This window comes from Dendrobates tinctorius, unplaced genomic scaffold, assembly GCF_039654945.1.
Source record: "Dendrobates tinctorius isolate UK_male_01 unplaced genomic scaffold, ASM3965494v1 ptg000422l, whole genome shotgun sequence".
Lineage (NCBI taxonomy): Eukaryota > Metazoa > Chordata > Amphibia > Anura > Dendrobatidae > Dendrobates > Dendrobates tinctorius.
In genome coordinates, this window is record NW_027362086.1 from 575,462 (window position 1) to 863,819 (window position 288,358).

Consider the following 288,358-nt stretch of genomic DNA (forward strand, 5'->3'; position numbering starts at 1 on the left):
CGCTGGATCCAGGACAGTTGGGAGCCCTGCTGTGTTATCTGCAGTGTTAAAAAAAAATTAAGAGGGGGTTGGGGGACAACTCTTTGTCTTGGGGCCTGGCCCTCCAATCTTTTCTGATCCTAGCCACGCTCCTGTGTAATGCTAATAGTGGCAGACCCATTGACCGATATAAGGCCCCTGAATATGGGGGCCACAGTGCCAGCACTGGCTCCAGGCCCCTCTGCCACCTGTATCCACTTCCTGCTCATGTAATGTAACCTAAATGTGTGGTTTTACAATGTTAACATTTGGGGCCCCACTTTAAACTTTTGCCTAGGGCCCCACTTTGTCTAAAACCCGCCCTGCAGCCACATAATGCCCCATTACCGTCAGTCAGTGTCCCCATAACTGTGCCAGCCACACAGTGCCCCCACATCTGTCAGTCGCACAGTGTCCACATATCTGTGCCAGCCACTCAGTGCCTCAATATTTGTGCCAGCCACTTAGTGCTCCCACATCTGAGCCAGTTACCGTGTTCCCATAACTGCGCCCTCATAACTGTGCCAGCCGCACAGTGCCCCCATAACCATGCCAGCCACATAATGCCCCATTACCGTCAGTCAGTGTCCCCATAACTGTGCCAGCCACACAGTGCCGCCACATCTGTCAGTCGCACAGTGTCCCCATAACTGTGCCAGCCGCACAGTGCCCCCATAACCATGCCAGCCACATAATGCCCCATTACCGTCAGTCAGTGTCCCCATAACTGTGCCAGCCACACAGTGCCCCCACATGTCAGTCGCACAGTGTCCCCATAGCTGTGCCAGCCGCACAGTGCCCCCATAACCATGCCAGCCACATAATGCCCCATTACCGTCAGTCAGTGTCCCCATAACTGTGCCAGCCACACAGTGCCCCCACATCTGTCAGTCGCAGTGTCCACATATCTGTGCCATCCACTCAGTGCCTCAATATTTGTGCCAGCCACTTAGTGCTCCCACATCTGAGCCAGTTACCGTGTCCCCATAACTGCGCCCTCATAACTGCCAGTCACACAGTGGCCCCAAGACTGTGCCTTGGAACTTTACTAATGCTGTGTCCTCGCTCTGCATTTTTTAAAGCTGAGGATGGGGGATGGAAATTAAAAGTAAAATGAGACATTTTAAATAAAACATAAGTTTATTATTCCAATCTTCCGAGGACTGAATGAATGATCTATGCCTTCCTTCTGCTCCCATATGTGCTGCCGCTGCGCAGGAATGCGGCAGGACCGTACTAGTCCCACAACAGAAAATAGTCCCGGCTCCAGGCAGAGCGAAGGGGCGTGGTCACCGCCTCCACCTCACCTGCGTGACGTCACCAGGGTGGTCCTCCAGGAAGTGCGGGAGGTAGTATGGAACTCATTTCTTCATGGTCCCCGGACACCGTCAGTGGCTACTTGGAGGGTGAGTGCATCAGGTGGCGGCGCCCTGCACGAGCTGTGCAAGGCGTCCTAGGTGGGGAGGGTATGGCTTGTATAGCCCTGGTGGGCGGGAGGTGACTGGTCACTGCACTATGTGTCTTCTCCGCAGGTCTGGAGCCCTCAGTCCAGCATTACCCCTTCCAGGGCTGGAGTATCTCTGGGCAGAACCTGCTGGACCTGTCCCCTCAGCACCTGGATGCCCTCGGAGTCCGGAGCATTGGACACCAGGAGATATTTCTGGAAGCTGTGGAGCAGCTGTGTGCTCTGGTAAGAATGCTGGAGGGTCCGCGGACATATCTGCTCCGCAGGGGTGCCCGGCTCACCCTGGTGTCCATCTGTGGGGTGCGACCTGTCTGCTACAGGAGACCCAGGATTGTGGGGCAGGGCGCGGTTCTGTATGGAGGGGGTGTAGGGCCTAATATGTAGCGCCATTAGTCTCCAGCTAAAACTCGAAGCCCACCATTCCCTAAGTCATTCAGCCCCCGGGACCCCCAGGATCACAGCACAGGGAGCTTCTGACATTCACAGGCAGCTCTTTTTCCTTGCCCTATGGAAATAAAGGGGATTGTCGCGCTCTGCCCTTAAATAACAAAGCGGGTGCTCCCCCATCCCCGGGTCCTGCGGATGCAGCTGGGAGATGCTGAGCTCAGTGATTGGCTGCAGCGGCGATGTGGGCTGTCGATGTGATGTCACTGCTGCAGCCAATCACAGCAGTGGGAGGTGGAAACTAGCTGAAGAGCCCGGCGCTGCCCGGGCATAGTAACTAACTACGGTTAGTTATAACAAATTATAATGAATATACAGTGGGGCAAAAAAGTATTTAGTCAGCAATAGTGCAAGTTCCACCACTTAAAAAGATGAGAGGCGTCTGTAATTTACATCATAGGTAGACCTCAACTATGGGAGACAAACTGAGGAAAAAAAAATCCAGAAAATCACATTGTCTGTTATTTTTTCATTTTATTTGCATATTATGGTGGAAAATAAGTATTTGGTCAGAAACAAGCAATCAAGATTTCTGGCTCTCACAGACCTGTAACTTCTTCTTTAAGAGTCTCCTCTTTCCTCCACTCATTACCTGTAGTAATGGCACCTGTTTAAACTTGTTATCAGTATAAAAAGACACCTGTGCACACCCTCAAACAGTCTGACTCCAAACTCCACTATGGTGAAGACCAAAGAGCTGTCAAAGGACACCAGAAACAAAATTGTAGCCCTGCACCAGGCTGGGAAGACTGAATCTGCAATAGCCAACCAGCTTGGAGTGAAGAAATCAACTGTGGGAGCAATAATTAGAAAATGGAAGACATACAAGACCACTGATAATCTCCCTCGATCTGGTGCTCCACGCAAAATCCCACCCCGTGGGGTCAGAATGATCACAAGAACGGTGAGCAAAAATCCCAGAACCACGCGGGGGGACCTAGTGAATGAACTGCAGAGAGCTGGGACCAATGTAACAAGGCCTACCATAAGTAACACACTACGCCACCATGGACTCAGATCCTGCAGTGCCAGACGTGTCCCACTGCTTAAGCCTGTACATGTCCGGGCCCGTCTGAAGTTTGCTAGAGAGCATTTGGATGATCCAGAGGAGTTTTGGGAGAATGTCCTATGGTCTGATGAAACCAAACTGGAACTGTTTGGTAGAAACACAACTTGTCGTGTTTGGAGGAAAAAGAATACTGAGTTGCATCCATCAAACACCATACCTACTGTAAAGCATGGTGGTGGAAACATCATGCTTTGGGGCTGTTTCTCTGCAAAGGGGCCAGGACGACTGATCCGGGTACATGAAAGAATGAATGGGGCCATGTATCGTGAGATTTTGAGTGCAAACCTCCTTCCATCAGCAAGGGCATTGAAGATGAAACGTGGCTGGGTCTTTCAACATGACAATGATCCAAAGCACACCGCCAGGGCAACGAAGGAGTGGCTTCGTAAGAAGCATTTCAAGGTGCTGGAGTGGCCTAGCCAGTCTCCAGATCTCAACCCTATAGAAAACCTTTGGAGGGAGTTGAAAGTCCGTGTTGCCAAGCGAAAAGCCAAAAACATCACTGCTCTAGAGGAGATCTGCATGGAGGAATGGGCCAACATACCAACAACAGTGTGTGGCAACCTTGTGAAGACTTACAGAAAACGTTTGACCTCTGTCATTGCCAACAAAGGATATATCACAAAGTATTGAGATGAAATTTTTGTTTCTGACCAAATACTTATTTTCCACCATAATATGCAAATAAAATGAAAAAAAACCAGACAATGTGATTTTCTGGATTTTTTTTTTTTCTCAGTTTGTCTCCCATAGTTGAGGTCTACCTATGATGTAAATTACAGACGCCTCTCATCTTTTTAAGTGGTGGAACTTGCACTATTGCTGACTGACTAAATACTTTTTTGCCCCACTGTGTGTGTATATGTATATATATGTATGTGTGTGTGTATATGTATGTGTATATATATATATATATATATATCTGAGTGTAGAGCCCGCCCACTCCGCATAGCCACATTCACTATAGTATCCCACATCATCCCATCAGCCAGAGCCACCGGACTACTACCCCTAATATCCCACATCATCCTATCAGCCAGAGCCACCGGACTACTACCCCTAATATCCCACATCATCCTGTCAGCCAGAGCTACCGGACTACTACCCCTAATATCCCACATCATCCCGTCAGCCAGAGCTACCGGACTACTACCCCTAATATCCCACATCATCCCATCAGCCAGAGCCTCCGGACTACTACCCCTAATATCCCACATCATCCCATCAGCCAGAGCCACCGGACTACTACCACTAATATCCCACATCATCCCATCAGCCAGAGCCACCGGACTACTACCCCTAATATCCCACATCATCCCGTCACAGCCGCCAGAGTACTACCCCTAATATCCCACATCGTCCCGTCAGCCAGAGCCACCGGACTACTACCCCTAATATCCCACATCGTCCCATCAGCCAGAGCCACCGGACTACTACCACTAATATCCCACATCATCCCATCAGCCAGAGCCACCGGACTACTACCCCTAATATCCCACATCATCCCGTCACAGCCGCCAGAGTACTACCCCTAATATCCCACATCGTCCCGTCAGCCAGAGCCACCGGACTACTACCCCTAATATCCCACATCGTCCCATCAGTCAGAGCCACCGGACTACTACCCCTAATATCCCACATCATCCCGTCAGAGCCAGTAAAAGTAGAATAGTGGAATTGCACAGAAACATGGTTCACTAAGATCCCAGGTTTTCTACTGATCAGGCTGATAATCTCACTTATCTGCCACCATAAATATCAGTCACGCTTTTCACCAATGGACAGGCACAAACCTTATACATTAGTACAGTAGCGAAACCTTCACACATTTTCATGCACCGTCAACTTGTAATTTGCCCAGCTGAGTTGCTCATGGATGTACAGAATCTGTATCCAGTATAGTATCATATTTAATGGGTTGTTATGGGAAAAACATTACGTGTTATATAGGTATATTCAGGTGAATTATGGGGAAAGTAGCACTTTAAAAAACCTCACAGCATCAGAGCACAGTAACACATCAATAATGCATAAAAGTGTCTGGGAGAAAATATTAAATCCACATGACATTTAATATGTGCACTTTCTTACATTCATGTGTGTCACTTAATGATACCACACGGGAGGGGGGGATTCATTTCCGTCATGTACTCACTGCTCCTTTCTGGGGGACAGACGATGGCTGGAGCTTATGTTCCCGGGGATGCTAGATTTCTCCCACCATGTCAGTGTCTGCTGAGGTGTTGTCAAGTAGGAAAACTTGCGCATAGCAACCAATCACAGCTCAGCTACTTTTAACCAGCCCTGGTGAATTGAGAGATTCTTACTGATTGGTTGCAAGGAAAACTGTTGATTGTAAAAAAATAAAATAAACCAAAGCAGATGCAGATATCAGCCTGGAGAACACTGTAACAAACCCACTGCTCTGGGACACATCTGTAGGTTTTCAGCCTCTTGATAAGAGAATATTCCTGTACATATGAGTCGGCTGTAGCATCACAATATTATCTCATTATTAGGGTGATCATCGTCCTGACATTAAATGCGGATTGTTTTCCTTTCAGCATATTCATAATGACCGACACTAGTGCAGCCTGGGATTGTTATTTTTTCTTTTGTTTCTTGCAATGGTTGAAACTTTCATATTGCGCTCGCTTAGACTTGCATTGGTTGTACACGTGGATCGAAGCTCTGTCCATTTGAACTCCTAAAACAGACGACTGCAGTCACATTTAAAGGGGTTTTTAACTTTCATAAATCCCCTTTTCAAAACCCGTTTTTCTGTTTAAAAAAAAAAAAAAAAAAGGTGCTTTACTCATTGTCCCCGGGTCCGACACTGAGTCTCCATTACTTCCAGTGTTGTCGACGGCATGAGACGCCCAAAGCTGCTGAACTGAGCAGAGCCAATCTGCAGTGCTGGTCAGTAACAGACCCTAGGAGCAGTGGCTTTGGAAAGGTGTGTGGTTTTTTATTTTTTGTTTTTTCTTTTAAAGCAAAAAGGCCACTTTAACGTTCTTGTGTAATATATGTATATATTCTATATATCACTAGTGTATTTTATTTCTTGCTGTTGCCTATGATTTTTATTTTTTTAGTCCTGCCTTTTTTTCTTTCTCCTGTAGCACTATGAGTTACACAGTGAAACCCTGAGGTCCCTCACAGATAAACTGTATCGCGTCTCCCAGTCGCTGTGCTCGCACATCCTGAGCCTCAGGAAGGCCTCCTCAGTCTCCCAGTCCCTGGTGCTGTCTCCCACCCAGAAGCAGCTGGCCTGCATCATAGACATTGTATCTGCAGCGCGAGGCCTCTTCTCCTGGCTTAACAGGTATTTGGGATCTAAGGAATCCTAGGAATGATCGGCGGCGGCTGCATCACTGCTTAGCCGGGAGTCTAGTCTGCCACCTGTTAAAAAGCGGTGTAACGTTCTGACATAGAAATATAGAATGTTTTGAGATTTACTTGCCATGTATCATAACTTTAGAGGTCACAATCATTGGTTCGGGCACATTCAGTAATATTTTGTAAAATAATTGTAAAGCGCTGCGGAATATGTTGGCGCTATAGAAATAAAATCATTAATAACATTCCTGTCCTAAAAACATAAATACTTGACACATTCAACAGCAGAAATGCTCCTAAAATCCTAACCTGCTTTCTCATACTGCAATGTTAGTTTCTTGTGAAACTGACCTTTTAGCTCTGGGAAGGATTTATTAGATCATCTATTCCTACGTTAATATTAAAGGGGTTGTCTTCTACTCCGACATCTCTTTCTGTCGTCTCCAGTGTAAAATAAAACCCCCATATACTTGCCTCGTCCATCGGTGCCTGGTGTCCCAGTGCTCGCGTGATATTGTCATATGACCGCTGCTACAAATCAGCGTCTGCTAATGGACTGTAGCACTCACACTTTCTTCATGTCTGAGTTTTTTCCTAGGCAAGTATTAGTAGCCGCGGATAGGTTGCAGCGCTCATGGGGCATAACAATAGCACATGACCCCTGGGAGACATGGCATTGGTGCGGGAGATGAGTATACAGTGTATACACTATTGCAGTTAAGAAGAGGTAATGGAATAAGACACCCAGTATTAAGTGTCCACTATTTAATAATTTGTCACTTTTAGCTGCCTTTGCACTACAAGCTAATATCTATACTAGCTCCAGTATAACTTCACCAGTTTCTGGTGTAACTTATATTAAGTCTGAGACTTTGGTTAACATCACTGCACTTTTCTAGGATTCATTTATTTTTGGATTAACAGTGAAAGTGGCATAAAATGGGGAAAAAAACGAGTGCAGGACTGACATACCAAAATCTGAAACTTTTTCTCACCATTGATAACCCCCTTTATTGTGTTAATGTTCTGTCATACTGAAAGGTATGTTACTGTTTTAGGGAGAGTGCACACAGTGCGGATTCACCTGCGGATTTTTCTGCGCGGATTTGCAGGTAAAACCGCAGGTAAAGCGGTTTTCCTCTGCGGTAGACAATGTTAACAGGTGTCAAACCGCTGCAGAATCCGCAGAAAGAATTGACATGGTGCGGATTTAAAACCACAGCAAATCCATGCGGAAAAATCCTCAGCATGTGCACTGTGGTTTTGAAATCCCATTGGCTAACATGGTACTGTACACTGCAGATCCGCAGGGCCAAATCCGCTGTGGATCCGCAGCAGAATCCGCAACGTGTGCACATACCCTTAGAGTAACGAGAAATGTTACTTTTATTGCAGAATTTTATTTACTGTAATTTCTTTAAATATATCTACAAATTGAAAATATTTTATTGTAACTCCAGCTAATTTGTCAAACCGATGGAGGCCGGCAGGTCTTGCATCCTGGAGGTCACTGAGATGACGTGCCAGGCTGTAATACTCCGGCTGCATTCTTTCCGGGATTTACTAGGCCTCTCCTCTAGATTTATAGCACAGCTTGATTTTGACAACCAGGGCAAATGTAAGGTAGTAAAACACTTCCCAGTGCCTACTGGGTCCTGAGCGATTCCAAATGGAGTTAAATGCCTAGTAAAGACCGCTTCTATTATACAGAAAACCTCAAAGAGAACAGAAGGAAGCTATGTCTAAAATGTTCACATTTTATTGGAATTCAATTAAAATCCATTATGTAAAACAATGATTTAAAGTGAGACAGAGGGGATACTATGTCCAAATAAAAAACCACAGCAGGACGGTAAAGTACCAACAGATTCACAAATTTACGCTAAAAAAAATACAAGATGTTTAAATATGATGTAAAGTCTATGTAAATAAATATAAATAAGTAGAGGGCATAAAGATATATCAGGGGTTAAAAAACCTCCTATAAAAGTTAAGATAGCCCAACAATTACTAAAGTGCAGAAGTCAAAAACATCGACTCTTAAAGTGCATTGCTTCAGTCATGTGTGCAAAATTATGTAAGGTAGTACACACGAAGTGCTTGCATCTTATAATGGGGTATAGAATAGAAAATGAAAGTGAAAGCTTAAGGTAAGCATAAGGGTGAAAAATCACAGGCACATTACCTGAGTGGTGCGGGCAGGGAGCCCTGACGCGCGTTTCGTGTGCGGCTTTCTCAAGGGGCACTGGTGATGGTGTGGTGGTTACCATGCTTGTGTATATATAGGGAAAATATATATAGGGAAAATTATGAGCAGCTGTGCGGTGCTTCCACTGGCACTTCCCGCCTAACGTCACTGGTCGCGCCTCTTCCCAGCCCGACGCATCTGAGCAGAGAGGCGGCGCCAGCCGCATAGAGTGGCGTCGCCTCGGCAACGCTTGTGCGAGACGCTAAGTGGAGCGCACACCGCTGCATAACAGTGAGGACTGTGTACAAGGCTTGGGAAATGAAGGCGAAGAGGGAGTTAAGAGGAGGGTGACAAAAGGAAATATTGGAGATGTGGAGAAAGGGGGACAATGAGTAATAAGTTGCAGCAAAGCTATAGGCACTATATTATAAAGTGCTAAGTGCAAAAGCATTGTATTATAATACAATAGAATAATTGTGTATGAAATGCATACAGTAATAATAATTACTCTATCATATGAATAAAACAAAATATATAATTATTCCATATCATATGAAAGGAAGGGATGATGAAAGGTGATGAAGATAATTAGTGAATTAAAATAATATAATAAACACCGAGTGGGAGTGAAATATTAGTGTTGAATAAAAATATATATAGCAAAGTCCAAAAAATGTCCATGTGATGGTCCATGAAAAGCTTGACAGTGGGCAACGGGTTAATGACAAACTTGTAAGGCGCCAGAGGTCCATAACAAAGGATAGTGAGACCACACCAATATGACCAGATTAATTCAGAAATATCTATAGAAATAAAATAAATGTTAAAAACCATTTAAAAACATAAAATAAAACAGAGCTAGAGAAATGAGGCGAAACTTAAGGCTTCATTGAGGCCAGCAGGATGTACTGAACCAATTTTAGAAATCCAATGTGCCTCTAACTGAGCAAGTGTCTCACTTTAAATCATTGTTTTACATAACGGATTTTAATTGAATTCCAATAAAATTTGAACATTTTAGACATAGCTTCTTTCTGTTCTCTTTTATTTTTTTTTTTTTTTTGGGTCCTGAGCAAGTTTGTTTCTATTGGTTGCACATGTAGACCAAAACTCCATTCATCTGAACTTATATATACTTGTGTGTGTATATATATATATATATATATATATATATATATACACACTTATTAATTGATACAGACTTTTTTTAATTTAATCTAAAACCCTAGTGCCTTGGTCATAGTTATTTTTTTTTGTGCACATAGAAGACAAGTATACAGTCTGTTGCTTTTTATTCTTTATTGTTGCTTGTGAAGCTTTTTTATTTTTGAAATAATTTTTCCTTTTGCGGTGGTAGTGTTCGAGTAAACCGCTCCATTCTAACTACACACTAATATTATGGGCACAGGAGCTATTAATTGTTATGGCTGTATTATACAGCCAATGGCTAGTTCAGGGCCTAGTCAATTGTCTGTTGGAGTTGGCTTGGGCAGGAGTGGGTTAAAAATAATCTCCTTCAACAGATTTAAGGGGGCATTCCTGCCCAGGCCAATTTTCACTTTTACAGTTTCTTTTACTCTCTTCCTTCTTCCAAGATCTTTAACCTTTATCTGTTGACATAGACAGGTGTGTGTTTTTTTTTTTTTTTTCTTTTTGTGGGCTGTTATAATTTTTAATTACACTATATTACCATTTAATATATTGAAAAACGGGATAAAAAATGAAGGTGATGTGACATGGTGGAAAAACAATGCAGTTCCACCATTGTTTGTGTTTGATTTTAGGGCTCGCTCTCATCTGCGTAAAAAAAAAAAAAAAAATATTTTGACGTTGACCCTGAAAAGTAGGGCGAGTGTCTGTCTATTTTTCACCACTAGCTTAAAGGGAATCTGTCACCGGAAGTTGCAGGCCTATGTAGGTAGCCTGGGTCCGGTCCGATCCGATGGGCGGTGTTTCTTCTTTTTTCTCCACCCCATCCGTGGCCCCCATTTGCGCTCTTCTCTGGTATTCTTCTCCATCGTTCGCACATGCGCAAAGCAATCTTGCATCGCGCACGCACAGTATGCTTTGCCCAACTGCGGGCAAAGTTGAAAATCATTACTGTGCATGCGCTGGTACACTATGTCCCGGAAGTATTTTGTTGTGTTCCGGGACACAGTTTACCGGCGCATGCGCAGTAATGATTCCCTTTTTTAACATCAGCTGTGACATACAGTAATCTGTGTCACACCGCTGCCTACCCCGCTGCTGCGCGCACCATCGCTGCCCGCGCCCCGTCATACTCACCGGCTCCGGTGCGTCTCCATCCTCTCTTCTCCTCCTGCAGCCGTGTCTGCTTCCTCTCAGGTGCGTGCGTGCGGCCGGTCCTTCTGCGTACGCGCACGTTGCACTCGATGAGACCGGCCGTCTGCCTCTAGTCTCCTCTATCCTCCTCGGGTACCGGCTGCCGCGGTAACAGTTTCCCCTGGGCCTGTCCCTAACGCTCCCTGTATAGGGGGTGGTCCACCTGGCCCGCTCGCCCAGGGGAGGTTCGTTGCCGCGGTCCAGTGGGTTCACCCTTGGGAATCATTACAGCACGATCAGGCCATGGACCTCGCCGGTACCTCTTCCGCCGCCCAAAAGGAACTAGCGTTTCTGCGGGAAAACCAGTCCCGGATCATGGTCTTTTTGAAGTCCATGGAGTCCTGTCTCTCGGCTTTACAGCCCTCCGATCCGGGGAGTGCGTCCCAGCTGTCCAGTCTCCAGCAGGAGCTTGCCCAGCAGCGAGACACCCAAGCCCACATTCTTAACTATATGGCTTCGGTGGATAACCTGCTACTCTCACTCCAAACTGCTGCCTCGGCCCCGGCTCCAGTCCCACATCCGTCACCCCCGTTTGGCCAAACCTCCGCGGTATAGCGGGGATCCCAAGTTGTGTCGCGGGTTCCTTAACCAATGCCAGTTGCATTTTGAATTATTGCCACAACAGTACCCCACCGACCGAGCCAAAGTGGCCTTTGTGGTATCCCACTTGGAGGGTGAAGCGGTAGCCTGGGTGAACCCCCTGTGGGAACGATACGATCCTCTGGTCTCTCAGCTCTCAACTTTTCTGGAGACTTTTCGTAAAGTCTTTGAGCCTGGTCGCCTGGCCTCTACCACCGAGTCCCTATTTAATCTCCGCCAGGGTACTCTCTCCGTAGGTCAGTACGCCATCCAGTTCCGTACGTTGTCCTCCGAGCTGGGATGGAACAACGAGGCACCGGTAGGAGCTTTTTGGCGAGGTCTGTCCGCTCGAATCAAGGACGAGCTGACAGGGCGAGACACGCCACCGTCTCTCGAGGATCTCATTTCCCTGGCTACGCGTATCGATCTACGCTTCCAGGAGCGTTCCCGCGAGGTTGCAAGGGAGAGAAGGCCTCCTCGGTCATTCCCAGCTACACGCAGCCCTCCCCGCTCGCGATTTTCCTCTGCAGCTTCAACACCAGAGCCCATGCCGGTGGACCGCCTCCAGCCAGCTGAGCTGTGTCATCAAGAGAGGCTTGATCAGGGTCGCTGTCTCTACTGTGGCAGTTCCTCTCACCTTCTGCGCTCTTGTCCAGTGAAGCCAGGAAACGCCTAGGCCAGGTGAGAGAGGCCTCCCTAGCTGTTTGCAATACCTCTCTACCCTTGACCCTCTCCTTCTTACTGAATTTGGGTTCCAGCCACTTCTGAGGTGGCCTATATTGATTCTGGAGCAGCCCGGAACTTCATCCAGCTCGAGGCGGTCAAAAGATTGCGGATACCAGTCAGATCCTTGGAGACTCCTCAGCAGTTAGCTTCGGTCGACGGTGCTCCCCTGCGGGAGACCGTTACTTTGGTCACCGAAGAAGTGGAGCTACAGATCGGAGCTCTGCATCGGGAGAAGATCGCCTTCCTCGTACTGCCGTCATTATCCCATACGCTCCTCTTAGGTCTTCCTTGGTTAAGGACTCGCGAACCCGTACTCGATTGGCGAGCTGGTGACATTTTACGATGGGGCCAATCCTGCCACTCTACATGCCTGCTTCCCATTCAGCCAGTCAAATCTCTGTCTCCTGCAGTGCCCGCTAGCTTGCCTTCGGCCTACTGGTCCTTCGCGGACGTTTTTAGCAAGAAAGAAGCTGAGAGCCTGCCTCTGCATCATCCCTACAATTAAAAGCAAATGTGACATGCACAAATGTGAACAAGTCGGTGGGACAATGTTCACACCACCCACTGACTGAAACACAAACAAAGCACAGAATGAAATATGTGTAAAAATACCTTGCAGTAAGACATAATAGTAGTCAGCAAGTGCTGATGAAAAGATGACAACAAATACAGGGTATTTAGTCGATACCTTTTTTGCAAAAAAAAAGTATGCCAAGCTGCTTCACCACGTCAAGGTAACCCCTATTGAAGCAGTCCCTATCTACTATATTTAAAACCTGAACATGTGAAAAGTGTCTAAATATAGGGACTGCTTCAATAGGGGTTACCTTGACGTGGTGGAGCAGCTTGGCATACATTGTTTTGCAAAAAAACTATCAACTAAATACCCTGTATTTGCTGTCATATTTTTATCAGCACTTGCTGACTACTATTATGTCTTACTGCAAGGTATTTTTGCACATATTTCATTCTGTGCTTTGTTTATCATACCTACGATTGCCGAGTCGACCTCCTTCCCAGCTCTACTCCACCCCGGGGTCGAATCTACCCTCTGAATCCGCTCGAATCGCAAGCCATGACTGAGTACGTCCAGGAAAATTTGGCCAAAGGTTTTATTCGGAAATCTTCTTCGCCCGCAGGTGCGGGCTTCTTCTTCGTCAAGAAGGACGGCTCGCTTCGTCCCTGCATCGACTACAGGGGTCTCAATGATATCAGTCAAGAATAAGTACCCACTCCCTCTCATTCCGGAGTTGTTTGATCGGCTGCGAGGAGCACGAATCTTTACCAAACTGGAACTCCGTGGGGCCTACAACCTCATCCGAATTCGCTCCGGAGATGAGTGGAAGACCGCTTTTAACACCAGGGACGGTCACTACGAATATCTGGTTATGCCATTCGGTCTGTGCAATGCTCCCGCAGTATTCCAGGAATTCGTGAACGACGTTTTCCGAGACCTTCTGTACTCCTGTGTGGTAGTATATCTGGACGATATCCTTGTCTTTTCCCCGGACTTGTCTACCCACAGAAGGAACGTCCGTCAAGTTTTGTTGCGCCTGCGAGAGAATCGCCTGTATGCTAAGCTCAAGAAGTGCGCCTTTGAGCAGACGTCTCTTCCGTTCCTGGGCTACATAATTTCTGATTCCAGCTTGAGTATGGACCCTGAGAAGGTGTCCGCCGTGCTTAACTGGCCACAACCTCATGGAGTCAAAGCAATTCAGAGATTTCTTGGTTTTGCAAATTATTACCGGCAGTTCATCCCGCACTTTTCTTCTTTGACTGCCCCAATCTCCTCTCTGATTCGTAAGGGGCCAACCCTCACGTCTGGTCCTCTGAGGCCGAGAAAGCTTTTCTTACCGTGAAACAAACCTTTGCCTCAGCTCCCGTCCTCTATTGTCCAGAGACTAACAAACCTTTTTATTTTGGAGTTGGATGCCTTTGCCATCGGGGCCGGAGCTGTGCTCTCGCAGAGGTCTCCCTCTGGGCGACTGGTCACCTGTGGCTTCTTCTCAGACGTTTTCCATCTCGGAGCGAAATTATGCCATTGGAGACAGGGAGCTGTTGGCCATCAAGCTGGCATTGGAGGAGTAGCGGTACCTATTGTAGGGAGCTGTGCATCCATTTAAGATATACACGGACCATAAAAACTTGGCATACATTCGAACGGCACAGAGGCTGAATCCCCGGCAAGCTAGATGGTCCTTATTTTTTGCCTGATTCGATTTTGAACTTTACTACCATCCGGGTAATAAGAACCTCAAGGCTGATGCGTTGTCCAGATCCTTTCTTGTTGGTGATACAGAGGAAGAGCCCACGCACATCATGGACCCTTCTAAGATCATCACAGTGGCACCCCTCAGTCTGTCTACTCTACCTCCTGGTAAGACCTTCGTCCCTGAGAACAACAGGAGGCGAGTCTTGCGCTGGGGCCATGCATCCAAAATTGCAGGTCATGTTGGGTTCAAAAAGACTCTCCTCCTCGTGTCTCGTCACTACTGGTGGCCCACTCTTGTTCAAGATGTGCAAAGTTTTTTAGCTTCCTGCCCCTCGTGTGCCCACAACAAAGTTCACAGGCAATTACCTTCTGGTCTCTTGCATCCACTTCCGGTCCCTTCGGCTCCCTGGCAGCACGTTGCTATGGACTTCATTACGGATCTGCCTCGCTCTTCGGGCTGCACCGTCATCCTCGTTGTAGTGGATAGATTTTCCAAGATGGCCCATTTCATCCCTCTTCCTGGCCTACCTTTGGCTCCCGAATTGGCGAAGATTTTCATCCAGCATATTTTCCGTCTTCATGGTCTCACCCCAACATATCGTCTCGGACAGGGGAGTTCAGTTCACGTCCTGGTTTTGGAGGGCACTCTGCAGGTCCATGAACGTCATGCTGGACTTTTCCTCCTCCTATCACCCACAGACCAACGGTCAAGCAGAGCGTACCAACCAAATTTTGGTAAGTTACCTCCGTCACTTCTCCAACGCTCATCAGAACAACTGGTCAGACTTACTCCCTTGGGCTGTATTCGTGTTTAACAATCACGCCAGCGAATCTTCTTCCAAGAATCCCTTCTTTATCGTATACGGACAACATCCAGGCATACCCCTACCGGTTCCTCCTGTCTCGGGTGTGCCGGCGGCCGATCTTCTCTCTGGGGAGTTCTTCAGGATCTGGCTGGAGACCAAGACTGCTCTTGACCAAGCACGTGTAAGGATGAAAAAGCACGCAGACAAAAGGCGCTTGGACACACCTCCCTATCAATCTGGCGATTAAAGTGTGGTTATCTTCCAAATTCATCCGCCTGAAGATTCCTTCGAACAAATTGGGTCCTCGGTACTTCGAACCCTTCGACGTCTTGTCTCGCATTAACGACGTCTCTTACAAGTTAAAGCTCCCAGCCTCGCTCCGTATTCCCAATTCATTCTATGTTTCTCTTCTGAAACCAGTGGTTCTCAATCAATTCCATGCCTCTACTACTCGTTCCCCACAGCCTATTTCTGCTGATGATGTCTTTTAGGTTAATGACATTCTCGCCACGAAAAGGCTCAGAGGGAGAACCTATTTCTTGGTGGATTGAAAGGGTTTTGGTCCGGAGGAGAGATCTTGGGAGCCTCGGGAGAACATCCAGGCTCCTCGGATTTTGGTACGATTTCTTTCCAGTCTGGGTAGGGGGGTGCGTAAGGAGGGGGGTACTGTCACGCCGCTGCCTACCCCGCTGCTGCGCGCACCATCGCTGCCCGCGCCCCGTCATACTCACTCCGGCGCATCTCCGTCCTCTCTCCTCCTCCTGCAGCCGTGTCTGCTTCCTCTCAGGTGCGTGTGCGGCCGGTCCTTCTGCGCACGTTGCACTCGGTGAGACCGGCCGCCCTCCCAGCTCAGTACAGGTTATGACCCGGAAGTACTCCCGCACTTGTCCTTATCAGGCCGCCTCTTCCCCTTAGGCGTTGCCTGATCGTCACTTGTGTTTTGCAAGTGATCTTGGCCTCGCCTGCCTGCCTTCTCCGTCCCCTCTGCCACGCTACCCTGCTACCTATCTCGTCCGTCCTGTCTAACCTGCCTCGCCTCCTCCTGTCCACGTCCAGCCTTGCCTGCCTGTGTCCTCCAGCCTGAGTCTCCTCGTGCCAGCCTGTGTCTCCGTCCCCTCCGTCTGCCGTGGTTCCTGCCCTGCACGTCCGGCCGTCTGCCTCTCTAGTCTCCTGCTGTGTCTCCTCTATCCTCCTCGGGTACCGGCTGCCGCGGTAATAGTTTCCCCTGGGCCTGTCCTTAACGCTCCCTGTATAGGGGGTGGTCCACCTGGCCCGCTCGCCCAGGGGAGGTTCGTTGCCGCGGTCCAGTGGGTTCACCCTTGGGAATCATTACAATCTGTATGTAATTTAAAGCTAGTTTTCGACATAATAAAGCGATCTCGATTAGAAGTATACAGTCATGGCCAAAAGTTTAGAGAATGACACAAATATTATATTTTCACATGATCTGCTGCCCTCTGGTTTTTATGTGTGTTTGTCAGATGTTTTTATCACATACAGAAATATAATTGCAATCATATTATGAGTAACAAAAGGTTATTTTGACAGGATGAGTTAATGCAGCAAGTCAATATTTGCAGTGTTGACCCTTCTTCTTCAGGACCTCAGCAGTTCTCCCTGGCATGCTCTCAATCAACTTCTGGATCAAATCCTGACTGATAGCAGTCCATCCTTGCAAAATCAATGCTTTTATTTTGTCTGAATTTGAAGGTTTTTGTTTGTCCACCCGTCTCTTGATGATTGACCACAAGTTCTCAATGGGATTAAAATCTGGGGAGTTTCCAGGCCATCGTCCCAAAATCTGTTTTGTTCCCTGAGCCATTTAGTTATCACCTTTGCTTTATGGCAAGGTGCTCCATCATGTTGAAAAAGGCATTGTTGATCGCCAAACTGCTCTTGGACGGTTGGGAGAAGTTGCTCTTGGAGGACATTCTGGTACCATTCTTTATTCATGGCTGTGTTTTTAGGCAAGACTGAGAGAGAGCCCATTCCCTTGGCTGAGAAGCAACCCCACACATGAATGGTTTCAGGATGCTTGACAGTTGGCATGAGACAAGACTGGTGGTAGCGCTCACCTGGTCTTCTCTGAATAAGCCGTTTTCCAGATGTCCCAAACAATCGAAAAGGGGATTCATCAGAGAAAATGACTTTACCCCAGTCCTCAGCAGTCCACTCCCTGTACCTCTTGCAGAATATCAGTCTGTCCATGATGTTTTTTCTGGAGAGAAGTGGCTTCTTTGCTGCCCTCCTTGAGACCAGGCCTTGCTCCAAGAGTCTCCGCCTCACAGTGCGTGCAGATGCACTCACACCTGACTGCTGCCATTCCTGAACAAGCTCTGCACTGCTGGTAGCCCGATCCCGCAGCTGAAACACTTTTAAGAGACGGTCCTGGCGCTTGCTGGTCTTTCTTGGGCGCCCTGGAGCCTTTTTGGCAACAAGGGAACCTCTCTCCTTGAAGTTCTTGATGATGAGATAGATTGTTGACTGAGGTGCAATCTTTCTAGCTGCGATACTCTTCCCTGTTAGGCCATTTTTGTGCAGTGCAATGATGACTGCACGTGTTTCTTTAGAGATAACCATGGTTAATAGAAGAGAAACAATGATGCCAAGCACCAGCCTCCTTTTAAAGTGTCCAGTGGTGTCATTCTTACTTAATCGTGACAGATTGATCTCCAGCCCTGTCCTCATCAACACCTGTGTTAATGGAGCAATCACTGAAACGATGTTAGCTGGTCCTTTTAAGGCAGGGCTGCAATGATGTTGAAATGTGTTTTGGGGGATAAAGTTCATTTTCTAGGCAAATATTGACTTTGCAAGTAATTGCTGTTAAGCTGATCACTCTTTATAACATTCTGGAGTATACGCAAATTGCCATTAGAAAAAATGAAGCAGTAGACTTTGTAAAAATTAATATTTGTGTCATTCTCAAAACTTTTGGACATGACTGTAGATAGATCGATAGATAACCGTCAGATATTTATTATACTTCTGAGAATTGCTGGGAGGTTGCTGTTCTGGAATATGACAGCACTGGAGGATAATGGGTTCCTGTTGCTTCAGATTTGATTCTTCTCTTATCTTTAGCAGTTAATGTGCGTCTTTTTTTTTTTTTTCCCCTCAACATGTATTTTGTGACCCTGTTGACTATTTGCAACAAAACTTTTGATGGTTCTGTAATCACACTCCAATATCTTAGCAGTTTAAGCAGTGCTGCTTCCCTCTATAAAACTTGTCCTTATTTTTGAGTTTTTTTTCAATTACATTTCTTATTTGAGCCATTTTGCCTGAGGAAAAGCTGCCTAATAGTTCTGTACACCTTGACAAAGGGTGGTAATATCCTTTGGCCTCATCTTCCTTCATTACACAAATACATATCAGCTGATCTACTTCATCCAATAAGTATTCTGGTTTATACAGCATGGCTTTGGAAAATATAAAAATGATGTTATGGTCAGTTGCCCAATAATTGTGCACACAGTGTATCATTGTATAATTGCATTGTATAAATTACATCTCCAGGTATCTCTTCACACGCCTGAATGATTACTCCGCTAGTCGGGATGTTATTGCGCTTTGTGTAGAGCTGGCAGAGCTGCTACATAAGGTAAGTTTCTGTATATTTTACCTTTCAGTCAATGTTTGATTGCCTATTAAGGAGACATGAATAGATCACTCTTACAGTCCAGTTAGAAGCCTGAAGATGTGACCTTTGCAGGAGCCAATTCTTTCACCAGGGTCTTTCCACATTAAGAACAGTAGTATATAATACTATTTAACAAGAAAAACATATTTTGCTTTGCATAATGGGAAAGAATATTAAACTAGATTTCATGTTCTAGTAATTGTTAATAGGAATTTTTGTACACCTTTATGTTGGTCAGCATGCATCTGAGGCAGACATTGATTTCTGCGGTGTCTGTTAGGCTGTATTCATACATAGCCAAATCCTGCAGTAAATGCTGCATTCAAAACTCCCGTTTTGTTGCTATTATTTGGGTTGCCCATTACGTATGTGCTTTGTCTACAGTAGATGTTTAAAAACAGTTGGGCTTTATTCACCGAAAACTCTTGTAAAATGTGTTGACTTACCCTTTGCAATTGTAAGGGTGAAATCAGAGACTATTATTCAATCGTCCATGACAGCACCACCTGAGAGAGGGGATCCACCCTTCAGGAACAGGAAATCCTACAGATACATAAGGGTGGCACCTCTCCCATGCATCAGTTGTTTTCCTGTTCCTAGAGGAGAGGATTCCCTACAGATCGTACCATCCTGGACAAGGAATCCCCAGGCCGGCTGACCGACTCAGGTAGCGGGTGGGTCTCCTACATCTGTCAGTGCGGGGTCCCTGGAAGAGCCACCGTGGGCCCGAGCAGGGCTCCACGACAATGTGCGGAGCAGGTGGGAGCGGGGTCCAGAGGATGCCAGACTCCAGGGCCAGCGCCGGCATGTGAGTATTTTTTCTCCCAAACCCGTGGGTCCGTCCTGGTGCAGTCGTCCTGTGGTCCGGGCCGTCATCTGGGGCCGGCTGGCGTGGCGGGCACGGAGCGGGTCGTGCCGGGTCGAACCATGGCACCGCTGTCATTCTGCATGTCCTCACGCGTTCACTGAAGCCCCGGAAGTGACGCGGTCGGGGGCGTGGCCAGCAGCGCCGGGCCGGAAGTCTGATGCCGGCCGGCTTTTCTCTGTTGTGCTCCACCGGGTCGCGGCGGCGCGGGTGCCAGCATAGCGGCGGGGGCACCGTGGGGAGGATGTGGGCATCCTGAAGGGGGGGGAGGGGGAAAGCAACCCCTGGCCACATCGCCTGCTGACCCGGATTTCCGGGGGAGGATCATAAAAGGCCACAGAAATGCTGCAGGGCTGCTTTTGGCCCATTGCAGCAATGGATGAGCCGGAAGCTCCCGTGGCCCAGCTGGAACAAGAGCAGGAGCATGCCTCAGAGAAACTCCATGCAAGCTCCCATCTGAAAAACCGAGGACGAAGTGGGCAATCCAGCCGCAGAAGTTCCCCCAGGATGAAGGATCCAGCTTACCCCTCCCGTGATCCGGTACCTGCTCCTACTGCTCGGGTAAGAGATCTTGGTGAATGTGCCCTGATGCAGTGTTCCCCTTATATTTTCTCTCCTATAGGGGATGAAGTGCTCTGGTAAAACGAAAAACAGGGAGTGCGCCCTTTGCAGTTGTCCCTTGCCAGACGCCTACCCTAAAAAGCTGTGTCAGTCATGTATACGGCAGACGGTAGGGGATTTGAGGGAAAAAAAAAGCTAAGGGGTGGTAGTCCCTAATTAACATGCATAGTTCCTTACACTTTCCCGGCTTCTGCAGGTGGCGGAAGAGACCCCTGACTTCATTACAAGTCTAAGGGAAATTATCAGGATGGAAATTAAGGATTCTCTAAAGTTTCTGTCCCAAAGGGAATCCTCTAAGAGGAGAAAGGCAGCAAGTTTCTCATGTTCGGATTCCTCAGCTGCCCCTAGGGGAAATGAGATTCCTCAGAGCCCTCAACCTCTTCTTCTAAATCCTCTTCAGAAGAAGACTCCAATTGTTTCTGCTTAAGTCTAGAACAGGTGGACAAGGTAGTCAAGACAGTAAGGGCCACAATGGGGGTAACAGATGCAAAACCTGAACGGTCAGCACAAGACCTGATCTGCAGCTTAGACCCCAGGAAACGTAAATCTTTCCCATTTAAACGACAAGGTCCAGAACCTGATCAATAGGGAATGGAAGAAACCAGAAAAAAAGGGCTCCCTGCCACCAGCCTTTAAGCGACGCTATCCCTTTGAGGACCCCTTGGTGAACAGGTGGGATAAAGCCCCAAAATTGGACGCAGTGGTGGCTAAAGCATCCAAAAAATCTGCTATTCTTTTTGACGACATGGCCTTCTTGAAAGATCCACTAGACAAAAAGGCATATTTCTTTCTGAAAGGGACATAGGAAATATCAGCTGGCACCCTAAGGCCGGTGGTAGTGGCTTCTTGCACAGCCAGATCTATGATGGTCAGGCTGGACCAGCTTGAGTCACAGTTAGAAGACAGAGCATCGAGAGAGTCCATCCTGAAGACCCTTCCTACAATCCAAAATGCTGCAGCCTTTTTAGCCGATGCTTCAGCAGATTCGGCAAGGATGGTGGCCAAAGCCGCAGGTCTATCAAATGCAGCCCAAAAGGCTATATGGCTGAAGTACTGGCCCGGAGATATCCAGGCCAGATCCCGTCTTTGCTCCATCCCATGTGAGGGGGAATATCTCTTCGGTCCAGTTCTAGATGAGCTTTTGGAGAAAGCCGGGGATGATAAAAAGAAATTCCCTAGCCTGCCAACCCCTTCCTATAGACGTCCCTTCACTAGGAAGAGATATTTCTGTAGAAGGTTGCCCAGAAATTGAGGCAGATGGGAAGATAAGAGAAAGAAAGGTATCAGGTTTATGATTGGAGGGCGTCGTCAGGAAGGATCATCCTGTGAGACCAAGAAGCCTCCCCAATGACTAGCGGCTCCGGTGGGAGGTAGACTATCTGCCTTCTACCTGGCCTGGTCACTGATTTCAAACAGTAACTGGATCCTGGGGTTGGTAGCCTCAGGTCTGCGGCTAGAATTTTCCTGTATCCCCGGAACAGTTTTAAGATCACCCCTCTCAGGTTTTCCCTATCGGAACAAGCTGCCCTTGAAAACGAAATCCGTGACCTATGCTATAAAAAGGTCCTGACGAAGGTACAGGAGGCAGAAAAAGGCAAAGGCTTCTACTACCCTCTATTCCTGGTCTGTAAGCCAGATGGCTCTTACAGGACCATAATCAATCTGAAGGCACTCGATAAATTCCTGGTCATTCACCCATTTAAAATGGAAACAATCAATTCTACAATAAAATTACTGTTTGAAAACTGCTTTATGGTGGTGTTTGATTTAAAGGACGCCTACTACCATATTTCCATCCATGCGTCTCATCAGCGTTTCTTTAGAGTGGCGGTTCATTTAGAGGGGTCGGTACACCATTTCCAATATGTTGCCCTTCTCTTTGGTATTGCGGTCGCCTCCCCGAGTGTTTACTAAGGTTATAGCGGAGGTTATGGCCCATCTGCGCTAATCAGATATCCTGGTAATCCCCTACCTGGATGACTTCCTTATTGTAGGCAAAACAGCAGACCATTGTCTGGATCAATTGCAAAAAGCAAAGTCGGCCCTGGAACAGTTAGGGTGGCTACTAAACATTAAAAAGTCCCGTCTACAGCCCATGAGAATTCAGCAGTTCTTGGGCCTAATCCTAGATTCGCAGGATCAGGAGTGTCGTCTGCCACTCGAAAAATTGATTCGCCTACGTTATCAGGTCTTGAACGCCTCCAATAACCCCACCATGTCCCTCAGGAAAGCCATGTTTCTCCTAGTTTCCCTCCTGTCCATCATCTCCGCGGTCTGGTGGACTGAGTTCCATACAAGGGTACTACAGGGCAAGGTTTTACTTCATCAAAAAATCCTGGGGGGTTACCTAGAAGGCCAGTTGACTTTGTCCCAAAATACTATAAAATCCTTTGGTTGGTGGCTAGAGGAAATCAATCTAGCCAGAGGGGTGCCCTGGGAATATAACATCACCACGGACGCAAGCCCTACCGGTTGGGGGGCCTTAGTCCAGGACCTATGGGAGCACCATCAGGTAGAAATGTCCTCCAACCTGAAAGAGCTAACAGCAGTAGAGCAGGCTGTTAAAAGCCTCCTTGTGTATCTACAGGGTCCCCATGTTTGAATATTTCCTGACAATCAGGTCACAGTGGCTTACATCAATCACCAAGGTGGGACTCGTTCCAGACACCTGATGAATGTAGCAGAGCTGCTGTTCCAACTGGCAGAGCAGCATCTTCTGTCTTTAACAGCTCTGCATATAAAAGGAAGAGAAAACACCATGGTGGACTTCATAAGCCGCAACCTTCTAAAACAAGGGGAATGGTCCTTAAATACCTCCATCTTCGACCTGATCGTACAAAAATTGGGGCAGCCAGAAGTGGACCTTTTCGCCACCAGGGAGAATAGGAAAGTGTCTCAGTTTTGCTCTCTAAATCCCAGAGAAGACCCTCTGGCATTAGATGCTCTTCTAATAAAGTGGGACTTCAGGCTAGCATGCGCCTTTCCTCCCCTATCTCTACAACCCCTGGTGATGAGAAGTCAGGAAGGACAAGGTGAAGATTATAGTGATTGCCCCATTTTGGTCCAGGAGGGCATGCCTCAGAACCATGTCTGTGTCTGACCCATGGGTCCTACCGGACATCCCGGATCTCCTATCCCAGGGCCTAGTTTACCATCCTCAGGTGACTGGCCTACTTGTGACGGCGTGGATTTTGAATAGTCACTGCTAAAAGAGAGAGGTTTCTCCCCAGCCTTGATTAACACCTTGCTTAAGAGCAGAAAGCCGATCACAACAAAAATCTACGTTAGGATCTGGAAAAGATTCCTTCAGAACTCAGGGGTAGTACCTGGACAGTCCACACAGCGCAGATCCTATAGTTCTTACAAAGAGGTCTGGACATGGGGCTTTCCACCAGTACCGTTAAAGTACAAGTGTCAGCCTTAGGGGCCCTTTTTAACCGCTAGATTGCCAGTAACTATTGGATCAGTAGATTTATTAAAGCAGGCAGGTCCAGATCGGTAGTAAAAGATAGGTTTATGCCATGGGATCTAAACCTAGTCCTCACGGCCATGACAGAGGCCCTGTTTGAACTTATTTCATCAGCCTCTACAAAAAAATCTGTCCCTTTTAAAGCGACCTTTCTGGTGCTCTGTAAACCAACTGATGCGTGGGAGAGATGCCGCCCTTATGTATCTGTATGATTTCCTGTTCCTGAAGGGCGGATCCTCTCTCAGGTGGTGCTGTCATGAAAAATACTGTTAACCGGTGAGTAACTAAGACTTTCTTAAGCAAAATCTGCATGTAACACGTATGGATCATGATGTGGAAAAATCTGCATTAAGTATAGGTGTTAACTTACCCTCAGTCTTCATATTTGCAAATTCCCCCGTATACCTCTTTTCTTCAAATATTGTACCCAGAGGCGTAGCTAGAGTTCTGGTTGGGGGGACTTCTGAATGGGTCCCTAGCCAGGTAACCTTGATTATAACTGGGTGACGCTTTCTCATAGTGGATGTAGTAGAATCTCATCAGATGACTGCGCTGTTGTTGAAAATAATCTCTATACAAAGACCAACATTGATATAACCGCCATATGGTCAATGGTAGATGCCAATCCTTTGGAACTTGTAAGAGATTACAGCACAGTTATAGATGGTGGCTTACTGCTGACCTTCTTTCTGATGGAATTGTTCACTTTTCCCATCTTTTCCATCCGGCCCAGACCAACATAACTTCTTCAGCCAGGACTCTGCTGCAGATATTACAACAGACACGTTTCACTTCTTATATTTGCAGCTCCATCACCATCTATTCCCAACCTGCACAAACTCCTTATCCTGCTGATACCCCAATGCTGAGCTGCTGCCGTATGTGTCGACATTACTGCACCTACTGTGTGGTACTGTATGCCCTTTAGATGGTAAAACAAACCTGTAGAATATAGTAATGTCATGTGCAAGTGCCTTAGAAAACAGTGCCCACATTTTGCCCCCGAGAAACCTACAAAGTAATAATGCCCTGTGTGCCCCTTTGATAGTCAAAGTAATCTGAGTTCCCCTATAACAATAAGTGCCCACTTTACATTAATAATGTCCTGAGTTTCCCCCCTTTACAGCTCCCTCCTACACAGCATAATGACCCCTTGCTGTATAGTACCACCCACACTGTATACTGACCGCTTAGTAGCCTCCATATAGTATAATGCACCAGATAGTTCTCATTATAGTATAATGCACTCCCCAAAGGCCTGTATAGTATAACAAACTCCTCATAGGCATCTGCAGTATAATGCATTCCCCATGGGCGCACACTATATAGAATAATGCACTCCCCAAAGGCAGACTTTATAGTATAATGCACTCGCCATAGGAAGACTATAGTATAATGCACCGCCCCCACACAGGCAGATTGTATAGTGCAATGCACCCCCCCATAGGCAGTTAATAGTACAATGCACTCCCCGTAGTCACTCTATATTGTATAATACAACCCCTCTCCCCCATAGGCAGACTCTATAGCAGAGGTCTCAAACACGTGGCCCCTGAGGCAGGCATCTGCGGCCTGCGGTGCACCACATGTCTGTTCTGTGTGCACAGGACCTGGGATGAGGTCACAGGAGGGGGAGGAGTCAGGAGTCACATGATCAGGGGCCTCAGTGTATGCAGGACGCTGTTTTCTGTACTGGTTGCATGGTGCTGGATGAAGTTAAGTTTATCTGTGGGATCAGGAGGGGTTTACAGGGTAGATGTAGCAGAGCCGCCTGTGTAGGGGGTGTATTAAGTTTGAAAGGAATGCAGCCTGCCAGCTCAAATTTTTTTGTGTGCGGCCCATTTACTCTGCCGAGTTTGAGACCCCCGCTCTATAGCATAATGCACCCTCCCATAGGCAGGCTCTATATTGTAAAATGCATTCCCCATAGGCAGATTCTATATTATTTAATGCACCCTCCCATAGGCAGACTCTATATTGTATAATGCACCCTCCCATAGGCAGACTCTATATTGTATAATGCACCCTCCCATAGGCAGACTCTATATTGTATAATGCACCCTCCCATAGGCAGACTCTATATTGTATAATGCACTCCCCATAGGCAGACTATAGTATAATTGACCCCCCATAAGCAGACTCTGCATTGTATAATGCACCCTCCATTGGCACACTTTAGTATAATGCACCCCCCACAGGCAGACTCTATATTGTATAATGTACCCCCCATAGGCAGACTCTATAGTATAATGCAGCCCCCCCCCATAGGCAGACTCTATAGCATAATGCACCCCCAATTGGCAGAGTCTGTAGTATAATGCACCCCCCATTGGCAGATTCTATAGTATAATTCACCCCCGTAGTCAGACTATAGCATATAGCACCCTCCCATAGGCAGACTCTATAGCATATTGCACCCTACCATAGGCAGACTTTATATTGAATAATGCACCCCCCATAGGCAGACTCTATTGTATAATGCACCCTCCCATAGGCAGACTCTATAGTATAATGCACTCCCCATAGGCAAAGTCAACATTGTATAATACACTCCCCATAGGCAGACTATAGTATAATGCACCCCCCACAGGCAGATTCTATAGTACAATGCACCCCCCATAGGCAGAGTCTGTAGTACAATGCACTCCCCATAGGCAGACTCTATATAGTATAATGCACTCCCCATAGGCAGACTATAGTATAATGCACCCCCCCATAGGCAGACTCTGTATTGTATAATGCACCCTCCATTGGCACACTTTAGTATAATGCACAAGCAGAATCTATAGTATAATGCACTCCCCATAAGTAGACTCTATATTGTATAATGCACTCCCCATTGGTACACTTTAGTATAATGCACCCCCCACAGGCAGATTCTATAGTACAATGCACCCCCCATAGGCAGAGTCTGTAGTACAATGCACTCCCCATAGGCAGACTCTATATAGTATAATGCACTCCCCATAGGCAGTCTATATTGTATAATGCAGAATCTGTAGTATAATGCACTCCCCATAGGCAGAATCTGTAGTATAATGCACTCCCCATAGGCAGAATCTATAGTATAATGCATCCCCCATAGGCAGACTCTATAGCATAATGCACCCCCCCATAGGCAGAGTCTATAGTATAGTGCACTCCCCATAGGCAGACTCTATATTGTATAATGCACCTCCCCACGCAGGCAGATTATATAGTATAATGCACCCTCCCGTAGGCAGACTCTATAGCATATTGCATCCTCCCATAGGCAGACTCTAATGCTTATTGCATCCTCCCATAGGCAGTGTCTGTAGTATAATGCACCCCCCCATAGGCAGAGTCTATAGCAGACCTGGGCAAGGGGCGGCCCCCGGGCCGCATCAGGCCCGCCCACTACCTGTGACCGGCCTGCGGAGGGGTCCGGGACTTCTCTGGTTCCTGCTTTCCTCATGAATCATTCATGAGGAAAGCAGGAAGCAGAGGAGTCCCGGCAGACGCGGCGGTGAGCGGAGCGGACCCCGACCTCCTGAGAGCGGCACTGAAACATTGCCTCCAGCACACACACACCAGACCTGCGGCGCTGACTGGTCGAGGCTGGAGGAGGGCGTGGTCTGAGAGAGGGCTGCGTAGATGCCGTTGGTGGTGTCTGCTTGCAGCAGTATACATCACACCGCGCCTCCAACTCTGTGCTAAAACGTGGAGGCGTGGTGTGATCTATACTGCTGCAAGCAGACCAGTGACACTGTGGTGCAAAGTAAAGCTAGCATCAATTACTTTCGACTGGGTCTGGACTGGGTGTTTGGGTCTGGACTGGGTGTTTACGTCAGGCCAGGGTCCATATTTTCATTGTATTGTAAATCTTTGCATTGTTTAACATACTGTTTTGTTTATGAAAAGATAGCATATGTATACTATATATTATATACATATATAGTATTGGGTACAACTGAGTTAATTATATTAGTCCGGCCCTCTGACACCATCCCAATTTCTAATGCGGCCCCATGGCAAAATAAATTGCTCACCCCTGGTCTATAGTATAGTGCACTCCCCATAGGCAGAATCTGTAGTATAATGCACTCCCCATAGGCAGACTCTATAGCATATTGCACCCTCCCGTAGGCAGACTCTATAGCATATTGCACCCTCCCGTAGGCAGACTCTATAGCATATTGCACCCTCCCGTAGGCAGACTCTATAGCATATTGCACCCTCCCGTAGGCAGACTCTATAGCATATTGCACCCTCCCGTAGGCAGACTCTATAGCATATTGCACCCTCCCGTAGGCAGACTCTATAGCATATTGCACCCTCCCGTAGGCAGACTCTATAGCATATTGCACCCTCCCGTAGGCAGACTCTATAGCATATTGCACCCTCCCGTAGGCAGACTCTATAGCATATTGCACCCTCCCGTAGGCAGACTCTATAGCATATTGCACCCTCCCGTAGGCAGACTCTATAGCATATTGCACCCTCCCGTAGGCAGACTCTATAGCATATTGCACCCTCCCGTAGGCAGACTCTATAGCATATTGCACCCTCCCGTAGGCAGACTCTATAGCATATTGCACCCTCCCGTAGGCAGACTCTATAGCATATTGCACCCTCCCGTAGGCAGACTCTATAGCATATTGCACCCTCCCGTAGGCAGACTCTATAGCATATTGCACCCTCCCGTAGGCAGACTCTATAGCATATTGCACCCTCCCGTAGGCAGACTCTATAGCATATTGCACCCTCCCGTAGGCAGACTCTATAGCATATTGCACCCTCCCGTAGGCAGACTCTATAGCATATTGCACCCTCCCGTAGGCAGACTCTATAGCATATTGCACCCTCCCGTAGGCAGACTCTATAGCATATTGCACCCTCCCGTAGGCAGACTCTATAGCATATTGCACCCTCCCGTAGGCAGACTCTATAGCATATTGCACCCTCCCGTAGGCAGACTCTATAGCATATTGCACCCTCCCGTAGGCAGACTCTATAGCATATTGCACCCTCCCGTAGGCAGACTCTATAGCATATTGCACCCTCCCGTAGGCAGACTCTATAGCATATTGCACCCTCCCGTAGGCAGACTCTATAGCATATTGCACCCTCCCGTAGGCAGACTCTATAGCATATTGCACCCTCCCGTAGGCAGACTCTATAGCATATTGCACCCTCCCGTAGGCAGACTCTATAGCATATTGCACCCTCCCGTAGGCAGACTCTATAGCATATTGCACCCTCCCGTAGGCAGACTCTATAGCATATTGCACCCTCCCGTAGGCAGACTCTATAGCATATTGCACCCTCCCGTAGGCAGACTCTATAGCATATTGCACCCTCCCGTAGGCAGACTCTATAGCATATTGCACCCTCCCGTAGGCAGACTCTAGCAGGGCTGTGGAGTCGGTAATCCACAGTTGCAGCTCCAACTCCTGGATTTTATCAGGCTCCGACTCCGGCTCCGACTCCTTCATAAGTGGCCAATTCATAACAAATTTACTGTTGTAAAATATTAAACATCGTGCTTATTCAGTTTCTCACCATCATATAAGTAATCAGACCACTTAGAGCAAAAACTACATTTATTAGAATACAATTAGAATATAGCAAATAACTTTTATAAACTTTTCTAAACTGTAAGTAAATATGCAATAAACACTTTTATGCAGTTAATAAGAAGAAATCTATAAATTTGTCCTCAGAAAAAGTATTGCCTCTGTCAGATCCTCCTTCATGGATGCCCTCAAATCTGATCTAATTATTTTGAGAGCAGAGAACAACCTCTCTACACTAACTTGTGTTGGTGGCAAAGCAGTAACCACTCGGGCAACATCTCTGACAATGTCAGGATACAGAGGAATCGCTTGTTGCACTGTTATTTTTGATGAACGGTCAAATTTCTCAATTTCTTTTAGTGCACATGAAAAATTCTGCTGAAATGTACTGGCTGTGTTCCTTGATGGGGATGACTCTTCTTCTATGCGGGAACGCTTTGCACGGTCCTTGTGATCCAAATATTTTTCGAAATTAAATTCTTCATCAGTTGATGATGAGGGTGAAGATGTGGCAGGACGACCAAATTCTTCTTGTTCCTCCTGACTGTTCTGCAACCCTTTCATCCTTACTGCTATTTCAAACAGAGCTTCTTTTCCTTTACTTAGCTGTTGATCATCTAGAAGAATCCGATGCATTGGGTCTACATAAACAGCTGCCAAAAGAATGTTATTTTGTAATAGTAGCTCCTCTCTCCGTTTCATTGATGTAGCAATGCCACTTGCAATTAACCCTCCTCTTTGGGACAGGCGAATCATCAGGTTCTTCCACTCCTTTAAGAAAATACCTGGAGTTAAGTCCTCTGCTTGTAATTTTTTAGTCACTGTAAATGGGTGCTCTAGCAATTTTTCCAGCTCAGTCACTTGATTCCACTGACTTTCATTTAGCGTCAGTTGAGGGTTAGCCATGTCTACAAGAAAGGTTTTCATTTCAACCAAGCGCTGAATCATTAAGTACTGCCCCATCGTGTGGCTTGATCAATAATTGCCCCTTTTCCAGCACGTCTCTTCAAAATTGAGTCAACTTTAGGGGTTCTGGCAACAGTAGCCAATTTTCTCACCTTGCCAATCAGTGCAGCAGCATATCCTTCTAGCAGACTGTCTCTTATAGCCAGCTGTAGCGTATGCACAACACAGCGCATGTGATGAATGAAAGAACATATTGACACAGTTTCAACAAGATCATCTAAACTATCATGTTGCTGTTCATCTGAAGCAACTTCAGTTTGCTCCTCAGTTACAATACTGTGTTCCTCTATTTCAAACATTTCTGTGTCTGTGGACCCAGAATGTTCTTCTAGCTGCTGGTCACCATCATTACTCTCATTCATTAGCTTAATAGTACTTATCATATTTGAAGCATTGTCAGTTACGACAGAAAGAACTTGCTCTTTTTTAAGTTCATAGTCTTGCAGAACCTTTTCCACCAAGACCTGGAGAAACTCACTGGTGTGATGAGCTTTGGTGTCTTTTACTGCCAATGTCTTGGTAACTATTTCATTTTTGTCACAAACAAATCGGACATTGATGGCAAAATAGTTCACTCTGTGACGTGTGCAGGCATCCATTTTAAGAAACAGAAAGTGTCCCTTGAGAGTTTTTTTTAAGTTCTAACTTTTGTTTAAAAGCTTCTTCGATTACTAATTTTCTAATACTCTCTCTCTCCAGAGAAACACCAAGCTTGCGGGCCATTTCCCCATTCAGACACACAAAAGCTGGTCGTGAAAATAATGAAATAGGCACAATATCCTTTACAACAAGCTCTATGATCTGTTTTTTAAATATATCTACTGTCATTGTCACAGTAACTTTGTCACTGACAAAATATCTTGCAACTGATGGCTGCAAAGTTCTCTGCTCCTTTGTTTGGCTGGAAGAGCTGGGCACTGGTTCATTGGTTTGGATGCAGTCTCTCATCCACTGCTTTCAGTACTTCTGGATGAAAGCGCTGTAAATGTCTCTTTAGATTAGAATCTCTGGTAGGAGCATTTTTATCTTTGCCTGAATATGCACTCATCTTGGCTTCACAGCATTTGTTTTCGTCTGGATCATTTGTCATACACTGACAGACATAATGTTTTCTATCTTGAGTGATGGTGAAATGTTCAAATACAGCTGATTTAATGTGATGCTTCTTTGACATTCTCAGGTTTTTAATTCTGCATTCACAATCCAAATGACAATTGTTTTTCCTAAAAACAATTGTACAAAATTGCCAGGTCGTACAACTGATATAGTGGTTAGTAATACTGTTATTATTCCTCATGTACTCACAGTTAACTGATGCAAAGTTTGTTGAAAGGATAATACTTCTTACAGTCTTCCTCTTCTGAGTAGCAGGCAGCTGTGAGATGCTTGGAAGACGCACACCTAGTATGATCTAGTCTAGAGGAGGAGCTTTACTACTAAGAATTTGCAACACATTTTCACTTTCAGTTTCATACATTGTAAGTAGGGGGGTTGGGGCAGCATGAGGTTAACCAAGTATAAGATTAGATAAGGGCAGTGGAGAACAGTGACACACAAGAAGTAAGAAATGTCTCTATCTCCAGCAGAACTGCTTATCACTGTTGTTCATAGTTTGATAGAACATATATATTTGAGTAACATTTATAAAATTCATATGAAAGTTCAATTATGAAATATTAATACATTTTTTTTAAAGCTGGAGTCGGTACATTTCTACCGACTCCGACTCCAACCAAAACTAACTCCGACTCCACGGCTCCGACTCCACAGCGCTGGTCTCTATAGCATATTGCACCCTCCCGTAGTCAGACTCTATAGCATATTGCACCCTCCCGTAGGCAGACTCTATAGCATATTGCACCCTCCCGTAGGCAGACTCTATAGCATATTGCACCCTCCCGTAGGCAGACTCTATAGCATATTGCACCCTCTCGTAGGCAGACTCTATAGCATATTGCACCCTCCCGTAGGCAGACTCTATAGCATATTGCACCCTCCCGTAGGCAGACTCTATAGCATATTGCACCCTCCCGTAGGCAGACTCTATAGCATATTGCACCCTCCCGTAGGCAGACTCTATAGCATATTGCACCCTCCCGTAGGCAGACTCTATAGCATATTGCACCCTCCCGTAGGCAGACTCTATAGCATATTGCACCCTCCCGTAGGCAGACTCTATAGCATATTGCACCCTCCCGTAGGCAGACTCTATAGCATATTGCACCCTCCCGTAGGCAGACTCTATAGCATATTGCACCCTCCCGTAGGCAGACTCGATAGCATATTGCACCCTCCCGTAGGCAGACTCGATAGCATATTGCACCCTCCCGTAGGCAGACTCGATAGCATATTGCACCCTCCCGTAGGCAGACTCGATAGCATATTGCACCCTCCCGTAGGCAGACTCGATAGCATATTGCACCCTCCCGTAGGCAGACTCGATAGCATATTGCACCCTCCCGTAGGCAGACTCGATAGCATATTGCACCCTCCCCTAGGCAGACTCGATAGCATATTGCACCCTCCCCTAGGCAGACTCGATAGCATATTGCACCCTCCCCTAGGCAGACTCGATAGCATATTGCACCCTCCCCTAGGCAGACTCGATAGCATATTGCACCCTCCCCTAGGCAGACTCGATAGCATATTGCACCCTCCCCTAGGCAGACTCGATAGCATATTGCACCCTCCCCTAGGCAGACTCGATAGCATATTGCACCCTCCCCTAGGCAGACTCGATAGCATATTGCACCCTCCCCTAGGCAGACTCGATAGCATATTGCACCCTCCCCTAGGCAGACTCGATAGCATATTGCACCCTCCCGTAGGCAGTCTCTATATTGTATAATGAACCCCCCATTGGGGCACTCTTTAGTACAATGCACCCACCACAGGCAGAATCAATAGTACAATGCACCCCCCCATAGGCAGACTCTATATAGTATAATGCACCGCCCCGCTCACACAAGCAGACTCTCCAGTATAATGCCCTCCCCATAGGTAGACTCTAGCCCCCAAACTGTTTAATGGCTCCAATACTTTGATGGCCCCCTAGATAGCCTCCATATAGTATAATGCACCAGATAGTTCTCATTATAGTATAATGCACTCCCCGTAGGCCTGTATAGTATATCGAACTCCTCATAGGCATCTACAGTATAATGCATTCCCCATGGGCATACTCTATATAGTATAATGCACTCCCTATAGGTACACTCTATATAGCATAATTCACCCCCCATAGGCACATTCTATATAGTATAATGCACCACCCATAGGCACACTCTATATAGAATAATGCACCACCCATAGGCACACTCTATATAGAATAATGCACTCCCCATAGGCAGACTTTATAGTATAATGCACTCGCCATAGAATGACTCTATAGTATAATGCACCGCCTCCACACAGGCAGACTGTATAGTTAGATGCACCCCCCCATAGGCAGACTCTATATTGTATAATGCACCTCCCTATAGGCAGACTCTATAGCATAATGCGCTTTCCTATAGGCAGACTCTATAGCATAATGCACCATCCTATAGGCAACTCTATAGCATAATGCACCCTCCCATAGGCAAACTCTTTATTATGCACCCTCCCATAGGCAGACTCTATTGTATAATGCGCGCACACACACACACACACACACACGTACTATAGCATAATGCACCGCCCCCACACAGGCAGAATCTCTAGTGTATAATGCCCTCTCCATGGGCAGAATCTCTAGTGTAATGCCATTCCCCATGGGCAGACTCTATAGTGTAATGCCATTCCCCATGGGCAGACTCTATAGTGTAATGCCCTCCCCATGGGCAGACTCTATAGTGTAATGCCCTCCCCATGGGCAGACTCTATAGTGTAATGCCCTCCCCATGGGCAGACTCTATAGTGTAATGCCCTCCCCATGGGCAGACTCTATAGTGTAATGCCCTCCCCATGGGCAGACTCTATAGTGGAATGCCCTCCCCATGGGCAGACTCTATAGTGGAATGCCCTCCCCATGGGCAGACTCTATAGTGGAATGCCCTCCCCATGGGCAGACTCTATAGTGGAATGCCCTCCCCATAGGCAGACTCTATAGTGGAATGCCCTCCCCATAGGCAGACTCTATAGTGGAATGCCCTCCCCATAGGCAGACTCTATAGTGGAATGCCCTCCCCATAGGCAGACTCTATAGTGGAATGCCCTCCCCATAGGCAGACTCTATAGTGGAATGCCCTCCCCACAGGCAAAGTCAATATTGTATAATGCACTCCCCATTGGGACACTCTTTAGTACAATGCACCCCCCCCCCATAGGCAAAGTCAACATTGTATATTGCACCCTCCATTGGCACACTTTAGTATAGTGCACAGGCAGAATCTATAGTCTAATCATGAACTCCCCATAAGTAGACTCTATATTGTATAATGCACTCCCCATTGGTACACTTTAGTATAATGCACCCCCCATAGGCAGACTCTATATAGTATAATGCACTCCCCATAGGCAGTCTATATTGTATAATGCAGCCCCTCCATAGGCAGAATCTGTAGTATAATGCACTCCCCATAGGCAGACTCTATAGTATAATGCAGCCCCCACATAGGCAGAATCTATAGTATAATGCACCCCCCCATAGGCAGACTATAGCATAATGCACCCCCCCCCCCATAGGCAGAGTCTGTAGTATAATGCAGAGTCTATAGTATAGTGCACTCCCTGTAGGCGGACTCTATATTGTATAATGCACCTCCCCATGCAGGCAGATTTTATAGTATAATGCACCCTCCCGTAGGCAGACTCTATAGCATATTGCAACCTTCGGTAGGCAGACTCTATAGCATATTGCGGACTCTATAGCATATTGCACCCTTCCATAAGCAGACTATATTGTTTAATGCACTCCCCATAGGCTAATTCTATAGTATAATGCACCCCCCATAGGCAGACTCTATAGTATAATGCACCCCCAGTCGGCAGTCTGTAGTATAATGCACCCCCCCATAGGCAGTGTCTAGTATAATGCACTCCCCATAGGCAGACTCTATATAGTATAATGCACCCCCATCACACACACACACACACACACACACACACACACACACACTCACTCACTCACTCACTCACTCACTCACTCACTCTATGGTATAATTCACTTCCCATAGGCAGACTGTATAGTATAATGCACCCCCCTCCTATAGGCAGAGTCTAGTATAATGCACCCCCCATAGGCACACCATAAGAACAATAAATACTTTGCTGCTCTTACCGCCCACACATCTACTGACCGCTGGTGCCGAGAATTGACGACATTGCGATCCCTGCCATTGTCTGCGTCAGGGACGTCAGATGCTGACAGGGGTAATGATGGGAGAAGGAGCATAATGTCCTCTCTCATCAATGTTGGTCAGCTGTATCGGCATCCATGACGGGGGAGGAATGGGGAGCACAGCTGGCACCCAGCCCCCCTCCTGCTTAGGTACTCCATAGCGGGCAGGCAGCAGTGCAGGGAGGTCGTATGTTCCTGCATTGTCACAGTGTAACTCTATGGGCGCGCTCTGCATGCCGATGCAGTTACAGTAGTGTAGCTCCAGGTAGGCCCCTCAGAGCATGGGGCCCGGGCCCACCGCCCCTTCTGCATCGCCCCCACGTTAGCTATGCTACTGTCTGTACCCCCAGAAGTTTCCACAGTATGGCATTTTTTCATGATCATGTGGGCATTTATCTGCCCGTGTGACGTTTTTGTATATACCGCGGTCATGTCTCACAGCAGCTATTGCCTCCATAGCCATTTCACTTGATGTGAGTAAAAGCGGCAAATGAGCAAAGCAAAATATTCCCATAAGTGTTATTGAAAGGTGTTTTTTACCCAGAGAACTTTTATTTTCCAGTTTAGATGTATCACATGTGCCTTCTGACACCAGATTTCCATACAAGACTATCACATTATGAAGGTGCAATTACACTGCAAGATTATCGTGAACGAATTCTCCTAGAAACGTTCGTTTCACGATAATCTTTCAGTGTCAACAGGCTGCCGCTCACTCGAATGCTCATTCATCGGGTGAAATGATTTTTATGCAATCTTTAAAATAATTGTTCTTGGCAGCACATTGTTTTTTGTAGTGCGAATCCTTCTTACACAAGACTGTCTATTGGAAATAGTTCAGTGCACATTGTTTAGAGCGGTCTCTCTGTGTAAACTGTTAAAGGGAATCTGTCACCCCGTTTTTCGACTATGAACTGCCGGCACTGACATCAGGGGCTTATCTACAGCATTCTGTAATGCTGTAGATAAGCCTCCGATGCAGCCTGAAAGATAAGAAAAAAAGAGTTGGATTATACTCACCCCGGTGTCCGGTCCGATGGGTGTCGCGGTCTTGTCTGGCGCCTCCCATCTTCTAACGGTGACGTCCTCTTCTTTGCTGCCTGTCGTGGTTCCGGTGCAGGCGCACTTGTCTGCCCTGTTGAGGGCAGAACAGAATACTGCAGTGCGCAGGTGCCGGACCTCTCCCGACGCCTGCACACTGCAGTATCCTGCTCTGCCCTCAACAGGGCAGAGCAGTGCGCCTGCGCTGGAGCCACGACAGGCAGCAAAGAAGAGGACGTCACCGTTAGAAGATGGGAGGCGCTGGACTGCAACACCCATCGGATCAAGACCGCCCCCGGTGAGTATAATATAACTCCTTTTTCTTCTCTCAGGTTAAATCGGGGGCTTATCTACAGCATTACAGAATGCTGTAGATAAGCCCCTGATGGCGGTGCCAGCAGCTCATAGTCGAGAAATTGGGTGACAGATTCCCTTTAAACGAATGCTGATCTTTACATCTTTACCCATCGGGGGACATTTACTACCACCCATCAGTCCATTTAAATGGACCCTTAGTGTAGGGTCATATTATTTGAATGGGTAATGGGAATACTGAGCTGTAGCATTCCTGGAAATCTGATGACCTCTGCAGTGGGGGAGGTTTATCGGAGCAAAAGTGCAATGAGATGTCGCTCAGTGACCAATCGGATCCCAGCTCTCGTCTTTTTGCAAGCAGCCTAATTGGTTGTTATGGTTCCTGCACTGGTCCTCTATGACAAAACAAAAGGTTAGCATAATGGTTAACCAGTGATCAATTACTGTACCTGAGACACTTTCGTTTTCACTATTGAATGTAACCATGTTTGCACAATGAAAAGACAAACCTATTTTACAGTCACCTTAATTTATAAACCTATAACAATCACTACATATGCCATATATCAAGTCAAAAAAAGTATAGCTTTATTAGCTACATTATCTATAATAATAAATGCCCTAACCAGCTTCCGGTTGTAACAACTTCCGTCCAGTTGTAACCGGTGACGTCACCACACACACACGCACGTTAACCCTCAACACACCACACCGCCTCAACACACACTCCTCTCACCTTTCACCTCCACTCATGTCCACTCACTCTTTCACTCCACATACGTTCCTTTCTCTCACTCCGTTTCTCATACTCACACCGTCATCGTCGCTGCCCCGACATCTTCCTCCGCCGCCGCGATCCAGGATCCAGACGTTCTCCAGGCCGCCGACATGTTCTTGCGGGACGCCATCTTGGATTTCGTGAAATCCCGCGATATTTAAGATGGCGTCGCCGCAACAACATGTCGCTGGCGTGGACGACATCGGGATCCAAAAAGATGGTGTCGGCGAAATCTTGCGAGATTACGCCGACGCCATTTTGGATCCCGATGTCGCCCATGCCAGCGACATGTTGTTGCGGCGACGCCATCTTGAATATCGCGGGCCTTCACGAAATCCAAGATGGCGTCCCGCAAGAACATGTCGGCGGCCTGGAGAACGTCTGGATCGCGGCGGCGGAGGAAGATGTCGGGGCAGCGACGATGACGGTGTGAGTATGAGAAACGGAGTGAGAGAAAGGAACGTATGTGGAGTGAAAGAGTGAGTGGAGGTGAGAGGAGTGTGTGTTGAGGCGGTGTGGTGTGTTGAGGGTTAACATGGCAAGAGGTGTGAGGCTGTGTGCACACGCTGCGGATTTTGCTGCGGTGTACAGTACCATGATTCCCTATGGGAATCAAAAACCGCAGTGCAGACGGTGCGGAATTTTCCGCGCGGATTATCTGCGGTTTTCAATCCGCAGAAAGAATTGACATGTCAATTCTTTCTGCGGATTCTCCTGCGGTTTGCCATCTCCTCTATTGAGGAGATGAAAAACCGCAGAGCAATCCGCAGGTAAAACCGCAGGTCTTTTGACCTGCGGTTTCACCTGCGGATTTTACAAAATCCGCGCGGATGAATCCGCACCTAATCCGCAGCGTGTGCACACAGCCTTAACGACGTCGGCTAAATCTCGCGAGATTTCGCCGACGCCATCTTGCATTCGTGAAATTGCGTCATTTACCTCACGCCGACTTGCTGTGCGGACGCTTGGCATTGCCTGTACAACCATAACTACTGCTGCCTTGGTCCTATGCCTGTTTACTGCCGGTGTCTAATTACAGGGCCAATTTGCCTATACTGCCATAACTATTGCTACCTTGCTACTCTGCCGGTGTCTAATTACAGGGCTAATTTGCCTCTACCGCCATAACTACTGCTGCCTTGCTCCTCTGCCGTTGTCTAATTACAGGGCTAATTTGCCTCTACCGCCATAACTACTGCTGCCTTGCTCCTCTGCCGGTGTCTAATTACAGGGCCAATTTGCCTATACCGCCATAACTACTGCTGCATTGCTCCTCTGCCGGTGTCTAATTGCAGGGCTAATTTGCCTATACCGCCATAACTACTGCTGCCTTGCTCCTCTGCCGGTGTCTAATTACAGGGCTAATTTGCCTCTACCGCCATAACTACTGCTGCATTGCTCCTCTGCTGGTGTCTAATTACAGGGCCAATTTGCCAATACCGCCATAACTACTGCTGCCTTGCTCCTCTGCCGGTGTCTAATTACAGGGCCAATTAGCCTCTACCGCCATAAGTACTGCTGCCTTGCTCCTCTGACTGTTCACTGCCTGTGTCTAATTACGGGTCCAATTTGCCTCTACCGCCATAACTACTGCTGCCTTGCTCCTCTGCCGGTGTCTAATTACAGGGCCAATTTGCCTCTACCGCCATAACTACTGCTGCCTTGCTCCTCTGCCGGTGTCTAACTACAGGGCCAATTTGCCACTACCACTTCATAACTACTGCTGGGCAATTACAGGGTCAATTAGTATCTGTTTACTCTACAATACTCCAGAACGCCTTCTTCACTGCCAGATAACTGCCAAATAGACTCCTTTACCTGTGCCAACATGAGTCATAACAAAAAGTATGCCAATGCCAGTGAAAGGAAAGCAGCTTTAGCACTACGACAAAAACAACGCCGTGCTAATGAGACTCCTGAGGAAAAACACCATCGCCTTGAGAAGATTAAGGCTTATAAACGCCGTCGCATCACACACGAATCCCCTAACTCTAAATCCATAAGATTGGCTGAAGAAGCCTCTGCACGCCGTCACCGCCGACAACAGACGGCCTCTTCCTCATCATTATTATTAGACTCACAACAGGATGCTTCCACATCAGCATGTGGAACAATTTACTGCTACACTTCATCCCATATGCCGTTCACTGACATAACTAATCAGCAATCTGTTTCTGCCCTATCAATACCACCATTCAATACCGATGCACAGTATGCCAATGCCAGTGAAAGGAAAGCAGCTTTAGCACTACGACAAAAACAACGCCGTGCTAATGAGACTCCTGAGGAAAAACAGCATCGACTTGACAAGATTAAGGCTTATAAACGCCGTCGTCTCACACACGAATCCCCTAACTCTAAATCTATTACATTGGCTGAAGAAGCCTCTACACGCCATCACCGCCAACAACAGACGGCTTCTTCCTCATCATCTATAATAATAAATGCCCTAAGCAGCTTCCGGTTGTAACAACTTCCGTCCAGTTGTAACCGGTGACGTCACCACACACACGCACATGTTAACCCTCAACACACCACACCGCCTCAACACACACTCCTCTCACCTTTCACCTCCACTCACGTCCACTCACTCTTTCACTCCACATACGTTCCTTTCTCTCACTCCGTTTCTCATACTCACACCGTCATCGTCGCTGCCCCGACATCTTCCTCCGCCGCCGCGATCCTGGATCCAGACGTTCTCCAGGCCGCCATGTTCTTGCGGCGACGCCATCTTGGATTTCGTGAAATCCCGCGAGATTCAAGATGGCGTCGCCGCAAGAACATGTCGCTGGCGTGGACGACTCGGGATCCAAAAAGATGGCGTTGGCGAAATCTCGCGAGATTACGCCGACGCCATTTTGGATCCCGATGTCGTCCACGCCGGCGACATGTTCTTGCGCGACGCCATTTTGGATCGGCGAAATCCCGCGATAGTCAAGATGGCGTCGCCGCAAGAACATGTTGCCGGTGTGGACGACGTCGGGATCCAAAATGGCGTCGGCGAAAACTCGCGAGATTTCGCCGACGCCATTTTGGATCCCGACGTCGTCCACGCGGCGACATGTTCTTCCGGCGACGCTATCTTGACTATCGCGGGATTTCACGATACCCAAGATGGCAAGATGGCGTCGCCGCAAGAACATGTCGCCGGCGTGGCAACGTCTATGATGGCGCCGGCGGAAGAAGATGTCGGGGATCGTGGAGCAGCGGCGATGACGGCGTGAGTATGAGAGACGGAGTGAGAGAAGGGGTCGTATGTGGAGTGAAAGAGTGAGTGGAGATGGTGAAAGGTGAGAGGAGTGTGTGTTGAGGAGTGTGTGTGTTGAGGGTTAACATGGCAAGAGGTGTGATGCTATCGCATCCTCCCGATGCGATAGCATCGGGCCATAATCTAGTGCACACTATAACATATAATTAAAAAGCAGAGCAGATCGTATAAATACCAGTAAATATGGAATGGCATCAGTCTAGACGTGATATCCGAAATCATGTGTATATACAGGATAATGTTCAAAAAATGCTAAAGTGTACTTGGGTCTCCAAAATGGCTAGCAACATCAAAAAAAGATGCAGGAGATGAATCAGTACCTAAAATGTGGGTGTAAAGTGCATAGGTTACCTCTCAAAATGGATTAGATGTTAAGATAAATATTAGAGACATGAATCTCTGCAGAAATATAATGCAGGTAAATGCGATCAGGTGTGCATCTCTCAAAAGTATAGAATGAAAGCTTATATAATCAAGACATAAAGGTGCTTAGTGTATGAATAATTAGTTTGAAAACCTTTATAATGCATGTCTATAAGCAGAAAAGGTAAAGGGTAAATGAGACCCCTTCACACTAGTCCTATGGCTAAGATTGTCTTAAGTATATGCATTAGGTGTACAAGTGAATAAACGTACGGTACGTAGGCAAGAACAGGTTGTTGGCCACGTGTTTCGCCGTCGCTTTGTCAAGTGCCTTGTACATTTGTATACTTTATAAATTTTGAATTTCACATCCAAACTATAATTCCACCCCCTCTTTAATGGTATTTAGCTTTATTAAATGGCGGAGCAAAATAATATAAACTTCCTGTGCTTGCTGTATGGAGATGTGATGTGTAATTTTTTGTAAGGTTAGTAGTTTTGAGTTATGACCACCTCCCTACAGTCAATCCACACAAGTCTCTTGGGCTTTGTCCAATATTGTAGGTGTTTAGTCACCATAATTTACTAAGTAGAACAGTATCCATAGGCGAGGTGTAAACAATGACAGTATGGTGGGTAGAGTAATCTCTAATGGATGGGATTACATATGCCTTACTGAACATTGTAACGTGTCATTTGGGAGCGCTATAAGAATTTCCTCCCACTCCTTCCTGCGTGATCCAGCAGTGCGTGTGTGTTCTCTCCTGAGTGCCATGAGAGGGCAGTTTATTTTTATAACTGTGTCCAATTTCACAAAACAACATGAGCAAAAATAATCTTAGAGCTGGAGCAGCCTGCTGGAACCAGAAGTACAGGCCGTACTCCCCGTGCTTTACATTCAGGTGCTTGCTCTCCACTGGGTATTGAGGGTCTTTTAGCTCTTCATATCACCACCAAGTCATTCAAGCTGTGCTGGTAATGTTTTGCTCATCATTCATTTCATGTAACATACAAATATTCACGGTTCATTTATACAATTGAATCTAAAAGTTTGGTTAGGGTTGGCCACCTTTATGGCTTGTGTTTTAAGAAATAGGTTTTTAAGATGCTGTACAGTTTGTCATTTTGTCCCTTTTCATTTGTGAGGCTGTTTCTTTGTTCTTCCAGCCTTTGGACTTTTCCTGAAGGCGCTCCTGTCCATGAGAAGGCTGCAGATGGGGGAACATGGGACTATACAAGACTGGTAGGATTCTGGTACCACCGCAGGTTAAAGGGCTTAATGATGAGTCTGGTCACATACCCACCCACCTGTGACCCTTATGGACAGGCGTGCCGGAAGGAAAGGATGACTGATTTCATAAAACCCACTTCTAAACACCACCTTTTAAAGTAAAGAAGCTACAAATAACGTAGTATCTAATATTTCAGTAATACCAGTGATTTTTTTAATGCTAGATGTCGCCTTATGTGTGATAATAGGTGGAAGACAGGGGAAGAGCTTTATTATAACCCAGCTTATTACTTTTATTTTAGGACTGGTCAGATCTGCCCGTGGAGAACAGAATTCTAGCAATTGTAAGTTACTACTATGAGCTCCTTGCTGTTGAATATTCGAGCGGACACCTGATGTCTGCTTATATTGGACATTGGGTATAGCTTACTTTCCTGGATGTCTAGATGAAAGCTTTGTTGCACGAGGTCACGCTTCTTTAGTATGTGATGTCTCTTACCATTGCATAATGTGCTGTCATCACAAGCTGTTCCTGTCCGTTTCAGAGTAATGTTTACCAGTGATCTCACTCTCCATTAATAGTCTGTTTTTTAAACTGTCAAGTATGTAAACTTTTGCTCTCTGGTACTTATACCTTACTCTTTGCCTACTTACCGGCTGTGTGTTATTCCTTATGACCTCTTTCTATCTGTCAACCTTTCACACTTTCTGCAAAACTCCTCATCCCATCTCCAAAGGGGAGAGCAAACCATTGGTGCAACCGCATCAGAACCCAAGAGGTAAGGGGCCCATCTTTACCTCCAAAGCAGCACCTAAAAGGGGGCAATAAGATGAATTATTTGCCCACATGCTGTTCTTGCCCAGCAAGGGTCCCTCTTCGGTCTGTCCTCCCCTGCATCTCCTGCTGCTATCCATCTCCCATCGCCTTTTTGTTTTGTTATTTCTAATAGAGCTATTATCTTTCAGTGTGACAATATCTGTGGAATATGTAGGAGTATTCTGCACTGCAGCCCAGAGAGCCTCCTTGGTCAGACCGCAACGCTAGAGCTGGTGCAGATTTATCCCGAGTCTTCTAGCAGTCTGGTGAGAGGCGTGATTTATAACGTGTTGAATCGAGATTCGTACTCTCCTTTTTCTCCACTGTATAACTAATGGTTACATGTATCTGTCCCTTTCGGCTCACTCTACACTCATGATAGAGACCTTAATGCCTGGAGATCTTAGGCTGAGTTCACATGTCCAATAATCATCCATTTGAAATGGATCCAGCGGCAATCCGTTAGCAGGACAAAAAAGTTGTGCATACATACATGTTAAACGGATTCTGTTGTAATAGGTAAAAAAAAGATGTAAAAGAAATATCATGAATTCCAAAAATTATTTTAATTTGAAAATGACAATGGTTTTGTCTTAGGAGGCAATAACTATAGAATTCAAATGGTTGCCATCTTGTTAGTACTATAATGTTGGTACAGGTGCCTGTGAGCATGTGCAGTGGTAGGCATGTCCACTGCTATAACCTGGAGATAACTATACCTTGTATCCAGAAGGCAGGGTGTACAATTGTATAGGTGCCACTTCTTACCAAAGCACCTCTCCTATCTTTAGTATTACATCAGGTGGACAGCAGTGAAAGGCTAGTTTCATATTTGCGAGGTTTTGCGCAGCGTTTCGAAAACGCATGCAAAAATCGCTTGTAAACGCTGCAATATTTTGTCGCATCAGCGTGCACATGACAAAAAAACACAGCGTTTGTATGCGATTTCAAGCGTTTTTCCATGCGTTTGCGTTTTTATGCACATGGGTTGTCTAGGTGTCACATTTCACAGGAGTAAAATCCTTGCAAAATTCTTGCAACAGACTCCACCAATGGGACATCAGTGGGCGTGTGTCATGGGAATTCTTTATATAGACCCTGTTTACAGCCGAATTCTTAACATTTGCTTGCTTTTTCTCTTGTCAACATGGATCTGCGCTGGAAGAGTTTTCACTTCAACTTGGATCTGGACATCGCGATGGCTGAGTCTTTTGCAGTTGCTTGCCATCAACAAAGGGAGAGAGAGAGACAGTGAAGACTGCAGCGGCGGCGTTTGTGGATACATCTGATTATTTAACTCCGGGAGAGCCGTGGAGCGTACCACACACTCTACGGCGAGCTCCAGGCAAGCCCGGAGAAATTTACTGACTTTCCCTGGATGTCCCAGCAAAGCTTCAGGGATTTGCTTGCTCGTGTTCAACAATCCATCCGGAGACAGGACACACAGCTCCGTCGTGCGATTCCAGCTCCTGGTCACATTATAGTACGTAATATTTAAAAACCAATGCCTGCATAATTGTTTTTGTTCTGCCATGTACTATTCCAAAGCCTGCAGAATTAGTTCTGCCATGTAGTAAACAAAAGCCTGCAGAATTATTTTTATGCCATGTACTAATTTTTTTTTTCTTTTATTGTTTTAAAAAAACCTTACACATAAATATTAATTTTTGTTCTTTCTCTGTTTCACAGATTCCTGGCTACTGGAGAGAGCCTCTCTTCACTCCACTTCCAGTACTGGATTGGAATATCCACCTTGTTGGGAATTGTTGCGGACACCTGCCGGGCTTTGTGGAACGTTCTCTGTCCAGAATTTATGCCCCTGCCTACCGCCGAAAAGTGGATTGAAATAGCAGAAAAATTCTGGACAGTCTGCAATTTCCCTAACTGTTTGGGAGCGGTTGATGGGAAACACATCCGGATAATCAAACCCAAAAGAACAGAGTACTATACCTACAAAAAGAACTTTTCTACAGTACTCTTGGCCATTGTGGATGCAGACTGTATGTTTGTTGCAGTGGACATTGGGGCATTTGGCCGTGGGAATGACTCCCAGGCTTTTAAGAACTCCGGTATGGGCCGGAGATTGTATGGCAATCATTTCAATTTCCCCCATTCCTTGGCCTCTTCCCCACACCGAAGGACCACCACAGCCATTTGTAATGGTTGGGGATGAGGCCTTTCAGATGTGCGCCAACCTGCTGAAACCCTACTCCAGCCGGGACTTGGACCACACAAAAAATCTTTAATTACAGACTGACCAGGGCCAGAAGAACTGTAGAATTTGCCTTTGGTACACTTGTCTCCAGATGGCGCATTCTCGGCACAGCCATTAATCTGAAACTGGAAACCGTGGATGAGGTGGTGAAGGCGTGTGTGGTTCTTCATAATTTTGTGATGGCTAAAGAGCACCTGACCTTTGAACTCGATGATGCAGCTCCTAACCCATTGCCTGAATTCAATCAGCACCCTCTCCGGTCATCCATTGAAGTTGGCCAAATGAGGGACCAATTTGCGGCCTACTTCATCTCATATGTAGGACGGGTGAAATGGCAAGATCAAATGTTGTAAAAATTTTTCCTTGTGTGTATGTTAATAAAAAAACCTGTTTTGATAACTGTACCGAGTGCACGCTGTCATTTTACACTCCAATACAATAATCAACTGGACAGGTGTACCAGTGAATTCATGATGCTGTGTTTTGTGCATCATGAATTTACTAGTATTCCTGACCAGGTGACACTATATATATATATATATATATATATATATATATATATATATATATATATATATATATATATATATATATATATATATATATATATATATATACACACTCACTGGCCACTTTATTAGGTACACCTGTCCAACTGTGTGTTAAGACTTAATTTCTAATCAGCCAATCACATGGCGGCAACTCAGTGCATTTAGGCATGTAGACATGGTCAAGACAATCTCTTGCAGTTCAAACCGAGCATCAGTATGGGGAAGAAAGGTGATTTGAGTGCCTTTGAATGTGGCATGATTGTTGGTGCCAGAAGGGCTGGTCTGAGAATTTCAGAAACTGCTGATCTACTGGGATTTTCACGCACAACCATCTCTAGGGTTTACAGAGAATGGTCCGAAAAAGAAAAAAAATCCAGTGAGCGGCAGTTCTGTGGCCGGAAATGCCATGTTGATGCCAGAGGTCAGAGGAGAATGGGCAGACTGGTTCGAGCTGATAGAAAGGCAACAGTGACTCAAATTGCCACCCGTTACAACCAAGGTAGGCAGAAGAGCATCTCTGAACGCACAGTGCGTCGAACTTTGAGGCAGATGGGCTACAGCAGCAGAAGACCACACTGGGTACCACTCCTCTCAGCTAAGAACAGGAAACTGAGGCTACAATTTGCACAAGCTCATCGAAATTGGACAGTAGAAGATTGGAAAAACGTTGCCTGGTCTGATGAGTCTCGATTTCTGCTGCGACATTCGGATGGTAGGGTCAGAATTTGGCGTAAACAACATGAAAGCATGGATCCATCCTGCCTTGTATCAACGGTTCAGGCTGGTGGTGGTGGTGTCATGGTGTGGGGAATTTTTTCTGGGCACTCTTTGGGCCCCTTGGTACCAATTGAGCATCGTTGCAACGCCACAGCCTACCTGAGTATTGTTGCTGACCATGTCCATCCCTTTATGACCACAATGTACCCAACATCTGATGGCTACTTTCAGCAGGATAATGCGCCATGTCATAAAGCTCGAATCATCTCAGATTGGTTTCTTGAACATGACAATGAGTTTACTGTACTCAAATGGCCTCCTCAGTCACCAGATCTCAATCCAATAGAGCATCTTTGGGATGTGGTGGAACGGGAGATTCGCATCAGGGATGTGCAGCCGACAAATCTGCGCCAACTGTGTGATGCCATCATGTCAATATGGTCCAAAATCTCTGAGGAATGCTTCCAGCACCTTGTTGAATCTCTGCCACGAAGAATTGAGGCAGTTCTGAAGGCAAAAGGGGGTCCAACCCCTTACTAGCATGGTGTACCTAATAAAGTGGCCAGTGAGTGTGTATATATATATATATATATATATATATATATATATATATATATACACACATTGTATGACCTTTATCATCTCTACAGTTTGTGTTCAATTTGCAGCGACCGTGGAGATAGTACAACTAATATTTGTGTCACCTGGCCTGATGATACAAATAGTGATTTGGGGATGCACTAGCATCCGTCACTATTTATGACACCTGACCATGTGACTATAAATATTATTTGTAGGATCACCACTGTGGCTTGATTTTGAACGCAGACTGGGGAGATAATAAAGGTTATACAACTTCTACAATCCCCAGGCCTGGTGTCATGCTGAAGTGAGGACGCCCAAAATAACGCATCCTGAATTCAGAATGTTATCACACAAGGGCAGGTGAATACACATATGAGTTAAACTGCAGCATCGCTACAGTCTGCGTGAAATAGATATGCAAACTGAAGCGACGCTGCAGGTTAAAACTCATGTGTATTCACCTGCCCAGGTGTGCTAAATAGTTATGATTTAAGGCCAGGGTATTGTACATATGACGTGTATTTTTCCCATCATCTCCTCAGTTTATTCACCACACACTGAATAGAGGATGTGGTTAATTACAAGGTATATCTAGAATCCCCTGCCCTTGTGTCACAATAAGTGAATTGATGATTTTAAAAACACCATCCTCAATTAACTTTTTATAATACCTGGCAAGGTAACAATAGATATGCCTTGCAATCAACACCACCCTCTATTCAGTCTGTGCAATATTGGCAGACTGAAGACAATAATGTTGGTGAAAATACAAGTAATATATTTGTGTTTTTGTCTACACATATCTCCAGGAATGACACAAGAAACATGTGTCAGTAATGGAGCTTTGTGTGGGCAAAAAAGCAAAGTGTACGGCGCAGTGTGTGTAGGCGGCGAAAGACACATTAAACCGTATTAGGGGAAACCAGAATTTCACATTTATTTAAAAAAAAAAAAAAACAAAAACAAAAAAAAAAACACTTTTATTGGGAAGGACGTTTGGGGGAAGATTGTGCTACTTTGGGGGTGTGGAGAGACGAGGAACGTCTGTAAGGCGAGGAAGGTGTTCTAGGGGAAGGGAGCTCAGGGATGGAACTGGAGGCAGTGTGAGACATTAGGAGGACAGGGGGGAGGGACAGACAAAGTCTTTTGCCTTTTTTTTTCTTTGGTCCTTGAGTCTCCTGCCTGGACCGTTTTGCACTGTGTGACCGCCTTACAGTGCTTGACCGCTTGGAGCTGGTGGACCTTGGCCTTGGATCAAAAAGAGGGAATGCGGGTCACCCCTCTGATGCTCCGTGGTGGTGCTTCTCGAATGAGGAGTGGTGGCGGTGCTACTAGGAGGAGCACTGGCGGTGCTCCTAGGAGGATGAGGGGTGGTGGCAATGCTCCTAGGCGGAGGAGTGGTGGCGGTGCTCCTACCATGATGAGGAGTGGTGGCGGTGCTCCTACCATGATGAGGAGTGGTGGCGGTGCTCCTACCATGATGAGGAGTGGTGGCGGTGCTCCTACCATGATGAGGAGTGGTGGCGGTGCTCCTACCATGATGAGGAGTGGTGGCGGTGCTCCTACCATGATGAGGAGTGGTGGCGGTGCTCCTACCATGATGAGGAGTGGTGGTGGCGGTGCTCCTACCATGATGAGTGGTGGTGGTGGTGGTGCTCCTACCATGATGAGTGGTGGCGGTGCACCTAGCATGATGAGGAGTTGTGGCGGTGCTCCTAGAAGTATGAGGAGTGATGGCGGTGCTCCTAGACGGAGAAGTGGTGTCGGTGCTCCTAACAGGAGAATAGGTGGCGGTGCACCTAATAGGAGAATAGGTGGCGGTGCTCCAAGAAGGTGGTGCAGTGGAGGTTGCAGCGGTGGTGCTCCAGACAGGAGCAGCGCTTGCCATGGTGGCGGCGGTGGATTGTCCAGCAGCACTCTGCATTGGTGTGGTGTCCGGCTTGGCTTGGAATTCAGGTAGCCGTGCAGTGGTATGCAGCAGAAGTTGGTAGTGAGGTGTAGCGAGTCAGTGGTGGCACAGTTGGAAATGACACCACTGACTGCCTGTACTGATTCTGCTGCATAGCCTGCAAGTAAGCAGTGTTGCAGGCCTGTATCACATTCAGCTGTTGCTCAGGAATAAGGTGTTCTGCCATGCCCCGTTCAATTTTACTGAAAAAATGGTGCGCTGGTCTGTTGAGGTCGGACTTCAGATGGTCAAGGTGACTGTTGACACAGTGGAATCGGTGGTCCATGTGGGTAAAACCGCGTTTCTATGAGGACAAAACCGCTTTCCACTCTGTCTCACATCGCCTTGAGGCTGGCATGAAAGGCCTCGCTCAACTGCATGAACTTGGGCATGACATTCCTGTCCGAGGCCCTCTGCCGCTGGCGGGAAGTACCCAAATAACCAGTGGCAGAGACCTGGGACAGGGGAACACCGATTGACCAGCTTCCTGGTCACCAGCTGTCTGTGTTGCTGACCTGCAAGCTGCTTCCTGGCTGTCAGATGGCTGGGACGGGTCCGAGGTCGTTCGATGAAGGACCGCTCCAGGGACAGGTTGCAGGGTGCTGCTCTAGGTGCTGTGGAAAGAAAAGAAAAACATTAGTATCATGCATTTACAAGAGCCAACTGCTGAGGAAGAGAAAAGCACAGATAAAAAAAACAAAAACAAAATACTTACGCTCTGGTGGCAAGGACCGGTCTTAGGAACATCAACTCACGATAATGGTATTTTCTTCTTGTCCTTGCCGCTGGACCACTGCGAAGCTGTCCCTCAGCACGGATATCACTGTTGAAGCGGTCCTTCATTGAGCGCCAGCGTGTTCGGACTTTGTTCACTGTTAGGAAAAAAAAAACATTATACAATGTATTGTTGGAAAAATCTGTATCATCACACACACCTGAGTGAACATGGCAAACATTCAATGCGGCATCACAAAACAATTCAATGGACAATGCACTGATTGTTAGCCATGATAACACAATTGTGTTTCATGCTAGATATATTCTAGCAGGAAACACAACAGATTCATCAAGGACAATAGTCAATACGGCACAATACAGCAATACAATACACAATGCAGTCACTGTTGACCGTGATAACACTGTTGTTTCATGCTAGAATATATCTAGCAGGAAACACAAGTGTCATCAAGAACAATAGTCACTATGGCATCACAGAACACGGAAATACTTACTAAATGCCTTTTTGACACTTGGAGAGGCGCGGTCCCAGCCATCCATCATCGCTGCGGCCGCCTCATTCCAGAGCTGCTGGGTCATCACATTGTCCGTGTGCTGCTGGTCACGGCTGTCCCACAACGGGACACGTTCCTGGACCAGGTGGATCAGGGCCTCGTTGTCCAGATAGATGTCTTCATCCCCTTGTGGAACCTAGAAAAAAAAATACATTATAATCTTGGAAATATTTGTGAATGAAAAAGATAGAAAAAGCTACAGAAAAGTGGAAAGATAGAAGATGAAAAAAGGAAGAGAAAAAATAAGTTTAAAAAAAAACAAAAAAAGCGACATTCAAAGTAGAGTCTGTACTTACATTACGTCTCCGCGCCGGGACTTGGCTTGGCTGCTCCCGCTGTTCGGCCTCTGACACCGTGTCCGATGATGTCTGAAAAAGAACAAAAATTATTACACATTTGTAGATGCAGCAGCTATGCTTACCCAAAGGCAGGAAGATACTCACATCACACTCTGCTTGGGCCAGTTCTTGCCAGGATGGTGTGTATTCCGATCCAGAAGACATGCTGCAATTAAAAAAAGCAAAAAGTATTAGTACATAATACATTTGAAAGGACAGGCAGACATTAGAATACTCACATTCTTGCTGATGCAGCTTTTATCCAAATGGCTCTGTTCTTTTGCAGGCTGTCTGGTCTCTTCCAGGATGGCTGTAGAGTAGTGAGTGGTCTGACAGTGCAGACACCTTCTTTTATCTACACTCCTCCCAAACAATGTTTCTTGTGTAGGGGGTGGTTTAAACAAGTGTCTAGACATTGTTTACTGAAAAATCACATGCACTCAAAAGCGCAGACGTGCGCACGTCCATCCGCACACCAGCGACCCCATAGACTGTAATGTGATTTTTTTTTTTTTTTTTTTTTTTTTTTTTTGCAAATTCCGTGCGCATGCGTTTTTTTGACGAGGTTGGGTGGAACAAAAAATGCAACATGTAGCGTCTAGCGCATCTGGGCGCACACCTGGAAAAAAGCGCAGTGCAAGAAAACGTTGATGAACGCATGCAAGCGCTAGACCATGCGCCCGCCATGTTAAAGATAGGGGAGCATTGCGCATGCGTACGATGCGCTGCGCGATAAAACGCTAATGTGAAACCAGCTTGAGCGGCCTCTTTTGTGTTGGTTTGTTTTGTTTTTTATTGTTATGGTATGTTGCATGTTTTACACCTTTTCTACTGCACCAAGTTCTCCTTTTTCAGTTGAATTATTAAATTGTGACATGTAATGTTTATTTTTTTAGGGTATTGAATTTAAGTCTACTTCTTCTGGACAGCATTTTGTCTGCCGGATTGCACCTGAGGTCAGTATGTTGTACTCTGTTGTATCCTCTGCCTCAATTTATGCATGCTTATTATTTACACTGCGTATTAATAGATTCTTAAGTTTTTAAAATCTTTTTACTAATACAGGATGAGAATGGAAGTGACAGTCTGCTGCCAACTTGTTTCAGTATTTGCTTTTTCTTTCTATTTTCTCGCCATATATTTTTCAGTATTTTTTAGCATACAGTAATGTAATGGTTTATAACAAAATATCTTTAACGACAGAAACTTCCCGAGCTGAGTACTAGCTTTTATTCTTTTACTTCTAAAAAGTTACATGTAATACCCCATACAAGATACGTTTTTAATCGCAACAGGATGTGTAAAAAAATAAGGGGGATCAAAAATATTTCCACAGCAGTTAGATTGCATTGCACTCCGACCACTATACATTATGTGCGTGTTTGTGTGTACAGTGTAAGTATAATGTATGTGTGTGTATAATATGTACACTACTCACAAAAAGTTAGGAATTTTTTGCTTTCGGGTGTAATTTATGGTAAAGATAAAAAGCTCACGCTATAGTGAGCTACAGTGATATTTTCCAATGAAATTGGGGCATTTAAGTAGAGGTATACAATGGTAGATTTCCTTATCTCAAACAATTTATTGAAACAAAAGTCAACAGTGGTGCAAATACCCTAAGAAAAAATGTCAATGTCTTAATAACTTGTCATGCGACCTAGAACATCACTTACAGCTTGACAATGACACCCCATGCTGATCATAAGTGTAGTTATTGTCGCTGAGGCATCCCACTCTTCTTGAAGGGCAGCCCTTGGGTCATTGAGGTTCTGGGGTACAGTTATGAACCTCTACACAGGGACTCAGCTGATCCCACAGGTTTTCATTCAGGTTTGGAGAAAGTGCAGGCCACTCCGTTTGAGGTACCCCAGTCCTCAAGCAGCCGTTCCCTAATTATGCGACCTTGATGAGCTTGAGCATTGTTGACTATGAAGATGAAATTAGGCCACTTTTGTTCGTGAAGAGACACAATAACTGGAATAATGATGTTTGTAAGTAGTAGAGGTTTGTCTTTAGCTGCTATTGTTTCTCTGCTCAGCGTAAATCGACTTTCATCAGAGAACGGCACTGAGGCCCACGGGTCCCTTGCCCGGGGTACATGCTCCCTTTGATGACGCCTTTGCCTGGTGGTGTGGTCAGGCACCCTTGCTGGTCGTCTAGCACGCAGACCACGCTGATGGTAAACTGTTTTGAATGGTCTGACGTGACACTTGCGCGCTTCTCCCCTCCCTTAAATGTGCCTGAATTTTTGTGGCATTAATCATCCGGTTCCGAAGGGCATTGTTCACAATGAAGTGGTAATCAGTGTGGGATGTGGCGAAAGTACATTCACTTCTCTGACTTTTTGGAACTCTTCCAGTCTCCGTGTCTCTGTTGCAACCTGTTGATGACACACTATGTCATTTTAAGCTCTGTGGCCACTTTCATCTGATTACATCCTGCTTGAATCCTCTCAATGGCACAATGGAACAATCTGTACTCCAAAACGAAATTGTGCTCCTTCTCAGCCTTGACTTGTGTCCTAACAGTAGTTTCCAACGACGTATGTGGCATCACCACGTTCTGGAGACATTGCCCAGTAAATTGTGGGGTCCAGTTTCGCTTATTGACCCTTGTGAAATTAACAAATTTGCAGAAAATAAAAATAATTACATTTCTATCACTAAAGTGTTATATTCATTCCCACATCCAATGTTATAAAATTCTGTGAGGCACTTGTGGATTCAAGATACTTTCTTACTGCACCCCCTAGATGAATTCATTAAAGGTAATCTGTCACCCATTTTTAGTGGTATCATGTAAAGATATCACCCAGTTGTGCGTCCCATAAGGATTCTATTAGGACTTTTGATTCCCCCCAACCCCACACCTTTGATGCATAAATACCTTTTTTATCTTGGTGGAGATGTATGGAAATCGCTGTGGTCCGTTCTGATGGGCGGGGCATATTTGCCTTCTCCCCCCCCCCCCGCCCCCGCCCTCGGCTTGCTGAACGTAATCTTCATCTGTGAATATCACAGATGCCGTAGCTTGCGCAATATGCTTTGCCCAACTGTGGGCAAAGCATATAATCGGTACTGCGCATGCGCCAGTATTTTTAAGCGCGGTCTATGCCCCGGAAGTGTCCTGCATGTTGGGCAAAGCATATTGTGCAAGCGCCGGAGGCCTTTTCAGTGCCCAAGCGTGGAAAACTATGGCATCTGTGATATTCACAGATGAAGATTACGTTCAGCAAGCCGAGGAGGGGGGGAGAAGGCGAATAAGCCCTGCCCATCGGACCGGACCGTGGCAATTTCCATACATCTCCACCAAGATAAAAAAAAAGCTATTTATGTATTAGGTGCAGGGTCAGGGGGAATCAAAAGTCCTAATTGAATCCTTATGGGACGCACAATTGGGTGATATCTTTACATGATCTCACTAAAAATGGGTGACAGATTCCCTAAGTTGAGAAGTTTCCAGTATGAAGTCACCTGGAGAGATTTTGTAACAAATTACAGGGCTGTTTTCTCCTATTATCCATTGTAAAAATGGCAAGTTTTGGGCTAAACCATCATTTTAGTGGAAAATGATCGTAATTTTTGTTTTCATATCCACATTTTAGAAAGTTCTGTAAACTCCTACGGGTTCAACAAGCTTAACACACCCCTACATGAATTCCTTGATGGGTCTAGTTTCCAAAATGGGGACACTTGTGTGGGGTTTCTGCTCTTTTGATTAGAGATGGGTGGACACCTGGATGTTTGGGTCCGGCGGGTTCGGCGAAACAGTTACAAAAAGTTTGGGTACCAGAACAATACCCGAACTCGGACACACCATTCACTTGAATGGAGGCCCGAGCACCCAGTGTTTGCCACGCTGTCATGTGTATGACTTCGGCAAACACCGCAAAATCATCTACGCCGGTCAGACAGCTGCAGTCCCCAAAAGACAGCGTGAGTGCTCGTCTGTGATCGGAGGTATAAAATTTACCTCCGGTCACTGGTGTCAGCTGATGGGATTACTACTTCCATCAGACAATGCCTGCTGCTGCTGCTGCTAATAACAGTGAGAGCAGGAGCATTCATGAGTATTAATCAGCTGGCTCCTGTGCTGTAAATAAGTAATGATAAAAAAAAGCATGGATTCTCCTGTATTTTTGATAACCATCCAGGCAAAATTCACAGCTGAATGCTTCAACAAGGCTGGCTATCAAGAATAGAGGCCCCCATGCCGCATTTCTTAAATATATGTATGTATGTGTGTGCGTGCGTGCGTGTGTGTGTGTGTGTATGTATGTATATATATAGATATAGATATATAGATATAGATCTTAAAGCCACTGCTACAGAGGAAGTGGAAAGAGCCGGGCAAAGCGCCAGAATTGGCGCATTAAATATATGACAGTGCGACAAACCCAAACTGTAGCATGGACTTCCTGGTCAAGTCCATGTTCGGTGTCCGTGCCTGAACAAACAGTAGGTGTTCGGTACTGCCAATGAACTTGATAATGAGACATGGTGTCTGCAACCTATTCCAGACAAATTTACATTTAGAATGACAAATATCACTACTTTAGTCCTGAGCCCTGCTGTGTGTTCAAACAGAATTTGACTACATGTGGGGTATCGCCATGCTCAGAAGAAAGTGGATAAAAAACTGGATGATCCGTTTTTTTCTTGTTGCCTCTTAAAAAAGTGAAAAATCTGTTGCTTAACCTACATTTTCATGAAAAAATATTTTTTTTCTCAATATGATGACCTAATGTTTTCAAATTCTGTGTAATACCTGCAAGTTCAAAATGCTTGCTCTACCCCTGGATAAAATCCTTGCGGTGTGTAGATTCCAACATGGGGTCACGTGGGTGGGGGAGTGTTCTGCTGTTTAGGCACTTATGGGACCCTGCACATACGACATGGTACGTACCATCTACTTCAGCCAAATTTGTATTCCAAAATTTAAATGGTACTCCTTCCCTTTCTGAACCCTGCCGTTTATCCAAACAAAGGTTTCTGACCACATGGGGGGTATCTGAGTGCTCTGAAGAAGTTGGGTAACAAATTGTGGGGTCCATTTTTTTGTGTTGTTCCTTGTAAAAGGGAAAAAAATGTGGCTAAAGCAACATTTTAGAGGAATAATTAGTTTTTCTTTTTCATTCTACTTTGTATTGTTTCCTGTGTAGCACCTGTAGTGTTAAAAAGAAAATGTTCCTGACAGCAGTTTTGAAGTATTTGACCAGTGCGGTTTTTAAAATAGTATCACTTCTGGGGAGTTTCCAGTATATAGGCACCTCAAAGTCAGTTTAAATTTGTTTAGTTCCCTAAAGAAACAGGTTTTGTATAGGTCTTGAAAAAATGAGAAATTGGTGCTCAACTTTTATCTTTTCTAACATCCTAACAAAATTAAATGAAGTTTGAAAAATGATGCAAATGCAAAGTAGACCTATGGGAATGTTATTTATTAATGACTAGAAATAGGCCCGATGCTATTGCATCGGGAGTACCGTGAAATGAACATCTGTGTATCCTTAGTGGCGGGGGATTCAAATCCCGCGCGGCACCGCTCATTGGCTCAGCCGGCGGGGCGGAGGATTTGAATCCCACGCCGCTCATTGGCTCAGCCGGTGGCAGCTCAGCCGATGAGCTGTGCCACGTGTCTCTGAGCGGCGCGGAATTCAAATCCCCCGCCAAAGCCGTGCGGCACAGCTCATTGGCTGAGCGCCCCGGGATTCAAATCCCCCGGCATGCCCCTGGCATGGCCCCGTCATCCCTATAATGGTATGCATGGCCCTCTCATCCCTATTCTGGTATGTATGGTCCCCTCACCCCCTGCCCAATCCTGGTATGCATGGCACCCCATTCCTCATACTGGAAAAAATGGTACTCCTCACCTCCCAATCCTGGTGTGCTTGGTCCCCTCACCTCCCAATCCTGGTATGCATGGTCCCCTCACCTCCCAATCCTGGTATGCATGGCCCCCTCACCTCCCAATCCTGGTATGCATGGCCTCCTCACCTCCCAATCCTGGTATGCATGGCCCCCTCACCCCCCAATCCTGGTATGCATGGCCCCCTCACCCCCCAATCCTGATATGCATGGTCCTCTCACCCCCCAATCCTGGTATACATGGTCCCCTTCACCTCCCTTTCCTGGTATGCATGCCACCTCTCACCCCCCTATCCTGGTATGCATGGTCCCCCTCACCCATATTAAACTGCACACATACAAAAAAAATATTTATACTCACCCTTCTTTCCTGTGTTCCAGCGCTGTCCCATTCTGTCGGAGGCCGCGGGAGGAGTGTGGCGCTGGAGTACACGCATGCCCATACCGCGCTGTCCAGTGCCATATTGCTGAAGACAAACTGCAAATGTGTCTTCAGTAATATGGCACTATGCGCATGCGTGATTCTCACGCGCACTCTTGCTCTGGTCTCCGGAAGAAGAGAAACGCCGCGGCAACGCTCCTCCCGGTGAGGTAAGTATGTAAGGGACGCTCAGCCAATGAGAATCCCGCGCTGCTCATTGGCTGAGCGCCCCTGGTGCCGCGCGGCTTGGCGGGGGATATGAATCCCGGCCGCCATATCGGAATACCCATAACTTGGGTGTTCCAATATGTCGGTCGGCGTCGCCGCTGACCTCCCTGCGGTGGAAGATTAGCCGCGGCTACTGTCGGGACATCAGCGGCTAGCTGATTGTGGGATAGCGACACATTCGCCGGAAGCTGTGACAGCCGATTGTCAATTATATATTAGATTTTGCACAGCATGACTGGTTTAAGGGTATAAAAAACTGAAAGTTTGAAAATTGGGAATTTTTCCAAATTTTTGCCCAAATGTTGATATTTTCGCAAAATATATTGACCTAAATTTACCGCTAACATATAAAGTACAATGCGTCAAGAAAGAAACAGTCTCAGAATTGCTGAGATACGTTGAAGCATTCTTGAGTTAACACACAAAGTGATGCTGGTCAGATTAAAAAAAAAAAAAGGTCAAGTTTGACTTGGTCACTAATGGTGTGTGCACACGTTGCAGATTCTGCTGCGGAATTTTCCGGGCGGATTTGTCTAAATCAGCAGGAAATCCGCAGGTCAAAAGACCTGCGGATTTTCCTGCGGTTTGACACCTGTCATGGAGCAGGGCCAAACCGCTGCTAAATCCGCACAATGAAGTGACATGCTGCGGATTTAAAACCATAGCAAATCCACGTGGAAAATTCCGCACCGTGGGCACTGCAGTTTTCATTTTACATTGCTTTTAATGGTACTGTACACCGCAGCAGAAACCGCAGCGTGTGCACACACCCTTAGGGATTAAACTTTTCCTGGTCAGTAGAAACTGGGTAATATAATGTATTTACCAATATGAGGTGATCCTTTTCTTTGTTTCTGCACTGCTTTAGTTTTTCTTTCCCTCTGTTCACTTTAGTTAATACTAGCTGAAGAGCTCGGTGCTGCCCGGGCATAGTAACTAACTACAGTTAGTTATAACAAATTTATAATGTGTGTGTGTATATATATATATATATATATATATATATATATAATATGTATATATAATATGTATATGTGTGTGTACGTAGCGCCCTGCCCCTTCCGCATAGCCACATTCACTATAATATCCCACATTATCCCGTCAGCTAGAGCTACCGAACTACTACCCATAATATCCCACATCGTCCCATCAGCCAGAGCCACCGGACTACTACCACTAATATCCCACATCATCTCGTCAGCCTGGAGTCAGAACCAGAGCGCTGAGTGGAACGGTCCTAACTTCCATACTGGGGATCCCTTTAAGAGAGGCTTGGCGTCAGAACCAGAGCGCTGAGTGGATTTGCCCTGACTTCCAAACCCATGATCCCTTTAATAGACGCCCGGGGTGAGAATCAGCGCTGAGGGATTTACCCTAACTTTCTTATCGGAGATCCCTTTAAGAGAGGCCTGGGGTCAGTACCAAAGTGTAGAGTGGATTTTCCCTCACTTCCGTACCGAGGATCCCTTTAAGAGGGGACTTGGGTCAGAACCAGAGCGCTGAGTGGATTTGTCCTATCTTCCATACCGGGGATCCCTTTAAGAGAGCCTGGGATCAGAACCAGAGCGCTGAGTGGATTTGCATACCAATGATCCCTTTAATAGAAACATGGGGTCAGAATCAGAGCGCCGAGGGATTTGCCCTAACTTTCATACAGGAGATCCCTTTAAGAGAGCCTGGGGTCAGTACCAAAGCATTTCAAGGCAATTGCCCTGACTTCCATACCGGGGATCCCTTTAAGAAGGGCCTGGGGTCAGTACCAAAGCGCAGAGTGGATTTGCCCTAAATTCTATACCAATGATCCCTTTAAGAGACCCTGGGGTCAGAACCACAGAGCTGAGTGGAACTGACCTAACTTCCATACCGGGGATCCCTTTAACAGAGGCCTGGGGTCAAAACCAAAGCCCTGGATGGATTTGATCTGACTTCTATACCAATGATCCCTTTAAGAGGGAAGATGTGCCTACGGGATGGAGGATGTGATGGGTATATGGGCACGGGAGGGGGGATTCATTTCTGTCATGCGCTCTCTGCTCCTTTCAGGGGGCAGACAATGGCTGGGAGCTTATGTTCCCAGGGATGCTATATTTCTCCCACCATGTCAGTGTCTGCTGAGGTGTTGTCAAGTGGGAAAACTGTTGGTCATAGCAACCTATCACAGCTCAGCTTCTTTTAACCAGCTCTGGTGAAATGAAAGATGCTTCATAATTGGTTGGTGACACACACACACACACACACACACACACACACACACACACACACATTCATTTTTACATATAGAGATTTTATTCCTTTTTTGCAAGTTGACCATTTTGAAATGAAATCTTTAAATATGTTTTAATATAAAATTATAAACAGCTTGCTATTATACCTTTTTAGAAAGGGGAAATCTGGGGAGCCTTTCTTGACACCTTCATTTCTGATTTGAGATTGATGTAGAGAGCTTTTTGTTATGTGTATTAAGAGGCCTGGGTAACTGGCTCATTTCAAAAGGAAGGTTAGCGCTCCAGTCAAGTCAGTGCATAAACTGGGCTAATGTACGTATTGAAATGAGACATTTGTCCAGCCCCCTTCATATACTTAACTGGTAACTTGCTAACACAGTAAGTTCTTTCAAATGTCGAACCCAAACTATAATTGTCTGTGTTCTGGAGCTGGAGATCGTCAAAACCGTTCTTCATTCACATATTTTGTATACACGTGTTTTTTTTTTTTTTTCTTTTTAATTTTTTTTTTTTTATTAAACAATTTGTAGATGTTTTTAAAGTTAGACAACCCATTTTAATTTGATCTTTTGAAATAATGAAGTCTGTTTGGTATTCAGACTCCAGCACAGCGTTGTGGCCAGATCTTTCCAGGAGATGAGATTATTAAAGTGAATGACCAGGTGGTGGTAAGTAGGAACCTTTCCAAATTTCTTTTGAAAATGCAGACAGGACTACTGATAAAATTTAACTTGTAGTTCTTGCCTAGGTTGGATGGACGCAGAAGAACATCGTGCTGAAACTACAGGAAAGACCAAACTATGTGGCGATTGTCTTAAAGAAAGTCACAATCTTCCAGTCTGAATCTCTCATATCACCAAGCAAAAAGAAAGTACATAAAACGCTCACTTCATCAACACGTTCTACTTCACTTTTGACTGATACACCTACCTCTCCAACTCAACGACATGCAGCCTCATTGATAGCACACAAAAGCCTTCTGCCAGCATACAGTGTGCCCACTATACATTCAAGGAATCCATTACCTTTTTTACAATCTGAGGTTAAACTTTCTTCGTCTCTGGAACACTTTGAAACGACCTCCCCCTCCACTATACACTTTTCTGAAGCAAACCAACAACTGTCTACTAGTGAGTCTTTCTCACCGACCCATAATACCTGGCCAAGTTCTGGGACTTCATCACATGGCAAACTTCCAGTGAACATTATTTTCCATTCAGTGCCTTCTCAACCTTCTTCTGAAGAACTAAGCCTCCAGAATACAATGGCTTCAACTATATATGCCAAGACTCTGACTCCAATTTCACAAATTTCTCAAGAGCTCAATCCTCAAGATTTAAAGGTTGGTATATTCAGAACTTTAATAGGCTATATTTTGTCCTAACCCGATGTTCTCAAAACCCCTCACTATTGTGATGACTTAATTGTTCGCAGTAGCTAGAGTTTCTCAGTTTCTATGGTTTTCATCATGTTACATGTTAATTACTTGTATCCGAGAAAATGGTTATTGGAATTATAACCATTTTAACTTCTGAAACTCACCGTATGATGCAGTTTTTTTGAATTTGATAAATCTGTTTCTTACTACCACTATAGAGATGGTCATAGATACGATGACTTGTTTTAGCAGCCATGTTCTCCGGGTCTCTCGTTATTATTCCTGTTTGTGTCAACTAAACAGAAAAATATTCACATACACTTTTTTCCATTTATTGCCTGGTTCTAGGCACACAAATTGCATTTATGTTTAAACATTTTTAAGGTTGGATCACTTGTTTCACCATCAGCAGACCTATTTTGGACCAAAGCTGTGCAGTAGGATTGTAAAGGTTATATATTACTAAGCGCCACAAGTCATGTCCCCACCATGACATGACTTGCCATGATAAAATAATCATAAATGTCCTGTTTCAATAAGACTGGTATTTTGAATTCCAGTCTTAATAAAGGCACTGCTGTACTAAATTATTTAAAGTGCTGACCTAAATTTCTGCTGTAATTTCTGCCACTTGTGTTGCATTTAATTACTCTCCTCAACATTTTGGCAAGGTTCACTAAAGGGTCCAAATTGACTTTAGGGATTGTTAGGGGGCGCAAGAGTTCTAGTCCTCTTCTCTCTGAAGAGACGATTTACATACGCATCAACATTGATATCGCAATACCGAGAAGCAAATATGTAATTATGGAACTCGCACGACTGTTAGATATGTTAATGATGTGTAAATGGAGAAAAAATGGAAACCTTTTCAAACCATTTCGATTTAATGAGAATTGAGTATGACCCACCAATGCACAGAAATGTATGCACTTGCATGCCACGGTTTGAAAGGAGGTTATTAATGGCTTACTAATGTTCTGCCACACTGAATGTACTTCGGCACCTAACTCATCAAGATCCATGGTGGCAGCTCTCTTTGCAATTACCGACCTATGACATCCAAGATGTGCTCTGTGATAGACAAGTCCAGATACACTACAGGCCATTGTAGCACATCTAGGCCTTTATTAAGCTGCTCACACTAGCATGAGCAATATGCAGCCTGACAGTGTTGAAAAACTTCGTTGAAATGGCCTTACCACTGATTCCCCACCAAATCCATGTAACACTAAGCTGTTGGTGCATTTGGAATGAAGACTAGAGGGGACCTTCTGCCACACATTATGGCATCCTGCACCATAATCTTAGGAAGCTGCCCAATGTGGCATTCTCTCGTGAATGCCTTTTCTGGTGTTGCCAATGTGATCTCCGGCCAAATTTATGCCTATCATTGCATCCAAGTCAAAGGCAGGACTCCTCACTGAATAGGATAGACCTCCATTGCAGTCTTATTTCAACATGATGGTCTCTTCAGAGTGGTGCCGAGAGGTCAATGAGGCACCTTTACGTGAACATATGGCTTGTAGCCCATTGTCATGTCAATGCCTTCTCGTGGTTTGTGTAGACACTGACCCCTTAGGTTTCATATGTGATGTTTGGTTTCACTTGCAGTACAAAATGAATCAATTGTGGAACCAGTGGTATTACCATTTCTCCAAAATATCCGAGGACCCGTTTTTCAATTCAGCACCAGGCTGCAACTTGCTGTTACTGTGAGCAGTCTGCATGGACAAAACATAGGCTAGTTTCACACTAGCGTTTTGAGGTGCAGCGCACGCTAGCCATGAACCTCCGCCCCCTGCCGCGCCTCCTCCGGTCAGCTTCGCCTATGGGTGCATGACTCTGCACGCGACCTGCGTACCCTATCTTTAGCATTGGGTACGCAGGCTGTGCGCAGGTATGCTTTTCCCGGCGCATACGTCCTTTTGACGGTGCGCCGACCTGCGCCAAACACATCGTGCTGCATTTTGGTGTGGCCGGCGCACCCTCAAAAGGATGCATGCGCAGGCAAAAGCATACCTGCGCACGGCCTGCGTACCCAATGCTAAAGATAGAGTATGCAGGTTGCATGCAGCGTCATTCGCCCATCAGCGGAACTGACCGGAGGAGGCGTGGCAGGGGGCAGAGCTTCACGGCGAGCATGCGCTGCGCCTTAAAACGCTAGTGTGAAACTAGCCTTACTACAGTGGCATGTAGCGTCTGCGGACTTGTCTCCGGTCAAGCACATCTGGAACGGCATTAGTCAGTAATAACTTCATTGTTATCATACCAAGCATGAATGTGAGTATTTCTGCGCTCCGATACTGAATAAGTTGAGGTGATAGAAAATTTAGTTCCCACTTTTCCATTATTTGCATATTAACATGTCAGAATTCCAGCGAAAACTCCCTTGAGGAACCCGACCTATAAGTGAATAACGCATTTAACACTGGGAGTTTTGTTGGTATGAGAACATACAGCAGAACGGCAAAATAAATCCCCATAACAAGGCGTTCTGAGATCACCAATACCAGTTGCATGTTTTTGGCATGGGGAAGATTATTAGATATTTCTATTGCTGTTTGAACACATGCAAGTTTTGTTTAGGCTCTGAGGAAGCTAAAAATGTGCAGAAGAGAGAGTCCTCAGTGGCTGATACCTTTTAATGGCTAACTGAAAAGATGGTAACAAACTGCAAGCTTTCAAAACTACTCTGGTCTCCATCAGGCACTGACTAATACAAAATCTGAAGAATCAAATATTTATGTACAACACAGCACAGAAATAATGCAGTAGATAAAACAAGTGACATGAAACAGAACTATCATTATGGGAGAGTGATGGACAGTTATGGCCATAATTATTGGAACAGTTCATAGATGAGGAGTATGAAAGTTTTATAGTCCTCTGATTGGGGTCTGGTTCTGTGTTGTGATGCCCCCACAAGATCTTAAGAGCAAATTCCTTAAAGGGAACCTGTCACCCCCCCCAGGCGGTTTTAAGTAAGAGCCACCTTGTGCAGCACTAATGCTGCATTCTGTCAAGGTGGCTCTGTTACTTAGGTTCCCTTCCACCGCCGAAATAATCGTTTTTAAAATTGTTCAAAAATACCTGAAATTTGACAGGGGGGCAGGTCTTTCCCCCTCTGACAGACTCGCATCCATCACTCATTTCGTAATTGGCGCCGCCTCCTCAGTTATCTTTTGAAATGCGCCGCCTGCGCTGTACTATATCTTCTTGGGCATGCGGAGTCAGCGCTGCCTGTGCTTTCAGATCACATCCCGGCCTTCATATCGCGCGGCCACAGATCCCGCCCCGCAGTCTCTTATGATTTATTCACACTACGGGGCTGGGAATCTCTGGCATGCGCAGTAGTTATCTGCGGCTGCACAAGGTGGCTCTTTTACTTAAAAACACCTGAGGAGGGGGTGACCGGTTCCCTTTAATTGATGTAAAAAGACAAATCCATGCAACACATTGATTCCTGCTCTGAGTGTGTCAAAGGTTGTCATGAGTTTATACTCCCAGACACTTCTGTCTCTGAGATTTCAAATTAGTTTTCAATACAAGTAATTTCATGTCTATGGTGCTGTGATCGCCTGTTTTGCCACAGGTAGATCAATTTGGTTAGTTGACTACTCCAGCACTGAAATTAACTTTTTGGACACAATCATTAAGCTAAAGAACAATGAAATGGAGACATCCCTGTATCAGAAGCCAATTGACCATCCAACATACCTTAAATGGGACAGTTTCCATTCAAAACACATAAAAAAAATACAATCGTATATGTTCCAACCCCATGGATAGAGATGAACACCTTAGTACCTGAGAAAGACCTTTTTGAATCATATACTGTAAAGTTTTTAACCCCTTACCTTGTAATGCTTTTGCAAAGGATGAAATGGAGGCTTACCTCATATCCATTTATTTTAAGTTTGGGTTGTTGACTATAATGGTACTAACCAGGAACATGGGTCCGCTGGATTTCTTGGGAGGTCCCACTCTGATTTTTACAAATTAGAAGTTTCTTTTATGATTTGTGCTTTTAAAATTTTCACAGTGGAGTTTTTTTTCTTCTTCCAGAATGTTTCCCGTCCAAGAAGTGGGTCAGACTCTAGTTCAAAATCCGCAGTCAGGTAACGTGAATGAACATAAAGAAGAAAACTTACCAGATGTTAATTTCCTTCTGATTCTCTTTACTGTGTGCAACACCTAAAGAGGCACTCTCACTAAATATTATTCTCTAAACCTGTGTTATTGTGTATGTAATGTAAGTGTGATTGTATGTTTATCAATCAGTCTTCCCTGGTTTCCAGTGCCGCTCAGTTCATCTTCTCACTCTGTGACATTATTACCATACACATAATAATTACAGTTACATAGGTTTAGGGAATAAAACTTTTTGTGCGGCTTTAACTCCTTCATGAACCATAGCTTTATTTTCCCGTCAGCATATCCGTCTGAGGGTTTCTTTTCAGTGGAACAAGTTGTGCATTTGAATGACACTATTCATTTTTCCAGAGTGTACTGTAAAATGGGTAAAAAATGCACGTGCATTGAAATTGCAAAAAAGTGTAATTTCACAATATTTTTTCATTTATCATGTTCACTATATGATAAAACTGGTGTGGCAATATGATTCTCCAGGTCAGTACGAGCATGCAGATTCCAAATATGTATAGTTGTTTTTTTCACCACTTAAAAGAAAAAAAAAAAACTTTTTTTTTTTGTCACCATTTTCCAAGATTCCTAACGTTGGGGCAGGTAATATGTCTGGATTGCCTCCTATTGCATTTTATAGCAATGTTGCGGTTGCCCAAAAAATGTAACTGGCATTTTTGATTTTTTTTTTTTTCGTTACGCAGTTTGCCGATCTGTTAATTTCTTGCTATAATGTACATGTTTGTAGGATTTTATATTTTTGTATCAACTCACACTTCAGTATGTTTAATGACATTTTAAAGAAATTTTACATATAATTTTATGATATTTATAGTGTTTTCAGAAAAGAAAAAATCTTTTAGTGTGAAAAATTTGTTTGAAATATTTTTATATATATTTTTTCATTCTTTTTTTTTTTTTTTTTTTTTTTTTTTTTTTTAGTAAAAAACTTTTTGTATAAGGCCTCTTTCACACATCAGTATTTTTGATCAGTATTTCATCAGTATTTGTATGCCAAAACCAGGAATGTCTCCAAAATAAGGAACAGGAGTCAGTCTTTCAATTATATTTTTTTCTCGGTAAGTTCCATTCCTGGCTTTGGCATACAAACACTGATGCAAAATACTGACGTGTGAATGAGCCTTAACATTCATTTGGTATATTGGTTTTGTTGGATTCCTCAGAGTGCAAAATCCTGCATATGAGTATCAGGGTGTGTCTGAAAAACAGACCTTTCAGCCCCCCACCCAAAACCACACACTGGGGAGATCTGCTATAAAATGTGTTCAGACAGATCCGTTTATATGCTTGACATTATACCTGAGGAAGACTCTTAGACTGCGTTCACACGTCGCGTTTTTTTCGCGGCAGTATTTAACGCACGTTTTTAACGCAAAAAAACAGCATCCCATGCAATCCTATGGGATTCCGCAATGCTGTGCTAATGCTGCTGATTTTCCCGCGGCGGAATCGCATTGCGGAAAAATACACAGCATGCTCATTAATTTTGCTGAATCGCGGGGATTCCGCCCACATAGGAATGCATTGTTCTGCTTATTTTCCGCATGTGGCTGTGCCCACCATGCTAAAAGTAAGCAGAACATTTGCAGATGGTACCCACGGTCCGGTGGAGAGGAGACTGTCCTCCGGGCGCTGGGTACCATATCCCTGTAAAAAAAAAAAAAAAAAAAATTGGGTTATTTTCACCTTCCGGCGTCCCACGCAGCCTTCCCAGGCCTCAGTGATGCTCCCGTTCGCAGTAATACCCAGTATCGCGAGACCGCGGAGTTAAGTAATGTGATAGACAGGCCTCTATTCCTTATATTTAAAGACTCTATAGAAACCGGGTCTGTTCCTCTTGATTGGCGGCAAGCAAATGTGGTACCAATATTCAAAAAGGGGTGTAAAAGGGAACCTGGAAACTATAGGCCGGTAAGCTTAACATCTGTTGTGGGTAAAATTTTTGAAGGGTTTCTAAGGGATACCATTATGGAATATCTCAATGTTAATAAATGTTTAACTCCATATCAACATGGATTTATGAAGGATCGCTCCTGTCAAACTAACCTGATCAGCTTCTATGAGGATGTAAGCTCTCAAATGGACCAAGGAGAATCATTGGATGTCATTTATCTCGACTTCTCTAAAGCATTTGACACTGTCCCACATAAAAGATTGGTAAGTAAGATGAGAAAGCTTGGGCTATGGGAAAATGTCTGTAGATGGGTAGGTAGCTTGCTTAGTGATAGAAAACAAAGAGTGGTTATTAATGGTGCATACTCAGATTGGGCCAGGGTTACTAGTGGGGTAACACAGGGTTCTGTATTGGGCCCTCTACTATTTAATATATTTATTAATGATCTAGTGGATGGCTTACACAGTAAAATATCAGTATTTGCAGATGATACAAAACTATGTAAGGTAGTTAACACACAGGAGGACAGTTTGCAACTACAGACAGATTTGAGTAAATTGGAAAATTGGGCTGAAAAATGGCAAATGAGGTTTAACACAGATAAGTGTAGGGTTTTGCACATGGGAAGGAGAAACAGCTGCTACAATTACTTACTAAATGGGAAACTGCTGGGGAAATCAGACATGGAAAAAGACTTAGGCATCTTAGTCAATAAGAAGCTAAATTGGAGTGCCCAGTGTCAGGCAGCTGCCACCAAAGCAAATCAGGGTGGATTGATTTAAATCACGCCGATTTAAATCACGATTTAAATCAAAAGATTTTTTTCTATTTAAATCGGATCGATTTAAATCATGATTTTAATCATGATTTAAATCACTGATTTAAATCAAAAGGTTTTTTTTTTATATAAATCACGATTAAAATGAGAAGTGAGAGCAGTGTGCATGTGCGCCCATAGTTACACGGACGAAACTAGGGGCAAAGATCTAACGCCAGGGTGAGGGGGGGACCCCAAAGTAAGTAAAAATCTTTTTTGTTTTACTATATGGCAATAGGTAGGTGTTTAAAAGCAGCATGTCTTAATTGTATAAACTATTAATAGCCTCCACATTTTGTTCATACTGCCCCTTTAATTCCACACTTCTAGCTTGGTTTCAGTTTTGGTTTAGTTTCTTTTTCCCTGCATTCAGTTGACATGCCCAAACTTGTTGGATAGTCAGCAGTACTTGGCTCAGGCTGTAGTAACATCAGCAGTGCTTGGCTCAGGCTGTAGTAACAATCAAACTTCATAAGTGATCTGTGTGAGCCATGGCAGCAGGTCGTAAGAGAGACCCTATTTGGGTTCATTTTGTTGAAATGCCAGCAGCAGATCTTGGAAAGAAAGGTGCAAGAGCAAAGTGCAAATACTGTCAAAAGGATATCCAAGGACTTGTTTGCCGTTTGAAATCACATTATGAAAACTGCAACCAGAAGGGAAATGAAGATGTTGATAGTGATACAACTAATGTCAATGAACCCCCACAGCTTCTTATGCACCAGGAGCCTAGTACTAGTGGTAAGTCTGGCAATTAATTTACAACCTATTTTTTTAACAGACATTTTACTGGGATGGTTAAAGTCTATGAAAAGAAAAATTTCTAGCACTGGTAGTTCTGGAGTATAGAATTTAAATTTATGTTAAGGCAATATTTCACAGAAAATTAACGCTAAAGGACATGTGCACCTTTATTTTTTTAAGGTGCACATGTCCTCCCCCCCGCAGCGCTCTTACCTCCGATCCCCGCAGCGCTGAGATCCGTGGCTTCGTTTTGACCGTCCGCCTCCCGTCCTCCGGTTGCGGCCTACTCGCAGTGATCCAGCGGCGTGACGTCAGCGGGCCGCACGCTCCATTGAAATGAATGGAGGCGCGCTCGCGGACGGGCAGAACGAAGCCACGGATCCCCGCAGCGCTGACATCGGAGGTAAGAGAGCTGCGGGGGGAGGACATGTGCACACTGTGACTGGCTGCACCTTAAAAAATAAAGGTGCACATGTCCTTTAAGTAAAAATAAAGTGTGTATACGCTTATTTTTTTTTTTATTGTAGGCTGCAATTCACTTTTGAAGTCTGCCAAATTGACCATTTTAAAAAAAAAACATTTTTAAAACTTTTGTGACATAATTTTTTTCAGTTGCTGAGGCTCTGATATTAGTTACCAGTATTACAGCAACCTCACCGGAAAACTTGAGTAGCATAACTTTTGAGACAGCCCTTATAGGACGAGGACCATTACATTGTTCAAAAAGTTTGTTTCAATATTTTCGTTATATTTCTTCAAATACGCAGTCGATTTATATTTTTAATTTCTGTGCTTTCAGGGTCAAATATGGCTTGTGCTGCACGTGACAATCAATATCTGGGTACAACTTCAACAAAGCAGCCCAAAAAAAAACTTTGCGTGCAAAGTGTAGAAAAATTCATCTTAAAGACTACGACGAGCCAGAAAGAACGTTTTGATGAATTAATTGCTAAATTCATATTTGCAACCAATTCTTCTTTCCGACTAGTTGAGCACCCATTGTTTGTACAAATGATCGAAGGAATTAGACCAGGCTACAAACCACCAAGTAGATTTGATATCTCAGGAAAACATCTTCAGGCTGTATACGACATAGAAAGAGCGGCTTGTACAAAATATTTGAAAGACAAGGTTGTTAACATGAGCTTGGATGGTTGGAGCAACATCCACAACGACCCCATAATTTGCACTTGTGTCACAACAGAAGATGGTGAAACTTGCCTTACAGACACAATCGACACATCTGGAAATTCACATACTGCTGAATATTTACTTGAAATTGCTAAGAACTCAATTCACCAATGCCAAGAACAGTTTGGATGTAAAGTAAGGAGCTTAGTTACTGATAACGCAAGCAATGTGGCAAAAATGCGAGCGGAACTGGCACAGGATGACACAAATGTCATTACATACGGTTGTTCTGCCCATTTGTTGCATCTTTTGGCAAAAGACCTGCATATTTTGGGTGTCAAGGAACATGTTGTAGAAATTGTTAAATATTTCCGCAATAATCATTTTGCACATGCAACCTACAAGGAAATGGGAGGACTGAAGTTGGTTCTAACACAAGATGTTAGATGGAATACCTTGGCTGACTGCTTGGAACTGTTTATTAACAACTGGTCAAAATTACTGTCCATTTGCGAAACACATCGGGATAAAATTGATGCTAATATACGAAGCAAAGTATTAAATCTTGGTGTGAAGAGAAATGCCGAGGACCTTTTGGAAAGGTTAAAGCCAATATCGATTGCGTTGGATAAAATGCAGAAAGATACTGCAACCATAGCTGATGCCACAGAAGTTTGGAAAGATTTAGAAGGTTCTCTAGATCTCTTGAACCTCTCAAACAATGTAAAGGTTGCAATACAGCACCGCAAGGACCAAGCATTAAAAGAAGAACACTATTTAGCCAATATCTTGCATCCCATCTACAGAGGGAAAAAATTATCTGAGGCGGAAATCAACTCTGCAATGGAGTGGCTCGCCAATACTAACCATGACATTGTGGCAACTGTGCTGAAATTGAAGTGTGAATCTGCACCATTTCAAAAATACATGTTTGCAGATAACGTCGTTAATGAACTAAAACCACTGGACTGGTGGAAGTCGCAATCACTTGTTCTTCCAGCAAAGATAATAAATCTAGCTACTCAGCTACTGACTGCATCGGCTTCATCTGCAGGAGTAGAGAGATTGTTTTCTTCATTTGGTTTTGTGCACACAACAGACACAGTCCGAAACCGCTTAGGAACTGCTAAAGCAGGACAACTGGTTTTCCTATTAAAAGTCCTAAATAAACAGTAGGCTTAAAGGACTGATGTATTCACTGAAGATGTTTGCTTACTTCAAACGTTAGAGATAGGCTATTGTTAAAAAGTACTTACTCTCTGTAGTTCAATTCTGAGTGTTTAATAGTGCAAATAAAAATTATTAGGTTTCATAATCAACTGTTTTAATATTTTTATTTGTGTAAAACAATTAGATTTGCAAAAAGACAAAGTTTTGCTTGTGTACAACTTGATTAAAAAATCTGATTTAAATCAAATGATTTAAATCAAAAAAATCTGATTTAAATCAAAAAAATCTGATTTTTTTTGATTTTTTTTAAAAAAATCAAGATTTTTATCCGCCCTGAAGCAAATAGGGTCATGGGATGCATTAGAAGAGGTCTGGGGACACGAGATGAAAACATAATTCTCCCTCTGTACAAATCACTCGTCAGACCACACTTGGAGTATTGTGTGCAATTTTGGACGCCGGTGCTCAAGAAAGACATTACTGAACTTGAAAGGCGGGCTACTAAAATGATAAATGGAGTTGGATCACTACAATACCCAGAAAGGTTATCAAAATTAGGTCTATTTACTCTAGAAAAGAGAAGACTTAGGGGAGACTTAATAATATATATGTACAAGTATATCAGAGGGCAATACAGAGATCTCTCCAATGAACTGTTTGTACCAAGGACTGTGACGAGAACAAGGGGGCATTCTCTTCGTTTGGAGGAAAGACAATTTCTGCACCAGCATAGAAGAGGGTTCTTCACGGTAAGAGCAGTGAGGCTCTGGAATTCTCTTCCTGAGGAAGTGGTGATGGCCAACTCACTGAATGAATTTAAGAAAGGAATGGATGCTTTTCTTGTGAGTAACAGTATAGAAGGTTACGAATAGCATAATATTATAGGTAGATGGTTGACCCAGCTTAGGGGAAGGAATTTTTTTCCCTATTTAGAAAATTGGCTTCTACTCTGTGGGTTTTCTGCCTTCCCCAGGATCAACAATGCAGAACAGCTGCACTAAAAATAGGCTGAACTAGATGGACATAAGGTCTTCCTTCAGCCTTCAAAACTATGTTACTATGTTACCGCAACGTCAACAAAGGTCTCGCAAAGTATTACTGGGAACGGGAGCATCGCTGAGTCCCGGGAAGGCTGTGTGGGACGCCAGAAGGTGAATATAACCCGATTTTTTTATTTTTGTTCATTATTTTTAACATTAGATCTTTTTACTACTGATGATGCATAGGCAGCCTCAATAGTAAAGAGTTGGTCACACTAGTCAAACACTATTTTTGACGAGTGTGACCAACCTGTCAATCAGTTCTCCAAGCGATGCTACAGATCGCTTGGAAAACGCTAGCATTCTGCAAGCTAATTACGCTTGCAAATCGCTTGTTTTTCCGCGGGAATATCGTGGGAATTTAAAATGCGATTTTCCTGCGGAATGGAATTCCCACGGAAGTTATCGCGGGAATTCCGCAACGTGTGCACATAGCCTTAGAAGTAGAAACCGGTTGTGTTCCAGTTTGAATTAAAAATAAGTCATCCTTGAATCTAAAGATCAAGTTCCATCATCATCCTTCAGGGGCGCATATTGCTGGGAAAAACATTCACCAAGAACTATTCATTTGTCCACAGAGTGTACTGTAAAATGGGTAAAAAAATACATGTGCATTGAAATTGCAAAAAAAAGTGTAATTTCACACTTTTTTTATTTACCATTTTCACTATATGATAAAACTGGTGTGGTAATATGATTCTCCAGGTCAGTACGAGCATGCAGATTCCAAATACCGTATATACTCGTGTATAAGCCGAGATTTTCAGCCCATTTTTTGGGGCTGAAAGTCCCCCTCACGGCTTATACACGAGTCATATACCGGGGGGATCGGCGGGGGAGCGGGGGTGTCAGATCATACTCACCCTTCTCTGCAGCTCCCCTGCTTGTTCCATGTTTTCGTAAAAATGAAAGACAGCAAAATGTGCTGGAGTGGGTTATCAAAATCATAGTGATTTAGATGTGTTGGTAATCACAACCAAGATTCCAGCACATGAATGGATAGTGCAGAACACACTGCATATAACCATAGCAACTGACGAAAAGCAGTGAAAAAGTCCTCATATCACAAGGTAAAGTGCAAAGTAGGTTTTTATTGAAAGGTGAAACAAACAGAACATGGCTAAAAAGTGACATTGGTGGGAAAAGAAAGGCCGGGTAGCAATGGCAGCTCCAAATAAATAGTCATGAGAAATGCATGAACATTGTGAAGTGTCTAAATGTCTAAACATAAAAAGTGTTTGCCCATGAACGTGACCATAGCTACAGGGAGAGAAATCCCTAAATGAATGATGACAGGCAAAAACATACAATATGGTAATCAAGGGGACACTTACACAAGAAGGAGCAGCAAGGGAGACCACAGCCGTACCCCAACGCGTGTTTCGGCGATAATGCCTTCCTCAGGGGGCATGTGTTACTGCTGACAAAGGCCCATTATATAGGGGAAGTGAAAGTGAAAGTACAAATCGTGCCCAGGATCAAGACACACCCACCCATCGATCACAGCTAATGCAGACAAATCACAAGGGATGGTTGAAAGTGGAAGCACCAATCACGTCCAAGCACTGGACACACCCACCATCCCAGCAAATGACCACCGCTGACGTAGACAAACCACGGGGCCCCGTGCAGTCAAACGTCAGACGGTGGGCAGGAGGGAGGAGGGTAATGTCACGTGGTCCGTGACGCAATCGGCACATGCGCAGTACAGACAGAGTCGACAGCGGCCATTTTGGAAAGGGGAAAAATGTAAGGGCAAAGCTGGAATCAGCGCCAGCATATAATTAAAGTAGTATATAGCGGCCAATATAGAGATAGACATAGGGGAGGCCAAAGCAGGATAGATATCATACAGAGTAAAGGCAACCAATGGATAGATGAATATGTATATATCTGTATCTCTCTCTCTTATGGTACTATAATGTATACATGAGACAAGTAAATGTGAGAGAGTGATACCAATAATAATACAAAAAAGTTAAATTAAAAGGAGTCCATACAAGAACATAACTACACATGAACCAAATCTGACTAGAAGAGGACATATATACACAACATATGGTTGGCCCAAATGCAGAACCAAAAAAGGAATGTCCAGTGCAAAGATCAGGAAACCAAAGGATGGGTGTGTAGTGAGGATCCGTTAGGCATCACATCCCCATGGAACAGGACTGAAATGTTCATCCACATGAGGGGCCGAGGGGCAGCAGAAACACGAAGTCACTATAATAAGAATAAAATAAATTAAAAACATGCTAAAAAACATACAAACCAATATCACGTAATTGGATTATAGGAAAGGAGCAAAAGAGAGGCTCTCATTAAGGCCATGTGGGTGAACAGTCTTGAGTCGCCAGATCCACCGGGCTTCGAGCTGGCTGAGTCTTTTGGATAAACCCCCGCCTCGGACATCAATTTTGAGCGCATCAATACCTTTAACCTTCAATAGGGCAGCGTCACAGTCATGAAAATCAAAAAAATGACGTGGTATGGTTCTGAGGGTAGCGGGGTCATCATGTGTGCGTGCCGCTAGGATGCCCAGCACATGTTCCCTCACTCTTACTTTAAGTTGGCGTGTTGTGAGGCCGATGTAGATCAGGCCACAAGGGCAGGTGGCATAATATATGACATATCTAGTGGTACAAGTTATTCTCTGACGAATGTCATATATAGTAGTACCACTAGAGTCACAAAAAGAGTTATCACGTATTATATTGGGACATGCCACACAACCACCACACGGGACACAGCCACCCCCAGGACTAAGTTTATCCAAGAAAGTCTGTGGTTTACGAGCAATGTAATGACTGGAGACCAAATGGTCTCTAAGATTCTTAGAGCGCCTAAAGGACATAGATGGTCTATGGGATAGAAATTGATTGATAATCGGGTCAACCCGAAGGATCGGCCAGGCTCTCTGTAAGGCCATACGTACCTGGTTGGACCTAGAGCTAAATGTAGTAACGAACCTAATGGTCCCATCTTTATTTGGGTGTTGGACAGATTCAGAGCGATATAAAAGATCATGGCGGGAAGCATACTTGGCCCTATTGAGGGCCCGCTTAATGGACCTGTGGCTATAGCCAAGTACCAGAAAACGTTGGCGCAGAATTTCAGCCTGCCTAAAAAAATCATCGTCCGTGGAGCAGATCCTACGGAGACGTAGGAACTGCCCCACGGGAACGGCACGAATAATGTGCTTCGGATGGCTAGAACTAGCATGTAACAAGGAGTTAGTGGCGGTTGCCTTCCTGAAGATGTCCGTCTGCAGGACCCCAGCGCGGTCCCTCTTAATAGTAACATCTAAAAAATCAAGGGACTCCCCACTATATGAAAACGTTAAATGGATATTCAGATCGTTGCCATTTAAGAGAGTAATAAGTTGTTCAAGGTCGGCGGGTGTGCCATGCCAGACGAAGAAAATATCATCAATGTACCGCGTCCACAAAGGGACACGGCACATTGAGAGACCTTTGTCTGACATGAAGAGGTCCCTCTCCCACAGCCCCAGGAAAAGACCCGCATAGGAGGGCGCATAGGCCGCACCCATCGCGGTCCCCTGGAGCTGTAGGTAGAAGGACCCCTTAAAGACAAAGAAATTGTGAGTGAGGGTGAACTCAAGTAGTCTCAGCAGGAGGTCCCTTAAACCTGGACTAAGGTTGGAAGTACTTAAAAAGTATTTGACCGCCTTAAGGCCATCAGTGTGTTTGATATTGGTATATAGGGATTCTACATCCGCCGAGACTAAAAGAGTATCACCCCCAAGGCACAACCCGTCGACCCTGCGCAATAGATCACCTGTATCACGAAGAAAGGAGGGATTCGTGCCGTTCCCGTGGGGCAGTTCCTACGTCTCCGTAGGATCTGCTCCACGGACGATGATTTTTTTAGGCAGGCTGAAATTCTGCGCCAACGTTTTCTGGTACGTGGCTATAGCCACAGGTCCATTAAGCGGGCCCTCAATAGGGCCAAGTATGCTTCCCGCCATGATCTTTTATATCGCTCTGAATCTGTCCAACACCCAAATAAAGATGGGACCATTAGGTTCGTTACTACATTTAGCTCTAGGTCCAACCAGGTACGTATGGCCTTACAGAGAGCCTGGCCGATCCTTCGGGTTGACCCGATTATCAATCAATTTCTATCCCATAGACCATCTATGTCCTTTAGGCACTCTAAGAATCTTAGAGACCATTTGGTCTCCAGTCATTACATTGCTCGTAAACCACAGACTTTCTTGGATAAACTTAGTCCTGGGGGTGGCTGTGTCCCGTGTGGTGGTTGTGTGGCATGTCCCAATATAATACGTGATAACTCTTTTTGTGACTCTAGTGGTACTACTATATATGACATTCGTCAGAGAATAACTTGTACCACTAGATATGTCATATATTATGCCACCTGCCCTTGTGGCCTGATCTACATCGGCCTCACAACACGCCAACTTAAAGTAAGAGTGAGGGAACATGTGCTGGGCATCCTAGCGGCACGCACACATGATGACCCCGCTACCCTCAGAACCATACCACGTCATTTTTTTGATTTTCATGACTGTGACGCTGCCCTATTGAAGGTTAAAGGTATTGATGCGCTCAAAATTGATGTCCGAGGCGGGGGTTTATCCAAAAGACTCAGCCAGCTCGAAGCCCGGTGGATCTGGCGACTCAAGACTGTTCACCCACATGGCCTTAATGAGAGCCTCTCTTTTGCTCCTTTCCTATAATCCAATTACGTGATATTGGTTTGTATGTTTTTTAGCATGTTTTTAATTTATTTTATTCTTATTATAGTGACTTCGTGTTTCTGCTGCCCCTCGGCCCCTCATGTGGATGAACATTTCAGTCCTGTTCCATGGGGATGTGATGCCTAACGGATCCTCACTACACACCCATCCTTTGGTTTCCTGATCTTTGCACTGGACATTCCTTTTTTGGTTCTGCATTTGGGCCAACCATATGTTGTGTATATATGTCCTCTTCTAGTCAGATTTGGTTCATGTGTAGTTATGTTCTTGTATGGACTCCTTTTAATTTAACTTTTTTGTATTATTATTGGTATCACTCTCTCACATTTACTTGTCTCATGTATACATTATAGTACCATAAGAGAGAGAGAGATACAGATATATACATATTCATCTATCCATTGGTTGCCTTTACTCTGTATGATATCTATCCTGCTTTGGCCTCCCCTATGTCTATCTCTATATTGGCCGCTATATACTACTTTAATTATATGCTGGTGCTGATTCCAGCTTTGCCCTTACATTTTTCCCCTTTCCAAAATGGCCGCTGTCGACTCTGTCTGTACTGCGCATGCGCCGATTGCGTCACGGACCACGTGACATTACCCTCCTCCCTCCTGCCCACCGTCTGACGTTTGACTGCACGGGGCCCCGTGGTTTGTCTACGTCAGCGGTGGTCATTTGCTGGGATGGTGGGTGTGTCCAGTGCTTGGACGTGATTGGTGCTTCCACTTTCAACCATCCCTTGTGATTTGTCTGCATTAGCTGTGATCGATGGGTGGGTGTGTCTTGATCCTGGGCACGATTTGTACTTTCACTTTCACTTCCCCTATATAATGGGCCTTTGTCAGCAGTAACACATGCCCCCTGAGGAAGGCATTATCGCCGAAACGCGCGTTGGGGTACGGCTGTGGTCTCACTTGCTGCTCCTTCTTGTGTAAGTGTCCCCTTGATTACCATATTGTATGTTTTTGCCTGTCATCATTCATTTAGGGATTTCTCTCCCTGTAGCTATGGTCACGTTCATGGGCAAACACTTTTTATGTTTAGACATTTAGACACTTCACAATGTTCATGCATTTCTCATGACTATTTATTTGGAGCTGCCATTGCTACCCGGCCTTTCTTTTCCCACCAATGTCACTTTTTAGCCATGTTCTGTTTGTTTCACCTTTCAATAAAAACCTACTTTGCACTTTACCTTGTGATATGAGGACTTTTTCACTGCTTTTCGTCAGTTGCTATTGTTCCATGTTTGTCGGCGCTGCTCTCTTCCTGCTTCAGCTGTCAAATGGCACCCGCTCATGAAATATGCGCATATTTAATGAGCGGGTACCACGTGACCGCTGAACCAGGAAGAGAGCAGCGCCGACAACATGGAACAAGCTGGGGAGCTGCAGAGACAAGCGCCAGGACCCGGTGAGTATGAACGGGGGGTGGGGAGGCATATTCACCTGTCCCTGCGCTCTGCTGTCTTGCGTCCTCTGCAGTGACATTCAGGTCAGAGAGCGCTGTCGCTCTCTGCCTGCACAGTCACTGCAGAGCGCAACGCTGATGAGCAGGGGGCAGTGATGGAGGTGAGTATGCAGTTTTTTTGTTTTTTTTTTGTAAGGGAGTCAGGGGCAGCAGCAGCATAACAGGGGCCACTCACTGTGCAGCATAACAGGGGCCACTCACTGTGCAGCATAACAGGGGCCACTCACTGTGCACCCTCGGCTTATACACAAGTCAATAAGTTTTCCCAGTTTTTTGTGGCAAAATTAGGGGAGTCGGCTTATACTCGAGTATATACGGTATGTATAGTTTTTTTTATTTTTCTTTTTTTAAATGGTGAAAAAAACAATTTTTATTTTTGTCACTATTTTCCAAGATTCATAACGTTGGGGTAGGTAATATGTCTGGATTGCCTCCTATTGCATTTTAGAGCAATGTTGCGGTTGCCCAAAAAATGTAACTCTGGCGTTTTTGATTTTTTTTTTTTTACGCAGTTTGCCGATCTGATTAATTTCTTTTATATTTTGATAGATTGGACTTTTATGAATGCAATGCCAATTGTTTTTTTTTTTTTTTTGTTTTTTTATGTGGCAAAAGGGATAGGGTGACTTCAAAACCATATTTAAAAGATAAACTGTTTCACTCTTTTTATTGTATTTAATAGTCCCCTATGGCACTTGAAGCTGAAATCATCTGATTTCTTGTGCTATGCATAGCAGTGCATCAGCACTGCTATGTATAGAGAAAAATTACAATCTCCATGGGAGGATCTTGATAACCGGTTCAGGGGTCATCAACAGACTCCTGGCTGTCTGGCAACTCATCAGCGCTTCGCTATCATGTGGAGAGTGGAATGATGAAACCTTGCTCCATTCGTGGCTGTTAAAGGCACATGTTGGCTGATAAAATGAGCCATCATTTGCTGGTTAATACTCTGACTTGGCGTGTGAGCCTTCATCAATAGGCAAGGACCTAACGTTACATCGTATGTTGTGAAGGGAATCTTTCAGCATAAAATAACTGTTCAAACCAGGTACAGGTGCTCGGTTCACCCTTGGCATGGCCAAACATTTAAGTGCACCTACCAACTTGTGCAAAAATTATATCTGCTTATATTCCCAGTTGACCATCAAACCACATAGGCCAACTTCAGTCAGAGCAGTATAAATCTGAAGTTAGTTCTCTTTAGTGTCGATTTCACGCAACTAAAATTTTACTGCATTAAATTGAAGTAGAGGATTTGGATCTGTAAGAGAAATTATAACCCTGGACTAATTTTTAAAAGGTTTAGCCCACCAATAACTATCACATAGTCACAAGGTCCACTTTACTCCAGAGCACTGTTCTGGGCATAGATGTGGGTCCCAGCAGTCGGACCATACAAATCAGACACTTATCACATATCCCATAGTTGTTATGGTGTGCCACCCATATCCATATATATTTAATAAATAATTTATTTTATCATATATTATAGCCATTCTGTTAGGACAGAAAGCTCCTGCTTACCACTCACATTGCGCATAGTGTGATTGAAATAGACAACAAGTACATTTCTGCGTTCAATTGTTTCCATTGTTAAGACAAGTGAGGGATTGAGGCATCTCTATTTGTGGTTATATTGGGTGTACAGGACCCCATACATGTTCAATGAACGTCCGCTAAAGCTACTGATATTTACTGGCTCGGTAGACAGTCTAATTTATCCAGGGGACCTCTGAACTCCCCAGACAGGTGAGGTTAGCGGAGATAAGGCCCTGCTTGTCCTTTTCTGACTACTGATGCTTTTTTTCCTCAATCAGATAAACCGCCACCAGAGGAGTCTGATAGTGAGTTTCTGATATAGAGAACACTAGTTCGGGTTTCAGAGCATGCGCTTCTGTATATGAGACTGTCAGGCGAGATACCTGGCAGCCCATTGATTGGCCAAACCATCATTTGGCCGCCAACTATCGAAATATATGGGAGGTTTAATGTGTGCCCAAATTGTGCTATACTAGAGCCGGATAAAATAATCCACCTAGGCCTCTATGCTTTTATGTTGACAGGTTCCCATATTTTTTTCAAGTAAATGTCTGTTATTTGTTTGCTTCTCTCAGATCATGTTTTATAGAACATATTTGTTGTGTGGGTGTTGATTGTATATTGTGTGTGGAAATGATCTGCTTTACCATTTGTTTATTTTAGTCTTTTGTCCATTCCTTTATCTACTGGAGTCCTGAGGTCTTCTGTGTCTGAAAGTAATCTCTCCAATACAGCAAATGTAGCGGTTTCTAATAAAGACAAAATCCAAGGACAAGATGGTGAGAGATCTGACATTTGTAACGGAGCATTGTCCTGCATAAAATGATGGTTTCTTGAAAGATGCAGACTTTTTCCTGTACCGCTGCTTGATGAAAGTGTCTTCTAAAAACTGTCAGTAAGAAAATTACAAAACTACGATTTCTCGTTCGTCTTATTGGGGGACACAGAGACCATGGGTGTATGCTGCTGCCACTAGGAGGCTGACACTATGCACAAAAAAAGGTTAGCTCCTCCTCCGCAGTGTACACCCCACCGACCTGCAGGAAGTTCCTCAGTTTAGCTTAGTGTCAGTAGGAGGTGGACACGGGTCTTTTATTAGACCCATATCTACCTCGTCGTGCGTCGTTCCTTTACAGGTTTCGGAGGGATACGGAGTGAACAGTCACATCCGTACTCCCACAAAGAGACTATGAGTACGGCGTGTACTGCCACCCCGTATCCTCATAGGTCTCCGCGGCAGGACCAGGAGCCTCGCACAGGTGCGTGCCAGCTATACGGACGGTCCTTGCCCCCCGCCTCCCACCATCTCGCCTACCAGAGCCTGACGGTTGGACGAGGCGTGGATTCCATAAAGACAACAGACAGCGTGGGATTCTCAGGTACCTTTATTGTGGCCCCCGGCCTGGGTGAGTATGCGGTCTAGCGGTCCCCCGGCGTTTTCATCCTAAGGCGGTCGCCAGGGGACCACGGTAGGGCCTGCGCGCCCGCTTCTCCCCACGGTCGCCGCATCCATGAAGGCCCTTGTTCTTTCGGGCCTTGTTCTGCGCCCCCCCCCCCCCCCGTTTTTTCTTCATCCCGGCAGGGGTATACAGGGGTCGGGCTGTGGGAAGCAGGGACACGGCCCGGGGTTGCGGCCCGGTGTTGCGGCGCGTCTTTCGCGCCGACCCCCTGCTGACAGGCGGCCGGCGCTATTAATTTAGGCCCCGGCTTCATCTCGGGCCTACCGCTGCGTCGCGGCCACGCCCCCTGCCCCTTTCTTCTAAGCGGGCTTCTCTCCCGCCCGTCCTAGGCCTTCCCAGCCCCCTTGCCTCACACCAGCCTGCTATTGGACAGCGGGCGGTGCTAAGGGGATCTCTGCGGCGAGCTCCGCCCTTCTTCTCCCTCTGGCAGTGCGCCCTTTTCCTGGTGGTCGCCATCTTCTCAGCCTGCCAGCCGGACCTCATTCCCTGCCGGATTTCGGTCGCTGGGCCATTTTTTCAGCCGGATTGGCCTGGCCTCATCCTGCAGCCAGATCAGAGAGCGTCGCCCTTGGGGACACCGGACCGTGAGTAGCTCTGCACCTGCAGACTGACGCCCTTCTCTGCCTTCTGTCCCCCAACCGTCCCGCACTGCCTCTCTTTTCACTATGTCCAACGCTAAGTCTGATCGTACCCGCTCTGCGTCCAGCCCGACGCCGCTCAGGAGCCATCCATAGCCCCAGGGGCGAGTGAGCCCCCCCCATGCCGGGTTGGGCCTCCTCTCAATCACAGTCAGTGGCAGACCTCATCAAGGTGTCTCAGTCCCTAGTAGCCGCTCTGGACAAGTTGCCCTTGGGAGCTTCGGCGGGACCCAGCACGTCTCAGGACGTCTCATCTGAGCCAGCCAGCGGCAGTCGCAAGAGGCCCAGGCAGGACCTCCAGGCGGAGTCCTCCCCTCGTCCTACTTCACCCCATAGTCCCCAGCAGTCTCCCTCTCGGGCCTCCTCCCCCGAGTCAGGCGAAGCGCTTTCGGAATCGGAAGGGGTCTTAGAGCTGGATTCGGACCAGGATGCGAACATGAAGGTTACGGTGCAAAACCTCATTGCCGCGATTCACCATACCTTTGACATCGCTGACGCCCCTGCGAAATCCTCAGATCAGGAGGTTTCGTCCAGACGGGCGGAAACACCATCCAGGGTGTTTCCCTTCCATTCTGAGTTTGGAAAGATTTTTACAAAGGAGAGAGAAGATCTGACCAGACGCTTTCAAAGAGGAAAGCGTCTCGGCGTGCTGTACCTGTTTGCTAAAGAGCTCACGGACAACTGGGCCGCTTCTCCCTCGGTGGACCCTCCCGTGTCCAGACTTTCTAATAATACGGTCCTTCCGCTGTCAGGTGTGGCGTCGCTAAAAGATTCTAATGATAGGATCATAGAATCTCTAGCAAAATCTGCCTTCGAAGCGGCATCAGCAGCGGTATGTCCAGTCTTTGTTTCTTCTTGGGCAGCAAAGGCCATATCCACTTGGGCAGATGACCTTCGGCAGGGCATTCTGGATAAGGCACGACCAGAGCATTTGGCCGATCTCGCCAATCAGATTTCCCATGCGGGGGATTATCTGCTTTCTGCCTCCTTGGATGCCGCATCTTGCGCAGTTCAGGCGTCAAGTAACATCGTGGCAATCCGACGTACAATTTGGCTCAAGGCCTGGCAGGCGGACTTGTCCTCTAAAAAGTCTCTGACCAATCTGCCTTTTCAGGGAGTGCGTCTCTTCGGATCACAATTGGATCAGATTATTAAGGACGCTACCGGAGGTACGAGTTCTCTTCTCCCCTCCAAGCCTCGCAGACCTCCTCCAAGGCGTCAGTTTCGTCCCTTTCGGACTTTCCGCCGTTTCAATACGGCGGAAAACCCTTCCAACCAGCAAAGGCCACAGGCACGTCAGGAAAGAAAGAAGGTTTCCTTCAGGCCCACTCTGTCCTGGCGGTCCCACTCTTCCCAGGGAAGACCGTCCAGATCTAGATCTGGACGGTCTACGTCCGCATGACTACCATCGGTCTCCCGTGGGTCCCTTCCAATTGGGAGGTCGACTTCTCTTCTTCAGCGACGTCTGGCTCGCATCAGTAGAGGACGCTTGGGTCAGAGAGGTTGTATCAACAGGATACAAAAGAGAGTTCATTTCTCTTCCACGGGATCGTTTCTTACAATCCCGTCCGCCGAGGGATCCGGCCTTGGTCCCGGGGTTCGGTTCGGCCATCGCCTCTCTTCTCAGTTCCGGAGTGATTGTGCCCGTTCCCGAATCGGAACGCTTCACAGGGTTTTATTCAAACCTGTTTGTGGTGCCGAAAAAGGACGGGACAGTTCGACCCATCTTGGATCTCAAGTTACTCAACAAGAGAGTTCGCCTTCGCCACTTCCGGATGGAGTCAGTTCGCTCGGTAATTGCTTCCATGGAGGAGCAGGAATTCGTGGGTTCCATAGACATCCAAGATGCCTATCTACATGTGCCCATATTTCCCGGACATCAGAAGTTCCTGCGGTTTGCGATTCTTCACGAACATTACCAGTTCGTTGCGCTTCCTTTCGGGCTCGCCACCGCTCCCAGAGTCTTCACGAAGATTATGGCGGCGTTGATGGCCTTGTTGAGGATCAGAGGTCTCGTTCTTTTTCCGTACCTCGACGATATCCTGATCAAGGCCCCCTCCTTTCAACAGGCCCGCCTAAGTGTGGCGATCGTTCTAGACTCCCTGTCCAGTTTTGGGTGGATCGTCAACCGGGAAAAGTCCTGTCTGGTCCCTACTCAATGCCTTGTGTTTCTGGGCCTTCTGTTCGACACTCGTCGGTCAAGGGTATTTCTCCCACAAGACAAGATTCTTTCCCTGCAGCAGGGCGTGCGATCATTACAGATCACACGATTTCCATCCCTCAGGACAGCCATGAGGGTCCTAGGGAAGATGGTGGCGGCGATAGAGGCAGTTCCCTTTGCCCAATTTCACGCCAGGCCACTCCTGCAGGCCATTTTGTCCAGGTGGAACAGGTCGGCTCTGTCTCTGGATCGTCCGGTTCGCCTTTCCTGCCGGATCAGGCGGTCTCTCAACTGGTGGTTGACGTCTCCCCTCATTCTCTTGGGGCGGTCTTTTCTTCACGTTCTCTGGCAGATTGTCACTACGGACGCCAGCCTCATCGGCTGGGATGCAGTGTTCCGCAATCACACTGTTCAGGGTCGATGGTCGACTCAGGAATCAGCTCTGCAGATCAATGTCCTAGAGATCCATCTAGCTCTCGTCCACTGGGAAAAGCGCCTCAAGGGCCTGCCTGTCAGGATTCAGACAGACAATGCCACAGCGGTGGCGTATATCAACCGCCAAGGGGGGACACGGAGTGTCTCAGCCCTGGCGGAAGTGTCCAGAATTCTTCAATGGGCAGAGACCTTTGTTCCAACGATTTCCGCGGTTCACATTCCCGGCGTGGACAACTCGGCCGCCGATTTCCTCAGCCGCGAGGGTCTCCCGGCAGGGGAATGGTCCCTACATCCGGAGGTGTTTCATCTGCTCTGCCGTCGGTGGGGAACCCCGGATGTACACCTCATGGCATCTCGCCTCAACAGGAAAGTCCCACAATTCGTGTCCAGGTCTCGGGACCCTCTGGCAGTGGGCGCCGACGCTCTGGCCGTCCCTTGGTCACAGTTCGTGCTCCCCTACCTGTTCCCTCCTCTGCCTCTTCTTCCCAAGTTGTTGAAGAAAATCAAAGCAGAGGGGATTCCAGTCATCCTCATCGCCCCGAATTGGTCCAGAAGGTCTTGATTCGCAGACATTGTCAACCTTCTCGAGGACGCCCCTGGAAGCTTCCCGACGGGCAGATCTGCTGTCTCAAGGCCCAATTTGCCACCCCAATTCTCGGTCGCTCAATTTAACGGCGTGGCTGTTGAGACCGAGGTTTTGAGACGGGCAGGATTCTCTGATCGGGTAATTCATACCATGATCCGCGCCAGAAAGCCGCCTTCTTCGAAGATCTATTACCGTACTTGGAAAGCCTATTTCTCCTGGTGTGAGGCCAATGACATCGCGCCCTTGGTTTTTTCGCTCCCTTCTATTCTGGCGTTTCTTCAGGCAGGGCTGGATGCGGGGCTTGCTCTCAGTTCCTTGAAGGGTCAAGTTTCGGCACTGTCCATTTTATTTCAGAAAACGCTGGCCTCCCGGCCCCAGGTCAAAACCTTCCTCCAGGGTGTGGCTCACACGGTTCCTCCGTACCGAGCTCCTGTGGATCCTTGGGATCTTAATTTGGTTCTTCAGGTTCCGCAGGGTCCTCCTTTTGAACCTCTCAGGGACGTTTCTCTTTCCCTCCTTTCTTGGAAAGTGGCCTTTCTGGTGGCCATTACCTCCATCCGGCGCGTGTCGGAATTAGCGGTACTTTCTTGCCGCTCTCCTTTTTTGGTCCTTCATCAGGACAAGGTAGTTCTGCGGCCTCTGCCCTCTTTTGTTCCGAAGGTGGAATCTTCGTTTCACCTCAATGAGGACATTGTTCTGCCATTCTTCTGCCCGAGCCCAGCTCACCCTCGGGAGCGGTCTTTGAACAAGCTGGACCTAGTCAGGGCATTGAGAGTCTATCTAGCCCGGACGACTTCCTTGCGGAAGTCAGACTCTCTGTTCATCTCCCAGCCTCAAAGGCCACTATTGCGCGCTGGATCAGATCGGCAATTTTGGAGGCATACCGGGTCAAGCATCGAGTGGCCCCTCCAGGGATCAGAGCGCACTCTACCCGGGCGGTGGGTGCCTCCTGGGCGGTGCGCCACAGAGCTTCCGCGCTGCAGCTTTGCAAGGCTGCAACGTGGTCATCGGTTCACACCTTTGTGAAATTCTACAGGGTCCACACCTACGCTTCGGCGGACGCCAGCCTAGGTAGAAGGATTCTGCAGGCTGCGGTGGCGAGTCCACTGGCCTGATGGAAGTTTGTTTCCCACCCCAGGGACTGCTTTGGGACGTCCCATGGTCTCTGTGTCCCCCAATAAGGCGAACGAGAAAACAGGATTTTTTGGGTTGCTTACCGTAAAATCTGTTTCTCGGAGCCTTGATTGGGGGACACAGCACCCTCCCATGTTCTACAACTCCTGTTCTTATGTTTGTCGGTTTGTTACAGTTGAGTTGTTTGTTCTGTTTTCAATCTATTCTGTTACTTCTCCTACTGCTTTCTCACTAACTGAGGAACTTCCTGCAGGTCGGTGGGGTGTACACTGCGGAGGAGGAGCTAACCTTTTTTTGTGCATAGTGTCAGCCTCCTAGTGGCAGCAGCATACACCCATGGTCTCTGTGTCCCCCAATGAAGGCTCCGAGAAACAGATTTTACGGTAAGCAACCCAAAAAATCCTGTTTTCTCTTTTTAATAGATATTGTTATAAGGAAAAAGTGGCCAAAATGAAAGGTGCTGTCCTACTAGGACAACCCTTTCTTGATCTGAAAGTTTTCTCCCATGCCGGCGCTGTTCCTGTGGTGTCGACACTCGCAGTTCTGAGGTTATCATGTGGTTATGACACGTGAGTCCTGCACCCAATCAGCGCTGGCGTTGTTGTCCCCTGCTTCTGACGTATACGTAATAAAGAGGAAGTGAGCGCCAGCTCTGATTGGGTGCAGAGGACAATGACGCCAGCACTGATTGGGCTCAAGACTCGTGTCATAAAAACCACACATGAGCCAAAGGAACGCCAGCACCAGAGGGGAGTATAAGAGGTTTTTATTTTTACGAAGGCAAACATTCAGGTCGAGAAGGGGTGGTTCAAGTAGTGGACAACCCCTTTGAAAAAAAAATTTAAAATTAAAAAAAATTGTAACACAAAATCTGATTTAAACATTGTCATTTTCTGGAGGCACATTTCCTTTAAGTGACTGCCAATAATTAGTCTTTTAACGGCCACGGTAGCAAACTTTAAATCATTTTTTTTTTCTTTTTTTAAGGCCCTAAAAGTCAACAAGAAGATAAGAAGCAGCAGAAATCGCCAAACATTGCTAAAAGGGTAACAAGCCATGCAAAACGTTTGATGTATTAGGGTTTGCTCACACAGCCGTATACTCTTTCATGCAAGAGAATCGGACCTATTATGCTAGTGACACTTGGATCATGCTGACAGAGTTTGAACCGGGTGTCATATTGGTGTGATCCAGTTGTCTCACATGAGAAAATCACCGCACAGGTGCGAAGGCAAAGAACTTAATTTGTCCAAGATGTCTGTGCACATACATCGGACTGCACTTGATATCTTGTGTGCAGTCTGATGTTTCACACGCATCCATAGACTTGTATGGCTTCGTGTGATCCGCTCATCCAAGGTACGCACAGTATGCTTAGATTGTTTGTTTGGTTTTCTCATGCCGAATCTGCATGAGAAAATAATCGCAGATCTGCACTGCCTCATTGTATAACAATGGGCCAAGTGCTATTAAAACATTGGATAGCACTCGGCCGTGTTAAAAGCCAGTGTGAACGTACCTTTAAATTGCATGTCATTTGCATTTTTTTTCTCAATTTCTTAAAGTTCAGGGAATTCTTAAATTTTTTTTCTTCACCTTTTTCAAAAAGCCAGCATTTCTTTTAATTTTTCTGTCTACAGAGACTTATGAGGACTTGCTTTGTACAGGCCGTTTTTGAATGACCTCATCACAGAGGGAAGGAGCTCCCCCTGTTCTCCCATCGGTACGATGCGATCGCATTGTCGATGGTCTCCATGGTGACCCCAGGCCCAAAGATGACTGTGGGGTCACCCAGGGACAGTGACCTGTCAGCTCTCGCTCAGAGGAGTAGCTGACACGCCTCCTCCCTGCATGTCAGATGCTGCTCTAATGTTCTGCAGTGCAAAAGCATTGCAGAGTATCAGATCAGCGATCTGTCAAGATACAGTTGATGTGCCATCCTGGGACAATGGAAATAAAAATTGTAAAAATATTTAAAAAGAACCCATAAAATAAAGAACAAAAAATAAAAAAGTATTAATCCACTAAATAAATAAAATGTATGTATAAATAAAAAAAAAATAGTACACATTTAGTGTCGAAAGGTCCGGAATGACCCAGCCTATAGAACTGTCTCACTAGTTAACACCTTCAGTGAACACTGTTAAAAAAATAAACAAGGCAAAAATCTTTGCTTAATAATCATACCGCCAAACAAAAAGTGGAATAAAACGCAATAAAAAAGACCAATGTAAGCAAAAATTTTTCTCCCACAAAAATCAAGCTGCCAAGTGGAAAAGTAAGAAAAATAATTGCAAAGAGAGGCGCAATGAGTGTACCTGTGTTAAAATTACATTCCTAACTGAATCGACAGGGTGCTCACCTTTCAGGGTTGGGCCACCCTTGCACAGCCACGGTGTGAACATGAATGGTAGTTGGGGAGCGTGTCCTCGCAGCCCAGAAGGACACTGCACGTAGCTGTCAGCAACCTCCGCTCTCCTGGTCAGTCCATCTCTCATTGGCTTCCGGACGTGGTGTTGAAACCGATTCGAGCCGTAACTGGACACCAAGGGTCCCAGAGCTTCCCAGCACCGCCCAGCAAACGCAGTTTCTCCCACAAACAGCTGCCCTCCAAGCTGCTACTGCCGCTGATCCTCAGAGGAAAATTCAGTATGAAGCAACAAAAAAAGCGGTCTATAGGAGCGCTAAAGGAGAGGCAGAAACCAGAAAAAAGGGTATAAAACTCAGCTTTTATTCTTCCTCCAATACCCACTAGTGGTTATTGGAGGAAGAATAAAAGCTGAGTTTTATACCCTTTTTTTCTGGTTTCTGCCTCTCCTTTAGCGCTCCTATAGACCACTTTTTTTGTTGCTTCAAGTGGAAAAGTAAGTTATAGCTCTCAGAATAAAGCAAAGCAAAACTAATTATTTTTTCTATAAAAGTTTTTGTGCAAAAAGCGCCAAAACATAAAAAAATATAAATGTGGTATCGCTATAATCGTACTGACATGAAGAATAAAGTTGCCTTATTGATTTTACCACACGCGGAATGGCATAAAAAACACCCCAAAAATAATTCCTGAATTGCTGGTTTTTGTTCATTCTGCCTTCCAAAAATCGGAATAGAAAGCGATTAAGAAATATCATGAGCCCAAAAATGGTACCAATAAAAACTTGTCCCATAAGAAAACAAACCATCCTATGACTGTCAGCTATAATTTTTCCATATTTTGTCCATCAAAATATGGCAATGCAAAAACTAGTTTTTGCATTAAAAAGCATCCTTTAGTCGAACAGCAGCCAAACATGAAAAATGCTATAAATCTGGTATCGCTGTAATCGCATCGGCCTGAAGAATAAAGCTTATAATCGCTTATACTGTGTGAGGAACAGCTTAGAAAATACATAAAACCAGTTCTTCGTTGGCTGTTGATTTGCTCATTCTGCCTCCCAGATTGCAGTGAGGCTCGGCGCATATTTATCCTGCGCTCTACAAAGCAGGACATCGCTGAACAGAGGCCAGACGGAGTTCAGAGTAACTCTGCTGCCGTATTAGTGAACGGATCCCTGGGGGAGGGGGGTGGGTCTCATCTGAATCACTTCATTCGGAGATTTAGGTGTAAACCCTGATGCAAGTCCTTGCTCGGGTACATAATCTGTTAATGGAAATATAGGGGGCTTCCTTGTTACTGGTAGTACAAAGCCTCTGGAAAAGCGCTATAGCTCCTTTCCCCCAAAACAAATTCAGGAAGTTCTGTGCTCCCAAATTCAAATGCCCCTCTCCCTTCTGAGCCCCACAGTCTGCCTAAACCACAGTTAGCGTCTACATGATTGGTATTTCTGTAGCGATGACAGCCCACCTAATGCCGTCAACCACGTACTGGACACCGCAGTGGCAGTTCTCAATTTTCACTCAGCAACATCAACTGCTGCTTGCTTCTGGAAAACACCCATGGAGTCAAAATAGTCACTACAAATGTAGTTAAATTACAAAATTTCCAAAATGTCACTTAGGGGGAATTCTGCTCTCCTAGCTCTGTATATGGAGTCCGCACCTATTCTAGCAAAACACTCTACTAGGAAAATAGCTCTCCATACCTCCTGAGTCTCACCGTATCGATAAGCAATACTATGCAGCCACATATGGGGTGCACATTCAACAGAAACTGTGGGACAAATTTTGGTGTCATTTTCACCCATTTTTCAGTGTGAAAATGTAAAATCTGGGGCTAAAAAAAATTTTGCTGCTAAAAATCTAATTATTTTTTCTTAACTGCGCAATAGTCTAAAATTCTGTGATACACATGTGGTGCCAATGTGATCAATGCTCCCAGAGATTAATTCTTTGAGTGATACAGTTTGTAAAATTAGGTCTCTTTTTGGGGGGGGTTCTCCTATTTTGGCACCTCACGGGCTCTACTAGAGTGACATGGCACCCTCGAACCAGTTAAGGTTACGCAAAGTCTGAACTCCAGTATAGTTGTTCTTCATTTGTGAGCTTTGCACTGTGCCTCAAAAGTAGTTTTTGGCCACATATGAGGTATTGCTGTACACAGGAGAAATTGCACAACACATTTTAGGGGCCATTTTGCCCTGTTAACCTTGTGAAATTAAAAAGTTTGAGGCTAAAAACTTTGAGGAATTTTTTTTTTTACTTTATATTAATGGCTCAAACTTCTGTGAAGCACCTGGGGGATTAATGGTGCTCACTACACATATAGATAAGTTCCCTGAGGGGTCTACTTTCCAAAGTGGTCACTTGTGAGTGATTTCCACTGTTTAGGCACATCAGGGGCTCTCCAAATGCGACATGGCATCCACTAGTTATTCCAGCAAATTTTACATTCAAAAAGTCAAATGGCGCTCCTTCCCTTCCGAGCCCTGCCTTGCACCCAAGCAGTGGTTTTCTTCTTTCCCCACACATTGGTTATAAGCGTACTGAGGAGAAATTGGACAACAAATTTTGGGGTTCATTTTTTCACGTTACCCTTGTGAAAATAAAAAAAAAATGGGTCTAAAGTAAAAATTTTATTGAAATAAAAGAAAGTTCACTTTTTTTTCCTTAACACTAGGACTACTGGACTCGTGACCCCGCCTAGAACTACTGAAAGGAGTCATTTTGACTCCTTGCTTGTTTTCGTTTATTTTTAGAGTTTCATTTGTGGTTATTTATTAATAATTATATTTTTTGTAATGTATTATTATTGTGAGATCCAACAGTAATGCTTTTGTTTGTTTTTTTTCTGCTTTTCTTATTTTTCTACAGAAAATAACAATAATTATAATAGACGTTTTTCAAACATTTTTTTTTATTCAAGTGCACACATATAAACAACAACTGAAGAACAAAAAGCAGAGAAAATGTAGGTGGAGGAGCATAAAAATGAAAATATGGCGCAGAATTCACCTTCTAAACATTTGGTGTTTCGCATTTTAGGCATTGCCTTTGATTTATGGCAGTACATTGCCCACACAAAGACTTACCACAAGTCTTACAATTGCCGACAGATCTATTTTTCTTGCACTTTTCTTTGATCTGGCAAAATTTTGTTTGAACCATCACTTCTGAGCATGTAGAAACTTGGGACGTGGAACCCTTTTCCCTATCTGTGACATAAGGACCACTCAACTCTCTCACAAGCATTTGCAAAAATGCCTTGCGTGACATTTTTTGGTACAGGTACAGAGCGGAGTTTCATACCTGAAGCTCCGCTCCGAACCCCGGGCTGGAGCCGCTGTCTGGGACGGAGCCGTGCTCGCGCGTAAGCAAGCGCTGCTCTGTCCCTGACAGCGGCTCCAGCCCGGGGTTCGGAGCGGAGCTTCAGGCATGAGCGGGCAGGTACGGCCTGTATTGCGGCAAGAATATCCAGATGGCTATTCAGCCAGAATTCTGCTAGTGTGCACAGGCCCTAACTCAGTGTGTGGAAGAACAAGTAAATACACATAACTACTTACCTTCTGGATTTGTTCCTTCTGAGTCTTCAGATTCACTTGATATGTTCTGAGGAATGAAATCTTCATCACTGTCAGAATCAAATACATGTTCCTGCAATTTGGATTCGGATTCATCCTCCGGTATGGATTGCAAAGTAGCCAGAATATCCTGAGGCTTTATCAAACGTCTTCTCTCCATATTCCTCACAAATTCCATAATTCTATATAGTTCCCTGCTGAAAAATAGAAATGAAATGAAAACTAAAAGAAATAATAACTGTTCTGCCACCTTCAAAAGTAGGTGGGCTGAATCAGTTGACAGACAGCTAAACTATTTCATAACAATTCATACCTGTATGAGTCTTCAGTGCTCCTATGTCTGCGTCTGTTCTCTTTGTCTCTTCAGCTGAACTGAAAGTAAAGTTACTATCCAGAATACTGTCTCCTGCTAGGACCTTAGAAAAACACCACCCTTCATTAGCATAAGATAAGAGCCTAGAGTAAACAAGCTATTTTGTTCAGCATTACACAGTAATACAAGCAGGTAAAACACAAGGAAATGTGAAAAGTTGACATGTAAATTGAACTACATCTATATGAACATCAGGGTAAATAAGACAGAGTGAAAAAATTATGCACAAAACTTTATAGCAACATTTAGTGACAAAAGGACCTCAAAATATAGTAGGGAGTCAAAATGACTCCCTTCAGTAGTTCTTGGTAAATTTTGAAAAAAACGCGCAAATTTTTCACCAAAATTATTTATTCTCACAAAATCTTTTTTCACATCATATTTGAGGAAAAGTCACCGAGTTTCAAGCCGGAATTCTGAAAAATGTAGTCACAGAAGAGAAATAAAAAACGAAAGGAGTCAAAATGACTCCATCAGTAGTTCTAGTGTTTTCCATTAATTCCTGTGAAGCACCTGAAGGGTTAATACATTTCTTGAATGTGGTTTTGAACATCTTGAGGGGTGGAGTTTTTAGAATAGGGTCATGTTTGGGTATTTTCTGTCATCTAGGCCCCTCAAAATCACTTAAAATGTGATGTGGTCCCTAAAAAAAAAAAAAAAAAAAAGAAAATGGTTTTGTAAATTTTGTTGTAAAAATGAGAAATCGCTGGTCAACTTTTAACCCTTCTAACTTCCTAATAAAAATTGTTTTAAAAATTGTGCTGATGTAAAGTAGACATGAGGGAAATGTTGTTAACTATTTTGTGTGACATCACTCTCTGATTTAAGGGCATAAAACGAAAAGTTTAAAATTGCAAAATTTTCCAACTTTTGCTAAATTTTCGATATTTTTACAATCAAATGCAAGTCCTATCAAACAAATTTCACCACTATCATGAAGTACAATATGTCAGGGGAAAGTAATCCCAGAATCAGTGGGATACATTCAAGCGTTTCAGAGTTATTATCTTACCACATTAAGTGACAGTTGTCAGAATTGTAAAAATTGGCCAGGTCAGGAAGGTGAAAACAGGCTTCAGGGTTAAAGGGGTGGACCCAAGGCAATGATTTTTCTCCTAAGTTCCTATCTATTTAGTCCCATAATTCTGAATTATTTTCTAATATGCTTGCTTACCGTTCCCCACATAAATTATCTCACAGCTATTGAGGCCTTATAAAAGAGTAGATATTTGATAATGACAAAATGAGGGCTACTCTGCTAAGATATGAGAAATGGCGTAGTGTTGGGGTAAGTGTGGCATCTTAGTTGCTAGTGTCTGCAACTTCTGGGACTGAGTGTTGATTAGGGATGATCGAATAGCTTCGGATAACTCCTTATCCGAATAGCTATAGTGAATACTGAATAGCTGCCTCGGTAATACTAATACCTGGAGCGTCCCCGATAATCAGCTGTTCAGCGCCGCAGCTGCATGTGTCATGCATGGTGAGCGCAACAAACAGGCTCTCCATGAATGTATTGTGACTGTCACACAGCTGCGGTGTCGAACAGCTGATTATCGGGAGCTGCAGGTATCCGGGTTTCCGATGCAGCTATTCGGTAAGCTCTAGATATTCGGATAAGGAGTTATCCAAAGCTATTAGCTATTATCCCTAGTGTTGATGAAAAGACGTTACAGGCCATACCTTGATCAGTATACATAGCTGCTTATATGAATTCATCTAGAATGATTGGTTTACCTTCAATTTCCATTGCAATTAATTTGTTGTGTTCATTCATAGGCTCCAGGAGGACTACCACAAAGTCAGAAAGGTGACTGTTACGATCACTGGCACTCACTACATAATGGAAATTCATAATTTAATATTTATTAATAGCTGTGAATATCAATCAGAACATCATTTATAAATATTTGTTTGCTATGTATTTAACATGCACTAAAATTTGTGGATAAATGTAAAAACCAATTGTTTAACAGAAGAATCCATGTCTTGCAAAGTACTAAGTAATAGAATTAGTAATACTGCTTTGTCGCATGCTTACTTTGTCTATAAATGCTATTTGAATTTGTGGCTCTTAAAACCTAGGTACTATAACCAAGCTTAGTCGCAGACGGGTGTCCTGCAAGGACTTGGGTAGCCCTGATTGTGATGGATGGCTGTGGCAGAGAAAAGAAAATGTTAGCTTCATGTCCCAAAAGTGGAAACGTTGCTGGTGTGTTCTTAAGAAAGATCGATTATACTGGTACAGCTCGCCACAGGTATACACTGCACTGAGTAGATGAATACTTTGTAGTTATGTAGCTTTAGTCACTATTAAAACTCATTGACCATTCGAAGAACCGTTATTTTGATGTTTGAAAGCCATTTATGTGCATGTATGTTTTGTGTCTGTTTTTCTCCCTTTGTGCTGATCACATACAGTAACAACCGGCCAACTATCTATATATATAAAATTGAGTGTGTATCACCAACCAATCACGAAGCATCTTTCATTTCACCAGAGCCGTTTAACCCCTTTCCTACATTAGACGTACTCTTCCGTCCTTGTGACCTGGGACCTAAGGGCCCCGTCACACATAGCGATCTCGCTAGCGAGATCGCTGCTGAGTCACAAGTTTTGTGACGTAACAGCGATCTCACCAGCGAGATCGCTGTGTGTGACAGCGATCAGCGACCGGCCCCCCTGCCTGTATAGCTGATTGCTGTTGGAAAGCCCTGAACATTTTTTTGGTCGCTGGTCTCCCGCTGGCCAGCACGCATCGCTGCATGTGACAGGCGGGTCACCAGCGATCAGCTGGTAACTAAGGTCAACGCAGGGTTTCTAAGCATGGTGCTGTACTTAGAAACCCTCTGTGTACCTTAGTTACCAACGTGCTGATGCAGGTAGCTGGTAACTAAGGTACACATCAGGTTTCTAAGAGACGCACGTCCCTTAGAAACCCGATGTGTACCTTAGTTACCAGCTCCCTGCATCAGCGCGCTGGTAACTAAAGTACACAGCGACGCCGCGCGTCTGACAGCTCACCAGCGATCATGTAGCGACTCACCAGCGATCCTGACACGTTGATATCGTTGTCGGGATCGCTGGTGAGTCACTATGTGTGACGGGGCCCTAAGTCCCAAGGACAGAATAGTACATTGTAGCGATCAGAGGCGCCCCACGTGGGGAGCGCCGCTGATCGCGGCTGGGTGTCAGCTTCATATCACAGCTGACACCTGATACTATGTGTCAGGGGCGGTCACGGACCGCCCCCGGCACATTAACCCCTGGCACACTGCAGAGCGCAGGCATGAGGAAGCCTGTGCAGCGCCTGTGTCAGATCAGCGATCTGTCACATGACAGTGATGTTCCCCCTGGGTGTAATAAAGTTTAAAAAAAAAAAAAAAAGTGTAAAAATAATTTAGAAAAAAAATCGCCAAATAAATAAAAAAAAAAAATATTCCCTAATAAATTCATTTTTTCAAAATAAAAAGAAAACAATAAAAGTACACATATTTGGTATCGCCGCGTCCGTAACGACCCGCCCTATAAAACTGTCCCATTAGTTAACCCCTTTAGCGAATCCCTTAAAAAATAAAAAACAAAGCAAAAAATAATGCTTTTTTTCCATTCTACATGACGGCACCACGAGAGAGGGGATCCGCCCTTCTTAGGAACAGGAAAACCTACAGATACAAAAGGGCGGCACCACTCCCACGCATCAGTTGGATTACAGAGTATAAAAGAGGACCTCCAAGGTTAATGCATAATTATATGTACAACAATATCAACACTTAAATCTTTATCACCCGTGGATATGTACAAAGGGAAGACGTGCACACCCAAATTAACTAAGGGAAGGGAATCTATGGGTGCTGTCATGGACTCCGAAAAATACAGTTAACCGGTGAGTAACTAAGACTTTTCCATTCTACATGACGGCACCACGAGAGAGGGGATCCGCCCTATGAGGACAGGAAACCTTCAAGATAAAAGGGGGCGGCTCCTCTCTCCGCATCAGTTGGTTTCCTGTCCTCGACGGGGAACCCTCAAGATGAAAGCCTCTTTGAAGATTCCGAAGAAGAGGATGCCTGGACCGGGGTCGGGTGATTAATGGCAGGCATGGGTTTGCTACACCCGACGTCGGGTACCGGTAGTCGCCTCGGGGGCCATATATACCTATGTCCCCCCTGAGCGAAGACATGGCCACAGCCGGTGGGGCAGATGCCCAGGCGAAGCGGGGTACCTTGGCGGTGGACCCTCCAAGATGTCAGCACACAAAGAAGGTCCAGGAAGGCCACTCCTCTGTTCCCTCCCTGTTGACATACAGTGGCCATGCAGCCCAGGAGACACATCGGTGCCCGGGCAGAGAGCTCCTCGGAGGCCACAGACTGTGTACCCTCCCTGTTGGAGACCAGACACCGGACCCCGCAGCGGAAAATCCCGAGATCTGTAATTCTACAAGCAGAGAGCAGGAAGAACAGCGAGGAGTGAGAGTATACCTGCAGTCAGGTCAGAGGGATCCATCGCGCAGGTAAGGGGTGTCTGGGGGCCCGAAACAAGCAGGGCCCAAGCGCTCACCCGGCCCGGGTTTGTATGGCCGCACCGGGAGAGGCGCGCGTTGGGAGCGCGCATGATGGCCGATGAACCGGAAGTGGTTGCAGCGACCCGGAAGTAGAGCGGCGCGCACAGCACCGCGGGGCCTGGGAGAGGCAGAAGGTGTGCACGGTCCCGGGGGGGGCACGCAGAGGCATGACGCGCGCGCGCGTCCACACAGCAAGCGGGGCAGGTGCGAGACCAGGTGGTCTAAAAAAAAAAAAAAAAAAAAAAAAAATGCTATTTAAGATCGCCAGAAAAGGCGAGCAGGCGTCACAGCACCAATTTGGAGTGGAAGTGACTGCTTGCAGCCATAAGCAGCATAATAGAGAGCCCTTAGCCAGAGTAATTATGATAGCTCCCTTTTGGCCAAAAAGGCCGTGGTTCTATTGGCTAAAGGTACTGTCACACTTAGCGATGTACCAGCGATCCCGACCAGCGATATGACGCGGTCAGGATCGCTGGTACATCGCTAAGTGGTCGCTAGTGAGCTGCCACACAGGCAGATCTCACTAGCGACATCGCTGGGGACGGGGGTCGCTACTTACCTGTCACACCAGGCGATCCTGTGTCCTCCCGCCCGGCTCCACGCGTCGCTCGTCCTCACAGCAGGAAGCGCCACAGGAAGCTGACGACGAGAAACAGTCCTGAACGTTCTCGCGCAATCAGCGATAACCAGCGGGGGAGCCGGTCGTAGGTAAGTATCAGACATAGCGATATCGCTAGCGATATCGCTATAACGTCACTAGTTATAGCGATATTGCTAGCGATATCTCTTAGTGTGACATGCCCTTAAGAGTGATGTCAGTGACAGACCCATGGGTGCTCCCAGAGGACCACGACCTCCTAACACAGGGTCCCTTCAATCACCCTCCGAATTCCAGGCTGCATTTGACAGCCTGGAATTTGAAAGGTCACTGTTAGACAAGAAAGGCTTTTCAGCAAGGTTGATTGCCACCCTAATCAGTAGCAGAAAGCCAGTGACTACAAAAATATACGGGAGAATATGGAGAAAATTTTTGTCCACCTCAGGCCCAATACAGGAGGGGGAAGTACCTGTGAGGGCAGTGCTAGAGTTTCTACAAAGGGGTTTAGACTTGGGCTTAGCGGTCAGCACCCTGAAAGTACACGTTTCAGCCCTGGCAGCATTATTCAACTATGACCTGGCAAGCGATAGATGGGTTGCCAGATTTATCCGGGCCTGTACTAGAGCTGACTCTGTCCCATCTCCTAAACCTCCTCCCTGGGATGTAAATTTAGTCCTATCATCCCTAACGGAAAGTCCATTTGAACCGATAAACGCAACATCAGATAAAGTGTTAACTTTAAAAACAGCCTTGTTAGTGGCACTCACATCGGCACGTAGGGTTGGGGACTTACAAGCACTATCAGCAGACCCGCCATTCACTCAGGTTATGGACGATAGAGTCGTGTTAAGATTAGATCCAGCATACCTCCCTAAGGTAGTGTCGAAATTCCACAGAGCTCAGGAAATAATCTTGCCATCCTTTTGTCCTAACCCCGGTAACAAAAAGGAAGAGAGATTACATTGCTTAGACGTTAGGAAATGTATCCTGCAGTATTTAGAGGTGACAAAACCATGGAGGAAACAGAGGGCCTTATTTGTCTCATATCAGGGGGCAAGGAAAGGCCTTAAAGCCTCTAAGCAAACTATAGCCAGATGGGTGAGAGAAGCCATCATACTAGCATATAGTAGTGCAGGCAGGGCTGTTCCAGAGGGCCTAAAAGCCCACTCCACGAGGGCCATGGCAACGTCCTGGGCGGAGAGAGCGGACGCCTCCATCGACCAAATCTGTAAGGCGGCCACTTGGTCCTCTCCATCTACCTTTTTCAGACATTACAGATTAGACCTATCTGCTGCCTCTGATCTCACATTTGGGAGAAGAGTGTTACAGGCAGTAATCCCCCCCCTAAAAGAGAATACAAATCTCTGTAACTCTCTCGTGGTGCCGTCATGTAGAATGGAAAAACACGGGTATTACGTACCTGGTAATGTGTTTTTTCATGAGACATGACGGCACCCTTATATTCCCGCCCTATTTTGATCACGTCATTAGTTGGGTGTTTCGTTAGTATTATACACTCCCTTGGTGTTGGAAATTTAGCAGTGTAAAATATGTATTAATTATGTGTGCACTAACCTGCGGAGTTCCTCTCGTGCTCTGTAAAACAACTGATGCGGAGAGAGGAGCCGCCCCCTTTTATCTTGAAGGTTTCCTGTCCTCGTAGGGCGGATCCCCTCTCTCGTGGTGCCGTCATGTCTCATGAAAAAACACATTACCAGGTACGTAATACCCGTGTATCATACCGCCGAACAAAGTGCAATAACGCGCGATCAAAAAGATGGATATAAATAACCATGGTACCGCTGAAAACGTCATCTTGTCCCGCAAGAAACGAGCCGCCACACAGCGTCATCAGTGAAAAAATAAAGCTATAGCTCGCAGAATAAAGCGATGCAAAAATGATTATTTTTATATAAAATTGTTTCTTTATCGCCTTATTGAGGGAAACCGATGACCATGGGTGTATGCTGCTGCTGCTGCTAGGAGGCTGACACTATGCAAAACAAGAAACTTAGCTCCTCCCCGGCAGTATACACCCACCGACAGGCACCAAGCACCTCAGTTTGTGCTTAGTGTCTGTAGGAGGCGGACCGGGATCTCCCCAGATCCGCATTTAATCCTTTTCTTTTCAGGTTTTTGTTGTTTTTTTTTAATGATTTCCCCTTTCTTTTTCAGATACAGCTCAGGAAACGGGATGTGAGTTCATCCTGCTTTTCCTATTAATGCGGCTGAGCGAGCAATGTGGTATCGCCCACATCGCAACTCTCAGGCCCGCAGGCAGGACCTTCCCCTATCACCCTTGGGTACTAGGGGCCATGGATGGACGGTCCTAGCCGATTCCCCTCCTCACCCCTCTCCCAGGACAGGGCTGAGAGGAAAATGGCGGTCGCCAGCGGTGACGTTTCCCCTGACACGGGGATTGGAGCCGTCTTCTGCACCATACGGCGGTGCGGGTACTGAGGATCACCTCTCCCAGCGACCTGCGTTCTATCGCGGGCCCCTGTGGTCAGCCTCTTCAGGGACATCAGGTATGTTTTTCTGAATGTTCCCTGCAGCCCTGCGCTCACATGCCAGTCTAGGACAGCAGAGTACCTCTCCTCCTTTTGAATTTCCCGCCCCTTGAACCAGCGCTCTGACAGGCGCGCGTCCCTCTTGTCGCGGGGGGTCCGGGGGGGGGCGCGCTCCCCGTCCTCATCAGCTACAGGGAGGGAGCGCTTTCAAGCCCGGGCGCGCCGTCGCTAGTGAAAGTGAGGGAGCACTTTCACTTTCATTTTCAAAAGTTCTTCCCTCTCCCTGCGCGCGCTTTCCCCGTGCGCTTTTTCAGCCTATCTCAGGGCTGCTTTCACTTCAGCCCTGTCACTGTCTTTGGCCGTCCCCCTCCCCTCTGGGGTCTCAGCCAATCGCGCCGTGCAGTGGCTTAGCCCCACCCACCGCCAGCGTTTCTTCCTGGATTGCCGATCTTCTTCCTCCTTCTCTCCGGACCTCGCCTGGGGGACACATCGCTTCTGATCCTCGGTAGGCTAGACGCTGACTATCCCTGGCACCTAACTTAGCTCCCCCCCCCCCCGCAGTTTCCTCAGGCTGTGTTTTTTCTGCCACTGAGACTTATGCACAACCCCGGCTCCAGACCCACCGCTACTCACTACGCCTGCGCGCGCTGTAAAAAGAAGTGGGCTTCGGGTCAGTCGTCTCCCCTCTGCCTCTCCTGCAGCCCTTCCACCATGTCGGCCCCTCAGGAGCACTCCGAACCCCGGGCGGAGACCACCCCACCCCCGGAGTGGGCCGTGGCGATGTCTCAGTCAGTTTCTGAGCTGACAAAGGTGTCTCAATCGCTGGTCCAGGTCTTAGAGCGGTTACCTCAGTTATCTGCTGTCACCTGTGCACCGACCGCCTCGCATGGTGAGTCGCCAGCACCGGACCGTGGCCCTCAGACGGACAGACCAAGTCGGGGCTCTAGGAAGCGGGTCCTGTCTGGCTCTTCCTCCGGTTTGCAGGGTCCCTCTGCTTCTCTCAGGCTACGCTCCTTGTCCCCCTCATCGGCAGACGATCCGGGGTCAGACGAGGATTCACTATCTGGATCAGACTCAAGAGGCGGACGACATAGCTAGAACTCGGGAGATGGTAGATAGTCTCATATTGGCTATATACCAAACACTCAAGATTAAGGAGGATAAGGCCCCCCCTCAGGAATGCTCTGTTTCCCTTAAGAAGGCAAGGCCTCCATCTCGAACCTTCCCTAATAAGGATTTCGACACTTCCTTAGCCAACCACTGGCAACATCCTGAGAAACGTTTCTCAGGCCGCAAGTACTTAGATGTACTTTATCCCTTTGATGCGGAGCTAGTCACGAAATGGACCAAAGCTCCCGAGGTAGATCCACCAGTTTCTCGTATTTCCTCTAAGACGGTCCTTTCCCTTCTGGACGGAGCTTCTCTCAAGGACTCATCAGACAGGCAAATAGAGTCGTTGGCTAAGTCTATCTTTGAGGCATCCGGTGCATCCCTATGCCCTATCTTCGCTTCCGCTTGGGTGGCGAAAGCCATTTCGGCTTGGGCAAAAATTCTGCGCAGGGGCGTTTCAGCGGCAGCTCCTCAAGACGAGCTGGCAGATTTAGCAGACCAAATTAATCACGCAGGCAAGTACCTTCTGGCCGCCTCCTTGGACGCGGCAGGGTGCGTTGCTAGAGCTAACAGCAACATTATGGCAATACGCCGCATTCTTTGGTTGAAGTCTTGGAATGCGGATACACCTCAAAGAGGTCACTCACCAACCTGGCATTTCACGGCACTAGGCTCTTTGGCGCCAAGCTGGATCAGTTAATCTCGGATGCCACGGGTGGAAAGAGCACTTCCCTTCCTCAGTCCCGTCCTAAGAGGTTCTTTAACAAGAGGGCTTCTCTGCCTTTTAGGTCCTTTCGCCCCTTCTCTCCCACAGACGGTTCATCCCAGCAGGACCGTAACACTGCTTCCAATGACCGGAGAAAGCCATCGTATAAGCCAGCCCCTCGCTGGAGATCCAGGGGTCAGCCTTCCAGGTCCTCAGGCGCTCGATCCGGAAGGTTTTCATCTAAGTGACGGGTCACCCCCACCTGGAAAGCTTTCCAGGGTGGGAGGCAGACTTTCCTTTTTCAAGGACGCGTGGCTATCCGTTGTCGACGCTTGGGTCAGGGAAATCATCACGTCCGGATACAAAATTGAGTTTTCTTCCCTCCCAAACAGTCGTTTCTGTCTGTCCCGATCCCCAAAACAGCGATCACAGGTTCCAGGGTTCCTTCAGGCCGTCTCCTCTCTCCTTTCCGCCGGGGTCATCGTTCCCGTTCCTACAAACGAGCGGTTTTTAGGGTTCTACTCGAATCTTTGTAGTCCCATAAAAGGACGGCTCACTTCGCCCAATTTTGGACCTCAAACGGCTCAATCGCCACGTGAAGATCCACCATTTCAAGATGGAGTCTCTGCGTTCGGTAATAGCCTCAATGGAGCCCGGAGAGTTTCTCTGCTCGGTGGATATACAGGATGCCTACCTCCACATCCCCATTTCTCGCCAGCATCATAGATACCTCCGCTTTGCGATTCAGAACAACCATTATCAGTTCGCGGCCCTTCCCTTCGGCCTAGCCTCCGCCCCTCGTGTCTTCACGAAGGTGATGGCAACAGTCATGGCCATCCTTCGATCCAGAGGGATCCTTATCATCCCTTACCTGGACGATCTTCTGATCAAGGGCTCGTCCCGACAAGACTGTCTTCACAGCCTTCACATAACCTTGGATGCCCTCGGACGCCTGGGATGGATAGTCAACAAGGACAAGTCCACTCTGTGCCCTACCCAGCGACTGACCTTTTTGGGCATGGAGTTCGATACGAATCTGGCCCGAGTGTTCTTACCGAGGGACAAGTTTTCAACCCTTCGCAAGGGGATCCAGTCCCTTCGGCGCTCGAGGGTCATGTCCCTTCGGTCCTGCATGAGAGTCCTGGGGAGGATGGTGGCCTCTATGGAAGCAGTGCCATTTGCACAATTCCACTCTCGCCCTCTCCAGCTGTTCCTCCTGTCAGTCTGGGACAAGACCTCGTTTTCTCTGGATCGCCCCATTCTTCTTCCGCTCAGTCAAACAATCGCTAACTTGGTGGACGTTGTCGACGTAATTTCTCCGCAGAAGATCCTTTCTCCCGCCTCGGTGGCAGGTCAGCACCACCGATGCCAGTCTCCTAGGATGGGGGGCGGTCTACTGTCAGAGAACGGCCCAAGGGCGTTGGAACGCCCAGGAGACTCTTCTGCCCATCAACCTTCTGGAGATCAGGGCAATCTTCCTCGCTCTCCTTCGTTGGCAACATCTTCTAGTAGGCAAGCCGGTCCGCATTCAGTCAGACAACGCCACGGCCGTGGCGTACATAAACCACCAGGGCGGTACTCGCAGCAGGCAGGTGATGTCGGAAGTGGCAAGGATACTTCGTTGGGCAGAGCGTCACGTGCCGGCGATTTCCGCCGTTCACATTCCAGGGGTGGAAAACTGGGCAGCCGACTTCTTGAGTCGCCAAGGGCTAGCGTCAGGCGAATGGTCCCTTCATCCCACAGTCTTCAGTCAGATATGCCAGCGCTGGGGCACCCCGGACGTCGATCTCATGGCCTCTCGGATGAACAACAAGGTTCCTCACTTTGTAGCCAGGTCCAGGGATCCATTAGCCGTCGGTTACGACGCCCTAGTACTCCCGTGGTCCCAGTTCCACCTACCTTACCTGTTCCCTCCGCTTGCCCTAATCCCAAGAGTGGTCAAAAAGATAAAGTCAGAGGGCATCCCGGTCATCTTAGTGGCTCCAGACTGGCCGAGACGACCTTGGTACGCGGAGCTGGTGAACATGCTCACGGACGTCCCCTGGAGGCTTCCAGACCGTCCAGATCTTCTCTCGCAAGGCCCCCTTTACCACCAGAGTTCTCATTCTCTCAGTTTAACGGCATGGCCGTTGAGGCCGCGATTCTGAAGGAATCAGGGTTTTCCAACCGGGTCATTCAGACCTTGATTAAGGCTCGGAAGCCTGCTTCTTCCCGCATTTACCATAGGTACTGGAAGGCCTTTTTTCTTTTTTCGCTGGTGTGACGAAAACGATGTTTTTCCACTATCGTTCTCAATTCCTTCCATTCTTGGTTTCCTCCAATCCGGCTTGGATGCGGGCCTATCCCTCAGTACTCTCAAAGGCCAGGTATCTGCCCTAGCAATCCTCTTCCAGACGGATCTGGCTTCCTTACCGCAAGTGAAGACCTTTCTCCAAGGAGTCGCCCATGTGGCTGCTCCTCATCGTTCTCCGATAGATCCATGGGATCTCAATCTTGTTCTTGGCGCTCTCCAGAAGGCGCCGTTCGAGTCGATTCAGGACATCCCTCTGTCTTTTCTTTCATGGAAGGTGGCTTTTCTGATCGCCATTACTTCCATCAGGAGAGTTTCTGAGCTGGCGGCCTTATCCTGTCGTTCTCCTTACCTTATCCTCCACCAAGATAAGGTTGTTCTCAGGCCAGTTCCTTCTTTCCTTCCGAAAGTGGTATCCCCCTTTCACATTAACGAAGATATCGTCCTTCCATCATTTTGTCCTGCGCCTGCTCATCCTCTGGAAAAGTCGCTCCACAAACTGGATGTAGTGAGAGCCTTGCGTGTTTACCTTGCCAGGACCGCTTCCTTTCGCCAATCTGATTCCTTGTTGGTCATTTCTGAGGGTCGCCGGAAAGGTCTTCCGGCCTCCAAGTCCACAATTGCTCGTTGGATTCGGTCTACCATCCTGGAAGCCTATCGTCTTCAGGAGAAACGGCCTCCTCCGGGGGTGAAAGCCCACTCCACCCGAGCTGTAGGGGCTTCTTGGGCTGTGCGACACCAGGCTTCGGCCTTAAAACTTTGCAGAGCCGCGACCTGGTCATCTTTGCACACCTTCGCGAGGTTCTACAGGGTTAATACCCAGGCCTCGTCTGATGCAGCTCTTGGTAGGAAGGTGCTGCAGGCGGCGGTGGCGCATCGACTGACCTAAGCCCTTCCTTATTTCGTTCCTTTATTGCTGTTCCCACCCTCGGGACTGCTTTGGAACGTCCCATGGTCATCTGTGCCCCCCAATAAGGCGATAAAGAGGGATTTTGGGTTCTTACCGTAAAATCTCTTTCTTGGAGCCTTCATTGGGGGACACAGCACCCGCCCTGTTTAATTAGTACCGTGTTGGGTCTGAGAGTCCCTTGTTGAGTTGGTACATATGTTTATGGTTTTGTTTGCTTCTCCTACTGCTTTTTTCACCAACTGAGGTGCTTGGTGCCTGTCGGTGGGTGTATACTGCCGGGGAGGAGCTAAGTTTCTTGTTTTGCATAGTGTCAGCCTCCTAGCAGCAGCAGCATACACCCATGGTCATCTGTGTCCCCAATGAAGGCTGCAAGAAAGAGATTTTACGGTAAGAACCCAAAATCCCTCTTTTCATTGCATAAAAGCACCAAAACATAAAAAAACTATATAAATGAGGTATCGCTGTAACCGTACTGACCCGAAGAATAAAACCGCCTTATCAATTTTACCACACGTGGAACGGTGTAAACGCACCCCCCAAAAGAAATTCATGAATTGCTGTTTTTTGTTCATTTTGCGATCAAAAAATGTCACGTGCCCGAAAATGGTACCAATAAAAACGTCAACTCGTGCCGGAAAAATGAAGACCTCACATGACTCGGGTCAAAATATGGAAAAATTATAGCTCTCAAAATGTGGTGATGCAAAAACTATTTTTACAATAAAAAGCGTCTTTTAGTGTATGACAGCTGGGAAATATAAAAACCCACCATAAATAGTAAATCAAACCCCCTTTATCACCCCCTAGTTAGGGAAAAATAAAATAAAAAAAATTTGTATTTATTTCCATTTTCCCATTAGGGTTAGGGGTGTGTTGGAGTTAGAATTGATGGGTTTCCACTGTTTTGGCACATCAGGGGCTTTCCAAACGCGACATGGCATCCGATCTCAATTCCAGCCAAAAAAGTCAAATGGCGCTGCTTCCCTTCCGAGCTCTGCCATGCGCCCAAATAGTGGATAACCCCCACATGTGGGGTATCAGCGTACTCAGGAGAAATTGAACAATATCTTTTGGGGTCCTGTTACCCTTGGGAAAACAAAAATTGGGGGTGAAAAGATCATTTTTGTGGAAAATATATGATTTTTTTTAATTGTACGGCTGTACGTTATAAACTTCTATGAAGCCCTTAGGGGTTCAAAGTGCTCACCACATATCTAGATAAGTTCCTTGGGGGGTCTAGTTCTCAAAATGGGGTCACTTGTGGGGGGTTTCCACTGTTTAGGCACATCAAGAGCTCTCCAAACGTGACATGGCATCCGATCTGAATTCCAGCCAATTTTGCAGTGAAAAAGTCAAACTGCGCTCCTTCCCTTCTGAGCTCTGCTATGCGCCCAAACAGTGGTTCCCCCCACATATCGGGTATAAGCGTACTCAGGACAAATTGCACAATAACTTTTGCAGTCCAATTTCTCCTGTTACCCTTGGTAAAATAAAAAAAATTGAACCTGAAGTAATTTTTTTTTGTGAAAAAAAGTTAAATGTTCATTTTCTCCCTCACCCATGACAGCACCACGGAGAGAGGGGGTCCGCCCATCAAGGACAGGAACTTACAGACAAAAGAGCGGCACCTCTCCTCCGCCCCCAGTTGGGTTCCTGTCCTTGACGGGTGAACCACGGCAGCAGGAGCGCAGTGCTTACCGGAAGGCGAAGATCCGGGACCGTCCCGTCCGCGGTCAGACAGCGGGGAGGCCCCTGTCGCGGCGGGGTCGGTTGCCGAAGCTGCCACCGCTGCAGCTGAGGGGCTGTCCAGGGTGAGCGGGCGGGGAGGACCGGGCCACCGCTCCGGGAGGAGTAGGGGCCGGGGGACGCCGGTATAGGGGCAGCGCCGGGTACAGAGGTGTACCAAGATGGCGCTGCCCCGGAAGTAGAAGGAGGAACTTCCGGGTCCCCGCGGTCGGCACATGCGCAGTGCGCACTCCCCGGGGGAGGCAGCGGTGCAGGCCGGGAAGACAGGTGACGCCATGGCGGCTTATTCAAATTTGGAACGCTGAAGCAGCCTCAGGGCTGGAAGCGTTCAGGCGCGATGGATAGCGACCAGCATGAGGAGCTACAGCAGCCTAAGCAGCAGCAGCAGCAACATAGGCAGCATCACCAGCACCGCCAAAAGGATAAAGACGGACGGGGGAGCCGGTCCAGTAGCCACTCCACGCAGCATTCAACTGCAAGGAGCAAGTCACCTGCCGTGGATCGCCCAGTGAGGGATTTGGATCCACTTCCAGAACCGGTACCTGCAACCGCGCATGGGGGGTAAGTGGATCTTCGTGAATGTTCCCCATTGTAATAGACTTCTTTCCCTTATCAGGGAAAGAAGAAAGAAAAAACCAAGAACAGGGAATGCCCCACCTGTAGGAAACCATTACCAACGCCCTGGGAGAAAAAATTGTGTGACTCCTGTATACAGGAGGTCCTCGGCGGTGAAACACCGGATCATGCCGCAGACCTAAGGGCGGTAATCCGCGCAGAAATTCAGAGTGCCCTTTCATCCAAAAAACGGGAAAGGAAAGGAAGGAAGGGGGACGTGGTAATAGAGTCCCAATCAGAGAGCTTATCGTTAGGGGAAGTCACCTCCCATACTGTAAATACCGACTCGTCATCCTCCGAAGAGGAGACGGAAGGTCGTCATTGTTTCCCCCTGGACAAAGTGGATGCCTTAGTAAAGGCGGTAAGAGCCACTATGGGGGTGGAAGACCCCCGGACGGATAGATCAGTCCAGGACATTATGTTCGGAGGACTGGGTCAAAAGAAACGGAGGGTATTTCCGTTAAATAAGAACGTCCAAGGCCTCATAGATAAAGAATGGGAAAAACCGGATAGGAAAAACTCTACGGTTCCTTCCATCAAAAGAAAGTACCCATTTGATGAGGAGGCATCCACATCGTGGGATAAGGCCCCCAAACTAGACGTGGCGGTAGCCAAAGCTTCAAGAAGGTTTGCACTCCCCTTTGAAGATATGGGTACCCTGAAAGACCCGTTAGATAAAAAAGCGGATACCTTACTTAAGGGCACCTGGGAATCAGCAGGGACAGAAGGGACAGGAGGTTCATCTTCGGTAACTCGTCCCGGGATAAAAAACCCGCCAAGTGACTGTGGGCCCAGGGTGGGAGGGAGACTAAGTTTTTTCCTCCCAGCCTGGGAGAAAATATCCAACAATCCCTGGCTGATAAATCTTGTAAGATCAGGATTAAGGATAAACTTTTATTCTCTCCCGCCGCAAAAATATATAATTACCCCGATAAGGTCGTCAAAAAACGAACAGGACGCCCTCGAAAAGGAGGTCCTGAGTATGTTGGACAAAAAAGTCCTACAGGAGGTTCCCCCACAGGAGAGAGGCAGGGGGTTCTACTCGCCTCTCTTCCTGGTAACCAAACCAGACGGCACCTTCCTCACCATCATAAATTTAAAAAGACTGAATTGCTATATCAAGAACGAAAAATTCAAGATGGAATCGATCAAATCGACCATCAAAATTCTCTTTCCGCAATGCTTTATGGTGGTCTTAAACCTCAGCGATGCCTACTACCATGTCCCCATTCACAAAGAATCCAGGCAATACCTCAGGCTAGCAGTCTCGATAGCAGGAGAAATAAGAGAATTCCAATACAAGGCCCTGCCATTTGGGATCTCAGTGGCTCCACGGGTCTTTACGAAATTGGTGGCAGAGATGATGGCTCACATAAGAGAACAGGATGTTCTGATAGTGCCTTATTTGGACGACTTTTTAATAGCGAGCAACTCAGGCCAGAAATGCACAGAACAGAGGGACAGAGTGATGAGCACTCTAAAAAACCTTGGGTGGCTTCTGAACCTGAAAAAGACAAGGCTGGAACCAAGGAGAGTCCAGGAGTTCCTAGGCCTGACACTGGATTCAAACATCCAAGTGTGTTACTTGCCAGATCACAAAAGGGACAGAATTATTCATATGGTACAAAAAGCGAGGCAAAACCCTTCTATGACACTAAGACGAGCAATGTCCCTGTTAGGGTCCCTCTCTGCATGCTTGCCGGCAGTCCAGTGGGCACAAATACACATGAGGGATCTGCAGTGGGATATCCTGACCAACCAGCGGGCCTTAGGAGACCACTTGGAACATCATATTACGCTAGTTTCAAAAACTATTCATTCCCTAGCCTGGTGGGAGGACAAAAACAACTTGTCCAAAGGGATCCCCTGGGAGGCCAAGATCACACATGTAATTACCACCGACGCCAGTCCTGTGGGATGGGGAGCACACATGGGCATCAGTGTGGCTCAAGGGGGATGGAGAAGTCAAGAACTAAAAGCCTCCTCGAATCAAAAAGAACTGCTAGCAGTAAATTATGCCTTGAGTCACTTTTTGCCAGCATTAAAGGGCCATCATGTCCGGATCATAGAATCATAGAATCATAGAATCGTAGAGTTGGAAGGGACCTCCTGGGCCATCTGGTCCAACCCCCTGCTCAAAGCAGGATTCGCTAAATCATCCCAGTCAGATGTCTGTCCAGCCTCTGTTTGAAGACTTCCATTGAAGGAGAACTCACCACTTCTCGTGGCAGCCTGTTCCACTCATTGATCACTCTAACTGTCAAAAAGTTTTTTCTAATATCTAATCTGTGTCTCTTCCCATTCAGTTTCATCCCATTGCTTCTAGTCTTTCCTTGTGCAAATGAGAATAAAGTTGATCCTTCTACAATGTGACAGCCCTTTAGATATTTGTAGACAGCTATTAAGTCTCCTCTCAGTCTTCTCTTTTGCAAACTAAACATTCCCAAATCCTGCAACCTTTCCTCATAAGACAGGGTTTGCAGACCGGTCACCATTCTGGTCGCTCTTTTCTGAACTTGCTCCAGTTTGTTGATGTCTTTTTTAAAATGTGGTGCCCAAAACTGGACACAATATTCCAGATGAGGTCTGACCAAAGAGGAGTAGAGGGAAATAATGACTTCACGTGATCTAGACTGTATGCTTCTGTTAATACATCCTAGAATTGCATTTGCCTTTTTTGCTGCTGCATCACACTGTTGACTCATATTCAGTCTGTGATCTATTAGTATACCCAAGTCTTTTTCACATGTGCTGTCACTTAGCCCTATTCCTCCCATTCTATATATGCTTTTTTCATTTTTATTGCCCAGATGTAGTACTTTGCATTTCTCCCTGTTAAAAACCATTCTGTTAGTTGCTGCCCACTTCTCCAGTTTATTTAAATCTTTTTGAATCCTCTCTCTCTCTTCTCTAGTATTAGCTATCCCTCCTAGCTTTGTGTCATCAGCAAATTTAATCAGTTTACCCTCAATTCCTTCATCTAAATCGTTGATAAAGATGTTGAACAATACAGGGCCCAGGACAGAGCCCTGTGGTACCCCACTTGAGACATTCTTCCAACTGGATGTACAGCCATTTACGACCACTCTTTGGGTCCGATCACTAAGCCAGTTATGAATCCACCTAACAGTTGCCTTGTCCATTCCATACTTAGTCATTTTTTCAATAAGGATTGTATGAGAGACTTTGTCAAATGCTTTGCTGAAGTCAAGATATACTATATCTACAGCATTTCCTTGATCCACCCAATCAGTGATACCGTCATAGAAGGAAATTAAGTTAGTCTGACATGACTTATTAGTTACAAACCCATGCTGACTCTGTTTAATCACTTCATTCTTATCCAGGTATTGACATACATGTTGTTTAATAATTTGTTCAAAGATCTTTCCTGGTATAGAAGTCAGACTCACCGGCCTATAGTTGCCTGGGTCCACCTTCTTCCCCTTTTTGAAGATAGGAACAACATTTGCTCTTCTCCAGTCTTCTGGCACTTCTCCTGTTCTCCAAGAATTTTCAAATATTATGGAGAGGGGTTCAAAAATTTCTTCTGCTATCTCCTTCAGTACTCTGGGGTGTAATTCATCTGGACCTGGAGACTTGAATTCATTTAGGTTAGCTAAGTGTTTCCTCACTATCTTTCTGTTTATAGATATCCTGGATTCTTCTATTCCCTTAATAGGACAGTGAATAACAGTTGATGTTGCATTTCCTTTCTGAGAGAAAACAGATGCAAAATAGGAATTTAAAAGTTCAGCCTTCTCAACATCCTGTCTTACCATTTCATCATTTTCATCCTGTAAAAATCCTATAGCATCTTTGACTTTTCTTTTACTTTTGACATATCCCCAAAATCCTTTATTATTGCTTTTGACATCTCTTGCAAGCCTCAGTTCATTTTCAGCTTTAGCTAATCTGATTTGTGCCCTGCAGGTTCTGCAGACAGCATTATATTCTTCTTTAGATATGCCTCCCTCTTTCCATTTTATAAACATTTTTTTCTTCCTTTTTAGCATGTGCTTAAGTTCTGTGTTCATCCATCCTGGTTTCCTTAAATGCTTCCTATTCTTCCCTCTTTTCGGAATTGTTAACAACTGTGCTTTGAGAATTTCATTTTTCAAGATTTCCCATCCTTCCTGGACATTTTTGTCTTTAAGGATATCCAGCCATTGGATCCCTCCAATTCTCTTTCTGAATCCCTTAAAATCTGCCTTTCTGAAATCTAACCTTGACGTCTGAGTCTTCACAGGTCTTCCACCTCTAGTAATCCAAAATTCTAAAATAGCATGGTCGCTACCTCCTAGGGTCCCAGCCACTTTTACCTCCTCAACCATTTCCTCCCTGTTTATAAGGATTAGATCCAAGGTAGCAGTTCCCCTTGTTTTCTCCCTTACCTTTTGGAAGATAAAGTTGTCAGCAAGAGAGGATAAGAATTTCCTTGACCTGTTAGTTTTGCCTGAGAGAGATTCCCAACAAATGTCTGGATAGTTGAAATCTCCCATGACAACTATGTCATATTTTTTGGAGAACTTGGCCATCTGATGCATAAAGAGTTCATCTATATCTTCGGCTTGCACAGGCGGCCTGTAGTAAATGCCTACAATGGTGTCCTTTCCATTGTTCTGTCCTTGTATTCTTACCCAAACAGTTTCCACAGAACTCCCAGTCTCTGAAGCTTCAATCTCTGTGCAGATATACGCGTTTCGAACATACAATGCGACACCCCCTCCTCGTTTATCAAGTCTATTTCTTGCAAATAAGTTGTATCCTTCTAGTCTTGTATTCCAATCATGTGTATTGTCCCACCAAGTTTCAGTGATTCCAATTACATCATATTTCTGTTCCTGTGTTAGTAGTTCCAATTCTCCTTGTTTGTTGCCCATGCTTTGTGCATTAGTATAGAAACATTTTAGTTTGTGATTGGTTTCTCTTTCTCCATTATTTTTATTAATTAGATTCTTTCGTCTTTGTTCTTCCTTTCCACTTCTAATAGCAGAGTTCTCAATAGCATTTGTCAGGTGTATGGCTTTTTCTGGTCTTTTGCTTCCCTTCCCATGTTGTTCTAGTTTAAAGCTCTCCTTACAAGTGTAGCAAGGCGACTTCCAAATACATGCTTTCCAGTCTTCGTAAGGTGCACCCCATCTCTAGCAAGTAGTCCATCGTATAAGTAGTTCACTCCGTGATCCAGAAATCCAAATCGTTGCTGACGGCACCATCGACGTAGCCAGTTGTTCACCTGCAGAATCTTATTCCACCTCCTTGTTCCATGGCCATCCACTGGGAGGATGGAAGAGAAGACCACCTGCGCTCCCAGTTCTTTCACTTTCTTGCCTAAGTCTTCAAAGTCTCTGCAGATGGTTTCCAGGTCGTTTCTTGCGGTGTCATTTGTCCCCACATGTAGTAGCAGGAATGGGTAGTCATCTGTAGGTCTGAAGAGTCCTGATATCCTGTCAGACACATCTTTAATTTTTGCACCTGGAAGACAGCACATTTCTCTTGTAGTTATATCCGGTCTGCAGATAGCGGCCTCTGTTCCTCTCAGCAGGGAATCCCCCATGACCACCACTCTCCGTTTCTTCTTCACAACATTTTTCTTTCTCCATCCAGGAGGACTCTGAGGGCGTACAAGGTTGCTGTTTGTTGGCAAAGTCTTATCCTGATGTATTTCTTCATCGTTTTCCTGCGTGAGAGCCTGGTACTGGTTCCTGAGCAGTATGGGTGCTGACTGCCTCCTGATCCTCCTGCTTCTCTGGGTCACATGTCTCCATTCCTCTGTTTCTTCAGGTGCACTTCGAATTTCTTCTCTTTCTGTAACATGAAGAGATAATTCTGCTCTGTCCAAGAACTCTTCACCTTCCTTAATGATCTTCAACGTAGCTAACCTCTCTTCGAGATTTTGCAACTTTTCCTCCAACAGGGACACAAGCTTGCATTTGTGGCATGTGAAGTTTGGCTTTTCCACTGGTAAATCTGTGAACATGTAGCAAGAAATGCAGCTCACCAAATGGCTCCTGGCCTCTTCCATCTTGAGATTTCTTAAAAACGATGAAAGATGAGCCAAATTTCGCTGCAACGGCCAAAACCCAGTGATCGTTGAGCTCGCGGAGACTCTTCACTTATCCCAGAAGGCACTGGGAATATGCAAATGATCTCCTCAAGACTCTTCCCCTGGTTTTCCGATTTTCCTCTTTTCAGCTGCAACGGCCAAAACCCAGTGATCGTTGAGCTCGCGGAGACTCTTCACTTATCCCAGAAGGCACTGGGAATATGCAAATGATCTCCTCAAGACTCTTCCCCTGGTTTTCCGATTTCCTCTTTTCAGCTGCAACGGCCAAAACCCAGTGATCGTTGAGCTCGCGGAGACTCTTCACTTATCCCAGAAGGCACTGGGAATATGCAAATGATCTCCTCAAGACTCTTCCCCTGGTTTTCCGATTTCCTCTTTTCAGCTGCAACGGCCAAAACCCAGTGATCGTTGAGCTCGCGGAGACTCTTCACTTATCCCAGAAGGCACTGGGAATATGCAAATGATCTCCTCAAGACTCTTCCCCTGGTTTTCCGATTTCCTCTTTTCAGCTGCAATGGCCAAAACCCAGTGATCGTTGAGCTCGCGGAGACTCTTCACTTATCCCAGAAGGCACTGGGAATATGCAAATGATCTCCTCAAGACTCTTCCCCTGGTTTTCCGATTTCCTCTTTTCAGCTGCAACGGCCAAAACCCAGTGATCGTTGAGCTCGCTGAGACTCTTTACTTATCCCAGAAGGCACTGGGAATATGCAAATAATCTCCTCAAGACTCTTCCCCTGGTTTTCCGATTTCCTCTTTTCAGCTGCAACGGCCAAAACCCAGTGATCGTTGAGCTCGCGGAGACTCTTCACTTATCCCAGAAGGCACTGGGAATATGCAAATGATCTCCTCAAGACTCTTCCCCTGTCCGGATATTCTCGGACAATCGAGTAACAGTGGCCTATATAAACCACCAGGGGGGAACCAGGTCCAGAACGCTAATGGAGGCATCCTCCGAGATATTCAGGTTAGCCGAGGAAAATTTACTGTCCCTATCGGCGCTACACATACGGGGAGTAGAGAACCAGACAGCAGACTTTCTGAGCCGTACCCAACTACATCAAGGGGAGTGGGCTCTAAATCAGTCCGTTTTTCAGAAGATTATGGAAATGTGGGGAACCCCAGACATAGACTTATTTGCAGACCACAAAAACAAAAAAGTGGAAGCATTCGGTTCTCTAAATCCCAAGGGGAATCCTCAGACCCTGGACGCATTTATGCTCCCATGGACACGGGGACTACTGTATGCCTTCCCACCGACCATTCTCCTCCCGGCGGTGATAAGGAAAGTCAGGGAAGAGGGGGCTCGGGTAATACTTATAGCCCCTTTCTGGCCAAAAAGAACATGGTTTTCATGGCTCAGAATAATGTCAGTAACCGACCCCTGGGTTCTACCAGATCTCCCCGACCTTCTATCGCAGGGTCCTGTGCTACACCCCCAAGCAGTGAACCTCCATTTAACAGCATGGAATTTGAAAGGTCACTGCTGAGGGGGAAAGGATTTTCAGAAAATCTAATTTCCACGTTACAAAAAAGTAGAAAACCAATTACAATCAAAGCCTATGGTAGAACCTGGAGGAAATTCCTATCCAGTTCGGGGGCAAAGGTTCAGGATGGAATACAAATGGATAAAATCCTGGAATTCCTCCAAAGGGGGTTAGAACAGGGACTAGCGACTAACACACTGAGGGTACAGGTAGCGGCCCTAGGCGCCCTCTATAATCAGGAGGTGGCGAGCGACCCTTGGGTATCACGGTTTATGAGGGCCGCAACCAGGTCTAGACCAATAGCTACCCAGAAAGTACCATCATGGGATCTGAACTTAGTGTTGTCAGCCCTAACAGGACCCCCATTCGAGCCTATCCAGTCAGCTCCACTAAAGACCCTATCATTAAAAACGATACTGCTAGTGGCCCTAACATCGGCTCGCAGAGTGAGTGACATTCAAGCCTTATCGGCATTACCCCCATTCATTAAAATTATGGAGGATAGAATTATATTGAAACCTGACCCTGCATATTTGCCCAAGGTAGCAACACACTTCCATAGATCACAGGAGGTAGTCCTTCCTTCCTTCTGCCCAAACCCTACGAATAGAGGAGAGGAGAAATTTCACACATTAGATGTGAAGAGGTGCTTAGTGCACTACCTAGAGGCCACCAAGGGATGAAGGAAGGATCTCTCTTTGTGTGTTTCCAGGGACCTCGTAAGGGGCTCGGGGCGTCCAAAAGTACCCTGGCAAGATGGATAAGGGATGCGATTGCCCTGGCATACTCATGCAGCGGGAATACCATCCCGGAGGGTCTAAAAGCCCACTCTACGAGAGCAATGGCGACCTCATGGGCAGAAAGATCAGAGGTATCAATAGAACAGATCTGTAAGGCGGCCACCTGGTCAACACCTTCTACCTTTTTCAAACACTATCGCCTAGATCTAGCCTCTGCGTCTGACCTGACCTTCGGGAGAAGGGTCCTTCAGGCGGTGGTCCCTCCCTAAGCTACCAATCTCTGAAATTCTCTCCGTGGTGCTGTCATGGGTGAGGGAGAATAGCTTAGTTACTCACCGATAACGGTGTTTCTCGGAACCCATGACAGCACCCGCTTAATTCCCCCCCTTTTTTCACGTGTGCGGTGAGCACGATTTAATGTGTGTAGCGTGTGTTCTTAGACACGAGGCTTCTCTATAAGTATACAAATTATAATGTTATGTATATACTTTTGTTGTTAACTAACCGGGAGACCCTCTGATGCTCTGTAACCAACTGGGGGCGGAGGAGAGGTGCCGCTCTTTTGTCTGTAGGTTCCTGTCCTTGATGGGCGGACTCCCTCTCTCCGTGGTGCTGTCATGGGTTCCGAGAAACACCTTTATCGGTGAGTAACTAAGCTATTTTTTTTTTTTTAAAACATTCAAAAAATTCCTGTGAAGCACCTGAAGGGTTAATAAACTTCTTGAATCTGGTTTTGAGTACATTGAAGGGTGCAGTTTTTAGAATGGTGTCACTTTTGGGGATTTTCTATCATATAGACCCCTCAAAGTGACTTCAAATGTGATGTGGTCCCTAAAAATAAAATGGTGTTGTAAAAATGAGAAATCGCTGGTCAACTTTTAACCCTTATAACTTCCTAACAAAAAAAAATTTTGGTTCTCAAATTGTGCTGATATAAAGTAAACGTGGGAATTGTTACTTATGTTTTTTGAGTGCCATATCTCTGTGATTTAAGAGCAGAAAAATTCAAAGTTGGAAAATTGCGAAATTTTCAAAATTTTTGCCAAATTTCTGTTTTTTTTTTCACAAATAAACGCAAGTTATATCAATGAAATTTTACTACTAACATGACGTACAATATGTCACGAGAAAACAATGTCAGAATCACCGGGATCCATGGAAGCGTTCCAGAATTATTACCTCATAAAGGACAGTGGTCAGAATTGTAAAAATTGGCCCAGGCATTAACATGCAAACCACCCTTGGGAGTAAAGGGGTTAAAAGAAGCTGAGCTGTGATTGGTTGCTATGAGCAACAGTTTTCCCACTCAACACCTCAGTAGACACTGACATGGTGGGAGAAATCTAGCATCCCCGGAAACATAAGCTCCCAGCCATTGTCTGCCCCCAGAAAGGAGCAGAGAGCACATGACAGAAATGAATCACCCTCTCCTGTGCCCATATACCCATCACACATCCTCCATCCCATAGGCACATCTACCCTCTTAAAGGGATCTCTGGTATGGAAGTGAGGGCAAAACCACTCTGCGCTTTGGTACTGACCCCAGGCTTCTCTTAAAGGGATCTCAAGTATGGAAGATAGGGCAAATCCCTCAGCGCTCTGATTCTGACCCCAGGCTTCTATTAAAGGGATCATTGGTATGGAAGTCAGGGCAAATCCATCCAGCGCTTTGGTTCTGACCCCAGGCCTCTCTTAAAGGGATCCCCGGTATGGAAGTTAGGGCAATTCCACTCAGCATACTGGTTCTGACCCCAGACTCTCACAGGGATCCCCAGTATGGAAGTCAGGGCAATTGCAATCAAATGCACTGGTACTGACCCCAGGCTCTCTCACAAGGGATCATCGGTATGGAAGTTAGGACCGTTCCACTCAGCGCTGTGGTTCTGACCCCAGGATTCTATTAAAGGGATCATTGGTATGGAAGTTAGGGCAATTCCACTCAGCACTCTCGTTCTGACCCCAGGCCCATCTTAAAGGGATCCCCGGTATGGAAGTGAGGGCAAATCCACTCTGCGCTTTGGTACTGACTCCAGGCCTCTCATAAAGGGATCTCCGGTATGGAAGTTAGGGTAAATCCCTCAGCGCTCTGATTCTCATCCCAGGCTTCTATTAAAGGGATATTTGGTATGGAAATCAAGGCAAATCCACTCAACGCTCTGGTTCTGACCCCAGGCTGATGGGATCATATGGGATATTAGGGAAAGTAGTCCGGTGGCTATGGCTGATGTGGGATAATAGGTGTAGTAGTCTGATGGCTCTTGCTGACGGGATGATGTGGGATATTAGGGGTAGTAGTCCAGTGGCTCTGGCTGACGGGATAATGTGGGATATTAGGGGTAGTAGTCTGGCCGCTGTGATGAGATGATGTGGGATATTAGGGGTAGTAGTCCGGTGGCTCTGACGGAATGATGTGGAATATTAGGGGTAGTAGTCTGGTGGCTCTGACGGGATGATGTGGGATATTAAGGGTAGTAGTCTGGGGGCCCTGGCTGATGGGATGATGTGGGATATTAGGGGTAGTAGTCCGGTGGCTCTGGCTGACGGGAAGATGTGGGATACTAGGGGTAGTAGTCCGGTAGCTCTGTCTGACGATGTGGGATATTATAATGAATGTGGCCATGCAGAGTGGGCGGGGCTATACACTGATAGATAGAAAGAAAAAAAAAATTATATATATATAAGTAAGGTATCACTTGTTGTTCAGATAAGGGATACTCGCTAGGCAGCCGATAAATCAGGTCCGGCACGGGTTTCTCAACATAACTCAGTCCATTCGGTTTATTATGCAGCATAAACCCTCAAACAGCAACAAAGTTCATATGTCCAGCAATCAGGCTCTCTAGCCTCACAGTTATATCCCCCTGTTCGAGTTACGTCATGGCTGCTTCTCCGGGCAGACGTTCATTCCCTCTCCCTGGGAACTCTACATATGCAACCATTATACACAGCCTCGCCACGTACTGTCAGGAAGGCAGCCACGTCAGCCAGACGAGACTTTCCATACGGACCAACCGGGTCCATGCATTCACTCATGTGACCTATCTTGGCCACCTTATATGGTCCGTAGCCACGCCCACCGGATCACATGGCTATGACCTCATCACAGGTCCTTCAAGCATTCATACACACATACTTTACTATGGCGTTCTAGACACCCGCCCCTAGGTGGGTTTGTAGGTGTTTGATCCCACCCGTCTCATCAATCACCTGAAGGCTTGTCCCTAACACATTGAAACAAAAGATCAGCTCTGCTGATCAGCACATAATCAAGCCTTCATCCCAAGGCCACCCACCTTGGGATACATAACGATCCTTTTGCACCCTGCCCCTGTTACCACTCTGGACATGGCTATCCGTCCGTCCTGGGACACCCACACAACGCCCCCTAGCGGACACAGTGGTCACTACACCACAATATATATTATAATATATTTTGTTATAACTAACCGTAGTTAGTTACTATGCCCGGGCAGCGCCGGGCTCTTCAGCTAGTATATTATAATTCTACTAAAAACAGTTAAGTGTTAACATATTAAAATAAACACTAAAAAATTAATTAAGCTATGGTGAAGAGGTTTGTTCCCACAAATTGATGTAATAGTGAATCATGGTGATTGTGGATTCACAGAAGCAGAGACTGGTAAGTATTAGTGATGAGGGAACGTGCTCAGATAAGGTGTTATCCGAGGATGCACGTGTGTACGTTTGAGTCCCTGCGGCTGCATGTCTCATGACTGTTCGACATCCGCAACACATGCAAGGATTGCCTAATACAATAATAAAATAAATGTGGTCTTCTATATGGGTAAAGTCCGCCCAGAAAATGCACCCAAGGCCTCTTCACTGCAACAGATGCCATCTCAACCTATTTCTGATTCCTTTACGCCATTGCCTGACAACACCCTGGCTGCTGAGAGTGAAGCACAACCTGCACAGAGGAGTTATCAAACCTGACACCATCCTCCAACTCCTCTCATTTGCCAAGATCATACCGAAGCCATGACCGATCAAAACTCCATGCAAAGACTGAGCCTGAAATTCAGAAAACGCTGCTCAACACGGTGTAACCTGACTGTCCTAGAAATTCATGACTGACTGACACTTTGTAAGAATTCAAAAAGTCATAATTTTTGCTTATCTAAGATGCGCAAAAATGTTGATGTTTCAAGTTTTATGCCAGAGTTTTGCCAAAAACAGCTTGATGAATCTGGCAATTTATTCCCATGTTAGGTGATCTCATAGAAAATAGTCTGACTCCCAGCCATGCAAGACCAGTCCAATAACTGAGGTGGGATAGTGCCCTAGTTCCTGTTCTAAGAAATCCTTTCTCACCTCCAACTCGGGGACTGCTTATGCTTAATGTCTGGTCACACCATATTGATGACCTATCTATGGAATAGGTCATCGATAGAAGATCAGTGGGGGGTCTGCCTCCGCAACTTATCACCTATTATTTGCAATGACAAATTGATATATATTTTTTTTAATAAATGTAAAATATATGGAAATTATAGTGATACAGTTTTACCACAGACACAAAGTACAATGTGTCATGAAAAAGTCTCACTCACTGAGAAATGCAGGGGCGTTCCAGACCACCGTATTGCCATGTATAGTGATACCCAAGTATCGAAAAATCTAACCTTGTCAGGAAGGTGGAAGGGGTTAAAGAAATCTGTTTGTATAAACATAAACGGTTTTTATTTGGTGTCTTTATCTTCTAGGAGGAAAAGGCTGTGGGATTACTAAATATTTCTGTATATAGTTTGGAAAAACCTCCAGAGTCAAAATCCAAAAAAAAGTAGTAAGTATTAAAGTAATTTAAGAAAGCCATCATTAAAATATAGCTAAAAGCCAATTTAGTGGGGTTTCTTTTCATTTTTTTTTTTTTTTTTTTTTTTTTCTTCCAGTGAATTTCAGCTCTCCCACCCAACTTACAAGCAATTTGTATTTGCTGCAGACAAGCTGACTGACATGGAAATGTGAGTGCATCAACCAATATCTTGTAAATTCCTGGTTTTTAAAGCTATTTTCTGTGAGCTTGGTATTAACTATGAAAATCATACCTTTAAAAGGGGGTTCTTTGACATTATAAAAAGGAAAGGCATTATAAGTAAAAATAATTTCCTAAATACTTCAATTTAGCAAATAATTGTTTTGTCTTGGGAGGTAATGTTCACCTCCCTGTGTGTAAGGGAATTTACGGTTGTTGCCCTTTTTATGTCAAGCTGTGATCACACCACCTACCATATTTTTCAGACTATAAGACAGAATGGACAATAAGATGCTCCAAGATTTTAGAGGAGGAAATTAGAAAAAAAAAATAAAGCAAAAAATTTCAGTTCTGTACCCCACATCGCCATCCTGGTGGGCGTGACCCCCCACATCACCATCCTTGTAAGCGTGGCCCCCCACATCGCCATCCTGGTGGGCATAGCCCCCCACATCGCCATCCTGGTGGGCGTGGCCCCCCACATCGCCATCCTGGTAGAATTTCAGTTCTGTACCCCACATTGCCATCCTGGTGGGCGTGACCCCCCCACATTGCCATCCTGGTGGGCGTGACCCCCCCACATTGCCATCCTGGTGGGCGTGACCCCCCCCACATCGCCATCCTGGTGGGCGTGACCCCCCCCCACATCGCCATCCTGGTGGGCGTGACCCCCCCCACATCGCCATCCTGGTGGGCGTGACCCCCCCCACATCGCCATCCTGGTGGGCGTGACCCCCCCCACATCGCCATCCTGGTGGGCGTGACCCCCCCCACATCGCCATCCTGGTGGGCGTGACCCCCCCCACATCGCCATCCTGGTGGGCGTGACCCCCCCCCACATCGCCATCCTGGTGGGCGTGACCCCCCCCCACATCGCCATCCTGGTGGGCGTGACCCCCCCACATCGCCATCCTGGTGGGCGTGACCCCCCCACATCGCCATCCTGGTGGGCGTGGCCCCCCACATCGCCATCCTGGTGGGCGTGGCCCCCCCACATCGCCTTCCTGGTGGGCGTGGCCCCCCACATCGCCTTCCTGGTGGGCGTGGCCCCCCCACATCGCCTTCCTGGTGGAATTTCAGAATTTCAGTTCTGTACCCCACATCGCCATCCTGGTGGGCGTGACCCCCCCACATCGCCATCCTGGTGGGCGTGACCCCCCCACATCGCCATCCTGGTGGGCGTGACCCCCCCCACATCGCCATCCTGGTGGGCGTGACCCCCCCACATCGCCATCCTGGTGGGCGTGACCCCCCCACATCGCCATCCTGGTGGGCGTGACCCCCCCACATCGCCATCCTGGTGGGCGTGACCCCCCCACATCGCCATCCTGGTGGGCGTGACCCCCCCACATCGCCATCCTGGTGGGCGTGACCCCCCCACATCGCCATCCTGGTGGGCGTGACCCCCCCACATCGCCATCCTGGTGGGCGTGACCCCCCCACATCGCCATCCTGGTGGGCGTGACCCCCCCACATCGCCATCCTGATGGGCGTGACCCCCCCACATCGCCATCCTGGTGGGCGTGACCCCCCCACATCGCCATCCTGGTGGGCGTGGCCCCCCCACATCGCCATCCTGGTGGGCGTGGCCCCCCCACATCGCCATCCTGGTGGGCGTGACCCCCCACATCGCCATCCTGGTGGGCGTGACCCCCCACATCGCCACCCACATCGCCATCCCGGTGGGCGTGGGCCCCCCCACATCGCCACCCTGGTGGGCGTGCCGAGCAGTGAATATTAATTGCCTTGAGTAACGGCACACACTAACGCCCGGTAGCTGCAGGAGCGGGCTGCTGCAGGTAACAGTGTGTCCGCTATTAAAGAGAAACGAATATTTAATACTCTCCGTTGCCATGGACGTGGAATGCAGTGAAAATTCATTGCTTTTTAGCAGCGGGCACAGAGTAAGCCGCAGCCTTCAGCTCCTGTGACTTGCTGCTCCGCCGCTGCTGCTCCCCCCGCCTCCCCATCTTCAGCCAGAGCAGGTACATCCGGACTATTATTATTATTATTTATTGTTATAGCGCCATTTATTCCATGGCGCTTTACAGGTAAGGAGGGGTATACATAAAAACAAGTACAATAATCTTAAACAATACAAATCATAACTGGTACAGGAGGAGAGGGGACCCTGCCCGCGAGGGCTCACAATCTACAAGGGATGGGTGATAATACAGTAGGCGAGGGTAGAGTTGGTCGATCGGTGGTTACTGCAGGTTGTAGGCTTGTCGGAAGAGGTGGGTCTTCAGGCTCTTTTTGAAGGTTTCGATGGTAGGTGAGAGTCTGATATATTGTGGTAGAGTTGCAGAGTAGGGGTGATGCGCACAACCCCCATTTTCGTCCACATTTTTGGAAGAAAATGTGCGTCTAATAGTCCGAAAAATACAGTAAGTAGTTTACCAGTTAAAAAAAAGTTTCACTGCAGACAATGCAATGTTAATTATTTAAAAGAAAAAACAAATAAGAAAAATTGTATCTTCATTGGTTACACAAGAAGCTCCATCAGTGATACTGTCCAAATGCAGGCAGTGACTTCACTGGCGTTTTGAGACAGTGGACTGTGATGTATGCCACATATTATGCTATGGCATTTGTTTCCTACCGGATATCATGGCAACTGCTAAACACACAGGCTTTTAAAGGATACATTGGAATTAAATAACAGTCTACTTTGCTATTCCATATGTTTTAGGGGAGCTTTACTACTACAACAATGAACAAGACGATGGTTAAAAGGATTTTTTTTTTTTTTTTTTTTTAAACCTCTGATTATAGAATGATAACACATTAAGCATTATATGTTGGCTTTTTCGACATACATGTTAGACGTGGAGGAAAAACGTGAGCAGGGCTGAATACTGTTCTACAGATCATAACTTGCCACCATGACACAAGTGCAGCATAAATGCTTCTCATAAACCCACTATGGAGAAGTGAAAACTTTCAAGTCTGGAAATCCCCTTTTAATTCAATTTGTAAACTGTGTAAGGGCTTTTAAAAGTGCGTTAATCACAAGTTAATTTCCTAGTATCTTTCTTCATGGTTTTCCTTTTATCTCATTTTCAGGTGGTTAACTTCTCTCTTAAAAACACTGCAGAAGTATAAAGCTCCACAAAGTTCAAACCATTCGCGAGAGGAAGGTATTTATTTCTGACATTAAAATACGTAGTTGTGTACAATTGATGGGGGAAGTGCAATATTACAAAAACTTGGATAACCCCTTAACGACCGCTAATGCTCTTTATTTCTTCATTGCTGTTTTAAAACGACGATTGGGAATAAGGATATAGCGCCCCCCCAGAGTCCAAAAATCTCTGGGGTTTCAGCTACCGGGGGTGTGGGAGATCCAGGAGAACACGATCAGGAACAGATTTTCCAGTCCCCGATCACGTTTGCCTGCTATTCATCAATTCACTCTCTTCTGTCATGATATACATTTCCCCCATGTTTTTTTTTTTTTTTTTTTTTTTTTTTAAACTTGTATTTACTTCATTCTTTGTGGTTACAGTTAGGGCTGGGGTCTGTAGGGTTGGGGCCTTATTGTTGGGGTTGGGGCTTGGATTTGGGCTTGTTGCTGAGGCTGGGAGTACGTTTTTTTTTCTTCTCAGTTTAAAGAAAAAGAAAAACAAAAAAAACTATGACAACTAGTGTTGATTGCAAGTGCTTGCTAGTAGAGTTTGCATCGGAGTGCTCGGTTATGCATAGAGTATCACGGGTGTTTGTCTCCACTTTGCATGTATCGCAGCTGTTACGCTAGTTTCACACTAGCGTTTTTTTGCGCTGCGTTTGGAGCACACATTAAACGCATGTCAAAAGCGCATGCAAACGCTTGTATACGCTGCTTTTTTTGTAGAATTATTGTGCGCATAACTACAAAAAATCGCAGCGTTTTTATGTGTTTGTAAGCGTTTTTCATGCGTTTGCAATTTTTTATGCGCAATAAACTGGAGAAAAAATCCTTGAAAAATTTTTGCAACACTCCACCAATGGGACAGCAGTGGGCGTGTCTTATTGAAGTTCTTTAAATAGCCCCTGTTTACAGCTGAATTCTTCACATTTGCTTGCATTTGACTTGAGAACATGGATCTGTGCTGGAAGAGCTTTGACTTTGACTTGGATCTGGACATGAGGATGGCTCAGGCTCATGCCGTTGCTTGCCATGAACAGAGGGAGAGAGAGAGGCAGCGAAGACGGCAGCAGCGGCGTTTGTGGATACATCCCATTATTGAACTCCGGGAGAGCCGTGGAGTGTACCACACCCTCTACAGCGAGCTCCAGGCAAACCCGGAGAAATTTACGGATTATACCCAGATGACCCAAGAAACCTTTAACTATTTGCTTGGTCGGGTAAAAGAAGTCATCCGGAGACAGGACACGAAGCTCCGGCGTGCGATTACTCCTGAGGAACGACTCCTGGTCACATTTCGGTATGTAGTTTTGCAAAACCAATGCCTGCCTAATTTTCTTTGTTGTGACATGTACTGTAAATCTGGCAGAATTATAGTTCTGCCATGTAGTTAACAAAAGGCTGCGGTAATTTTTTTTATGGCATGTATTGAACAAAAGGCTGTAGATATTTTTTGTAATTTAACGTGTGATACACAAATATTAATTTTTTTTTTAATTTAATTTTTTCTTTGTGTCACAGATTCCTGGCTACTGGAGAGAGCCTCTCGTCACTGCACTTCCAGTACCGGATTGGAATCTCCACGTTGTCTGGAATTGTTGCGGACACCTGCCGGGCTTTGTGGAATGTTCTGTCCCGAATTCATGCCCATGTCAACCGCAGAAAAGTGGTTGGAAATCGCCGAAAGATTCTGGACTGTCTGCAATTTCCCTAACTGGTTGGGAGCGGTGGATGGGAAACACATCCGGATGGCCATTGCGGATGCAGACTGTATGTTTATTGCAGTGGACATTGGGGCATTTGGCCGTGGGAATGACTCCCAGGCTTTTAAGAACTCTGACATGGGCAGGAGGTTGTATGGCAACAACTTCAATTTCCCCATGCCACGGCCTCTTCCCAACACCGAAGGTCCGCCACAGCCATTTGTAATGGTAGGTGATGAAGCGTTCCAGATGTGCCAAAACCTGCTCAAACCCTACTCCAGCCGGGACTTGGACCTCCACAAAAGAATTTATAATTACAGACTCATCAGGGCCAGGAGAACAGTAGAGTGTGCATTTGGTATACTTGTATCTAGATGGCGCATTCTTGGCACAGCTATTAATCTGAAACTGGAAACAGTGGATGAGGTGGCACGGCCTGTGTTCTACATAATTTTGTAATTTCTCGAGCGCACCCGAACTTAGATCTTGATGATGTTGCCCCTAATCCATTGCCTGAATTTACACAGCACCCTCTCAGGTTATCCGTCGAAGTTGGCCAAATGAGGGACCAATTTGCGGCCTACTTCAACTCCGATGTAGGACGGGTGGAATGGCAAGAGCAAATGGTGTAAAATTATTTTATTGCATGTTGTTGGTATGTTAATAAAAAAAACTGTTTTGATACCTGTACTGAGTGCATTCTCTGTTTTTACACTCCCAATACCATTAGCAAGTAGCCAGGTGTATCAGTGAATTTATGATGCTGTGTTTTGTGCATCATGAATTCACTAATACTCCTGAGTAGGTGACATACACACACAATTTGTATTATTACCTTTATAATGTCTACAGTGTGTTCAATTAACAGCGATGGTGGAGATAATACAACTGTCAGGTAAAATACCCAGGCCTTGTGTCATGCTGAATACTTATCACAAATGGCCATTACAATACAGATTAAACTGCAGCATCACTACACTCTTCTGCAAAATATATGGAGAGTTATAGCAAAGCTGCAGGTTCAAAATCAATTCACCTGCCCCGGTGTGATAGTGATGCAAGGTCAGGGTATTTGGGAAGTATATTTATTTTCACCATCAGTAATGTGTTTCTTCCACAAACACGTAATGGAGTATGTGGTTATTTACAAGGTATTTCTATAGTTCCTTGCCTTTTCTCTAATAGTTAAATGCGAACGGAAAAAAAAAGCAAGGTAACAATAGATATGCCTTGCACTCAACACCATCCTCTATGCCAGGGTTTCCAAAATGTAGTCCTAAATGTCAACCAACAGATCATAATTATGCAAATTGTCTCTTCAGAGAGGAAGAGGACTAGAACTCTAGTGCCACCTATTGGAGGTAACAATCCTAAAAGTCAATGTTGACCCTTTAACGAGCCTAGTTACATGACTTAGGATAAAAGCTAAGCCAGAATCTCCATTTGCAGACACTGTGTTTCGGGGTACTGCCCCTCATCAGTGCAAAGTGGGAGATCTGGTTTGGCTGTGAGAGAGGCGTCTGACCTATATCCAAGAAGTATCATTTCTCCTTGCGGAGAATGACATGCTAAGCATGTCGAGGTGAGGAGACTTAAAGCCGCAATGCTCCTCTGGGAAATATGCTAATTATGCAAATTGTCTCTTCAGGGAGGAAGAGGACTAGAACTCTAGTGCCACCTATTGGAGGTAGCAATCCTGAAAGTCAATGTTGACCCTTTAACGAGCCTTGTTACATGACTTAGGATAAAAGCCAAGCCAGAATCTCCATTTGCAGACACTGTGTTTCGGGGTACTGCCCCTCATCAGTGCAAAGTGGGAGATCTGGTTTGGCTGTGAGATGTGGATGTTTCCTTTTTTTATTTATTTTTTTTTTTGTAACTCCAATGGAATTACTAAAAACATGTTTCTAGTTCGCCTTATTGGGGGACACAGAGACCATGGGTGTATGCTGCTGCCACTAGGAGGCTGACACTATGCACCAAAAAAGGTTAGCTCCTCCTCCGCAGTGTACACCCCACCGACCTGCAGGAAGTTCCTCAGTTTAGCTTAGTGTCAGTAGGAGGTGGACACGGGTCTTTTATTAGACCCATATCTACCTCGTCGTGCGTCGTTCCTTTACAGGTTTCGGAGGGATACGGAGTGAACAGTCACATCCGTACTCCCACAAAGAGACTATGAGTACGGCGTGTACTGCCACCCCGTATCCTCATAGGTCTCCGCGGCAGGACCAGGAGCCTCGCACATGTGCGTGCCAGCTATACGGACGGTCCTTGCCCCCCGCCTCCCACCATCTCGCCTACCAGAGCCTGACGGTTGGACGAAGCGTGGATTCCATAAAGACGACAGACAGCGTGGGATTCTCAGGTACCTTTATTGTGGCCCCCGGCCTGGGTGAGTATGCGGTCTAGCGGTCCCCCGGCGTTTTCATCCTAAGGCGGTCGCCAGGGGACCACGGTAGGGCCTGCGCGCCCGCTTCTCCCCACGGTCGCCGCATCCATGAAGGCCTTTCGGGCCTTGTTCTGCGCCCCCCCCCCCCCCTGTTTTTTCTTCATCCCGGCAGGGGTATACAGGGGTCGGGCTGTGGGAAGCAGGGACGCGGCCCGGTGTTGCGGCGCGTCTTCCGCGCCGACCCCCTGCTGACAGGCGGCCGGCGCTATTAATTTAGGCCCCGGCTTCATCTCGGGCCTACCGCTGCGTCGCGGCCACGCCCCCTGCCCCTTTCTTCTAAGCGGGCTTCTCTCCCGCCCGTCCTAGGCCTTCCCAGCCCCCTTGCCTCACACCAGCCTGCTATTGGACAGCGGGCGGTGCTAAGGGGATCTCTGCGGCGAGCTCCGCCCTTCTTCTCCCTCTGGCAGCGCGCCCTTTTCCTGGTGGTCGCCATCTTCTCAGCCTGCCAGCCGGACCTCATTCCCTGCCGGATTTCGGTCGCTGGGCCATTTTTTTTTTTTTTTCAGCCGGATTGGCCTGGCCTCATCCTGCAGCCAGATCAGAGAGCGTCGCCTTTGGGGACACCGGACCGTGAGTAGCTCTGCACCTGCAGACTGACACCCTTCTCTGCCTTCTGTCCCCCAACCGGCCCGCACTGCCTCTCTTTTCACTATGTCCAACGCTAAGTCTGATCGTACCCGCTCTGCGTCCAGCCCGACGCCGCTCAGGAGCCATCCATAGCCCCAGGGGCGAGTGAGCCCCCCCATGCCGGGTTGGGCCTCCTCTCAATCACAGTCAGTGGCAGACCTCATCAAGGTGTCTCAGTCCCTAGTAGCCGCTCTGGACAAGTTGCCCTTGGGAGCTTCGGCGGGACCCAGCACGTCTCAGGACGTCCCATCTGAGCCAGTCAGCGGCAGTCGCAAGAGGCCCAGGCAGGACCTCCAGGCGGAGTCCTCCCCTCATCCTACCTCACCCCATAGTCCCCAGCAGTCTCCCTCTCGGGCCTCCTCCCCCGAGTCAGGCGAAGCGCTTTCGGAATCGGAAGCTGGATTCGGACCAGGATGCGAACATGAAGGTTACGGTGCAAAACCTCATTGCCGCGATTCACCATACCTTTGACATCGCTGACGCCCCTGCGAAATCCTCAGATCAGGAGGTTTCGTCCAGACGGGCGGAAACACCATCCAGGGTGTTTCCCTTCCATTCTGAGTTTGGAAAGATTTTTACAAAGGAGAGAGAAGATCCGACCAGACGCTTTCAAAGAGGAAAGCGTCTTGGCGTGCTGTACCCGTTTGCTAAAGAGCTCACGGACAACTGGGCCGCTTCTCCCTCGGTGGACCCTCCCGTGTCCAGACTTTCTAATAATACGGTCCTTCCGCTGTCAGGTGTGGCGTCGCTAAAAGATTCTAATGATAGGATCATAGAATCTCTAGCAAAATCTGCCTTCGAAGCGGCATCAGCAGCGGTATGTCCAGTCTTTGTTTCTTCTTGGGCAGCAAAGGCCATATCCACTTGGGCAGATGACCTTCGGCAGGGCATTCTGGATAAGGCACGACCAGAGCATTTGGCCGATCTCGCCAATCAGATTTCCCATGCGGGGGATTATCTGCTTTCTGCCTCCTTGGATGCCGCATCTTGCGCAGTTCAGGCGTCAAGTAACATCGTGGCAATCCGACGTACAATTTGGCTCAAGGCCTGGCAGGCGGACTTGTCCTCTAAAAAGTCTCTGACCAATCTGCCTTTTCAGGGAGTGCGTCTCTTCGGATCACAATTGGATCAGATTATTAAGGACGCTACCGGAGGTACGAGTTCTCTTCTCCCCTCCAAGCCTCGCAGACCTCCTCCAAGGCGTCAGTTTCGTCCCTTTCGGACTTTCCGCCGTTTCAATACGGCGGAAAACCCTTCCAACCAGCAAAGGTCACAGGCACGTCAGGAAAGAAAGAAGGTTTCCTTCAGGCCCACTCCGTCCTGGCGGTCCCACTCTTCCCAGGGAAGACCGTCCAGATCTAGATCTGGACTGTCTACGTCCGCATGACTACCATCGGTCTCCCGTGGGTCCCTTCCAATTGGGAGGTCGACTTCTCTTCTTCAGCGACGTCTGGCTCGCATCAGTAGAGGACGCTTGGGTCAGAGAGGTTGTATCAACAGGATACAAAATAGAGTTCATTTCTCTTCCACGGGATCGTTTCTTACAATCCCGTCCGCCGAGGGATCCGGCCTTGGTCCCGGGGTTCGGTTCGGCCATCGCCTCTCTTCTCAGTTCCGGAGTGATTGTGCCCGTTCCCGAATCGTAACGCTTCACAGGGTTTTATTCAAACCTGTTTGTGGTGCCGAAAAAGGACGGGACAGTTCGACCCATCTTGGATCTCAAGTTACTCAACAAGAGAGTTCGCCTTCGCCACTTCCGGATGGAGTCAGTTCGCTCGGTAATTGCTTCCATGGAGGAGCAGGAATTCATGGGTTCCATAGACATCTTGGATGTCTAATCTACATGTGCCCATATTTCCCGGACATCAGAAGTTCCTGCGGTTTGCGATTCTTCACGAACATTACCAGTTCGTCGCGCTTCCTTTCGGGCTCGCCACCGCTCCCAGAGTCTTCACGAAGATTATGGCGGCGTTGATGGCCTTGTTGAGGATCAGAGGTCTCGTTCTTTTTCCGTACCTCGACGATATCCTGATCAAGGCCCCCTCCTTTCAACAGGCCCGCCTAAGTGTGGCGATCGTTCTAGACTCCCTGTCCAGTTTTGGGTGGATCGTCAACCGGGAAAAGTCCTGTCTGGTCCCTACTCAACGCCTTGTGTTTCTGGGCCTTCTGTTCGACACTCGTCGGTCAAGGGTATTTCTCCCACAAGACAAGATTCTTTCCCTGCAGCAGGGCGTGCGATCATTACAGATCACACGATTTCCATCCCTCAGGACAGCCATGAGGGTCCTGGGGAAGATTGTGGCGGCGATAGAGGCAGTTCCCTTTGCCCAATTTCACGCCAGGCCACTCCAGCAGGCCATTTTGTCCAGGTGGAACAGGTCGGCTCTGTCTCTGGATCGTCCAGTTCGCCTTTCCTGCTGGATCAGGCGGTCTCTCAACTGGTGGTTGACGTCTCCCCTCATTCTCTTGGGGCGGTCTTTTCTTCACGTTCTCTGGCAGATTGTCACTACGGACGCCAGCCTCATCGGCTGGGGTGCAGTGTTCCGCAATCACACTGTTCAGGGTCGATGGTCGACTCAGGAATCAGCTCTGTAGATCAATGTCCTAGAGATCCATCTAGCTCTCGTCCACTGGGAAAAGCGCCTCAAGGGCCTGCCTGTCAGGATTCAGACAGACAATGCCACAGCGGTGGCGTATATCAACCGCCAAGGGGGGACACGGAGTGTCTCAGCCCTGGCGGAAGTGTCCAGAATTCTTCAATGGGCAGAGACCTTTGTTCCAACGATTTCCGCGGTTCACATTCCCGGCGTGGACAACTGGGCCGCCGATTTCCTCAGCCGCGAGGGTCTCCCGGCAGGGGAATGGTCCCTACATCCGGAGGTGTTTCATCTGCTCTGCCGTCGGTGGGGAACCCCGGATGTACACCTCATGGCATCTCGCCTCAACAGGCCTTGGTCACAGTTCGTGCTCCCCTACCTGTTCCCTCCTCTGCCTCTTCTTCCCAAGTTGTTGAAGAAAATCAAAGCAGAGAGGATTCCAGTCATCCTCATCGCCCCGAATTGGCCCAGAAGGTCTTGATTCGCAGACATTGTCAACCTTCTCGCGGACGCCCCTGGAAGCTTCCCGACGGGCAGATCTGCTGTCTCAAGGCCCAATTTGCCACCCCAATTCTCGGTCGCTCAATTTAACGGCGTGGCTGTTGAGACCGAGGTTTTGAGACGGGCAGGATTCTCTGATCGGGTAATTCATACCATGATCCGCGCCAGAAAGCCTTCTTCTTCGAAGATCTATTACCGTACTTGGAAAGCCTATTTCTCCTGGTGTGAGGCCAATGACATCGCGCCCTTGGTTTTTTCGCTCCCTTCTATTCTGGCGTTTCTTCAGGCAGGGCTGGATGCGGGGCTTGCTCTCAGTTCCTTGAAGGGTCAAGTTTCGGCACTGTCCATTTTATTTCAGAAAACGCTGGCCTCCCGGCCCCAGGTCAAAACCTTCCTCCAGGGTGTGGCTCACACGGTTCCTCCGTACCGAGCTCCCGTGGATCCTTGGGATCTTAATTTGGTTCTTCAGGTTCCGCAGGGTCCTCCTTTTGAACCTCTCAGGGACGTTTCTCTTTCTCTCCTTTCTTGGAAAGTGGCCTTTCTGGTGGCCATTACCTCCATCCGGCGCGTGTCGGAATTAGCGGTACTTTCTTGCCGCTCTCCTTTTTGGTCCTTCATCAGGACAAGGTAGTTCTGCGGCCTCTGCCCTCTTTTCTTCCGAAGGTGGTATCTTCGTTTCACCTCAATGAGGACATTGTTCTGCCATCCTTCTGCCCGAGCCCAGCTCACCCTCTGGAGCGGTCTTTGAACAAGCTGGACCTAGTCAGGGCATTGAGAGTCTATCTAGCCCGGACGACTTCCTTGCGGAAGTCAGACTCTCTGTTCATCTCCCAGCCTCAAAGGCCACTATTGCACGCTGGATCAGATCGGCAATTTTGGAGGCATACCGGGTCAAGCATCGAGTGGCCCCTCCAGGGATCAGAGCGCACTCTACCCGGGCGGTGGGTGCCTCCTGGGCGGTGCGCCACAGAGCTTCCGCGCTGCAGCTTTGCAAGGCTGCAACGTGGTCATCGGTTCACACCTTTGTGAAATTCTACAGGGTCCACACCTACGCTTCGGCGGACGCCAGCCTAGGTAGAAGGATTCTGCAGGCTGCGGTGGCGAGTCCACTGGCCTGATGGAAGTTTGTTTCCCACCCCAGGGACTGCTTTGGGACGTCCCATGGTCTCTGTGTCCCCCAATAAGGCGAACGAGAAAACAGGATTTTTTGGGTTGCTTACCGTAAAATCTGTTTCTCGGAGCCTTGATTGGGGGACACAGCACCCTCCCATGTTCTACAACTCCTGTTCTTATGTTTGTCGGTTTGTTACAGTTGAGTTGTTTGTTCTGTTTTCAATCTATTCTGTTACTTCTCCTACTGCTTTCTCACTAACTGAGGAACTTCCTGCAGGTCGGTGGGGTGTACACTGCGGAGGAGGAGCTATCCTTTTTTTGTGCATAGTGTCAGCCTCCTAGTGGCAGCAGCATACACCCATGGTCTCTGTGTCCCCCAATGAAGGCTCCGAGAAACAGATTTTACGGTAAGCAACCCAAAAAATCCTGTTTTTGTTTGTTGGCTTTTAACACTGTAGTTGGGAAACATTCCATAATTTAGTGTGTGCAATACAACAGATATCTCCATTACTGATGTTTCTTGTCAGTCAAGGAGATATGTGTTGTCAACGAAACCAATCTACACGACTTGTCTTTTTCACAGCAGTCTCTACATTTTTTTAATAGAGTTGTGGAACTCTGCTGGATCCAGTCTGTGCAATATTACAAGAATGTAGAGACTGTTGTTGAAAAGACAAGTCAAGTAGATTTGTTTAGTTGACAACACATATCTCCAAGGCTAACACAAGAAACATGTCTCGTAATGGAGATATCTGCTGGCAAAAATGCTAAGTGTACGGCGCAGTGTGTGTAGTCGGCGATTGACACAGTAACCAATCCAAATATTTTTAAAGCACAATTACACATTTATTTTGTAACAAAAAATCAAATAAACTTTTTTATTAGGAATGACGTTTGGGGGAAGATTGGAATTCTTTGGGTGTGTGGAGAGACGAGGAACGACTGGAGGTTGAGGAAGGGGTTCTAGGAGAAGGGGCGACAAAAGTACTGGGGGAAGGGAGCTCTGGAATGGACATGGAGGCAGGTTGAGACACATTAGGAGGAGAGGGTGGATGGACGAACAAAGTTGTTTTTTTTTTTTTTTTGTTTTTTTTTTTCTTTGGCGCCGGAATATCCTGCCCGGACCGACTTGCAGCCTGTGACCGCCTTACTTTGGTGGACCGCCTGGTGATGGTGGACTGTGTTGTTGCCCTGTAAAATAGGGGATGCGGATCACCCCTTTGCTGCTCTGTGGTGGTGGCGGTAGAATTGGCAGTGGCTGTGCTCCTAGAAGGGGAGAAAGTTGGGTTGGTGCTCCGAGCAGGAGGCTGCCTGTCTGTGATCTCTGCCAAAGTTCTTGGGGGACTCCGAGGAGGAATATTGGTGGCGGTGCTCCTTTGCTGAGGAGTGCTGGCGGTGCTCCTTTGCTGAGGAGTGCTGGCGGTGCTCCTTTGCTGAGGAGTGCTGGCGGTGCTCCTTTGCTGAGGAGTGCTGGCGGTGCTCCTTTGCTGAGGAGTGCTGGCGGTGCTCCTTTGCTGAGGAGTGCTGGCGGTGCTCCTTTGTTGTTGACTGGTGGTTTGGCTCCAAGATGGTGGTGCTGTGGTGGTGCTCCATACAGGAGCAGCGCTTGCCATAGTGGTGGTGGCGGAGGAGTGTCCAGCAGCACTCAGACTTGGGGTGGTGTAGTGGTGTCCGGCTTCGCTGGGAATGCAGGTGGCCGTGCAGTGGTATGCAGCAGAAGTCGGTAGGGAGGTGTAGCGAGACAGCGGTGGCACTGTTGGAAATGACACCACTGACTGCTGCACATACAGATTCTGCTGCATAGCCTGCAAGTAAGCAGTGTTGCAGGCCTGTAACACAATCAGCTGTTGCTCAGGACTAAGGTGTTCCGCCATGCCCTGTTCAAATTTACTGAAAAAATGGTACGCTGGTCTGTTGAGGTCGGCCTCCAGACGGTCAAGGCGCCGGTCAACAGAGTGGAAGCGGTGTTCCATGTGGTTAAAACCACGTTCCCTCAGGGAAAATCCGCTTTCCATTCTGGCGGACAGTGCCTTGAGGCTGCCCTTAAACGCCTCGCTCAAGAGCATGAACTCGGGCATGACAGGCCTGTCCGAGACCCTCTGCCGCTGGTGGGTAGTGCCCGCATAACCAGTGAGAGAGACCTGGGACAGGGGAACACCTGATGGACCAGCTTCCTGGTCACCAGCTGTCTGTGTTGCTGATCTGCAAGATGCTTCCTGGCTGTCTGATGGCTGGGACGGGTCCGAGGTCGATCGAAGAACCGCTCCCGGGACAGGTTGCAGGGTGCTGCTCCAAGTGCTGTGGAAAGAAAGGGAAAACATTAGTATCATGTTTCTAATGATTTAATAACAGCTAAATCGAAAGGTCATTGCTCCCTGCTGATTCTCCTGGATCTCTCTGCCGCATTTGACACTGTGGATCACCAGCTCCTCCTCACTATGCTCCGCTCTATAGGCCTCAAGGACACAGCCCTCTCCTGGTTCTACTCCTACCTCTCTGACCGCTCCTTCACTGTATCTTTTTCCGGCTCCTCTTCCTCTTCTCGTCCCCTTACTATCGGGGTCCCGCAGGGCTCAGTCCTAGGCCCCCTCCTCTTCTCTTTATACACTGCCCCTATTGGACAAACAATCAGCAGATTTGGGTTCCAGTATCATCTCTATGCTGATGACACCCAATTATACACTTCTTCCCCTGACATCACCCCTACCCTAATTCAAAATACCAAGGATTGTCTGTCTGCTGTCTCTAGCATCATGTCCTCCCTCTATCTGAAACTAAATCTCTCTAAAACTGAACTTCTTGTGTTTCTCCCCTCTACTAACCTCACTCTACCTAACATCGAAATAACCCTGGAGGGTTCAACCATAACTCCCAAGCAGCATGCCCGCTGTCTTGGGGTCATATTCGACACTGAACTTTCCTTTACTCCGTACATCCGATCACTCAGTCGCTCTTGTCACCTGCATCTTAAAAACATCTCCAGAATCCGACCTTTTCTCACCTTTGAAACTGCTAAGACTCTTACTGTCGCTCTTATTCATTCTCGTCTGGACTACTGCAACTCTCTTCTGATCGGTCTCCCTCTTACCAAACTTTCTCCTCTCCAATCCATCTTGAATGCGGCAGCCAGGGTCATATTTCTGTCCAGCCGCTTCACCGATGCCTCCATATTGTGCCAGTCATTACACTGGCTACCTATTCGCTACAGGGTCCAGTATAAACTCATCTCTCTCACCCACAAAGCTCTCCACTGTTCTGCACCGCCTTATATCTCCTCTCTCATCTCTGTCTATCGCCCTACACGTGCCCTCCGTTCTACAAATGACCTAAGACTAACATCCCCCGTAATCCGAACCTCGCACCTCCGTCTCCAAGACTTCTCTCGTGCTGCTCCAGCTCTCTGGAATGCACTTCCCCAGACGATCAGACTGATACCTAGCCCTGACCTATTCAAGCGCGCTTTGAAAACCCATCTCTTCAAAGAAGCCTATCACATCAACTACTCAGCAAGCTAACTTTGCCCTGTTCCCTCCTTCCAAATATTATTCTGAATCTGCACCCTACTATTCATCTGTCTCCACACCCTTCATGCACATGATAACTGCACTTGATACTTGTCTATTGCGCTTAAACACACGGGCTGATGACCGGATCATGCAGCTTTATATGAAAATCCCTATTATAATTGCCAGACCTGAATTAACAAGCATTTCTCACCTACTGTGTCCCCCCATTTCCTTGTAGATTGTAAGCTTGCGAGCAGGGACCTCACTCCTAATGTCATTGTTTGAATTGTCTTAACTTGTATTGAATTTATTGTCTGTACATGTCCCCGCTTAATTGTAAAGTGCTGCGGAATATGTTGGCGCTATATAAATAAAAATTATTATTATTATTATTATTATTATTATTATCATGCATTTACAAGAAGCATCACCTGTGGATTTGAAAAGCACATAGTAATAACAAACCAAAAAAAAAACAAAAAACTTGCGCTCTGCTGGCGAGGACCGGTCTCAGGAAAGCCAACTCTCGATAATAGCGGTACTTCGGCGCCCTGCCGCTGAACCACTCCGAACCTGTCCCTCAGCACGAACATCAGTGTTGAAGCGGTCCTTCATCGAGCGCCAACGTGTGCGGATTTTGTTCACTGTTGGGGAAAAAAAAGAAAAAAAAATTTAGAAAATGCACTTAAGGAAACTTAATTATCAGCACATACAACGGATAGAACTTTGAAAACAGTCAATGGTGCAGCACAAATAAAATTCTAGATACAATGCAGTCACTGTTGATACTGAGGACACTGTTATGTTTCCTGCTAGAATATACGTATCAGCGAAAACAACAGTATCATCAGGAGCAAGACTGAAAACCGGATCATGACAGCAGAAGACAAAAAAAGTTTTCCACATGGCATTGGTGTTTTTAATGCAAGAGTATATCTTGCCAAAAAAACACCAGCACCATCTGGACCATAATTCAATGCAGCAGTTGAAGACAAAAAAAATCACTGTTTTCCACATGGCATTGGTGTTTTTAATGCAAGAGTATATCTTGCCAAAAAAACACCAACACCAGCAGGACCATGAAGCAATGCAGCAGTTGAAGACAAAAATCAATATATTCCACAAGGCATTGATGTGTTTAATGCAAGAATATATCTTGCAAAAAACACATCAGCACCATCAGGACCATAAAGCAATGCAGCAGCAGAAGACAAAAAAAATCACTGTTTTCCACATGGCATTGGTGTTTTTAATGCAAGAATATATCTTGCCAAAAAAACACCAGCACCATCAAGACCATAAAGCAATGCAGTATCACAGAGCTTCTTTATACTTACTGAACGCCCTTTTTGAACTTGGAGAGGCGCTGTCCCAGCCATCCATCATCGCTGCGGCCACCTCATTCCAGAGCTGCCGGGTCACCCACTGTCTTTGTGCTGCTGGTCACGGCTGTCCCACAACGGGATACTCTCCTCAACGAGGCGGATCAGGTGCTCGTTGTCGATGTACACTACTTCTTCGTCATCCCGTTGTGGAACCTAGAAAAAATTATTATAATGCTTTGAATTTTGACAGATACAAAAAGAAACAGAGAAAAGGCAAGATAACTAAAGACAGAAAAAAAAAAAAAATTATATATATATATATATATATATATATATATATATATATATAAATTTTTTTTTTTTTTTATATATATATAAAATATATAAAATATATATATATATATATATATATATATATATATATATATATATATATATATATATATATATTTATTAACATTGCGTCTCCTCGCAACGACTTGACTACGCTCCTCCCGCTCGGATCGCTCCCGCGCTTCATCTTCAGTGCTCGTGTCCGATGTCTGTAAAGAAAGAGAAAATTAACACACATTTCTAGAGGCAGCTATACTTACCCAAAGGCAGCAACATCCTCACCTCACGATCAGCTTGGGCAAGTTCTTGCAGAGATGGCGAATAGACCGATCCAGAAGAAGACATGCTGAAATGAAAACAAAAAATACATTAGTACATTATAAAACTGTACAGGACACACAGACATTATGTTGAAGAATACTCACATTTTGGCTCCTGAAGCTTGAATCCACACTTGGAAGGCTCTTCTAGGCTCTTCTAGGCTCTTGTCTGCTCTCTGCAAGGCTGTCTGTAGAGTAATTATCCCTGAAGACACCTTCTTTTATCTACACTCCTCCGAAACAATGTTGCTTTATTTAGGGGGAGTTTTAGACAAGTGTCTAGACATTGTTTACTCAAATCTTGTGCGTGCACGAGGCGCTTACGTGCGCGCTGCAAAGCGCTCGTCAGCAACCACATAGACTGTAATGCTATTTTTGGGCGCACACCGAGCGCACACGTGCGCGTGCGATTTTTCTAACGATGTAGGCGGAACAAAAAATGCAACATGTAGTGTACGGCGCGTCTGGGCGCACACCTGTAAAATGCGCAGCGCACGCTAAACGCTGATGAGCGCGTACATTCGCAAGAGCCTGCGACCACCATGTTAAGGATAGGGGAACATTGCGCGTACGCACGATGCGCTGCGCGATCAAACGCTAGTGTGAAACCAGCCTTAGACAGCCAAAAAAAAGTATTTGTTTTTTTGTGTCCAACAGCTGCGACACATTTGGAGAGGGGACTGTAACATGTCACTTGAACACCTGCGATACTTGGTGCATACCAGATGCAAACTCGAGTAGTGAGCACTTGCGCTCAACACTAATGATGACATATTCAATATGAGGTCCTAAAGTTCAAAATTCTCACTTTACCGTTGGATAAAATCCTTGAGGTGTAGTTTCAAAAATTGGGTCAGTTGCAGGGGGATTTCTTCTGTTTGGGGGTCCTGCAAATGCGACATATCGCCTGCAATCTGTTCCGAGCCCTGTCGTTTGTTCAAACAGAACTTTTTGACTGAGTGTGGCGATACCCCACATATTAAGTGGGTAACAAACTGTGGGGTCCATGTTTTGGTATTTTATCTCGCAAAAGTGAGAAAATTTGGGCTAAAGCAAGATTTTAGAAGTGTGTGTTTTTTTGTTTTTTTTTAAATTCCACTTTGCATTAATTCCTTTGTAGCAACTGAAGGTTTAATTTTTTCCAGCAACAGTTTCAAAGTATGTGAAGGGTGCGGTTTTTAAAATGGCATAACTTTTTGGGAGTTTCCCATGCATAGACCCCTCAAAGTCCTCTCTCCCAGTGGGTCATGGCACCTGCAATCCATAACCGTAAAATCTGCACTATAATATGGTTCTCCTTCCCTTCTGAGTTTTGCAATGTGCCTCCAACTTAGTTCCCGATTTACATGTAGAGTATTGGCGTACTCAGGAGAAATTGTACAACAAACTGAGATGTCAATTTTTTCCTATTGGCCCTTAGAAAAATTAAAAATGTGGTGCTAAAACTGCATTTTAACTGTAAAGATGGAATTATGCTTTCTTCACTGACCAATGATATAAATTTGTGAGGCATGTGGTGTCAACATGCTTACTGCACTCCTAGATGAATTCATTGGGAGGTGTAGTTTGTAAATTGAAGTCATTTATGGGGAGTTCTGCTACTGACGCCTCCCCGTGATTCTGCCAATGTGACATGGCACCCTCAAACAACTTCAGCAAAATTTGATCTCCAATATGGTGCTTCTTCCCTTCTGAGTTTTGCTGTGTGCCTCAAAAGTACACTGCTCAAAAAAAATAAAGGGAACACTTAAACAACAGAATATAACTCCAAGTAAATCAAACTTCTGTGAAATCAAACTGTCCATTTAGAAAGCAACACTGATTGACAATCAATTTCACATGCTGTTGTGCAAATGGAATAGACAGCAGATTGAAATTATTCGCAATTATCAAAACACCCTCAATAAAGGAGTGGTTCTGCAGGTAGGGACCACAGACCACATCTCAGTACCAATGCTTTCTGGCTGATGTTTTGGTCACTTTTGAATGTTGGTTGTGCCTTCACACTCATGGTAGCAAGAACTCTACAACCCACAAGTGGCTCAGGTAGTGCAGCTCATCCAGGATGGCACATCAATGTGAGCTGTGGCAAGAAGATTTGCTGTGTCTGTCAGCGTAGTGTCCAGAGGCTGGAGGTGCTACCAGGAGACAGTCCAGTACACTTCATGAAGCACCCAGAAGTGGATGGAAACAAAGCGCTGGAGAGTTCTGAAGTGGCCAGCAATAAGTCTGGATCTAAATCTCATTGACAACTTGGGGAGAGATCTTAAAATTGCCATTGGGTAATGCACCCTTCAAATATGAGACCTGGAGCAGTTTGCAAAAGAAAAGTGGTCTGAAATTCTAGTTGAGAGGTGTAAGAAGCTTGATGGGTATAGAAAGCGATTGATTGTAGTTATTTCAAAGTGTGTGCAACCAAATATTAAATTGAAGGTGCCCTCCATTTTGTCAAGCCCATTTTTGAGCTTTTGTATGACATTATGTTCAATTTGTCGTTTCTGCTTTTTTTTTTTTGCGTTACAATATACATAAAGGTAATAAACATGTATAACAAAACATGTGTAATTGCAATAATTTTCATGGATAAATACTTCATTTTCTGGAACCATTTCAGTGGTGCCAACACTTTCAGCCATGACTCTATAGCTGTTGGCAAAAGGATGTTTAAGCTAATCCCTACAGTGCTTGGCATAAATGAGTGGGCCCCTGTAAAAAGTAAGATCTTATTAAATATCTGACTGAATAAAAGATCAATTTTCAAAATTGTGACGAGATGGATTTTCATAAAACATATTTTTTTAACCCATAACCTGAAAGGAAGGTTAATATACGAGTAAATGTCATTACGAATTCTTCTTCAGTTTTAGTTGATGCAAAAATGAATACACCCTACATCAAGCATTTCTAGGCATAGAATGAACAACATATGGCGACATATTGCAATATCTTCTACCATTGTTCAAGATTGACCTCATCTAGAGCCTGGATGCTGGATGGAGATTGATGCTCAGCTTGTCTCTTCAGAATTCCCCATGGGTGTTTTGGCTGGGTTTTGATCAAAGACCTACTTGGCCACTGAGTTACTTTCACTATGCAGCCTCATATATGGACATTGCCACTTCTTCTGTTTCACCATAGGCAAAGAGGCTCTCCATGCATGTGTTGTGACTGTCACACAGCTGCGACACATGCAGCTGCGGCTCCGAACAGCTGATTTTCTGGACCACTCCAGGTTTTCAGGTTCCGGATGCATCTATTCGGTAAGCGCTATAGCTATTCAGATAAGGAGTTATCCGAAGCTATTCGCTCATCCCTATTCCTGATGTTGGGGAGCTACATTTCATTGATGGTATTATGAGTTCAAAGATGTTCTGCTCTATAAGATACTACCATCACTCTGGGCCCTTGACAGACGAGCACTTTTTTTAAATGCATGATGTCTACAGTGAAACATGGTGGCAGTGTCTTTGAGGAGCTGTATGAGTGTTGCTGGTGTCAAGGAGCTACATTTCATTGATAATGTCATGAATTATCAGATGTACTGCTCTATAATGAAAGAGAACATGCTACCATCACTCGGTGTCTTTTGCAAATGTGACCTATTTATAACATGCACTTATGGCCACTGTTTGCATTTCTGAAGAGTGATTCAGTGAAAGTGATTTTATTTTTTGCTTGCATACAGTATATATTCCAGGAACAAGCAAATAGGAAATGGTTAAAAGCTAATCTCTTTAAATAAATCTCTGTATATAAAAATGAATGTATGTATCACCAACCAATCAAGCATCTTTCATTTCACCAGAGCTGTTCAAAAGAAGCTCAGCTGTGATTGGTTGCTATGATCAACAGTTTTCCTTGCAACCAATCACTAAGCATCTCTCATTTCACCAGAACTGGTTAAAAGTAGCTGAGCTGTGATGGTTGCTATGAGCAAGTTTTCCCACTTGACAACACCTCAGCAGACACTGACATGGTGGGAGAAATCTAGCATCCCCAGGAACATAAGCTCCCAGCCGTTGTCTGCCCCCTGGAAAGGAGCACAGAGCACATGACTGAAATGAATCCCCCCTCCCGTGGGTCAATGGTATGCAAGTTAAGGCAAATCCAATCAGTGTTTTGGTACTGACCCCAGGCCTTTCTTAAAGGGATCTCCGGTATGGAAGGCAGGGCAAATCCATCCAGTGCTTTGGTTCTGACCCCATACCTCTCTTAAAGGGATCCTCGGTATGGAAGTCAGGGCAATTGCCTTCAAATGCTTTGGTACTAACCCCAGGCTCTCTTAAATGGATCTCCTGTACGAAAGTTAGGGCAAATCCCTCAGCGCTCTGATTCTGACCCCAGGGTTCTATTAAAGGGATCATTGGTATGCAAGTCAGAGCAAATCCATCCAGCGCTCTGGTTCTGATCCCAGGCCCCTCTTAAAGGAATCCCCGGTATGGAAGTGAGGGCAAATCCAATCTGCACTTTGGTACTGACTCCAGTCCTCTCTTAACCCCTTTCCTACATTAGATGTACTTTTCCGTCCATGTGACCAGGGACCTAAGTCCGAAGGACGGAATAGTACGTCTAGCGCGATCAGCTGTGCTCACGGGGGGAGCGCAGCTGATCGCGGCCGGGTGTCAGCTGATTATCACAGCTGACACCCGGCACTATGTGTCAGAGGCGGTCAAGGACCGCCCCCGACACATTAACCCCCGACACTGGGCTCAAACACGATCGTGGTGTACCGGGGGTTTAGGGAAGCATCGGCAGGGAGGGGGCTCCCTCAGTGTTTCCCTGAGACCCCCGCAGCAGCGCAATGTGCATTGCGGCTGCGGGGGCCTCCTTCCCTTCAGGTCCCCGAATCCAATATGGCGTCGGGGACCTTCGGGGGCCTGGAGGGAGCCGGCTTCGTTATGCCTGCCAAGCGCCGGCATGAGGAAGCCTCCAGCACTGCCTGTGACAGATTGCTGTTCTTTCACAGCGATCTGTGATGTGACAGATCAGCGATCTGTCACATGACAGTGATGTCCCCCCTGGGACAATGTAATAAAGTTTTTTAAAAAAAAAGAAAAATTTATTTAAAAAAAAAAAAAAAAAAAGCTAAATAAATTTAAAAAAATTCCCTAATTAGTTTTTTGAAAATCAAAAAACAAAAGTGCACAATTGGTATCGCCGCGTCCGTAACGACCCGCCCTATAAAACTGTCCCACTCGTTAACCCCTTTATTCAACCCCTTAAAAAATAAAAAACAAAGCAAAAAATAGTGCTTTATCATACCGCCGAACAAAAAGTGCAATAACGTGCAATCAAAAAGACTGATATAAATAACCAAGGTACCGCTGGAATTGTCATCTTGTCCCGCAAAAAACGAGCCGCCACACAGCGTCATCAGAGAAAAAATAAAGTTATAGCTCGCAGAATAAAGCGATGCAAAAATAATTATTTTTTATATAAAATTGTTTTCATTGCATAAAAGCGCCAAAACATAAAAAATGACATAAATGAGGTATCGCTGTCACCGTACTGACCCGAAGAATAAAACGGCTATATCAATTTTACCGCACACGGAACAGAGTAAATGCACCCCCAAAAGAAATTCATGAAGCGCTGGTTTTTGTTCATTCTGCGTCCCAAAAATCGGAATAAAAAGTGATCAAAAAATGTCACGTGCCCGAAAATGGTTCCAATAAAAACGTCAACTTGTCCCGCCAAAAAATAAGACCTCACATGACTTGGTTGGTCAAAATATGGAAAAATTATGGCTCAAAATAAAAAAGCGTCTTTTAGCGTGCGACAGCTGCCAAAAATAAAAACCCGCTATAAATAGTAAATCAAACCAACCGTTATCACCCCCTTAGTTAGGGAAAAATAATAAAATAAAAAAAAATGTATTTATTTCCATTTTCCCATTAGGGCTAGGGTTGGTTTAGAGTTGGGGTTAGGGTTGGAGTTAGAATTGGGGCAGTTTCCACTGTTTTGGCACATCAGGGGCTTTCCAAACGCGACATGGTGTCTGATCTCAATTCCAGCCAAAAAAGTCAAATGGCGCTGCTTCCCTTCCGAGCTCGGCCATTCGCACAAATAGTGGTTTACCCCCATATATGGGGTATCGGCGTACTCAGGACAAATTGCACAATAACTTTTGGGGTCCTGTTACTCTTGGGAAAATAAAAATTGGGGGTGAAAAGATCATTTTTGTGGAAAAAATTGTACGGCTGTACGTTATAAACATCTGTGAAGCCCTTGGGGGGTTCATAGTGCTCACCATATATCTAGATAAGTTCCTTGGGGGGGTCTAGTTTCCAAAATGGGGTCACTTGTGGGGGGTTTCCACTGTTTAGGCACATCAGGGGCTCTCCAAACGTGACATGGCGTCCGATCTGAATTCCAGCCAATTTTGCAGTGAAAAAGTCAAACAGCGCTCCTTCCCTTCCGAGCTCTGCCATGCGCCCAAACAGTGGTTTCCCCGACATATCAGGTATCGGCGTACTCGGGACAAATTGCACAATAACTTTTGCAGTCCAATTTCTCCTGTTACCCTTGGTAAAATAAAAAAATTGAACCTGAAGTTTTTTTTTTTGTTTTTTTTTAAAAAGTTAAATGTTCATTTTTTTGTTTTTTTTTAAACATTCAAAAAATTCCTGTAAAGCACCTGAAGGGTTAATAAACTTCTTGAATCTGGTTTTGAGCACCTTGAGGGGTGCAGTTTTTAGAATGGTGTCACTTTAGGGTATTTTTCTATCATATAGACCCCTCAAAGTGACTTCAAATGTGATGTGATGTCCCTAAAAATAAAATGGTGTTGTAAAAATGAGAAATCGCTGGTCAATTTTAACCCTTATAACTTCCTAACAAAAAAAAATTTGGGTCCCAAATTGTGCTGATGTAAAGAAAACATGTGGGAAATGTTACTTATTAAGTTTTATGAGTGCCATATCTCTGTAATTTAAGAGCATAAAAATTTTCGCCAAATTTCCGTTTTTCACAAATAAACGAAAGTTATATGAATGAAATTTTACCACTGACATGAAGTACAATATGTCACAAGAAAACAATGTCAGAATAACCAGAATCCATGGAAGCATTCCAGAGTTATTACCTCATAAAGGGGACAGTGGTCAGAATTGTAAAAATTGACCCGGTCATTAACATGCAAACCACCCTTGGGAGTAAAGGGGTTAAAGGGATACCCGATATGGAAGTCAGGGCAATTGCCTTCAAATGCTCTGGTACTGACCCCAGGCTCTCTTAAAGGGATATCTTGTACAGAAGTTAGGGCAAATCCCTCAGCGCTCTGATTCTGACCCCAGAGTTTTATTAAAGGGATCATTGGTATGCAAGTCAGGGCAAATCCACTCAGCGCTCTGGTTCTGACGTCAGGCCTCTCTTAAAGGGATCCCCGGTGTGGAAGTTAGGACCGTTCCACTCAGCACTCTGGTTCTGACCCCAGGCTGACGGGATGATGTGGGATATTAGGTGGAGTAGTCCGGTAACTCTGGCTGATGGGATGATGTGGGATATTATAGTGAATGTGGCTATGCGGAGTGGGTGGGGCTGTACACTCAGCGCATATATATGTGTGTGTGTGTGTATGTGTATATATATATATATATATCTATCATTACAATTTGTTATAACTAACTGTAGTTATTTACTATGCCCAGGCAGCGCCGGGTTCTTCAGCCAGTATATATATAATAATGAACTAGCTGAAGAGCCCGGCGCTGCCCGGGCATAGTAACTAACTGTGGTTAGTTATAGCAAATTATAATTATCCTCCATCCCATAGTCCCGTGCCCACATACCCATCATACACAGCCACGATCCCATAGGCCCTTGCCCATATACCCATCATACATATCCTCCATCCCATAGTTGAGTGCCCATATACCCATCACACATCCTCCATCCCATAGTCCCATGACCATATACCCATCACACATCCTCCATCCCATAGTCCCATGCCCATATGCCCATCATACATATTCGCCATCCCATAGTCAAGTGCCCATATACCCATCACACATCCTTCATCTCAGTCCCGTGCCCATATACCCATCATACATATCCTTCATCCCATAGTCCCGTGCCCATATACCCGTCATACATATCCTCCATCCCATAGTCCCGTGCCCATATACTCATCACACATCCTTCATCTCAGTCCCGTGCCCATATACCCATCATACATATCCTTCATCCCATAGTCCCGTGCCCATATACCCGTCATACATATCCTCCATCCCATAGTCCCGTGCCCATATACTCATCACACATCCTCCATCCCATAGTCCCGTGCCCATATACCCATTATGACATCATCATCACCATGGTAACCGTTATGACATAACCGTCACTATTGCAAACTATGATGAATCATTGTCGCCATGGCAACCATTGTGACATCATAATGAAGGGATGGGCTTGATGCACACACACTTTTTCCCCATTATGTAGATAGGGGCAAAATGTTTGGTGAATTGGAACGCGCGGGGTTAAAATTTCACCTCACAACATAGCCTAGGACACTCTCGGGGTCCAGACGTGTGACTGTGCCAAATTTTGTGGCTGTAGCTGCGACGGTGTGGATGCCAATCCCGAACATACATACATACATACATACATACATACATACATACATACATACATACATACATATATATATATATATACACACACACACACACACACACACTTGAGTTTTATATAATAGATATACTAAAAGTATAATGCCTTGTTTTCAATTCTGTAATTGTATGTAGTGACCTATTATCCTTCTCTTAGACTGTTACAGTGAGACAGAAGCTGAAGATGATGAGCATCAAGTCCGATCACCCGATTTGGTGAGACTTTATGCAGTTTTTAATTCTATTCAACTATTTTTGTAGATAAATTCCTCTAATCTTTCTCTGACTGCATTCTGAGTAAATTCTCGTTTTCTGTTCATGTGCAGGTAAAGAAGCCCTTAATACAGTCACCATCAAAGAATATTCCACCATCAATGCTAACATCTGCTCGTGAAGAGGGAGGTGCTGAAGAGGGACAATCTCCAAAATCCAGTATTATCCAACCATTGAAACGGTCACCTGTCCAAAATATACCTGAAGCAATGCCAGTAATTCCTTGTGAAAGAGGGGCAGAAGGTGGACAAGCGGCAAAATCCAGTAAAGTCAAGTGTTGTTACATCTGTCATTTTATGGGTTTTGCAGAATTATTTCAGTTGATTGGCATATATATGTAGCTTTTCATGGGTCAGTGCTAAGGTTAACTTCTATTGTAGTCATTCTATAGTATTGATCGGTTTGATTGCGCGACTCCTATAAAACCTTAAATACACCACGCATGGGTGATCACTTCACAAATACAGCTAGTATCGGGAGATTTGCCTGCTTGCAGACATCTTTGCCACCATTGTATATTAGACTGGCTTCTCCTATTTCTAAAAGAATAAAAGATGAACAAGTTACATAGGATTTAAATCCTATCTGTAAAAGGTTTTGGGCAAAACCATAGATATTGTCGTGCATACTCAATATATAACTTCCCTTAGATTAAAAAAGAATATGAAATAATACTGATTTTACCATGGGAGTGGGGTACTGGTTTGGTCCACATGGGCATGTGACCACCACAGCCAATCATTAAATGGGTCGTCCACTATTATATCGATGACCTATCTTTAGGACTCCATCGTAGTGAACAATACCTTTTAAACTAAATGCCCTTAGAATATAAAAATGTCAGGTCTAACTTTTAGAACCTTTATAGAACATTAGATGATAAGGACCTCTGTTTTATATCATTTTGTTAATCCACATTTTGCAAAAAAAGCCAATGTAAAAAGGTTTAAAAAAAAAAAAAAAAGTCACCAGACCTCTATCAAATTCCTGTAGCTGAAGATGATCTTCATATGATGATGACGTGCCTAAAACAAGGAGGTGTATCTCTTATTGGTAAGAAGACTGCAATGACACGGGATGAGTACAGGAAATCCTTCATACGCCGCAACAACAATCCAGCTATAAACAATAAAGCACACGATTTACGTGTTCTCCAAAGCACACTGAAGGTGAGTTAGGAATACTATGATCCACTATATTCACTAGAAGAGTTTCATGTATGCATATCTGGGAACAGGTTTGTTTCTCGAGTGCCCCAATATACAAAGTAGACCACGTTAAAATGTTAATAATGCTATTTTATTATTGCCTAAAAGGGAGTAGAGAACGATTTGCACTAACATTTTGTGCCTGAAAGTTTCAAGAAGTCGGATAAGAATGATTACAGCAACTGATCCACATAAGTGGAAGGGATAACCTGAACGTTCGGTCTCTGTCTAAACCAGCCACCAACATCATCAACTCATAATCTAATCCTTGTGTAACGTACCAGTTAGAGGGGCTGTAATAAAAATATGACATGGTAATATAAAAAAAAAAAAAAAAACCTGTAAAATCTACTATGTCCGCTTTTCTTCATGTGAAGAACTATACTAAATTGCCACCACGTAATAGTACACATCCCCTGCGGTCTGCCTCTGGCTTATTCTGGTAAGGTCAGCTGTTTGCTGGGGGTGGCAGGAGCTGCTTCATGAACGATCATCTGGTGGATCCACTTTAAAAAGGGCTCTCTCTGGTTAGCCAGCCTCCTAAAACTATACATTTGTTAATGAACTCTACATTTTTAATTATTTTCTGTCTTACAGGCAAAGCTTTTGGAGTTGCAATCACTTAACCAAGTCCTGGAGAATTCAGACCTAAACTCTGCTGCATTTCAGAAATGGAAGTCTGAACATGAACATCTCTATGGCAGACTTGGACAGAGTCCGCAGGCACAGAGAGCGGTTCCTGGTAATAAGAGTGATCAAAGCAATCAGGACAGCAGAGAAAGTGAAGAAAGTGACTGAGCATGATGTACGACAGCGACCAATACTAAACATTCTCTATGACTGACTGTTAGGTTTTTGTGATTTTAATATTCATTTTCTGTTAATCAGGATTAGCCAGAATAATTTTCAGTTGGACTATTGTGTTTATCCTGCTCTGGCCACCAGGATCTTGGTTTGCAGACACTGGCCACCAGTAAGGACTTTATTTACTCTCCATGAATCAGTACATCAGACCATATTGTCACTGCGTCTCATCTTTCAGATCTGAAGATCTTATGATTGACTTGTACTAGAGTTGACACTTTACCAAAGAAGATGGATGGGTATAACTGGAATACACCGGACTACAGGAGTTTTATTTCTAATGACATGCCATAGGCATAATGCATTTACCATAAATTTATTTATAACAGTATGAAATGATATCAAGCTGCTGTAACTACGGTGTTGTAAAGTAAATGTAAAGACAGTGTTTTCATTTTGAACCTTTTTTTTTTAACATTTCTAGCTGTAGCCAAAAGTATAGCTAACCAGTCATTGGACTGGGCTGCACCTACCTATGTAAGGGCAATATAGTATGGGGGGACATTTTTAGTTTCCCAATTGCCAAAGCATAATATTTTTTTGTGCTTTCATTTGGCTAATGGGCATGATCAAAGAATACACTTGCATGTAGGTATGAGTCCGGTATATTGATGACTGAAGCACAGCCTCCGTCTCTCCTTGCCAGTCTCGGCGGTGATTACTGTGTAACTGCACACACAATGGACTCATAACTGTGTCCACTGTTTTTTTTTTTTACCACTTTTGTTAGCCAAATAGCACAATAATTTGCCGTTTTAGCTTTCAGAGAGTCCAGAGCTGACCTATTTTTTGCTTCACCCTACATAAAGCAGTGTTGTCTGATGCTGTACAGGGAAATGGAAAGTTTCAAAGAAAGTTTGAACATGTAGTAATAGATATTTTAAATTTATTCATATTTTATATGCTTTGTTCTTTCAATAGACATTGGTATATTTGTAATATCCATAAATACTTGGGCATGTTATGCCACATTATATCTGTGTTCCATTTTTTTCAAAATACTTAGCACTTACAACGAGGCAGACAAATTGCTTTTTTCCAACAACAAGGGGGGGTAGGGTGCATTACAGAATCAAGTAATAATATACCGTAAATAAAGGTGATGCACAATGCATTATAAGGTACATAATATGGAAAAAGGAGAAAAGATCAATGCATAAATATTGCGCAAACTTAGGTATTGAAAAAATTGCAAATGATTTTATTGAATGACCAAAAAACATACACAAAAGATAAAACACCATTAAAAACAAGAGACAATAATACACAACACCCAAAGTACCGTGGCTAGTGGTACAGTCAACCCCAATTGGTTATGCAATTATATACATATGTATATATAATATGTACCAGCCATACGGACTGCCACGGTACCTTGGGTGTTATTGTCTCGTTTTTAATGGTGTTTTATCTTTTGTGTGTGTTTTTTGGTCATCAGTGGCTCCCCGCTTTTGGCAAGCCCCCACAGCGAGGAGGTAACAACAAACTTAAAAAGCTAACTGAGAACAGTGAGGTATGTGGCCAGATGGGACCTGATAGTCCCAACCTGGATTCTTTAAGATGTTTCTGGGGTTTCTGTGATGGTCAGTGAAGCAGTCCTGTGTCCTTCCAGCCGGGTCTGTAGTACCCTAAGCTGAGATCCTGAAGAGTCACCATGACCAGAAGAAAGTCTCTTTATATAGTTCTCAACTGGCCCTCAACCACTTCCATCCAGAGGTCAGCAAGAGATTTGAATGAAGCCAGCCTGCATTGTTCAATTATGTAAGCTATTTGCATAGTTTTTCCTCCTCTGTTTATGCCAGCCAGTTCTTTGGCATTACTAAACAATGTAAGTAATCAACATATCAGCACACATCATTGCAAAACCGTAAGGCCGGGATCACACATGCGAGAAACTTGGACGAGTCTCGCATCTTAATACCTGACACTGCCGCCGCTACTCGGAAGCGGAGCGTGCGGCTGCATGTATTTCTATGCAGCCGCACACTACACTCCCAAGAGCCGGCGGCAGTGGCGGGTATTAAGATGTGAGACTCATCAGAGTTTCTCGCATGTGTGATCCCGGCCTCAGGCATGGCCACTGAGCACAGATAAGAGGATAAACTGTAAGAGATAATATTATAGGTAAATATTCGTCCTACAAGAAAAGTCAATACTTCAGACAACAGTTTGAGTCTGGGCCTACTCAATTTACGTTTGGCATAATTAAGAAGAAATGATGTGTCCTCACAGGGTATCGCTGTAATCACACTGACCCAAAGAATAAGGCTGGAGTCACACTAACCTGCGCAAAATACGGTCAGTATTTTACATGCGTAATACGGATGAATGGCCCCTAAACAGTGCTCCGTATGTCATCCGTAAGCAAGGTGTGGTCGCGTATTTTGCGCATGTAAGCATCCGTATGCAATCCGTATGGCGAGATTTTCTTGCAGGCTTGCAAAATGGACATATAATGGAGCCCTATGACAGGGTTTCTAAAAGACACCTGGTGCGTATTTCTCGCAAGTCACACGTGTGTTCCGTGTGTAATCCGTATTTTTTGCGCACCCATAGACTTGCATTGGCGTACTACGGATGTAGTACGCTGACAATCGCAGCATGCTGCGAGTGGCACGGAGCGTAGGATACTGAGGAGAAATATACGGCTGGTGCGAGTGACCCCATAGAGAATCATTTGTCCGTGTCTAATGCGTGCTTTTTGCGCCTCTCACTCTCCCATATTCCTCACCAGTGTGACTCCGGCCTAAAGGTGCCTTATCAATTTTAACATACGCGGAACGACGTAAAAAAAAAAAATCTGAATTGCTGGTTTTTGTTCATTGTTTCCCAAAAATCAGAATAGAAAGCAATCAAAAAATGTCATGTGCCCGAAAATGGTACCAATAATGTCAACTCGTCCCAGAAAAAACGCCAGGGGGAAACCTTATATAGGATTTTGTGCATATCAGGTGTATTTTATATAATCTGCACTTATGGCTTGTACGGTATACATTAAAGTGGGTCTGCTCTTCTACTCTGTCACTTCTACTAATAAACCCCTTCCCTTCTATTTATCTATGAGATTTATTTCCTTATAACATCCGATACCCTCATCCATGGCTAAATGCACTGTCATTAGCAGATACAGGCCAGCTGGCCCTCTGTTTCTTACTATACGTCTGTCGAAGGGTTTTATGCAGGAGCAAAGGGGCAGCTGACACACAAGGGGGGACGCCATTTCTCGCCATCTTAGGGTGCCAACCTCCACAAATAGGTGTGCAGCAGGGGTGGTACGTATGGTCAGCGCATCCTTCCTTCACATCGGTCTAGTATGAATGGTTATTACCTGAAGCACAGTTACTGCAGGCACGGAACTGCTATGACTAATTACCTATCCATATAGGCATTGTAGACTTCGATATTTAGATCAGATACTCTGCCTTCATTGATGAGGTGTTGTTTTTAGGGCTACATTCATCTCTTGCTCCTTCTCTGACTAAATCAGATTAAGGCAACATTGTAATCCACAATACTACTGTATTAGACCGAAGTGTATAGGGTTAGGTTTCAATATATTGTACCAGCTTACCTTCTGTTCTCATTATCCTTTTATAGTTACATGTATATATTAAATACATGTTTTTCACATTGCACTTTTCACCTTTAATTAATTAAGTTATATTTTATAAGGGTTACTTGCCAAATGGCCTCCAAGTGGTTAATACACATACTCTACAGATTTGTAAACAGATCCCCAATTTCAGATGATGAGTGAATTTGTTTGGAAAATGATTAGGAAACATAAATTCGGCACGAATATGCCACATTCGGGTTCATAATCGGTGACCCGAGCAAAATTTTATAAAATCGGTAATAAATCTGTAGCATTTGGTAAAAGTGCGGGAAAATAATTGCATTGCCACAAAAATATTTTCAGCATTTTAGCAACAATAATGGTGGTGTATCATGAGCGTTTAGCACATGTTTGATGAGGGGAGGGGGTTTGCAGAGCTCAGAGGCGCGGCGTTCTTGTAAGCACAGCATAGCAGTCATTTGTTTTTTTCTAACATTATATGTGCACATTGCGCCTAGCCAATCAGAGCACAGGAACCACCCACCATGTCCTGGATGCAACGGCTTGTGTCATTGGCTGCTGAAAGCACTTGCTTCCCTCCATATAAATTGCGGACGTTTTGTTTTAGCACCATTTTGACACTAACAGCGCAGATAGGCTGCTCCTGCTGCTGCCACTGTTAACAGCAGCAAGATTTAACCCCTTAACGACCACCGAATACGCCTTTTAATGGCGGTAGTTAGGGTACTTAAACCACAGCGCCGTTAATTAACGACACTGTGGAAAAAGTAAATGGCGCCCCCCAGAGTTTTTCTAGGGTCTCGGCTGCCGGGTGTAGCCGAGACCCCAGAGAACATGATTCGGGTCGGTTTTTACCGACCCCGCTCTTGCGATCACCGTTATTAACCGTATAACGGCGACCGCAAGAAAAAGATGCGATTTTGCATTAACTTTTTCTCTGATGTGATCGCACATCAGAGGAGAGAGAAAGAGGGTCCCCGATCCCCCCTGGTACCTCCCGGTGGTCCTTGGGGCCTCCGGTGGGCGCCACCATCTTGGTCCGGGAAGAAAATGGCGGGCGCATGCGCAGTGCACCCGCCGAATCTGCTGACAGATTCCATTCATTCATTGTACATTTTGATCACTGTGATAAAAACCCTATCACAGTGATCAAAAAAACCCAAACCAGTAAATAACACCCCCCCTTTATCACCCCCTTAGTTATGGAAATATAATGAAACTAGCTGAAGAGCCCGGCGCTGCTCGGGCATAGTAACTAACTGTGGTTAGTTATAACAAATTATAATTATCCTCCATCCCATAGTCCCGTGCCCATATACCCATCATACATATCCACGATCCCATAGGCCCGTGCCCATATACCCATCATACATATCCTCCATCCCATAGTCCCGTGCCCATCATACATATTCCCCATCCCATAGTCGAGTGCCCTTATACCCATCATACATCCTTCATCTCATAGTCCAATGCCCATATACCCATCATACATATCCTCCATCCCATAGTCCCGTGCCCATATACCCATCATACATATCCTCCATCCCATAGTCCCGTGCCCATATACCCATCACACATCCTCCATCCCATAGTCCCGTGCCCATATACCCATCATACATATCCTCCATCCCATAGTCCAGTGCCCATATACTCATCACACATCCTCCATTCCATAGTCAACCATTATGACATCATAATGAGTCTCGGCAGGGCTTGCAACCTATGATGACATCAGCGTCGCCATGGCAACCATTGTGACATCATAATGAGGGACGGGGCTTGACGCGCACACACTTTTCCCCCAGTATGTAGATAGGGGCAAAATTGTTTGGTGAATTGGAACGTGCGGGGTTAAAATTTCACCTCACAACATAGCTTAGGACGCTCTCGGGGTCCATACGTGTGACTGTGCCAAATTTTGTGGCTGTAGCTGCGACGGTGCGGTTGCCTATCCCGGACATACACAGATACACACACACACCCATACATACACACTTTGAGCTTTATATATTAGATATATTTTCATTTTTCCGCTCGGGTTAGGGTTGGGGTTAGGTGTTATGAATGGGTCACTGAGGAGGATAGCAGGAACAGGCTAAGCCACCAGAAGACCAGAGAGGTTGGTAACTAAGCGGATTGCAGACCCCTGATTCTATCCACACAACTAGCAGTAGCCGTGGAGCGTTCCTACGATGCCCTAGACCAGGGTTCCCCAACTCCAGTCCTCAAGGCCCACCAACAGATCATGTTTTCAGGATTTCCTTTGTTTTGCACAGGTGATGCAATTATCACCTGAGCAATACTAAGGAAATCCTGAAAACATGATCTGTTGGTGGGCCTTGAGGATTGGAGTTGGGGAACCCTTCCCTAGATGCTTTGTCACAGCCGGAGGACTAACTAAGCCTAAAGACAGAAAGAAGAAACACCAAGGTTACTTACCGGTAGCCGGATTTTCCGGAGCCCATGACGGCACACATGAGGGGATCCGCCCAGTCAAGACAGGAACCCTACTGATGATAAAAGGGGCGGTACCTCTGCCTCGCTTCATTTGGCTTACAGAGCATGAGAGGCCTCCCCGGGTTAGTACACATGGTAAAACTATCACCACATTATTTCTAACTAAAAAGCACCCAAACTATAGTGCACACCAAAGGAGTGAAAAGGGGGGGAATATACAGGTGCCGTCATGGGCTCCGGAAAAACCGGCTACCGGTAAGTGACCTTGGTGTTTTCCCGTCTTCCATGACGGCACACATGAGAGACTTTTGTAGAATAAGACACCTTAGGGAGGGACCACCACTTGCAGCACCCTTCTACCAAAGGTTAGGTCAGTAGAGGAAGATAGAGCAAGTCGGTAGTGCTTTAAAAAGGTTGAAGGTGAGGACCAAGTAGCGGCTTTACAAATTTGTTCAATCGATACCTCAGACTTCTCTGCCCAGGAGGTAGCCACGGCTCTGGTGGAGTGAGCCTTGATGCCTTCTGGAACAGGAGCGCCACTTGCAAAGAAGGATAACATAATGGCCTCCCTGATCCATCTGGCAATGGTACTCTTAGCTACCCCGTGCCCTTTTCTACTACCCTGAAAGGCTACAAAAAGGGACTGATCTTTCCTCCACTGACTAGTTATTGACATATACTGTAATATGGCTGCTCTTACATCTAATATATGAAACTTGGGCATGGGCCTGTGTACTTTAAAATGTCAGGACTTGATTTTAGTTTTAGTCCGTCCCTGAGCTGTGAGTCATCTTAAAGGGAATCTGTCAGCAAATGTTTGGACTATGAGATACGGCCACCTCCATCAGGGGCTTATTTACAGCATTCTGTAATGCTGTAGATAAGCCCCCGATGTAACCTGAAAGATAAGAAAAACGAGTTAGATTATACTCACCCAGAGGTCCGGTCCGATGGGTGTCGTGGTCTGGTCCAGCGCCTCCCATCTTCTAGTGATGACATCCTCCTCCTTACTTCTGCCGCGGCTCTTGCGCAGGCGTACTTTATCTGCCCTTTTGAGGGCAGAGCAGAGTACTCCAGTGCACAGGCGCCGGGAAAGGTCAGAGAGGTCCAGCGCCTGCGCACTGCAGTACTTTACTCTGCCCACTACAGGGCAGATAAAGTACGCCTGCGCAGGAGCCGCGGCAGAAGTAAGACGGAGGACGTCATCGCTAGAAGGCGGGAGGCGCCGGACCGCAATACTCATCGCAACGGACCACGCCCCCTGGTGAGTATAATCTAACTTGTTTTTCTTATCTTTCAGGTTACATCGGGGGCTTATCTACAGCATTACAAAATGCTGTAGATAAGCCCCTGATGGCAGTGGCCGCATCTCATAGCCCAAAAATGAGGTGACAGATTCCCTTTAAATGTCTGTAAATTCTCAGTGGTTTAGAAATAAAAGCATAGTATGTTTTGGACCAGCATGCACATAGATGCATTCTTAAATTGTGCAGAGTGTGTTATACCCAAAACATGGAAGATGGCTCTCAACCAGAAGGAAGAATACTGTCTCTCAAATGCCTTTTTTAGAGTAGCTACTAGTGATGGGAGAGTAGCATTGTTGCTCAGGTCTCGCCGAGCATGCTCTGGTGATCTCCGAGTATTTTGGCGTGCTCGGAGATTTAGTTTTGCTCCTCTCAGCTGCATGATTTGCCACTTGTAGACAGGCTGAATACATGTGGGAATTCCCTAACAAACAGGCATTCCTCACATGCATTCAAGCTGTCTAGCAGTCGCAAATCATGCAGCTGAGGTGACAAAAACTAAATCTCTGAGTATGCCAATATACTCGGAAACCACCTGAGCATGCTCGTGGAGACCCGAGCAACGAGCAAACTCGCTCATCACTAGTAGATACCAGTAAGAGTCATAATTTTTGTGATATGAAACACATGATATGTGAAATAGATTAATTTCTGTATGTTTCATCTTTTGTTTACCTATGTATTCCGTGAGACCATGAAGAGTTATGTGGTGCCATGGACAACAGTATGAGGTTGAAAGGGAACCTGTCACCAGAAAAAATGCTATTAACCGGCAACTATGGGATTAATTTGCCAGTTAATGGCATTACTAACATGCCCAGCACCAACTTCTAGGGGAGAAAATGAACTTTATTCCCTACACAGCATTCTGGTTTCAGTCACGAGGGCAGTGTTGGCGCAGGTTCAGATACCGTTCTAAGAATACAAATCGGCGGTTGTAACTGTGCCCCCCTCACTGACATTGGCTCCGCATTGGGGGTTGGTTGTCAGTCAGGGTTGGGGACGCTGTGCTGCTGCTCTGTATATTCAGATCGGTGACTGAACCCACGCTGCTCCCGTGAATGAAACCGGAATGCTACCAGGGAGCATAAAGTTCACACTATTAATCTGCCTGTTAATAGCATTTTTTTTTCTGGTGACCAATTCCCTTTTTAGACACCTGAGCCACTTGTAGAAAGACAGGACTGTATTGCCATCTGCTGGACACACTTTGTATAGCAGCTTTATTGTGTTACCATGGGCAAGCAACATTATTTTCCACATTTTGTTTTTATCTATCCAAATCATTACTAACATATTAGGGAGTTTATAAAAATATTTCTTAATTCATATGCAGTAAAAACTAACCTGTATACTTAGAAATCAGATTATTAAAGTAAAGGGGCCGGGACACTGCAGGTGATTCAAATGTCAGATTTGTGCAAGATCACACTGACTGATCGGTGGGGAAAATAAGTATTTAATACACTGTCGATATTGCAAGTTTTCCCACTTATAAAGAATGGAGAGGTCTGTAATTTTTATTGTGGGTACACTTCAACTCTGAAAGACAGAATCTTTAAAAAAAATCCAGAAAATCGCATTGTCCATTTTTACATATTTCATGCAATAATAATAATAATAATCTTTATTTTTATATAGCGCTAACATATTCCGCAGCGCTTTACAGTTTGCACACATTTTCATCACTGTCCCCGATGGGGGCTCACAATCTAAATTATGCAATAAAATGCAAATCAATTAAGTATTTAATATAAACAGAACTTAGTATTTGGTATAGAAACCTTTGTTTGCAATGACAGAGGTCAGATGTTTCCTGTAGTCATTGACCAAGTTTGTACATGCTACAGCAGGGATTTTGGCACGCTCTTCCATACAGACCTTCTCCAGAGCTGTCAGATTTTGGAGCTGTCGCTGGGCAACATTGAGTTTCAGATCCCTCCAAAGATTTTCAATTTGGTTAATGTCTGGAGACTGGCTAGGTCACTCCAGGACCTTGAAATGCTTGTTATGGAGCTACTGCTTAGTTGCCCTGGTTGTGTGTTTCGGGTCATTGTCATGGTGCAAGACCCAGCCATGATCCATCTTCAATGCTCACAGTGAGAAAAGGAGGTTGTTGGTCAAAATCTCGTGATACATGACCCTATCCATCCTCCCATTAGTACGGTGCAGGCGTCCTGTCCTCTTTGCAGAAAAGCACCCCCAAAGTATGATTTTTCCTCCACCATGCTTCACAGTTGGGACAGTATTCTTAGGGTTGTACTCATCCTTCTTCTTCCAAACATGGTGAGTTGAGTTGATACCAAAAAGTTCTATTTTGGCTTCACATGACCACATGATCTTCCCCATGCCTCCTCTGGATCAGCCATATGGTCATTGGCAAACTTCAGATGTGCCGAGACATGTGCTGCATAGGGACCTTGCATGCCCTGCAGGATTTTAATCCATGACGGCGTAGTGTGTTACTATCGGTAATGTTTGCGACGGTGGTCCCAGCTCTCTTCAGTTTATTGACCAGGTCCTCCAATGTAGTTGTGGGCTGATTCATTACCTTTCTCAAAATCATCCTTGTCCCACGAAGTGAGATCTTGCATTGAGTCCCAGACCGAGGAAGATTAACAGTCCTCTTGTGTTTCTTCCATTCTCTAATAATTGTGTCAACAGTTGTTGACTTCTCACCAAGCTGCTTACCTATTGACCTGTAGCCCATCCCAGTCATGAGCAAGTCTACAATTTTGTCCCTGGTGTCCTAAGACAGCTCTTTGGTTTTGGCCATGGTGGAGAGGTTAGAGTGTGTTTGATAGAGTATGTGAACAGGTGTCTTTTATACAGGTAACAAGTTCAAACAGGTGTAATTAATACATGTAATGAGTGAAGAGTAGTAGGACTTAATGAAAAACTAACTGTGACGTATACTGGCCACGGTTAGGTTACGTCCAAGAGTGGACCCTCTGGATCGCGGCAGTGGAGCTCCCAGGGGCGAGCGCGCCAGGTGGTGCCGACCCCTATACAGGGGCCGTTATTGGCAGGCCCTCGGAAGATAGATGCCGTGACTGCTAGACCCAAGAGGGGCGGCTCACAAGACTGAGTGAGGGGTGCCGGACTGAGGCACGGAATGCAGAAGGGAGTAGGAAGTACGGAGTGGGAGCAGGGCGGAAACACGGAGTATAGGACCAGGCACCGAGAGGGGAATACGGGACGGAGACACGGAGTACCGGACTGGGCATTGGAGTACAGGACGGAGACACGGAGTATAGGACGGGGCACTGGAGTACAGGACGGAGACATGGAGTACCGGACTGGGCACTGGAGTACAGGATGGAGACACGGAGTACAGGACGGGGCACTGGAGTACAGGACGGAGACACGGAGTATAGGACGGGGCACTGGAGTACAGGACGGAGACATGGAGTACAGGACGGGGCACTGGAGTACAGGACGGAGACACGGAGTACAGGACGGGGCACTGGAGCACAGGACGGAGACACGGAGTATAGGACGGGGCACTGGAGTACAGGACGGAGACACGGAGTACAGGATGGGGCACTGGAGCACAGGACGGAGACACGGAGTATAGGACGGGGCACTGGAGTACAGGACGGAGACACGGAGTACAGGATGGGGCACTGTTATGATTAAGTCATCGTAGGAGGCAAAAACAGAAATGCTAGCTAAGTCCAGAAAACCAGAGAGGTTGGCAGCTATCGGATTGCAGACCCCTGATCCTATCCACAACAACTAACAGTAGCCGTGGAGGGTTCCTACGATGCCCTAGACCCCTCGATCACAGTCGGAGAATTAAATAGGCCTAAAGAAAGAAAGGGGAAATCTAACTGCCCCAGAGCAGACCCCAAAGCAATAGGCAGCCCCCAACATATAATGACGGTGAAGCAAGATGAAAACACTAACACAGACAGAAAGATAGACTGAGCAAAGACGGGGCCCAAGCTAACTAGATAGGAAAGGACAGGAAGGCTGCTGTCTGCAATCCGTGAAAAACCCTAAGAAAATAAGAGCCAACAGACTGACAGTGAAAAAGGCCCTGAAGACGCTAGGCTTCAAAAAAGCTATGTCAGTACTCAGGAATATTCTGAAGACAGGGCAACCGGCAAAAGGAGATTCAGCTCACCCCAGCAGGGAATGGCAGAATCCAGAAAAGCAAGGAAAACAAAAACAAAACACAAATGCTAACAGGCAAAGCAGAAAACTTAGCTTTAGAGGAGCAGGAATCAGACTGGTGTCCTAGAAGTCCACAGAGAAATCACCCGCAGGGCAGAAGGGCGTCGGCAGCCTTATATCCAGTCCGTGACTCCACTCAGCCAGTCATCCTCATTAGGCTCAGGTGCCTGATAATCAGGCTCATTACCTTCCTTTACCAGAATAGGGAGTTCACCAGACCTCAGTGACGAAGGGGAAAATAAACTCACAACAGTACCTCCCCCTTGAGGAGGGGTCACCGAACCCTCAACCACGCCACCAGGGCGATCAGGGTGAGCCCGATGAAAGGCACGCACCAATCTTTTGGCATGAATATCAGAGGCAGAGACCCAGGAATTATCCTCCTGACCATAACCCTTCCACTTAACCAAATACTGGAGTCTCCGTCTAGCCAGACGGGAATCCAGTATTTTCTCTACCTCATATTCCATGTTACCTTCAACCAATCCAGGGTCTGGAGGTGCCACCCCAGGAACAACTGGTTCAACAAACCTCTTCAACAAGGACTTATGGAACACATTATGGATTTTAAATGTGACAGGAAGAGCCAAACGAAAAGAGACCGGATTAATAATCTCCAAAATCTTGTAAGGTCCAATAAATCTAGGCTTAAACTTAGGAGAAGCCACCTTCATAGCAATATTTTTTGATGATAACCACACCATATCACCAATCTTAAACTGGGGACCAATGGTCCTATGTCGATTGGAAAACCGCTGGGCCTTTTCCTGGGAGAGAGATAACTTATCCACCACTTGGTCCCAGATCTGGTGCATTCTCTCCACCACAGTGTCAACACCTGGGCAGGCAGAAGGCTCCACCTGCCCTGAAGAAAATTGAGGATGAAACCCAAAGTTACAAAAAAAGGTGACATCAAAGTGGCAGAACTAGCTCTATTATTTAAAGCAAATTCGGCCAAGGGCAAAAATGAAACCCAATCATCCTGATCAGTGGAAATAAAACATCTCAAATACGACTCCTAGGTCTGGTTTGTTCTCTCTGTCTGCCCATTGGTCTGAGGGTGAAAAGCAGAGGAGAAGGACAACTGAATTCCCAGCTTGGAACAGAAGGTCCTCCAAAATCTAGACACACTGAACTGCTCTGTCAGATACAATGTTCTCAGGAATCCCGAGTAAGCGAACCACCTGTTGCAAAAACAGGGGCACCAACTCAGAGGAAGATGGCAACTTAGGGAGTGGTACAAGATGAACCATCTTAGAGAACCTATCACAAATCACCCAAATAACAGTCATTCTTTGAGAGACCGGCATATCAGAGATGAAATCCATTGAAATATGGGTCCATGGTCTCCTGGGGACCGGCAAAGGCATCAACAACCCACTAGAGCGAGAACAAGATTTAGACCGGGAGCAAGTCCCACAGGACTGCACAAAATTCCTGACATCATGAGACAAGGTGGGCCACCAAAAAGAGCGACTCACCAGATCTCTAGTACCAAAAATACCTGGATGACCAGCCAATGTAGAGCAATGAACTTCAGACATCACTCTCTTAATTCCACTGGTCAGGAACATACAACTTTCCACTGGGACAACGCTCAGGTTTGTCCTCCTGGAACTCTTGCAGAGCAAGTCTCAAATCGGGCGAGATGGCAGAAAGAACTACCCCTTCGCCTAAGATGGTAGCAGGCTTGGTCACCACAGGAGAATCAGCAAAGCAACTCCTAGAGAGGGCGTCTGCCTTGACATTCTTAGTTCCAGGAAGAAAAGAGACCACAAAATCAAAACGTGTAAAAAACAAGGCCCACCTAGCCTGTCTAGGGTTCAAGCGTTTAGCCGACTCTAGGTAAATCAAATTCTTGTGGTCAGTGAGGACCACAACTTGATGTTTAGCTCCCTCTAACCAATGTCTCCACTCCTCAAATGCCCATTTCATGGCCAACAGTTCCCGATTCCCACATCATAGTTACGTTCAGATGGAGAGAACTTTCGGGAAAAGAAAGCACAGGGATTCATTTTAGATGTTACAGGATCCTTTTGGGACAAAACAGCTCCTGCACCAATCTCAGAAGCATCCACCTCTACCTGGAATGGGAGTGAGACATCAGGTTGCAGCAAAACCGGGGCGGAGGTAAATCTTCGCTTCAGCTCCTGAAAGGAAGCAACAGCCTCCGGAGACCAATTCAACACATCAGCACCCTTCTTAGTCAGATCAGTCAATGGCTTGGCAATACTAGAAAATTTTGCTATAAATTTCCGATAAAAATTAGCAAAACCCAAAAACTTCTGGAGGGCCTTCAAAGAAGTGGGCTGAACCCAATCATAGATGGCCTGTTCCTTGGCCAGGTCCATTTCAATAGTTGACGGAGACAAAATAAATCCCAAAAATGAAATACTCTGTACTCCAAAAAGGCATTTCGATCCTTTGACATACAGGGAATTCTCCCTCAAGATCCGGAACACAGTCCGAATATGTTCCACATGAGAATCCCAATCCTTGGAGAAGATCAAAATATCATCCAGATAGATAATCAAAAATTTATCGACAAAGTCTCGGAAAATATCGTTCATGAAGCACTGGAAGACAGAAGGGGCATTAGTGAGCCCAAAAGGCATCACCAGGTACTCAAAATGTCCCTCCGGAGTATTAGACGCCGTCTTCCATTCATCCCCCTGCTTAATGCGGATAAGATTATACACCCCCCTGAGGTCAAGCTTGGTAAACCAGCAAGCACCTCTAACACTAGAGAATAGATCCGAAATCAGGGGTAACGGATACTGATATTTAACAGTAATTTTATTGAGGGCACGATAATCAATACAAGGCCTTAAAGAACCATCCTTTTTGGCCACAAAAAAAAAACGGCACCTAAGGGTTAAGAGGATGGTCTAATATGACCCTTCTCCAACGCCTCCTTAATATAGGACCGCATAGCCTCATGCTCGGGTACAGATAAATTGAAGAGCCGACCCTTGGGAAATTTACACCCCGGGCTTAGTTCAATTGCACAGTCATAGCTCCTATGAGGAGGCAAGGAGGCAGACTCATTCTCACTAAATACATCATAAAAGTCCGCCAAATAGTCAGGAACATCATGCGACTGAGGAGAGGTGGAAAAAACCGGAGCCTCACTAAAGGCACACCGACAACCCCAACTCACCACAGACACAGATTTCCAATCCAAAACTGGATTAGGAATTTGCAACCAGGGAAACCCCAGAACAATGGCATCATGCAGACCATGCAACACCAAAAATCTGCAATTTTCTTGATGGTCTGGGGCGACCCGCATGACCACCTGGGTCCAAAACTGAGGTTTATTTTTAGCCAAAGGAGTAGCATCAATCCCCCTCAAAGGGATAGGCGTCTGCAGAGGTGTCATCGGAAATCCACAACGTTTAGCAAAATCCAAGTCCATTAGGTTTAGCGCTGCTCCCGAATCCACAAAAGCCTTGGCGGAAAATGTGGACAGGGAGCAGATCAGAGTAATTGCCAGAAGAAACTTAAGTTGAACACCACCAACAGAAAACGTGTGTGCAAAGCGTTTCTCTCGTTTAGGACAAACAGAAATAATATGCGAGGCATCTCCACAGAAAAAACACAGCTTATTACGCCTTCTGAACTCCTGACGTTGCGCCTTAGACAAAACTCTATCACATTGCATAGGTTCAGACGTCTGTTCAACCGGTGGCAACACCTCTCGTGCAATCCTGCGTTCACGTAAACGCCGATCAACCTGAATGGCTAATGACATAGAATCGTCCAGACCAGGGGGAACAGGAAATCCCACCATAGTATCTTTTACGGCTTCTGACAAACCCTTCCGAAAGAGAGCAGCCAAGGCATTATCATTCCAGGTAGTAAGGACCGCCCACTTTCGGAACTTTTGACAGTAAAACTCTGCAGAATCTCGACCCTGGTTCAATGCCAACAGGGTCTTTTCAGCCTGATCAATAGCATTAGGTTCATCATACAACAACCCCAAAGCTTGAAAGAATGCGTTCACATTAGTCAGAATAGGATCATCTGGTTTCAAAGAAAACGCCCAATCCTGGGGATCGCCACGCAGCAAAGAGATGACAATTTTAACCTGCTGCGCGGAGCTCCCTGACGAGTTAGGCTTCAAGGCAAAAAATAATTTACAATTATTTTTGAAACTCAAAAATTTAGATCGATCCCCAAAAAATACATCAGGTGTAGGGATCTTTGGTTCAACAGCATGCGAACGAGCAAGGTAGGCGGAAATTCCCCGCACTTCAGCAGCGAGCTGCTCCACACGATCAGACAATTGCTTTATCTCCATTGAGAGAAAAAAAAAAATTCCCCCTATGGCCTCAGAGATATAGAGGAAAGAATATACACACACTTTTTTTTTTTTTAACACAATTCTTTTCTGCTATTGAGTACCCTAGGATCTGCGGTATGGCGGGTGATTCTGTTATGATTGAGTCACCGTAGGAGGCAAAAGCAGAAATGCTAGCTAAGTCCAGAAAACCAGAGAGGTTGGCAGCTATCGGATTGCAGACCTCTGATCCTATCCACAACAACTAACAGTAGCTGTGGGGGGTTCCTACGATGCCCTAGACCCCTCGATCACAGCCGGAGAATTAAATAGGCCTAAAGAAAGAAAGGGGAAATCTAACTGCCCCAGAGCAGACCCCAAAGCAATAGGCAGCCCCCAACATATAATGACGGTGAAGCAAGATGAAAACACTAACACAGACAGAAAGATAGACTGAGCAAAGACGGGGCCCAAGCTAACTAGATAGGAAAGGACAGGAAGGCTGCTGTCTGCAATCCGTGAAAAACCCTAAGAAAATAAGAGCCAACAAACTGACAGTGAAAAAGGCCCTGAAGACGCTAGGCTTCAAAAAAGCTATGTCAGTACTCAGGAATATTCTGAAGACAGAGCAACCGGCAAAAGGAGATTCAGCTCACCCCAGCAGGGAATGGCAGAATCCAGAAAAGCAAGGAAAACAAAAACAAAACACAAATGCTAACAGGCAAAGCAGAAAACTTAGCTTTAGAGGAGCAGGAATCAGACTGGTGTCCTAGAAGTCCACAGAGAAATCACCCGCAGGGCAGAAGGGCGTCGGCAGCCTTATATCCAGTCCGTGACTCCACTCAGCCAGTCATCCTCATTAGGCTCAGGTGCCTGATAATCAGGCTCATTACCTTCCTTTACCAGAATAGGGAGTTCACCAGACCTCAGTGACGAAGGGGAAAATGAACTCACAACAGGGCACTGGAGTACAGGACGGAGACACGGAGTATAGGACAGAGACACGGAGTATAGGACTGAGACAGAGAGTGTGAAGGGGAAACCCCTAAACGCTTGGCCAGGATACCGTAGGAAGGCACACGATAATCAGGCATCTCCACCATGTTGGAGACACCTGATATACCCTGTGCTGCCGGCTGATTGGGCGCCTAGGCTTCTGGGCGGGCGCTCCAGGGTTAAGAGACCTGGAGAGCGCGCGCCCGCGGCCTATGGCGCCTGCAGGAAGCAGGCACGCGTCGAACAGGGGAGAAGGAGGAGGCGAGCACAGAGCGGGGAGGCGAGCGCCGGTAAGTATAGTCGGCGACAGACCCCCCTTTACGTCTCCCTCTCCTGAGGTTAGACAAAAATCTCCTTAATAGAAGAGGAGCATTAATATTCTCCCTGGGCTCCTAGGACCTCTCCTCGGGACCAAAACCCTTCCAATCAATGAGGTAGAGGATACGCCCCCAAACTTTTTTCATGGCAAGAATTTCTTTCACCTCAAAGACGTCATCAGCCCCTACTGGCTGAGGAGAAGGAGGTGGAACTGAGTGATACTGATTCAGAACAACAGGCTTAAGGAGCGAGACATGGAAGGCGTTAGGGACCCGAAGCGAAGCCGGCAACTTCAATTTATAAGCCACGCTGTTAATGCGTCCCAAAACCTCGAACGGACCGGTGTACCGAGGACCCAGTTTGTAAGAAGGTATCTTCAAACGGATATACTTAGTTGACAGCCAAACTTTGTCGCCAGGTTGGTATGGTGGAAGATCTCTGCGCCTCTTGTCTGCATGTCTCTTTATCCGGATACTAGATCTTTCAAGTGCCTCACTGGTTTCCTTCCAGACTTGAGAAAATTCGGTAGCGAGGGCATCTGCTGCGTGAACACCAGAGGGCGTAGAGAGAGGTAGTGGAACACCAGGGTTCTGGCCGGAAACCACAAAGAACGGTGTTTTAGTGGTGGACTCATTAGGATGATTGTTGTGGGCGAACTCTGCCCACGGCAGAAGAGACACCCATTTGTCTTGATGGGCGTTAGAGAAATGACGCAGGTAGGCTGTTAATACCTGATTGATCCATTCCACTTGCCCATTGGACTGAGGGTGATAAGCGGAGAAGTCCAGAGACATACCCATGAGCTTGCTTAGTGCCCTCCAGAAACGGGAGGTAAATTGGACCCCTCGATCGGAGACAATTCGTTGAGGAAGTCCGTGAAGCCTAAAGATCTGGTGTATGAAGACATTGGCTAGCTCAGAGGCCATAGGCAACCCGGGCAGCGGGATGAAATGGGCCATCTTGGAGAAGCGGTCGACCACTACTAAGATGGTAGTGCACCCGGAAGAGCATGGTAGATCGGTGATGAAATCCATACCAATCTGTCGCCAAGGGGCTTCAGGAAGAGGCAGAGGGTGGAGCAGACCGGACGACAGACTTCTAGGTACCTTGTACAGAGCACAAGTCGTGCAGGAGGCTATATAATCGGTCACATCTTGGCAAAGGGATGGCCACCAGTAGTAGCGCGAAAGGAGGCTGAGGGTTTTCTTGACCCCAACGTGACCCGCAACCTTGGAGGAATGCCCCCAATCCAGGACCTCCGACCCCTTATTCTGCGGGATGAAGGTTTTGCCTGGCGGAATGGGAGAGAGCGTCACGGGCGCCACGGTGATAACTTTGGCAGGCTCAATGATGTGAGACGAACCCTCCTCTACCTCAGGTGACTAGGGACCTGGACAGAGCGTCTGCCTTGATGTTTCGGTCCCCAGGCCGAAAATGAAGCTTGAAGTCAAATCGGGAGAAATATAGCGACCACCTGGCTTGCCTGGAGTTGAGCCTTTGCGCGGACTGAAGATACGGCAAATTCTTGTGGTCCATGAAGATTACGAAGGGATGAACTGCCCCTTCTAAAAGATACCGCCACTCCTCCAGAGCCATCTTAATGGCCAGTAATTCCCGGTCTCCAATTGCATAATTGCATTCTGCGGGAGAGAATGATTTAGAAAAGTACCCACAAGGTACCACTTGACCCGAAGTTGTCCGCTGAGAAAGGACCGCTCCCGCACCAGTAGAAGAGGCATCCACCTCTAGGATGAAGGGCCTATTGACTAGCGGCTGATGTAAAATCAGGGCGGTGGCAAAGGACTGTTTCAAGGTGAGGAAGGCTTCTTCAGCCTCTGGAGTCCAGGCATTTGGTTTGGTCCCTTTCCGGGTCAACGCAGAGATGGGCTTAGTCACCGAAGAGAAGAAGGGCACGAACTGTCGGTAGTAATTTGCGAAGCCCAGGAACCGTTGGATGGCTTTTACTCCAACCGGACGTGGCCATTTGAGCACAGCAGATAACTTTTCGGGATCCATCTTTACTTCGGAGTCCGTGATGATATACCCTAGGAAGGGCAGTGAGGTTTGCTCAAACAGACATTTTTCTAGTTTAGCGTAGAGTCTGTTCTCTCGTAGACGCTGCAGAACCAGCCGAACACTTCTTCTGTGAGTAGATAAGTCAGGGGAAAAGATGAGAATGTCATCTAGGTATACGACGACACATGAGTAGAGTAGGTCTCGAAAGATCTCGTTAACGAACTCCTGAAAAACCGTCGGAGCATTACAGAGACCAAAAGGCATAACCAAATACTCGTAATGCCCGTCCCGAGTATTGAAGGCCGTCTTCCACTCATCGCCGGCGCGGATCCGGATCAAGTTATAGGCTCCCGCAGATCCAATTTGGTAAAGATCCGGGCCCCTCTCAAGCGGTCAAAGAGTTCAGGGATCAACGGAAGGGGATACCGATTTTTGACCGTGATGCTGTTCAGACCTCGGTAGTCAATACATGGCCGAAGGGACCCGTCTTTCTTCCGAACAAAAAAGAATCCTGCCCCAGCAGGAGAAGATGACTTCCGAATAAACCCCAAGCCAAATTTTCCTGGACATATTTGGACATGACCGCGGTTTCTGCCGGAGACAAAGGATAAATTCTTCCCCTGGGAGGAGTCGCTCCTGGAAGAAGCTCAATTGGGCAGTTGTAGACACGATGCGGCGGTAGAGTCTCAGCCTCCTTTTTACTGAAGACGTCGGCGTACAAGTGGTAAGCCAAAATAAGCCCGGGAAGATCGATAGGAGCTTGCTGCGGACTTGGGCGAGATACAGGCAACAGGCAGCGTTCATGGCAAAAGTGTCCCCAGTGGAGGATCTCCCCGGAACGCCAATCTAGAACGGGCTCATGTAGACAAAGCCAGGGTAAGCTGAGGAGCATGGCGTGGGACAAACTGGGCAAAACATAGAAGGCGATTTTCTCTCGGTGCAGAACTCCAACTTGTATCTCCACCTCGACAGTGACCATGGTGATGGGTTCAGGTAGTGGTTTGCCATCCACGGAGGCGATAGAGCGTGGATTCTCTAATGTAACAACCGGAATTCGGAACTATTCCACTTCTTTGAGCCGGATGAAGTTACCAGCCGCACCCGAGTCCACATACGTCTCCACCGAACTGCGCTCCCGACCTAAAACAATTAGAGCTGAAATAGTAAGGGGCAGAGAGGAATCGGTATCACCTAGGACGGCCTCTCTTACCTGGCCTAGGTGGAGGCGTTTCCCGGCCGTACTGGGCAAGTACGCACAAAATGATTAGCCCCACCACAATAAAGGCATAGGCCCTGCGTCCTTCTCTCCCTGCGTTCTTGCTCGGACAACTTTACTCGGTCCACTTGCATGGGCTCAGGAGTGGAATTACTAGAAGACTCCGGGAAGCGGGGGATGGGCGCTTGCTTGGTATAGTCTAAAAGATCTTTTTTCCCTAACTGACTCCCGGGTGCGTTCCTGAAACCGTAAGTCTATACGGGTAGCTAGAGATATGAGATCTTCCAGAGTGGTAGGAGTGTCTCGGCCGGCAAGATCGTCTTTTATTTTACCGGAGAGGCCCCTCCAAAACGCCCCAACCAAAGCCTCATTATTCCACCCAAGTTCCGAGGACAGTGTCCGGAAGCGGATAACATACTGTCCCACGGTGAGGGAGCCCTGGCGAAGATTGAAAAGAGCCTCAGTGGTGGAGGCCACACGGCCAGGCTCATCAAATACCCTGAGGAAAGTATCCAAGAAGTTATGGATACTTGATACCACCGGGTCATCTCTCTCCCACAGGGGATTCACCCACGCTAAGGCCTCCCCCTCATGGTGGGGCACAATGAAAGCTACCTTGGCCCGATAAGAGGGATATTGCTGCGGCAGGAGCTCAAGGTGCAAGCAACACTGGTTTAAAAACCCACGACACAACTTGGGGTCGCCACTAAAGCTGAGAGGTTTCCCTAGGCGTGGTGGCGGATGGGATTGGTGGTCCCGAGGTAGGGCTGAGGCAGCCGCAGAGGACTGTAGGGATTGGAGTCGATCGTCCACGGACGCCATGTAGCTCAGAATATGGGACTGGGCGTCCCTCTGCTGCGCAAGCTCCTGCTGGAGACCCGCTAGTAACGGGGCATTCCCCGGATCGGTAGTTTGCAAGGCGGAAAGGCGGGTGTCCATGGACTTCATAAGGGACATTATCCTAGTTTGATTTTCCCGCAAGAAGAGCAATTCTTTCTGGGTGGCCGCCGAGGCGCTAGCAGGGTCCATGGCCTGATTATACTGTGACGTATACTGACCACGGTTAGGTTACGTCCAAGAGTGGACCCTCTGGATCGCGGCACTGGAGCTCCCAGGGGCGAGCGCGCCAGGTGGTGCCGACCCCTATACAGGGGCCGTTAGGGGCAGGCCCTCGGAAGACAGATGCCTTGACTGCTAGACCCAAGAGGGGCGGCTCACAAGACTGAGTGAGGGGTGCCAGACTGAGGCACGGAATGCAGAAGGGAGTAGGAAGTACGGAGTGGGAGCAGGGCGGAAACACGGAGTATAGGACCAGGCACCAAGAGGGGAATATGGGACGGAGACACGGAGTACCGGACTGGGCACTGGAGTACAGGACGGAGACACGGAGTATAGGACGGGGCACTGGAGTACAGGACGGAGACACAGAGTACCGGACTCGGCACTGGAGTACAGGGCGGAGACACGGAGTATAGGACGGGGCACTGGAGTACAGGACGAAGACACGGAGTACAGGACTGGGCACTGGAGTACAGGACGGAGACACGGAGTATAGGACGGGGCACTGGAGTACAGGACGGAGACACAGTACAGGACATGGCACTGGAGTACAGGACGGAAACACGGAGTATAGGATGGAGACACGGAGTATAGGACTGAGACAGAGAGTGTGAAGGGGAAACCCTTAAACACTTGAGCAGGATACTGCAGGAAGGCACACGATAATCAGGCGTCTCCACCATGTTGGAGATGCCTGATATACCCTGTGCTGCCGGCTGATTGGGCGCCTAGGCTTCTGGGTGGGCGCTCCAGGGTTAAGAGACCTGGAGAGCGTGCGCCCACGGCCTAAGGCGCCCGCAGGAAGCAGGCACGCGCCGGACAGGGGAGAAGGAGGAGGAGGCGGGCACAGAGGGAGGAGGCGAGCGCCGGTAAGTATAGGCGGAGGCAGGCCCCGCCGCTGCTGGGGCGGTAGCCGCCGATGTGACACTAACAGGTCTGAGAGAGACAGAATTTTTGCTGGTTACTAGGGGATAAAATACTTATTTCATGAAAAAAATCCAATTTAATTAAAGATCATACAGTGTGATTTTCTGGATTTTTTCTAAAGATTCTGTCTCTCACATTTGAAGTATCACTACTATAAAAATTACAGACCTGTCCATTCTTTGTAGGTGGGAAAACTTGCAAAATTGTAAGTGAATCATATACTTATTTCCGTCACTGTATATGACAGTACAGTATATGACAATAGATAGTAGCATATAAGCCACATCGTAATGACCGATGTGCCAGGCAAAGGCGGAGAGTTCTGAATTTATTGCAGCACTACTAGCATATTCCTAGAAACTTGCTCAGGGAGTATGCAAGTGAATATGGTGACACAAATGATTTTTAGGAGTTCATAAGATCAGTGCAGCGCCTGGACAATCAGTGTGAACATTTGTCAAATGTTCTCTGTTTCTTAAATGAAATCAGTTAAACCTCTACAATGATAGCTTTAGGACAAAGTACTCATGCATTCTTCTGTGGGTGAGGTCTAATGGGTAGGGGAATTTCCAAAGCATGACCAGCTATGCCATAAAAGTAAATTCCAAGTCCAAGGCTTGACAAAATTACATACACTTACATGGAATCAGTTAAAGTCTTCTTTAGAAGGAATGTTCTCCAGAGGATGGTTACTCAGGGAAAAAGTGCCTTCTGCGAGAACTTTCCTCTATGTATGCTGTATGTGAAGAAAATAAGAGTCATCATAATATAAAGGAACTTTGCTGCTTTCTACACATTTCAGTTCTTACCATTTATACATGTGGATTAATATAGGACACATCAATCTTTCATGACTATGATTTTTTCTAATTTAATACAAATCTGACATCTAATGATTATGCTTAAATTGAATTTATCCAGCATTGTCATGTACAAAATGTTTCACAAGAAAATTCACAAAGAAGTTATTTTCAGTGAAATTAATGTGCCTTACTATGCGCAGTGGCGGCGAACCTATAGCACGTGTGCCTCCAGGTGGGCACACACACCATCTCCTCAGGACTAGAAGACGGCGGGGGAGGGGTAGCGACAGAGCAGCGGGTCACAGGAGGCAGGAGCCGGCTGCTGCAGCTAACTCCTGTGCCCATTACTAAAGAGAAATTAATATTCACTGCACTGGCAGTGAGTATTCAGTTCTCTTATAGCACGCACAGTTTCAGCTGCAGCCATTGGCTTACAGCAGCTGCTGGGCTATCACGGATGCTCACTCATTAAGGTAATGAATATTCACCTCTCTCCACTCACATAGACATGGAGAGAGGTGAATATTCATTACCTTAATGAGCAGGGACACGTGATTGCTCAGCCGCAGATGCTGCGAGCACAGGAAAAAAATGCTGCAAGGGTGCGCAGGGAAGGTAAGTAGGATTTTTTTTAATGCTTTTCTCATGTGGGCCATACATACAAGGATAGGGATGAGGAACCATGCATGCAAGGATAGGGATGAGGAACCATGCCTACAAGGATGGGGATAAGGAGCCATGCATACCAGGACAGGTAAGAGGAACCATGTATACAGGGATGGGGATAAGGAGCCATGCATACAAGGATAGGGATGAGGAACCATGCATGCAAGGATAGGGATATGGAGCCATGCAGACAAGGAAGGGGATTAGGAGCCATGCAGACAAAGATGGGGATAAGAAGCCATGCTTATAAGGATAGGGATGAGGAGCCATGCAGGCAAGGATGGGGATAAGGAGCCATGAACACAAGGATGTGGATAAGGGACCATGCATGTAAGTGTCATGCTCGCCATGTCTGTTATGTCCGCCATGTCTGTTTTACCTCATGACCCTGGAGCGGTGTGCACACGCATCTCATGTCTGCTATCCTGCTTGTTCCCTAGAGCAGTGTGCACACTCACCTCATGTCTGCTGAGCTGCAAGATGCCTGCGTTTCTGCTTTGCCTTTTGTGATCTTCTCGTCATGTCTAGAATCCCTGATCATGTGTCTTTCCTAGGATCCTGCACTGTCTGGTTCTGCAATCATCTTGTCATGTCTGAAACTCTGATCATGTGACCTTTCCTAGGATCCTGCACTGTCTGGTTCTGCAATCATCTCGTCATGTCTGAAACCTTGATCATGTGACGTTTCCTAAGATCCTGCACTGTCTGGTTCTGCAATCATCTCGTCATGTCTGAAACTCTGATCATGTGACCTTTCCTAGGATCCTGCACTGTCTGGTTCTGCAATCATCTCGTCATGTCTGAAACCTTGATCATGTTACATTTCCTAAGATCCTGCACTGTCTGGTTCTGTGATCATCTCGTCATGTCTGAAACCCTGATCATGTGACTGCGCTCTGTGATCCTGGAGCATCTGAACTAGGAAGTTCTCCCCTGGTCTTGACCCGGAAGAGGAGGTGCTATGCCCTATATTAGACCGCCCCTTCCTATGCTCAGGGCCTGAGTATTGTGTAGTGTCCCTGCATGGCTGCTTGGTCTGTGGGGAGCTCCCTCTATTCTGTGCCCTTGCACTCTGCTCTGTCGTGCGTCTCTGCACACGCTCCGTGCTCGTACTCCATCTCTTGTCTTATGTTTGTCCGTTGTGCCATGTTCATCTTTGTCCTGCTTGGACTTGTAGTCCTTCTGTTATTCTCTGCCTTGCCTGTTTTTGCCATGTCTTGCCTTCGCTATGCTCTGCCTTGTTCCTCCCTATGGTCTCAGTCTTTGCTTGCTCTGCCTCGCTCTCTCCTATGGTGCTCTGTAGTGCTCCCTGGCACACGCACCACCCCGCCTTTCTTTTCTTTTGTGCCCTTTTCCATGTCTAGTCCCAAGGCTCTGCCTTGGCCCAGCTCTGGGCTTCGGCCTACGCTTCGCTGCTAGACTCTTTCCTATTATGCTCTCTTGCACGTTTCTAGGCTAGTCCCAAGGTTCTCCCTTGGCCCAGCTCTGGGCTTCGGCCTACGCTCCGCTGCTAGCTCTGTTCTTGCTCTGTTCTTGTTCTGTGTTTCTGCCTATGCTTACTTTCCTGGTTCTGTACTCTGCTTAAGCCCTGCTTTGTTTCTCGTCTTGTCTTCCCTTGCTCTGTTTCTTCGCATGCTCTTTGCATGCGCCTGGCCTTCCTAGCCTCCTGTTTGTGCCTCAGCTGTGCCCGCCTGCTTGTGCCTCAGCCGTGCTCGTCGGTCAGTGACAGCTGTGTCGCCTGCCATGCCTCAGTCGGGTTTGCTGGAGTCTTGCCCGTCAGTCAGTGCCGCAGCCCGATCAGCTAGCCAGTGCCCCAGCCGTGCCCTCTGTGCTCCCTTGCACTTCACGCTGTTTCTGCAGTGTGCTCAGCGTGCTCTCTAAAGCACGCGCAGGCCCTCGCCTGCCTATGGCATACCTCCCCGTGCTTCTTTAAAAGTACGCGCAGGCCTTGCCATGTCTCCTGTTGTGCCCTCTTGCACGCACAGGCCCTAACCCTGTCCTGGAACACAGATCCTGACGTGCCTCTCTGCATGCGCAGGACTCTGCCTCGCCTGACCCTGGCGTGCCCCTTTGCAAGCGCAGGACTCTGTCTAGTATCTTGTGCCTTGGCGTGTCTCTACACAAGCATTCTGTCTTACCTTGTGCTTTGGCGTGTCTCCAAGCACGCACCCTGCATTGAACCCTGGTGTGTCTCCAAGCACGCACCCTGCCTTGAACCCTGGCGTGTCTCCAAGCACGCACCCTGCCTTGAACCCTGGCGTGTCTCCAAGCACGCACCCTGCCTTGAACCCTGGCGTGTCTCCAAGCACGCACCCTGCCTTGAACCCTGGCGTGTCTCCAAGCACGCACCCTGCCTTGAACCCTGGCGTGTCTCCAAGCACGCACCCTGCCTTGAACCCTGGCGTGTCTCCAAGCACGCACCCTGCCTTGAACCCTGGCGTGTCTCCAAGCACGCACCCTGCCTTGAACCCTGGCGTGTCTCCAAGCACGCACCCTGCCTTGAACCCTGGCGTGTCTCCAAGCACGCACCCTGCCTTGAACCTTGGCTTGCCTGCCGGATTCCCGAAACCTGCCGACCGTTGCCAGAGGTCCGGAACCAGATGACTGCGGCCTAATGTCCGGAGCTGATGTCCGCAGCCTGATGCCTGGACCCTGTCGGTCGTTGCCAGTAGTCCGGAGTCCGATGCCATCGCACCCCGTCTTGGATCCTGGCGTGTCCTAGCATGCATCCCTTCTAGGAACCCTTGTGTGATCCCTATCACGTATCCTGTCCTGGACCCTGGTAAGTTTTCATGCATGTACTATGCCTGGAACATTTGGCGTGCCCTTGCACGCATCCTGCCGTGTTTCACTGTTTGTGCCCTGCACCTGATTCCCTGTTATGCCTTGCACCTGAATAAAGTGTGAATCCACGTTTGAGGAAGAAACTGTGTGACTTCGCTTTATGTTTGGTATCCTGTCTGTCCTGTTGTCAGACACTCAATAGTGTCTCCTTTAGCCGGCCGTCTGGTCCAGCTGCCGTGGTGGCTCACCCCCTTGGTCTTGCCCCTGACACTCCCTGTACAGGGGGTGCGTTCTCACTAGGTCAGCTCGCCCTAGGTGGGTGGGTGCCATGGCCCAGAGAGTCCACTCTAAAAAGGAAAATGGGCTCAGCAGGAGCTGAGTCCGTCACAGTAAGGATGGGGATGAATAATAATAATAATAAATAATAATAATAATCTTCATATAGTGCCAACATATTCCGCAGCGCTTTACAGTTTAGCAGTTTCAAACATAACAGTCATAAGTAACAACTTTAACAATACAATAGTTAAAGCAAAATAAGACGACCCTGCTAGTGAGAGCTTACAATCTACAATGAGGTGGGGCGATACAAAGTACAGCTGTGTATTTACAATAATGGTCCAGCCATCTTGAGGGAGTGGGGGGATAGATAGAGATAGTGAATGGGACACACACACACTTACACATAAAATGACTTTGATTAGGGAACATGATAAGCCGCTCTGAACAAATGTGTTTTGAGGGAGCACCTAAAACTGCAAGTTGTGGATGGTCCTAATTTCTTGGGGTAGAGCATTCCAGAGGATTGGCGGAGCGTGGGAGAAGTCTTAGAGTCGAGAGTGGGAGGTACAGATTAGTGTAGAGGTTAGTCGAAAGTAGTTTGCAGAGCGCAGTGATCGGCTAGGCCAATAGACAGAAATGAGGGAGGAGATGTAATGGGGTCCCGCACTGTGGTGAGCTTTGTGGGTGAGAACAAGTACTTTGAATTGGATCCTGTAGTGAATGGGCAGCCAGTGTAACGACTTGTGAAGAGCGGACACGTCTGAGTACCGATTAGCTAGATGGACGACCCTGGCTGCTGCATTGAGGATAGATTGGAGTGGGGAAAGTCGAGTGAAGGGGAGGCCAATTAATAGAGCATTACAGTAGTCCAAGCGGAAGTGGATCAAGGTGACAGTGAGGGGTTTTGTTGTTTCTATGGTGAGAAAAGAGTGGATTCTAGAGATGTTCTTTAGGTGTAAGTGGCAAGATCTGGCAGGAGATTGTATATGGGAGGTGGAGGAGAGATTGATGTCAAATGTAACACCCAGACTGCGCGCCTGCTGCCTAGGTGTATTTATGGTGCCAACCATGGAGAGGGCAATGTCAGATTTAGGGAGGTTACTTGGCAGAGGGAGCAGAAGTTCAGTTTTGGAGAAGTTGACTTTCAGATAGAGGGTGGACATGATGTTGGAGACTGTGGACAGACAGGCACTGGCGTTCTGTAGTACAGCGGGGGTAAGGTCAGGGGATGACGTGTATAGTTGTGTGTCATCAGCATAAAGATGGTACTGAAAGCCAAATCTGTTGATGGTCTGTCCAATTGGGGCCGTGTAGAGAGAGAAGAGAAGGGTGCAAAGGACTGAGCCCTGAGGTACAACCAAAAGTGACAGGAAGAGGAGATGAAGTGGAGCCGGCGAACAAAACACTATAGGAGCGGTCAGAAAGATAGGAAGAGAACCAGGAGAGGGCAGTTTCCTTAATGCCTAGTGATTGGAGCCTAGAGAGTAGGAGATGGTGGTCAACAGTGTCAAAAGCTGCAGAAAGGTCGAGAAGAATGAGTAGAGAGTGGTCACCGTTACATTTTGCTGTCAGAAGATCATTGGTCACTTAGATGAGTACAGTTTCTGTCGAACATAGGGGGAGGAAGCCGGACTGTGAAGGGTCTAGGAAGGAATGAGTGGAGAGGTAAAGGGTAAGGCGGGAGTAGACAAGGCGCTCCAAGAGTTTAGAGATGAAGGGGTTAGATTGTAGACTGGTCTGTAGTTGTTTGTGCAGGATGGGTTGAGGGCAGGTTTCTTTAATAATGGTGTAATGATAGAGTGTTTGAAGGAGGATGGGAAAATTCCACAGGAGCTAGAGGAAACATGCATACCAGAATAGGGATTGGGGACAATGCATACCTGGCTTATACTCATGTCAAAATTAGGTGCCCCTGCTTATACTCGGTTCAGCTTATACACGCGTATGTACGGTATTTATTTATTTAATGTGAGGCCACTATACTGTAAATATTGAGATGAACTTTTGTTAATGACCAAAAGCTTATTTTCCACCATAGTTTACAAAATAAATCTTGCCAAATCAGACAAGGTGATTTTCTGGATTTGTTTTCCCATTTTGACTCTCATAGTTGTGGTCTACCTATGATTCCAATTACAGGCCTCTCTCACCTTTTTAAGTGGGAGAAATTGCACAATTGGTGGCTGACTAAATACTTTTTTTTCCCCACTGGAGATCTATGAGGAGCCATTTTACTATATGGAGGACTTTATGTGCCTGTTATACGTATGGAGGGCTCTATGGTGATTACAGTTTGAGAATCATACTGTGATGGGGTCACCATTCTTTGTTGGGGGAACTGAGGCAGGGGGTACAGTAGGGTCATCATACTGTGCGTGTGGAGGAGTTTACTGTGGGGGTATCATTCTATGTTTGGAAGCCCTTTTGTTTGCCTCATACTTTATTATCTGTTTTATTCAAGTTTTTTTTTCCTTTATTGTTACATATTTAAATTAAGACATTGGACCATATACTTTTTACTGCTGTTTCACTATCATTCCAAAAGTTAATCGTTTTATTTGATAAGGAAAAACTTCCTCAATTGTAGACATTTTTTTAACAAATATCAAGGTTAAAAACATAAAAACATAAGCACAAAGGCGCAGGTTCCTATATGATACCACCTGCAGCTGCAAATAAGGACAACAACCACCCAATTTGTCCAACAGTAAAGTCAAATCAAAAAGTAAGTAATTTGCGCTAGCAGGATACCATTCAGAGGTTTCAAAGAAATATCTACAGTGGAGCTGGTTCACAAAGTATAAGTACCGATACCTTCGTTCAGATGAATAAGGAACTGGTCGAAGGATACTTCCTCAAGCAGGGTCCCGGTGCAAAGATGACGCTGCAAACAGTAGTGATGCTGATGAACATGCGCTTGAGAGCATTAGAGTTCAGTTGGTGAATGCAAGTATTGGACGCTGCTCCGGCCGGTAGCAAGCGTCCTTCTAGTAGCGTGACCGCCGCCGACACTCGCCGGGATAGTACATCATATGGCAGAAAGGGGTTAAGGCAGGAATATCAACTTCAAATACTCAGAGGGACAAAGTTAAAAGCTTGCAGAAAGTTGCAGGCTAACCTTGATATTTAAAAAGTAAGTAATTCCCGGCACATTAACCTCCGGCACACTGAGATCAAACATGATCGTAGTGTTCCAGTGACATAGGGAAGCATCGCGCAGGAAGAGGGCTGCCTGTGTGCTTCCCTGAGACCCTCAGAACAACGCAATGTGATCGGGCTGTTCTGAGGGCCTCCTCCCTGCAGGTCCCTGAATCCAAGATGACCGCGGGGTCCTTCCAGGTCCTGCAGGGAGGTGGCTTCTCAGAGAGCAGGTGCTGAGAAGCCTCCGACACTGCCTGTCAGATCGCTGATCTGACACAGTGCTCTGCAAAGTGTCAGATCAGCGAACTGACATAATACATTGATATCCCACCCTGGGACAATGTAAAAAAAAAAAAAATAAATAGCGTGTAGTAATTTAAAAAAAAATCCTAAATAAAGAAAAAAAACTATTCCCCAATAAATTCATTTCTTCATGTAAATAAAAAAAGCCAAACAATAAAAGTACACATATTTAGTATCGCCACGTCCGTAACGACCCACCCTATAAAATCATGCCACTAGTTAGAGTTAGAGATAGAATTGGGGGTTTCCACTGCTCTCTAAATGCAACATGGCATCTGATCTCAATTCCAGCCAATTCTGTGTTGAAAAAGTCAAATGGTGCTCCTTCTCTTCCGAGCTCTGCCATGCACCACATATGGGGTATCAGGGTATTAAGAACAAATTGCACAATAACTCTTGGAGTCCAATTTCTTCGTTACCATTTGGAAAATAAAAAATTGAGGGCGAAAATATCATTTTTGTGGAAAAAATATGATTTTTTATTTTTATGGCTATACGTTATAATCTTCTGTGAAGCACTTGGGGGTTCAAAGTTCCCACCACACATCTAGATAAGTTCCTTGGGGTGGTCTAGTTTCTAAAATGGGGTCACTTGTGGGGGGTTTCCACTGTTTAGGCACATCAGGGGCTCTCCAAAAGCAACATGGCGTCTGATCTCAATTCCAGCCAATTTTGCGTTGAAAAAGTCAAACGGCGCTCTTTCCCTTCCATGCTCTGCCATGCACCAAAACAGTGGTTATCTCCTCATATGGGGTATCAGCGTACTCAGAACAAATTGCACAATAACTTTTGGGTCCAATTTCTCTTGTTACCTTTGGGAAAATTAAAAAATTGGACCTGAAGTAATTTTTTTGTGAAAAAAGTTAAATATTCATTTTTTTAAACATTAAAAAAATTCCTGTGAAGCATCTGACGGGTTAATAAACTTATTGAATGTGGTTTTGAGCCCCTTGAGGGGTGCAGTTTTTAGAATGTTGTCACTTTTGGGTATTTTCTATCATATAGACCCCACCCACAAAGTGACTTCAAATGTGATGTGGTCCCCCCAAAAAAATGGTGTTTTAAAAATGAGAAATCGTTGGTTAATTTTAACCCTTATAACTTCCTAACAAAAAAAAAATTTTGGTTCCAAAATTGTGCTGATGTAAAGTAACCATGTGGGAAATGTTACTTATTAAGTATTTTGTGTGCCATATCTCTGTGATTCATGGGCATGAAAATTCAAATTTGGAAAATTGCGAAATCTTCAAAAAATTTTCACAAATAAACGCAAGTCATATCAAAGACTTTTTACCACTAATATGAAGTACAATATGTGACGAGAGAACAATGTCAGAATCACTAGGATCCATGGAAGCATTCCAGAGTTATTACCTCATAAAGGGACAGTGGTCAGAATTGTAAAAATTGGCCCGGTCATTAACGTGCAAACCACCCTTGGGGGTAAAGGGTTTGTTCTCATGATGATAAAGGCTTACAATTATAAAGAGGTTGTAAAAATAAAAAACTTTGAAATTTTACTTTTGATTTAAAATCCTCTTCATTCTCAAGAACAGAACTTCACTACAATTGGTGGCTAGTATCTTAGGCTTGGAGTGTAGCGCATACAAGCTCTTTGATATTGACTCTGTAGCACACTAATGTAGGAGTTGTCTTTCTAATCTAAAACCTCAGTATTCAGGGCACTTTGAGAAAAATAAGTGGGTTTTGGATTGCAATTTGGGCACTCGGTCTCTAAAAGGTTCGCCATCACTGCTCTAGGGATTCCAGACCCCGGACCATACTAATCATAATACGTTTAAAAAAAACAAAGATTTAGACTCAACTCACAGCTCACCTTTTCAGCCCTTCCGCTGCTCATCATCATCTGTCTTGTCCTAGGCACATTTCCACATCGGGGATGGAACTGAAATCTCCAGGGCCTTGGTCTCTAGGTCAAGGATTCTCTGTTTGCTCGGCCCAGGAGGGCTCTGTGCATGCACCTGCAAAGGTCAAGGTCCATGACTTCATGGTGTGTGGTGAGTAACAGAGGGGTCAGAGACATGAGTATAAGGGTTTTTTTTTTTATGATGGCCTTTCATGATTTGGAAAAATAGCCATTTTGCAGAATCTGCACTAAAGTTAATTACAAGAAAACCTGCATTTTGGTAAATGCAGATTTTTTTTAAATTTGAGAGTAGAATGCAAATCCACTTGAATTTATTCCCTCATCTCTAGTACTGAATGTCTGAATGTTGGATAAGTATCTGGCCTGAATGCTCAGCATTGAGGATATCACATTACTTCTGAGCAAATCCCCAATTCCATTTGCTGAAATACACCCCAAACCTGTGAGGAGACTCCTCCTTCCTTCACTGTTGCCTACAAAAAACATTATTGTACTTTCCATCTGCAATGTTTAAGGTTTTAAATATTGCCCATTTCTTGATGCGTCTTCAAAAGAGCTTGAACAGCAGATCTTATCACTTCAGTCTTCTTTGAAATCTTATGCTTTGGAGAGATGTTATTGATGCAGTATAACTACGTCGTGTTGTGGTGCTATACCATGTCTTGCCATGGTAAATGACACATGAAACTGTCTTCCACAACCCCCTCATTGTAGGGGAGTTTGGATATTCCTCACACAGTTTTAAGGCGCCAATGCAACTGTTTCTTATTCAATTAATGACTGTATTTAAACCTAGCTATATAGGTTACTCATACATCTGACTATAACCTTACAAAATCCATGACTTTGTGCAAGTTTAGTTACAGTCATGGCCAACAATTTTGAGACTGATATTCTTTTTAGTTTTCACAGAGTTTGTAGTCTCAGTGTTTCCAGATATTTTAGTCAGGTGTTTGTGTTGTTACTGAAGCACAATTATAAGCATTTCATAAGTTTTTATACTTCTGTTACCAAAAACATCAAATTTCATCAAAGAATCAATGTTCACAGTGTTGTCCCTTATTTTTCAAAACTTCTTCAATGTGCTCTGAATATCCGCTTCTGTACCATATATTGACTGATGACAACCAATTCGTGCCTAATCAGCGCTTGGTGTTTATCACAATTTCTTTATTTTTGCTTGCTCGCCCACTTCTTGAGGATTGACCACAGGTTCTCAAAGGGATTGAGATCTGGGGAGTTTCCTGTCCATGGACCCAAACTTTCAATGTTTTGTTTAGCGAACCACTTAGTTATCACTTTTGGTTTACATTCTGTTCCATCATGCTGGAAAAAGCATTGTTCATCACTGAATTGCTTCTGAATCATTAGGAAAAGTTGCTCTTGGAAGACCTTTAGGCACCATTCTTTATTCATGGCAGTGTTCTTAGGTAGAAGAGTCAGAGTCCACTTACCTTTGATGAAACCTACCCCCACACACTAATGGTCTCAGGATGCTTTACGGTCGCCTTGACACTAGGCTCATAGTAGCGCTCACCTTTTATTCTCCAAACAATCATTCTTCCAGATGTCTTAAAAAAGTCTGAAGGAGGCTACATCAGAGAAAATAGCTTTTGGCCCCCTTCAAGGACCAGGGCACAGTTGAAAAACACTATGGTCAACCTGCTTTCAGTTCTGCAACTGATCAAACCTAATGAACAATATGAAGGAATCAGCTTTATTCTTAAGGGCAAGAGCTTCCCCTGTCTCTCTTCTACTCCAATTCCATCTTCCTCACCAGGGATTCATTTTACTCATCACACAGACATGATGTCATTCTGATTCTACTAATCTGAAAGGGGTACTATGATACCACAGATTTTAGGAGATTTGCAATGTTCACAGACTAACTATGTTGCCACTGGGCTAGCATCCTGCTAAATCTTTTTTCTAATTTCTTCGACATCCACGTCTCTAATCATGAAATAAGATCATCAGCTACTGAGGGACTAGTAGAATCTAGAAGATAGCACCATGTTATGGGACATTTCAGAGGGGAATTTTAAATCACCCATTAATGGACATTTATGCTTATTGCTTCCTTGTCTACTTGTTATCTGGGTGGAAATTAACTTTTAATGTCAAAAGTTGAGGTAGAGCAACAGCTTTGATATTTTCAAGATGTCACAACCTTTCGTGATTAAACCTTTTACTAAACATACATAGGGTGGAACGGTAATGGAAGTCAGCTAGGTAGGGCCAAAGAAAGGTGAAACACGCTCTTGCGGTTTTAGCTGGTGAGTGGAAAGCATACTTAGTTAAGGATAGCTGCAGGCAATGTTCGAACTAACGTCACAGTTTGAGGAGTGTTGTTCTTCAAAGCATGTTTGTATACATCGGTGCCTGCTATTTGCTTGATTCAGCTAATAGCTCTAGGAAATTCTTCTATTTCAGAAGAGAACAAAAGAACTAGGTAGGCATTTTGTGTTGAGTCTAAACATTTCTTAAATGTTTCGAGTGCAAAGGATGGGTGCAGCAAATACGAAGACCTAACCGCACATACTCTGCTGAAAAGACGTGTTTGCTGAATGCCACTTATTGGCCATACACAAATCTTTCAATAAAGGCCATTAAAAATGTGACTAAAATAGCTGTGTCAAGGACAAAGTCATAAATAATTTTTTTTAAACTATACATACCATATGTATTAATGTCACCTGGTTGTTCTACCTACCCCAAGACAACATGATTTACTGGTGCCATCCATGCAAGCCTAGCGTCAACATAAGAAGGGCATTTATGCTTCTGTATTACGGGATATTTATTGATTATACAGAGAGCAATTCCACAATAAAAATGTTAGAGTGCGTTATATGCCCTGCAAGCAAGGTCCACCCTAGTAAAGATTATGAAGTGACCTACAAATGGGGTTTTTAAAAACTCATGAAACAGCATTTAGGTCTATCTATCTATCTATCTATCCATCTGTTTCATAACTACCTATCTCATAATTATATGTATGGGGTATATGGCTATAGTAATGTATAAACTACTTATATCTGTGATCCCAACATCTTAGGAAAATGGAGATAGTCTAATGGTAATTCAACTATCATATGAGGCCAATAAGAAGTGGCCATGCGTGTGCTTTAATTAATACCCATAGACTTCATGGGGTGCATACACAGTCAGTCATCTCTCTCCCTAACCCCACACGGGGTTCAGTGATTTCATCTCCAGAACATTGCAACTAAAAAAATAAAGTGTAAACCAGTTTAAATAAATTTCTTTTAGCGACTTTTTATAAGAATAAGACATCAGAATTATTTTTTCTCAATGAACATCGTAAAGAGCAACAGCTGGCCCAGGACATTTAACTTTCCTCTTTTCTTTTTCAGGATATGTGCATGTTTTCTAAGCTTTGATTAATGTTGTATTTTATGTTAAAATAAAATATATATTTTACATGCAAGCACAGATAGAGTGATAACCAATGAGCTTTATTCTAGCACACCTTCTTCCTGTGGTCTTGTAGAATAAGTTAATCACAGGTGACCCATGTTGCCCTTTTGAGCTAATGTTCGGCTGTCTAATGATTGCCTATTAACCCTTCCATCTTCATGGTCAGTGGTCACAGCTTTGATAGGACCACTGGGATTCTCAATGATCTGATCGGGGATTGTACAACCATCCCAGGTGTTGGTGTACACTGAATAGTGCAATTCTTAGAAAAAGACATTGTAAACAGGCATCGGTAAGTATGTCCTATTTTCTGTGATGTTTTCCCTTGATTTTTGCCCTAACAGCAGCCTGTGTATTAATGACAAAGAGAATAATGTATTGGTATGATGTTACATCATAAAGTTAAGATACTAGTAATCCCTTGATAAGTCAGCCTAAAACAATTCCAATAACTAAAGTAGTTCAATATAAAATAAAGCTTGTTACACTTGTGTTACATAAAAACAAAACTTGCACCAATAATGTAAAGAACTGATTTACTATTGATTGTAAACTATATAAAAAAATGAAACATTAAGAAATTCACATTTTTTGTGACTGTCCTGCAAAATAATAATAATAAAAAAAATCAATAAAATACACACTGGTGTATATAGGTGACACAAAAAAAACTACACACATAATCATACAGCCAAGTCACACAACAAGTTTACGAGTTATGGCTGCCAAAATGCAGAATGAAAACATTACTGACTCATTTAGCTCCAAGCCTGGGTGGACATTAAGGGGTTAAATGAGCTCTGGACAAAACTTTTTTTTTTCACTGCAGGACCTGAGGGTACAGTGGATCAGTTCTTCTTGGAACTTTGTTTCAAGATTTCAGCATTTCTGGTGTATGAAACAAAGCCAATATTGAATAATTTGATGGATTTAGCCACGTGTTGCCCTGCTCTTGCGCCTCCTCAGCTCTCCCATTTTCCCTGAAAACTAATATGAAAATACTACAAATCGTGCAGTTTTTGCACAACTTTGCATTGCCCAAAAATTTTGAAATTTTCAGTGTTTTACACCAATTTTTTTATGTCAACACTTTTATGTATTGGCCCTTGTTGTCCCCTCCCAAAAAAATGAATTACTCGGGCTATTCTAGCCCTTGTGAAAACCTTCTCACAATTTTGAAATAAGTCAACTAACCTGTTGGAAAGGGGAAATAGCGTGTTGAAGTGTCTATAAAAATAATATACTTTATTTAGATTACGGTACTTAAAAACAAGAAAAATAAAGTGCACGTGCAAAGAACAAACAACATGAATACCAGTGGGTACTACACATCATTCAAGAGTAGCCATCCCAAAAAAACCTTAAAGGATATATATAAATGGAAGACGTAATAGATCATCAAACCTGTATCATAAACAATAGCCAATATGACAGTATCTGCATGCCATATAACTGAGCCAGCTTATACAATAAGGTGTGTGTAGTCCACGTAAGCACCGATGCAAAAGCAAAATTTGTGATCACTGTATATCCAGAGTAAGTTCACAGTTATGCATTTAACAACGTATAGAGCATTAGTACTTTAGGTACCCTTGTGCAATATAAGTATTCAGAAGCATATATATCATGTCAAACATTGCACGTAAATAAGACCAACTGACCAGATTGCCCATGAATCAAGGATCCCAAACCCATGTTTACTTGGTCATAAAGCAGCACATAGAAAAAAAATAGGGTTATGACTAGTGATGAGCGAACGTGCTCGCCACTACTCGGTACTCGCCCGAGTATCACAGTACTCGGTGTATTCGACGATAACCAAGCATTTCCAGGATTACTCGGCAGGAACTCGGGTCTCCACCCAGCATTTTTGGCAGACTTTAGAGACCCAATCACGCTGTAGGGATTGTCTGCCAGGCAATGAAACGCAGCAGCCATCTTTGTTGTGGTCGTGCAGTGATTGGCTGGACACACAGCATCATCAGGGGTATAAGAAACCAGATGCCGCCCTGCTCAGCACATTCAGCTCTGGACTGAAAGAGTTTAGGGAGAGGTGCTGCCGATATAGGGTCAGAATTGGGGATTTATTAGTTACTGTGGTGTCTACCATCCTAAATACTCACATCCAGCTAAAGCAACAGTCCTTCTAAGGACTAATTCTTGAGTATATAGGTTCCAGTGTTAGGTAGGCAGGGTAGGGTACGTCGCGCTATACACATCAGTGCAAGGCTTGCAGGCACTGTATGTGTGTATTATAGATCATTGCATATATCAATAGGGTCCATTCCCTTCCTGTGTGTTCTGGTGCTGCTGCTGCTACCTGTGGGATATATTAGCCATATATAGCTAGTCCCATGTGTAAATGGAATACAAGCCACACATTTTTTGGTGTGGTATCTCCATGCTAGCTTATATCTGTGCGTGCTCAAAGTTTGGCCAGTGTACGGCTGTTTTCTTTTTTTGGCCTGGCTATCACTTTTGGTTAAATACAGCAGTATTTAGCCAAACAAAAAAAAAATACAGTCCACACATTTGACGTAGTGATATCTCCATGGCAGCTCATATCTGTGTGTGCTCAAAGTATTGCCAGTTTACAGCGGTTTTGTTTTTTGTCCTGGGTGAAACTTTACTTATATACAGCACTAGTTAGCCAAAAAAATAAAAAAAACAGGGCACACATTTGTTGTAGTGGTATCTCAGTGGCAGATAATATCTGTTGGTGCTCAATGTTTTGCCAGTTTACGGCACTTTTCTTTTTTTGTCCTGGGTGAAACTGTACTTATATACAGCACAACTTAGCCCAAAAATTAAAAAAAACAGGCCACACATTTGTCGTAGTGGTATCTCCGTGGCAGCTCATATCTGTGTGTGCTCAAAGTTTTGCCAATTTATGGCGCTTTTCTTTTTTTTTCCTGGGTGAAACTTTACTTATATAGAGCACTATGTTGCATTTTCTAAAAACAGGCCACATTTTACATTGGGGTCTATCTCTGACATGCCTCATACATCTGTGTGCCAAAAATTGAGGCATTTTAGGCTTAAATTCCTTTTTTTGGAAAGTCTGTCACTCTTATTGTATCCAGCAGTCTTTTGCATCCACCAAAAAACAAAGAAACATATTTTACAGTGTAGTATATCGTTGATACGCCTCTAATGTCCTGTGATATAAATTTGTGGATTTTAGGCCGGTACTCCAGTGTTTTCCTGTCTGGTACTCAAGTTATATACAGCAATATTTTACATTATTTTAAAAAACAGGCCACATTTTACATTGGGGTCTAATTCTGACATGCCTCACACATCCGTGTGCCAAAAATTTAGGCATTTTAGGCCTAAATTCACTTTTTTGGGCAGTCTGTCACTCTTGTTATATCCAGCACTCATTTTATCCCCCCCCCAAAAAAATATTTTTTTTTTACAGTGGGGTATGTCGGTAAAATGATTTCTGTTTCAAGTTGTTATGGCAGCTTCATGACTGTGTTAAATGCTCCAACTACTACCACCATCATCATCTTCAGCCTAGAGGCAGTCACTGCGCAGATAGAAGTAGCAGAGGGTGAACGCATAGGCGGTGTTGTACTCTGTATTGTACTCTGGCTCTGTATTACGAAGGCTAAATCTTCTTGATGAAATCATGCCTGGAAGAGCCATAGCAAGATAACATTGAAGATCACGGGGACAGGACTCGCAACTACTGAAGCCTGGTGTTCCTGGGCAGGATTTTGACAAACCCTCACCTACTAATACTGAACTGATTGGACGATGACGTTTAAAAGTTGCCCATGTATTTTCTATAACTGAAGCTAGAGATTTTGACATTTCGGATGCATTCCCAGAGGTGTCAATTGGAGAGCGTGGTGGTCGTAGATGTGAATTCTACACCACCACATGAGCTATGCCTCTCCACCACCCGAGGTGCCGCACCGACCACCTTCTGTCTCTTTCCCATTCTCCCACGGAATGAAAGTCGGCAAGGACAAGGTCTTCTCCCCTCTGTAACAGTCTGTCATTGTAATTTATTTTGGGTAAACGAAATCTATTACTCTGGAAATTATAAGCCAGTAAGTTTAACCTCAACTGTGGGTAAAATCCTGGAGGGTTTTCTAAGAGATACTATACTGGAGTATCTGAAGAAGAATAACCTCATGACCCAATATCAACATAGGTTTACAAGGGACCATTCCTGTCAGACTAATCTGATAAGCTTTTATGAAGAGGTAAGTTCCGGACTGGACGTGGTGTACATGGACTTTTCAAAAGCTTTTGATACGGTGCCACACAAAAGGTTGATTCATAAAATGAGAACAATGGGGATAGGGGAAAATATGTGTAGGTGGGTTAAGAGCTGGCTCAGGGATAGGAAACAAAGGGTGGTTATTAATGGAGCACACTCGGACTGGGTCATGGTTAGCAGTGGGGTACCACAGGGGTCAGTTTTGGGCCAGCTTCTTTTTAACATATTTATTAATGACCTTGTAGGGGCATAGAGAGTAGAATTTCAATATTTGTAGATGCAGGGTAATCAATACAGAGGAGGACAATTTTATATTACAGGAGGATTTATGTAAACTAGAAAGCTTGGGCTGATAAATGGCAAATGAGCTTTATTGGGGATAAATGTAAGGTCATGCACTTGGGTAGCACAAACAAGATGTATAATTATGTGCTTAATTGTAAAACACTAGGCAAAACTGTCACTGAAAAAGACCTGGGTGTATGAGTGGATGACAAACTCACATTTAGTGGCCAGTGTCAGGCAGCTCCTGCAAAGGCAAATAAAATAATAGGATGCATTAAAAGAGGCATAGATGCTCATGAGGAGAACATAATTTTACCTCTATACAAGTCACGAGTACGACCACACTTAGAATACTGCGTACAGTTCTGGTCTCCGGTGTATAAGAAAGACATAGCTGAACTGGAGCGGGTGCCGAGAAGAGCGACCAAGATTATTAGGGAACTGGGGGGTCTGCAATACCAAGACAGGTTATTACACTTGGGGTTATTTAGTTTGGAAAATTGAATTCTTAGGGGTGATCTTATTACAATGTATAAATATATGCAGGGACAGTACAAAGACCTTTCTAATGATCTTTTTACTCTTAGACCTGTGACGGGGACAAGGGGGCATCTTCTACGTCAGGAGGAAAGAAGGTTTAAGCATAATCACAGACGCGGATTCTTTACTGTAAGAGCAGTGAGACTATGGAACTCTGTGCCATATGATGTTGTAATGAGTGATTCCGTACTAAAATTTAAGAAGGGACTGGATGCCTTTCTTGAAAAGTATAATATTACAGGGTATGTACACTAGTTTCCTTAATATTACGTTGATCCAGGGAACTAGTCTGATTGCCGTATATGGAGTCGGGAAGGAATTTTTTTCCTCAATGTGAAGCTTACTGTTTGCCACATGGGTTTTTTTTGCCTTTCTCTGGATCAACATGTTAGGGCAAGTTAGGATAGGATTTAGGTTGAACTAGATGGACTTAAAGTCTTCCTTCAATCTTAATAACTATGTTACTATGTATATAACCCCTTGTCATGTACAGCACCATGGAATTAATGGTAAATATAAATAGCTAAAGAATAATACTATATGGGTGTTTCCACTAGACAATCTATCAAACATGTTATTGAAGGATTTTTTTTCTGACAACTCTGTTCAGCTGTGCACAAACTATGTCAAGTTGACATGTTAACTACAGTCCCCAGATGTTATGTAGGTCCTGTGAGGTAGCACTGTCAATCACATAGGGGATTCTCGCTTAGCCGCCACAAAACCAGATCCGGCACGGGTTTTCCATAAAACCAGTATAGTCCATGCGGTTTATTGTGCAGCATAAACCAAAGCAAGCAACATAAAGTTCATATCAGCATAGCGTCCTTGATAGAGCTTCTCTCTGTCCTCCCTGTGGTCACACAGGTTGGCATACACAGGCTCTTCAGCCTCATAGTTCTCTCACCCATGTCAGGGTTTCCTTATGGCTGTTTCTCCATGCTGCAGACATCCCTTCCCTCCTCTGGGACTCGCAGACACGTGCAGCCATAACACACAGCCACCTCACATGCTGTGAGCCAGGAGACACATCTCCTAGCAGGACCTTCCACACTGGACCAACCAGGTCCCTGCATTCACCACATGTGACCTACCCTGGCCACCTTATATGGTCCATAGGCACGCCCACTGGGTCAAATGGCTATGACCTCATCACAGGTCCTTCACACACTCATACACACTCTACCATAGTGTTCTAAACACACCCCCTGGGTGGGTTTGTAGGTAACTAGGCTTACCTGTCTCCCTAGTTACCTGGAGACTTCTCCCTGACACATTGAACCAGCACCTCAGCAGTATCACTGCTGATCAATGCACACATAAGTCTCCATCTCAAGGCCACCCATGTTGAGATACATAACGGTCCTTCCGTATTCTGCCACTCATCCTCTATCTCTTGGGACATCCACACAGCGCCCCCTAGTGGACACAGTGGTCATTACACCACATACCTCCCCCCTCTGTTCAAACCTGTGGGGTTGAACACACAGCATAACCCCAGGATCCCAAGATCGGGCACTCACTACACCTTGCACCCAGGTCGATAAAACCATCTCCATCTGTCATACAGCCTCATCTCTGCGTTAGGCCTCCCCTGCCCCCAATGGTCAGCATATTGGCCTTGATCCTTGGCCCTCCAGTCACAGTCTGTCTGCGTCATCAGACACTGTTTAGTCACCACCCTCCTACAGTGCGCTTCGTCACCTGACCTTTCTCCCACTGACCGGCTCTCCCGGTTGGTACGGTCATCAGTCTTAAATCGGGCCTATTGTCTGGCCTGAGTCTGACCCATTCAGCGTCTCACAGGAACTAATGTCTCTCAGTCTCGCACGGCGCGTCGAACTGCCACTTGCTGACATTCTTCGGCCACCTGCCATGTCACTACTTGGAGGAACCCTTTGGGTCCTTACAGCTTGGGTTGAAGGCGGCCGTCACCTGGTATTCCGTATCTCTTTATTAATTCGCCGACGGTCCAGCCTCAACTGCTCAATTTCTTGAAGGTACCCCACTCGATACTCCATGAGCATCCTAAAGTTTCTCAGGTTTTCTACGGAGCCAACCACCATAATGGGAATCCTACCCACTTCATGGGATACCTGGTCTTCATCATCCGGAGGAATCCTCACCCCCCCACACCGGAGATATTCACAAGGTCTTGCATTACCTTCCTGGATCTTCCAATGATTCTCCTAATCAGAGCTTTGGGTACCAGAACCACATCTTTCTGCAAACCTAGCCGATCAATAGCCTCCTTTGCTAACTCTAGGCGTCGAGCAGCCTTCATATTACTCCTCCTGACCAGCTATTTGGCATGGAGACATTGTAAATGCATCTCTTTCAGGACAGCTACCCGGTTTGCTGTGTCTTCCCGGGCTGATATAATCACCAACTGCCGAGTCTCAGGTGCCCAGTGCACCTTACACGCTTTGACCGCCTCTTTGAAAGCCTCATGCACACCTTCCTCAGCACAGGCTTCTTGCATGTCTTCTGGTAGCTCAATCACAGCCTTGAAGGTCGTGGTCTTGCTCTCTTCCTGGACCGAAGGCTCTGGCTTTACCACGGACACCTTCCTCACCCCAGTTGACCCAACCGGATGACTGTCTTCTTCAGTTCTTAACTCACAAACTTCAACAGATTTGGTCTCTTCCTGATCCTTTGCCAAGATGGATACTGGCAGTTCCCTCTTGTTATTACTCGTGCTTACCCGCGGTAAGTCTTCGTCCAACTTCCTCTCCTGCCGAAGATCTCTTACCGTTTCTTTGAGTTCTTCCAACTTGTCCCTAAGAGTCTTGTTCACACTTTGCCAGGTGGACAGGTGACCTCTGAGCTCCAAGACTTCTTTCTCGAGCTCCTCGACCCTGTGCTCAGCCGTTTGTCTCAGGACTCTTTCTCGTTTGACATGTTCATCCACCTCTTCTCTGAGGGCCTTATTCAGTCCTTGCCAAGTTACCATGTGACCTTTGAGCTCAGAGACTTCTTTCTCTAGCCCTTCTATTCTGTGCTCCCTTTCTCTCTCAGAGCCACAGTCACCCCCAGAGATTGAGTCACCCCGACCTGCCGAGTCATCCCTCCAGTTACTCACTAACCGTGTGAATACTTCAGCCGTCTTATCCACCAGGTCAACGTCAGTCCGGTCACGAGATGTCAGGTCTGTCCGTTGGGCAGACATACCCCTTCTTCCAGTCACTTCCACCTCTGACCTCTCCACATCAGGAGCCGTCCCCATCTTAGTATTGGTTAGCCCAACAGTAGGAACGTCTCCACCCTCCTGGCATATGTCATCAAACCTGACAAAATCCCGGCCCCACTCCAAGGCATACACTAAGTCTGATGGTATACTGCCACCTTGGCACTCACTGCCTCCGAGCCCCTCAAACATTACTCTGTCTACCGCATAGTTCACCATGACCCCATGTTTACAGCGAACCTGAACCATTTTCTCGGTCAGACAGAACGTGAGAGGAGTTCCTCCCAGAGTCACCTGACTCTTTGAGTCCAACTTTCTCGAGATTTCTTCCCGGTGTAGCATCACGGTAGACACTTGCGGCCAGTCATCACCCAGAAAGAATATCCCACATTCTGGAAACGACATACACGAACACTGCAGTTTCCCAGACATACCCACTGAGCCAACCAGTGCTGCCATATCTTCAAACTCGGCCCCTCTCTGGACCACCACCCCAAATTGGGTCACTGCCTCCCTCTGGGACTCCACCCCCTTTTGGGCTACCACCCCGATTTGGGTCACCGCCCCCTTCTGGGATTCCACCCCCTTTTGGGCTACCACCCCGACTTGGGCCACCTCCCCCTTTCGGGATTTCCCCATGTCCGTTATACCAGTCTTCTCAGACCACAGTTCACACCACACAGTTTATGTCTCTTATGATACCACACAAGTCCATGTTGGCACCACCACAGCTCCTGCTGTCACCGAACACCGACACCACCGGCTGCCGTTCACACACAGCTGCCGGTGTCCTCTTCGCAACCCCGCCGAGTTACAGGAAGCCGCTTGTCCCCTTCGTAACCCAGCCGAGTTACAGCAAGCCGCTTGTCACCTTCGTAACCCCGCCAAGTTACAGCAAGCCGCTTGTCACCTTTTTGACTCCCACTGAGCCACTGCAGGCTGCGTTTGAGAAAAGAAAAAAAACACACCACACAAAACTCACGTGTCCTGTCTGTGTGCTATTCAGGACGTTCCTGTCTCCGCCTGAGACCGTCCAACACACAGGGCGCACCGTGTGTGATTCAGGGAGCGACCCTCCTCCCAGGGTCTCCCAACACACCGGCCTCACCAGGTCCAGGTCCATAAGTCTCCATCTCAAGGCCACCCACGTTGAGACACATAACGGTCCTTCCGTATTCTGCCACTCATCCTCTCTCTTGGGACATCCACACAGCGCCCCCTAGCGGACACAGTGGTCCTTACACCACAGTCCCTAATCTCACCTCTACTTCAGCAGCATGATGAATTAATCGGAAAGCACATGTATTGGTGTAGCTGTTTTCAGACAAAGAAACTCCATAACATCAATGAGGTGGTTAGCTCCACACAGAATGGAGAAATAGTAAAGATGACAATTGACAAGTAGTTTCACATTTGAGGTAAAACACACTTCAACAAGTTGCTTTAACTCTTACAACATTATATTCCAAAGCCTTGAAGAAAAAGATGAATATATTGTGAACCAAATAGATATGAATAATTAATCACACAAATGATGTTACATAATTCTACACATACACAAGTGGAGAAATTATTTTCCAAAAATTTTAAGTATGAGACTAGTGTCATCTTGTGGAATGATATGAGCCACAAAGCCCTTCAAATTGAAACTGTTGTGGATGTACTGTAGAAATTTCTCTTGAAATTTGGAAGTACATGCCCTCTATGCTGCTTGCATTAAAGAACTGATTTGCAAGATATGTAAGGAGTCAGAATGACCGGTCTGCGGATATCTGTGCTGCCCCGGTTCTGGACCTGTTTTGGCTGCGTCCCCTGTTTACCGGCGGAAGGAATAGAGGAACAGACAGGCCCCATTACATAGAATAAGGGGTTGTGCTTAGGCAGGAAACAAGCCTGGAAGCTGAGGGAAAAAAAAGAGAAGAAGCAGTGAGTCCCCAGCTGTGACCGTGTGAGCAGCAAGGGGGGCAGTGCAATATGCACCCGAAGCGCCGACGCTGCGGCAAAGTGCAGCAGACAGACAGACCTGGTGACCTAGAGGCAGGGGCCAGCTTAAGAGAAAGCGGGCAAGACAGCAATGATTTTTGGCGTGGACAAGCAGCGCATAGGAGGCTGAGTAGCGTGCTCCATCCTTAGAGCAGTGGCGCTGCAAAGGACTGTTCCCATAGTCTCCTGCCACTAAAAGCGGTACTGCCATTTAGCAAGGCGCCATTTGCCCCATATCCGCTAGGGAGCAAGGCGCCGTGCGCTCCTTGACAGTGATTACTTCGCACGTGCGCAATAGAGAGAGCCAGTTCATGCCACATGTCCAGCTTGGATAGCCAATATTTATTAGGCACAGAGGAATGACAGAGGACGTTGGTACGGTCAGCAAGGTACTCCCTCAGCATCTTCCAAAACATTGCATTCCTTGTGACAGTACCCTGCGCCTCTGTGTCAGGGTGATGAGAGGGTCTGTTAAAACTCTACAAGAATTTTGCCATTGTTCCACTGCTTCTGCTGTATTGGAGTTGTGTCTCTCTCACCTGTACTCCTTGGTTGGCCAATGCACTGTGTCCACTGCCACCAGTGTTTGAGATAATAATTTTATTAATAATTCCGCTATAAGGACCCTCTGGTACTGCAATTGTTATGAATGGGTCACTGAGGAGAAAAAAACAAAACAAGCTGAGTCCCAGAAAAACCAGAGAGGTTGGTAACTATGCAGATTGCAGATCCCTGATCCTAACCACACAACTAGCAGCAGCCGTGGAGCGTTCCTACGATGATCCTAGATGCCTCGTCACCGCCGGAGGACTAAATAAGCCTAAAGCAAGAAAGGGGAAAACTAACTGCCAAAGAGCAGACCCCAAAGGAAAGACAGCCCCCACACATGTATTGACGTTGAAACAAGATGAAAACACAAACACAGGCAGGAAAATAGGCTGAGCAAACGATGGGGCCCAAACTAACTAGAAAGGACAGGAAAGGAAAGACACTGTCTGCAATCTGCCAAAAATCCTACAAAAATAATGTTCAACACTTCTGATAAAAAAATTAACCCTGAAGTCACTAGACTTCTCCCACTATATCAGCACTCTGAAATATTCTGAGAGAGCAAAAAGAGGCCAATCTAATAGGGGACAAAAAGCAAATTGGCAAATACAGATAAATAAGAGTGGAATTTAAGCACAGGCCCAGCCGGGGCTGGCTGAACACACAAAAAAACTGAATAGACCAACAAAATCAAGTGTGAACATTAGTAGAATAACTGGAACAGAGCTGAACACCAAGAGATGAAAAGCCAGAAGGAATCACCAGCACCAGAATAGGGCATCATCCTCATTATCAGGTGGCAGATCTCTGATTAAATCAGCCTCACTACCTCCTGTTACCACCAGGGGGAGCCTGGAAGGAGCTTAAATTTTGGAGATGCAACCTTCATAGGAACATTCTTAGACGACAACCAAACCATATCACCCACTTTCAACCAGGGACCAATGGTCCTTTGCCGGTTGGAAAATCGCTGGGCCTTTTCCTGAGAGAGTGACAACTTATCCACCACTTGGTCCCATATCTGCTGCATTCTCTCAACCACAGTGTCCACACCTGGGCAGGAAGAAAATTCCATTTGCCATGAAGAGAATCGAGGATGAAACCCAAAATTACAGAAAACAGGTGACATCAAAGTGGCAGAACTAGCTCTATTGTTCAACGCGAATTCGGCCAAGGGCAAAAATGAGACCCAATCATCCTGATCAGCATATATAAAACATCTTAAGTAAGACTCAAAGGTCTGGTTTGTTCTCTCAGTCTGTCCATAGGTCTGGGGATGAAACGCGGAGGAGAAGGATAACTGAATTCCCAGATTGGAACAAAAGGCTTTCCAGAATCTGGAAACAAACTGGACTCCTCTGTCGGACACAATGTTCTCAGGAATCCCATGTAACCGAACCACCTGTTGTAAAAACAAGGGCACCAACTCAGCGGAAGATGGCAACTTTGGGAGTGGTACAAGATGGACCATCTTTGAAAATCTATCACAAATCACCCAGATAAGTCATTTTCTGAGAGACAGGAAGATCAGAAATAAAATCCATTGAGATATGGGTCCATGGCCTCTTGGGCATCGGCAGGTGCATCAGCAACCCACTAGAACGAGAACAGGGTTTAGACCGAGAACAAGTCCCACAGGACTGTACAAAATTCCTGACATCACGAGATAAGGCAGACCACCAAAAAGACCGACTCACCAAATCTCTGGTACCAAAAATACCTGGATGACCAGCCAATGCAGAGCAATGAATTTCAGACATCACTCTCTTTCTCCAGTGGTCAGGAACATACAATTTTCCCATAGGGCAACGCTCAGGTTTATCCTCCTGAAATTCCTCCAGGGCGCGTCTCAAATTGGGCGAAATGGCAGAAAGAACTACCCTCTCACCTAGGATGGTAGTAGGCTCGGTCACATTAAGAGAATCGGCAAAGAAACTCCTAGAAAGGGCGTCTGCCTTAACATTCTTAGTGCTCAGAAGAAAAGAGACCATAAAATTAAAACGTGTGAAAAACAAGGCCCATCTAGCCTGTCTAGGATTCAAGCGTTTGGCCGACTCCAGATAAATCAAATTTTTGTGATCGGTGAGGACCACAACTTGATGTCTAGCTCCCTCCAACCAATGTCTCCACTCCTCAAATGCCCATTTCATGGCCAACAATTTCCGATTCCCTACGTCATAGTTGCGTTCAGATGGGGAGAACTTTCGAGAAAAGAAGGCACAGGGATTCATCTTAGAAGTCACAGGGTCCTTTTGGGACAAAACAGCTCCTGCACCAATCTCAGAAGCATCTACCTCCACCTGAAATGGAAGTGAGACATCAGGTTGCCGTAAAATTGGAGCTGAAGTAAATCTCCGCTTAAGCTACTGAAATGCTAAGACAGCCTCAGGAGACCAATTCAGCACATCAGCGCCCTTCTTGGTCAGATCAGTCAGTGGTTTTACAATACCAGAAAAATTACCTATAAATTTACGATAGAAATTAGCAAAACCCAAAAACTTCTGGAGGGCCTTCAAAGAAGTAGGCTGAACCCAATCATAGATGGCCTGTACCTTGGCCGGGTCCATTTCAATAGTCGACGGAGACAAGATAAATCCCAAAAATGAAATCCTCTGTACACCAAAGAGGCATTTCGATCCCTTAACAAACAGGGAATTCTCCCTCAAAATCCGGAACACAGTCCGGACGTGTTCCACATGAGAATCCCAATCACTAGAAAAGATCAAAATATCATCCAGATAGATGATCAAAAACTTATCCACAAAATCACAGAAAATATCAATCATAAAGGACTGGAAGACAGAAGGGGCATTAGTGAGCCCAAAAGGCATCACCAGGTACTCAAAATGTCCCTCCGGAGTATTAAACGCCGTCTTCCATTGATCCCCGTGCTTGATGCGAATAAGATTATACGCCCCCCTGAGGTCAAGCTTAGTAAACCAGCAGGCACTCTTAACTCTGGAGAATAAATCAGACATCAGAGGTAACGGGTACTGATATTTAACCGTCATCTTGTTAAGGGAACGATAATCAATACACGGTCTTAATGAACCATCTTTCTTGGCCACAAAAAACCCCCAGCACCTAAAGGTGACGAGGATGGTCTAATATGACCCTTCTCCAATGACTCCTTAATATAGGATTGCATAGCATCATGTTCGGGTACTGATAAGTTGAAAAGCCGACCCTTGGGAAATTTACACCCAGGCATCAACTCAATTGCACAGTCATAACTCCTATGAGGAGGCAAAGATGCAGACTTACTCTCACTAAATACATCAGAAAAATAGGCCAGATAATCAGGAATATCATGAGACTGAGGAGAGGTGGAGAAAACAGGAGCGTCCCTAAGAACACACTGACAACCCCAACTCACAACAGACGCAGATTTCCAATCCAAAACTGGATTATGAGTTTGCAACCAGGGAAAACCCAGAACAATAGTATCATGCAAATTATGCAGCACCAAAAATTTACAATTTTCTTGGTGGCCTGGGGTAACTCGCATTATCACCTGGGTCCAAAACTGGGGTTTATTCTCCGCCAAAGGAGTAGCATCAATACCCCTCAAAGGAATAGGCGTCCGCAGAGGCGTCATGGAAAAACCACAACATTTAGCAAATTCCAAATCCATCAGATTCAACGCTGCTCCTGAATCCACAAAAGCCTTAGTGGAAAACGTGGATAAGCAACAGATTAGAGTAATTGAAAAGGAACTTAGGTTGTACACTGCCCACAACAAATGTGTGTGCAAAACGTTTCTCTCCTTTAGGGCATACAGAAATAGTATGAGAGGCGTCTCCACAGAAAAAACACAGCTTATTACGCCTTCTAAACTCCTGACGTTGTGCCCTAGACAAAACCCCATCACATTGCATAGGTTCAGACGTTTGTTCAAAAGGTGGCAGCGCCTCCCGTGTAGTTTTACATTCACATAAACGCCGATCAACTTGAATGGCTAATGACATAGAATCATCCAGACCAGAGGGAACAGGAAATCCCACCATAACATTTTTTACGGTCTCTAATAAACCCTTCCGAAAGAGAGCTGCCAATGCACTATCATTCCATGTAGTAAGGACCGCCCACTTTCGAAATTTTTGACAGTATAACTCTGCAGAATCCTGACCCTGGTTTAATGCCAACAGTGTTTGTGACGAACAGCCCACCGCCGTTCGTCCACTTACGGGCGACACTAACGGGAGTCCCGCTGCCACCAAAACGCGACGGACAGCGGACCCTGTGTCACCACTATGTCACAGTCCCACCACTGACACGGGTGTATCAGCGGACGGAGGGGCGTGACACAATGCCGGCACACGGCTATCACAGGCGCAGTGGGGCTTATCTTAGTTATCCCAACACTGGCACCATGTGACCAAAAATATCCAGCAAGCTAATCTCGCTCTACAATTTGCCGCAGGGGGAGTTTAATTTGGATGCCCCACCACTGCTATCAATCTTCCAAGTACTGCGGGGATTTATGTATATCCCACTTTCTCAGTTCCACTTTGGAACTCGCAGCTCTCCGGCGCCCCCCTTACCCTCAGGTCAGTCAGGGAACTGCACCTAGGATAATTAGTCGCCGGACGGGCTGCCTGTTGTGAACCGGCAATTAGGCTTCTGCAGTAAGGGAATTATCAATGCTGTGGCTGAAGCCCCTTACTCAGCAATATAAGACCCTTCTAGACTGCCAGCAAGCCGTAATAGCCGTACACAACGCGCTGCCACCAGTCACGGTTACTTAATTCACAGTGTTAAATTAAGAGGGTCCGTGGCAAACCCCTTGAATTAGTAGCGATTATCTATCAAAGGCGTATAGTTCGATTCTTAGAGCATGGAGACAGATCTAAATAATTATTTCATTTATTTTCCGAAAGAGGACAGTGATTACAGATAAAAGTTGCTATAAAATTGAGACATAAAATATGTACAGTACAGGTATAAAATAAAAGTGGAGAAAACAAAGAGATTACACTCACAGTTCCATATTGTTCCTTAGGCAGACCATGCGGCTTTAAGGGGGGAGGAGCCACACGTCTCCACTCATCTGGAGTTCTTGTCAGCACGGATTCTGCAGCTGTTCTGAGCTGGTTTGCCCAGGAAATGCCTTATAGACTTTCCTATGTGACATCACAGAGAGGTGCATTCTGGGTTGATCCCACCTCTCTTATCCAAGTTATGTTTTGGCTACAAAACTTAGATTAGCTATAACTTTATGGGAGAAGCTGGTATGGACTCATCAGTGGTATCATGTTTCCCAGCGTAATGAGCCCATCAAGAAAACATCAAACATCTATGCGATATGACCGTCCATTTGGGCGCAAATCATATCTCAGGTTCTGGACATCCGAGAGTTTTGCAACAGGCACCACAGCGAAGCTGGGTCTGCTCGGATCGCAGAAATATGATTTTTATATCTCTGCTTGGTACGGTTTTCGCAGGGCAGGCTCTTATAGTTTTATTCAAACCTCTTTGTTTCAAACAAAGAACCATCCCGCACTTTTTTCTCTCAGCTGTGGAGAGGAAACAAATGGTTGTAACAGCAGGGGGTCTCCTATTACTAGTGCGAACACAGGCTGTAGAGGAGGGGGGTGGCACTGCTCTGTGTGTGTGTGAAGGGAGGAGGGGTGAAGCTGCAGAGCTAGCAGCCTGGATTGTCATATGTGCCGGATCTTTCTGGAAAGTTACAACAGAAAACATCATATTTTGTAGACAAAACCCCATACCTCACAGACATTGTACATCACACCTCCCCCCTTAAGAGGGCGCTAAGGAGGCATTACCTCTCGGTAATCGGCCATGCGCACCTCAGCGGGTTCGCCCCGGCGGGACAACCCATCGGCATTGCCGTTTTCACTGCCCTTCCTGTGTTTTACAGTAAAATCGTACTGTTGAAGGGCAAGGCTCCAGCGGAGCAATCTTCCATTGGTTCCCGACACGGTGTGCAACCAGCTCAGTGGGTTGTGGTCGGTTACCACTGTGAAGGCGCGCCCATACAGGTAGGGCTGCAAACGCTGCAGTGCCCACACCATGGCCAGACACTCCTTCTCGATGGTCGAGTATGCCACTTCCCTCGGCAAAAGTTTCCGGCTCAGGTACAACACGGGGTGCTCTTGGTCCCCCGAGTCGACCTGGCTAAGCACAGCACCGAGGCCAAACTCGCTGGCGTCGGTCTGTACCAGAAACGGGCGACTGCTGTCGACTGCTCTCAACACTGGAGAGTTGCACAGGGCTGCTTTCAAAGCTTGGAAAGCCGCCTCACAGTCATCTGTCCAGTTGACTGTTTGGGGTAGCCTCTGCTTGGTGAGGTCAGTCAAGGGTTTGGCAAGGGCGCTATAGTCCTGTACGAACCGCCTATAGTACCCTGCAGTGCCCAAGAAGGACTTCACCTGTTTCTTGGTCCTGGGGGTGGGCCAGGACACGATTGCGTCCACTTTTTCTGGCTCCGGACTCATGGAACCCCCGCCTACCCGGTGCCCCAGGTAGTGGACCTCGCGCATGCCTATCTGGCACTTCCCCGGCTTGATGGTCAGGCCTGCCTGGTGAAGACGCTTGAGCACCTCCTGGAGGTGCTGAAGGTGTTCCTCCCAGGTGGAACTGAAGACGGCAATATCGTCTAAGTACGCCACTGCGTACTCCTCCAGTCCCCGAAGCAGGTGGTTGACCATCCGCTGGAAAGTGGCAGGGGCATTCTTCATGCCGAAGGGCATGACCGTGGACTCGTACAGTCCAAAGGGGGTGATAAAGGCGGATTTCTCCTGCGCCTCAGGGCTCAGGGGAATCTGCCAGTATCCCCGACTCAAATCCATGATGGATATGTAGTTGGCGTTTGTCAACCGCTCGAGCAGATCCTCGATGCGCGGCATCGGGTGGGCATCAGAGGTTGTGATGGCGTTGAGCCCCCTGTAGTCCACGCAGAACCGGGTGGTTCGATCCTTTTTAGGCACGAGGACTACAGGTGAAGCCCACGCACCTTTTGACCGTCGAATCACTCCCAGCCTTAACATCTCATCGACCTCTTGGCGCATGACTTGTTGCACCGTTTCAGAGATCCGATAAGGTGTTCGCCGTAATGGGGCGTGATTCCCGGTGTCCACCTCATGAACCGCTAACTCCGTCCTCCCAGGACGATTGGTGAACACGGGCCGGAAGAGTTCCAGGGTGGCCATCAACTGCAACCGCTGGGACACGGTGAGCGAACCACTTATCTCCATGTCCTCAATGGACCCATTGGCCTTGGCCTGGGCCAGCATGTCCAGGAGGGAATCTTCCTCCCCATCCTCTGGCAGATTGCAGACCGGTAGGACGCAAGCTTCACGTTCGTAGTGCGCCTTCAGCATGTTGACGTGAAAGGCCTTGCGCCTACCCCGAGCATGGTCAAGCGTGACCACGTAGGTGACCGGGTTGAGCTGTTGGTGGACGACGTACGGGCCTTCCCAGGCTGCCTGAAGCTTATCCGTTGGTACAGGGACCAGCGCCCACACCTTTTGACCCACCTGGTAGGTCCGCTCCCGGGCGTTCTGGTCGTACCAGCGCTTCTGGTCAGCCTGAGCCTGCGTCATGTTGTCATGCACCAACTGCGTCAAGGTCTGCATCTTGTCACGGAAGCGCATGACATAATCCACGATGGACACTTCTGTGGGGTTTGGCTCATCTTCCCAGGATTCTCTTATCAACCCAAGGGGTCCCCGGACTCGCCTGCCATACAGGAGCTCGAAGGGGGAGAACCCGGTCGAGGCCTGCGGAACTTCTCTGTAAGCGAACAGCAGGTGTGGGAGGTACCGCTCCCAGTCGCGCCCTTGGGTCTCAACCAGTATGCGGAGCATCTGTTTGAGGGTACCGTTGAAACGTTCACACAAACCATTAGTCTGTGGGTGATACGGACTCGATACCAGCTGCGTCACCTGCATTTTCTCACAGAGAGCCTCCATTAGGCGAGACATGAATTGGGGCCCTTGATCGGTAAGCATCTCCCTGGGAAATCCTACTCTTGAAAAGATGGTCACCAGTGCGTCAGCCACCTTATCTGCCCTGGTTGAAGACAGAGCTACTGCCTCTGGGTACCGGGTAGCGTAGTCTACCACGGTGAGAATGTATCGCTTTCCGGAGCTGCTGGGGACGGACAGCGGTCCTACAATGTCCACCGCGATTCTCTGGAAAGGCTCCTCTATCACCGGCAAAGGAATAAGGGGAGCCTTAAGAGCAGGCCCCGCCTTACCCACTTTTTGACAGGTGGCACAGGAGCGGCAGTAGTGTGTTACATCTGTCCCCATCTTGGGCCAATAGAAGTGTTGAGACAGCCGTGCCTTTGTTTTGCTGATCCCCAAGTGTCCAGCGAGTGGAATCTCATGGGCAATCCGCAACAACTCAGTTCTGAACTGATAGGGGACGACCAGCTGTCTTTCCCTCAACCACTCCTTTTTAGGATCTCCGGGTACTGTCTCCCGGTACAACCTTCCTCGTTCCCAGAACACCCTCTCCTTATCAGACTTGGAGGTGGGCGTCTCGGCGAGACCTCTCAATTTCTCCAGGCTGGCATCTGAGTGCAGAGCAGCCTGGAACTCCATGCTGGAGGCTGCCAGAAGTGACGTCAGGGTCCCCTCTTCACTGGGACCCTCTGGAACCGGCTCTGGGTTCACCTCTGGTTCAGTCTCTCCTGTAGCAGCAGAGGGTCCAGAAGACAGTGCGTTACCTGCGATCTGGGCACTCTGACTGCGTGTGACAGCTGCTATGTATGCTGTCTCCCTGGGGATTTCTGCAGACCCACCAGCTGGTGCTGCCCTGGGCTCTACCTCCCCATCCACCCCCAACACTTCAGGAGCAGTGCTACTTATGGGCCAGTTACCTTCCTCGGTGGCACTGGTCAGCTGCATGGCATTACCTTCCTCATGGTCCCCATGCACCTCCCCATTTCCTTGAGCACCGTTGCTTACTCCTGCCAGGGGTTCCTCAGCCGTCTCACTCCGCAGAGTGACGGGGCTGAGCACTTCGGTACCTGTGGACACATCTACCGCTTCAAAGAAAGGGTTAACGGGTTCAGTCGGCACAGATACATCAACATCATCATCATCCTTCCTAGGAGAAGAATGGTTATCAGTTTGCTTTGGTACATTCACATCAGCATCAGCATCGTACCTGGGGAAAGAATGGTTGTTAGTTGCATCATTACTCATCAAGGCATTAGCAGGTAACACATTCAGTTTCCCATCATCAACATCATCAGGGTTAACGTTACCCTTATTATCAGTTTGGGGAAGGGTGTCAGGGACATAGTATGCAACCATCCTCCCCAAGTCAGTCCCCAATAAAACATCAGTGGGCAGGTTTTCAGACACTCCCACCTCCCTCAACCCGCTCCCGGCACCCCAATCAAGAAAAACTCGTGCCACTGGCAAGGGACAACGGGTGCCTCCAATCCCGGTGACAGTCAGGGTTTTCCCCTCAACAAACTCTTCAGGGGCCGCCAGTCCAGGACGGATGAGGGTTCGTTCAGCCCCGGTGTCCTTGAGGCCTGTAGCAAGACGGGCCCCCACCTGAACAGGTTGAACGTTGTCGTCAGCCCTCCCAACCACACCTCCCACCAAAAGAACAGAGGCATTGGGCCCGGGGGCCTTGGCTGGGGGGTTCTTCGGCCTATTCGGACAGGTGTAAGAGAAGTGACCAGGCCGCTGGCAGTGGTGACACAGGCGACTGTCAGTAGCCGGCCTGTTGTTGGCAACAGGGACAGGGCCTCCGGAGGGACGGCTAGCTGGGGCATTGGGGTTGGTTGCTGGCTTACCCCCTTTCCAGCTGGTGGCGACTGGCCTCCGCGTCTCGGGCTTCCGGTTGGCCTCGTGGTTGTCGGCGATCTGCGCCGCTTTGTCCGCGTTCGTTGGTTCGCGGTCCAGGATGAACTGTCGGACCTCAGCTGGGCAGAGATGCAGGAACTGGTCTTTGATCATCAGGTCCCGTAGCTGCTCAAAGGTTTCAACGGACAGTCCATGGATCCACTGGTCAAAGTGGGTCCTGAGTCCTTGCACCACATCACTGTAGCTATCGTGTGGGCCACGTTGGAGGTGTCGGAACTTCTTTCGGTATACCTCAGGTGTCAGCCGGTATTTGGCGATCAGCGCCTGCTTTATGGCGTCATAGTCGTCATCGGCTTCTGGCGGAAGAGAAGCAAATGCCTCCAGGGCTTTGCCTTTTAGCCCTGGGGTCAAGTACCTTGCCCATTGGTCTCTAGGCAGCTGGTACTGTCTGCAGGCTTTCTCAAAGGCTCGCAGGAACGTGTCCAAGTCCCCATCCTTTTCCATCACGGGAAAATGCTCTGGCCGGGGTTTAGGAGTCTGGACGCTGCTGGGCTCACGGCTTTGGGCTGTGGGGGCATTCCACCCCCGCTGGAGCATCTCCAGCTCATGGGCCCTCTGAGCTTCTGCATGACGCTCACGTTCGGCTTGGGCCTCCTGCCGATATTGCTGGATCAGCCTCACCCGCCCATCCCTGTCTTCGGCGGGGAGTGGGACCAAGGCCATTTGCAGATAGGGGTCCACCCCGTCCTGGTTGAATGTGGGGCCAGCGCTCAGGAGTGGAGCCTCTGCTGCAGCCCCATTGCCACTTGGGCCAACTTCCGCGCTCGCTGGATTCTGGTCGTTGTCCAGCTGCACTAGAGCCGCGATCATTTGAGCTCTGTTTTTGTTCGTGGCGTCAAGGCCTTGGTACGTGCATAACCCAGCAAGAACTTCCTTTGTCTGCCGGTTGTACCAAGGTTCTCCTTTTGCCGCCATGGTTGCCAAATAAAAGATAGAAAAAGAAAAACGAAGAAATGGGAGGGAATACTTGTATGTACACACAAATGTCTCAGAACTAGTAACCACTGAGTCTGTTCTCCAAAACCTATGATGCAGGATTCCCGCAGGAACCGTGCAGGTTTTTAGTGAGAGGAATGATTGCTCAAACCAAATCACTAATGCTCTAGGATTATCCCACCGCTCTGCCACCAATATGTGACGAACAGCCCACCGCCGTTCGTCCACTTACGGGCGACACTAACGGGAGTCCCGCTGCCACCAAAACGCGACGGACAGCGGACCCTGTGTCACCACTATGTCACAGTCCCACCACTGACACGGGTGTATCAGCGGACGGAGGGGCGTGACACAATGCCGGCACACGGCTATCACAGGCGCAGTGGGGCTTATCTTAGTTATCCCAACACTGGCACCATGTGACCAAAAATATCCAGCAAGCTAATCTCGCTCTACAATTTGCCGCAGGGGGAGTTTAATTTGGATGCCCCACCACTGCTATCAATCTTCCAAGTACTGCGGGGATTTATGTATATCCTACTTTCTCAGTTCCACTTTGGAACTCGCAGCTCTCCGGCGCCCCCCTTACCCTCAGGTCAGTCAGGGAACTGCACCTAGGATAATTAGTCGCCGGACGGGCTGCCTGTTGTGAACCGGCAATTAGGCTTCTGCAGTAAGGGAATTATCAATGCTGTGGCTGAAGCCCCTTACTCAGCAATATAAGACCCTTCTAGACTGCCAGCAAGCCGTAATAGCCGTACACAACGCGCTGCCACCAGTCACGGTTACTTAATTCACAGTGTTAAATTAAGAGGGTCCGTGGCAAACCCCTTGAATTAGTAGCGATTATCTATCAAAGGCGTATAGTTCGATTCTTAGAGCATGGAGACAGATCTAAATAATTATTTCATTTATTTTCCGAAAGAGGACAGTGATTACAGATAAAAGTTGCTATAAAATTGAGACATAAAATATGTACAGTACAGGTATAAAATAAAAGTGGAGAAAACAAAGAGATTACACTCACAGTTCCATATTGTTCCTTAGGCAGACCATGCGGCTTTAAGGGGGGAGGAGCCACACGTCTCCACTCATCTGGAGTTCTTGTCAGCACGGATTCTGCAGCTGTTCTGAGCTGGTTTGCCCAGGAAATGCCTTATAGACTTTCCTATGTGACATCACAGAGAGGTGCATTCTGGGTTGATCCCACCTCTCTTATCCAAGTTATGTTTTGGCTACAAAACTTAGATTAGCTATAACTTTATGGGAGAAGCTGGTATGGACTCATCAGTGGTATCATGTTTCCCAGCGTAATGAGCCCATCAAGAAAACATCAAACATCTATGCGATATGACCGTCCATTTGGGCGCAAATCATATCTCAGGTTCTGGACATCCGAGAGTTTTGCAACAGGCACCACAGCGAAGCTGGGTCTGCTCGGATCGCAGAAATATGATTTTTATATCTCTGCTTGGTACGGTTTTCGCAGGGCAGGCTCTTATAGTTTTATTCAAACCTCTTTGTTTCAAACAAAGAACCATCCCGCACTTTTTTCTCTCAGCTGTGGAGAGGAAACAAATGGTTGTAACAGCAGGGGGTCTCCTATTACTAGTGCGAACACAGGCTGTAGAGGAGGGGGGTGGCACTGCTCTGTGTGTGTGTGAAGGGAGGAGGGGTGAAGCTGCAGAGCTAGCAGCCTGGATTGTCATATGTGCCGGATCTTTCTGGAAAGTTACAACAGAAAACATCATATTTTGTAGACAAAACCCCATACCTCACAGACATTGTACATCACAGTGTTCTCTCAGCTTGATCAACAGCATTAGGTTCATCATACAACAACCCCAAGGCTTGAAAAAATGCATCCACATTAGTCAGAATAGGATTTTCAGGTGTTAGAGAAAAAGCCCAATCCTGGGGATCGCCGTGCAACAAGGAGATGACAATTTTAACCTGCTGCGCAGAGCTCCCCAATGACTTAGGCTTCAAGGCAAGAAATAATTTACAATTATTCTTAAAATTCAGAAATTTAGATCGATCCCCAGAAAACACATCAGAAGTAGGGATCTTAGGTTCAGCAGCATGTGACTGAATGAGGTAGGTGGAAATTCCCTGCACTTCAGCAGCAAGTTGCTCAACATGATCAGACAATTGCTTAATCTCCACTAGGGAAAAATAAATCCTCCTACGGCCCCAGAGAAAAAGAGGAAAAAATACATTAAAAAAAAAATTGTGACACTTTTTTTTTTTTTAACAACCTTTTCCTGCTTTTGAGTACCCTAGAATCTGCGGTATGGCTGGTGATTCTGTTATGAATGGGTCACCGAGGAGAAAAAAACAAAACAAGCTGAGTCCCAGAAAAAACAGATAGGTTGGTAACTATGCAGATTGCAGATCCCTGATCCTAACCACATAACTAGCAGCAGCCGTGGAGCATTCCTACGATGATCCTAGATGCCTCGTCACCGCTGGAGGACTAAATAAGCTTAAAGCAAGACAGGGGAAAACTAACTGCCCCAGAGCAGACCCCAAAGGAAAGACAGCCCCCACACATGTATTGACGTTGAAACAAGATGAAAACACAAACACAGGCAGGAAAATAGGCTGAGCAAACGATGGGGCCCAAACAAACTAGAAAGGACAGGAAAGGAAAGACACTGTCTGCAATCTGCCAAAAACCCTACAAAAATAATGTCCAACACTTCTGATAACAAAATTAACCCTGAAGTCACTAGACTTCTCCAACTATATCAGCACTCTGAAATATTCTGAGAGAGCAAAAAGAGGCCAATCTAATAGGGGACAAAAAGCAAATTGGCAAATACAGATAAATAAGAGTGGAAATTCAGCACAGCCCCAGCCGGGGCTGGCTGAACACACAAAAAACTGAATAGACCAACAAAATCAAGTGTAAACATTAGCAGAAAAACTTAGCTTGAAATGACTGGAACAGAGCTGAACACCAAGAGATGAAAAGCCAGAAGGAATCACCAGCACCAGAATAGGGCGTCGGCTGACTTAAATCCAGTCTGAAATTCCTGAGGTCCAATCGTAATCCTCATTATCAGGTGGCAGATCTCTGATTAAATCAGCCTCACTACCTCCTATTACCACCAGATGTAGCATGGAAGGAGAACTCACAACTGGTAGACCAGAAAATGAACTCACAACAGCAATATTTTATTACACCTGTCTGCCTCAGGACTAAGGCTGGTTTCACATTTGCGTTTTTTAGCGCTGGAAAAAAACGCATATGTGCGCATGCGTTTTTCCCCTATATTTAACATGGGTGCGCATACCTACGCGCTTGTAAGCGCATGTATGCGATTTTCATGCGCTGCGTTTTTTTGGGGTGTGCGTTTGTATTTTCCAGACGCAGCATGTTGCATTTTTTGACCCTGCAAAAAAGCGCATGCGCACATATGCGCACGTTTTGCGCTAAAAATGGCCATTATAGCCTATGGATGCGCATATGTGCGCACTGGCATGCTCATGTATGCGTTTTTTTGCATATGCGGTTTTTTTTTTTAGCCATGGAATTTAGGGGTTTGGGTTAGAGTTAGGGTTAGTTAAGGGGGTTTAAGGTTAGGGTTAGGGTCAGGGTCAGGGTTAGGGTTGGGGTTTGGGTCAGGGTTAGGGTTAAGTATGGTTTGGTTAAGGGTTAGGGTTAGGGTCAGGATTAGGGTTAAGTATGGTTTTGTTAAGGGTTAGGGTCAGGGTTAGGGTTAGGGTTAGGGTCAGGGTTAGGGTTAGGGTCAGGGTTAGGGTTAAGTATGGTTTTGTTAAGGGTTAGGGTCAGGGTTAGGGTCAGGATTAGGGTTAAGTATGGTTTTGTTAAGGGTTAGGGTCAGGGTTAGGGTTAGGGTTAGGGTCAGGGTTAGGGTTAGGGTCAGGATTAGGGTTAGTATGGTTTGGTTAAGGGTTAGGGTCAGGGTTAGGGTCAGGATTAGGGTTAAGTATGGTTTTGTTAAGGGTTAGGGTCAGGGTTAGGGTTAGGGTTAGGGTCAGGGTTAGGGTTAGGGTTAAGTATGGTTTTGTTAAGGGTTAGGGTCAGGGTTAGGGTTAGGGTTAGGGTCAGGGTTAGGGTTAGGGTTAGGGTTAGGGTCAGGGTTAGGGTTAGGGTTAGTTAGGGTTTAGGGTTTGGGTTAGGGTTAAGTATGATTTGGTTAAGGGTTAGGGTCAGGGTTAGGGTTAGGGTCAGGGTTAGGGTTAGGGTTAGGGTCAGGGTTAGGGTTAGTAAAGTCATGGTTTGGGTAGTGTGAGGGGCCACCTAAAAATGTTGGAAAAAAACGCAAACGCGGTAAAAACGCACTAAAAACGCATACAAACGCATAAAAACGCTGCGTTTTTTTCATGCATGCTCATAAAAATGCTTGAAAAAAACGCAGCAGTTGTATGCTTTTGTATGCGTTTTTTCAATGCGTTTTTTTGCGGGAAAAACGCGCTGCAAAAAAAAGCAAGTGTGAAACTAGCCTAAGAGATATAAAGTTCTCCATTTACCGTGGGTCTAGAAGTGTCACAAATCAGTATTGCCTGTCTCACATCCAACATTTTGAGAGCGCGAGGGTCACTGGAAAGGTAGCGTAACATAAAGTCAGCCCATTAAGTCCCAGACTGCTAACAGGCAACACTTCCGTGTCATCACCAAGGGGACAATTGACCATGCTGTCTTCCTCCTCCTTGTCCTCAGGCCTACAATACTTACAACGAACCTCAGTAAGATCATAGTACAAACATCATTGTAAATACCTTCTTGTAAATGCACCCCTGTATTTTTAAGCTGCCCCACCTCATTTTAGATTGTAAGTTGTCACGAGCAGGATTGTTTTGTTCGGGTTAAATTATTGTTATCATTGTTGCTTAGTGTAGATTGTAAGCTGTCACGAGCAGGGTAGTTTTATTTGAGTTTAATTATTGGATTATTGTTATCATTGTTATTTAGGACTGTTGTGTTTGAAACTGTTAAACTGTAAATATTTTTTCGCTCTATAATACCTCTCAATATTCAAATTGGACCACAGATAAGCAGGATGGAGACGTTAATTATGGTGTCATTGACGATCACCCTCTTGGTGGATTCCTCAAAGTTTTGGAGGATGGTACACATGTCAGACATCCATGTCCACACCTCAAATGTTATGTGTAAAGACAGAACTGAATACTGACAACCTTGTTGATGCTAGTAGATTAGTCACCAACTGCCTTGTTCTGCTCAGAAATCCTTTCCTACATCTGCAGTGTAGATCCAAGGCCTGAGGGCATCACACACCAGTCGGTGAGCCAGAAGCAGCAAGCGCTGCTAAATCATGGCAAGGACGGATGAAGCTGTAGCTGACTTTATAAAATGGGTATTTAGAGTGTTGTATTTTTACTAGCAGATCTGCCAGCTCCGTGTCGCTTTTCAAAAAACATTGACCAATTCGGTTAAGAGCATGAGACAGGCATGGCACGTGTGTGAGCTCACATCGCCAAAGAGCAGCCACCTGGTTCCACCCATTGTCACACACAAACATGCCTGGCTGTCCACAACTCTTCAGCATTGTGGCATTTTTCACAGAATCATATTAGCTTCAGCACAGCCTGTTCCTGCTTTGATTAGACAGTACTGCAGTACTTACAGCTTGTGACTGATGTGCTACCTTTTCTAGCTGGAGGCTGAAGAGGAGGTGAAGGGGGCAGTGCACTATGCACCCGAAGCACCAATGCTGCAGCAAAATGCAGCAGACCAACTTAAGAGAAATCAGGCAAGACATCAAAGATTTTTGGCATGGACAAGCAGCGCATAGGAGGCTGAGTAGCGTGCTTCGTCCTTAGAGCAGTGGCACTGCAAAGGACAGTTCCCATTGTCTCCTGCCACTAAAAGTGGTACTGCCTTTTATCAAGGTGCCATTTGGCCAGTAACTGCAAGAGAGCGAGGCCCCGTGCACTCCTTGACCGTGAGTACTGCGAACGTGCGCATTAGAGAGAGCCAGTTCATGACACGTGTTCAGCGTGGATAACCAATAATTAGAAGGCACAGAGAATTGACAGAGGACATTGGTACTGTCAGCAAGGTACTCCTTCAGCATTTTCAAAAACTTGCACTCCATGTGGGAGTCCCCTGCACCTCAGGGGCAGGGCGATTGCAGGATCTGAGAAAACTCTCCCCAATCTTTGCCAGTGTTCCACTGCCTTTGCTGACTTGGAGTTGTGTCTCTCTCACCTGTACTCCTTGCTTGCCAAACAATCTTTGACCTCTGCTGCCAGCGTTTTCAGATGTGAATTTTTTAATAATTCCGCAAGAAGGGCCCTCTGTTTCTCCAACATTTTAGTCACCTATCAGCCTCTGGAATAAGAGATGTAAAGTTCTCCTTGTAGTGTGGGTCTAGAAGTGTCACCAAATCAGTATTTCCCGTCACCCAAAATTTTGATAACGCGAGGGTGACAGGATAGGCAGCGTAACATAAACTCAACCATGCGTGCAAGACTGCTAACAGTCAGTACTTCCGTGTCCTCACCAAGAGGACGACTGACCATGCTCTCCTCCTTGTCCTCAGGCCTCCAGCAATTAGAACTAACCTCAGTAATATCATTGTACAAACATCATTGTAAATACTTTCTTGTAAATACACCCCTGAATTCTTTTATCTCCCACACCTCATTTTAGATTGTAAGTTGTCACAAGCAGGATTGTTTTGTTTTGGTTTAATTATTGTTATCATTGTTACTTTGTGTAGATTGTAAGCTGACACCATCAGGGTAGTTTTGGTTTGGTTTAATTATTGGATTATTGTTATCGTTGTTACTTAGGACGGTTATGTTTGAAACTGTTAAACTGCAAATATGTTTTCGCTCTATAATAACTCTCAGTCTTCAAATTAGAACACAGATAAGCAGGATGAAGATGATAATTATGGTGTCATTGACGCTCACCCTCTGTGGATTTGTCAAAGTTTTGGAGAATGTAATGGTAATGTAAAATATGTATGACTTTTCCGGAACATTCCAGAATCTTACATTCCCTACACTGACCAGAACGATCAATGGCTGTCACGCTGCAGATGTGACCCCCCTCCTTCCCCCTTAGCAGCTGCAGCTGTGTGTGTCTCCTCTGCCTGCATCTGTAACAGGACACCAGACACTGCCTGTGCCAACCTTCCCCCTCCACAGCTAAGGAATGTTAATTAGCTAAGTAGAAAGGATTTATTTTGTTCTCTTCAAACATGTGCATGGATAAGTATGGGAAATATTAAAGCAGCTGGATCGTGAAAACAAAATGCAACAGAAATATGAAAATTACATGTCTGCAAAGGGCACCGACCCAGCTTCCTAGCCCATGTTTTTCACAGTCCAAGCACCAACAGAAACCGAGAAATGGATTTCTCCTGAACTGTGTAAAATAATTAGTCTGTGTTTGGTCTTGAATTAATGCCAGCGACGAACCGGAAAAGATAAAACTATGTGCGGGTCTATACAAGGTACCCTCTGCGAGATATAGTTATAATAAGTTTAGTAGTCAGATTTTACCTCCAAGAGCAGGGGGAGGACCATCACCCCACCGCCCCTTTTTTGATGTCATAACTCAGAACTATAGAGTATATTCACTTAGTTGGGAGGTCATTCTTGCTGAAGATTCCGTGCTGCTAGGATCCCAGATGCAGGGATATGTCTTGCCCCTCCTCCCCACATGGTTAGAAAGACCATGTAAGCAAATGTAAGTGTTGATCTCTATTTTTAATCCCGTTTATTTTATATTTGCATTGTACATATCTAATGTCTCAACTTAGAAGATTTTACAATCTGTGTAATCACTGCCTGCCTTTGGGAATAAATTATAACTTTATTAGTCTGTCTTCATGCTCTAGAAATGAATTTACGTGCCTTTAAGATAATTACACTACTAATTTGGGGGTTTGCTATGGACCCTCTTAATTAACTCATTGATTAAGAGAATCGTAGCTGGTGGTAGCGAAGTGTGATCTGGCCGGGTGGGCTAGCTGGAAGTGATGGAAAGGGGTTTCATAAGTTAATTGTGTGGCTGCGGCCAAAGCATTTATTATTCCCTCACTGCAGCGGCCTAATCGCCAGTGCACAACAAGCAGCCCGATCGGCGACCAATTATCCTAGGTGTAGTTCCCTGACTGACCTGAGGATAAGGAGGGGTGTCGGAGAGCTGCGAGTTCCAAAGTGGAACTGAGAAAGTGGGATACTCATAAATCCCGACAGCTTGAAACATATTGAGGCAGTGGTGGTATAACCAAAATAAACCCCCCTGCGGTAAATTGTTAGGGCAAGACTAGCTTGCTGTTTTTTATCACATGGTGTCAGCGGTGGGATAACTATGATAAGCCCCCCTGTGCCTGTGATAGCCGTGTGTCGGCAGTGCATCGTGTCCCTCCGTCCGTGACATACCAGTGTCAGCGGTGGGATCGTGACAGAGGGTGTTACATATGTCAGACATCCATGTCCACTCCTCACATGTCATGTGTGAAGACAGAACTGAATACACACAAATTTGTTGATGATGGTAGACTATTCACCAACTGCCCTCTTCTGCTCACTAATCCTTTCCAACATCTGCAGTGTAGCGTTCCAAGGGCTGGGGGCATCACACACCAGTCGTTGATCCATAAGCTGCAAGCGCTGCTGAATCATGGCAAGGGCGCATGAAGCTGTAGCTGACTTTCTAAAATGGGTATTTCGAGCATTGCACTTTTCCAAGCAGATCTGCCAGCATCGTGTTGCTTTTCCAAAAACGTTGACCAATTTGGTTAAGCACATGAGACAGGCATGGCACATGTGTGAGCTCGCCTCGCCAGAGAGCAGCCACCAGGTTCCAGCCATTGTCACACACAACTATGCCTGGCTGTGGGTTCAGCTGTCTCAGCCACCGATCTGCCTGCTCTTTCAGAGCGGTTCAAAACTCTTCAGCATTTTGGGGTTTGTCACAGAAGCATATTAGCTTCAGCCCAGCCTGTTCCCGCTTTCATTTGGCAGTGCTGCAGTGCTTCCAGCTTGCGGCTGATGTGCTACCTTTTCTAGCTGGAGGCTGAAGAGGAGGCAAAGGAGGAGGAAGAGGTGCAGGAGCTGTAGACAGTGGGGGCAACCCAGATTGATTTAGGGCCCACAATACTTGGGGTTTGGGAGGACGTGCACCATACCAAGATTGGAGTGGGTCCCGTCTTCCACTATGTTAACCCATTGTGCCCTCAGTGAGATGTACTGTCCCTGACCACAAGCACTTGTCCACGTGTTTGTGGTTAGGTGGACTTTCCAAGTAACAGCATTGTGGAGGGCACGGGTAATGTTTTTGGTTACACTCGGACAATTAATTTTAGACTGTCACATTTGTATGTTATTGGTAATATGTATGGTTGAAGATAAAGAAGCTTGTGCCATGGGTGTGTTTATCGTTACGGACAGTGCACTCCTCTTTAAACTTAGTTTTTCACAAGCATCCATCAATTTGTTTGCTTTTCCTCCGACACTGATCTGCTTTATATAATTCAGCAACTCACGAACATGTTGCACTTTGCCCTTTATACAGACATGTGCGTATTTGGCAACATATTTGAAACGGGCATGAAACCGATTCTGGTAATTGATGGCGGCTAAATGACGAATCATTGTTGGCTGTATCCCGGATGCCATATCTCCCATAGCCACTGCTTTTATTAATCATGTACTTTCGCATTCCTGTCATCAACATGCCCCTTTTCCAGATCACTTCATCCAATGATTCAAATGCCATATTTTTACTAAAAACCTGCACCTTCCCAGCATTAACTGTATATGAAACCATGTTACAGTTTTCCAAGGTGTTTATGATACCCCCCAAAAAAAGGCCACACTATGTTGATATCTACCTCCAGGGGGAAATGTTTTCCAGCCCATACACTTAGTGTATGGGCATTCCAAGTCTAGAAGACCGGCTCCTTTAAATTGGGAAAAATTTTAAATCAGGCCTTCCTCCACGTCTTATCATCTACCCCCACTAGATCAACAGGGTTAATGTGTTCTGTGCTGCTACAGCCAGTGTCGAATTCCAAACAGTTACGCCGCTCTCACCGCGTACCTCTGCAGCTGGTGCATGCTGCCCGACTTCTTCACTTCCGGTCTTGCGTCCGGCGCTGAGGTCTCATAGGGTGCGTGCGCATGCCGTGCGCTATTGACTCTGCTGCTGCATGCCCTATACCAGGTCACAACCCACAGCTCTGACTGCACCCGCACTGTCTCTATGGTCCTGGAGGTCCTGACCCCAGAAGTCCCGGCTCGCATTCCCTATATCAGGCTGCCACTTCCTGCAGGCGGCGCCTGTTTATCGCTTTTACTTCCTTGCTAGGCATTCTTGGTGCCTGCATGGTGGCTCTCTGTACTGAGGCCCACCTTGTACTCAGGCGTGCTTCCCAGTATAGAAACGTGCGCCGACTGGGGGGGTCCCTACAGCACAATCCATACCTTGCAATGGCCGAAGTGTGTTCCCAAAGACTGGAGACTGGAGCCCGTAGATGTTCAAACAGTTTCTTTTATTTAGGTTCCTTTTCCAGGGTCAACAGTTCCGGACAGCTCCTACACACCTGCCTGGGTACCCGTAAAAAGGTCTCTTCCTTTCCTCCTTTGCTTCCCCGGTGCAATGTCGTTTCAGACTCACTGTGGCTGCCTTAGGCCCACGGCCACAGCGATCACCTAACTGGCCCGTCCAGCCGCTGCCACACCTACTTCGCTTCAGTACCCAGCTCTCCAGCAGTTCGGTACCCCAGGCTCTCTGTCCCTTCCGCTGTCTTCCGGGGCCACCCCCCTTTTTGTGCTCGCTCTCTCTTTCTTCTTCTCTGTCTCTCTCCTCTGTCTCTTCCTGAGCTCTTCTGCCCCTAGGTCTCGGAACCTCCCCCTTTTATCCCTTCAGCCTGGAAATCCCCTTCTCCTATTCCACTAGCTCCGCCCACCATGACTTGGCTTTTCCTAGACTTAGCTGTTCTTAAGGCCTTTCCTCTCCCTGAACTGTGTCTCCCCCTATTGGCCACAGCCCTAACTGCAACTTTCCAATAAACAGTCACCATGTACTTACAACAATATGAGGCAAAGTGTACACCAGACAGAGTTACATGTCATGTGGCACATATGCATTTCAATTATTTAAATTTGTCTGAGTTCAAGCATTTGTCCACCCTCCTACATATACCCCCTTCCTATGACCATTGTCCCTGACAATCCCGTACCTTTCCCTTCTGGTGTTTCCCTTTTTACCATTTTCCTTTTGTCTCGCATGACAGGTTGCCGAGCAGAGCTTGGAACAATTCAGCTCTATACAGGGTGCTGGGCAGAGCCTGGAGCACTTAAGCTCTGAGTAGCTGAAGGCTACCCGCAGGCGCTTGCACCTATATGACAATTCCCATACCTTTTCTGGGGATAGGACGTCCCGGACACACTTTGGACTCAAAGGGAGGTTGCCCAATCTTTTCTTTATACACAACACCACTGTGTTACACCGCTCCGCCATACTCACCCGGCCTCCGCTCCCACGCCGCAGCCTCTCTCCACCCGACGGCCGCGGCGGTCACCTGAGACAGACCCGCGACCGATGCCTTCCCTGCATGCTATGCGCATGCGCCATAGGCCGCGGCCGCGCCTCCTTCCTGCTTCTTATGCTCCGGCTGTGCCCTGACCCGGAAGCACATTTGGACCAATGGCTGACCAGACGGGGCCATATCAGGCTGCTTCCCCCTGAGGGAGGCGCCTGATCGTTGTGTTTCCTGACACTCTGGCCTCGCTCCATCGTGCACACTCTGCTCCTGCAGTTCCTGTCTCGGCTGCTCCTCACAGCAGCTTCTCAGTCCTGCTACCCGTGTTCCTGTCGTCCTACTCCAGTCCTGCCTTGTGTTCCTGCCGTCCTACTCCAGTCCTGCCTTCACTGTTCCTGCCGTCCTACTCCAGTCCTGCCTTGTGTTCCTGCCGTCCTACTCCAGTCCTGCCTTCACTGTTCCTGCCGTCCTACTCCAGTCCTGCCTTGTGTTCCTGCCGTCCTACTCCAGTCCTGTCTTCAGTGCTCCTGCCGTCCTACTCCAGTCTCAGTCTTACTCCGGTCCATCCTGAGCCGCCCCTCTCGGTACCGGCTACCGTGGTACTCGAACCCCTGGGCCTGCTCCTAACGGTCCCTGTATAGGGGTCGGTTCCACCTGGCAGCTCGCCCGGGGTCCCTCGGTGCCACGGCCCAGAGGGTCCACTCTCGGAGCTCCCGCTCCTGACCACCCACGCTAACACACTGGTTAAGACAATCCGGATTCCTCAACGTAAAGTCTCCTCTCTCATTATATATTTTTTATTTCCTTTACACAACCCCACTGCTTGGGGTAGGGCAACCTGGACTCCTCAACGGGAAGTCTCCCGTTCTGTACCTTGTAGGGTATTACACCTTTGCAATCTATACCTTTTGATTTAGGGTGGAACATCCGAGGCTGCAGTGGAACCTACCAGACCTGGACCCCTTCTACTACTTAGGGTATTTTCCTGCAAGGATGCAATATGTGGACTGAACACCAATTCACAAATTTTCAGAGACATATTTGCAACATCTTTAACATTGTTCGACACTTCCAACATTTGAACCTTATTATTGTGTTTCATCATTTTTAACATTCAAACATTTTTTATTATTTTCAACAGTGGTGCTCCCCAGTCCTTTGCGGGGAGCACAGAGTATGTCCATGCTTCTGGAGCCAGGGTTGCTTTCTTACCCCGAGGGAACGCTGAACAGTCCCAATGCTGTGCAACCATGCACAGTAGTCCCGAAACTTGGGACTAATCAACAGTGCTCCGGACTGTCGGTTGCTGACCGACTGCGGCCACCGGCCAAAGGGAACTCTGCCACGGAGCGCCCGGGATGATTGGCAGTCCCAGGGTCACGGGTGTCCTCAGTGCCTGATACCTGATAGTCCGCCTCCCTCCTGAGAGGGCCAGGTTCCTCTGGGTAGACGATGACTGCCAAGGTATAGTATCCACGGGGACAGTACTCCTTGTAGAAGGACACCCAGTCCCCCATCTGCAGGGCCCTCTCGTGTTTTATGGAGGCTGCATTGAGGTAGACTTTGTGGCCAGTCTCTGTCTCTTTGAGGAACCCGTAGTCCCGTTCAATGTTAGTGTAAACAAGTCGCCCCTGGCTCTGGGGAACAGACATAGCGGTTTCCCCATTCTCATGAAGGAGCGCCCAGATCTCCCACTCCTTGGTCTTCTTTTGGGCGATGATGTCCGAGATCTAGACAGATGGCCACGCATAGGCCGCGGACCTGCCCGGTGCCTGTGACATGGGACGGGGGGAAGCTGGGGGGGGAGGCTGGGGGTCGATAACGGGGACCTTGGGCCTAGTGCTCATACGGAGCGTGGAGGCGGGGGCTGCCTGCGGCACCTCCGGCTGGGGCGGGGAAACGCTCACCTTCCCCGGAGCCGCGGCTTCCTTCAGGCTGCTCCGCAGATCCTCCAGGAACTGATGCATCCGAACGACCAGAGTTTCCAAGGTATCACCGGCCTCCTCCTGCTGGATGGGTCCCACAGTCCCGCCGCTGCTTCCGGTCCTGCCGTCTGGAGTGCGCTGAGGTTCTTCATCCCACCGTCCAGCAGGAACAGCCTCCAGGCACGATGGTTCCGCGGGGAGCATGAGCTGCAATTTCTCCAGTCGCCACTCTGGCTCGGCCTGTGCTGCGGGTGAGCACACCTCTGTCCTTCCTTCAGGCTCTAGCTATGCAGGTTTGGTTGTCGGGGGCTCCGGCTTGCCCCACGGCACTTCAGTTCGGGTCATAGTGTGTTCCCAAAGACTGGAGCCCGTAGCCCATAGACGTTCAACAGTTTCTTTTATTTATTTTCTTTTTCCAGCATCAACAGTTTTGGACAGCTCCTACACACCCACCTGGCTACCTGTAAACACGTCTCTTCCCCCGGTTCAACGTCATTTCAGACTCTCTCACTGTGGCTGCCTAAGGCCAATGACCACAGGGATCACCTACTCAGCCCGTCCACCCGCTGCCACACCTACTTCAGTGCCTAGCTCTACAGCAGTTCGGTACCCCAGGCTCTCTGTCCCTTCCGCTGTCTTCCGGGGCCACCCCCTTTCTCTGTCTCTCTCCTCTGTCTCTTCCTGAGCTCTTTTTCCCTCTGTCTCCTCCTGAGCTCTTCTGCCCCTAGGTCTCAGAACCTCCCCCTTTTATCCCTTCAGCCTGGAAATCCCCTTCTCCTGTTCCACTAGCTCCGCCCACCATGACTTGGCTTTTCCTAGACTTAGCTGTTCTTAAGGACTTTCCTCTCCCTGCACTGTCTCCCCCTATTGGCCACAGCCTTAACTGCAACTTTCCAATAAACAGTAACCACGTATTTACAATATGAGGCACAGTATACACCAGACAGAGATACATGTCATGTGGCACATATGCATTTTAACTATTTACATTTGTCTGAGTCCACGCATTTGTCCACCCTCCTACACCAGCACATGCTTTGCTCTGTCTTGTACCCAGATGTGCTTCCGAGCACACGCTCTGCTCTTTCTTGTACCCAGGCATGCTTCCCGGCAAGCGCTCTGCTCTGTCTTGTACTCAGGCGTGCTTCCCAGTACCCGTCCTGCACCATTCTGTACACTGCGTGCCACCGTGTACACACTCTACGCACATCCGTACCCAGCGTGCCCCGAGTACATGCTTTACATATTCCTGTACCCTGCATGCCCCTGTCTTCACCCTGATAAACACGGTCTCTCATGCCTCCTTCGAGCCGGCCATCTGGTTCAAGCAGTCGTGGTACTTTATTCCCCTGGACCTGCCCCTGACACTCCCTGTATAGGGGGTGGTCCTCACTAGGTCAGCTCACCTGGGGTGGATTGGTATTACAGCCCAGAGGGTCCACTTCAGGAGTCACACGAATAAGGGTGGGTGGTTTGGCCGGGCGTAAAATACTTGTTGTGGAAAAGGTTGAGGTGTACCCCACAGGGGAACATGTTTGCCAGCTAACATACTTAGTGTATAGGCATTACAAGTCTCCATTCAATGTTAGCAAGCAGTGTGAATGGTAACCATATTATTCAACTTCTGATCTGCACCAGCCTGCAGGTATCTCCATTCAATGTTAGCAAGCAGTGTGAATGGTAACCATATTAAATCATAGAATCATAGAATCGTAGAGTTGGAAGGGACCTCCTGGGCCATCTGGTCCAACCCCCTGCTCAAAGCAGAATTTGCTAAATCATCCCAGTCAGATGTCTGTCCAGCCTCTGTTTGAAGACTTCCATTGAAGGAGAACTCACCACTTCTCGTGGCAGCCTGTTCCACTCATTGATCACTCTAACTGTCAAAAAGTTTTTTCTAATATCTAATCTGTGTCTCCTCCCATTCAGTTTCATCCCATTGCTTCTAGTCTTTCCTTGTGCAAATGAGAATAAAGTTGATCCTTCTACAATGTGACAGCCCTTTAGATATTTGTAGACAGCTATTAAGTCTCCTCTCAGTCTTCTCTTTTGCAAACTAAACATTCCCAAATCCTGCAACCTTTCCTCATAAGACAGGGTTTGCAGACGGGTCACCATTCTGGTCGCTCTTTTCTGAACTTGCTCCAGTTTGTTGATGTCTTTTTTAAAATGTGGTGCCCAAAACTGGACACAATATTCCAGATGAGGTCTGACCAAAGAGGAGTAGAGGGAAATAATGACTTCACGTGATCTAGACTGTATGCTTCTGTTAATACATCCTAGAATTGCATTTGCCTTTTTTGCTGCTGCATCACACTGTTGACTCATATTCAGTCTGTGATCTATTAGTATACCCAAGTCTTTTTCACATGTGCTGTCACTTAGCCCTATTCCTCCCATTCTATATATGCTTTTTTCATTTTTATTGCCCAGATGTAGTACTTTGCATTTCTCCCTGTTAAAAACCATTCTGTTAGTTGCTGCCCACTTCTCCAGTTTATTTAAATCTTTTTGAATCCTCTCTCTCTCTTCTCTAGTATTAGCTATCCCTCCTAGCTTTGTGTCATCAGCAAATTTAATCAGTTTACCCTCAATTCCTTCATCTAAATCGTTGATAAAGATGTTGAACAATACAGGGCCCAGGACAGAGCCCTGTGGTACCCCACTTGAGACATTCTTCCAACTGGATGTGCAGCCATCTACGACCACTCTTTGGGTCCGATCACTAAGCCAGTTATGAATCCACCTAACAGTTGCCTTGTCCATTCCATACTTAGTCATTTTTTCAATAAGGATTGTATGAGAGACTTTGTCAAATGCTTTGCTGAAGTCAAGATATACTATATCTACAGCATTTCCTTGATCCACCCAATCAGTGATACCGTCATAGAAGGAAATTAAGTTAGTCTGACATGACTTATTAGTTACAAACCCATGCTGACTCTGTTTGATCACTTCATTCTTATCCAGGTATTGACATACATGTTGTTTAATAATTTGTTCAAAGATCTTTCCTGGTATAGAAGTCAGACTCACCGGCCTATAGTTGCCTGGGTCCACCTTCTTCCTCTTTTTGAAGATAGGAACAACATTTGCTCTTCTCCAGTCTTCTGGCACTTCTCCTGTTCTCCAAGAATTTTCAAAGATTATGGAGAGGGGTTCAAAAATTTCTTCTGCTATCTCCTTTCAGTACTCTGGGGTGTAATTCATCTGGACCTGGAGACTTGAATTCATTTAGGTTAGCTAAGTGTTTCCTCACTATCTTTCTGTTTATAGATATCCTGGGTTCTTCTATTCCCTTAATAGGACAGTGAATAACAGCTGATGTTACATTTCCTTTCTGAGAGAAAACAGATGCAAAATAGGAATTTAAAAGTTCAGCCTTCTCAACATCCTGTCTTACCATTTCATCATTTTCATCCTGTAAAAATCCTATAGCCTCTTTGACTTTTCTTTTACTTTTGACATATCCCCAAAATCCTTTATTATTGCTTTTGACATCTCTTGCAAGCCTCAATTCATTTTCAGCTTTAGATAATATGATTTGTGCCCTGCAGGTTCTGCAGACAGCATTATATTCTTCTTTAGATATGCCTCCCTCTTTCCATTTTATAAACATTTTTTTCTTCCTTTTTAGCATGTGCTTAAGTTCTGTGTTCATCCATCCTGGTTTCCTTAAATGCTTCCTATTCTTCCCTCTTTTCGGAATTGTTAACAACTGTGCTTTGAGAATTTCATTTTTCAAGATTTCCCATCCTTCCTGGACATTTTTGTCTTTAAGGATATCCAGCCATTGGATCCCTCCAATTATCTTTCTGAATCCCTTAAAATCTGCCTTTCTGAAATCTAACCTTGACGTCTGAGTCTTCACAGGTCTTCCGCCTCTAGTTATCCAAAATTCTAAAATAGCATGGTCGCTACCTCCTAGGGTTCCAGCCACTTTTACCTCCTCAACCATTTCCTCCCTGTTATTATTATTCAACTTCTGATCTGCACCAGCCTGCATGTATCTCCATTCAATGTCAGCAAGCAGTGTGAATGGTAACCATATTATCCAACGTCTTTGCTATAATTCATCTGTTACATTGTTCTCAGGACTTAAGGGGGTTTTACACATAGCGATATCGCTATAACGTCACCGATTTTGAGACGTTATAGCGATATCGCTAGCGATATCGCTATGTGTGATACTTACCTCCGACCGGCTCCCCCGCTGTCATTGCTGATCGCGCGAGAATGTCCAGCTCCATTTCTCGTCGTCAGCTTCCTGCTGGGCTTCCTGCTGTGACGACAAGCGACGCGTGGAGGCGGGCGGGAGGACGTCAGGATCGCTGTGTGCGAAAGGTGAGTATCGTGCGCTGCATCGCTGCTGCATCGCTGTGAGGTCTGCCTGTGTGACAGCTCACTAGCGATCATTTAGCGATGCATCAGCGATCCGGACCCGGTCGGATCGCTGGTCGGGATCGCTGGTGCATCGCCAAATGTAAAGGGGCCTTTACTGCTGTATATCCATGGGGGGAATCACTGGAGATGTAATCTCAGGAGAAGTGTTTTAGCATAGAGATGGAACCAGGATTGGCTCTTTGATCATCTTTTGCACACCAAGAGGTGCAGAGCAGCTGTTGCAAATTTATAACTAAGCAGCTCCCACAATCCCTCTCTCTTGGCCTGTAGTGGGGTGTATAAATGTAGACTAACTCTAAGGGGCACGCAAGTGAGGGGTCAGGAAGCATTAAGCAAAGCATCGCATTAGATAAGCATCTTGCAAGACAGTTACTGCATGACAGTTAGTCAGGACAGGAGTCAGGTAACCCACACTTTGCTGTAATTTTAGCCATGTGCTTTATTTTTATCCTCCTGTGTTTCCTTGCCATCCACATTCACCGCCTCATCCCTCCCCCATCACCACTGATACACATCAGCCCCTCTATACTTTCCTCTCCCATGTACAGCTCCCATGCACTTCTCATCTTCCTGAAAAACCTCAGTCCATCTTGCCCAAACACATTCAACAAAAAAACTGCTAACATTTCAAATAACTACCTGCTCTTTATGTTCTTACTCCTACTGATTTCAGGGGACATCTCCCCCAACCCTGGTCCACCGTCCTCCAACCTCAACCCCTACCCTACCCAATATCAAAACCAAAATAATCTAATTATTACTTTAACTCCTTCATCTCCATCTTTCAATTGTGCCCTCTGGAATCCATGGTCTGTATGTAACAAGCTTCCTTTCCTGCATAACTACTTTCTGAACAACTCTCTTAATCTGTTGGCCCTCACTGAAACCTGGATTCAGGATTCTGACACTGTCTCTCCTGCTTCCATTTCCTATGGTGGCTTACCATTCACTCATTCCCCGAGACCCATAAACAGACCTGGTGGTGGAGTCGGCATACTCTTGTCCCCACAAAGCACTTTCGAGGTCATCCCCCCAGTTCCATCACTCTCATTCCCTTCTTTTGAGGTCCATACCATCAGGCTCTTCTGTCCCCTCTCCCTCAGAGTAGCGGTCAAATACCGGCCCCCAGGCTCACCCACCCACTTCCTTGACCACTTTTCAGCCTGGCTGCCGTACTTCATGTCCTCGGAACTACCAACTCTTATCCTGGGAGACTTCAACATCCCCATTAACAGCCCTACTTCCACATCTGCAACCCAGCTTCTATCACTAACCACCTCTCTCAGCCTCTCACAGCTCTCAACCTCTGCGACACACAAAGATGGTAACACCCTTGACCTGGTCTTTGTCCAGCTTTGCTCAATGTCCTACTTAAATAACTCACCACTTCCCCTCTCTGACCACAACATTCTCTCCTTCACGCTCACAAATCCTCGCCCACCCCAGCACACTCCTACCTATCACACATTCAGAAATCTACAATCCATTAACCCTCAAACACTTTCAGACTCCCTACAATCTTCCCTGTCCCCAATCTCCTCTTTTTCCTGTCCTGATCTGGCTGTTCATCACTACAACAACACTCTTACAACCACCCTTGACCAGGTAGCACCCCTCACCCTCAGAACCTCCAAACACAGAGTAAAACAGCCTTGGCTCACATCGCAAACTCAATTTATCCAAAGATGCTCTAGGAGTGCTGAACGCCGATAGAGAAAAACCTGCACACCAGAAGACTTCATCCACTTCAAATTTATGCTATTAACCTACAACTCTGCTCTTCACCTCACCAAACAGACCTACTTCATCATCGTGATCTCCTCACTAGCCAACAACCCCAAGAAACTTTTTGACACCTTTCACTCCTCCTCAGGCCAAAAGCACAAGCTCCTATCTCAGACATTTGTGCAAATGACCTTGCCTCCCATTTTATAGAGAAAATAGATAATATCCGTCAGGAAATCCGCTCCCAACCACCAAGTGCTGTGACTCACATCCCTTCCTGCATCTCCCCCGACTCAGTTTCCACATTTGATCCCATCACAGAAGAAGTCTCCAGACTCCTCTCTTCTTCTCGCCCAACTACATGCACTACCGATCCCATTCCCTCACAACTCCTCCAGTCTCTCTCTCCAGTCATCACAACTCACCTAACTACAATCTTTAATCTCTCCCTCTCCTCAGGCTTTTTCCCATCCTCCTTCACACACTCTATCATTAAAGAAACCTGCTCTCGACCCATCCTGCACAAACAACTACAGACCAGTCTCCAAACTCCCCTTCATCTCTGAACTCTTGGAGCGCCTAGTCTACTGTCGCCTTGCCCCTTACCTCTCCACTCACTCCCTCCTAGACCCTTCACCGTCTGGCTTCCGACCCCTACATTCAACTGAAACTGCACTCATCAAAAGTGACCAAAGACCTTCTGACAGCAAAACGTTACGGTGAACACTCTCTGCTCATTCTTCTCGACCTTTCTGCAGCTTTCGACACTGTTGACCACCGTCTCCTACTCCATAGGCTCCAGTAACTAGGCATTAAGGACACTGCTCTCTCCTGGTTCTCTTCTCATTTTTCTGACCGCTCCTTCAGTGTTTTGTTTGCTGGCTCCATGTCATCTCCTCTTCCTCTCGCTGTCGGGGTATCTCAGGGCTCTATCCTTCGCCCCCTTCTCTTCTCTTTCTACACGGCCCCAATTGGTCAGACCATCTGCAGATTTGGCTTTCAGTACCATCTTTATGCTGATGATACACAACTATATACGTCATTCCCCGACCTTACCCCCGCTGTACTACAGAACGCCAGTGACTGTCCGCAGTCTCCAACGTCATGTCCGCTCTCTATCTGAAACTTAACCTCTGAAAAACTGAATTTCTTCTGCTCCCGCCATCTACTAACCTCCCTAAATCTGACATTTCCCTCTCTGTGGGTGGCACCATAATAACACCCCGGCAGCAGGCATGCTGTCTGGGTGTTATGTTTGACACCAACCTCTCCTTCACATCCCATATACAATGTCTTGCCCGCTCTTGCCGCTTACACCTAAAGAACATCTCCAGAATTTGCCCTTTTCTCACCATGGAAGCAACAAAAACCCTCACTGTAGCATAGATCCACTCCCTCCTGGATTACTGCAATGCTCTATTAATTGGCCTCCCCGCTACTCGACTTTCCCCTCTCCAGTCCATACTTAATGCAGCAGTCAGGGTCATCTACCTGACTAATTGGTACTCGGACGCGTCCGCTCTTCGCCAGTCCCTACATTGGCTGCCCATTCATTATAGGGTCCAATTCAAAGTACTTGCTCTCACCCACAAATCTCTCCACAGTGCAGCACCCCCCTACAGCTCCCTCATTTTTGTCTATCGGCCTAGCCGACCGCTGCGCTCTGCAAAAGAATTTCGACTAACCTCTGCACTAATCCGCACCTCCCACTCCCGACTCCAAGACTTTTCCTGTGCTGCGCCAATCCTCTGGAATGCTCTACCACAAGAAATTAGGACTATCCACATTTTGCATAGTTTTAGGCGCACTTTCAAAACACATCTATTCAGAGCAGCCTATCACGTTCACTAATCAGTCATTTTATGTGCAAGTGTGAGTATGTATCCCATTCACTATCTCTGTCCCCCACCTTCTCAAGATGGCTGGACCATCATTGTAAATACATCATTGTAAATCATTGTAAATACACACCTGTACTTTGTATCTCCCCCACCTCATTGTAGATTGTAAGCTCTCACGAGCAGGGTCGTCTTATTTTACTTTAATCACTGTATTGTTAACGTTGTTACTTATGACTTGTGTTTTGAAACTGTTAAACTGTAAAGCGCTGCGGAATATGTTGGCGCTATATAAATAAAGATTGTTATTATTATTATTAGGAGACCAGCTCCTTTTTAATGGGACATTTTTTGTTAAGCGGCTCTCCTCCATGTTTCTTCCAAGGGGGGATTGGAGTTATTGGGGTGCATATGACTTGGTAGCAGGGCAGGCCTTGCAGTCAATGCATAAGAAAACAGAATAGGAGTACAAAATGAATAATGTGAAGTGGATTTTCCTGTGCCCATCCAGTATGTGGGTTCAGAGGCTTATTGGGGTGAATATTACTTGGTAGCAGGGCAGGCCTTGCTGTCAATGTATAATAAAACAGTATGGAAGTACAAAATGAACAATGTGAAGTGAATTTTCCTGTTGCCAATCCAGTACCTGGGTTCAAAGGCTTATTGTGATGCATATGACTTGGCAGCAGGGCAGGCCTTACTGTCAATGTATAATAAAACAGTATGGGAGTACAAAATGAATAATGTGAAGTGGATTTTCCTGTGCCCTTCCAGTACATAGCTTCAAAAGCTTATTGGGGTGCATGTAACTTTGGGGCAGGCTAGGCCTTGCATTCAATGCAACATTTTTTCAGGAATCCCTCCTGTTCCTCTCATGAAACGGGTATTTGGGTGTGTTGTAATTCTTGGCAACCCATCCACTCACTGCATAGGCAATAACGGCATAGGAGACCCACTGTTTAATAATGGTCCTTTAAGAAGATTAATGCTGCCTGATGTTCCTACTCCAGAGGGAGCTCTGAACCTAACTGCAGAGGGGCTGCTCTCTGTGGTCAGGGATAGGACGTGAGTTCAGATGAAGTGTGGAGAGGGAAGAAGCAGGACATGGGAGACAAGCTGGGGGCTTGGAGCTATAGTGGAGCTCACCCCTATGCTGAAGCGCAGTGACCGGACGCCGGGGTTCGAGGTTGTGTGGTACTAAAGGTCCCACAGCACAAATCAGAGGAATAGAGGCTGTAAATGCTCTGTTCCCAACTGAGAGTCGATGACACAGCAGCAATGTGTGAGCTAGAGATGCCATTAAGGGAAGTTCATGAAGGCGGCTACAACTACCTGTCATGCGAGTGGAGTTCTAAGTAACAGACAGAAAGAGGAACTTGTGTGTAGTTCAGAACCGCAAGTACTTCAGAATAGCGCTAGAAAGGAGACCTCACAACCCACCTGCATACAGAGATTCCCAAATTCCTTCCAGGCTGATCAACTCCTGTACCATCTGTAATCTGAATCCTGGACTGTACCTACAAAGCCCAGTAAAAGTTAAAAGAAACTGCACTCTGTTGTGTCCTTAGAATTCTCCCTGCATCACCTTCTCAGCACTGCTACATCTCTTGCTGCCTACTACTTCCCCATCTATTCCTCAACATCTTTCTCATCTGCTCTGGGACTCATCTCTGCCTGTGGAGAGCTATTCCACCTCTGCTGCATCACACCATCTGTCTCAGAGGATCTGCACTGCAGTGCTGGTCACCTCTGACCAGATACCACAGGTGGCGTCATTAATACTCTTCACAAAAACTCTTTATTCCTCACTCCCCTTGTAAATATGCTTCCCTTTCATTGAATGCCCAGGGCCACAGACCGGGTCACCGCCGCTGTGACACTGCCCCTTTAAGAAGCGGCCCAGGACCGAGTACCCCACTTGCCCTGGTGGGCTCTCCAGATATGTCTGCTTATGTGTCACACACCACATGGCCAGCTAGGGTTGTTAAATGCTACAATGTAATTTCCCAGTGAATGCATTTGTATTGATTGAAAGCAATGCTAAAGTTGCAAAACGCCTCAAAAACGCTGTGTGTGAACATAGCCCAAGTGGTGGAGGAACATTTTTGTTTTGGGTTAAGTATTTTGGCTTAGATAAAAGTCATTTACCTGGAAAGGATGTTCCTTAAAATATTTCCCAGCAAAATCCATTTTGGGTAAGTTTTTGTAGGTTTTTTGGTGCGCCTGTAAAAAGGGCGTGAAACTTTGACAACATTGTTTAGAGCTGTGACCTAGGAGTGAGAAATGCTTCCAGGGTCAGTTGCCATGATGTTCCAGTGTCATTTGAGCAGTGTTTCCATCATTTTCAGATGTTTTTAGACCTTAAAAGGACCCCCCGGGGGGATCGCTGTAAAAATGCTCGGGTCTCCCATAGACTTACGTTGGGCAGGTTGCTCTGTCCGAGTACCCAAGTATTCCAATTTGCTCAACCAGAAAAAACAGTACCCGAGCATTTTAGTGCTCGCTCATCACTAGTCCACATAACAACTGGTATGTGGACCAGTAAGCATGGCCAGGGACATTACATCTCCCTAACTGCCCACTGGCTCAATGTAGTGGCAGCTTGGCCAAAGACGGAAAACGTTGGACCGCATGTCCTACTGCCTCTGAGAATTCCTACACTTTCCTCTGTCTAGGTTACCTTACCCTCCTACTCTGCTTCCTCCACCACCTCATCATCAACTCACAGTAATACCTGCACCACCAACTTGAGCACAGCCAGGGGGAAAGAACAGCAGGCAGTCCTGAAACTGATCTGTTTGGGGGACAGATCTAAGGCTACTTTCACACATCAGGTTTTCGGCGTCAGGTGCGATCCGGCGTCGTGCCGGAATGCCGGATCCGGCAAATGTTTTGTAAAACCTGATGTGCCGGATCCGGTTTTCTGCCGGATCCGTCTTGTTCTTGACAGACAAAACCGGATCCGTCTCATCCGGTTCATCCGTTTTTCTATCCGTTTTTCGACGGATTACGCCGGATCCGGTTTTTAAAATTGACCCTTGTGGCCTTCCGAACGGGATTGGCTACTGGAAAACTATATATAGCATGTTCCTACAGCCCTTCTTTGACAGGTTGTAGAGAAGAAAGTGCAGGTTGGAGAGAAGAGCAAGTTACTGGCGAAGATGGATGTTGTCATTGGAAATATTACCACTAGAAGTTCTGTGACGGTTTCAGTAATGAGGGACAATTTTGCACTATACTTTATGTCACCTCAAGGCAGAGTACACTGGCAGGATGACAGAGTGTGAAAGATTTGTGCCCTAACCAAACTTGTGTACCTTCTGGACCAACAGTATATACCTTTGCCAACCAAAGTTGGCTATCTTGTCATTGTCTTACTATTTTTAGCTTTAGGCCACAGGTGTGTACCTGGTTGTGTTTTATGCAAAGTATTTCACCTTTTAACGAAAGTTGTGTACATTGTTAGGAAATCACCAACAATAAACACAACTTTTTAGGTGAAATACTTTGCTTCAAACACAACCAGGAACACAACTGTGGCAAAAAGCTAAAATTTACCCACAGTTATATACCTGGTTTTGAATACCTTTTTACCTTTGAAATACCCTGTATTTAACCTTTTTTTTAAACATAGTTCGCCGCAGAAAGAAATGACAGACAACCATTGTGAAACGATAATTTAACTTTTATTTAAAATTTTTTTTTTTTTGTAAAATGTTTTTAAAGTGCAAAAAACTTTTTTAATAAAGGTTTTAAACCCAATGGGCATTTTTATTAAAAAACACACATTACAAATCTGTGTAGTGTGGGGTGGAAATACTGCTGGAGGGGCTGCGGGACACTTCGACACTGGGTGTGTGGAGAGAGGACTGGGATCGTGGTGGGGAAGGAACAGTTAGAGATGAAGGTGTGGAAAAAGCTACAGAATGGGTGGACATGTGGGAGGCAGAAGAGGTGGTGGGCGGTGGAGTGGAGGGTTGGGTAGGGACTGTAGGAGCAGATGATGTTGATGGAAAGTTGTGTGGGGAAGGAGTTTGGTACGGGGAAGGAGTTTGGTACGGGGAAGGAGTTTGGTACGGGGAAGGAGTTTGGTACGGGGCAGGTTGCTGGAAGTGGGGAGATGTCTGGTACTGGGGAGGTTGCTGGTACTGGTGAGGTTGCTGGTATGTAATAGGAGGGGGAGGATGGAAAGTGGCTGGAGGGGGTGCAGATGTAATAGGAGGGGGAGGATGGAAAGTGGCTGGAGGGGGTGCAGGTGGAGGAACTACAGTGGTGGGAGGTGGAGGTTGGGAGGTAACCTGCTGTAGAGCACCGTGGCACGAATGCATTACATTCATCTGCTGGGTAGGAGATAGTGTTGCCATGCGCTCCACAACAGACCTGAAAAAGGTGTGGTTTGGCGAAGATCTTGCTTCTGAATGCATGGTTTGCAGAAGTGTCTTCACCTCCAGAATGCTGGAGTTGATCTGCTGAAAGCCTGCGGAGATTTGCTCTGACAAGACTTTTAGACAGTTCTGGAAAGATGCATTCAGATGCAAGAACTCTTGCGCATAACTCTTTTCCTGACCCCTCTGCCGCTGTCACCCAGTACCCGCAGGCGTACTAGAGGTGGCAGGGGCAGAAGGGTGGGGTAAAGGGAAAGCGATCTCCTCACCAGCAGCTTCATGTAATGTAGGCGGCCACGATGCTCCTGTGCTGGTGGATGGGACAGATGGGTCGAATGTGTGGGAAGGCTGGGAAGGTGCAGATGTACTGGGGCGGTCGAAGTGTCCCTCGGTGCCGGTCTCCTCAGGGATCGCCTCAGAAGGGTCCAATCGTGCAGGCTCCCGAGTGCTGCTCACCGTGCTGTGGAATAAAGAGAAAAAAAAACAATTAAAATACTGACATGGTATGGCCCTGGCTGAAAAAAAAAAGTTACATCTAACATTTTTTTTCACATGTGGTGTGTAATATTTACCTTCTGGTGAGCATTGTCTCCCGGAGGAACGACAGGGCTTGTGCGTACTTGTACTTGCTCCTGCGTCCTCCAGATCCACTCGGGGCCCGCATCTCTTTATTGAACTCCTTCTTGAAACGATCCCTCACAGACCGCCACCGATTCACAATTCTGTTCCCTGAAACGAGAAAGGAGTGGTTAGTATACAACATCAGTGTTTCACAAACTCCAGTCCTCATGGTCCCCAGGGGTCATGTTTTCAGGATTTCCATAGTAAATAGAAATCCTGAACACATGATCCGTGGGGACCACGAGGACTGGAGTTCGGGAAACACTGGTTTACATCAAGCAACCGGTACTGTATATACTTACGCTCTTTAATCTGGGCCCGAACATCGAGGTCCTCCCAGCGGCCCACAAGGAGCGAACAGATTTCCTCCCAGAGTCGTCGGGTAACGATAAGGTCAGCGTGGCGGCGGTCAGCCATATTCCAGAGCGGCTCCCTTTCTCTGACGAGATCGATGAGGTGGTCCACATCGAGTCCTCCATCCTCACCGTCAGAGTCGGGAGCACGCTGTGAAGGCTGTTAAAGAAAAAGACAAAAATAACATAATTAGCCTCCACAAAAGAAATGAAATAAAAAGTGCAAAAAAACAAAGCAAAAATATTTATACTTACACGCTGGTGACCGCCGCGTTGCTGTCGCCGACGACCCTGGGAGGCACTGCGAGGACCTCTTGGCCGAGCACCAGATTGGGAAGACTAGAGAAGAAAACAAAAAATGTTATGTCTTTGGATGTAGGCATTTGTTTGCTGTGTGTGGTCTGCAGAACATTGTTTTCTATGTGTTGTGTGTAGTGTGATGTTGTGTTTCTGCGTTTGATGCCAAAAACTTACCAATTGTGAGCCCACTCCAGGTGTCTGTCCACCCCTTCCTTCTTCTTCTGGGAGCTCCTCTTCATCTTGTGATTCCTGTTTTGAAATAAAAGGCAATGAATAGACATATATTACAGAGATGATGGATTTTGGAAATAAAAACTTACCGTCAAACGCTGACGATGCGAGGGAGGGCTCCCAGAAGAAGATGTGCTGTCCTGTTGATGGCCAGACTCCATGGCTGTGGGTATTGCTGCTGCTGTTGCTGCTGCCAGTGATGCCATTTCTGCTGCTGCTGCTGCATCTCTTGGGCGGCTGTTGAATAAAGAGAAACAAAGGGCCAATGAATATCTTGATATTCCATGGCCCTAGTTTGGAGGAATGGGGGATTTGATAATTACCGTCTCTCATCTGCTGCTGGACTCCCCTCCTCAGCATGTTCCATTTGCTGCTCCATTTGGGGTGGTGGTGGTGCTGATGGTGCTGCAGTGGTCTCCTGCCTTCTCCTGCTGCGCTTGGTTGCTTTCTTGGGTGGCATGTTGGGTGTGGCTGTGGGTCCCACTGTCTTGCTTTTATATATGTCTTGTGGGCAGAGCTACTGAGCATGCTCAGACCAAAAAACCGGATCCGGCCACCGGATCCGGCTTTCGCCGGATCAGGCGCATTGCGGCGCTCATAGGCTTTCATTGTGTGAAAAAGCCGGACGCGCCGGATCCGGCGGGTCCGGCTTTTTCGCCGGAGACAAAAAACGTTACAGTAGCCGTTTTTTCCAGACGCCGGATCGCGACACATTGCCAGATCCGGCGAAAACCGGATGAAACGCATGGCCATCCGGCGCGATCCGGCGCAAATGCAAGTCAATGGGGGGGAAACCGGATCCGGCATTGCATTTCGCCGGATCCGGTTTCTGTCAAAAGCGCCGGATCACGCCTGACGGTGAAAACCTGATGTGTGAAAGAGGCCTTACACTGCACAGGAGCTGTGGATGGGGATGAAAGATCATACAGATGAATGGTTGTTGCTGCACCTCAGTCCTGGCTTGGTACTGTGCAATAATAGGCAAAATCTGGTAGTAGCTGTGCGCCTAGATGGACTATTACACATAATTTACCTGGCATATTAGCTTAATTTGGTCATGCAGACCTTCATCAAAAATTACCCAGATATGTCCAATTTGCTGATGAAAGTGCACTCTTTCAGTCTTCTCACCCTGCTGCTGCTCACCTGTCTGTGTTGCAGTGCCACTTCTGACTTTCTTCCCAGCGCTCATATGCAGTGTTCCAACAAGGTGGAACTCCGCCCTGCATATGCTAGAAAGGCTTTGTGAGCAGCAGCAGGCATAGTTGAATTCCAGCTGCAGCACACACGGGTGAGTCACCCGGCTGCACAATACAACTTCACCACCAATGAGTGAGCCTCCATGCGGAACTTGTGCTTTGAATATTCCAGCAACATGGCCAGAGTTGAAGACACCATCATCCAAGCTACTTTACCACTTGCAAGCCTGTTGGAAACAACACTTCAGGCAATGATGCATGAGGTAGTGGCACAGGATGAACAGGAGCAGGAGGGACAGAGGCCATTTTCAACATCATCAGGATTTTTGGCCACACATGGAAGGATGCGTTGTTATACCAACAGCCAACATGTAAATAAGTGTACAGCCATGGGACAGTTTTGGAGGATCAGGATGAGGAACAGCCGTGTCCACAGCAGGGTGGCTCTCAGTTCAGCTTATGGGCATCACTGGAGCGTGGCTGGGGGGATAGTGAGGACTCAGACGATACACTACCCACTGAGGACAGCTTGTCGTTGTCTCTGGGCATCCTGGTACACATGAGCCAATATATGCTGCAGTGCTTGCACAACAACAGCGAAGTTGCCCATATTGTCACCAGTGCAGATTACTGGGTGGCAACCCTGCTGGATCCTTGGTACAAGGACAACGTACCATCACATCATTGCTTCTGTCACTGGCGCAGGATCGAAAAATGCATCAATACAAGAACACGTTGATAGAGAAACTACTAATGGCTTTCCCAACTAACAGCGGGGGCTCAGTGGAACAACAAGGCAGAAGCGGAGCAGTAAGTCGACAAAACAGCTGTGGCACCACCACCACCTCGAAAGTCAGAGTTAGCATGGCCATAATTCGGCAAAACTTTATAAGCTCTCCACAATATCTAACATCACCATCTGATACTACCCATATCAGCAGAAGGCAGCGTTTCCTCAACATGGTGTAAGAGTATGTGTCCACACATATCCACATACTAACTGATGGGTTTGCCCAATTTAATTATTAAGTGTCCAAATTTGACATATGGCCAGAGCTTGTCATGTGTGCCTTGGAGGTGCTGGCCAGCCCTGCAGCAAGTGTCATGTCAGAGTGTGTCTTTAGCACCGCAGGTGGTTGTTTTTAAAAAAATTAGATGGATGATGGGGGAGGAATGAATGGATGAGGGATGGACAAATGGATGAATGGATGAGGGGGATGATGATGGAAGGATGAATGGATAAGGGAGGGAGTGAGGGATAAGGGAGGGATAGAAGAGGGATGGATGGATGAGGGAAAGATGTATGGATGGATGGATAGATGGATGGATGAGGGAGGGATGGATGGATGAAAGAGGGAGGAGTAAGGGTAGGACGGATGAGGGAAGGATGGATGGATGAGGGAGAGATGGATGGATGATGGAGGGATGAATGGATGAGGGAGGGAGGAGGGATGGATGAGGAATGGATGTATGAGGGTGGGATGATGAAAGGAAGGATGGATGGATGGATGGATGAAGGATGGATGGATGAGTGAGGGATGGATGTATAAGGGAGGGATGGATGGTCCAATTTTTGATAACCATCCATGGGAAAGCAGACAAAGGGGGGCTGCAGCCCTTACCTGTCTGCTTTTCCTTAGCTGGTTATTAAAAACAAGGGGGACCACAAAACGCTTTATTCACTATAAAAATAAATACCGTAATAAAAAAATGTGGGGTCCCCCCTACTTTTAATTACCAGCCAAGGGAAAGCAGTCAGCTGTGAGCTTGTGTTATTATTTTTTGAAGAGGTCAATAGCTATAAAGGTTCCCAGACTATTAATCTGCGGTATTCCAAGAATTCGTAAATTACATCTTCCGGGATCTCCTCTAGTCGAGCGTTGTGGTCTACTTAGACGACATCCTCATCTTTTCCCCGAATCAATCCGCTCACCGACGTGACGTCCGTCAAGTTTTACTATGCCTAAGAGAGAATCATCTGTTTGCTAAGTTGGAGAAGTGCATTTTTGAGCAGCCTTCCTTGCCATTTCTAGGTTATATTGTCTCAAAGACTGGCCTGAAGATCGATCCCGAGAAAGTATCCGCAGTCCTCAACTGGCCACGCCCCCTTGTAGTGAAAGCGATCCAGTGCTTCCTTGGCTTCGCCAACTATTATAGGCAATTCATCCCTCACTTCTCCTTGACCAAGGGTATTTATGCTCTCGTCCACAAGGGGACTAACCCCAAGCACTGGTCGCCGGAGGCTGAGAACGCCTTTCAGACTCTCAAACAGGAATTTGCTGTGGCTCCTGTGCTCCATCGTCCGGATGCCAATAGGCCATTTATCCTCGAGGTTGACGCTTCATTGGTTGGAGCAGGAGATGTCCTGATACAAAAAAACACTTCTGGTTTGATGGTCACCTGCGGTTTCTTCTCTAAAGCCTTCTCCTCTCCCGAAGGCAACTATTCCATTGGGGACCGAGAATTACTGGCAATAAAACTAGCGTTAGAGGAGTGGCTTTACCTACTTGAGGGAGCCATTCACTCTTTCATCATATTTACTGACTACAAGAATTTGGCCTACGTTCAGTCTGCCAAGTGACTTAATCCCTGGCAAGCAGTGGTCTCTGTTCTTTGGACGCTTTTATTTCGAGCTCCATTTTCGACCTGGTAATAACAAAGCTGATGCCCTATCAAGGTCGTTCCAGCCTACAGACAAGGAGGAGAGGCCAGCACATATCATCGATCCAGCTAAAATTGTCACCATGACCCCTCTATGCATTGTCACTCCACCTCCTGGCAAAACTTTTGTGTTGGACCATGACAGGACGAGAGCCTTACGTTGGGGACATTCCTTCAAGATAGCTGGTCATGCTGGAGCCAAGAAGACTCTCTCTCTTATCTCCCGTCACTATTGGTGGCCTTTGCTTCACCAGGACGTCTTGGAATTTACTGCCTCTTGCCCGTCTTGTGCCAGAAACAAAGTTCCCAGGCAGCTACCCTCTGGACTCTTGCAGCCATTATCTGTGCCATCAGCTTCTTGGAGTCATATTGCTATGGACTTTGTCACAGATCTACATTTGTCCTCGAGCTGCACCGTCATCTTGGTAGTCGTGGACTGCTTTTCCAAGATGGCCCACTTCGTTCCTTTTCCTGGACTGCCCTCGGCCTCCCGAGTTGGCGAAGATCTTTTTGCACCATGTTGTTCGACTTCACTGTTTTCCTTAACATATTGTGTCAGACCGAGGAGTCCAATTCACCTCCCGTTTCTGAAGAGCTCTTTGCGGACTAATGAAGGTAAACCTGGATTTTTTTTCTCAGCCTACCATCCGCAGTCCAACTGGCAAGTGGAGCGAGTCAATCAAGCTTTGACATCCTATCTTCGGCACTTCTCCAATGCTCACTAGAATGATTGGGTCACTCTTTTCCCTTGGGCTGAGTTCGCCTACAACAATCACCCCAGTGATTCCTCTGCCTTTTTTGTAGTCTTTGGGCAGCATCCTGGCATCCCTCTTCCCGTTTCCCCTGCCTCAGGCGTACTGGCAGCGGATTCCTTGTCCTTAAGATTCTCTAAGATTTGGGAGGAGACTAAATAAGCTCTTGAAAAAGCCAGCAGCGGGATGAAGAGGTACGCCAGCAAAAAACGCCTGGACGCCCCTCCATATCTTCCTGGCGATAAGGTTTGGCTATCCTCACGTTATATTAGGCTTAAAATCCCCTCGCATAACCTAGGTCCACGCTATATCGGTCCCTTTGAGATCTTAAGCCGCATCAGTAACGTTGAAATTGCCTGCCTTGCTGCGAATCCACAATGCGTTCCATGTCTCGCTCCTCAAACCGACAGTATTTAATCGTTTTCTCTTGGCTTCCTCTCACTCTCCCCAACCAAGCAATTCCGAGGATATCTTTGATGTAAAATATATTTTATCCAGGGAAACAATCAGGGGGAGGACCTTTTTTCTGGTCAAATGGAAAGGATTCGGTCCTGAGGAGAGATCTTGGGAGCCCACGGTGTCACATGCCCCATCCTGAGTGACACGGCCAGCAGGCCGGTAACTGATACAACAGGAGGCGGCACATGCAATTGTCCTATGTGACGCGGCCCGCAGGCCGGTAAATAATACAATAAGACAAGGGAATAGGAAAAACCTGGGCAACAATAATAATGGTGGCCCTGCGATAGGGAACGGGGAAGCGGAGACCTCCTGCACTCCCCTGAGTCCGTGTCTCTACACTTCTAATGTTCCCTAGGCCGGTTCCGCACCGGGCGCCGATCAGGAACCTAAAAACCCTGACTCGCCCTGCACCTAAACCCTCACTAGGGAATTGGTCGGTGTGGAAACTAATCCCACCACTGCACTAAACACACATAAGGAAAAGTGACAAAACAGGGGAACACCACTTGGCTTTGCTCTGTTGCTTACACTCCCAGCAACAGAGCCCACCACCTGCGTGCATCTTTTCCTCCACCGTGTCCAACATCTGGGTGCACTGTCCAGCAGCGGAGTCCAGCACCTGAGTCCAGCTGTCCAGCAACGGGGATCAGTACCTGAGTGCAGCTTCAGCTAAAGAGTCCAGCAAATGAGTGCAGCTCTACACCATAGCTGCCACTCCACCAAGCTATGCAAGAATTCATCACTGACACCATAGCTGCCACTCCACCATGCTTTCCACGAACTCCTCGCTGACACCATAGCTGCCACTCCAGGACTCTGACTGAGTTGTCCTGGACTCTTCTCAGCACCATAGTGCAGCCTTGGAGCAAACAGAGTCCACACCTGCGTGCAGCTGTCCAGAAACAGAGTCCAGCAAATGAGTCCAGTTTTTCTGCCAAAGAGTCCAACATTTTGAGTCCAGCTTTCTGCAACCGAGTCCAGCATCCTGAGTGCAGCTCTACACCATAGCTGCCACTCCACCAAGGAATGCCAGCCCTCCTTGCAGACACCATAGCTGACACTCCACCAATCCATGCCAGCCCTCCTTGCAGACACCATAGCTGCTACTCCAGCACTCTGACTGGGCTGCCCATGACTCTCCTTCAGCTTCAATCTTTACCCAGGCTTTCTTGTAAATGAGGAACTATCACCAACAGTGATTAACACACCTGATACTCTTTTATAGAGCAATCACACCTGATACTCTTTTACGTGCACAAACTAAGGTAACCAGAGTGCAATGACCCTAATGGCCACCGGGGGGGAAAACTACAACTGAAATCACCACAGTGCAATGACCCTAATGGCCACCGGGGGCAAAACCACCTTTGGCACACAGCCAAAGGAAAAAAAAAGGTTACTTTGAGCATTTAATCTGTCAGATCCAGCCTGGATCATGACACAGGAAGAATATCAATGCCCCACTTATCATGAGGAGATTCCTATCCAGCTTTAAAAAGGAGGGAGTAAGGGAGGGGGTACTGTTACGCCCACTCACCCGTCTTCTCGCCTGGCCGCTCCTGCCTCCTGGAGCGCACCTGACATGGCCCTGCGCTGCTCCCCATCTGCCTTCTCGGGGTCGTGGCATGTTGGGGGTTCGCACATGCACCGCTAAGCTTCCTGGGAGGTTGTGACCCAGTGACTCTGCCCCATCTTGGCGGCACCCACCTGGTATTTCTTCTCGGCGTCTCCTCCGGTAAGACGCCTGTTCATCTTGTGTGGTGGTGCCAGCTTCCTGCTCAGCGTCACTCCTCGTCCTCAGGCCCCTGTTCTCTGACCCTGCCTGTCAGTCCTGTACTCTGACCCTGCCTGTCAGTCCTGTACTCTGACCCTGCCAGTCAGTCCTGTACTCTGACCCTGCCAGTCAGTCCTGTGCTCCCTTGTTTCATTTTTATCCTTCTTCTTCTTCAGCATCAGCCCCCAGGCTGTCCTGTGCCTCACTTGGTCCTCCGCTTTTGGTACCTGTCGGTACACGCATACGTTCTGGCTTCACGTTGGCCTCCTCTGCTTTCCTGTTCTGCCATAAAGTCACCCCTTTGGCTCCAGCCATTGTGGTCCCATCTCCCTTGGGCCTGCCCCTAACACTCCCTGTATAGGGGTGGTCATCACCATAGAATCATAGAATCATAGAATCGTAGAGTTGGAAGGGACCTCCTGGGCCATCTGGTCCAACCCCCTGCTCAAAGCAGGATTCGCTAAATCATCCCAGTCAGATGTCTGTCCAGCCTCTGTTTGAAGACTTCCATTGAAGGAGAACTCACCACTTCTCGTGGCAGCCTGTTCCACTCATTGATCACTCTAACTGTCAAAAAGTTTTTTCTAATATCTAATCTGTGTCTCCTCCCATTCAGTTTCATCCCATTGCTTCTAGTCTTTCCTTGTGCAAATGAGAATAAAGTTGATCCTTCTACAATGTGACAGCCCTTTAGATATTTGTAGACAGCTATTAAGTCTCCTCTCAGTCTTCTCTTTTGCAAACTAAACATTCCCAAATCCTGCAACCTTTCCTCATAAGACAGGGTTTGCAGACCGGTCACCATTCTGGTCGCTCTTTTCTGAACTTGCTCCAGTTTGTTGATGTCTTTTTTAAAATGTGGTGCCCAAAACTGGACACAATATTCCAGATGAGGTCTGACCAAAGAGGAGTAGAGGGAAATAATGACTTCACGTGATCTAGACTGTATGCTTCTGTTAATACATCCTAGAACTGCATTTGCCTTTTTTGCTGCTGCATCACACTGTTGACTCATATTCAGTCTGTGATCTATTAGTATACCCAAGTCTTTTTCACATGTGCTGTCACTTAGCCCTATTCCTCCCATTCTATATATGTTTTTTTCATTTTTATTGCCCAGATGTAGTACTTTGCATTTCTCCCTGTTAAAAACCATTCTGTTAGTTACTGCCCACTTCTCCAGTTTATTTAAATCTTTTTGAATCCTCTCTCTCTCTTCTCTAGTATTAGCTATCCCTCCTAGCTTTGTGTCATCAGCAAATTTAATCAGTTTACCCTCAATTCCTTCATCTAAATCGTTGATAAAGATGTTGAACAATACAGGGCCCAGGACAGAGCCCTGTGGTACCCCACTTGAGACATTCTTCCAACTGGATGTGCAGCCATTTACGACCACTCTTTGGGTCCGATCACTAAGCCAGCTATGAATCCACCTAACAGTTGCCTTGTCCATTCCATACTTAGTCATTTTTTCAATAAGGATTGTATGAGAGACTTTGTCAAATGCTTTGCTGAAGTCAAGATATACTATATCTACAGCATTTCCTTGATCCACCCAATCAGTGATACCGTCATAGAAGGAAATTAAGTTAGTCTGACATGACTTATTAGTTACAAACCCATGCTGACTCTGTTTGATCACTTCATTCTTATCCAGGTATTGACTTACATGTTGTTTAATAATTTGTTCAAAGATCTTTCCTGGTATAGAAGTCAGACTCACCGGCCTATAGTTGCCTGGGTCCACCTTCTTCCCCTTTTTGAAGATAGGAACAACATTTGCTCTTCTCCAGTCTTCTGGCACTTCTCCTGTTCTCCAAGAATTTTCAAAGATTATGGAGAGTGGTTCAGAAATTTCTTCTGCTATCTCCTTCAGTACTCTGGGGTGTAATTCATCTGGACCTGGAGACTTGAATTCATTTAGGTTAGCTAAGTGTTTCCTCACTATCTTTCTGTTTATAGATATCCTGGATTCTTCTATTCCCTTAATAGGACAGTGAATAACAGTTGGTGTTACATTTCCTTTCTGAGAGAAAACAGATGCAAAATAGGAATTTAAAAGTTCAGCCTTCTCAACATCCTGTCTTACCATTTCATCATTTTCATCCTGTAAAAATCCTATAGCATCTTTGACTTTTCTTTTACTTTTGACATATCCCCAAAATCCTTTATTATTGCTTTTGACATCTCTTGCAAGCCTCAATTCATTTTCAGCTTTAGCTAATCTGATTTGTGCCCTGCAGATTCTGCAGACAGCATTATATTCTTCTTTAGATATGCCTCCCTCTTTCCATTTTATAAACATTTTTTTCTTCCTTTTTAGCTTGTGCTTAAGTTCTGTGTTCACCCATCCTGGTTTCCTTAAATGCTTCCTATTCTTCCCTCTTTTCGGAATTGTTAACAACTGTGCTTTGAGAATTTCATTTTTCAAGATTTCCCATCCTTCCTGGACATTTTTGTCTTTAAGGATATCCAGCCATTGGATCCCTCCAATTATCTTTCTGAATCCCTTAAAATCTGCCTTTCTGAAATCTAACCTTGACGTCTGAGTCTTCACAGGTCTTCCGCCTCTAGTTATCCAAAATTCTAAAATAGCATGGTCGCTACCTCCTAGGGTTCCAGCCACTTTTACCTCCTCAACCATTTCCTCCCTGTTTATAAGGATTAGATCCAAGGTAGCAGTTCCCCTTGTTTTCTCCCCTACCTTTTGGAAGATAAAGTTGTCAGCAAGAGAGGATAAGAATTTCCTTGACCTGTTAGTTTTGCCTGAGAGAGATTCCCAACAAATGTCTGGATAGTTGAAATCTCCCATGACAACTATGTCATATTTTTTGGAGAACTTGGCCATTTGATGCATAAAGAGTTCATCCATATCTTCAGCTTGCACAGGCGGCCTGTAGTAAATGCCTACAATGGTGTCCTTTCCATTGTTCTGTCCTTGTATTCTTACCCAAACAGTTTCCACAGAACTCCCAGTCTCTGAAGCTTCAATCTCTGTGCAGATATACGCGTTTCTAACATACAATGCAACACCTCCTCCTCGTTTATCAAGTCTGTTTCTTGCAAATAAGTTGTATCCTTCTAGTCTTGTATTCCAATCATGTGTATCATCCCACCAAGTTTCAGTGATTCCAATGACATCATATTTCTTTTCCTGTGTTAGTAGTTCCAATTCTCCTTGTTTGTTGCCCATGCTTTGTGCATTAGTATAGAAACATTTTAGTTTGTGATTGGTTTCTCTTTCTCCAATATTTTTATTAATTAGATTCTTTCGTCTTTGTTCTTCCTTTCCACTTCTATTAGCAGAGTTCTCAATAGCATCTGTCAGGTGTATGGCTTTTTCTGGTCTTTTGCTTCCCTTCCCATGTTGTTCTAGTTTAAAGCTCTCCTTACAAGTGTAGCAAGGCGACTTCCAAATACATGCTTTCCAGTCTTCGCAAGGTGCACCCCATCTCTAGCAAGTAGTCCATCGTATAAGTAGTTCACTCCGTGATCCAGAAATCCAAATCGTTGCTGACGGCACCATCGACGTAGCCAGTTGTTCACCTGCAGAATCTTATTCCACCTCCTTGTTCCATGGCCATCCACTGGGAGGATGGAAGAGAAGACCACCTGCGCTCCCAGTTCTTTCACTTTCTTGCCTAAGTCTTCAAAGTCTCTGCAGATGGTTTCCAGGTTGTTTCTTGCGGTGTCATTTGTCCTCACATGTAGTAGCAGGAATGGGTAGTCATCTGTAGGTCTGAAGAGTCCTGATATCCTGTCAGACACATCTTTAATTTTTGCACCTGGAAGACAGCACATTTCTCTTGAAGTTATATCCGGTCTGCAGATAGCGGCCTCTGTTCCTCTCAACAGGGAATCCCCCATGACCACCACTCTCCGTTTCTTCTTCACAACATTTTTCTTTCTCCATCCAGGAGGACTCTGAAGGCGTACAAGGTTGCTGTTTGTTGGCAAAGTCTTATCCTGATGTATTTCTTCATCATTTTCCTGCGTGAGAGCCTGGTACTGGTTTCTGAGCAGTATGGGTGCTGACTGCCTCCTGATCCTCCTGCTTCTCTGGGTCACATGTCTCCATTCCTCTGTTTCTTCAGGTGCACTTCGAATTTCTTCTCTTTCTGTAACATGAAGAGATAATTCTGCTCTGTCCAAGAACTCTTCACCTTCCTTAATGATCTTCAACGTAGCCAACCTCTCTTCGAGATTTTGCAACTTTTCCTCCAACAGGGACACAAGCTTGCATTTGTGGCATGTGAAATTTGGCTTTTCCACTGGTAAGTCTGTGAACATGTAGCAAGAAATGCAGCTCACCAAATGGCTCCTGGCCTCTTCCATCTTGAGATTTCTTAAAAACGATGAAAGATGAGCCAAAATTCGGCGCGCGGTTTTTCCGATTTCCTCTTTTCAGCTGCAACGGCCAAAACCCAGTGATCGTAGAGCTCGCGGAGACTCTTCACTTATCCCAGAAGGCACTGTGAATATGCAAATGATCTCCTCAAGACTCTTCCCCTGGTTTTCCGATTTCCTCTTTTCAGCTGCAACGGCCAAAACCCAGTGATCGTAGAGCTCGCGGAGACTCTTCACTTATCCCAGAAGGCACTGGGAATATGCAAATGATCTCCTCAAGACTCTTCCCCTGGTTTTCCGATTTCCTCTTTTCAGCTGCAACGGCCAAAACCCAGTGATCGTAGAGCTCGCGGAGACTCTTCACTTATCCCAGAAGGCACTGGGAATATGCAAATGATCTCCTCAAGACTCTTCCCCTGGTTTTCCGATTTCCTCTTTTCAGCTGCAACGGCCAAAACCCAGTGATCGTAGAGCTCGCGGAGACTCTTCACTTATCCCAGAAGGCACTGGGAATATGCAAATGATCTCCTCAAGACTCTTCCCCTGGTTCCCCTACTCGTCCTCGGGGGCTCTGGAGCCACGACCCAGAGGGTCAATTTTCGGGTTCCCCATTAGAACCCTCACAATATTAATAACCTAGGAAGTGGTCATGGATATTGACCCCCTCCCAGACTAAGAACATCAGCCCTCAGCTACCGCAGAAATTGTACATACATAAAATGTGACAAATCAGGTGCTCTTCCCACTTGTCTGGGTGCGGTGGCAAGTAGAGTAATGGAGAGGCATCTATCAGATGCTCCCATCACTAATCTATAAGTATAACTTAAAAACATGCACATACACAGAGTAAAGTCCTTTACTTGAAATAATATCTCCCAAACACTCTTTTACACATTTATTTTCCAAATTAAAAAAAAAATACAATATTCCTCACCTGTCCACCAATATTCTATATGTCCCACGATGTGCGCCAGCTGAGCTACATCTTGATGCATTGTTGAGCGATGGCATGATACAACTGCTAAGCCCTGCATCCAGAGCTCACTGAGCAGAGAGTAAGAACATGGCTGTGGGTCTCCCTCCCAGGGCTGTGGGGTACTCGGTACCGGGCCGGTGTCAGGGGGATGTGTCACAGCAGCGATGACCCGGTCCGTGGCCCTGGGCGCCCAAGTAATGGGGAGTTGTAGTTATTGGTAGAATAGTTCGTGTTTGGCAAATGTGGTGTTAGGCGAACGCTGCATACAGATCCTCTGGGACTGATGGTATGTGCAGCTTAGATGGTAAAGCTCCCCACAGGTGGAGCTGTAGTCCCAGAGCAGTATAGATGTAGCTGGCACGGGAATGTAGCAGTGCCGAAAGCGTAGGGAACAGACAAGACACAGCGGTTGTAGTTTCTGTACCTTTGCTGAGTATATGCAGTCCAGGGTCCTGATTACAGATGGTATTGGAGCAGGTTAGCCTGGAAGCAGATCAGGACTCTCTCTCAGCAGAAGGGCTGTGCAGTCTCCTTCCTAGCGCTTGTAGTGTGAAGCACTCCAGTACTTAGTTACTCTGAAATGCCTCTCTTCAGATGTTCCTAGAACTATACTTGTGTGACAGACAGCTGTAGCCTCTCTCGGTGACCCCTCTCCTGAGTCCTGGCTCTCTAATGGTGACCGGTCTGCAATCCCTGTCTTATGAGGAAAGGTTGCAGGATTTGGGATTGTTTAGTTTGCAAAAGAGAAGACTGAGAGGAGACTTAATAGCTGTCTTCAAATATCTAAAGGGCTGTCACATTGTAGAAGGATCAACTTTATTCTCATTTGCACAAGGAAAGACTAGAAGCAATGGGATGAAACTGAATGGGAGGAGACACAGATTAGATATTAGAAAAAAACTTTTTGACAGTTAGAGTGATCAATGAGTGGAACAGGCTGCCACGAGAAGTGGTGAGTTCTCCTTCAATGGAAGTCTTCAAACAGAGGCTGGACAGGCATCTGACTGGGATGATTTAGCGAATCCTGCTTTGAGCAGGGGGTTGGACCAGATGGCCCAGGAGGTCCCTTCCAACTCTACGATTCTATGATTCTATCCAATTGCTGTTGTGTCCCAAGTCTTTGCTGGGAGCAGGGCATTTACAGCCTCCTACTCCTCTGGTATCTGTAGCAGGACCGTTAGTATCCGTACCACCGTGGAGACCAGGCTCCAGTCTTTGCGCTCTAGCGGTGAGGGAGCTCTCCTCCCGGAGCTCAACCTCCACCCCGCTCCACACATCTGCACACGTGGACCTCCTCACACAATCTGCCTACTCCTTCCTCCTGACCCTCAGAGAGCACTCTGCTCCTCAATCCTGGTTCAGAGCTCCCCCTGCTGGCCTGGAGTGGAACTGTGTTGCATGCATTAGGTTAACTGCTGGAGAGACCCATCACTGCTTCCAAGCCTGGCATTACCCTCCCCTGGAGGAAGGCAAATCCATTGTGGTGGCAATACCCCTGGGGGTGCCACAGCTGCATGTGACCAGCTGTGACATCATTAAGGTTACCACCGGTCACAGGCAGAGACTCTCAACTTCTGCTCAGTGTGTTCCGGTTGGCATGGAAAGTGGTTGCATCACTGACGTAACTGCTCTCCAAACCATTTGCATTGTCACGGGACATGGCCATTAATGATTTATCTGCAAAAATGTGAGTACAATTTCGCTTTTATATGATGACTAGCTGAAGAGCCTGGTGTTGCCTGGGCACAGTAACTAACTGTGGTTAGTTATAACAAATTATGATGATTATCCTCCATCCCATAGTCCAGTGAGACCATATACCATCACAGATCCTTCATTCCATACTCCCGTGCCCATATACCTATCATACAAATCCTCCATCCCATAGTCGCATGCCCATATATCCATCACACATAGCCTCCATCCCATAGTCCCGTGCCCATATACCCATCATCTCGCCAACAAAGAGTTAATCCGCACAGCCGGGAAGCTTATTCACCGCACAAAGAGTTGTGTAAACTGATATTGCAAGTATGCATATTGTAAGAAGTGCTCCAGAAACCAGGGTGCCACTCCAAAGCAATTAGTCACAGCGGCTATGGGTCGCCCTCCCAGGGCTGTGGGGCATTCGGTACCGGGCCGGTGTCAATGGGATGTGTCACAGCAGCGGTGACCCGGTCCGTGGCCCTGGTCGCCCAAGTAATGGTGGTTTGTGATATAGTTAATGTGATAGTTCGTGACGCCACCTGTGGTGTTTGGCAGGGGAGGTGTTAAGCCAACGCTGCGTGCAGATCCTCTGGGGCTGATGGTGTTCTGCAGCAAAGATGGTGTAGCTCCCCACAGGTGAAGCTGTTACCCCAGGGCAGTGTAATTACAATAGGTGAGGATAGGCGTAGGCGGTGTGAGGAATGCTGGTACTCAGATGTAGCGGTGCTGACGGTGTTAGCGCACAAATGAATGGAAGACAACAGGGCTTGCAGTTCCAAAGCTTTACTCACAGTCCGTGGTACACACTGGTGCCTGCCTCTGTGCCGTGTCCTCCGGGGCAGAGACTCAATCAACCTCCCGGGCAAGTCAGGATTCTCCTCTCCATCACTCCGCCAACATGTACCTCTCCTGAACAACTCCTCTATTGCGCCTGAAGATGTGAAGAGCTCCAGTACCGTGGTACTCTGGAGTTCCTCCTGTCAGATGTTCCTAATAACTCTACTTGTATGGCAGACAGCTGTAGCCTCTCTCGGGGACTCCCTTCTCCGGAGTCCTGGCTCTCTATTCAGTTGCTGTTGTGCCCCAAGTCTTAGATGGGAGTAGCGCATTTACAGCCAACTACTCCACAGGTGTCTGCTGCAGAACCATAAGTGTCCATACAACCTTGGGGACCGGGCCCCAGCCTTGCGCTGAGAACCTATAGGCAGGGTTCCTCTTCCGACCCACAACTCCTCTCTGTTCTCTCTCCTCCTCTTTCCTATGGAAGCTTAGGTTGCAGTTCTACATCTTTCTCCTTCTGTTCCTAACCCGTGCCAGCTGGCTCAGATCACTGAGGCAGCTGCAGCACTCCTTCTTCTCTCGGACCCGTCCTCAGACTCTCCTGACTGACTGTCCTTCTCCCGCCCGACCTCCTGTCAGGCTGACCTGTAATTCTAAACCTTCCAAACCTTTTATATGGATCTCAACTCCACCCACCTCCCAGCACATCCAGTGTTCCATGCAGGGAACCACCAAGGCACACCTAATGTCTAGGAGGAGAGAGACACCTCAATGTGGTTGTGCAGAACTACCCTGTTGTGTGGGGTGCGAGTGTTGGCGTGTGGAAAGGAGTTCCCAATTTACCTAGGTGGTGGGGCACTACACCTTAGGAGAAGGTGCAGTACCTCTGTAGCGACTAAGCCTCAGGGGCGCCACAGCTATACCAGAAAGGAAAACGGATGGCACTCACTGGTTAAAATCTTCTTTATTCCGTCCAAAAAGTCTACATCGAGACCTCCATATCTCGATGTGAACGACATATTCATTCGGTTAGATTTGGATGTACAGATTAATGTTGTAGATGGTGAGATGTATACCAAAGTGTTTCGAAAATCATCTGCCACAAATTCTGTCTTACGGTTTGACAGTTTTCATCCGAATCATGTAAAGTGTTCTCTCCCCTATAGCCAATTATTAAGATTGAAGAGGATTAATCACACTCAGGAGGGTTACGCTCAGCAAATGGAAGAGTTGTGTGACAGGTTTCGATGCAGGGGTTATCCTAGCGACATTTTGAATGAAGCTAAGGATAGGGTTAACCAGGTAGAAGATTACAATCGTGGTTCTGCCCATAAACCTGACAAAAGATTTGTTTTTTGTTTTAAATTTGGTCCTATGGATGGTATCATACGATCTGCCATTCGTAGGAACTGGCATATTCTGGAACGCGACAAGGATATTGTGGAGGTGGCAGCAAGGGGTCCTATTATTTCTAATAGGCGTAGTACCACTCTGGGTGATTTAATAGTAAAAAAAACGGATGGTGAAGCAACAAAATAATTGGCTAAGTAAGGGTGTCCCGCATGGCAATTATAAGTGTGGACATTGCCCTTTCTGCAATTACCATGATGCAAGTCGAACGCTCTGTATTGGAAGAGTGTCCCACGTTGTTAAGGATTTTATCACCTGCAAAACGACCCATGTGGTTTATGTGGCTATGTGTCGCTCTAAGTCTTTTTATATTGGTAAGACCATTCATCCTCTGTATATGAGGTTCAGAGAGCACTATAACTCAATAGGATCAGGTAAGGGGGTCCCACGTCTGATTAAACAGGTTAGGGAAGTTCAAGGAGGAAATCCAGAGGTGCTGTCTTTTGCTGGCCTGGAAAGGGTGTCTCTTCCAGCGCAGGGAGGAGATCTGCGCTGGAAATTCCCACGCAGCAATGGCATAAAGTGAGACTAGGGACTTTTTTTTTTTTAAGTGGCGGAGGAATACAGTGCGGAAGGATACCTACCTTCCGTCATTGGATTCCTGCAGCCCGTAGAGAACGGCAGCAACAGCTGATGCTGCAGTTCTCTACCCAAGATCGTCGTGGGACACACTCGTGGACTGCTTCAGATCGTGGGTGAGTATTTTTGTGGTTTGTTATGTTAATATTTATTCCGTAAAAGACAATGGCTTCGGGGAACAATGTGACAAGTATTGGTAAGTATGTTACTCTATGTTATATGTACTGTATGTCTATGTATGTATTGTATGAATGTATTGTATGTAGTATGTATGTAGTATATATGTGGTATGTATGTAGCATGTAGTATGTATGTAGTATGTATGTAGCATGCATGTAGCATGCAGTATGTATGTATCATGCATGTAGTATATATGCAGTATGCATGTAGTATGTATGTAGTATATATGTGGTATGTATGTAGCATGTAGTATGTATGTAGTATGTATGTAGCATGCATGTAGCATGCAGTATGTATGTAGCATGCATGTAGTATATATGCAGTATGCATGTAGTATGTATGTAGTATATATGTGGTATGTATGTAGCATGTAGTATGTATGTAGTATGTATGTAGCATGCATGTAGCATGCAGTATGTATGTAGCATGCATGTAGTATATATGCAGTATGCATGTAGTATGTATGTAGTATATATGTGGTATGTATGTAGCATGTATGTAGTATGTATGTAGCATGCATGTAGCATGCAGTATGTATGTAGCATGCATGTAGTATATATGTAGTATATATGTAGCATGTAGTATGTATGTAGTATGTATGTGGTATGTATGTAGCATGTAGTATGTATGTAGCATGCAGTATGTATGTAGTATATATGTAGTATGTATGTAGCATGTAGTATATATGTAGTATGCATGTTGCATGCATGTAGTATATATGTAGTATGTATGTTGCATGTAGTATATATGTAGTATGTATGTTGCATGTAGTATATATGTAGTATGAATGTAGCATGTATGTAGTATGTAGTATGAATGTAGCATGTATGTAGTATGCATGTTGTATGTATGTAGCATGTATGTAGCATGTAATTTTTTTTTTTTTTTTACATTCAACACATTAGCCGGATGATGGGACTACTACTGTCCCATCATTGGCTAATGTGTCAATCACTGTCATGGTAGCAGGCATCGCCCGATGGGACTTGTAGTCCCATCGGACGATGCCTGCACAGACCCCCGAAGCCTGCACAGCCCCCCGGAGCCTGCACAGCCCCCCGGGAGGCCGGCACAGCCCCCCGGCAGGCCGGCACAGCCCACCAGAGCCTGCACAGCCCCCCGGCAGGCCGGCACAGACCACCGGAGCCTGCACAGACCCCCTGGCAGGCCGGCACAGCCCCCCGAAAGGCCCGTACAGACCCCAGAGAGGCTGTACAAGGGAAAAACAGGATTTTTCTTATTCCGATACCGGAAGTCCCATAGACTTGAATGGGACTTCCGGTATCGGAATCGGCGATACCGATACTTTTTTTTAAGATCGGCCGATCCATTCCGATCCGATACTTTGAAGTATCGGACGGTATCGCTCAACTCTAGTAATTGCTGCACATGTGTTTAGGCACCGGAGGTGGGGTTTGGTTATCTCCCTCTGTTAAGAGGTGAGTCAAATCCCACTCTCCTGTGTGACCAGTAGAAGCGTTATTGCAGAGCGAAATGGCTGTCGTCATTTCCACTCCTGCTCCCATCCTCCCTATGCTGTTGTTTTAAAGTATCTGAATAAAGAAGATTTTCACCGGTGAGTGCCATCCGTTTTCCTTTCTGGTATAGCCATATACCCATCATACATATCCTCCATCCCATAGTCCCCTTCCCATATACCCACCATGTATATTCTCCATCCCATAGTCCCGTGCCCATATACCCATCACACATCCTCCATCCCATAGTCTCATGCCCATATATCCATCACACATATCCTCCATCTCATAGTCCCATGCCCACATACCATCATACATATCCTCCATCCTATAGTCCCGTGCCCATATACCCATCATAAATATCCTCCATAGCATAGTCCCGTGCCCATATACTCATCATACATATCCTCCATCTTATAGTCCCGTGCCCATATTCCCATCATACATATCCTCCATCCCATAGTCCAGTGCCCATATACCCATCATACATATCCTCCATCCCATAGTCCCGTGCCCATATACCCATCATACATATCCTCCATCCCATAGTACTGTGCCCATATACCCATCATACTTATCCTCCCTCCCATAGTCCCCTGCCCATATACCTATCATACATATCCTCCATCCCATAGTCCCGTACCCATATACCCATCATAAATATCCTCCATCCCATAGTCCTGTGCCCATATACCCATCACACATACTCCATCCCAAAGTACCATGCCCATATACTTATCACACATATCCTCCATCTCATAGTCCCATGCCCATATACCCATCATACATATCCTCCATCCTATAGTACTGTGCCCATATACCCATCATACATATCCTCCATACCATAGTCTCATGCCCATATACTCATCATACAGTACATATCCTACATCCTATAGTTCCGTGCCCATATACCCATTATACATATCCTCCATCCCATAGTCCCGTGCCCATATACCAATCACACATATCCTCCATCTCATAGTCCCGTGCCCATATACCCATCATACATATCCTCCATCTCATAGTCCCGTTCCCATTTACCCATCATACATATTCTCCATCCCATAGTCCCGTGCCCATATACCCATCACACATCCTCCATCCCAAAGTCCTATTGTCATGATCCCAGTGCAGGTTTTGACCTGCACACCTGGAGTTAATGAATGTGGCCTCTTTCTGGTTCTGGGAGAGCTTCTTAACCCCATAAGCCCCAAGGGTGGTTTGCAGGTTAATGACCAGGCCAATTTTTACAATTCTGACCACTGTCCCTTTATGAGGTAATAACTCTGAAACGCTTCCATGGATCCCGGTAATTCTGACATTGTTTTCTCATGACATATGGTACTTCATGTTAGTGGTAAAATTTCATTCAAATAACTTGCGTTTATTTGTGAAAAAAATGGAAATTTGGCGAAAATTTTGAAATTTCGCAATTTTCCAACTTTGAATTTTTATGCCCTTAAATCACAGAGATACGGCACACAAAAAACTTGATAAGTAACATTTCCCACATGTTTACTTTACATCAGCACAATTTTGGAACCAAAATTTTTTTGTGTTAGGAAGTTATAAGGGTTAAAAATTGACCAGCGATTTCTCATTTTTGCAACACCATTTTATTTTTACGGACCACATCACATTTGAAGCCACTTTGAGTGGTCTATATGATAGAAAATACTCAAAAGTGACACCATTCTAAAAACTGCACCCCTTAAAGTGCTCAAAACCACATTCAAGAAGTTTATTAACCCTTTAAGTGCGTCACAGGAATTTTTTGAATATTTAAAAAAAAATGAACATTTAACTTTTTTTCACTAAAAAAATACTTCAGGTTCAATTTTTTTTATTTTACCAAGCGTAATAGGAGAAATTGGACTGCAAAAGTTATTGTGCAATTTGTCCTGAGTATGTTGATACCTGATATGTGGGGGGGGAACCACTGTTTCGGCGCATGGCAGACCTCAGCAGGGAAGGAGCGCCGTTTGACTTTTTCAATGCAAAATTGGCTGGAATTCAGATCGGACGCCATGTCGCGTTTGGAGAGCCCCTGATGTACATAAACAGTGGAAACCCCCCAAGTGACCCCATTTTGGAAACTAGACCCCCCAAAAGAACTTATCTAGATATGTGGTGAGAACTTTGAACCCCCAAGGGCTTCACAGAAGTTTATAACGTACAGCGGTACAATTAAAAAATCATATTTTTTCCACAAAAATGATCTTTTCACCCCCAATTTTTATTTTTCCAAGGGTAACAGGACCCTAAAAGTTATTGAGCAATTTGTCCTGAGTATGCTGATATCCCATATGTGGGTGTAAATGACTATTTAGGCGCATGGCAGAGCTCGGAAGGGAAGCAGCGCCATTTGACGTTTTTGGCTGGAATTGAGATCGGACACCATGTCGCGATTGGAAAACCCCTGATGTACCAAAACAGTGGAAACCCCCCACAAATGACACCATTTTGGAAACTAGACCCCCCAAGGAACTTATCTAGATGTGTGGTGAGAACTTTGAACCCCCAAGGGCTTCACAGAAGTTTATAACATACAGCCGTACAATTAAAAAATAATATTTTTTCCACAAAAATGATCTTTTCACCCTCAATTCTTATTTTTCCAAGGGTAACAGGACCCTTAAAGATATTGTGCAGTTTGTCCTGAGTGTGCTGATACCCCAGATGTGGGGGTAAACCACTATTTGGGCGCATGGCAAAGCTCGGAAGGGAAGCAGCGCCGTTTGACGTTTTTGGCTGGAATTGAGATCGGACACCATGTCGCGTTTGGAAAGCCCCTGATGTACCAAAACAGTAGAAACCCCCCACAAATGACACCATTTTGGAAACTAGACCCCCCAAGGAACTTATCTAGATGTGTGGTGAGAACTTTGAACCCCCCAGTGCTTCACAGAAGTTTATAACGCCCGGGCGTGAAAATAAAAAAATCGTATTTTTTCCACAAACATGATCTTTTAGTCACCAATTTTTTCATTTTCCCAAGGGTACAAGGAGAAATTGGACCCCAAAAGTTGTTGTCCAATTTGTCCTGAGTACGCTCATACCTCATATGTGAGAGAAAACTACTGTATGGGCACACGTCGGGGCTCGGAAGGGAAGTAGTGACGTTTTGGAATGCAGACTTTGATGGAATGGTCTGCGGGTGTCATGTTGCTTTTGGAGAGCCCCTGATGTACCTAAACAGTGGAAACTCCCCACAAGTGACCTCATTTTGGAAACTAGACCCCCTAAGGAACTTTTCTAGATGTGTGGTGAGCACTTTGAACCCCCCAGTGCTTCACAGAAGTTTATAACGCCCGGGCGTGAAAATAAAAAAATCGTATTTTTTCCACAAACATGATCTTTTAGTCACCAATTTTTTCATTTTCCCAAGGGTACAAGGAGAAATTGGACCCCAAAAGTTGTTGTCCAATTTGTCCTGAGTACGCTCATACCTCATATATGGGAGAAAACTACTGTATGGGCACACGTCGGGGCTCGGAAGGGAAGTAGTGACGTTTTGGAATGCAGACTTTGATGGAATGGTCTGCGGGTGTCATGTTGCTTTTGGAGAGCCCCTGATGTACCTAAACAGTGGAAACTCCCTACAAGTGACCTCATTTTGGAAACTAGACCCCCTAAGGAACTTTTCTAGATGTGTGGTGAGCACTTTGAACCCCCCAGTGCTTCACAGAAGTTTATAACGCCCGGGCGTGAAAATAAAAAAATCGTATTTTTTCCACAAACATGATCATTTAGTCACCAATTTTTTCATTTTCCCAAGGGTACAAGGAGAAATTGGACCCCAAAAGTTGTTGTCCAATTTGTCCTGAGTACGCTGATACCTCATATGTGGGAGAAAACTACTGTATGTGCACACGTCGGGGCTCGGAAAGGAAGGAAGTAGTGACGTTTTGGAATGCAGACCTTGATGGAATGATCTGTGGGTGTCATGTTGCCTTTGGAGAGCCGCTAATGTACCTAAACAATGGAAACCCCCGACAAATGACCCCATTTTGGAAACTAGACCCCCTAAGGAACTTTTCTAGATGTGTGGTGAGCACTTTGAACCCCCCAGTGCTTCACAGAAGTTTATAACGCCCGGGCGTGAAAATAAAAAAATCGTATTTTTTCCACAAACATGATCTTTTAGTCACCAATTTTTTCATTTTCCCAAGGGTAGCAGAAGAAATTGGACCACAAAAGTTGTTGTCCAATTTGTCCTGAGTATGCTGATACCTCATATGTGGGAGAAAACTACTGTATGGGCACACGTCTGGGCTCGGAAGGGAAGTAGTGACGTTTTGGAATACAGACTTTGATGGATTGGTCTGCGGGTGTCATGTGCGTTTGGAGAGCCCCTGATGTACCTAAACTATTGAAACTCCCCACAAGTGACCCCATTTTGGAAACTAGACCCCCTACGGAACTTATCTAGATGTGTGGTGAGCACTTCGAACCCTCAAGTGCTTCACAGAAGTTTATAACGCCTGGGCGTGAAAATAAAAAAATATTTTTTTTCCACAAAAATGATATTTTTGCCCCCAATTTTTTATTTTCCTAAGGGTAACAGGAGAAATTGGACCCCAAAAGTTGTTTTGCAATTTGTCCTGAGTATGCTGATACCCTATGTGTGGGGGTAAAACACTGTTTGGGCGCATGGCAGAGCTTGGAAGGGAAGGAGCACCATTTGACTTTTTCAACGCAGAATTGGCTGGAATTGAGATCAGACGCCATGTTGCATTTGGAGAGCCCCTGATGTGCCCAAACAGTGGAAACCCCCCAATTATAACTCCAACCCTAACCCCAACACACCCCTAACCCTAACCCTAGCCCTAACCCTAGCCCTAGCCCTAACCCTAGCCCTAACCCTAGCCCTAACCCTAACCCTAATGGGAAAATGGAAATAAATTAATTTTCTTTTAGTTTTATTAATTTTCCCTAACTAAGGGGGTGATAACGAGGGGTTTGATTTACTATTTATGGTGGTTTTTATGTTTGGCAGCTGTCACATGCTAAAAGACGCTTTTTATTGTAAAAATAGTTTTTGCATCACCACATATTGAGAGCTATAATTTTTCCGTATTTTGACCCACCGAGTCATGTAAGGTCTTCTTTTTTGCGGGACAAGTTGTCGTTTTTATTGGTACCATTTTCGGGCACGTGACTTTTTTGATCGCTTTTTATTCTGATTTTTGGGACGCAGAATGAACAAAAACCAGCGTTTCATGAATTTCTTTTGGGGGTGCGTTTACACCGTTCCGCGTGCGGTAAAATTGATAAAGCGGTTTTATTCTTCGGGTCGGTACGGTTACAGCAATACCTCATTTAGGTCCTTTTTTTATGTTTTGTCGGTTTTTTGCAATGAAAACAATTTTATATAAAAAATAATTATTTTTGCATCGCTTTATTCTGCGAGCTATAACTTTTTTATTTTTTTGCGGATGATGCTGTATGGCAGCTCATTTTTTGCGGGACAAGATGACGTTTTCAGCGGTACCATGGATATTTATATGCGTCTTTTTGATCGCGCGTTATTGCACTTTTTGTTCGGTGGTATGATAATAAATCATTATTTTTTGCTTCGTTTTTTATTTTTATTTTTTAAGGGGTTCGCTAAAGGGGTTAACTAATGGGACAGTTTTATAGGGCGGGTCACTATTGACGCGGTGATACCAAATATGTGTACTTTTATTGTTTTTTTTTTATTTTCAAAAAATGAATTTATTGGGGAATATTTTTTTTTTTTTTTACCAATTTATTTAGCGATTTTTTGACAATTATTTTTACACTTTTTTTTTTTTTACTTTATTACATAGTCCCAGGTGGGAGATCGCTGATCTGTCACTTCACAGATCACTGTGACAGATCAGCAATCTGTCACAGGCAGTTCTGCAGACTTCCTCATGCCTGCGCTTTGCAAGCAGTGAGGAAGTCAGCTCCCTACAGGCCCCCGAAGGCCGCCGTCGCCATCTTGGATCCGGGGGCCTGTAGGGAAGGAGTCCCCCGCAGCAGCGCTGCACATTGCGCTGCCGTGGGGGGCTCAGGGAAGCACGGAGGTAGCCCCCTCCCTGCCGATGCTTCCCTTTAACCCCCGGTACACCGCGATCGTGTTTGATCGCGGTGTACAAGGGGTTAATGTGTCGGGGGCGGTCCGTGACCTCCCCTGACACATTGTGCCGGGTGTCAGCTGTGATAATCAGCTGACACCCGGCTGCGATCAGCGACGCTCACCATGTGGGCGCCGCTGATCACATTAGACGTACTATCCCGTCCTAGGAAATTAAGTCCCAGGGCACATGGACGGGATAGTACGTCTAATGGCAGAAAGAGGTTAAACCCCTGAGAAGCTCCAATCCCTGCCAGTTATACTTTTGCCTTTGGCCGAGTGTGCTGACCTCTGTGTGCCTGTGCCTGTTCGTTGCTATAGCTTGTTAATATGGTTCTGACCCGGTTCTGTTCCCCGTTGTGAGTTTGCCTGTTGATTCTTTACTGTGCTATCCTCCCTGTGTATGACTCATTGCCTGTGATCTGACTACTCTCTGCTCGCCCCTCTTGTACCTTGCAGCTATCTCTATGTATGACTCATTGGCTACGTCCTGACTATACTCCCTGTCTATGCCCCTTAGTAACTTTGTCTCGCAGTTACCCTGCTAGGAGTTCTCTTGCAGCTTCTAGCTCTCTGGAGTTTAGGCCACGCCCCTAGCAGTCACGTGCTTCAGGTCCTGCGGATCTGAAGTACGCATCTACTCGGCTGCTGCCCGCTCCACAGGTATCTTTGAGCACAGTTTGCTTTACTCAGGACACGCGCACTGGCTCAGTGAGCAAGTTCAGTGTGGTGTTTCTGATACCTATGCCCGTATACATATCACACGTATCCTCCATCTCATAGTCCCATGCCCATATACCCATCATACATATCCTCCATCCTATAGTACCGTGCCCATATTCCCATCATACATATCTTCCATACCATAGTCTCGTGCCCATATACTCATCATACATATACTCCATCCTATAGTTCCGTGCCAATATACCCATCATACATATCCTCCATCCCATAGTCCAGTGCCCATATACCAATCATACATATCCTCCATCCCATAGTCCAGTGCCCATATAGCCATCATACATATCCTCCATCCCATAGACCCGTGCCCATATACCCATCATACATAGCCTCCATTCCAAAGTCCAGTGCTCATATACCCATCATACATATCCTCCATCCCATAGTCCCTTGCCCATATACCCATCATATATATCCTCCATCCTACTGTCCCAAGCTGATATATCCATCATACATATCCTCCATCCGATAGTCCCATACCCATATACCCATCATACATATCTTGATCCCACAGTCCCGTGCCCATATACCCATCATACATATCCTCCATCCCATAGTCCCTTGCCCATATACCCATCATATATATCCTCCATCCTACTGTCCCAAGCTGATATATCCATCATACATATCCTCCATCCGATAGTCCCATACCCATATACCCATCATACATATCTTGATCCCACAGTCCCGTGCACATATACCCATCATACATATCCTCCATCCCATAGTCCTGTGCCCATATACCCATCATACATATCCTCCATCCCATAGTCCCATGCATATATACCCATCATACATATCCTCCATCCCATAGTCCCCTGCCCATATACGCATCACACATCCTTCATCTCATAGTCCCATGCCCATATACCCATCATACATATCGTCAATCCTATAGTCCCGTTCCCATATACCCATCATAAATAACCTCCACACCATAGTCCCATGCCCATATACTCATCATACATATCCTCCATCCTACAGTCCCGTGCCCATATACCCATCATACATATCCTCCATCCCATAGTCCAGTGCCCATATACCTATCATACATATCCTCCATCCCATAGTCCCGTGCCCATATGCCCATCATACATATCCTCCATTCCATAGTCCTGTGTACATATACCCATCATACATATACTCCATCCTATATTCCCGTGCCCATATGCCCATCATACATATCCTCCATCCCTTAGTCCAATGTCCATATACCCATCATACATATCCTCCATCCCATAATCCCATGCCCATATACCCATCATACATATCCTCCATCCCATAGTCCAGTGCCCATATATATGTATGATAGGTATATGGGCATGGGACTATGGGATGGAGGATATGTATGATGGGTATATGTGCACGGGTCTATGGGTGTCATGGTCACGTGTGACTGGACACACCGCCTCCAGCAGGGCGAATTTATATAACACGCGTGACCCTGGATACACCGCCTCCAGCAGGGCGAATTTAAATAATAGAACGTGCAGCTGGATACACCACCTCCAGCAGGCGAATTTGAGTAGTACACGTATATCTGGATACACCGCCTCCAGCAGGGCGAATTTCAGAATAAAGGGGAAACCAGGAAAACAATTACAATGGTGGCCCTGCGATAGGGAACGGGGACGTGGAGACCTCCTGCACTCCCCTGAGTCAGTGTCTCAACACTCCTAACGATCTCTAGTCCGGTTCCGCACCGGGCGCCGATCAGGATACCTGAAATCCCTAGCTCGCCCTGAACCAATCCCTTACTAGTGAAGTGGACGGTGCAGAAACTAATCCCACCACTGCACAAAAACACACATTGAGGAAAGTGACAAACAGGGAAACACCACTTAGCTTTGCTCTGTTGCTAATGCTCCAAGCAACAGAGTCCGACACCTGAGTGCATCTTTTCCTCCAACCAGATCCAACATCTGAGTGCAGCTTTCCAGCAACAGAGTCCCGGATCTGAGTGCAGCTTTCTAGCAACAGAGTCCAGCATCTGAGTGCAGCTTTCACCATAGCTTCCACTCCACCAAGCTTTGCAAGAACTCCTCGCTGACACCATCGCTGCCACTCCACCAAGCTTTGCAAGAACTCCACACTGGCACCATAGCTGCCACTCCTCCAAGCTTTGCAAGAACTCCTCGCTGACATCATAACTGCAACTCCAGGATTCTGACTGAGCTGCCCGGGACTCTTCTCAAGTTCCTTCCTTCCCCAAGGATGGTTGGAAAAGACCAATATCACCAACAGTGAATGAGAACACCTGACACACCTTTATAGTTAGGAGCCAGAGTCTCACACCTTTTGGAGATTCCCATGCAATAACGCTCACCACAACCGGGGGCAAACTATAACAAAAGACACCACTGTGTAGTAACCCTAATGGCCACCGGGTGCAAAACTAACTCTAAGCAACCAGCTCAAAGGAAATAAAAAGGTTACTTATTCAAAACCTGTCATATCCAACCTGGATCATGACAATGGGATTTACATCAGTGTTTTAGTATTTTACCTCAGTGTTTGATCAGTATTTTATTTCAGTATTTGGTCAGCATTTTACCTCAGTATTTAGTCAGTATCTTACCTCGTGTTTGGTCTGTATTTTACCTCAGTGTTTTAGTATTTTACTTCAGTATTTGGTCAGTATTTTACCTCAGTTTTGGTCAGTAGTATACCTCAGTATTTGTTCAGACATTTACCTCAGTGTTTGGTCAGTATTTTACCTCAGTATTTGGTCAGTGGTTTACCTCAGTGTTTAATCAGTATTTTACCTCAGTGTTTGGTCAGTATTTTACTTCAGTATTTGGTCAGTATTTTACCTCAGTATTTAATCAGTATTTTTTGTCTACGCCGGTAACAATAGAACATGGCAGTAATGGAGAAGGGGGTGATTCATTTCTGTCATGTGCTCTCTGCTCTTTTCTGGGGGGCAGACAATAGCTGGGAGCTTATGTTCCCGGGAATGCTAGTTTTCTCCCACCCGGTCAGTGTCTGCTGAGGTGTTGTGGAGTGGGAAAACTGTTGCTCATAGCAACCAATCACAGCTCAGTTTCTTTTAAACAGCTCTGGTGAAATGAAAGATGCTTAGTGATTGGGTGGGGCTATGTGGAGTGGACATGGAAGATACACACAGACACACATACATACATACATGATACAGTAAAGATGTATATCTTTGTACCGTGTTAGCCAGTAGATAGAAAAATATTCAGAATTGAGAGTCCTCAGTGGTTGATACCTTTTAATGGATAACTGAAAAGATGGTAATAAATTGCAAGCTTTCGAAACTACTCAGGTCTCTTCATCAGGCATTGACTAATACAAAATCTGAAGAGTCACATATTTATGCACAACACGGCACAGAAAAAATGCAATAGATAAGACAAGTGACGTGAAGCAGAACTATCATTATGGGAGAGGGAGAAACATAAATATTGGACCAGTTCATAGATAAGGAGTCTGGATGTTTTATTGTCCTCTGATTGGGGTCTCCTAATGTGTTGTGATGCCCCCACAAGGTCTTAGGAGCAAATTCCTTAATTGATGTAAAAAGACATAAATCCATGCAACATATTCTTCATTCCAGCATTTAAAGTGTCAAAGGTCATCATGAGCTTGTACTCACAGACTCCTCTCTCTCTGAGAAGTAAATTTTCTTTCAATACCAGTAATGTCATATCCATGGTGTTGTGATCAGGCATACAAACATACATATATTCATTTTTATATATATAGATGAGATTAGTACTCTTGTCAGCCAACATCTGTGACTGGCGGTAACCTTTTTACCACTGGTCATAGCTGCTGACTATTAGAGCTGGTGTTTCTCATGCTGTCCTACAGATGACAGCATGGGAAGCACTGGATGTTGGGGCTCCCCATTCGTTTGAATGGGTTTCGGGTTCAAGTTCTGGTACCTGAACCAAATTTTTTTTTTAATATTTGGCTTAATCCGATGGCTCTTTAATGATAGGGCAGAACTTTTATAAAGCACCCTGCCTGTTCACCATTGAAAAGTCCCCACTCTTAAAGGGGATGTCTGATCTTCTGATAAAAGTCCCCAGCCACTCTAAGTTACTGTAGAAATCAGGAAGAAGGCAATGACACAGCTGAGCGCAGTTCCAATTCTTTTACTCACGTTTCTGGCACAGACAGGTGCCCGCTTCGGTGCCGCAGCCTCCAGGTCAGGGACTCAGCCAACTCCCAGGCAGATGGAATACACCCTTCCAGCACTCCCTTTCATGTTCCTGTTCTGAACATCTACTTTCTAGCGCTAATCTGAAGTACTTGTAGTTCTGAATTACACTCAAGTTCCTCCTTCTTGATGTTACTTAAACTCCACTCATATGACAGGTGGCTGTAGCCTGCTTCAGGGACGCCATCAATCATGTCCCGGCTCACACATAAGTTGCCACTGTGTCTTCGAGTCTTTGGTGGGAATAAAGTGGTCACAACTTCTATTCCTCCGGTTTCTGCTGTAGGATCATTAGTATCACACACAGCCTCGGATACCGGCGCCCGGCCTTGGCGCATTAAACTTAGGAAAGGGCTCTGCACTAGCCCCAATCCCCAGTCTCTCTCCTCCTCACGTTCCGTTCTTGTCTATCTTCCTTCTGAACAACTGATCCTTCTTTCCATCTTTTTCCTTGCCAACAGCTCCAGCTTACAGGGAGCTGCTGCAACCACGTCCTCTCTACATCCCCCTCCGGGGATCTTCCTTTCTCTCTCCCCTCTCTGGAGATTTTCTGTAGAGAGGTCCTCCCTCGGCTTCCCCCTGTGGGGAACTGACTAACTTCCTGTCATCTTTCCCCTCTAGTGTTTCTAAGCTCCACCCACCACCCAGCACCCTTCATGAACCAAAGCAGCTGCCATAAAGGGTGCTCTGCTGTTCTAAGGTGTCTGTGCTGGATATAGGTGCTGGAGTCTGGTCAGGTGTTCCATCTTACCTGGGAAGTGGGATGCTACACTTCAAGAGGAGGTGCAGTACCTCTGTGGCGACTGAACCCTCAGGGGCGCCACAGTTACGTGTCCAAAAGTATGAAACTTGCATACATGCAGTCATGTGCTGACTAGATATAATTGGCCTTTTTCAATTCTTTTGTATTGTGAGATATTGTCAGTGCAGGCAGTCTTGTGACCACAACTACTGTATCCGATTTGCATTTATGCAGTCACATGCTGCCTAGAGGTACTTGACTTTTCTCAATTAATTTGCATTAAAAGATAATGCCAGTGTGATCAGGTGGTCATGTGAATGGAATTATGAGATTTGCATACATGAGGCCATAGGCAGACTTGACCTAGTCGGCCTATCTCAATTCACTTATATTGACATATGCCAGGCATGTCTTGTTGGAAAGTGACTGGAAGTGTGCAGATCACATACTTGTTGTCATGTGACTGCTTGATTCAGTGGAAATGCCAATGATTCCTGACAGAGCGTGCACCATATTCTGCCAGCATTCAGAAGTTTGTAGTCATTTGAAGTGAATGCTGATTTTTATCAGACTATTGTATGACTCCTTTAGGCTAGCATTATGGCTGTATGATCAGGGAAGGAAGTAATTTTGAATGCCACATTCACATTGTGTTCTATTTCCTTTTAGGGAACTGCAGGACCCAATTCTGGCGCCTGCTTTGGTGCATAAACCACCAGGTATTAGCTCTTTCCTTTATTCGTGACCACCAGGGAATAGGATTTTCACCACTTATACCCTAGACCACCAGGCACTAACATCTTTTTCTATCTCATCCCAACAGACAATAAAATGAGAACCCTTCTCATTTACTGTACACCTCCCAAATAAACAAATATATCCACTTTTTATCCTAAACCATCATTTGTCAACCTAAGTCCACATGTTCCTCAACAAGTCATGCTTTCAGGATTTCTTTAGTATTACCGTACTTAGGTGATGTTATAGGATAGCCTAAAATGCTAACCTGTTAGGGCTAGAATTGTCCTTCGCCTACAAGGAAGGTACAATGACTTGGGTCACTAGTGCTAATGGCCCAATAGTCTTTTCTAATTTAGGTCACTAGGGAAGTTTTAGTTATTCTGAAATCTTTTTTTTTCTTATCTTTTTTTCTGTTTTCTAAACCTGAGTTCATGCTATTGTCCCTGAGTCTTACAGTTCACAAATATGGTATCTATATATATCAAATATCTGATATGGCATGTCAGATTACTCAGATATTATCACCTATGGTGTTGCGCAGAAAACATAACTTACAAGTAATAACTGCATTACAATGACATATAGCAATTGTATGGCACTATTATGGGAAACGGCATCTAATTCCTACATAAATGCTTGCTGATAGATGTAAAGAAGAAAAGGACATTTGTGACCTCAATCTATTGAAAGTAAAAAAGATAGTGATGATTTTAGACCAAATTCCAGGTTGAAGTGTAGGTGTGACGTTAAATCTTATGGTCAAAGGCGATAAAAGGCAAAACTATGTGTAAAAGCAAACAAAATGGATTTCCTTATTGTTCTAAACTAAATAGAAATTGTATGCCTTCTCCTCACCAATCTGCCATCACTTACTATAATATGCTTTTGTATGTAGCACAGCCCCTGGTCTCTAATTGGTCAAATTGGCGAGTCCGTTGTGTTCAGAGAGGTTTAATTCCAAATTCTCGAAGCAGGGATACAGAAGTCAGAGTTACATACTCAGTATAGGAATTGGATAGAGCAACAAGGTAAGAAAGACACCATGTATATTATATTAGCATACAGGTTGACATTTCATAGAAATGGTAAATTAAAGTCCATCATGTATAACCAAAACTAAGGCATTATGGTAAACTGACCCCAATGGCAATCTGACCTCTGGGAAAACTGCTCATATTCTTCTACCACTATATTGTAGTGATGAGCTGTTCATTTAATTATCATGAATACTTTATCTGTGACTAAAATGTAGAAATTTGATGTTATTTTTGCCTTATTTCCCATCTCTTCCATCCCTAGGATAGAACATGGACGCCTTGCTTTGGCTATCCACCCTGGCCCTCTGGTTAGGAGTTGCCTACTCCCAAAGTAAGTAAAGTTTAGATTTTCATTAAGAAATGAATATGCATATGTTGATACATTTTTTAAGTAAAGCCCTCAATTATTCTTATACTAGAAAGTGAACATCAGATGTATATTAAGATCTAATAATTGGTATGTATAATTACAGTGGGGAAAAAAAGTATTTAGTCAGTCAGCAATAGTGCAAGTTCCACCAGTTAAAAAGATGAGAGGCGTCTGTAATTTACATCATAGGTAGACCTCAACTATGGGAGACAAACTGAGAAAAAAAAATCCAGAAAATCACATTGTCTGTTTTTTTTTCATTTTATTTGCATATTATGGTGGAAAATAAGTATTTGGTCAGAAACAAGCAATCAAGATTTCTGGCTCTCACAGACCTGTAACTTCTTCTTTAAGAGTCTCCTCTTTCCTCCACTCATTACCTGTAGTAATGGCACCTGTTTAAACTTGTTATCAGTATAAAAAGACACCTGTGCACACCCTCAAACAGTCTGACTCCAAACTCCACTATGGTGAAGACCAAAGAGCTGTCAAAAGACACCAGACACAAAATTGTAGCCCTGCACCAGGCTGGGAAGACTGAATCTGCAATAGCCAACCAGCTTGGAGTGAAGAAATCAACTGTGGGAGCAATAATTAGAAAATGGAAGACATACAAGACCACTGATAATCTCCCTCGATCTGGTGCTCCACGCAAAATCCCACCCCGTGGGGTCAGAATGATCACAAGAACGGTGAGCAAAAATCCCAGAACCACGCGGGGGGACCTAGTGAATGAACTGCAGAGAGCTGGGACCAATGTAACAAGGCCTACCATAAGTAACACATTACGCCACCATGGACTCAGATCCTGCAGTGCCAGACGTGTCCCACTGCTTAAGCCTGTACATGTCCGGGCCCGTCTGAAGTTTGCTAGAGAGCATTTGGATGATCCAGAGGAGTTTTGGGAGAATGTCCTATGGTCTGATGAAACCAAACTGGAACTGTTTGGTAGAAACACAACTTGTCGTGTTTGGAGGAAAAAGAATACTGAGTTGCATCCATCAAACACCATACCTACTGTAAAGCATGGTGGTGGAAACATCATGCTTTGGGGCTGTTTCTCTGCAAAGGGGCCAGGACGACTGATCCGGGTACATGAAAGAATGAATGGGGCCATGTATCGTGAGATTTTGAGTGCAAACCTCCTTCCATCAGCAAGGGCATTGAAGATGAAACGTGGCTGGGTCTTTCAACATGACAATGATCCAAAGCACACCGCCAGGGCAACGAAGGAGTGGCTTCGTAAGAAGCATTTCAAGGTCCTGGAGTTGCCTAGCCAGTCTCCAGATCTCAACCCTATAGAAAACCTTTGGAGGGAGTTGAAAGTCCGTGTTGCCAAGCGAAAAGCCAAAAACATCACTGCTCTAGAGGAGATCTGCATGGAGGAATGGGCCAACATACCAACAACAGTGTGTGGCAACCTTGTGAAGACTTACAGAAAACGTTTGACCTCTGTCATTGCCAACAAAGGATATATCACAAAGTATTGAGATGAAATTTTGTTTCTGACCAAATACTTATTTTCCACCATAATATGCAAATAAAATGAAAAAAAAAACAGACAATGTGATTTTCTGGATTTTTTTTTCTCAGTTTGTCTCCCATAGTTGAGGTCTATCTATGATGTAAATTACAGACGCCTCTCATCTTTTTAAGTGGTGGAACTTGCACTATTGCTGACTGACTAAATACTTTTTTTCCCCACTGTATAATAACCTAACATGATAGGATACATTGCATATATGATGATAAATGTTTAATTACATGAGATCTGTATCTCTATTTATCTAAATTTCATCTTAACGTCAGTGTATTTCTTATGATTCTACTGTTTGATTGCCTCACACAATAACTGCAAAAAAAAATGCCAAACTATTTTTAATGGTTAGTGAAGTTGCAGTAGTCAACCAGTTTTTTAAGCTTCTCTCTATAGTCTAATGGAGGAAACTTGACACAGGGCCAAAAATATGCAAATTGCATACATGTGATCTTGTGATCGCCGGTGCACACACTGTCACAACTTGGCAGTCTGCACTCATACAGTGTGACTATAGACTTTTCTTCTCTACCACCCTACCCATGCCGTCCATGCTAATGACTTAAAACTAATATTCTCAATAATCCGAACCTCCCACTCCCGTTTCCAAGACTTATCGCGTGCTGCCCCAGTTCTTTGGAATGCACTACCCAGCACAATTCAATTAATTCCCAATACCCACAGTTCTAAGTGTCGCCTAAAACCACATTTCTTTAGACAGGCCTATTGCCCCACCTCACTTATCTAACTATCCCCGTTTGACCCATACTTCAAAATCAGGCCCCTTGTAGCATCTGATCACACATCCTCCTTGGACTTAATAACTATCCGTGTTTTTACTTGTACACATACTGGCTGGTGACCAGTTCATGCAGCGTTATGTATGTGGTGCCCCTGAGGGTTCAGTCGCCACAGAGGTACTGCACCTCCTCCTGAGGTGTGGTACCCCACCATTCAGGTAAAGTGGAGACACCTGACCACACTCCAACACCTGCATCCCACACAACATAGTAGTGTAGGAATGGGTCAGTTAGTCACAGGAGTCTGATGAAGTCAGTCTGTGAAAGGAGATCCCCTGAGTGGGATGGATGAAGGAAGTGCTGCAGCCGACCTCAGTGATCTGTGTCCGCTGGCACAGGAAAGGAACATGAATAGAAAGCCTGACTCTCCATAAGAAGGAAAGAATTAGTACGGAATGTGAGGAGAAGAAGAGAACCAAGGATCAGGGTTAGAGGAGAACGCTTCCCAAGTTCTAAGCGCAAGGCCGGGGTCCGGCCCCCGAGGTTGTATGGATACTAATGGTCCTGCAGCAGACACCGGAGGAATAGAAGTTGTCACCGCTTTATTCCCACACCAGACTTGGGGCACAACAGCAATGATAGTGAGCCGGGACTAGGTAGTAAGGAGTCCCCGAAGTAGGCTACAGCTGTCTGCCGTACAAGTAGAGCACATAGAAACATCTGACAGGAGGAACTCCAGTGTAACTCAGTACTGGGAGTACTTCACTAAAGGCGATAAGAGGGAGACGTTCAGAAAAGGCACATATGTTGGCAGAGTGTTGAAAGGGAGTACTTCATCTTGCCTGGAAGTTGGCTGAGCTCCTGACCCGGAGGACACGGCACGGATGCGGGCTCTGGTGCCACAACAGACTGTGAGTAAAGCTTTGGAACTACATGCCCGGTGTCCTCCACTTATTCCTGCGTCAACCTGCCCAGCACTGCTACATCCCCTGCGCCCGACACTACATCATCTAAGTGTCACTTCACCTACTCTGCCCTGGGACTAAAGCCCTGCCTGTGGAGAGCTATAACATCACTGCTGCACCACACCATCTGTCCCAGAGGATCTGTCTGCATTGTCGGCTTAACACCTTCATTGCCGAACACCACAGGTGGTGTCACGACTCATTCATTCTAATCATCAAAAGCACACCGAACGATCCCCCTTTTACAATGGGCGCCCAGGGCCATGGGCCGGGTCCTAGCTGCCGTGACACTCCTATTGAAGCTCATCGGGCCCGGTATCGAGTACCCCACGGCCTTGGGAGGGCGACCCATGTGTATACCCTATTTATAGAATCACAGAATCATAGATTCTATTTAGTATATTATGGCTGTATTGTAAAATATAAGCACGTTTTACCATTTACCTTTCCTGTCTCCCTTATTTCCTCATAGATTGTAAGCTTATGAGTAGGGCCCACACGCCTCTTGATATCTGAGTTATGCTTATTCTGTAATGTCTTTATTGTGTGTCCAAGTCCCCTCTAACATTGTAAAGTGCTGCAGAATGTGTTGACGATATAAAAATTATTATCATTATTATTATTCTCAGCCCATAAAGCAATACCAGAATGTTTAACAATCAAAATGATTGCCAACGTTCATTAAAAAAAACATTATTTAGATCTGTTTTTCTCGAATTTACAATCAGGAACGGTTTTAGTCCAGAATCAACACCATTCTTGTCCATGGGCTGTATCGCAACGTAACCCCATTTCAGGCAGTAGGGCTGAACGGCAATGCCAGACAAACCCTATAGACAACAATAACCATATTCTACATCTAAAACAACTGCTCTAAATAATACTTTATGACCTTCGCCAAAGCTGCCGAAAAGTAAGCAGAATCTGACAATATGGTGGATACTGTTGATGTGGTTTAAAACTGAATGTAGATTAATAAGGCTATTACTTTAAAGCCTCATACAAATAAATGGTTGTATAGTGGCTCCATGCACTCTCTGAATTGTATAAAGTCATGATATAAAGGTTTTTTGGGTCTTTGTGTAAGATTATTTTTTCTGTTCTGTCGGATTTGTGCCATTTGCGCTGTGGATATTATCTGCAATGTATGTAAAAGATTTCCAAACATCTCTTGCACAATGTTGGTTCACTAAAATGTGGATTTTCATGGTGGAAGGTGTGCTGTGTTTGCGGCCACTTAAAGGGAAGGTGCCTTGAATTTAATTTTTGTATTAATAATTATTGATTATATAATCAATTATTTTTAATATAAATTTAATTAACTACTTTAATAGTTTTTATTTATTGACTTTTATGTTTGCCACTGGGAACTGCCATTTTTAGTAGTATGGGTGTAAGTGTCTGGGCACGAGATTTGCACACCTCACTTAAGGCAGCCATGGACACAGGAGCCAATGGTCGGACTCCGACCGCATCTCTTGCATTAAAACCACTTCTCCTGCCTCTTAACTGTGACCTGGGCACACCCTCAAGGGATGTCCAGGTCACAGCTGTGGGAGGAGATCGCAAGCATTTTTTTTGTAGCTCGCAGCGTATGCAGTGGGCTTTATTTCCCCCGTCAATCCACACACTGCTCGGTGCCCACGATGGCAGGAGCTGCCGGTAAGACCCCTGGTCAGAAAGCTGCAGCGTCATGCTGTCACATGTCAGTGTGACCCCGCAGCTGTGACTGTCACCGACAGTAATGCTACTGCCGCTACCGTCGGTCACAGTGCTGTGGGATCATGCTAGCAGATGTCAGCATGATTCCGAAGCTGACTGACCCACAGCAGTGACCTGCGGTAAAGCTGGCATGGGCTGATGGGACTATTGCTCCCATTGGGCTATGTCTGCTGTCACTGATAGCAATAACAGTAGGTGCCGCTAATGAGAGGTGTAGCATCTTCTGCCGGTGCCTGTGCTCACAGTTAAAGAAAAAAAGTGAAATTACATACATAGTCAAATAAAAATAAAAACCCATTATACTTACCTCACACCAAATCCCGGACGCCCTCGTCTCCCAGAAATAATGCAAAATAATAAACCAACCTATACTCACCTGTCTGCTGTAGTCCAGGTAATCTGAGTGTCCCACAGCTGTCTCACGTGTAGAACAGTCACATCGGGAGATGTGATCGCTCTACCAGACCGCTGGCGATACATTGACATGAGGTAATCACTCCCGCAGTGTATCATTAAGCTGCCGTGAGAGAGTTCACCGGAGTTCATCAGCTCTGGTGCTTTCACTAACCGCACTGCTGCATGAGAACTTTTCCATGCAGCAGTGGTGCCGTAAGGGACATCACCGGAGCTGATGAACTCCAGTGAACTCTCTCAATGCAGTTCAGTGATACACTGTGGGAGCGATTACCTCTTGACAGTCTATTGCCGGTTGTCTTTGAGAGCAGTCACATCACTGATGTGGCTGCTCTCAAAGTGATCAGGATCGTCTTGGTACAATACAGATTATCTTCTCTGCGGACAGGTGAGGAATATTGTGGTTTATTTTATTTTTGTTGCAGGAGATGTTGGTGTTGGTGGATTAGGCGTTCAGTGAGTATGGTTTAATTAAGATTATTAAAGGAGTCTATGTCATTATTTCAAAATCTGGGTGTCTGTGTTTTTATGCAATATCACTATGGGGTTACTAATGGATAGGTGTCTTCCAGATGCCTCTCCATTACTAAACTGTGGGCTTGATGTTACCTGATAATACAAAGACGCCATCAAACCCAAATGTATGAACCCCACTTGCAACCGCTACAGGGCAAGTGAGAAGAGCGAGGCTAAGTGCCAGAATTGGCGCATCTTATAGATGCACCTTTTCTGGAGCAGCTGAGAGCTGATGTTCTTAGCTGGGGGGCAATTTCCATGGCCCCTTCTTAGGCTATTAATATCAGCCTGCAGCTGTCTGCCTAGCATTTGCTGGATATTAATTATAGAGGAGCCACAGGTAATTTTTTCTGGGTTCCCCCATTTTAATAGCCAGTAAAGGCTAAGTATACAGTTGTGAGCTGATATTAATAGCCTGGGAAGTTCCATGGGTATTACCCCCTTTCCAGGCTATAAACATCGGCCACAGCTGTCGGCTTTCCCTCTGCTGGTTATTAAAATCACACTGGAGCCTACGCAATTTTTTTCATTTTTTTTCTTTAAAATTAACAGTTGCTGTCTGGTTACAGCCTATGAACATTCGTTCTGTTAATGTTCCTGGAAATTATCTGGTTATCAGCACAAAATGACTGTTCAAACCAAAAAGGACACATTGTAGAGGTCATAGCCCTCATAAAATTGTATCTCCCATGTCCACATAAGATGCTGCATTTGCAAAAAATTATTCTTAATTCAACTAGCAAATTCTCACCTACTTGGTTTATACTCTCTCCACTTTCTTCTAGCTCCAGTAAAACCAGAGCTGTCAATCAAGCAAGGGGGCTAGAGACAGATGGAAACAAGTAGTGGGAAGTTGTACTTAGCCCACTTGGCCTCCGCAAGAGTGCAACTCAGCAGCATATATGAATAAAGATTTTCTATATTTTCTGTAGCTTTTTGATGCCATTGATAAGGAGTTTTCCAGTTTTCCAGTAATGGACAACCCATTTAAGCTTCCATTTAGTCCTCTCTGGATGGAGGACAGTTCAAGACTAGATTACATGAAATATGTTAGATACTAAATACAATAATTTAATCTAAAGTCTTTTATATGGGCAGCACAGTGGCTCAGTGGATAGCATTGCAGCGCTGGAGTCCTGGGTTCAAATCCCACCAAGGACAACATCTGCAAGGAGTTTGTATGTTCTCCCCGTGTTTGCGTTTGTTTCCTCCGGGTACTCTGGCTTCCTCCCACATTCCAAAGACACACTGATATTGAATTTAGATTGTGAGCCCCATCGGGGACAGGGATGATAAAGTATGCAAACTGTAAAGCCCTGTGGAATATGTTAGCGCTATATAAAAAATAAAGAATATTATTTTATATGATACTAAGCTTCCCAACAATATGTACAAAACGTTGCTCCAAATCATTGATTCTACTAAATATTAGGTAATGTAGAAGCTTTTTATATGTATACTATGAAATTTCAGTTGTAAATGATATTTTCAGGCAAGTGTGCAAAACCCAACCGTACTTGTAATTTTCACCTATCACAAGAGGTTCTCATTTTATAGCACAATGATTTCTTCCTAAGACTTTTGTCTTATTATTCACAGATAGAGATACAGTATATATGTATACTATGGTCAGAGGATTAATTTTAAGCTTATGTGACTAGCTCTTCAGCACCCCACATGTGCCATCATCTCATACAGCATTGGTATTTTTTATGGGTAGAGGAACTTCAAGCACGAGGGGCCAGGCTCGAGTGTTAACTTTGCGCAACTCTATATCTCTGTTTTCTACACCCTTGTCTGCTTTGGAAGATGTTCTGTTTTAATGTGATATTCATTTTTTTTCCTTTAACTGCTATATTCTTTGTCTCTTTGTTTAACACAGATGCAAAAACTTGTGCTTCTTGCCATCCTACGGCTGGCTTGTGCACCCAGAAAACAGACTATGTGACATGCAGCTGTATGTCTGGCTTTGCAGGCAATGGAATTAACTGCACCCCCATTGCCTCATGCACTACAGAAACATGCTGTTCCGAAGGATATTACTGGGATAACAGGGTAGGTTATAAAATCTGCACAGATATCAATGAATGCGCTGATGTGACTCTGAACAAGTGTGTCCCTTCATCAACTTGTGTAAACAAGATTGGCATCTATCTTTGTGGCAGCACCAAAAATATTGCATGTAACACTGGAGTGTGCCCTTTTGACCAAGACTGTCTAAATGTTGGAGGCACTGTACAATGTGCAGACCCATGTCAAAACTACCAGCAGTTAAATGGAACCAATCGATTGTCTACAATCAACTCCACCGGTGTGTTCACCACTGATCGGTACAACTTTGGTTGGTTCCGTTACAATGGAACTGGTTTGAGAATGAAAGAAGGTTGTATTGGTTCCTCAAAATGTGGATCAGCTGAACCTTTTACCCTTAACAGCAGCCATCCAGCGATTGGACAAGGAGTTGTGTTGATGAGTCTTATAGCTAACACTGCAACTGGATGCACAGCTGCAGGTACCATTCCTGTGAAAGCCTGCCCAGAGGGATACTATATCTATAAATTCTCTGGAAGTTTAAAGTCTGAGGATTATTGCACAGGTAAGTGAGGCTCAAAGACACCATATAGCTAAACTAAATTCTTTGTCTTATTATAAGAAACCTGTAGTCAAATGATTTGTTAAAATCATCTAAGCTTATAAAAGTTAATTACATATTTAGGACCTCCATCAATCAGACTGAAGAAACAGAAGTCAGCCTTTCTGGAATTCTAAGTCTGTGCATTAAATGGATAGTTCATTAATTAAAAAAAAACCCATAATGCAATGGATACTTCCCTGTGTTTGTTTTACAGGGGAACTAAACCCTTGCCAGGTTTCTCCACAGATTATAATAAATCAGTAGTGAGACACATTACCTGGAGTGCGCCGACTGATCCTCTGTTGGGCGCCGCAGCTGCATGTGTCACGGTTGTGTGACAGTCACAACACATGCATGGAGGTCACAACAAACAGGCTCTTCATGCATGTGTTGTGACTGTCACACAGCCGAGACACATGCAGCTGGGGTGCTGAACAGCTGATTATCGGGAGCACTCCAGGTATCTGGGTTCCTGATGCAGCAATTCGGTAAACGCTATAGCTAATCAGATAAGGAGTTATCTGAAGCTATTCGATAAACCCTATTAGTGATCTTTTGAAATGGGCAACACCTTTAACAGTTTACATGCAATGTTAATGACATCCTTAATCTTATTAAAATGTTTTTGTGACCGCCAAGCAATATGCATGCCCCTTCCTTCAATTGTATTTATCACGCTGCATTGAACCAATTTACACTATATAACTAAAGGTTTAAAATATTTTATGGCATAGGTTACATTATGTTTACTGTTTGTCTTGAGCCATTATTGATTTTTTCATTATTTTTATCTTCATTTCAGATCCATCTCAATTTGTTGTTCCAACTCTGCCTCCAACTACAACTATTATCACCACCACGACAACAACTACACCAACAACTACCACCCCAACTACAACTCCAACCACTACTACTCCAACTACTACTACTCCAACTACTACTACTCCAACTACCACAACTCCAACCACTCCTACTCCAACAACCACTACTCCAACTACCACAACTCCAACCACTCCTACTCCAACAACCACAAGTCAAACCACAACCACCCCAACTACTACAACCCCTACAACTACCATCCCAACTACCACTCCAACTACCACACCAATTCCAACAACCACATTGCCAACTACCATTCAGCCGGGACAAAATATCACTGTGACCACATTAAGAAGCAGCAGCGTAATGAATGTCACATCCACAACAGAACTGGTGAATGGCGCTGAGATCACACGTTTAGAGCTGAATGAGACTACAGCTCTCTATATTGAAGTGAAAAACATTAGTCCCACCAATATAACAACCTATATCAATAGCACAGTTGTACCTTTTTACTCCAGAACAATTATTGGGTCTGGTTACCCTGACACATTCATTGACAGACCACAAACTCAAAACACAGTAAATGAAACTGTTACCCCCAATCAGCAACCTTTCCAAGCTAATATGTACATAAATGAGCCGGCACAAACCAAAACCATAACTGAGACCTTTACAGTTGATAAGGTCAATTTTACAAGCACTACTACAACAACAACCATTACAACAGAGGAGATCATAGTGTTGCAAACACTATTTTAGTTTTGTCTTAAATCCTTCCGATGGATAAATCATTATCACATGTATCAGATTTTACCACATTCATGTCCATATGCTAAAGTTGGACTTCAAATCTCACATTACATGTACAATAGGGAAGAAAGTAAAATTTCTCACATCTGGCCCATTTGGTCTAAGCATATTTACAAACCTGCCTATCCTATTACAGTCACATAAATTATTAATCACTGGGGGACACTGTGTTCCTGAGTAGATACGTGTGATGATCTGTGGCCTATTGGTGCACGAAGACTGATTTTAAGTTAAATTAGAACCAATTCTAGGTTACTGAACATGTAAATCTGAAAAAAAAAAACTGTAACTGAATGTAATACAAACTCATATAATGCGCATTTAAGTTTATATGTTGTAAATAAAGTAATTGAATGTGAAATGCAACGGTGAATGTTGTCAAGTGTTTTCATCCATTTGTAACCCTTTGGAGTATTCATAATCATGATCTATTGGGAGAATTTTTGACGAAGCGAGAGCTTCCTTGCAGGGCCGGCTCCAGGTTTTTGTGGGTCCCGGGCGAAAGTGTCTCAGTGGGCTTCTTTAACACGTACCGCAATTCATGCGTATAGTACAATGCCAAAGATATCACTTACTTCTTACTTTACATGAGTGATATCTATTGTAAATTCTACAATAGCTCAGAAACCAGCAAATCCTCGCAGAGCACAGTGCGTGCCCTAGTGGGGATTCAAAAGTTTTCATTTAAGACCTGACAGTATAGAACTCCATACAGTATTCTGGGCATCACATAGTCTTCCATACAGTTTATTGGGCATTACATATTGCTTCATACAGAATAATGAGCCTCATATAATGCTCAATACAGAATAATGAGCCTCATATAATGCTCCATACAGAATAATGAGTCTCATATAATGCTTCATACAAAACAATGAGCCCCAAATATTGCTTCACACAAAATAATGGGCCTCATAATGCTCCATACAATATAATGAGCCCTAAATATTGCTTCATACAGAATAATGGGCCTCATATAATGCTCCATACAATATAATGAGCCCCAAATATTGCTTCATACAGAATAATGGGCCTCATATAATGCTCCATACAATATAATATGCCCCAAATATTGCTTCATACAGAATAATGGGCCTCATATAATGCTCCATACAATATAATGATCCCCAAATATTGCTCCATACAGAATAATGAGCCCCATATATTGCTTCATACAGTATAATGAGTCCCATATAATGCTTCAAACAGAATAATGGGCCCCATATAATGCTTCATACAGTATAATGAGCCCCATATATTGCTTCATACAAAATAATGGGCCCCATATATTGCTTCATACAGAAAAAAGGTCTTTATATAATGCTCTTTACATATAATAATCTATACAGAATAATGGGCCCCATACAATGCTCCATACAGAACTCCATACAGAAAATGGGCCTCATATAATGCTCCATACAGAATAATGGAAACCATATAATGCTCCATACAGAATAATGGGCCCAATATAATGCTCCATATAGAAAAATGGGCCCAATATAAAGCTCCATACAGAATAACAGGCCCAATATAATGCTCCATACAGAATAATGGGCCCAATATAATGATACATACAGAATAATGAGCCCCCATATAAAGATCCATACAGAATAATGGCCCCCATATAATGGTCCATACAGAATAATGGACAACATATAATAGTTAATACAGAATGGGCCCCATATAATGCTCCATACAGAGTAGGCCCCATACATTGATCCATACAGAATTGGCCCCATATAATACTCCATATAGAATAATGGACATCATATAATGCATCATACAGAATAATGGGCCCCATATAATGCTCCATACAGAATAATGGACACCATGTAATGCTCCAAAGAGGATAATGGGCCCCATGTAATGCTCCATGCTGGCTAATGGGCCCCATATAATGCTCCATACAGGATAATGGGACAGGATAATGGGCCCTATATAATGCTCCATACTGGATAATGGTCCCATATAATGCTCCATACAGGATAATGGGCCCCACATAATTCTCCATACTGGATAATGGGCCCCATATAATGCTCCATACAGAATAATGGACACCATGTAATGCTCCAAACAGGATAATGGGCCCAATATAATGCTCCACACTGGATAATGGGCCCCATATAATGCTCCATACTGGATAATGGGACAGGATAATGGGCCCCATATATTGCTCCATACTGGATAATGGGCCCCATATAATTCTCCATACTGGATAATGGGCCCCATATAATGCTCCATACAGAATAATGGACACCATGTAATGCTCCAAACAGGATAATGGGCCCCATATATTGCTCCATACTGGATAATCTCATCTCCCCCGCTGGGCTCATTCCCCCCACTCACTCTCATCTCCCCCGGGCCCCCCGCTCATTCTCCCCCCGGCCCCACCACCGCTCATTCTCAACACCGCTCACCTGAGTCCAGATAACTTTTTCCTGTGAGAGTGCGCGGTCACATGGTACAGCTCATTAAGGGCATGAATATGGGCGCCACGCCTATGGCAGAGGAGTGGCGTCCATATTCATGACCTTAATGAGTGGTAACATGTGGACCGCGCTCTCTCACAGGAAAAAAGATGGTCAGTATGATGTTGGGCGGAGGGCAGAGAGTGGAGGGCAGAGGGCGGAGAGTGGGGGACCGACCCCGGACTTATTAATAAAAAAAACTTGTTCAGGTGCCAAGTGGGCCCTCCCGTCTTGCCAGGGCCCCGACACTAGCCCGGGTACGACGGGTGCTGACGCCGGCCCTGCTTCCTTGTATTTAGAGGGGATTTTACACATGAAACAGCTTTTAAACCATATGGTTTTATATGGACTATTTATGCACTTGTACAAGTTAATCATGTCCCCCTTAGATGTCTCTTCTCAAGACATACAAAAAAAAAATCTAATTCCTTGATTGTTGTGTCTACAGGTAGGTCTTCTCATCCTGCGTCATCCATATAGATAATCATCAATAATAGTCAATAGACTCCTCCATAACCTGAGTCTGGTGGCTGTTTGGAGGATCCTTCATCCAGAGACTAAGTGTTATAGTTTTCTCAAGTTCATTTTTCATATAATACTATTGATATATTATTTATTTCCCATTAACTCCTTGATTCCCAGGTAGGGGCAAAGATGTGATAAATATTATGGTCAGATTGTCCTCCTATATATCTTTTATTGCAGTTTGGAGCTAATTTGAAATCTAACTGTACATGGCATCTGAATGAGGACCTATGTCAGGATAATTTCTGTATTTAAACAATAGATTCAGAATTTCATGTCTGATCATTTTGGGGATCTCACCTCTCCCTCCATAAAATGGGAAACGCTCAAGAGTGTTCTACTAGGTTTCCCATTTCATATGGTACACGTGTAAAGAAGGAACATGCTGAGGAAATATCTTTCCTGTCATCTTAGCAGAGCTCCAATATAAATGTCATCCAACACCCTCTACATATGCTAAACTTTCCACTACTCATTATAAACTTCTAGCCATTTTAGTGCAGAAATCTCTTTGGAAACCTATTAGAAGTCACACTTATCATCTAGGTAATAAAGATCGTCAAGGGTGGGAGCCTAGGTGAATGAATATACGACTTTTCTTGAAGTTGAGGGATCGAAAGATCATTGAAATGGTATATGATTTTACAGTATAATGAGATTGGTCAAAATTTCTGAAACTAGAAAAGAATGTCCTGGGTGTTATGCACCTTTTTCCTATCTGAACTATTAATAAAGGAAATATTAGTAGTTAAAGAGCAATGTGTCAGTCCGGCGCCTCCTGGTGGCCGAGGCCTGGACAGCATGCCCCGAGCCCGAGGGCAGCGTGACAGTCCGTCGCCTCCTAGTGGCTGAGGGTGGAACAGCAGGCCCCGCGTCTGACGGTGACGTGACACTTTGCTGGGAGCCCTGATACCACAGGCAACGCCTCTACCTGTTTTCATGCTGAGCCACACTCAGGTGGCACAAATATTAGTTTGTGAACACCCTCTGGTGGTTGCTGCTGGTAATGGAGCTGGTCTGGCTTACAGAAGTCAATCACCTGAGGAGGATGATTGGAGGTCAGGTGCTACAGAATGGAGAGATTTAAGTGAGCAACTTTCCCTCAGTTGTTGCCAGTGATTTGGTTTTCTTCCTGGTCATTTTGAAAGTCTGCTTTGTCCTGCATCTTTCAAATAATTTATTTGTCTGCTTGAATCTTTTTGCATTTGATCCATTTTTTGCTTTCCTCTGATTTCTGCTTTGCTGGTGTGAGTTCAGCCTTGTTCCCTGCTGGGACCTGTGCTGGACTCTGTTCCATATGCCACAGCTCATGTCAGTATTTTCAGTATTTCTAATCCCCTGTTATATCAGTATCTTTTGCTTTGCATCCAGTTCACACCAGAGTTCTGATTTAATGGGGGAGAGGTCGTGTGGCCTCAGTATTTTTGCATATCAGACGTGTTGTGTTGTCAGTTTAGGGGTCTGCAATCCGCTAAGTTACCAAACTCTCTGGTTATCTGGTTGCCTAGTCTATTCCCCTGCTATACATATTAGTTTTGTAGTGTGGCGCCCCTGAGGGTTCAGTCGCAACAGAGGTACTGCACCTCCTCCTGAGGTGTGGTACCCCACCATCCAGGTAAGGTGGAGACACCTGACCATGCTACAACACCTGCATCCCACACAACATAGTAATGTAGCAAAGCACCCTTTGGTGGCTCCCTGCTTGGAACACGAAGCATGCTAGGAGGCGGGTGGAGTTTAGTCTGCACTAAAAGAGTGGGCAGAGGATAGGATTTAGTCAGTTAGTCACAGGAGTCTGACGAGGTCAGTCTGTGAAAGGAGATCCCCAGAGTGGGATGGAAGAAGGAAGTGCTGAAGCCGACCTCGGTGACCTGGGTCCACTGGCACAGGAAAGGAACTTTGATAAAAAGCCTGACTCTCCATAAGAAGGAAAAGATTGGTGCAGAATGTGAGGAGAAGAAGAGAACTAAGGATTGGGGTTAGAGGAGAACCCTTCCCAAGTTCTAAGCGCAAGGCCGGGGTCCAGTCCCCGAGGTCGTACGGATACTAATGGTCCTGCAGCAGACACCAGAGGAATGGAAGTTGTCACTACTTTATTCCCACACAAGACTTGGGGGCACAACAGCATTGATAGTGAGCTGGGACTAGGTAGTAAGGAGTCCCCGAAGCAGGCTACAGCTGTCTGCCGTACAAGTAGAGTTCATAGGAACATCTGACAGGAGGAACTCCAGTGTAACTCAGTACTGGGAGTACTTCACTAAAGGCGCTAAGAGGGAGACATTCAGAAAAGGCACATAAGTTAGCGGAGTGTTGGAAATGAGTACTTCACCTTGCCTGGTAGTTGGCTGAGCTCCTGACCCGGAGGACACGGCATGGATGTGGGCTCTTGTGCCACAACAGACTGAGTAAAGCTTTGGAACTGCATGCCCTGGTGTCCTCCACTTATTCCTGCGTCAACCTGCCCGGCACTTCTACATCCCTTGCATCCGACACTAGACCATCTAAGTGTCACTTCACCTACTCTGCCCTGGGACTAAAGCCCTGCGTGTGGAGTGCTATAGCATCACTCCTGCACCACACCATCTGTCCCTGAGGATCTGTCTGCAGCGTCGGCTTAACACCTTCATTGCCGAACACCACAGGTGGCGTCACGACTCATTCATTCTAATCATCATAAGCACACTGAACATTCCCCCTTTTACAATGGGCGCCCAGGGCCACGGGCCGGGTCCCAGCTGCCGTGACATCTCCTTTTGAAGGTCATCGGGCCCGGTACCGAGTACCCCATGGCCCTGGGAGGGCGACCCAACTTGGCATCACGAACAGGATGACGAAGCCCGGTGCCACTGGGTTCTGTGTGCCTAGGATTTATTGGACTTAAACATTGTTGAAAATGTGCAGAATAACCAACTTCATGGAGTGTAAAATGGACTCTAAAAATGGCCGCCGGCGCGGAGAAGAAGCGTGTGACAATATGGGTGGTCCTAAGAAAAGACCGCGAACTGTCCTGGGCCTCCCCTGCCTGAACTTCTATGCAACTGCAACATGGTCCACTCCCCGAGGGGTTCGTATACTGGCCTGGTATGGAGGAGTAGGAAGGAGACGCCGCCCTCAGAAGGAGGAGCGAGGGCCGGTGGCGGGAAAAGAGTCAAGACAGGAAGAAGAAGGGAGAGAGAACGCCATGATGGAAGAAGGAGGGAGGCCCAAAGAGCGCAAGGAGGTTGAGCTGAACCTCCCCGGCGCATTGGCTGAAGGCTCCGATCCGACTTCCAAGATAGACCGCCAGCAGCTGGAGGCTGAGATCACCCAGCTGACAAACCATCTACGAATGAGGCAGGAGGCGCTCTGTATGTTGAACTGGCAGCATGCCCGGGAGGGGCCTACGCCATCGGCACCTCCATGCCCGGTACCCTCACCATTGGTACCCGCTGTCGCTGCTGCCATACCAGTGCCTTCATCTGCGGTACCTGCCACCGCTGCACAGGTGGAACTGACGGCTGCTGCAATGTTACCGGCAGCGCCTGTCTCCACCTCCACACTACAATTACCGTTGGTCATGGCCTGCCAGGAGGAGTTACCGGAGGGAGCGGGAGCCGAGGAGGAAGAAGCTGCACTCCCGCCAGGACCTAGCGTGGCTGCGCAGGTCCACCGGAGACCCCTGCGGACCCGGAGCCGCCATCTGCTCCACTGCCACCTCCGACACTCAATTGGACTCTTCCGGTGGATGTTCCTGCCGTTGATTACCGCTCTAACCCTGCACCGGAGCCAGAGCATCGCCAGCAGGCCCAAGGTACGTCCGCTGTCCCTGCACCTGAGAAGGCCTCGGGGTGTGTAGCTGCTGCAGCGTCCGGACAGGTCGTGCTAGACCTTGTCTGGGACCGGGACTCTGAGCCCTGGGGGGAAACACCTGAACCCCTAGCGGTGGTACCCTTGTCCACGGTGGGTAAAAGCAGGTCCCGGGAGGAGGAAGAGGAGAAGGAGTCCATCTGTCAGCAGACCCTCCGCCAGCTGGCAGCCGAGCAGAAAGAGCGGGAACAGCGGAGGCTGGCTGTGCAGGGTCCTGATCTGGACCGGAAGGAAAAGGTCTGTGCTGGTCATTACTGTCATTACTCAGCTGGATGGGGACAGGTCCTCAATGTAAATCACGAGCGGGGGTTCGGTTTCATCGCGGACCCCAAGCGGATCAATGACCTATTCTTCAGCAGGAGGGATGTGGAATCACACCTCCGGAGGGAGCATCTTGCAAGAGACTTGCAACCAGGGGAGTACTTCACTTTTACCTGGCATGAGGGGTTGTGTGGCTGGTACGCCATGAATATACACCGAATCCCTGGGGATTTTATCGCGGCCTATAAGAAAGATAAGGCCTATGTCCCACCGGCAGGAATACCTCCAACTGTAGTGATCACACCAGCCAAGATCAGACAGACTACATCCACCCCTGTCAGCCACCCTATGGTACAAGTAATTGCACCCGCTGTACCTCAGGCAGCAATCCATCCAGCTGCCACCACCTCGTCCTATGGAACCCTACAAGCAGGAAGAAGATGTCCAGAAGTTCTTCCCTGGAAGCAGCCCAAGTCAACAGCTTCCAGTACCCCAGGAGGGGACCACTAACATTAAGGAAAATACCAAAAACTAACTAACTTTTGTTAGCCAGGAGGGTATTTGCAGCATTGTGCCTTAAAGTAATTTTTCTTTATTCATCATGTTTTTCCAGTTTTGTTGCCCAGTTTTATTGGCAGCGTTTTTTCTTACTGAACTGTGGAGATCATGGACACTGAATGATCCAGAACTTTAATATAAATAGTTGCACCTCTTTAGGTGCCCTTTCTTGGTTTTACATAAGTCTTTTAAGAATAAGGACTACCTCATTAAGAATAAGGACATTTCAAGACATCTTGGCTGGATTGCACTTATTAATAATGTCTAGCATTTTTGATAGAGAAAGTAAATAGTGAATGCTTTACAGAGTTTAGACTAATGTTTTAATAAAGAGATGAAAGATTTGAATAAAGATAAAGATTTGAAAATGTAGGTGATGAACCAGGCATCAGCGGTTGTCACTTAAGGTTAACAATAGAAAGTAGAAAAGGTGAAAGAAGAGATGATGAAGATATGTGTTGAAGAATACTTGAAGTGGTAGTGAGTTACTGCCAATAGCACTTTTGAATTAGGAACTGTATTAGAACATAGATAGTTAATTAAAATTGTTTGTAACATTCAATAATGAGTGCCTCCCACATTGGGAAGTTTAGATAAGAACTGTTTAATTAGCATTATAAAAATTTTGTATTGTCCCGTATTTGTCCATCTTTGCTTTTTTTACAGCTCGCGGATGTGCTGTGCTTAATGGGGGGGTATGTGGCGCCCCTGAGGGTTCAGTCACCATAGAGGTACTGCACCTCCTCCTGAGGTGTGGTACCCCACCATCTAGGTAAGGTGGAGACACCTGACCACGCTCCAACACCTGTATCCCACACAAACATAGTAGTGTAGCAAAGCACCCTTTGGTGGCTCCCTGCTTGGAACACGAAGCGTGCTAGGAGGCGGGTGGAGTTTAGTTTGCACTAAAAGAGCGGGAAGAGGATAGGATTTAGTCAATTTGTCACAGGAGTCTGACGAGGTCAGTCTGTGAAAAGAGATCCCCAGAGTGGGATGGAAGAAGGAAGTGCTGAAGCCGACCTCGGTGTCCTGGGTCCGCTGGCACAGGAAAGGAACTTTTATAGAAAGCCTGATTCTCCATAAGAAAGAAAGGATTGGTGCGAAACGTGAGGAGAAGATGAGAACTAAGGATTGGGGTTAGAGGAGAACCCTTCCCAAGTTCTAAGCGCAAGGCCGGGGTCCGGTCCCCGAGGCGAGGTTGTATGGATGCTAATGGTCCTGCAGCAGACACCGGAGGAATAGAAGTTGTCACCACTTTATTCCCACACAAGACTTGGGGGCAAAACAGCATCGATAGTGAGCCGCGACTAGGTAGTAAGGAGTCCCCGAAGCAGGCTACAGCTGTCTGCCGTACAAGTAGAGTTCATAGGAACATCTGACAGGAGGAACTCCAGTGTAACTCAGTACTGGGAGTACTTCACTAAAGGCGCTAAGAGGGAGACGTTCAGAAAACGCACATAAGTTGGTGGAGTGTTGGAAAGGAGTACTTCACCTTGCCTGGAAGTTGGCTGAGCTCCTGACCCGGAGGACATGGCATGGATGTGGGCTCTTGTGCCACAACAGACTGTGAGTAAAGCTTTGGAACTACATGCCTGGTGTCCTCCACTTATTCCTGCGTCAACCTGCCCGACACTGCTACATCCCTTGTGCCCGACACTACACCATCTAAGTGTCACTTCACCTACTCTGCCCTGGGACTAAAGCCCTGCATGTGGAGGGCTATAACATCACTGCTGCACCACACCATCTGTCCCAGAGGATCTGTCTGCAGCGTCGGCTTAACACCTTCATTGCCGAACATCACAGGTGGCTGTTGTGAGTTCATTTTCCCCTTCACCGTCAATGTCTGATGAACGCCCTCTTCTGGTGAAGGAAGGTAGTGAGGCTGATTACCAAACACCTGAGCTGGTAGATGATGACTGGGTAACAGGAACTTCTGACTGGATATAAGGCAGCCGACGCCCTTCTGAGTCGCTGGTGATTTCTCTGCTGGATTCTTGGAGACCAGTCTGATTCCTGCTTCCCAAAGATAAGTTTTTGCTCTGCTATTGAACTTATTAGTTTTGTTTTGTTTACTTTATTTTTTGGAGTTCAGCCATCCCCGGTCGGGGGTGTGCTGAGTTCCATTTTTGTCTCTGATCAGTTTGTCTCTTTGCTTTGTCTTCAGAATTTACCTGAGTGGTGATATAGTCATTTTGAAGTCCTAGCGACTTCAGGGCCTGTTTTTCCTATCAGACGGTTGGGACATTTTTTGGTAGGGTTTTTTACGGATTGCAGACAGCAGCTTTTCTATCCTGTCCTTTTTAGTTAGCTTGGGCCCCATCGTTTGCTCAACCTATCTTTCTATCTGTGTTAGTGTTTTCATCTTGCTTCACCGTCATTATATGTTGGGGGCTGCCTATTGCTTTGGGGTCTGCTCTGGGGCAGTTTAGATTTCCCCATTCTTTCTTTAGACCTATTTAGTTCTCCAGCTGTGATCGAGGGGTCTAGGGCATAGTAGGAACCCCCCACGGCTACTGTTAGTTGTTGTGGATAGGATCAGGGGTCTGCAATCTGATAGCTACCAACCTCTCCGGTTTTCTGGACTTAGCTTGTATTTTTGTTTTTTCTTCCTTCGGTGACTCATTCATAACAGAATCACCAGCCATACCGCAGATCCTAGGGTACTCAATAGCAGGAAAGAATTGTAAAAAAAAAAAAAAAAGAGAGTTTGTCAGAATTTTTTTTTACTTGTGTATATTTTTTCCTCTATGTCTCTGAGGCCGTAGGGGGAATTTTTTTTCTTGCTCAATGGAGATGAAGCAATTGTCTGATCGCGTGGAGCAGCTCACTGCTGAAGTGCGGGGAATTTCCACCTATCTTGCTCATTCACATGCTGCTGAACCAAAGATCCCCACTCCTGATGTGTTTTTTGGGGATCGGTCTAAATTTTTGAATTTTAAGAATAATTGTAAATTATTTTTTGCCTTGAAGCCTAACTCGTCGGGGAGCTCCGCGCAGCAGGTTAAAATTGTCATCTCTTTGCTGCGCGGCAATCCCCAGGATTGGGCGTTTTCTTTGAAACCTGATGATCCTATTCTTACTAATGTGAACGCATTTTTTCAAGCCTTGGAGTTGTTGTATGATGAACCTAATGCTATTGATCAGGCTGAAAAGGCCCTGTTGGCATTGAGCCAGGGTCGGGATTCTGCAGAGTTGTACTGTCAAAAATTCCGAAAGTGGGCGGTCCTTACTACCTGTAATGATGGTGCCTTGGCAGCTCTTTTTCGGAAGGGTTTGTCAGAAACCGTAAAAGATACTATGGTGGGATTTCCTGTTCCCTCTGGTCTTGACGATTCTATGTCATTAGCCATTCAGGTTGATCGGCGTTTGCATGAACGCAAAACCGCACGAGAGGTATTGCCACCTGTTGAACAAATGTCTGAACCTATGCAATGTGATAGAGTTTTGTCTGGGGCGCAACGTCGGGAGTTCAGAAGGCGTAATGAGTTGTGTTTCTTCTGTGGTGATGCCTCGCATATTATTTCTGTCTGCCCTAAACGAGAGAAACGTTTTGCACACACATTTGCTGTGGGTGGTGTTCAACCTAAGTTTCTTCTGGCAATTACTCTGATCTGCTCCCTGTCCACATTTTCCGCTAAGGCTTTTGTGGATTCGGGAGCAGCTCTGAACCTGATGGACTTGGATTTTGCTAAGCGTTGTGGATTTCCTATGACACCTCTGTGGACGCCTATCCCTTTGAGGGGTATTGATGCTACTCCTTTGGCGAAGAATAAACCTCAGTTTTGGACCCAGGTGGTAATGCGGGTCACCCCAGACCATCAAGAGAATTGCAGATTTTTGGTGTTGCATAATTTGCATGATACCATTGTTCTGGGGTTTCCCCCTGGTTGCAAATCCATAATCCAGTTTTGGATTGGAAATCTGTGTCTGTGGTGAGTTGGGGTTGTCGGTGTGCCCTTAGTGATGCTCCTGTTTTCTCTACCTCTCCCCAGTCACATGATGTTCCTGACTATTTGGCTGATTTTTATGATGTATTTAGTGAGAATGAGTCTGAGTCTTTGCCTCCTCATAGGAGTTATGACTGTGCAATTGAGCTGAGCCCTGGGTGTAAATTTCCCAAGGGTCGACTTTTCAATTTATCTGTACCCGAGCACGAGGCTATGCGATCTTATATTAAGGAGTCGTTAGAGAAGGGTCATATTAGACCATCCTCTTCACCCTTAGGTGCTGGTTTTTTTTCGTGGCTAAGAAAGATGGGTCACTAAGGCCTTGTATTGA

The 288,358-nt window shown here is 46.0% G+C and overlaps 3 protein-coding genes and 1 long non-coding RNA gene across 6 annotated transcripts; all 4 read left to right on the top strand.

Moving 5' to 3' along the window:
• The first annotated feature begins 1,273 nt into the window (after positions 1–1,273).
• Positions 1,274–150,517, top strand: CNKSR1 (connector enhancer of kinase suppressor of Ras 1). 3 transcript variants are annotated; one of them, XM_073564016.1, is made up of 22 exons: positions 1,274–1,424; positions 1,551–1,708; positions 6,119–6,321; positions 18,709–18,793; positions 42,912–42,953; positions 43,576–43,692; positions 51,969–52,028; positions 60,413–60,481; positions 60,562–61,155; positions 65,257–65,309; positions 80,574–80,689; positions 87,312–87,370; positions 94,428–94,458; positions 94,734–94,906; positions 120,717–120,796; positions 120,903–120,974; positions 124,052–124,125; positions 147,356–147,414; positions 147,525–147,735; positions 148,465–148,640; positions 149,277–149,484; positions 149,568–150,517. In XM_073564016.1, the coding sequence occupies exons 1-21, from the start codon at positions 1,373–1,375 to the stop codon at positions 149,475–149,477; spliced, it is 2,685 nt and encodes an 894-aa protein (XP_073420117.1). In that variant the 5' UTR covers positions 1,274–1,372; the 3' UTR covers positions 149,478–149,484; positions 149,568–150,517. The 3 variants fall into 3 exon arrangements, with proteins under 3 accessions (XP_073420117.1, XP_073420116.1, XP_073420118.1); XM_073564015.1 differs by having other exon boundaries at positions 149,277–150,517; XM_073564017.1 differs by lacking the exons at positions 6,119–6,321; positions 18,709–18,793 and having other exon boundaries at positions 149,277–150,517.
• On the top strand, positions 43,706–46,040 carry LOC141076737 (uncharacterized). Its single transcript, XR_012227515.1, has 2 exons — positions 43,706–44,909; positions 45,116–46,040. It is a non-coding gene; the product is annotated as an uncharacterized lncRNA (long non-coding RNA).
• LOC141076736 (uncharacterized) lies at positions 66,297–73,314 on the top strand. The gene is made up of 2 exons (XM_073564018.1): positions 66,297–68,804; positions 69,607–73,314. The coding sequence occupies exons 1-2, from the start codon at positions 68,558–68,560 to the stop codon at positions 71,112–71,114; spliced, it is 1,755 nt and encodes a 584-aa protein (XP_073420119.1). The 5' UTR covers positions 66,297–68,557; the 3' UTR covers positions 71,115–73,314.
• Positions 150,518–273,933: 123,416 nt separating the features above from the next.
• LOC141076739 (uncharacterized) lies at positions 273,934–276,528 on the top strand. The gene is made up of 2 exons (XM_073564020.1): positions 273,934–274,745; positions 275,587–276,528. The coding sequence occupies exons 1-2, from the start codon at positions 273,959–273,961 to the stop codon at positions 276,363–276,365; spliced, it is 1,566 nt and encodes a 521-aa protein (XP_073420121.1). The 5' UTR covers positions 273,934–273,958; the 3' UTR covers positions 276,366–276,528.
• Positions 276,529–288,358: the final 11,830 nt, after the last annotated feature.

What these genes read in the sequence shown, in the direction of transcription:
- CNKSR1 (XM_073564015.1), top strand. Translation starts at nt 1,373, where the DNA reads ATGGAACTCATTTCTTCATGGTCCCCGGACACCGTCAGTGGCTACTTG. An exon ending in AGAACAGAATTCTAGCAATT is followed by an intron (nt 42,954 to 43,575) that starts GTAAGTTACTAC and finishes ATTATCTTTCAG; the next exon opens with TGTGACAATATCTGTGGAAT. An exon ending in TCAAAATCCAAAAAAAAGTA is followed by an intron (nt 120,797 to 120,902) that starts GTAAGTATTAAA and finishes TTTTTCTTCCAG; the next exon opens with TGAATTTCAGCTCTCCCACC.
- LOC141076736 (XM_073564018.1), top strand. Translation starts at nt 68,558, where the DNA reads ATGGCAGCAGGTCGTAAGAGAGACCCTATTTGGGTTCATTTTGTTGAA. An exon ending in CCAGGAGCCTAGTACTAGTG is followed by an intron (nt 68,805 to 69,606) that starts GTAAGTCTGGCA and finishes CTGTGCTTTCAG; the next exon opens with GGTCAAATATGGCTTGTGCT.
- LOC141076739 (XM_073564020.1), top strand. Translation starts at nt 273,959, where the DNA reads ATGTTCTGTTTTAATGTGATATTCATTTTTTTTCCTTTAACTGCTATA. An exon ending in GTCTGAGGATTATTGCACAG is followed by an intron (nt 274,746 to 275,586) that starts GTAAGTGAGGCT and finishes TCTTCATTTCAG; the next exon opens with ATCCATCTCAATTTGTTGTT.